Source organism: Pristiophorus japonicus, chromosome 2 (genome assembly GCF_044704955.1).
Source record: "Pristiophorus japonicus isolate sPriJap1 chromosome 2, sPriJap1.hap1, whole genome shotgun sequence".
Classification (NCBI taxonomy): domain Eukaryota; kingdom Metazoa; phylum Chordata; class Chondrichthyes; family Pristiophoridae; genus Pristiophorus; species Pristiophorus japonicus.
In genome coordinates this window covers 292947529-293210100 of record NC_091978.1, presented here as the reverse complement: position 1 = coordinate 293210100, position 262572 = coordinate 292947529, and the positions used below count along the sequence as shown (strand labels likewise).

Genomic DNA, 262572 nt, shown 5'->3' with positions numbered 1-262572 from the left:
ATGAAGAATCCTCTAGCTCCGGTGAAACCAACAACCAAATCATATGAAGAACTGTGTACTCTGGTCCAGGAGCACCTAAATCTGAAGGAAAGCATTCTGATGGCAAGATATCGATTTTACACGTGTCAACGGTCTGAAGGCCAGGAAGTGGCGAACTATGTCGCTGAACTAAGGTGCCTTGCAGGACTTTGCGAATTCAATGGATTCCTTGAACAAATGCTCAGAGACTTTTTTGTGCTTGGCATTGGCCATGAAGTTATCCTTTGCAAACTATTGACTGTTGAAACACCGAACCTGAGCAAAGCCATAACGATAGCCCAGGCATTTATGTCCACCAGCGATAACACCAAACAAATTTCGCAGCATAAAGGGGTTTCGGCAAGTACTGTACACAAAGTAACGGCGTTTTCAGGCAGGAATGCATATGGCAGAACGTACACGCCTTCAGCTGCACGACCTCAGATGATCCAGAGTCAAACGTTAATGCGAGGCAGTTAACACCTTGTTGGCGCTGCGGAGGTGATCATCGAGCCCATCAATGTCGCTTCAAACACTGTGCAAAGGCTGTGGAACAATGGGACACCTCCAGCGAATGTGCAGACGAGCTGCAAACCCTGAAAACCACCACACTGCAGAGGAGGATCGATCCATGGCGGATCAGGCTGATCTAGAGACTCGAACCAAGGAAGCAGAAGTGTACGGGGTACACACCTTCACCACGAAATGTCCACCGATCATGCTAAAAGTCGAACTGGATGGAATTCCAGTATCCATGGAACTGGACACGGGTGCGAGTCAGTCTATCATGAGCAAAAAGGCCTTCAACAGGCTAGTGCAACAAGGCACACAGGCCCAAGCTTAGCCCCATTCATACCAAGCTAAGAACTTACACTAAAGAGCTGATCCCTGTTATCGGCAGTGCAGCAGTAAAAGTCTCCTATGATGGAGCAGTGCATGAACTCCCATTATGGATTGTACCAGGAGATGGCCCCACACTGTTCGGCAGAAGCTAGCTGGGAAAAATCTGCTGGAACTGGGACTACATCCAAGCGCTTTCGTCCATCGACGACGCCTCATGTGCCCAGGTTCTGAGCAAGTTCCCGTCGTTGTTTGAGCCAGGCATTGGAAGTTTCTTGGGGGCGAAGGTGCAGATCCACTTGGTGCCCGGCACACGACCCATCCACCACAAGGCACGGGTGGTGTCATATATGATGCGAGAGAAAGTGGAAATTGAGCTGGACAGGTTGCAGCGAGAAGGCATTATCGCGCCAGTGGGCCAGTCCGATTGTTCCGGTTCTCAAAGGTGATGGCATGGTCAGAATTTGTGGGGACTATAAAGTAACAATTAACCGTTTTTCGCTACAGGACCAGTACCCGCTACCCAAGGCAGACGACCTATTTGCGAAGCTGGCAGGAGGGAAGACATTCACCAAGTTGGACCTGACCTCGGCCTAAATGGCGGAATCTTAAAAAGGCCTCACCTGCATCAACACGCACAAAGGTCTGTTCATTTACAATAGATGCCCGTTTGGGATTCGATTGGCCGCAGCAATTTTTCAAAGGAACATGGAGAGCCTGCTAAAGTCGGTTCCGCGCATCGTGGTTTTCCAGGACGACATATTGATCACAGGTCGGGACACCAACGAACACTTGCAGAACCTGGAAGAGGTTCTAAGTACGCTAGATTGCGTGGGACTCAGGTTGAAATGCTCGAAGTGTGTTTTCCTGGCACCAGAGGTCGAGTTCTTAGGGAGAAGAATCATGGCAGCCGGAATAAGACCCACCAAGGTCAAGACAGAATCCATCAAGAACGCGCCAAGACCACAGAACGTGATGGAACTGCGGTCGTTCCTGGGACTCTTCAATTATTTTGGTAATTTCCTACCCGGGTTAAGCACCTTTCTAGAACCCCTACAAGGACTATTACGCAAGGGATGGGGGAAATCACAAGAGGCTGCTTTTGACAAAGCCAGAAATCTGTTATGTTCCAACAAACTGCTTGTTCTGTATAACCCATGTAAATGTTTAGTGCTAGCTTGCGATGCGTCTTCGTACGGGGTCGGGTGTTACAACAAGCAAACGAATCGGAAACATTGCAACCAGTCGCCTATGCGTCCAGGAGTTTGTCCAAAGCCGAAAAGGCCGACAGCATGATTGAAAAAGAAGCTCTAGCATGCAATTATGGGGTGAAAAAAATGCACCTGTTTTTTTTTTGGTCTCAAGTTTGAGTTAGAAATTGACCATAAGCCGCTCATATCGCTATTTTCAGAGAGCAAAGGGATTAATACCAATGCCTCTGCACGCATCCAAAGATGGGCGCTCATGCTGTCTGCATATAATCCGCCACAGACCAGGCACAGAAAACTACACTGATGCTCACAGTCGACTACCATTGCCCACCACCGGGGTGGAAATGGCACAGCCTGCAGACTTGCTCTTGGTGATGGATGCATTTGAAAACGAAAAGTCACCTGTTGCTACCCGCCAGATCAGGACCTGAACCAGCCAGGATCCTTTACTGCCCCTTGTAAAAAAACTGTGTCCTCCATGGGAGCTGGTCCAGAGTCCCAGCGGAGATGCATGAAGAGATCAAGTCATTCCAGCAGCGCAAAGACGAAATGTCCATACAGGCGGACTGTCTTTTGTGGGGCATTCACGTGGTTTTGCCTAAGAAAGGCAGGGAAACGTTCATACGCGATCTACACAGTACCACTTAGGCATAGTAATGATGAAAGCTATAGCCAGATCCAACGTGTGGTGGCCCAGCATTGACTCAGATTTGGAGTCATGTGTGCGCCAATGCAACACTTGCTCTCAATGCACCCAGAGAGGCACCGCTAAGTTTGTGGTCATGGCCCTCCAAACCGTGGTCTAGGATCCACGTTGACTTTGTGTGCCTGTTTCTAGGCAATATGTTTTTGGTTGTTGTGGATGCTTATTCGAAATGGATTGAGTGTGTAATAATGTCTGTAAGCATGTCCACTGCCACCATCGAAAGCCTACGAGCCATGTTCGCCACGCACGGCCTGCCTGATGTCCTTGTCAGCGACAATGGGCCATGCTTCACCAGTGCTGAATTCAAGGAATTCATGACCCGAAATGAGATCAAGCACGTCACATCTGCCCCGTTCAAGCCTGCATCCAACGGCCAGGCAGAATGGGCAGTCCAAACCATCAAGCAAAGCTTGAAACGTGTGTCGGAAGGCTCCCTGCAGAGCCGCCTGTCCCGAGTCCTGCTCAGCTACTGCACCAGACCCCACTCGCTCACCGGGGTTCCCCCAGCCGAGCTGCTCATGAAAAGGGCCCTCAAAATAAGCCACCCTGATCTCTGCCGAGGGCAGGCGGCATCAACAAAGCATGTACCGTGATCGCGCAAACTTATCACGTGATATTGAAGTCAATGACCCTGTATTTGTACTCAACTATGGACATGGTCCCAAATGGCTTGCTGGCACCGTCATAGCCAAAGAAGGGAGTAGGGTGTTTCAGGTCAAACTTGCTAATGGACTAACTTGCAGAAAGCATTTGGACCAAACCAAACTGCGGTTCACAAACAACCAGGAGCAACCCAAAGAGGACACCACCAACTTCGACCCTCCAACACACACACAAGTGGCAACTGACATCACGGTCGACACGAAGCTGAACTCACCATCCCCAACAGCCCGGCAAGGCCAGCTGCCCAGCAGCCCAGTGAAGAACCAACCAACTCACCCATACCTGCATTTGTACCGAGACGATCGACAAGAGAGCGAAAAGCCCCAGATCATCTCACCTTGTAAATAAGTGTACCATTGTCTTTGGGAGGGAGTGATGTTCTGTATGCAACCTTAGGTACCCTGTATCATACCAGAGGGCATACCTTTTGGAATCCCAAGCGATCCCAGCATCCCTTGGGAGCACTGTATATAAGCAGGTCTCCCATGCTGTACCAACACTCTGGAGTTTGAATAAAGGAGCTAAGGTCACACTTACTCATGTCTACAGTACTCAGTTACATTATTTTATTATAAGCTTAACAATTTATATTTTCATTTTTCTCATTATGCCTCTTAATCTTATGCTAATATCACATTTACCATCTAACTTTACAGTTCATTCTATGTATTTTCTGTTTTTTTCACTTCCCCATTCCCTTTGTTGTTTTCTTAACTGCTGTTCATCTTTCGGTCTGAAGGATCCATACCTAAAATGACAACCTCTCTGTTATCTCCACCAATGCTGCCTGATCTAGTGATTGTTTCAGCATTTTGTTTCTTACCCCCAATATAAATGTTACCAAAATAAAACTTGAAATTTGTTGTTGATTTTTCCTTCAAGTAATAATGAAAACAACTGAAAAGATTATTTTGGTGATTGAGAGAAGCATTTTGACATTTGCCAAGTGTAAATGCTATAGGTACATGCAGGGAAATTTTATATGCTCAGAGTGCAGGAGCTGCAATCAAACTTGCCTGTACTTAACTCAAAAGACTTTGTAACATTTGTATTAAGTTTGGTTGGGGACATGGTTCTGACAAAAGCTGGTTTTAAGACTCCTTCGTGGTGAAATTGGTTTGGCCTAAAACATTTTGCGTGGGCTCTGCACTTCTCAAAGAGGAGGTGCTTTGTTGCTGAAGCATCCTCATTGTCACTGGATGGTTAACAGGGAAGAAAAAGGGCAAGGCGCTTCTCTGATGCAGCACTGAAGACCTTGGTCCTGGGGCTACATAGAAGAAGACAGGTCCTATACCCGCAGGAGATCTTCCAGGCAGAACGCAGTGGGAAGAGGTAGCTCAAGCGGTTAGTGCCATGCGTGTTTCCCCCAGGACCTGGATCCAGTGTCAGAAGAAGTTTAATGACCTCACTAAATTGGTCAAGGTGAGTGAATGCATCTTCAAATGCCATATCCCACCAACTGCACCACTAGCCTCACACACTACACAATGTACCATACTCAACTACCAAAAATCTCCAGCAATCACGACTCATACCTCACAATCATAACTTCACCCTCACACACTTACCATTGCTGCAAGCCTCACATCCACATCTCACATCTTCATACAATGTCAGCTATTCAACCATGACAGGCACATCACCCAAACACATTGCACCATACTCACTGACACAATTTCCTTTCTCTTGCATGCCAATGTCGCTCACTACTTTCAGCAGCACCAGACCAGTGAGGGGATGTATGTCTTCAAAACTTTACTGCGCTGGAAATCATTGGAGGGGCCATCATTGAGGCTGTGGCAATCAGCAAGGTTGAAAGCATTGCTGATGATGGTATGCTCATACCTAATCCTTCTCACATCCCACTTCCCCCTTGTCCCACAATCTCTTCTCACTTACAAACTGCTAATGGTGTTTGCAAGCATATCTTGCTCCACCTCACCAAAACTCGACCCTTGTGACTTTCTCCTTTTAAATAGCCAGAAGTGACACCAGCACAGACTGCCCCTGTCCCAGTAGAGGAGAGTGATGAAGAAAAGACATCATCACTCGATCTGACACTCCCAGGCACCAGCTCAGAAAATGGCACTGCGCAAAATTCAGTGGGTAATACAGAAGCAGGATCTGCACGTGTTGAGTCACTGAGCACGAGTGGACTGCAGCCAGGCCAGGGGGAAAGGATAGCGCAGGTACCAGCTTCCAGGTGGGCGAGTTCACACATGGGTTCTGCTACATGGGACCCAGATGATGATTTCAATGAGACGACCTTCAGAAGTAGGGTGATGGGCATGAACACACAAATGCATGGTGCAATGGCAGGTCTGCCAGAGAACCTCTTGTCAGTGTCAAGAAGCATGGAGGAGTCCGTTTCCAATTGCACGGGACTTTGCGCGGAGCTTGGAGCCCATGGTTTCCAAGATGGAAGTGATGGTCAACTCCATTAGAACACTTGTGGACCCAACCATGATGCTGGGTGTGATGGACAATGTCACAGCTTCCATTGCAACACAAGCGGAAGCGACCCAACATCTGAGTGCTCCAGTGGAAGCTCGGACTTTTGCCATGCAAGCTCAGACTGCTGCCACTGTGGCTAGGTTACGAGTATGGAAAGGGGCTTGCAGGTGCTCACAGCAGTCCCGCAATCTGTCCTCCAAACAGATTGCTAAGAATGATGAGGCGCTGTCCTGGGGAGTGGCAGTAGCTCTGCGGAGCTCAGGATGACCGCATTCATACTCCCACTCCGCCAGTGCCCTTGCTGCTGCTTGTCAGCAAGCCAACCCAGACTGCTGCTGCCCATGCCGAGGTGGTGCAGTCTATAGTCGGGCCTTCCAGGTCCAGAGTTGCTCAAGACCATCCTGCAAGGCCATTGGCCGTCCCCATGAAAAATCAACAGCCTTCCATCAGTCACGGGGGTAGCACTTTGTAGGAGCAATAGAATAGGCAAAGGAATCCGATAGCAGCCAATAAAGGAAAAACACAAGGGTGATTTGACCTTTTTATGTAAAATTGCATTGATTCATTTATAAATTATGTTTGGAATGTTTGTTCTGTGGTGGCTCTCCTTTCAGCTTTGTGCCCAACAAGACACTGATGCTCCATGACAGAGGAATGATAAGTTGGAGAAATGGGGATCTGGGGTTTCATTCCAGGAAACCAGATGAGAGCATGTCTGAAACTGGGATTTGGAGGCTGTTCCCTCTCTTCCTCCACCTCCTCCTGAGGTGGTTACGTAACCTGTGGTGGCAAGAGCTGCACGCTCATAACGGCCAAGTGGTAGGGGATGCAGCAGACCAATTCGAAATGGGACACCTGCTCCTGGGTGTATTGGAGGGCTCCTCCTGAGTGGCCAATGCAGTGAAACAGTTGCTTTAGCATGCCGATGGTCTGCTCAATAAGGTTACTCGTGGCAGCATAGCTCTCATTATATGATTGCTGACCAAGAGTGGTGGGTTTACAGATGGGCGTCATCAGCCAAGTGTAGCGCAAGTAGCAGCCACCCTCGGGTTCGTCATGTTGGCTGGAAGATTGTTGGCGTACCGGACTGACGCAGGATGAAGGCAGCATGACTGCTGCCAGGATACCATCATGATGTGCTGGGCATGGTCACACACCAACTTTGCAGTTGCGGTACATCTCAGGATTGATGTACGGCACCCCAAAGCCATGAGTGTGCATCCCTGCTCCAAGAGGAAGCCTGAAATGCATGCTCCTCCTGCTTCTCTCTATTTGGAGAGAAGACAATGAAATCCCTTCTCCTGGAGTACAGAGCCTCTGTTGCCTCCCGGATTCAGCGATGGCCAGCAAACTGGGAGATGTTTGCTATCTCGCCTGCTCTAGACTGGAAGGATCTGGTGGGAAAAAAATTGCAGGCCACGGTGATCTTGAGGGCCATTGGCAGCATCATCATCACTGTGCTCTGAGGCTGCAGGTCTGGTTCTACTGGTGGCAGAGTTCTGTGACTACGTCCTTGGTGAAATGGAACCTCTGAATACACTGTTCCTGGCCAACATTCGCCTTAAGCAGTGCAGCTGTCTAGAGGTCCTGTGCAGGTCACCGGCTTCTCAATGGGAATAACCACATATACACGATGATTTCATTACGCTACGTAGCCAATTGAAGGGCCTGCCCACAAAGAAAATGAGAGGGAACATTGCTCCTGGCTTAAGTGCAGGTCGAAGTGCTCTTGGAAGAGCCTAGGAGGGTAAGGCCACCTACTTTCACCTCTGTAACATTGCACGTCTCTACTCATGCCTCAGCTCACCCGCTGCTGAAGCCCTCATCTATGCCTTTGTAACCTCTAGACTTGACTATTCCAATGCACTCCTGGCTGGCCTCCCACATTCTATCCTACATAAACTAGAGGTGATCCAAAGCTCATCTGCCCATGTCCTGCCTTGCATGAAGTCCCACTCACACATCACCCATGTGCTCACTGACCTACATTGGCTCCCGGTTAAGCAATGCCTCGATTTCAAAATTCTCATCCTGGTTTTCAAATCCCTCCATGGACTTGCCCCTCCCTTTCTCTAATCTCCACCAACCCCACAATCCCCTCCCCTGAGATGTCTGCGCTCCTCTAATTCTGCCCACTTGAGCATCCCTGATTATAATCGCCTAAGCCTTAAGCTCTGGAATTACCTGCCTAAACCTCTCCAGCTCTCTTTCCTACTTCAAGATGCTCCTTAAAATCTACCTCTTTTACCTACCTCTTGGTCACCTGCCCGAATTTCTCCTTATGTGGCTCGGAATAAATTTGTTAAATCTCGTAATACTCCTGTGAAGCACTTTGGGATGTTTCACTACGTTAAAGGTGCTATATAAATACAAGTTGTTGTTGTTCCAAGAGTCCTCCTGCCCCTCCTCCTCCCTCTGCGAGCAGCTTGTCTTCTTTGGTGCCTCATCTCCATCTCACCTTCATGCTCCAGCGCGAGGGGGACTGCAAGTAGAGTCCCCATGACTGGGAGCAAGTGGTCAGAACAGCACCCTTGATTTCAGAGGCAAGGCCTTCTTCACTTGCGGCACCACTCCCTGTCACCTCACCAACTTTAAGTAACTATAGAAATCAGTTGCACAAACTTACACAGAGCCAGTAGAAATCAAAAAGCAAGTCACCTGCAAGTTGTTGATACCTTTAAATATCGCTGGTGGGGTGGGGTGGCTCTGCTGCACAGGAGAGCAGGAAAAGAATGGGACAGCTATAATGATAGGGGATTTGATTGTAAGGGGAATAGATAGTTTCTGCGGCCACAATCGAGACTCCAGAATGGTATGTTGCCTCCCTGGTGCAAGGGTCAAGGATGTCTCGGAGCGGGTACAGGACATTCTGAAAAGGGAGGGTGAACAGCCAGTTGTCGTGGTGCATATAGGTACCAACGATATCGGTAAAAAACGGGATGAGGTCCTACGAGATGAATTTAGGGAGCTAGGAGCTAAATTAAAAAGTAGGACCTCAAAAGTAGTAATCTCAGGATTGCTACCAGTGCCACGTGCTAGTCAGAGTAGGAATCGCAGGATAGCTCAGATGAATATGTGGCTTGAGGAGTGGTGCAAGAGGGAGGGGTTCAAATACCTGGGACATTGGAACTGGTTCTGGGGGAGGTGGGACCAGTACAAACCGGACGGTCTGCACCTGGGCAGGACCGGAACCAATGTCCTGGGGGGAGTGTTTGCTAGTGCTGTTGGGGAAGAGTTAAACTAATATGGCAGGGGGGGTGGGAACCTATGCAGGGAGACAGAGGGAAATAAAATGGAGGCAGAAGCAAAAGATAGAAAGGAGAATAGTAAAAGTGGAGGGCAGAGAAACCCAAGGCAAAAAACAAAAAGGGCCACATTACAGAAAAATTCTCAAGGGGCAAAGTATGTTAAAAAGACAAGCCTGAAGACTCTGTGCCTCAATGTGAGGAGTATTCGGATTAAGGTGGACTCATTAACTGCGCAGACAGCAGTTAACGGATATGATGTAATTGGCATCACGGAGACATGGCTCCATGGTGACCAAGGCTGGGAACTCAACATCCAGGGGTATTCAACATTTAGGAAGGATAGGCGGAGAGGAAAAGGGGGTGGGGTGGCATTGCTGGTTAAAGAGGAAATTAATGCAATAGTAAGGAGGGACATTAGCCTGGATGATGTGGAATCGGTATGGGTAGAGCTGTGGAATTACAAAGGGCAGAAAACGTTAGTGGGAGTTGTGTACAGACCACCAAACAGTAGTAGTGAGGTTGGGGACAGCATTAAACAAGAAGGGATGTGTGCAATAAAGGTACAGCAGTTATCATGGACGACTTTAATCTACATATTGATTGGGCTAACCAAACTGATAGCAATGCGGTGGAGGAGGATTTCCAGAAGTGTATTAGGGATGGTTTTCTAGACCAATATGTCGAGGAACTAACTTGGGAGCTGGCCATCCTAGACTGGGTGATGTGTAATGAGAAAGGACTAATTAGCAATCTTGTTGTGTGAGGCCCCTTGGGGAAAAGTGACCATAATATAGTAGCATTCTTTATTAAGATGGAGAGTGACACAGTCAATTCGGAAACTAGGGTCCTGAACTTAAGGAAAGGTAACTTCGATGGTATGAGGGGTGAATTGGTTAGAATAGATTGGCAAAGGATACTTAAAGGGTAAGCAATGGCAAACATTTAAAGATCACATGGATGAACTTCAGCAATTGTACATCCCTGTCTGGAGTAAAAATAAACCGGTGAAGGTGGCTCAACCATGGCTAACAAGGGAAATTAAGGATAGTGTTAAAACCAAGGATGAGGCATAGAAATTGGCTAGAAAAAGCAACAAACCTGAGGACTGGGAGAAATTTAGAATTCAACAGAGGAGGACTAAGGGTTTAATTAAGATGGGGAAAATAGAGTACGAGAGGTAGCTTGCAGGGAATATAAAAACTGACTGCAAAAGCTTCTATAAATATATGAAGAGAAAAAGATTAGTGAAGACAAACAGTCGGATTCAGGTGAATTTATAATGGGGAACAAAGAAATGACAGACCAATTGAACAAATACTTCGGTTCTGTCTTCATGAAGGAAGACACAAATAACCTTCCAAATGTACTAGGGGACAGTGGGTCTAGTGAGAAGGAGGAACTGAAGGATATCCTTATTAGGCGGGAAATTGTGTTAGGGAAATTGATGGGATTGAAGACCGATAAATCTCCGGGGCCTGATAGTCTGCATCCCAGAGTACTTAAAGAAGTGGCCCTAGAAATAGTGGATGCATTGGTGATCATTTTCCAACAATCTATCGACGTTGGATCAGTTCCTATGAATTGGAGGGTAGCTAATGTAACACCACTTTTTTAAAAAGGAGGGAGAGAGAAAACGGGTAATTATAGACCGGTTAGCCTGACATCAATAGTGGGGAAAATGCTGGAATCAATCATTGAGGATGAAATAGCAGCGCATTTGGAAAGCAGTGACAGGATTGGACCAAGTCAGCATGGATTTATAAAAGGGAAATCATGCTTGACAAATCTTCTGGAATTTGTTGATGATGTAACTAGCAGAGTGGACAAGGAAGAACCAGTGGATATGGTGTATTTGGACTTTCAAAAGGCTTTTGACAAGGTCCCTCACAAGAGATTAGTGTGCAAAATCAAAGCGCATGATATTGGGGGTAATGTACTGACGTGGATAGAGAACTGGTTGGCAGACAGGAAGCAGAGAGTCGGGATAAACGGGTCCCTTTCAGAATGGCAGGCAGTGACTAGTGGAGTGCCACAGGGCTTAGTGCTGGGATCCCAGCTCTTTACAATATACATTAATGATTTAGATGAAGGAATTGAGTGTAATATCTCCAAGTTTGCAGATGACACTAAACTGGGTGGTGGCGTGAGCTGTGAGGAGGACGCTAAGAGGCTGCAGGGTGACTTGGACAGGTTAGGTGAGTAGGCAAATGCATGGCAGATGCAGTATAATGTGTATAAATGTGAGGTTATCCATTTTGGGGGCAAAAACACAAAGGCAGAATATTATCTGAATGGCAGATTAGGAAAAGGGGAAGAGCGTCGAGACCTGGGTGTCATGGTTCATCAGTCACTGAAAGTGGGCATGCACGTACAGCAGGCGGTGAAGAAGGCTAATTGTATGTTGGCCTTCATAGCTAGGGGATTTGAGTATAGGAGCAAGGAGGTCTTACTGCAGTTATACAGGGCCTTGGTGAGGCCTCACCTGGAATATTGTGTTCAGTTTTGGTCTCCTAATCTGAAGAAGGACGTTCTTGCTATTGAGGGAGTGCAGCGAAGGTTCACCAGACTGATTCCAGGGATGGCTCGACTGTCATATGAGGAGAGACTGGATCAACTGGGCCTGTATTCACTGGAGTTTAGAAGAATGAGAGGGGATCTTATAGAAACGTATAAGATTCTAACGGGACTAGACAAGTTAGATGCGGGAAGAATTTCCCGATGTTGCGGAAGTCCAGAACCAGGGGACATAGTCTTAGGATAAGGGGTAGGTCATTTAGGACTGAGATGAGGAGAAACTTCTTCACTCAGAGAGTTGTTAACCTGTGGAATTCTCTACTGCAGAGAGTTGTTGATGCCAGTTCATTGGATATATTCAAGAGGGAGTTAGATATGGCCCTTACGGCGAAGGGGATCAAGGGGTATGGAGAGAAAGCAGGAAAGGGGTACTGAGAGAATGATCAGCCATGATCTTATTGAACGGTGGTGCAGGCTCGAAGGGCCAAGTGGCCTACTCCTGCACCTATTTTCTATGTTACTTGTGCAGATGAAAGCACGTTCAACTGTACGTGATTTGGAGATAGTATGCAGTCGAGTGACAACATCCAAAAGCAGTGGCAAATTGACGTCACATTTTTCTGGTGAACACGTTTGGATTGTTCTGTGGCAGCTACCACAGGCCTTGCTGGAAGTGGGCAGAAGCGAAGAGGCCGGCTTTTTTTTTTGCCAAAACCGGTCTCAACAGCCAGTGCTAAGGTGCCAAATGTCGCGGATGTTTTTAATATCATTGACAAAGGAACCATCCTTAAGACAGAACTAGACAAAAAGCTCGAGGGCTTGCTTCAAAGAACTGAGTTTTCATCAATCAATGGCACCAACCCTATTGGCTTACAGGAAACCATTCACTTTGAAAGCCTATTATGTGAAGTAACAGCATTTCACTTGCTGGCGTCAAAGCCATGGCAAGTATCCTTTGGCATGTGAGGTACCAGGAATGGTGTTGCATCTGTAAGTGCTGCTAGATCAAGGATACTCAATGCACTCAGCAAATCTCTGTTATTTTCAGGCATTACAATTTAATAGGAACAGCAATCGATGAACACCTTGTATCCTGTCAAGCCCGTGTGGTGCTGGTGTGCAACGGCCACCACACATTAAAAAAATCCACGCACAGGCATCTTCCACCCTTCAGGATGTAGTTTAGGTCCTTCATAGAAACACCTGTGAATTCATCCTTTTTTGGCGTGAAAGCAAGTCATTCCTCGTTTTGAGGGACTTCCTATGAGTGATAAGTATCCTGATTAGTAAGGGGCAGCTTTTCATTCCTCAGGGATATAAATTTGGTTCTGATCAAATTGTCATAATTCTTTCAGCCCTTGGTTTTGTGCAAACTAGTCTTTCACTCAAAACAATTAGTTTGATTTCTACAATTAGCACAAAAAGGCTAATAAACAGCAAGCAGTCAAGTTGGGATTTGGGTCCCATACACCATTTTAATAAATGTATAGAACTTTAACTCTGGAGAATGTAATGTCAAACTTTTCACTATTTCTTCAATTGAAGTTATCACTTAGCTGACATAGGGAGGACAAAACTTTTGTTGAAATCGAGGCTGTTTGTTTAGAACTGGATTTACCCAAAGTATTATTCCTATTGTAAACAAGATTAGCGTAAGATTCAATTTAAAAGGAAAATGGGTACTGTAAAAACAATGGATAGAACCTTTGATCATTTCATTTCCTTCATTATGAATCATTAGACCTGATGTAGCCAAACTTGAGCTCTTTGCTTTTTGAAAATTTATAAATCTCAACTGAGTTATGAAGTGGCAGATCAACAACCCCTGTTGGGGCTACAGAAGGGCTGAATGGTACGGTTAGAGACTGTTTGAGTGGCTGCCAGCACACTTGCATTGGTCTAGCCAGGGTCTGTGAAAGGCTAAATCTCAAATGGCTTGAGTTGGAGTCAAAGGAGTGAATACACCATCAATAACTTTTCTTGTACTTGTCATTGAGATTCATTAATCACAAACAAATATGCTCCAAAATAGGAATTTCTACCTCTCAAATCAGCAATATGATGAGATGTTGAACTGACTACCGTGCTGTAGTCATCAAAATTAGTCTTGGTAGGGTGATTAGCACTTTACTACAGAACTGAGGTTAGTCAATCATACAACTTAAGATGGAAGACAATGTTCCAATTCCAGTGCCACCCACTGCTTTCTAAGTTAACATGCAGTATGGTCTATGCAGTACTATTTCATATGGTACCTTTAAAATCCTGGATTTTCCTCTGGGCATCTACCCATCCTGGAGCTTTGACAGAATAATTAGGAGCAAGCAGCTATCATCCCATCCTCAAAATGAGCCTCATTACATCACCCCCCCCTTCCCCCCCAAAAAAAAAATTGTCAGGCACTCATCCTATCACATGTAATTGACAGCAAGGGGGAAGGGTTTGGGACTTCTACTTCCTTCTAACCTCTGTAGGTAATGGAGAACAAGAAGGAGGTGGTAGAGGGACAGTTGCATCAGGAGGCAAAAAAATCCTTGACAGGAACAGTACTCAATTTAGCCAACCTCATTGATCCCCTCCAACTCTCAGCTTTGTTGTAAAATGGCTCTGAACCCTATACTATGCAGCACATTGAAGGGCCTTTGGCCAACCCTTTAACATTAGGTCTGCATATTGCCAGTGCTTCAGCACATGATTTTACTTAAGGGGTATATATACTGAGAAAGATTGTGACAAAATACAAAATGACATTAATAAACTTGCCGAAAGGCCAAATTAATTTCAATATAGATTAGTGTGAGGTGGTCATTTTGGTAGGGAAAATAAACAGTCCACACACTCCTGGAAAATAAACTTCTAAATGGCATAGAGGCATAAAGGGATCAAGGGTACAGATACACAAATCACAAAATAGCAATAAAAGTTTAATAAGGTCAGGGCTCTTTTCTCTAAAAAAGAGAAACGGAAGGGTGACCTGATAGAGGTTTTTAAGATTATAAAAGAGTTTGATAGGGTTGATGCAGAGAAGATGTTTCCACTTGTGGGGGAGACCAAAACGAGTGGCTATAAATATAACTAATAAATCCAATAGGGAATTCAGGAGAAACTTCTTTATACAGAGAGTGGTTAGAATGTGAAGCTCACTACAAGGTGTAGTTGAGGTGTCTAGCATAGATGCATTTAAGGGAAATGTAGATAAACATATGAGGGAGAAAGGAATAGAAAGTTATGCTAATAGGGTTAAATGAAATGGGGTGGGAGGAGGCTGGTGTGGAGCATAAACACCGCATGGACCAGCTGGGCCAAATGGTCTGTTTCTGTGCTGTACATTCTATGCAAATATAAGCAGTGGTGGTCACCCACTGCAGAGCAAAGTTATCATTGGGAGCCCACCCTGCATATGTAATTGTAATTGACAGCAGCCCAGGGAAATGGACTGGAGTCACCAAAGTGTCCTCTCAACTGGCATAGTCCCACCTCGAGGATTAACTAGTGAGTTAAAGGGCCTACCATTTAACTTTGCACAAACTGTGCAATTCTGTAAATTGTGAATTATTGGTAGACTATAGAAACAGAAGTCATGATGGGATCCACGTAGAGGTGTGCAGACCTTGAAATCAGCATTAAACAAAGCACATGGCGAGTCATCCAAAACCAAGTTCAAATGCAAAATCAAGAAATTGTATTCTAGGATCTTCACCTGCAGAAAGTAGAACACTTACCAAATAAAAACCTAAAATGTGTCTTGTTTGCAAAATTCTATTGAAGATGAATTGTTTCCTTGTGTCCCGGCAATAGTGAGAGTTATAGATGAAGAAACAAAAGATATATTTACAAAATGATACCTATAAACACAGCAGGAACTGGGGAAGTCCCTGTCTGACAATGGTTCCTGACCATTTCAAGTTCTTTTTCTCTCTCCCTTGCCTCAGTTTATCGCCTTATCAAAAATCAACAGATATTGCAATCCAAGGCACCAGTTTTTTTAATATGTAAGGCACCAGTTTTAAAAATTTTGTTCACAAGCACTTCAAGATAAAAATACAAAATAATGAAGCATATTTCCACAACCATGAGAATTGCACATTGAAAAATAGAAGAAAGATACAAAATACAGTTTAGTTAAAGTTTACATTACAACAAAGTAAACCTCAAGGTTCAGTCTAGTTCAGATTATATTGCATCCCTTTATGCATTACACAGTAAAACATGTACTCTACTGGTTTAGGCACAATGCAATTAACACCACATCCTCAAAATAAAATAAAAACTAATGTATCTCAAATAACTTCTCTATTATTACAAAGCATCTGTCAACAATATATTTTCAAGTGTTTTTGTTGATAACCTCTAGCAAAACAGAAATAAATCATGAATATCGACACACACTTCCCACATGAATGTGCTGTTATGTGTGAAATGAGTTAAGATGTCTAATTTGGACACTAATGTTCCGGCAATAAGTTTTATTGCATAATCATAATTAAAACACACCCACAATCTCAAATACCATTACATTGTGAACGTTTTCCTGATCATGTTAACAAATGTCAGTGCAATATATAATCCCTGTAAAGATATGTACAAAGTTACCAAATTAACATCTCATCTTTTGTTTTAGTCACCTTTCAGTAAAAAGGTTAGAACATTCATTGTAAACCAGATACACTGAGACCCACATCTGTAATGATCGTAACAATTTTTTAAAAATTGCTGTACTACACTGAAAAAGAATACCACAAAGGAAACAATTTCTTTCAATTTCAATTCAAAGTATAGAGAATGGGCTAGATCAAGGAATACTGGGGAACTTAACTGGATACAAGCCATTATAGATGCTCCAATTTCTAACAGATGATGATACAGGACTATGTGAAGAACGTGGGGCAGTTGATTAATAATGATTTGCTCTAGCAAAGATACAGATACAATAGTCCGAATAGCCTATTTCTGTGCTGTAAACTTCTTTGGTTATAACTTGGAAATCCATAGTAACCAACAAATGCATGCAGGTTGGGGCAGGAGTCTGAAAGTCAAACAGCTGCAGTCAAAACTGCATATATACACACATCAAAAGAAACCAAATAAGGACCATCTCTGGGGCAAAAAAAGATGTGCAGACAGCTTAGTTCCCCCGAAGCACGGTCTTACAGCCAATACAACAGCAGGTTAGTCATGTATAGAAATAACTAAATAGATGCATAAGACAAATTGATGATAAAATTTAAGATTCTGCTTTTTGTGAAACTGTTCACGAGCAAAAGTTACATTTGCAATCTAGTCTGAATTTTAAAATATCTTGGTTCATTTTCATTATTAATAATGTTGTTTTTGTTGATAAAGCCCAACTATCTCTCTCAGACCTTCACTCTCATGTGGCTATACACCACTTATCCTTCTAAGAGGTTGGACGCAGACCACTCAACATCACAGAAATCCACTGGCCAGAGGCTTAATTGAACCAACTTTAACACTGTGGTGACAAAACTGGGCACTGTGACAAATAGCTCACCTCCTAACCAATGTTCTCTTTAAGATGTGCAACGATCCAGGGGTCCCATGCAGCCGGTGAGTCGGCTTTTAAATTGAAAAAAAACATGCATGTGCAGACTTTTGAATGGGCCACACAGCCTGATAAAGGAGCCGCGCGCCCCCCAAAAAAACCCTCAAAGCCTCTCCACAAGACTTAAGTCAGGACTATGATGAAATATTCAATTTACTAAAAATAAAATGCCACACAAAAATGTTGCAGTTTCTCAAAATCTTAAGTTCCACCAGCGAGTACTTCACAGGAACATATAGTGGGGGCTCAAGGTGTCAGGTATAAAATGATCAAATATTTAAGTGTTCAATTAACTATCATAGATATCGTCTTCCACGTTCAATGCTGCATCTGGCCCTTTTAGTAATTGTACTGCAGCTTTGGTCAGTTGATTTCCACCCACTCTACAGTACACACGACCTGTCCCTTGAGGCGTTGCTTAACCGGGAGCCAATGTAGGTCAATGAGCATCGAGTTGATAGGTGAATGGGACTCGGTAGCCTGTATCCTAACTCACACCAAGTCCCTAACACCCTTAGATTTTTGAGCAGAAGCAGCAGCATCAATATCTTATGTAAAACATTTATTTCCACCTCTGTAACATTGCCCATCTCCACCCCTGCCTCAGCTCATCTGCGGCTAAAACCTTCATCCATGCCTTTGTTACCTCCAGACTTGCCTATTACAACGCATTCATGGCTGGCCTCCCACATTCTACCCTACATAAACTTGAGGCCATCCAAAACTTGGTAGCCTGTGTCCTAACTCACACCAAGTCCCATTCACCTATCAACTCTATGCTCGTTGAACTACATTGGCTCCCGGTTAAGCAACGCCCTAATTTCAAAATTCTCATCCTTGTTTACAAATCCCTCCATGGGCATCCCACTTCCCTATCGCTGTAATCTCCATCAGCCTCACAACTCCCTCCGCGATATTTGCGCTCCTCAAATTCTGCCCTTGAGCATCCCTGATTATAACTGCTCAATCATCGGTGGCCATGCCTTCAGCTGCCTGGGCCCTAAGCTCTGGAACTCCCTCCTTAAACCACTCCATCTCTCTTTCCTCCTTAAAACCTACCTGACCAAGCTTTTGGTCATCTGCCTTAATGTCTTATGTGGCTCGGTGTCAAAATTTTTTTTTTATAATACTCCTGTGAAGCACCTTGGGATGTTTTACGATGTTAAAGGTGCTATATAAATAGAAGTTGTTGTAAAACAATAGCAATGAAAAAACACGCTAAAAAAGTTCCAAGTAATAACACACTAGAAAGAGAATCAAAGACTAAAGAAAAAGACTTGCATTTATATAGCGCCTTTAATGATCACCGGATGTCCCAAAGCACTTTACAGCCAATGAAGTACTTTTTAAAGTGTTGTCACTGTTGCAATGTAGGAAACATAGCAGCCAATTTGCACACAGCAAGCTCCCACAAACAGCAATGTGATAATGATGAGATAAATGTTGATTGAGGGCTAAATATTGGCCAGGACACTTATTAATTAAACCATATCCATAAAAGTTATTCTAATATATTTTCCTCATTAGTTTAAGCTTTACAAGCAGAGGAGTTTACCAAAGTATTTCAGCAACTGCCAGTGAGACACTGGGAGGTACATGTTCAAGTTTGATTGAAGTTCTGCAATTCTGAAGCTCTTAGATCAAGACAGTGATGAAAATATGTAAACTGCTGAAGCTAGCTTCCTTACAGAGCATTAATGGGCATTATTCACTGGGGAAAGATACATAAGTAGTAAACCAGAGAATCAGGGTAAGCTAACCATTACCAAGTTAGCTGAGGTAGGTCATAGCGGCCCAATGCGAAGGCCAAAGTATTACTGAAGAAAAGCAGCATAGGCAACTAAGCAAAAAGTGAAAGGTTTGAAAACTTTTACAGACGTATTCCTGCAACTGCTAAACTAAATGAATTTTTCTGAGGTGTAGAGAAGAATCAAGAGTGTTGCGTTCAACAGGAGAAAGAAAAAAAGATTGTTGTTCAAAATAAGACCGTAGATTCAGAAGAATGGGCAACACAAAGACCACCTGACTGCAAAGTGCAAATCTCTTAAAAGACATATGTCTGTGAGTTTTCTCATCTATCAGATGTTAGCTATTTCTATATTTCTGTGGAGTTTAATCAATGAGAAAGGAGAATTTGGTAGTAATTGTACCGTTACAGTTTGTATTAATCATGTAACTATTTTGCCAGTCAAAAACTCTGGAATGTCAAAAACTTTTAGCAATAATCTTGGGTCCAGATTTTGACAGGTTAATGGTCACATGACTAAACCCTAAATCCCACAATAAATTACTGCCTCGTTATCATTCTTTCCATTAGCAGTTTAATGGAAATCAACTGTCTAAGCTAACAGGTTGTCACATCTATGCCTTGCCCTAGTGAATATGTACACTGCAAATGTGAAAATGAACATACCATGACCAGAATTAATTTTGAAATTGTCTTCTAAAATTATAACTGACCTCAGAATTGATTATAACTGTATATTTATTTTTATAGTTGCTGTATTTTGCATGTTAATTTGAAAATAAGTCTGTTATTCCACTCAGTGTACATTTTCTAAACAATACACCTTATTAAATTGTGCCCTTAAATACTTAATTTTGAACAATAAGTTTGAGAAATATTCTTCTTTGGACTTCCTGCTTAGGTGACTTAAAATTTATTCCTGGCCAAACAGTACTATACTTGAATAAAAACAGAAAATGCTGGAAATCTCAGCTGGTCAAGCAGCATCTGTGGAGAGGAGGCAGAGTTAACGTTTCAGGTCGATGACCCTTCGACAGAACTGCAGAGTGTTCGGAAAGAACAGATTTTTAACAAGCACTGAAAGGGGGAGGGGAAGAAAGCACAAAAGGGAAGGTCTGGGATAGTTTGGAAGACAGGAGAGATTAGAGAGACAAAAGGGATGATGGGCCAAATTCCAATGGTAATGCCAGGAATTAGAACAACATTAGTCAAGATAGGGTATGAATTGCGGGCTAATGACCAATTGCCATTAGAGACAAGGAGAAAAAAGAAAGAAAAAAAGAAAGAAACAGGCTCTGGGAGGGGGGTGGAGGGAGCCAATGATTGGCAGCAGTTATGCTCCGAAATTTTTGAACTCTATGTTGAGTCCAGAAGGCTGTAAAGTGTCCAAACGAAAGATGGGGTGCTGTTCCTCGAGCTTGCGTTGAGCTTCGTTTAAAAATTTCAGAGTGTAGCCGCTGCCAATCTTTGGCTCCCTCCCCGCGGCACCTCCCACCACCACCCCCCCCCCCACCCCCCCGAGGCTGTTTGTGCCGATTTAGGACTAAAAAGGAACTCATCTTATGGAGGCAGAGAGCATGACTAAAGTACTGAACAAGTACTTTGCATATATCTTCACGAAAGAGGATGAAGTTAATGCCACAGTAGAGGGGGGGAGTAAAGATAGTAGATGGGATAAAAATAAATAGAAAGGATAGGTTGGCATCACTCAAAGTTACCAGTCCAGATGGGATGCAACCTAGGTTCCTAAGGGAAGCAAGGGTGTAGATAGCAGAAGCTCTGATTATAATCTTTCAATCTTCCTTGAATATGGGAGTGGTGACAGAGGACTGGAGGATTGCAAATGTTACACGTCTGTTCAAAAAAGAGGGGAGGAATAAACCTAGAAATTACAGGCCAGCCAAAAATCAGTGCGAAAAATTCTAGAAACCATTGTCAAGGACAAAATTAATTCTCACTTGGAGAAGCATAGGTTAATAAGGAACAGCCATCATGGATTTGTTAAAGGCAAATCGTCTGACTTACCTGATGGAGTTCTTTGATAAAGTAACAGAGAGGACTGATGAAGGTGCAGTAGATGTTGAATATATGGACTTTCAAAAGGTACATAACAGATTTATTCAGAAAATAGAAGCACATGGGATTAAAGGGATGGTGATAACTTAGATACGTAATTGCCTCAGGGATAGGAGGCAGAGAGTAGTGGTGAATGGTTGTTTTTTTTGACTGGAAAGAAGTATGCAGTGGGGTCGCCCAGGGATCAGTATTAAGACCACTGCTTTTCTTGTTATATATAAATAACCTGGACTTGGGTATGAAAGTGGGATTAGGCTGGATAGCTCTTTGTCGGTCAGCACGGACACGATGGGCCGAATGGCCCCCTTCTGTGCTGTAAATTTCTAGGATTCTAGTGAGTACAATTTCGCATTTCGCAGATGATACAAAATTTGCCAAAATAGTAAATAGTGAGCAGGATAATAGCAGACTTCAGGACATACACTGATGAAATGGGTAGACACATGGCAGATGCAGTTGAATGCAGATAAGTGTGAAGTGATGCACTTTGGGAGGAACAACATGTAGAGACAGTATAATCTAAACGGTACTATTTTGAGGGGAGGTGCAGAATAGAGGGACCTGGAGTGCATATTCACAAATCTTTGAAGGTGGCAGGGCAAATTGATAAGGTAGTTAAGAAAGCACATAGGATAATTGGGTTTATAAATGGGGGCATTGAATACAGAAACAAGGAAGTCATGCTAAACATTTAAACACCACTGTGTACAATTCGGGGCACCACACTTTAGGAAGGATGTCAGGGCATTGGAGCGGGCACAGAGAAGTTTTACCAGGATGATACCAATGATCAGGGACTTCAGTTATGAGATTGGAGAAGCTGGGATTGTTCTCCTTAAAGCAGAGAAGGTTAAGGAACATAAGAACAGGTGTACGCCACTCAGCCCCTCAAATCTGTTCTGCCATTAAATGAGATTATGTCTGATCTGTTCTTAACTCCATCCACCTGTCTTGGCTCCATATCCTTTTAAGAGTGCAACGCAGATTTCACCAGAACGTTACCAGAACTCCAAGGCTTCGATTACAAGGAGAGATTACAAACACTAAGCGTGTATTCCCTTGAATCTAGAAGGTTAAGGGGTGATTTGATTGAGGTTTAGCATGACTTCCTGGTTACTATATTCAATGCCCCCATTTTTAAGCACAAGTATCCCATATGCTTTCTTGACCATCTTGCCTAGCAAAAATCTATCGATCTCAGTTTTAAAATTTTTGATTAAGCTTTTGTGGGAGAGTTCCACGCTTCTAGCGCCCTTTGCACGAAGAAGTGTTTCCTAACTTCTCTCCTGAATGGACAGGCTCTGATTCTAAGGTTATGTTCCCTTGTCCTAGACTCCCCCATCAGTGTAAAATGTTGTCTCTATCTACGCTATCAATTTCTTTCAAAATCCTAAAAACCTCAATCAAGTCACCCCTTAATCTATATTCTAATTCTTGGAGCCCTGGTAACATTCTGGTGAATCTCCGCTGCACTCCTTCCAAGGTCAATATATATTTTCTAAGGTGTGGTGCTCAGAACTCTACAGAGAACTCCAGATGTGGTCTAACCAAGGCTTTATATAGCTGTAGCAAAACTTCCTCCCCTTTATATTATAGCCCTCTAGCTATAAAGGCTATCATTCTATTAGCCTTTTTGATTATTTTTTTGTACCCGATTCCTACATTTTAGTGATCTCTGTAAATGGACCCCTAGATCTCTTTGGACCTATACTGCTCCTAACTTTTCACCCTTTAAATAATACTCAAATCTATCCTTTGGATGATCTCACACTTACCTGCGTTGAAATCCATCTGCCACATTTCTCTCACTCACTTAATCTATCAACATCTCTTTGTAATGTTATGCCCCCGCTACACTACTTATTATGCCGTCAATCTTTGTGTCATCGGCAAACTTGGATATATGGCTCTCTATTGTGTTATCCAATTCATTAATAAATATAGTGACTAGTTGAGGCTCAAACACAGATCCTTAGTCACTTCCATCCAATAAGTGGAGACCTAATAAAATTATGAGGGGTTTTGATACAGCAAGTAGGGAGAAACTGTTTCTTCTGGCAAGTGGGTCGGTAACCAGAGGTCACAGATTTAAAATCACTGGCAAAACTCGAGAGGAAATTTTTCGCTGAGGGTTGTTATGATCTGAATGCACTACCTGAAAGGGTGGTAGTAGATTCCAGAGGAACTTTTAAAAGGCAATTGGAGAGGACTAATTTGCAGGGTTATGGGAAAAAGGCTGGGGTGTGGGACTAAATTGGACAGCTCTTTCAAAGAGGCACGACGGGCCAGATGGCCTTCTTCTGTGCTGTAAAATTCTATGATTGTTGCACAAAAGAGGACACAAATCTTTAAATCCTCGCAAAAATAGCTGAGATCTGCTTAAATCTATCAGTTCTATGTTTTCCACAATTTGCTCAGTTATCATTTTCTTACAGCGGAATTAGGTTTCACCCCCTCTCTATATCTCTGTTTTTTAAAACTATTGTGTTTCCCTTCACTCAACACTCCACTAGCATTTTCCACAGCTGCCCGATTCTGAAATTCCTTTGCATCATGATCTCTCCTGTTGCCAAGACCAGTTACTTCATCAAGTCTCTTCTTACTCACATAAAGCCTTTTATTTTCTACTGTTTCCTGTACACTTTCATGCCTATCAGCACCAAGACCTATAGGTATTTCAGAACTCTGTACCACTCTGTTTACACCCTCAGCATTGCTGTCTTTAGTCGGTGACTTGCTATCTCCCTTCTTTGTGTCAGCTTCAGAGTCCCTACTGTTAACATGGCTATCATGTAAGCAACTTGTGCTTTTTGATGACCAAGGTTTTCCTTGCCATTTTTTCCTGCCCATCTCCCTTTCTCCCTGCTTACGGACATAAGGAGAACATCGATACGCAGTCCTTTCTGAAGGACCATCTTCTTTTATGTAGTGTCTTTCCTCTCCCAAAGTCTGATTGTAAAAATCCACATGTTTGCTACTGCTTAATATGGCAGGCATTTTGTAATTCTTCTCATTGCTTTGATTCATGAAGGTGCCTTCTACAGCATGTGCTACAGCATCATCTTTTGATTCACCAATGCTCTGTAAAGTTAAATCACTTCTGGATTTTGCCTCAAATGGCTGACTAACAACTTCTGAATGACTTGCATCAGCTCCCGCAAGCTTTTGGGGCTCAATAATCTCTGTAGCCACACCAGAAAGCCCTGTGGCAGGTGCTAGATTTAGCTTTTCTGTCAGTAATGGCTCTTTTTCTCTCCTAACAGCTGAGTGTTGCTTTGCACATCCTTCATGAGGATTCGGAGCTGATCGCTCTTCAACACCCGAGGGACATATGTCTCCAATGTCACCACCAGGTTCTGTCGATAACTGAGAATCTTTGAAAAAAACAGGCTGAGCCTTAGACAGTCTGCCCTTTCCAGCACTGGTGAACACTGTTGGCTGTTTCCCTGTCTCTTCTATTTTATGAATCTGAGTGTTGCCCGACACCTGTTCACACACATCTGGTGCACCAGCCTTCTGGTCACTTTGACATGCAGAGCTCCCACTATTTATCTGCAATGGAAATACATGACTCGGTAGAGCCATATACATGGGATGAAAACTGAAAGCGTGCATGTGTGTATTCTGGCTAAATAATGCCTGTGGTAGAGGTGCTCTCCATCCAGAATGCTGGGTTCCATCTGAAATCAGGGTAGGAAAATACCGCGGAAAAAAGGGATTAAAGTTTTGATGCAGCTGTTCAGGGGGAGGTGAGGCTAGGACAGATTTGTTTTTGTGAGCCAGGAGTGGTGTAGTTGTCTGTGGCAGTAATGAATGGCTGCTATCATCACTGACATCTCTTTGTACCGACTGGCCAGGGTTGTTGGTCTCCGGAGGACTGGATATGTATGGCGGGATCATAACATTCTCATTATGCACATGCCCAGCAGTCGCCTGGAACCAAGGATTCGGGTGAAGCACTGCAGCAGGAACCCTTGGATACATCCCACAACTTTTCAAATAAGCCTCGTTCAGTGGGTACAGATATGAATATGGTGCCCACAATGGCAAACTGTAAGCCTGAAAAGAAAGAGAGAAACTTAAGTTTGATATGAAAGAACACAATCACATGTGATATAATAAATCACTGGCTACAGGTACCAGTGCAGCAGTTCTCAAACTGTAGGTTGTTAAAATAAGCTTCCATTAAGTGAATCATCGGCACTCGCTGTCCATCGCAGGTCACGGCTCCAACTCCTGCCCAATGCTACTGCTTCACTCAAAGATTACACTCCGCCACTTTCAGTGGGCATCAATTCTTAATCCCACAATAGTTTTTGCCAGATTAGGAATTCCTTACCTTACTGAAAAATTCCCTTAAGAGTGAAGCATCAACAGCAGGTTACAGCTGGAGCGGAGAAAAATCAGTGAGTGATACTGCCTCAGTGAAGAGGAAGTAGGGGTGGAGGGGGGGACAGAGAGAAAGGGGAAAGTCACAGGTACATTATGGTTATGGGGAGGTGGGGCATAGATGCAGATTTTTTAAAATTAGCAAAAGGTGCAGAATTGCTTTATTACACTGACCAGGATGCTCCATTAGGTAAATGCAATAAAATATACAATAATACTTGTGATAAATCAAGACAAGTCAAAATTGCTGACCAAAATGTATTTGGAGAAAAAAAAAGCACAAAATCCTGCATGAAGTGTATGGATATGTCCCATCTTATATAACCTATTCAAAACACAATGGGGCCGATTTTCAGCAGCCCACCGCCCGCTGCCACCAACATTCCTCCTGCAGATCCGTCCAGTGCCACTTTGGAGGTGGCCTGGAGCGGGCGGGAGGGGAGAGCCGCCGGAAACCGCCCGCTGACATCAGCGGACGGCCGAGTGGCGCAATTGAGCTCCCGCCCGCCGAGCTCCCAGATTCCTGCGAGCGGGAGTCAGCGGGACTCGGCGGGAGAACGGGGGTGGACCGCTGGCTGCAGGCTGATCTGTCCCCGACGGGGGTGGGGGTAGCTGCTTCTGATCCCTATACAGTTAATTCCTACTGGAAAATGCACGTGTGCAGACATCACGCAATGGCAGGATTGGGGGCATTGACCATGTTCGAAAATCCTGCTGGCACTCGATGTCTAGGCACACACGGGAAAGGCCATTTGCAGCAAAAAAGTGGCAGGCTGCCAGCACCAGCTGAACTGCACCCCAACGACAGTTAGTAGAGGGGTGGAATGGGGTGGGGGGGGGAGAGGTGATTAAGCATTCTCACATTTATATGATTGGACTTAGGTTGATCCCCAAAAAATATTTTAATATTGTATGTAAGTTTTGTGTTATATTATTGGTCTGTAAAAGCAGCAGCAATAGCAATTCAATTCATGCAAAAAGAGGGTAGATTGTATTATGTTACAATAGTCACAAAACTGCCTAAAATGAGAATGTAGCTTTAAGGAAACCAAATATTCAGGAATTAAAGTTGGTCTTGCAGAAACATGTGCAATGTAAGTCAGTAGAGCAGACAAGTTTCCTGATGTTAAGGATTTTTTAATACTCTGTCTGGAACAGCTACTCAAGGTAAACTGCCCTACCTTAACACCAAGGTTGTAGAAAAAGCGCAGGATGCTTTTATCTGTTTGAAGAAAGGACAAGGAAACAACGTTAGAAATCATTATTTTCCCTAAAGTAATCACAAGTGCCGATCAGATTTACTTGATTGTGCATGTTCCATTAAATTTAAAAACAATCATTGAAATCCAAGTACAGTGCACAATGTGTTGTGGTACCCACATGCTATGCAATTGATGTTATGAGACAGTTTTGTACTTACAATTCCCCATACATCAAACTGAAGAAAAAGGAAGTATCAACCTCAGACCACTCCCACATATCTCCTTACAGTTAGCTCAAAACATTTCTGGTGGAGGCCTGGAAGCAAGTTTCTCCAATCTTTTCTTATAACTCAATCTAGTCCCTTTAAGATTGTGAAGTGTGCATAATATAAACAGTGCTCACGGAGTTTGCTCTAATACACTAGACTATCTTTTATACTGGTTCTGTTTTAATTCAGATTCTAGGAGACTAGTTTCCCGTGCTGGTTTTAAGCTGTTGAATCCACTCCCTTACTCTGGCAGTAGACCCATGAGAAATATTTGGTGATAGGAAGGAACAATATGTATGAATATAAAGGGGCTGCAGGAGGGGTCAAAACTAAAAATCATGGTTTAAAAACTAGTATTAAAACACTCTACCTAAACGCGCGCAGCATTCGAAATAAAGTAAATGAGTTGACGGCACAAATCATTACAAATGGGTATGATTTGGTGGCCATTACAGAAACATGGTTGCAGGGTGGCCAAGACTGGGAATTAAACATACAGGGGTATCTGACAATTCAGAAAGATAGACAAGAAGGGAAAGGAGGTGGGGTAGCTCTGTTAATAAAGGATGATATCAGGGCAGTTGTGAGAGACGATATTGGCTCTAATGAACAAAATGTTGAATCATTGTGGGTGGAGATTAGAGATAGTAAGGGGAAAAAGTCACTGGTGGGCGTAGTGTATAGGCCCCCAAATAATAACTTCACGGTGGGGCGGACAATAATCAAGGGAATAATGGAGGCATGTGAAAAAGGAACGGCAGTAATCAGGGGGGATTTTAACCTACATATCGATTGGTCAAATCAAATCGCACGGGGTAGCCTGGAGGAGGAATTCATAGAATGCATACGGGATTGTTTCTTAGAACAGTATGTTACAGAACCTACAAGGGAGCAAGCTATCTTAGATCTGGTCCTGTGTATTGAGACAGGAATAATAAACGATCTCTTAGTAAAAGATCCTCTCGGAATGAGTGATCACAGTATGGTTGCATTTGTAATACAGATTGAGGGTGAGGAAGTAGTGTCTCAAACGAGCGTACTATGCTTAAACAAAGGGGACTACTGTGGGATGAGGCCAGAGTTGGCTAAAGTAGACTGGAAACACAGACTAAACGGTGACACAATTGAGGAACAGTGGAGGACTTTTAAGGAGCTCTTTCATGGTGCTCAACAAAAATATATTCCAGTGAAAAAGAAGGGCGGTAAGAGAAGGGATAACCAAGGAAATAAAGGAGAGTATCAAATTAAAAACCAATGCGTATAAGGTGGCCAAGGTTAGTGGGAAACTAGCAGATTGGGAAAGTTTTAAACGACAGCAAAGAATGACTAAGAAAGCAATAAAGAAAGGAAAGATAGATTATGAAAGTAAACTTGCGCAAAACATAAAAACAGATAGTAAAAGCTTTTACCGATATATAAAACGGAAAAGAGTGACAAAAGTAAATGTTGGTCCCTTAGAAGATGAGAAGGGGGATTTAATAATGGGAAATGTGGAAATGGCTGAGACCTTAAACAATTATTTTGCTTCGGTCTTCACAGTGGAAGACACAAAAACCATGCCAAAAATTGCTGGTCACGGGAATGTGGGAAGGGAGGACCTTGAGATAATCACTATCACTAGGGGGGTAAGTGCTGAACAGGCTAATGGGACTCAAGGTAGACAAGTCCCCATGTCCTGATGAAATGCATCCCAGGGTATTAAAAGAGATGGCGGAAGTTATAGCAGATGCATTCGTTATAATCTACCAAAATTCTCTGGACTCTGGGGAGGTACCAGCGGATTGGAAAGCAGCTAATGTAACGCCTCTGTTTAAAAAAGGGGGCAGACAAAAGGCAGGTAACTATAGGCCGGTTAGTTTAACATCTGTAGTGGGGAAAATGCTTGAAGCTATCATTAAGGAAGAAATAGCGGGACATCCAGATAGGAATAGTGCAATCAAGCAGATGCAACATGGATTCATGAAGGGGAAATCATGTTTAGCTAATTTACTGGAATTCTTTGAGGATATAACGAGTATGGTGGATAGAGGTGTACCGATGGATGTGGTGTATTTAGATTTCCAAAAGGCATTCGATAAAATGCCACACAAAAGGTTACCGCAGAAGATAAAGGTACACGGAGTCAGAGGAAATGTATTAGCATGGATCGAGAATTGGCTGGCTAACAGAAAGCAGAGAGTCTGGATAAATGGGTCCTTTTCGGGTTGGAAATCGGTGGTTAGTGGTGTGCCACAGGGATCGGTGCTGGGACCACAACTGTTTACAATATACATAGATGACCTGGAAGAGGGGACAGAGTGTAGTGTAACAAAATTTGCAGATGACACAAAGATTAGTGGGAAAGCAGGTTGTGCAGAGAACACAGAGGGGCTGCAAAGAGATTTAGATAGGTTAAGCGAATGGGCTAAGGTTTGGCAGATGGAATACAATGTCGGAAAATGTGAGGTCATCCACCTTGGAAAAAAAAAACAGTAAAAGGGAATATTATTTGAACGTGAAGAAATTACAACATGCTGCGCTGCAGAGGGACCTGGGGGTCCTTGTGCATGAATCCCAAAAAGTTAGTTTGCAGGTGCAACAGGTAATCAGGAAGGCAAATGGAATGTTGGCCTTCATTGCGAGAGGGATGGAGTACAAAAGCAGGAGGTCCTGCTGCAACTGTATAGGGTATTGATGAGGCCGCACCTGGAGTACTGCATGCAGTTTTGGTCACCTTACTTAAGGAAGGATATATTAGCCTTGTAGGGGGTACAGAGACGATTCACTAGGCTGATTCCGGAGATTAGGGGGTTACCTTATGATGATAGATTGAGTAGATTGGGTCTTTACTCGTTGAAGTTCAGAAGGATGCGGGGTAATCGTATAGAAACATTTAAAATAATGAAAGGGATAGACAAGATAGAAGAAGAGAGGTTGTTTCCACTGGTTGAGGAGACTAGAACTACTGGGCACAGCCTCAAAATACGGGGGAGCCAATTTAAAACCGAGTTGAGAAGGAATTTCTTCTTCCAGAGGGTTATGAATCTGTGGAATTCTCTGCCCAAGGAAGCAGTTGAGGCTAGTTCATTGAATGTATTCAAATCACAGATAGATAGATTTTTAACCAATGAGGGAATTAAGGGTTGTGGGGAGCGGGCGGGTAAGTGGAGCTGAGTCCACAGCCAGATCAGCCATGATCTTGTTGAATGACGGAGCAGACTCGAGGGGCTAGATGGCCTACTCCTGTTCCTAATTCTTATGTTCTCATGTTCTTATGACTCACAACACCAGTCTCCCAGAATAAAACTAAAACAGCACCAGTATAAAAGCATCTTTTGTTGAATGCTTTAAACCTTAAAGGGAAATTACTGAAAACCAAAAGTACTGGGAACACACGTCTAGCCTGTGCACAACAACAACAACTTGTATTTATATAGCGCTTTTAACATAGTAAAACATCCCAAGGCGCTTCACAGGAGCGTTATCAAACAAAATTTGACACAAAGCCGCATAAAGAGATATTAGGACAGTTGACCAAAAGGTAGGTTTTAAGGTGCATCTTAAGAGGAGGAAAGAGAGGCGGAGAAGATTACAAATGAAATTCCAGAACTTAGGGCCTCGGCAGGTGAAAGCACGGCTGCCAATGGTGGAGCGATTAAAATTGGGGATGTACAAAAAGCCAGAATTGTAAAGCTTTGGGTGTGGATCATTCATCAGGTCAAATTTTGATGCAACTTTCATCCTGATATTTTGGGGATTTTTCCCTGATTTTCATTGTGAAAATGATGGGGAGAAAGGAAAGGTTCAAGCCAAATAAGGTGACCCGGCAATTACTCATTTAATTTGCAATGAAAAATCTTTTCAAGTTTCCTAAGCCAATAATTCAGATCTCTTGAAGAGATGTGTGAATAGTCAATGAGGCATGACCATGATGATGTATAAGGCACTAACTGGTGAACAGGTATGTGGGAAAAGGATCATTAGCATTGTTACATCTGATCTGGTTCATAGCAAGGACTGATCCCATTCAAATAATTTTCAGCAATATTACCAGAAAGTAAAAACAAGAAGGACCAGCGTTTGGGTTGTGCCTTATACAGTACAGGAAGGAAACTACATGATGAAATTAAATGATCACTGCTGCAGGAAAATTCCTTGTGGAAACTACAGATAGGCTTTGCTCATCTGACAACTTTACCCACGTATGGAGAACAAAAGAATGCCACCCTCCCAAAAGTTGGTATTTCGTGTCTAACTCTCATTAATGATGTAATCTTTAATATAAATTTGCAAATCCAGTTACAATTTAGCAAAAGAAAAATACTTTAAATTGAGAGGACTGCAACAGTTAAAACAACAAACTGTCCTCCCCAACCTAGTTTTAATAATTTACAATCGAGTAAAAGTTCCTCTGTAGAAGGAATTTCTGTGTATCGGTGACAGAGTAACATCTGACCCACAAAGTATAAACTTTTGTATCTAAACAGCAGCCAGTTTGAAACATCTCTGGTATGAAAATGCAAGTCAGCTATATTTTTTTAAATTATATTTTTAACAAGTTTTAGAAGGTCTTAATATTTGTAAAATACATTTTCTGTGAAGATAATATATCTTAAACACAAACAGATTTATTTCAACTATCTTTTGAGCCAATCAATTAAGGAAGGTGAAGAAAGAGATCTGGGCGTTCTAGTGCACAGATCTCTAAAGTTACATGAGCGCTAGCTAGAACAAATAGGATGTTGGGGTGCGTTCATAGGACAATTGATTATAAGATGAGGCATACTATTTTGTCCTTGTACAAGACCTTGGTCAGGACTCATTTGGAATACTGTGTCCAGTTTTGATCTCCTCACATGGTGGGTGATATTTAGAAAGGGTGAAGAGCATATCCACTAGATTAATTTCCAGTATAAAGCATCTTAGTTATCAAAATAGGCTGAAAGAGTTGGGACTCTATACTTAGAGAAGCATAGACTTAGAGGTAATCTGATTGAGGTTTACAAGGTGATGAATAGATTGTGTTCCAGCTGACAGTTTGTTTCAATTGAACAGGTTAGGGAAGACCAGTGGCAATATTCCCTAATTTCTTTGGGGGTGCGCGACCCCTTTAAAGGGCTATCCGGCGCATTCAAATTCCCACACATGTGCGGCTTTTCCATTTAAAAGCTGGTGAGCCGGCTGTGTGGGATCTCCAGACTGCTGCATGGCTGAGTGGCGTAACGGGAACATTGGCCAGGGGTCATCATTTTAAGGTTTATTCGGCCAGATCTACGTTTGTTGTCAGGAAGTGGTTCTTTCCCCAGAGAATAGTGGACCTCTGGAACAGGCTGTCGCCCCGTGGGGTGCTCGCTGATTCACTGAATTTCTTCAAGTGAGAACTGGACCTGTTTTCTGGTGGGGCGGATATCACCTATTACAAAAAAAATTGGTACTTCAGGGAATTCAGGGCCAGAGTGCTCTCCTGGACTAGTTTTGATCGCCAAGATGGATCGGAGAGGAATTTCCCAGACTTCCCCCCCCCCCCCCCCAAAATTAGCCTGTGTTTTATCTGTATTTTGTCTCTCTCAGGAGATCACATAGTTTCGAGTGGGGTGGAGTGTGTATATCTTGTGTATCACAATTGTGTTGGACAGGCTGGATCAACCAGAGGGTCTATAATTGTATATAGGATTCCTGAGAGACAAATCAATTATTGATTATGTTTTTTTAAGGTTGTACAATTAACACTTCCTATGTTGCCCCTTTCTTCCCTCCTTAAAAATACCCATACTCTGATAATTAGATCACACTAGCAAAATAATTATGTGAAAGTATGTAAATTGTAAACTCAAGAAAATTAATTGCAGCTTGTATAATGTGCTTTCCAGGTTAGAGGATTCCGTTTTTGTCTAACTGGGTGGTGCAGTAGGTTAGCGCAATACCCTTTCAGCTCTGGCACTTATGGTCAATAAGGCACATGGAAATTTATTGGTTCTAGGTGCCCTACATGAAATTAATTTGGACCGTCTCAATCCAATTCATGGCAAGACTGACAAAACACAACGGCATACAATTTGGCACAAATTACCACTAATAGTAGTAAAAAGAAAGTAGTGAATGCTGCAAATCTAAAATAAAAACAGAAAATGTTGGGAATAATCAAGCAGGAGCTGAAAAGACAGCATACAATTTAATACACTAGCCCATCTTCCTTTCAGACACTGACTGACCTGCTGTGCACTTTACAGCAGTTGCTGCTTTTTTATTTTTATTACAAAGTACCAATGTTTGGAAACTTGCTCAGTGAGACCATAGGATGGCACATGTGGGAAAACAGAAGAATTCACAATAATGTAGAAAGTCAAAAAAATCTAGTACAGTTTGTTTTTAAAGTTCACAGTATTTACCTGTTGGAAGATCGGCTCCACTTTTGTTGTATGAATACACAGGTGCACTGGTAAGGTACTCTCCCTTTTCATTAAGAGCAAACCCAGGGTACAATAAATCATCATAAGAGCTTGGAATCTGAGGTGTAGGCATTGGTGGCAGACTATCTCCACGCAAAGGAGCACTAAGTGGGGTAATCAGGGTTGAAGTCTCTTGAGCCTGTGACATAGCTGGATTGGGCATCACGGAAGATGCTGGAGTTACAGCTGCAATGACCATCTGTGGTGAACTATCTGTCAAACAAACAGAAGAAGCTACCTTCATTATTCTTTCTTTAAAATAAAAGTCACACAACAAAGACGCTGTGAACCACAATTCTGAATTCTCAAACTTTGTAGTTTTAGAAGACAAGTATTTGTTGATAAGCAACTGAGCATTTGGCTTCCAGCTATGTAGTTATGAAAATATAAACATTCTCTGGCTTTATTAACATTACTCGAGTAACACTCGGCTTTAGAAATGTACAGAAAATCACTCATTTTGTTAGAGGAAATACTAGCATTTTGAAAAGATGTTAAAGGATTCAGTACTTAAGAGGGTTAATCCACTGTTATTAAACTCCATTTGATTATTAAATGTGTTCCAGATTTGTACATTACATAGCTCATTAAATTCTTAATACACGGTAAATCAATTCCAATAGGTTTGCAGTAAAAGGAGTATAAAACACTAGTTCGTCCCCAGCTGGAGTATTGTGTCCAATTCTGGGCACTATTAGGAAGGACATGAAGGCTTTGGCGAGGGTATGGAAGAGATTTACTAGAACGGTTCCAGGGATTACAGTTACGTGGATAGACTGGAGAAGCTGGTGTTGTTCTCCTTAGAGCAGAGAAGGCTAAGAGGAGACTTGATAGCAGTATTTAAAATCATGAAGGGTTGAGATAGAGTAAATAAAGAGAAACCCTCTCCAAGGGGTGAAGGGTCGATAACGAGAGGTCACGGGTTTAAGATGATTGGCAAAAGAACCAGAGGCGACATGAGGAAAACATTTTTTTTTTAAACTCAACGTTAGGAGTTGGAATGCACTGCTTGTTAGGGTGATGGATACAGATTCAATAGTAGCCTTCAAAAGGGAATTGGATAAATACTTGAAGGCGAAACAATTGCAGGGATATGCAGAAAGAGCAGGGGAGTGGGACTAACGGGATTGTTCTTCGAAAGAGCAGACTCGCTGGGCCGAATGGTCTCTTTCTGTGCTGTACTATTCTATGATTCTATAACTACAATTCAGTAAGTACTCAGCCTTTAAGATACATCTGAAATACTCCTAAAATAAAACTTAGAACCTTTTCCAAAGAAATAATTTGATACGCAGTATATTATAAATAAAATAACAAATATAGGGGCCAAGTTTCGGCCTGAGTTGCTCCTGCTTTTTTGGAGCAACTGGTTTAGAATGGAGTATCTTAGAAATTTGAATTCTCAGCATTTAGTTTGCTCCAGTTCTAGTCAGTTAGAACAGTTTCACTTTGGAACAGAATTTTTTTTTCAAAAGGGGGCGTGTCCGGCCACTTACGCCTGTTTTCAAAGTTTAGGCAGTGAAAACTTACTTCAAACTAACTTAGAATGGAGTAAGTGAAGATTTTTGTACATTTGAAAAAACCTTGTCTACACTTTAGAAAATCAGGCGTAGGTTACAAATCAGGCGTAGGGAATGGGGGGGGGGGGGGTTTAAAGGGAAGTTTACAAACATTAAACACTTCAGTTTTACAAATAAAGAGCCATCATCAATAAATGATAAATACATCAATAAATCAACCAATAAATCAATCAAAAAAAATTTATAAAAAATAAATTTAAAAAAGAAATCAATAAATAAAACATTTTCTACTTACCGACTGCAGCACCGGGAGTCCTCCAACAGCGTGCTGGGATGCCCCCCCAGTGTGTCTCTGTCAGTGTCTCTATCTCTCTGTCTGTCTGTGTGTGTGTCTCTCACTCTCTGTCTGTCAGTGTCTGTGTTTCTGACAGCGAGGGGAGGGGGAGAAGGGGGGTGGGGGGGAGGGGGAGAAGGAGGGTGGGGGGAGGGGCAGAGAAGGGGGGTGGGGGGGAGGGGGAGAAGGGGGGTGGGGGAGGGGGGAGGGAGGGTAGGGGAAGGGAGGGAGGAGAAGAGGAGGGGCAAGGAGAAGGGGGGAGGAGAAGGGGGGAGAAAGGGGGAGAAGGGAGAGAGGATGGAGGGAGGGAAGGAGAGAGGAGGGAGGGTAGGAGAGAGGAGGGAAGGAGAGAGGAGGGAGGGAGGGAAGGAGAGAGGAGGGAGGGTGGGAAGGAGAGAGGAGGGGGGGAGGAGGGAGGGGGGGGGAAGAGGAAGGAAGGGAGAGAAGGAGGCTGAACGGCCGGGCCCAAGACTTCGGGCTGGATTTACAGGTAGGTGGCGTCGGGTCTCGGGGGGGGGGGGGGGGGGGGAAAAGAGTCGTGGAGTTCTGTGTGGGGTGGGGGGGAAGAGAGAGAGTCGCGGAGGTCCGGGGGGTCGCGGAGGTCGGGTCGCCGGGGGGGATGAGAGCAGGGGTTGGGTCGGGTGGGAGGAGCCTTATCCACGCAGCCCCAGTGAGGACATTCGGCCAGGGCTAGGGGCTGCGTGCTTCGGGCCCCTCCCAGTTTTGGGCGCCTGGAGCTACTGCACATGCGCGCCCACTGTAGTGCGCATGTGCAGAGGTCCCGGCACTGTTTTCAGCGCAGGGACCTGGCTCCGCCCCCACAGTTCATGCTGCACCACGCCCAGCTCCAGAGGGCCTGCAGGGAGCCGGAGAATAGGTAAGTTTTTTTAGGCGCACTTTGTGGCGCGTAAAACGGGCGTCCAGGTCCGGGGCGCGGCCCGAAACTTGGGCCCATTAGGAGGTTGAATTTTATGGTTGGATGACCTTTAACAACTCTAACGTCACTCGCTTTTAAGATGTCATTTGAACTTCTCACCCCAGCCGTGCAACTCACGTTGGCAAAATGTATCATTACTTTGCATTATGTGAAATACTTAACAGAACTATCTTTCCAATTGTAAATCACGATTTAAGATATTACCTGATGATTGGTAAGCGATTAACTGGGGTGGATGTACTGAAAGTACCGGTGGAGTCACTGATGATGTTGAGGATGGTAGATGTGACATTCTCAGATCTGACTGAGGGACAGGATCTGTTCTTTGGGTTGTAGGGTAAGGGGGCATCTCCAGTGGCTTCTTCAAGACAAATGTTTTTTTTTAAAGAAATTAAGTTACTGAAATTTAATACAAAATATGCAATCCCATAACTATTTTTTTTGCACACAAATTACAAGTGATTATGTGCATTAGAAACTGACTGAATGACTGCAACCTTGGTGGGACCTTCTGAACTTTATTAAACTGGATTTCGTTAATAAACTTACAATCACTCCTTTAAGAAAGCTTTGTCAATGGCATTTAGCAAATGCACTGTGAGGTCACTTTATTAACCAAAATGGCATTTGATTACATTTTCACGTTTTTCTATGAAATCAGTTACTTAATACCTAGCACCTAGTTTCTGGCATTCAGCCTGTAAAGACCCACATACAGCAATAAATACATTCAGTATCATCCAAACTCCAGACACGGTTAGATACAGAATAGAAAAAGAACTTGCATTTATGTAGCACCTTTCACATCCATCAAAAGTGCTTCATTAAGTGTAGTCACTATTGTGATGTTGGTAAACATGGCAGCCAATTTGTGCACAGCAAGGTTCCACAAATAACAAGATAATTTACCAGATAATCTGCTTCAGTGGTATGGGTTGAGGGATAGATATTGTTGAGAACATCAGGAGAACTTCCTTGCTCCCCTACATGTTGTGCCATGGGATCTTTTATGTACAGGACAATTGGAGCCTTGGTTTAATGTCTCATCTGAAAGACAGCAGCTCTAACAATACTTAAGTGTAGGTTATGCGCTCAAGTCTTTGGGTGCAGCTTGAAACTAAACAAAAACTGTGCTACAGGTCAGAAACACTATTGCAGCTGTCACTTCAAGCCACGTCAGAAGGTGTGAATCCTCGGCGGTCACTCAACCCCGAGCTCAGCTTCCTTCCCTACATCTGGTTGGTTATAAAGACCACTTTCTTCCACCTATGCAACAATGCCTGCCTTCCTCTCTGACACTGAAACTCCAGTGGAAGTCTTCATAATGTTGAGGCTAGGCTTCTCTAATACTCTCATACCTCGTCTCCCTACCATAACTCTCTACAAGATTCAAATCATTAAATTGATGCAGCCTCCATTCTCATCTGGACCAAGTCCTGCAGTCCCAGCATCCCCTTGATCCATCAGCTCCCTGTAAGTTGGCTTTCAAAATTCTTGTCAATTTCAAACCCCCCCATAGCCTTTGGTGATTTTCCTCTGACTCATGTCCTTGCACGCACAGTTTGCTCCTCTTCTCTTTATCCCTGTTCCTTCTGTTCAATCATTGGTAGCTACTTGTTCAGGCACAACGCTGTTGCCCCATTCATTTAGCCTTGCCACCCTGCTATCTATGCCTTCTCTTCAAACATGTTATAAGTTGCTCCCCCACCCTAACTCTCTCCATTATTCCCTTTCCCCCACCTGCTCAACATGGCTGTTTTTTCCTCAATGAAGAGAGCTTTGAGATGTCTGCGTGAAAACAATTTTAAAATGTATTTCCAATAGAATAAAACATCGGGAGAAATGTAAAACGGGCTGCGAATTCACTATCCCCCGATTTACACTGTCGCAGAAAGATCTACCCCAAGGAGTGCTGTAGGAAAGCTTTGAATGGAGCTAGTGGCAATGCTATATTCAAAGATTCAGTTAAAGGATTCTGAAAAGAATGCCAAGAATTTGGACATTCTATTTATTTTTAAAAGCAGTTTAAAGTATTGTCTAAGTTGAGCATTGTATTGCTATTTGTTTACTGTATTTTTTGGGTATGATCTTATGCGTTGTAAATAAATTCAACTAGTAGTTTTAATCTGAATGTTATGGTCTAGGAATGTTCAATTTTCCACCTTTCTGAGTTGATAAAGAGCATGGGCGGGCAATGTGATCCAATGTTCAACACCACGGAAAAGTAGAATTGGTGATCCTGCAGCATTCTACTCCCATACACAACATGCACAAGGTTTTAAGTTTTGGACTCTAATACAATTCTAGAACATGGATCTCACTGTTAATTAAGAACGGAGCGAAAACAAAAATACAGGGCATAAGGTTTAGGGCCTCTCAGGATACAGAAGGGAGGATCTCCTTCTTAGGCAGTCCCCTGAAGTCGAGGAGGTCTTGCTTCGAGGAGGGAGAGAGAAAGCAGGGAATTATAGACCGGTCAGCCTGACCTCAGTAGTGGGTAAAATGATGGAATCAATTATTAAGGATGTCATAGCAGCGCATTTGGAAAATGGTGACATGATAGGTACAAGTCAGCATGGATTTGTGAAAGGGAAATCATGCTTGACAAATCTTCTGGAATTTTTTGAGGATGTTTCCAGTAAAGTGGACAAAGGAGAACCAATTGATGTGGTATATTTGGACTTTCAGAAGGCTTTCGACAAGTTCCCACACAGGAGATTAATGTGCAAAGTTAGAGCACATGGGATTGGGGGTAGTGTGCTGACATGGATTGAGAAATGGTTGTCAGACAGGAAGCAAAGAGTAGGAGTAAATGGGTACTTTTCAGAATGGCAGGCAGTGACTAGTGGGGTACTGCAAGGTTCTGTGCTGGGGCCCCAGCTGTTTACATTGTACATTAATGATTTAGACGAGGGGATTAAATGTAGTATTTCCAAATTTGCGGATGACATTAAGTTGGGTGGCAGTGTGAGCTGGGAGGAGGATGCTATGAGGTTGCAGAGTGACTTGGATAGGTTAGGTGAGTGGGCAAATGCGTGGCAGATGAAGTATAATGTGGATAAATGTGAGGTTATCCACTTTGGTGGTAAAAACAGAGAGACAGACTATTATCTGAATGGTGACAGATTAGGAAAAGGGGAGGTGCAACGAGACCTGGGTGTCATGGTACATCAGTCACTGAAGGTTGGCATGCAGGTACAGCAGACAGTTAAGAAAGCAAATGGCATGTTGGCCTTCATAGCGAGGGGATTTGAGTACAGGGGCAGGGAGGTGTTGCTACAGTTGTACAAGGCCTTGGTGAGGCCACACCTGGAGTATTGTGTACAGTTTTGGTCTCCTAACTTGAGGAAGGACATTCTTGCTATTGAGGGAGTGCAGTGAAGATTCACCAGACTGATTCCCGGGATGGTGGGACTGACCTATCAAGAAAGACTGGATCAACTGGGCTTGTATTCACTGGAGTTCAGAAGAGTGAGAGGGGACCTCATAGAAACGTTTAAAATTCTGACGGGTTTGAACAGGTTGGATGCAGGAAGAATGTTCCCAATGTTGGGGAAGTCCAGAACCAGGGGTCACAGTCTAAGGATAAGGGGTAAGCCATTTAGGACCGAGATGAGGAGAAACTTCTTCACCCAGAGAGTGGTGAACCTGCGGAATTCTCTACCACAGAAAGTAGTTGAGGCCAATTCACTAAATATATTCAAAAAGGAGTTAGATGAAGTCCTTACTACTCGGGGGATCAAGGGGTATGGCGAGAAAGCAGGAATGGGGTACTGAAGTTTCATGTTCAGCCATGAACTCATTGAATGGCGGTGCAGGCTGGAAGGGCTGAATGGCCTGCTCCTGCACCTATTTTCTATGTTTCTATGTTTCCACACTAATATGAGTTCTAAAGTAACTGGAGTCCAATGCGAGATCGACAGTCTCTGTTACAGGTGGGTTAGGTGGTAGTTGAAGGGATGGGTGGGTGGGGTGTTTGGGTTGTCATATGCTCCTTCTGCTGTTTGTGCTTGGCTTCCGGCGAAGAGACTCAAAGTGCTCGATGCCTTCTCGGATGCTTCTCCTCCACTTTGAGCAGTCTTGGGCCAGGAATTCCCAAATATCAGTGGGGATGTTGCACTTTTTCAAGGAGAATTTGAGGGTGCCCTTGAAGCATTTTCTCTGCCCTCCTGGGACTCGCTTGCCGTGTCGGAGCTCGGAGTAGAGCGCTTGTTTCAGAAGTCTAGTGTCGGGCATGCGGACAGTGTGGCCCGTCCATTGCAACTGGTCGAGCATGGTCAATACTTCGATGCTGGGGATGTTGGCCTGAGCAAGAACGTTGATGCACATATTCTGCCAATGGATTTGCAGGATTTTGCGGAGGCAGCATTGGTGGTACTTCTCCAGTGCTTTGAGGTGTCTACTGTACATAGTCCATATCTCTGAAACATATAGGAGGGCGGGTATCACTAATGCTCTGTAGACCATGAGCTTGGTGCAGGGTTTGAGATCCTGATCTTCAAACATTCTTTTCCTCAGGCGACCAAAGGTTGCACTGGCACACTGAAGGCAGTGTTGGACTTCGTCATCAATGTCGATTCTTGTTGACAGTAGGCTTCCAAGATATGGAAAGATACATAACATGCCGTTACTAATGCTAACATGCAGCTGTAGCAGTTTGTGTGTTGCTGATATAATAAACACTTGTAACCCTGTAGTGCTGGTCGTCATAAGCTTCTGGAAGTCTATCAGCTTTACCAGACCTGTTTTATGGTGGATAGGGTACATTCTTGCATGGAGTAGATTAGCCTCAGATCGGCTAGTGTGGAATGTTTTCGACTGTACTGAGTCCCGATTGGGACTACAATATATGAGGATATTGTCTTTGAAGAACACTGACATTTCCAATGGTAATAAATACATCGCCACTCTTCCAGCAGACTTTCCAGCCGACTTTCCAGCCATGATCACCATTAGTTTATCCCCGTCACCTTAACAGATTAGCAAACCAAGGAGCTGATCATTTGAAGCGTTTCCAATCCATGCAGTCAATATCAGGATAGAAATAGCAACTTATTGCCACCATGATTTTTAAAAAGTATTACATTTATTTAGCACATGGCAAAAGAAGCTACATCCCATATAGATTCTTTGAAAAAAAGATTTGAAGAGCATTTCAGGACAGAAGCAGAACTAGGCTGGTGTTTTTCAATTTTTTTTTTGTTGTTACTAAATTCCCCAAACCTTTCCTGAATGGCAAGACTCTTTCCCAATGCTGCTCTGTAACAGAAACACTTTCCATATTTTCCAGTTATGATACTTTGGGCATGTTGTATTTCTCCTTCAGCTGCTAATCTCATATACCTTTTTTTCTCTCTTTACCCCACTATGCATCACTCTCCACAGAGCTCGAAATAGTTTGTTGAAGCTCTTCCTGTTCTCTATAGTTAAATATTGATTTTACACAATAGTGCTATTTGGTTTATTAATACCAATACAGTGAGAAAAAAAAATACACTTCAATGTTTTGCCAGTACATATTTTGTTTCATACCTTTAAATCATCAGCATAAATAGCTTTCCCCACCAGTGACAGACCTGTAACTACAGTCCTTCACCTGAATGCAGTACAGCTCAAAATGCTCTCTCCAGACACAACCTAAGCTTGAAAGGATAGAATCTGTAATTGTACTACAGATGTAGCGTCGAGAATCCAGAGTTACGGAATCCGGGAAAATCGGTGGTAGGGTCGTCCGGAATCCATAAAATGTTCTGGAATCTGATCCCGACGACCCTGCCAACCTCGGGGCCCCGCCGCTGCCCAACCTCAGACTTTGCCGACACTCGCCACCTCCGCTCGCCTCACTGCTGCTGCCCTTACCTCGCGGCCTCCTCGTTGGCCCATTCAAACACCTCCTTGGCAGGGCCCGCCTAACAACCTCCTCAGCAGGGCCGCCCGAACACCTCCTCAGTGGGGCCGCCCGAACACCTCCTCAGCAGGGCCGCCCGAACACCTCCTCGGCAGGGCCAGCCTAACAACCTCCTCGGCAGGGCCGCCTGAACACCTCCTCGGCAGGGCCGCCTGAACACCTCCTCGGCAGGGCCGCCTGAACACCTACTCGGTGGGGGCTCACCTGACAACTTCCTCAGTGGGGCCGCCTGAACACCTACTCGGCAGGGGCCCACCCGACAACTTCCTCAGTGGGGCCGCCTGAACACCTACTCGGTGGGGGCCCGCCTAACAACCTCCTCGGCAGGGCCGCCCGAACACCTCCTCGGCGGGGGCCCACCCGACAACTTCCTCAATGGGCCCGCCTAACAACCTCCTCGGCAGGGCCGCCTGAACACCTACTCGGTGGGGGCTCACCCGACAACTTCCTCAGTGGGGCCGCCCGAACACCTCCTCGGCGGGGGCCCACCCGACAACAAACTCGGTGGGGGCCCGCTCGACAACCTCCTCGGTGGGGCCGCCCGAACACCTCCTCGGCGGGGGCCCGCCCGACAACAAACTCGGTGGGGGCCCGCCCGACAACCTCCTCGGTGGGGCCGCCCGAACACCTCCTCGGCGGGGGCCCACCCGACAACCTCTTTTGAGAGAGCCCGCTCAAACACTTTATCGTTGGGGCCCGCCCGACAACCTCCTCGGCGGGGGCCCGCCCGACAACAAACTCGGTGGGGGCCCGCCTAACAACCTCCTCAGTGGGGCTGCCCGACAACCTCCTCGGCGGGGGCCCACCCGACAACAAACTCGGCGGGGGCCCGCCCAACGACATCCTCCTTGACGGGGCCCCGCCTGACAACATCCTTGGCGGGGCCGGTCCAATGACATCCTCCTTGGCAGGGACCCGCCTGACGACGACCTCCTCGGCGGGGGCCCGCCCAACGACATCCTCCTTGGCAGGGACCCGCCTGACGACGACCTCGGCGGGTCCCAGACGGCCCAAATTGCTCCTCGGCAGGTACATCCCCTCCCCCTTTTCTGACATTCCGAAATCCAGAAATACCCGAACCTGGGCTCGGGTGTTTCCAGATTCGTGACGTCAGAAAGCAAATCGAAAGTCCGGAAAAGCCCAGAATCCGGAATAGCCTCGGTCCCAGATTTTACGCATTGCACCTGTACTATTTTTTCAGCCTGTAATCCAAGTGTCTATAATACAAAAATTTCCACACATGCTGAAATCCCAGTGATGTAAAATGAAATAAAATCAGCATTCTACTCACATGGAGTGCAGGAAGGGATTGCTCAACTCTCAGATGAATTTTGGTTGGGGCTTGAGCCTCATCAGTCTCTGGTTCAGCCTTCACCGAAGGACCAAAGTGTTTACATTCTATGTTTGTGTCGTCAGGTTTTAAGCTTCTGTCATGTTTTCTACAAATGACAAAGATAAGCAAGTCCTCAAAAACAATCATAATTTAACATAGGTAGATTTGCTTTTTTCAGAACACAGAAACAATGACAGGATTAATAAACAATCTCCTAATAAAGGATCCTCTCGGAATGAGTGACCATAACATGGTTGAATTTCCAATTTGGTTGGAGGATAAGAAAGTTGGATTTCAAACCATTACCCTTAGCTTAAATAAAGGAGACTACAAAGGTATGAAGGCAGAGTTGGCTAAAGTGGACTGGGAAAATAGATTAAAGTGTGGGACGGTTGATGAGCAATGGCAGACATTTAAGGAGATATTTCATAACTCTCAACAAAAATATATCCCAATGAGAAGGAAAGACTGTAAGAGAAGGGATAACCATCCGTGGCTAACTAAGAAAATAAGGGATGGTATCTGTAAAGTCCTGTCCCTGCAGTACAGACTCACACGAGACACATGCTGCAGTCAATGTAACTCAGGACCTGCACCTTTATTACACAGCTCTCGAATGCCACACTTGCCTGAGTCCTGTTCTTATATACCTGTCCGGGACAGGTATCCAGTGTATCCTGCAAGTGCACCCCTGGTGGTAAGGTAAGCTACTGGTTACAGGTCATCTCTAGTTACAGTCATGTATAGCATGGCAAGATACAGTTATGTACAGTTGTGTGAGATACATGACATCACCCTCCCCCAAGGTCTTATTGTCTTTATAGGTTCAGTCTCTCAGGTGGTCTACGCTCTCGCGTGGAGTGTCTTAGTTGTGGTTCAGTTGTTTGACTTGGTGCCTGTTTTTCTTTCGGTGTGATTGCTGGTATCTCGCCTGGGCTGTCTGTTTCGTTCAGTATGATTGTTGGTATCTCGCCTGGGCTGTCTATTGAGACTGCCCTTTCCTCAGGTTGTTCCCTCCGTCTGTCCACCAGTTGTGGTGTGAGTTCCACATTGTAGTCTGCTTCTAGTTCAGCAGTGTTGTTGGTAAATCTACTTTTGACTTGGTCTACATGCCTCCGGTAGGTTTGGTCATTGTCCATTTGTACCACGAGTAGCCTGTTTCCTTCCTTGCCTGTTACTGTCCCTGCAAGCCATTTGGGAACCCTGCCATAGTTTAGCACAAACACTTTGTCCCCTATCTCATTCCACCTCCCCCTCGAATTTCGGTCATGGTACTCAGTTAGCTTACGGCGCTTTGCCTCAACGATTTCATGCATGTCTGGGAGGATTAATGAGAGCCTTGGCTTTAAGGTCCGTTTCATCAATAGTTGCGCGGGGGGAACTCCAGTCAATGAATGCAGACGAGATCTGTAGGCCAGCAGCAGTCGCGACAGGCGGCCCTGCAGCGTGGGACCTTGGATTTTGAACATGCCTAGTTTAATGATCTGCACTGCTCGCTCCGCCTGGCCGTTGGAGGCCGGCTTGAACGGTGCCGTCCTAACATGATTTATGCCGTGGTCACTCATAAAATCTTGGAATTCTGTGCTGGTGAAGCACGGACCATTATCACTGACCAATATGTCAGGAATGTCGTGCGTTGCGAACATGGTTCCAAGGCTCTACACAGTGGTGGAGGTGGTGCTCAAGTTTAAAATGGTGCATTTGATCCACTTGGAAAATGCATCTACAACTACGAGGAACATTTTGCCCATGAATGGGCCCACATAGTCTACGTGCACCCGCGACCAAGGTTTGGTGGGCCAGGGGCTATGGGGGGCCTCCCTGGGGGCATTACTGAGTTGGGCACAAATGGTGCACCATCGGACGCAGAGCTCCAAGTCCACGTCAATGCCAGGCCACCAGACGTGGGATCTGGCTATGGCTGTCATGAGAACGATCCCCGGGTGCTCGCGGTGGAGCTCCCGGACAAATGCCTCTCTGCCTCGCAGAGTCATAAATACTCGGCTGCCCCACATCAGGCAGTCTGCTTGTAGTGACAGCTCATGTATGCGCCTATGGAAAGGTTTGATCTCCTCGGGGCAGGCATCGTGAGCCTCTGCCCAGTCATCAGTTAAGACACATCTTTTTACTAGGGATAACGTGGGGTCGCTGGTCGTCCAGGCTCTGATTTGGCGAGCCGTCATGGGCGAACCTGTGGACTCAAAGGCATTGATTGCCATGACTATCTCACAGTCCTGTTCGTCAGACCCTTCTGTGTTCACCAGGGGTAGCCTGCTAAGTGCGTCGGCACAGTTGTCTGTGCCTGGTCTGTGCCTTATGATGTAATCGTAAGAGGCCAGCATGAGTGCCCACCGTTGAATGTGCACCGAGGCGTTGGCGTTTATTGCCTTGCTCTCGGATAGTAGGGACGTGAGGGGCTTGTGGTCGGTTTCTAACGCGAACTTGGCCCCGAAAAGGTATTGGTGCATCTTTTTGACACCGTACACGCACGTGAGCGCCTCCTTCTCCACCATTCCGTACCCGCGCTCTGCCCGCGAAAGTGACCTGGAGGCATAAGCTATGGGTTGTAATTTACGTCATTTGACATGTTGTAAAACACACCCGACCCCGTACGCTGATGCATCACATGTAAGAACTAACTTTTTACCTGGATCAAAGAAAGCCAAAATACTGTTGGAACACAGAAGGTTGCGTGCCTTATTTAAGGCGCATTACTGGGTGTCCCCCAAAACCAATCGCACCCCTTTCTGAGTAGCACGTGGAGAGGCTCCAGCAGCGTGCTTAAGTTCTGCATAAAGTTCCCAAAGTAATTGAGTAGCCCGAAAAAGGAGCGCAGTTCTGAGACATTTCGGGGCCTGGGTGCCAGGCGAATTGCTTCGGTTTTGGACTCTGTTGGGCGGATTCCATCAGTGGCAATCCTTCTGCCCAAAAATTCAACCTCGGAGGCGAGAAACAGGCACTTGTATTTCTAAACTCTTCGGCCTACCCGATCCAACCACTTTTGTACTTCCTCCAAATTGCGGAGATGGGAGTCGGTGTCCCTGCCCATGATAAGTATGTCGTCTTGAAATACAACCGTCCCCGGGATGGACTTGAGCAGACTCTCCATGTTGCGCTGGAATATAGCAGCTGCAGACCTGATGCCGAATGGGCATCGATTGTACATGAAAAGGCCTCGATGTGTGTTGATGGTGGTGAGTAGCTTAGACCCGTCGGTCAGTTCTTGCGTCATATACGCAGATGTGAGGTCTAATTTTGAGAAAAGTTTTCCTCCAGCCAATGTAGCAAATAAGTCCTCCGCTCTGGGCAGCGGGTATTGATCCTGTAGGGAGACTCTTTTTATGGTAGATTTGTAGTCCCCACAGATTCGTACGGATCCATCAGGCTTCATGACTGGTACGATGGGACTTGCCCAGTCGCTAAATTCCACGGGTGAGATAATGCCTTCCCACAGAAGCCTGTCCAGTTCATGTTCAATCTTTTCCCTCATCACATAGGGCACAGCTCTAGCCTTGTGATGGACCGGTCTAGCATCCTGTGTGATGTAGATTTTGACTTTAGCCCCTTTGAAGGTGCCCACACCTGGCTGAAAGAGATGTTCAAATCGACTTAGAACTGTTGAGCAGGAGGTCCGTTCCTCTGACAACATGGCGCGAACATCATCCCATTTCCAGTTTAGTTTTGCCAGCCAGCTTCTCCCCAGCAGTGCTGGGAGATCTCCGGGGACAATCCACAGGGGAAGTCGGTTCACTGTCCCTTTGTGTGTGACTGAGAGCATGGCGCTGCCAAGGACTGGGACGATTTCTTTCGTATAGGTCCTTAGTTTGGTGTTGACCCTTGTGAGCTTTGGTCTGTCTCTTTTGTGCGGCCACAGCTGTTCAAATTGTTGAGCGCTCATGAGAGATTGACTCGCTCCCGTATCCAGCTCCATGTTGACGGGTATCCCATTGAGTAGGACCCTCATCATTATTGGAGGCGTCTTGTTGTAAAAGCAGTGGCCATTGATCGTGTTGACCCGCTGTACCTCGGTGTCCCGGGTACTGTCCCCACCGTCTTCTGGTCCGCTTTCCAACCCTTCCGATTCGTATACCAGCCGAGCTGCCGTTTTTCTGCACATGCAGGCTAGATGCCCTGTATAGTCGCAGTTTCTGCAAACAGCATGCTGAAATCGACACCCCCTTGATGAGTGCCTTCCCCCACATCTCCAGCACAGACTGCTTCCATTGTTTCCAAAGGATGACCTGCGTCTGGCTGATCTCTCTTGAGCTTCTCTCAGTTTGTAGTTGATTGCTCGCATTGTGGGTTGATGAGGTGTGAATGGCCATTCATGTGGCTCTTGATGGCTTCTGGCGCCACTGCCTTTGTCTGTGTGTGGGGGTAGCGGCTTGTTTCACGCTGTGAACCCCTTGTTCCGATGTTTCGTTAGTTGTCGTACCCGCAGTATAGATCAACCTCGTTTCTTCTTCTCCTGCCAAGAATGTCTGTGCAACCAGTACTGCTGCCTCGAGGGTCAAGTTCTTGGTCTCTTTGAGCTTTCGGAATATGCCTGCGTGGCCTATTCCCTCAATAAAAAAGTCTCTCAGTACTTCTCTCCTCAGTACTTCTCACATAAGCTAGCCAACCTCCGAAGTTCCGCCACGAAGTCGGGTATGCTCTGGCCCACACAGCGTCTGTAGTTGTAGAACTTGTGTCTGGCCATGTGTCGGCTACTCGCTGGCTTCAGGTGGTCTCTTACCAGTATGCTCAACTCTTCAAACGACTTGCTTGTTGGTTTCTCGGGTGCCAGCAGGTCCTTCATTAAGGCATATGTTTTCGAGCCACAGCTGGTCAAGAGATAGGCTTTTCTCTTGTCTGCCTTATCGTCGCCTAACCAGTCTTTGGTTACAAAGCTTTGCTGGAGCCTTTCTATAAAGTCCTTCCAATTATCTTCAGCATTGTATTTTTCATCTGAGCCGTTGGTCACCATTCTGTGGATGCTGTAATCCCGTAACTCGTCGCCACTGTAAAGTCCTGTCCCTGCAGTACAGACTCACACGAGGCACATGCTGCAGTCAAGGTCACTCAGGACCTGCACCTTTATTACACAGCTCTCGAATGCCACACTTGCCTGAGACCTGTCCTTATATACCTGTCCGGGACAGGTATCCATTGTATGCTGCAAGTGCACCCCTGCTGGTAAGGTAAGCTACTGGTTACAGGTCATCTCTAGTTACAGTCATGTATGGCATGGCAAGATACAGTTATGTACAGTTGTGTGAGATACATGACATCACCCTCCCCCAAGGTCTTATTGTCTTTATAGGTTCAGTCTCTCAGGTGGTCTACGCTCTCGCGTGGAGTGTCTTAGTTGTGGTTCACTTGTCTGGGACAGGTATTCAGTGTCTCCTGCAAGTGTACCCCTGGTGGTAAGGTAAGCTAGAGGTTACAGGTCATCTCTAGTTACAGTCATGTATAGCATGGTAAGATACAGTTATGTACAGTCGTGTGAGATACATGACAGTATCAAATTGAAAACAAGGGCATACAATGTGGCCAAGACTAGTGGGAGGCCAGAGGATTGGGAAACTTTTAAAAGCCAGCAAAGAACGCGGATGCATTGGTTGTAAACTACCAAAGTTCCCTAGATTCTGGGGCGGTCCCAGCAGATTGGAAAACTGCAAATATAACACCCCTATTGAAAAAAGGAGGCAGACAGAAAGCAGGAAGCTATAGACCAGTTAGCCTAACATCTGTCGTTCGGAAAATGCTGGAGTCCATTATTAAGGAAGCAGTAGCAGGGCATTTGGAAAATAAAATAAAGAGAGGGATGATAGATTATGAAAGTAAAGTAGCACGAAATATAAAAAGATAGTAAGAGTTTCTACAAGTACGTAAAAAGGAAACGAGTGCCTAAAGTAAATGCTGGTCCCTGAGAGGATGAGACTGGGGAATTAATAATGGGGGAACAGGGAAATGGCAGAGACTTTGAACAAATATTTTGTATCGGTCTTCACGGTAGAAGACACTAAAAACATCCCAATAGTGAATACTCAAGGGCTATAGGGAAGGAGGAACTTAATATAATTACTAAAGAAGTAATACAGGTTGAACCGCCCTTATCCGCAACATCCTTATCCAGAACCACCCCTCGTCCGAAACCAATCCCGACGCATACGCAGAACTCCGACATGAACAAATTGAAGTCCTTTCTCGTTGCCGAGTCCCGCAATCGCTGGCTTGACCTCGCGATCCACAGCACCACACACCCCCCCAAGCCCCCCATGATCTCTCTGCCGCACTCCCAGCCCCTAGCTAGCCAGCGCGGATATACCCTTGCTCAGTATGTGTACCATCCAGTTTAACGTGACCACCCCCTCGTCCGTAAAAATACCTTATCCGGAACAGGCCACGTCTCGAGGGTTCCAGATAAGGGAGGTTCAAACTGTACTCGGTAAAATAATGGGACTAAATCCATTGGACCGGATGGCTTGAATCCTAGGGTCCTAAAAGAAGTGGCTGTAGAGATAGTGGATGCATTGGTTGTAAACTACCAAAATTCCCTCGATTCTGGGGAGGTCCCAGCAGATTGGAAAACCGCAAATATAATGCCCCTATTTAAAAAAGGAGGCAGCCAGAAAGCAGGAAGCCTAACATCTGTCGTTGGGAAAATGCTGGAGTCCATTATTAAGGAAGCAGTAGCAGGACATTTGGAAAAGCAAAGTCAGCATGGCTTTATGAAAGCGAAATAGTGTTTGACAAATTTGCTGGAGTTCTTTGAGGATGTAACGAACAGGGTGGATAAGGGGGAACCAGTGGATGTGGTGTATTTGGATTTCCAGAAGGCATTCGATAAGGTGCCCATAAAAGGTTACTGCACAAGATAAAAGTTCACAGGGTTGAGGGTAATATATTAACATGGATAGAGGATTGGCTAAATAACAGAAAACAGAGAGTCGGGATAAACGGGTCATATTCCGGTTTGAAAACAGTAACTCGTGGAGTGCCGCAAGGATCAATGCTGGGGACTCAACTATTTACAATCTATATTCCAAGACTACCCCAACCTCTGTCGTGGAGCTACAGTACGCGGATGATGCCTGCGTCTGCGCACAGAGGCTGAATGCCAAGTCATAGTTAACATATTTACTGAGACGTATGAAAGCATGGACCTTACGCTAAACATTTCGTAAGACAAAGGTCCTCCACCAACCTGTCCTCGCCGCACAGCACTGCCCCCCAGTCATCAAGATTCACGGAGTAGTCCTGGACAACATGGACCATTTACCATACCTCAGGAGCCTCTTATCAACAAGAGCAGACATTGACGATGAGATTCAACACCGCCTCCAGTGCGCCAGTGCAGCCACCAAACTCATGGTCTACAGGGCTCGATATCAAAGCGTCTTGAGTTCCCAGGCAACTGTGGCGATGCGGCGTTCCGGCCTGTCACTGTTGGTGTTGTCCATGAGGGTCCTAATGTTCCAGGTCCCGAACTTCATGTTGGAGGAGTGGAAGATGCCTGTGCGTGAGTTCTTTTAACGTGGGGTGGCTGAGCATGGTCTTGATCCAGTGGCAAGGGGGTCCAAGATGGCTGGAGACCAGGCACTGCTCTATGGCCTTAATTGTCTACGGCGAGATGTTGGCCGCAGGCTTGGCACTGAGCAGTGCCCTTGATGGTAGATGGTCCAAGGCTTGGTTGGGGGCAGGTATTGGGAGGACCAGTGGCCCATTGGGGTTCAGAGTGGGATGGCAGGGGGGGGTCATAGCCATGATGCTCACCACGTGCTGGAGGAGGAGGAGAGCTCCAGTCGTCGCTGAAGGAGGAGCTCACCTGTGGGGAAGGAGGTCCAGCCGTCATCGAGGAGTGAAGGCCCGTTGCCGCTGGAGGAGTTGAGGGCCCACTGCCGCTGGAGGAGTTGAAGGCCCACTGCCGCTGGAGGAGTTGAGGGCCCATTGCCGCTGGAGGAGTTGAAGGCCGCCTCCGCTGGAGGAGTTGAGGGCCCACTGCCGCTGGAGGAGTTGAAGGCCCACTGCCGCTGGAGGAGTTGAGGGCCCACTGCCGCTGGAGGAGTTGAAGGCCGCCGCCGCTGGAGGAGTTGAGGGCCCACTGCCGCTGGAGGAGTTGAAGGCCCACTGCTGCTGGAGGAGTTGAGGGCCCACTGCCGCTGGAGGAGTTGAAGGCCCACTGCCGCTGGAGGAGTTGAAGGCCCACTGCCGCTGGAGGAGTTGAAGGCCCACTGCCGCTGGAGGAGTTGAAGGCCCACTGCCGCTGGAGGAGTTGAAGGCCCACTGCCGCTGGAGGAGTTGAGGGCCCACTGCCGCTGGAGGAGTTGAGGGCCCACTGCCGCTGGAGGAGTTGAAGGCCGCCGCCGCTGGAGGAGTTGAGGGCCCACTGCCGCTGGAGGAGTTGAAGGCCGCCGCCGCTGGAGGAGTTGAAGGTCCAGATTTCGGCCCCTTTGGGGCACAACGGACATGATTTTTGCAGCGATAGCTGCAGGAAAAATGCAGGGAATAGTACCAGCCCTTATACATGGCCTCCTTCGACCTTACAAAGGCTTTGACATGGTTAACCGCGAGGGTCTATGGAGCGACCTCCTCCGTTTAGGATGCCCTGAAAGTTCGTCACCATCCTCCACCTGCTCCACGATGACGTGCAGGCCGTGATCCTTACCAACGGATCCATTACAGACCCAATCCATATCCGGACCGGGGTCAAACAGGGCTGCGTCATCGCCCCAACCCTCTTCTCAATATTCCTCACTGCCATGCTCCACTTCACAGCTGACAAGCTCCCCGCTGGAATGGAACTAAACTAGAGAACCAGTGGGAACCTGTTCAACCTTCGCCGTCTCCAGGCCAGATCCAAGACCACCCCAACCTCTGTCGTCGAGCTACAGTACGCGGACGACGCCTGCGTCTGCATGGGTAAAGAGGTATAAAGAGATAGTTGACGTATTTATTGAGGCGTATGAAAGCATGGGCCTTATGCTAAACATCAGCAAGACAAAGGTCCTCCACCAGCCTGTCCCCACCGCACAGCCATGTCCCCCAGTCATCAAGATCCACAGCGCAGCCCTGGACAACGTGGACCACTTCCCATATCTCAGGAGCCTCCTATCAGCAAGAGCAGGCAATGAGATGCAACACCGCCTCCAGTGCACCAGTGCAGCCTTCGGCCACCTGAGGAAAAGAGTGTTTGAAGACCAGTCCCTCAAAACTACCACCAAGCTCATGGTCTGCAGGGCTGTAGTAATATCAGCCCTCCTGTATAGCTCAGAAACACGGACCATGTACAGTAGGCACCTCAAGTCGCTGGAGAAATACCAGCAACGATGTCTCCGCAAGATCCTACAATTCCCCTGGGAGGACGGACGCACCAACATTCGCATCCTCGACCAGGCCAACATCCCCAGCATCGAAGCACTTCCACTGGGCAGGCCATATAGTCTGCATGCCAGACACGTGACTCCCAAAGCAAGCGCTCTACTCAGAACTCCCTAACGGCAAACAAGCCAAAGGTGGGCAGCGGAAACGTTACAAGGACATCCTTAAAGCCTCCCTGATAATGTACAACATCCCCACTGACACCTGGGAGTCCCTAGCCAAAGACCACCCTAAGCGGAGGAAGCGCATCCGAGAGAGCGCTGAGCACCTCGAGTCTCGTCGTGGAGAGCGTGCAGGAATCAAGTGCAGGCAACGGAAAGAGTATGTGGCAAACCAGTCACACCCACCCTTTCCCTCAATGACTATCTGCCCCACCTGTGACAGAGACTGTGGTTCTCGTATTGGACTGTACAGCCACGTAAGAACTCATGTTAAGAGTGGAAGCAAGTCTTCCTCGATAGCAAAGGACTGCCTATGATAATGATGATGATGATGGTCTGCAGGGCTGTAGTAATACCGGCTCTCCTGTATGGCTCAGAGACATGGACCATGTACAGTAGACACCTCAAGTCGCCGGGGAAATAGCACCAACGATGTCTCCGCAAGATCCTGCAAATCCCCTGGGAGGACAGACGCACCAAAGTTAGCGTCCTCGACCAGGCCAACATCCCCAGCTTTGAAACACTGACCACACTTGATCAGCTCCGCTGGGCAGGCCACACCGTCCGCATGCCAGACACAAGACTCCCAAAGCAAGCGCTCTACTTGGAACTCCTTCACAGCAAACGAGCCAAAGGTTGGCAGAGGACACCCTCAAAACCTCCCTGATAAAGTGCAACATCCCCACTGACACCTGGGAGTCCCTGGCCAAAGACCGCCCTAAGTGGAGGAAGTGCATCCGGGAGGGCGCTGAGCACCGAGTCTCATCGCCGATAGCATGCAGCAAACAAGCGCAGGCAGCGGAACGAGCGTGTGGCAAACCAGTCCCACCCAACCCTTCCCTCAACTACTATCTGTCCCACCTGTGACAGGGACTATGGTTCTCGTATTGGACTGTTCAGCCACCTAGGGACTCATTTTTAGAGTGGAAGCAAGGCTTCCTCGATTCCGAGGAACTGCCTATGATGATGATTAATGACCTGGATGAAGGGACTGAGTGTAATGTAACCAAGTTTGCTGATGATACAAAAATTGGTGGAAAACAAATTGTGAGGGGGACACAAAAAATCTGCAAAGGGATATAGACAGGCTAAGTGAGTGGGCAAAAATTTGGCAGATGGAGTACAATGTGAGAAAATTTGAGGTTATCCACTTTGGCAGTAAAAATAGAAAAGCAAATTATAATTTAAATGGAGAAAAATTGCAAAGTGCTGAAGTACAGAGGGACCTAGGAGTCCTTGTGCATGAAACACAAAAAGTTATTATGCAGGTACAGCAAGTAATCAGGAAGGCAAATGGAATGTTGGCCTTTATTGTAAGGGGGATAGAGTGTAAAAGCAGAGAAGTCCTGCTGCAACTCTACAGGGTATTGGCGAGGCCACACCTGGAGTACTGCATACAGTTTTGGTCTCCTTCTTTAAGGAAGGATATACTTGCTATTGAGGCTGTTCAGAGGAGGTTCATTGGGTTGATTCCGGAGATGAGGGGATTGACATGAAGATAGGTTGAGCCTATACTCATTGGAGTTCAGAAGAGTGAGAGGTGATTTTATCAAAATTTATAAGATAATGAGTAGCCTTGACAAGATGGATGCAGAGATGCTATTTCCACACATAGGGGAAACTAACACTAGGGGGCATCATCTCAGAATAAGAGGCAGCCCATTTAAAACTGAGATGAGGAGGAATTTCTTCTCTTAGAGGGTTGTAAATCTGTGGAATTCTCTGCCCCAGAGAGCTGTGGAGGCTGGGTCATTGAATAAATTATGGCGGAGATAGACAGATTTTTGAACGATAAGGGAATAAAGGGTTATGGGGAGCGGGCAGGGAAGTGAGCTGAGTCCATGATCAGATCAGCCATGATCTTATTAAATGGCGGAGCAGGCTCGAGGAGTCAAATGACTTACTCCTGCTCCAATTTCTTATGTTCTTATGTACTCCTGTGAAGCATTTTGGGACGTTTCACTACGATAAAGGCTCTATAGAAATGCAAGTTGTTGTTGTAAATGGAATCTGTGCAATAGGAGGTACAGAACACACATCAGGGTAAACTGTATCGAAGCACAAAACAGAGCTTATTCTCAGCAAACACGGCAACAGTTTATCTTCACTGAAATTAGTTATAATTGAACACACATTCCTCCAGGGAAAGTTCAACAATTTAGTCTTAACTGCCCAGTTTACCCTTCGATTTTTCAGAATTGGGAGAAAATTAAAAAGTCAGAATTAAAATATCTGTAACTGGCTTCAACTTTCTACTTATAGCAAGTGATCTTACGACATGTAATTCATATGTATTCAGCAGTGAAAGGGCAAATTGATTTACATTACTACATTAAAAAAAATTAGCAAATTGACAAGAGCTTGCATTTATATAGCATCATTAATGTAGTTAAATTCCTCAGGGCACTTCACAGGAGCGTCATCAAACAAAATCGAGCCACATAAGGAGATCATAGAATCATAGAAATTTACAGCATGGAAAGAAGCCATTTCAGCCCATCGTGTCCGTGCCTGCCGACAAAGAGCTATCCAGTCTAATCTCACTTTCCAGCTCTTGGTCCGTAGCCCTTTAGGTTATGGGTACTTCAAGTGCATATTCAAGCACTTTTTAAAATATGGTGAAGGTTTCTGCCTCTACCACCCTTTCAGGCAGAGAGTTCCAGACCCCCACTACCCTCTGGGTGAAGTAATTTCCCCTTGAATCCCCTTAAACCTCCTAACAATTACTTTAAATCTATGCCCCCTGGTTGTTGACACCTCTGCTAAGGGAAATAGGTCCATCCTATCCACTCTATCCAGGCCCCTCATAATTTTATACACCTCAATAAGGTTTCCCCTCAGCCTCCTCTGTTCCAAAGTAAACAAACGCAGCCTATCCAATCTTTCCTCATAGCTAAAATTCTCCAGTAAAAGCAACATCCTCGTAAAGATATTAGGATAGAGCTTGGTCAGAGGCAGGCTTTACGGAGCATCTTAGGCAGAGGATTAGGGAGGGAATTCCAGAGCTTATGGGCTAGCAGCTGAAGACAAGGATGGAGCAATTAAAATCGTGCCAGAATTAGAGGAATGCAGAGATCTCGGGAGCGGGAGCTGGTTGTAGGGCTGGAGGAGGTTCGAGAGATAGGAAGAGGCGAGCTATGGATAGATTTAAAAACAAGAATGAGAATTTAAAAAAATAGAGGTGTTGCTTAATTGGGGACCAATGTAGGTCATCAAACACAGGGGTGATGCATGAACGGGACTTGATGCGAGTTAGAATATGGCCAGCTGAGTTTTGGATGAGTTCAAGTTTATGGAGGGGGGAAGATTTGAGGCCAGCCAGGAGAGCATTGGAATAGTCAAGTCTAAAGTTAACAAAGGTATGGATGAGGGTTTCAGCTGAGTCAGGGGCCGAGACAGGCGCTCTTATGGAGGTCGAAATAGATAGATGTGGGTTCGGAAGCTCATCACGGGGTCAAATAGGAAGCCAAGGTTGCGAATGGTTTAGTTCAGCGTCAGCCAGTAGCCAGGGCGAGGGATGAAGTCGATAACTAGGGAACGGAGCTTGTGGCGGGGATCGAAGACAATGACTTCCGTGTTCCCAAAATTTAACCGGAGGAAATTGCTGGTCAACCAGAACAGGATTTCGGACAAGCAGCATGACAAATCAGGCAGCGGAGGGATCAAGAGAGGTGGTGATGAGCGTACATGTGGAATCTGACATTATGTTTTCACATGATGTCGCCAAGGGGCAGTATGTTGATGAGAAATAGGAGGGGGCAGGGATAGATCCTTGGAAAACTCCAGAAGTAACGGTGAGGGAGCAGGAAGAGAACCATTTCAGATGATTCTCTGGCTATGACTAGATAGATAAAAATGGAACCAGGCGAGTGCAGTCCCACCCAGCTGGATGATAGAGGAGTGGCAATGGAGGAGGATGCTGTGGTCAACCATGTCAAAGTCTGCAGACAAGTAAAGAAGGATGAGGAGGGATAGTTTACCATGATCAGTCACATAGGATGTCATTTGTGACTTTGATAAGTGCTGTTTTGGTACTGTGGCAGGGACGGAAACCTGATTAGAGGGATTCAAAAATTGAGTTACGGGAAAGTTGACCACAGATTTGGGATGCAACGGCAGGTTGAAAGACGTTGGAGAGGAAAGGGAGGTTGGAGATTGGACGTTAATTTTCAAGGACAGACATCTAAAGAGTGGAGTTTTTTTTGAGGAGGGGCTGATAGCAGATTTGAAGAGGAGGGGGACAGCTCCGGAGGAGGGGGAACTGTTAACAATATCAATTAACATGGGGGCCAGGAAGCGAAGTTGGGTGGTCATCAATTTGGTGGAAATAGGGTTGAGGGAGCTGGAGGTGGATCTCGTGGACAATGAGCTCAGAGGGCATGGGGCAAGATACGAGAGAAATTAGAGAAAGATGCGAGTTATGGGCTAGGGCAGAGGGGATCCTTAGGGAAAGTTTGGCCCAGTGGGCATGGGGAAGGGAGGGATGCAGCAGAGGCAGCTAAACAGATGGTCTCAATCTTAGTGACAAAGAAGTCCACGAGCTCCTCACACTTGTTATTGGAAGTGAGGGGAGGGGCAGAGGAGATTGGTTTAAGACAACGGTTTGTATTGAAAAAGAGACGCTGGAGGTTATCTTTGCATACTAGAATGATCCTGGAATAGTGACATTTTGGCAGAGGAGAGCAGGAACTGATATTGCTTTATGTGGTCCAGCCAGATCTGGCGATAAATGAATACCAATTGTCCACCATAAATGTTTAAGTCTGCATCCTTTGGACTTAAGGGAGCAGAGATGAAGGCAGTACCAGGGCTAATGATCTGGGAGAAAGACAGTAATGGTTTTAATGGGGACAAGGACATCAAAGGTGGCGGTGAGGGTGTGATTATGCAGGTAGCTGCAGAAATATCATGGTGAATGGAATCCTTGTTTTCTTTTCAGTTGAAGCACTACTTGCAGTGAAGAGAATAGAGAAACAATAAAAGTGCTAGTTCCACTCTGATCTGATCTCCAGGGGGCACGCCAAGGTACTGTTCAATATAAAGTTAAATGTAAAGAGATTATTATAGTGAAGAATAATCAGAGACCAATGACCAATGGTTACCACAGAAATGTGTGGTTACCAAGGGCCAATAAATACAGATTACCATAGATCAGGGATGAGAAGTTAATCATATTATGTTGGACCAATCAGCACATTCAGTTAATAGATCAATCGATAGAAGTATTGGGGCTGTTCCACATTTTTCTCACATAAGGAGTTTGTGCCTGACAGATTCTGCTCACTTCTGGTCTCCAATGTCTTCCTCTCTATCGATCCACCCCAACCACCCTCTCCACCACCCCATCCCGGTAAAGAAGGCAAATGGTATGTTGGCCTTAATAGCTAGGGGATTTGAGTATAGGAGCAGGGAGGTCTTACTGCAGTTGTACAGGGCCTTGGTGAGGCCTCACCTGGAATATCGTGTTCAGTTCTGGTCTCCTAATCTGAGGAAGGACGTTCTTGATATTGAGGGAGTGCAGCAAAGGTTCACCAGACTGATTCCGGGGATGGCGGGACTGACATATGAGGAGAGACTGGATCGGCTGGGCCTTTATACATTGGAGTTTGGAAGGATGAGAGGGGATCTCATAGAAATATACAAGATTCTGACGGGACGGGACAGGTTAGATGCGGGTAGATTGTTCCCGATGTTGGGGAAGTCCAGAACCAGGGGGGACACAGTCTTAGGATAAGGGGTAGGCCATTTAGGACTGAGATGAGGAGAAACTTCTTCACTCAGAGAGTTGTTAACCTGTGGAATTCCCTGCCAGAGAGTTGTTGATGCCAGTTCATTGGATATATTCAAGAGGGAGTTAGACATGGCCCTTACGGCTAAAGGGATCAAGGGGTATGGAGAGAAAGCAGGAAAGGAGTACTGAGGGAATGATCAGCCATGATCTTATTGAATGGTGGTGCAGGCTCGAAGGGCCGAATGGCCTACTCCTGCACCTATTTTCTATGTTTCTATCCCCAAATAGTGATCTCTTGGATGTCTATATTTTTGGTATTAGTACAGTTACTGCTTTTTTTCTCTTTTATTCTCCCAAAGTTCCAAATATGTTGTCTAAACCTGCTCAACCTTTCTTCATAAGTCAACCCCTTCATCTCAGGAATCAACCTAGTGAACCTTCTCTGAACTGCCTCCAATGCATGTATATCCCTCCTTAAATAAGGGGACCTAAAATTGTATGCGGTACTCTAGGTGTCGTCTCACCAATACCCAGTAGCAGGTCTTCCCTGCTTTTATATTCCATCACCTTTAAGAAAGGAGGGAAAGAGAAAATGGGGAACGACAGACCAGTGGCCAACTGAGTCAAGCTGAAAAATAAATAAATTCTGTGCTGTAATTGTAAAGTTCTAGATGTTGTAACCTAATAGACTACAATTCTTTTCAACAGATCTGACTCACTTAAAAGAGAGGAATGTTGAGGATCTCTCTGGAGGAGAGCTGCAAAGATTTGCATGTGCGGTAGTGTGCATTCAAAAAGCAGACATGTAAGTTTCCTGAAGGACATATTTCATTTTTAATAGTTTGTGGGAGAGAGAAAACAGGGAACTACAGACCAGTTAGCCTGATATCAGTAGTAGGGAAAATGCTAGAATCTATTATTAAGGATGTAGTAACAGGGCACTTAGAAAATAATAATAGGTTTGAGCAGAGTCAACACAAATTTATGAAAGGCAAATCATGTTTGACAAATTGAGGTTGTAACTAGCAGAATAGATAAGGGGGAACCAGTGGTTGTGGTGTATTTGGATTTTTTAGAAGGCATTCGATAAGGTGCCACAAAAGAGGTTATTGAACAAAATTAGGGCTCATGGGATTGGGGGTAATATACTAGCATGGATTGAGGATTGGTTAATGGACAGAAAACAGAGAGTAGGAATAAACTGATCATTTTCGGGTTGGCAGACTATAACTAGTGGGGTGCCGCAAGGATCAGAGCTTGGGCCTCAGCTATTCACAATCTAGATCAATGATTTGGACCAAATGTAATATATATAAGTTTTTTTGCCGATGATACAAAGCTAGGTGGGAATGTAAGTTGTGAGGAGGACGCAAGGGGATATAGACAGGCTAAGTGAGGGGGCAAGAACATGGCAAATGGAATATAATGTGGAGAAATGTGAAGTTATCCACTTTGGTAGGAAAAATAGAAAAGCAGTGTATTTTTAAATGGTGAGAGATTGGGAAATGTTGGTGTTCAGAAGGACCGGGATGTCCTTGTACACAAATAACTGAAAGTTAACATGCAGGTACAGCAAGCAATTAAGAAAGCAAATGGTATGTTGGCCTTTATTACAAGAGGATTTGAGTGCAAGAGTAAAGACGTCTTACTGAAATCATATAGGGCCCTGGTGAGACCACACCTGGAGTATTGTGCACAGTTTTAGTCTTCTTACCTAAGGAAGGATATACTTGCCATAGAGGGGATGCAAAAGTCATCCTCGTTTCGAGGGACTACCTATGATGATGATGCATCAAAGATTCACGAGACTGATTCCTGGGATTGGGGGAGGGGGGGGATTTTTCTATAAGGAGAGATTGAGTAGACTAGGCCTATATTCTCTCGAGTTTAGAAAAATGAGAGGTGATCTGATTGAAACATACAAAATTCTTACAGGGCTTGACAGGGTAGATGCAAGGAGGATATTTCTCCTGGCTGAGGAGTCTAGAACCAGGGGTCACAGTCTCAGAATAAGGGGTCAGCCATTTAGGACTGAGATGAGGAGACATTTCTTCACTCAGAGAGTGTGAATCTTTGGAATTTTCTACCCCAGAGAGCTGTGGAGGCTCAGTCATTGAATGAGAGATTTTTGAATTTTAAGGGAATCAAGGGATATGGGGATAGTGCAGGAAAGTGGAGTTAAGATAGAAGATCAGCCATGATCTTATTGAATGGCAGAGCACGTTAGAGGGTCTGAATGGCCTACTCCTATTTCTTATGTTCTTACCAAAACCACTATAACTACCATACCTACAGCAATCAAGCCATTAACTCGGTCTCAGCAGCCTTTCAATGCCTTTGGGAAAACACTGTTAAAAATAGATGTAAATGCTACAGAAAGATTCAAAGACAGTGCAGTAGGGTTGCTACAATTGAGTGCTGCACTCTGTACCTGGGCTGGATTGAAAAGATTATATAGGCAAAGCAGCCAAGGTTTCCGCTCCTGATTACTATCCAGTAATGCCGTGTGACAGGATTAGGCGCAGGTGCGATACCCCCACAGTCAAAAATCCTGCAAGCTCTCACTGAATAGGCTCACACATCAAGAAAAGCCACTTGGACAAAGCACTGAAGACCGCATATCCCAGCCCCTTCAAGAGGGAAAACAAATTGGAGAGAAAAATGGATGCAAGAAAATTATCTTCATTAGCACTGATGGAGATAATGTAGAGATAGGAATGTGAAGCCAGCCAGATGATCAGACCAATAAAAAACTAATTTGGCAGGATAGGGACACCAGGATGTAGCATTAGAAAAGAGAAACATGGTGCACAAAAGAGTGGGAGATACAGATAGTATTAGAGTAAGAGATAGTACATTATTAGGTGGGGTCAGACTAAGCAAAAATACAAGGTCTAAGGTAGGTTTACAGTGCAAGTATGTAAACGCACAAAGCGTGGTAAATAAGATCGGTGAGCTGAGGCGCAAATAGCCACGTGGGAATGATATTGTGGCTCAAAAAATGTCAGGATTGGGTACTAAATATTCCTGGATAAAAGGTGTTCAGGAAAGAAAGGAGGTGGGGTGACAGTATTGATTAAGGAGAATATTCCAGTGCTGGAGAGGATCTCATGGAGAGGTGAAGGACAGAATCTATTTGGGTAGAGGAACGAAACAATAGAGATGCCATTACATTACTAGGTGTATTCTCAAGACTTGCGGTGCTCTGTGCCCTCCTGGATGCTCTTCATCCACTTGCAAGGTGACCAGGACTGGTAACTAAATATTCAGGGGTATTTGACAATTCAGAAGGACAGACAGAAAGAAAAAGGAGGTGGGGTAGCACTGTAAATAAAAGATGGGATCAGTGCATTAGTGAGAAACGATCAGAGGATCAAGATGTTGAATCAGTTGAGGTGGAGATAAGGAATAATAAGAGGGAAAAGTCGATAGGGCGTAGTCTATAGGCCCCCTAACAGTAGTTACACTGTTGAACGGAGTATAAATCAAGAAATAATGGAGGCTTGTAATAAAGGAATGGCAATATTCATGGGCGATTTTAACCTTCATATTGATTGGACCAAGCAAATTGGCCAGGGCAGCCTTGAGGAAGAGTTCATAAGAGTGTATCCAGGATAGTATCCTTGCACAGTACGTTGCGGAACCAACCAGGGAGCAGGCTATAGAAACATGGAAAATAGGTGCAGGAGTAGGCCATTCGGCCCTTCGAGCCTGCACCACCATTCAATAAGATCTTGGCTGATCATTCACCTCAGTACCCCTTTCATGCTTTCTCTCCATACCCCCTTGATCCCTTTAGCCGTAAGGGCCATATCTAACTCCCTCTTGAATATATCCAATGAACTGGCATCAACAACTCTCTGCGGTAGGGAATTCCACAGGTTAACAACTCTCTGAGTGAAGAAGTTTTTCCTCATCTCAGTCCTAAATGGCTTACCCCTTATCCTTAGACTATGTCCCCTGGTTCTGGACTTCCCCAACATCGGTAAAATTCTTCCGGCATCTATCTGTCAGAATTTTATATGTTTCTCTGAGATCCCCTCTCATCCTTCTAAACTTCAGTGAATATAGGCCCAGTCAATCCAGTCTCTCCTCATGTGTCAGTCCTGCCATCCCAGGAATCAGTCTGGTGAATCTTCGCTGCACTCCCTCAACAGCAAGAACATCTCTCCTCTGATTAGGAGACCAAAACTGAACACAATATTTCAGGTGAGGCCTCACCAAGGCCCTGTACAACTGCAGTAAGACCTCCCTGCTCCTATACTCAAATCCCCTAGCTATGAAAGCCAACATGCCATTAGCCTTCTTCACCGCCTGCTGTACCTGCATGCCAACTTTCAATGACTGATGTACCATGACACCCAGGTCTCGTTGCACCTCCCCTTTTCCTAATCTGCCGCCATTCAGATAATATTCTGCCTTTGTGTTTTTGCCCCCAAAGTGGATAACCTCACATTTATCCACATTATACTGCATCTGCCACGCGTTTGCCCACTCACCTAACCTGTCCAAGTCCCCCTGCAGCCTTTTAGCATCCTCCTCACAGCTCACACCGCCACCCAGCTTAGTGTCATCTGCAAACTTGGAGATATTACACTCAATTCCCTCACCCAAATCATTAATGTATATTGTAAATAGCTGGGGTCCCAGCACTGAGCCCTGCGGCACCCCACTAGTCACTGGCTGCCATTCTGAAAAAGATGCGTTTATCCCGACTCTCTGCTTCCTGTCTGCCAACCAGTTCTCAATCCATGTCAGTACATTACCCCCAATACCATGGGCTTTAAAAAGCTTTTTGAAAATCCAAATATACCACATCCACTGGTTCTCCCTTGTCCACTTACTAGTTACATCCTCAAAAAATTCTAGAAGATTTGTCAAGCATGATTTCCCCTTCATAAATCCATGCTGACTTGGACCGATCCTGTCACTGCTTTCCAAATGCGCTGCTATTTCATCTTTAATAATTGATTCCAACATTTTCCCCACTACTGATGTCTGGCTAACCGGTCTATAATTTCCCGTTTTCTCTCTCCCTCCTTTTTTAAAAAGTGGTGCTACATTAGCTACCCTCCAGTCCATAGTAACTGATCCAGAGTCGAGCGACTGTTGGAAAATGATCACCAATGCATCCACTATTTCTAGGGCCACTTCTTTAAGTACTCTGGGATGCAGACTATCAGGCCTGGGGATTTATCGGCCTTCAATCCCATCAATTTCCCTAACACAATTTCCTGCCAATAAGGATTTCCTTCAGTTCCTCCTTCTCAATTGACCATTGGTCCCCTAGTATTTCCGGAACATTATTTCTGTCTTTCTTAGTGAAAACAGAACCAAAGGATTTGTTCAATTGGTCTGCCATTTCTTTGTGCCCCATTATAAATTCACCTGATTCTGACTGCAAGGGACCTACATTTGTTTTCACTGATCTTTTCCTCTTTACATATCTATAGAAGCTTTTGCAGTCAGTTTTTATGTTCCCAGCAAGCTTCCTCTCATTCTCTTTAATTCCCCCCCTCCTAATTAAACCCTTTGTCCTTCTCTGCTGAATTCTAAATTTCTCCCAGTCCTCAGGTTTGCTGCTTTTTCTGGCCAATTTATATGCCTCTTCCTTGGATTTAACACTATCCCTAATTTCCCTTGTTAGCCACGGTTGAGCCACCTTCCCTGTTTTATTTTTACTCCAGACAGGGATGTACAATTGTTGAAGTTCATCCATGTGATCTTTAAATGTTTGCCATTGTCTATCCACCGTCAACCCTTTAAGTATCTTTGGCCAGTGTATTCTAGCCAATACACGTCTCATACCATCGAAGTTACCTTTCCTTAAATTCAGGACCCTAGTCTCTGAATTAACTGTGTCACTCTCCATCTTAATAAAGAATTCTACCATATTATGGTCACTTTTCCCCAAGGGGCCTCACACAACAAGATTGCTAATTAGTCCTTTCTCGTTACACATCACCCAGTCTGGGACGACCAGCCCTCTAGTTGGTTCCTCAACATATTGATCTAGAAAACCATCTCTAATACATTCCAGGAAATCCTCCTCCACCACATTACTACCAGTTTGGTTAGCCCAATCTATATGTAGATTAAAGTCGCCCATGATAACTGCTGTACCTTTATTGCACACATCCCTAATTTCTTGTTTGATGCTGTCCCCAACCTCACTATTGCGTTAATTTCTTCTTTAACCAGCAACGTTACCCCACCTCCTTTTCCTTTCTGTCTATCCTTCCTGAATGTTGAATACCCCTGGATGTTGAGTTCCCAGCCTTGGTCACCCTGGAGCCATGTCTCCGTAATCCCAATTATATCATATTCGTTAATTGCTGCCTGCGCAGTTAATTCGTCCAGCTTATTACGAATACGAATATGGGTGCTGATGTGCCAAAAGTCTAATCCATAGTGAAAGAGTAGATAGTTGAGATATTGGATAGGATAAAAATTGATAAAGGAGGTTTTGGAAAGGCTAGCTGTACTTAAAATAGCTAAGTGACCAGGACCGGATGGGATGCATCCTAGGATGCTGAGAGAAGTAAAGGTGGAAACTGCGGAGGTACTGTCCATAATCTTCCAATCCTCTTTAGATACAGGATGGTGCCAGAGGATTGGATAACTGCAAATGTTACACCCTTGTTCAAAAATGGGTGAAAATCATCATCATAGGCAGTCCCTCGAAACGAAGATGATTTGCTTCCGCGCCAAAAAAGGATGAGTTCACAAGTGTTTCAATGAAGGACCTAATATTCCAGGTCCTGAACTACATCCTGAGGAGTGGAAGATGCCTGTGCGTATTTTTTTAATGTATGGTGTTCGTTGCACACCAGCCACCGCATGGGCTTGACAGAACTAGGTCTTGGTCCAGTGGCAACGGTTATCCAAGATGACTGGAGACCTGCTCTGCTGCATGGACCTAGTGCGCACACCTATCGCAGTGTGGGCTGGTCCGTGCTGCCTCTGGGCTCCTGGCCCCGAACTCGCGCCTCTCCTGGGCCCCGATCACATCCCTCCACAGTCTCTCGCCGCTCATGCTGTATCTGCCCACACACCAATCAGTGAACTGGACCTTGATGACATCACTCTTCGCTGCCATCGCCCTCCGGGTGCAAATATAAACCAAGCAACTACAGGCCAATCAACTTAACCTCAGCATGTGATAAAATGCCACGAAATAGGCTTCCCAGTAAAGTTGAAGCCCATGGGATAAAAGGGACAGTGCAGCATGGATACAAAATTGGCTAAGTGACTGGATACAAAGAGTAGTGGTGAATATTTTTTTTTCAAACTGGAGGAAGGTATACAGTGGTGTTCCCCAGGAATCGGTAATAGGGCCATTGCTTTTCTTGATATATATTAATGATTTGAACTTAGGTGTGCAAGGCACTGTTTCAAAATTTTCAAATGACAAACTTGGAAGTATAGTGAACATTGAGGAGGATAGGGATAGATATCAAGAGGACAGAGACAGGACGGTGGAATGGGCAGACACGTGGCAGATGAAGTTTAACGCACAAAAGTGCGAAGTGATACATTTTGGTAGGAAGAACAAGGAGAGACAATATAAACTAAAGGATACAATTCTAAAGCGGGTGTAGGAATGGAGAGACCAGGGGGTATATGTGCACAAATCGTTGAAGGTGGCAGGGCAGGTTGATAAAGCAGTTAAAAAAAAAAAGCATATGGCTTTAGAAATAGAGGCATAGAGTACAAAAGCAAGGAAATTATGATGAAACATAGACATAGATGAACCTTAATAAAACACTGATTCGGCCTCAACTGGAGTAGTGTGTCCAATTCTGGGCACTGCACTTTCGGAAGGATGTGAAGGCTTTAGAGAGGGTGCAGAAAATATTTACAAGAATGGTTCCAGTTACGTGGACAGACTGGAAAAACTGGGGTTGTTCTACTTGGAGCAGAGAAGATTGAGAGGAGACTTGATAGAGGTGTTCAAAATCATGAGGGTTCTAGACCGAGGAGAGAGAGATAAACTGTTCACATTGGAAGAAGGGTCGAGAACCAGAGGACACAGATTTAAGGTGATTGGCAGAAGGTCGAAATGCAACATGAGGAAAAACTATTTTACACAGTGAGTTGTCATGATCTAGAATGCACTGCCTGAAAGGGTGGTGGAGGCAAACTCAATTGTGCCTTCCAAAAGAGAATTAGATAAGTAACTGAAATAAAAGAATTGCAGAGCTACAGAGAAAGGGCGGGGGAGTGGGACTAGCTGAAACACTCTTATAGAGAGCCAGTACAGGCTCGATGGGCCGAATGGCCTCCTACTGTCCTGTAACGATTCTATGATTATTACTCTTGAAAAATGTTTCGCCTCTTGCATCACCTATCCCAATGGATCTAGTGAAACTAAATTTGTTCGGGTGCATGATGCGTGAAAGTTAGGGCTGAGCATCTGACGCCTCCAACAAACAGATCCTTATAAGCCTTTAAAACTGTTAAAATTTCAGCTGGAAGTGATGCACAGCTTTCACTGTGGCAAACAACAAGAGGAGCCCTTCTTCATGATCAGAGCTAATCTGCAACATGCCACATCACTTTCTGATAATCAACTGGAAAGATAGGTGAAAGCTGTTCAAATATTCTGCCACTCAGCTTTCCACATACAGAGCATATTACAACTTCCAGACACAAGTTGGAACATTTCAAAGAAACAAAAGCAGTCTTCAGAAAGTTTAAAAAGCTTCATTCCAGCACTAGTTGGAAAGTAGTGAAGTGTTTTCATGCTGTATGACTTTGTACCTAAATTTTAGCCTGAGGATAATGTTTCTGTGACGTGGGCTCAATTTTCCCCAGTGATTTGCGCCGCTTTTATGGCGCACGCCGCTTTTTTTGGCCTAAATTTAAAAATCCAAGTTTCCCCAAAGATTGTGCGTCAGCGTAACTCATTAGTTATGATTTTTTTAGGTAACTTTTTTCTTGCATCATGGGGGCGTAACCTGATGTCTGCACCAGTTTTTCACAATTATGCAAGTTTAGCCAACTTACATTTCTCCTCGGATGGCGTATGTGACCACTGCCAAAAAACCTTCTGAGCATTTAAAAAAAAAACCAGTGCACATCAAAAAATCAGCGCAGAAAGAAGTCATTGTTTTTAGGGGAAGTTTTGGAGGAAGTCAAGAACACATAAATATGCAACATCAAGCCTAAATTTTTCCAACTGAAAACACAGAAAATGGAAGTTTCATGCGATTTTTTAAGTTTGGATTTTTTTTAATATAAACATGCCACGCCACCACTGAACATCTCCAAACCGGGCTCGAGGGTTGGAGCGTCGGGCGACAGAATCGGTCCCTTGCCCAGAAGGGAGGGGGGGGGGGGGGGTGTGGAAGCTGAACTGAAATGATGACAACCCTTACACTATGCATTAAAAGAAGCCTGGGGGGTTGGGTGGGGGTGGAAGCTGAACTGAAGGCATGAGAAGCCTTATACTATTCAGCAAGCCGCATTAAATGAAGCCAGGAGTGGGGGGGGGGGGGGGGGGGTGGTGTGAAAGCTGAACTGAAGGGATGAGAACTCTTACTCGATGCCACTATGATGCAGCAAGCAGCAACAAAAGAAGCCGGGGGCAGTGGGGGGGGGGGGGGGAGTGGGGCGGGGGGTGTTTTCCGATCTAAGCAAGCCCATTGCGCACTCAGACCTGGGTGTGGTCCATACTAGGGCGTCGACTTTGGGGAGAGAGACACCAAAGAAGCTGGTCCTGCCTTCCATTTTGAGCTTGTTGCAAAGCTACAATTTAATCATGGGGGCAATACTGAAAATGCCATACCCCATGCAAGCCTTCTACATGATGGTGCTGCAGAGGAGACGATTGATTCGATGTCATCGCATGAGGAACCTCAGAGCACACAAGATGATGGGCAGGAGGCCTTACCCATCGGGTATATCGACACCCGAGTGATGCAGACTGTGTCAGAAGGCTGTATTTCCACAAAGAAGTTGTAACTGAGGTCTGTGAGTTAGTAAAAGCATACCTGCAGCCTAGAAGTGTCAGGAGGACTGCTTGTCAGTTGAAGTGAAGGTTACAGCTGCACTTTCATTTTATGCATCTGGATCGTTCCAGGCCACAACTGGGAAATGTGTGTGCCATTTCTCAACATGCAACACATATCTGCATTCGGCAGGTGACTGCTAGACTATATGCCCGGAGGAATCACTACATAAAGTTCGCCATGAACACCCAGGTAATGAAAAGGCTGTGGGCTTCTCCAGGATTGCTGGCTTCCCAAAGGTACAGGGCTGCATTGATTGTTCTCACATCACCTTGCGAGCACCTTTGAAGGATTCCGAGATGTACACGAACAGAAAAGGCTTCCACTCCGTTAATGTGCAACTCGTGTGTGACGACATGCATCGCATCATGTCAATTGATGCAAGATACCCTGGGAGCACCCATGATGCATTCAACCTATGCGAGAGCGCTATATCTGCCGTGTTTCAGCAGCAGCCAAAGGGCAGAGCTGGCTACCTGGGAGACAAAGGGTAAGGCCTCGCCACCTGGTTCATGACGCCCCTATGCGTAACCCAGACGGAAGTGGATTGGGAATAAAACATGTCGCGCATTGTGACGCGCAGTATAATAGAGGACCATTGGCATTTTAAAACAGCTTTTCCAACGCCTGGACCATTCCGGAGGCTACTTGCAATACTCCCCTGAGATTGTCAGTCAGTTCACTTAGCCATTATGAGGCAGTAGCAGCTGGTAGCAAAAGACCCACTTGAGGTGAGAGTGGCTAATGATGAGGAGGAAGTTACAGATGAAGTGGAGGACGAGGAACCCAGAGTGGAGGAGGGTGGGCTGTCATGCCCCTTTAACAATTGCTCGAGCCTTGCGCCAGCAGCTCATTCGTGAATGCTTTGCAGCCTGAAGGCTCAGCGGCAACTATTCCAAATGGACCATGTTTACTGTTTGGACTTGTTCCGTAATGTTGTGTTATGTTAATGGAACAAATAATGGGAATGATTCCGTTATAATTTAAAATATATTTTATTCAAAAGTTTAACAAACATTTGTTTGTTCTTAACTTAAAAGATAAAAATATTCGTGTCAAAGTTTTCAGTTAAGATCACTTACAAACTTTATCACTTACAAACTCTAAAATCACTTACAAACTTTTAAATTTACATAATGTAAGAGGAGGAAAACCGATACCCGAACTGAATTGTAGGGCTTATCAGTAATAGGAGGTTCTGAGGAATCATAAGTAGCCAACAATGCGTTGACCCTTAGCACAGACTGATAGAAGATACACTCAGTACTGAATAACACATCCACCAAGGGCAGTGGAGAGTCAACAGTCTAGAAAGATAGCAAACCCTGGGAAGCAAGGTCAATTCACATGTCATGAGGAACTGAGGCAAAGTTGGCACCACTTAATAACACATTCCAGAAGGGTGACATATGATGGGAGATGGACATGTGGGGGAGAACCACTCAGAGCCAGTCTGAGCAGTAGGCCAATCGGTGGTTTTGTAGGAGGGTCGCACACCTCGAAAAATGTATAACTGTAATTGTAAAACCTCTGATCGGGGAAGTGTTCATCGGAACTTTCCAGAGCATGCTTGAATAAAAATCGATTGAACCAAGGTTTAGTCTGAGTGATTCCATGGTTGCTATACGAGAGAGAGAGCAGGTGTTGATTCCTTATATCAGGGAGTCCACCTTGGAGGAAGAGAAGTCTTCTTTTTACCCCAACACATAACTTACAAAAAACTTTTAATTTGAGAATTGCTACAATAGTAACAACAATAACAACAACAACAGCAGCAAAGAAAGATTGCATCCATCTCTCCTTATTCTAAGACCGCCCGCAGACGGTGGCGCAGCATTTTTCGGGTTGGTACCAAGCTTATTCTTTCGAACATCTCGGGTAATATGCACTTCTTGATGGCCGGGGGGGGGGGGGGGGGGGGAGCGTGGGCAGCCGGTAATGTGGAACGCCCGGCTTAGGCATCTTCAGAGGCTGGTCTGGGGATTGGAGTGGGAGTGGTAGTTGATTCCGTCAATGGGCGCGGAGTCTGGGCGTGTTCCTTTATTGCAGCAGCTAACTCTGACATTGCCTCCCTCATGTGCCTTGTGTGTCAACTACCTGCAGCATTCGCTCCCTCATGTTCTCCGACAGTGTCACAGTTACCTGTCACATGTCCTCCAACATGTTGAGAAACAGTGCGTCAACTACCTGCAACATTCCCTCCCTCATGTGCACCGACATTGTATCCGCTGCCTGAGACATTCCCTCCCTCATATTCCCAGACAATGTTCCCATTTCTCGCGAGCGTGTTGTTACTTCTCCCAACAGTCCAGATACCTCATCATTCACCCCAGTGAGGGTGTCCAGGAGTAATCGCGTAAGGTCAATGCTCTCCACACTCATTGCCATCATCTGAACCACATCTGTTAGATCATGCACCTCAGGAGAGCGCTGTTGAGCTCTCCTTCCCCTCCTCATCCTGGGTGTGGCTCGCTGCATTCCACTGGGACCCGCAGCCTCAGATGGTGGGGCCCTTGGTGTGCCTCGCTGCACCCCACTGGAATCCCCAGCCTCGGACTGTGGGAAACCATGGAATGTCCCAGCAGCACTCGTACCTCTCAGGTAAGGGGCTGGCACCTCAATGGGTGGCATGTGCACCTCCTCCAAAGTGAGTATAACAGTGGGGGCTTCATCAATCACTTCCCCCTCACTCCCATGCTCTTGGTCTGGAAGGTGGGATTGGAAGATGTTCTCCTCTTCAGGCTCATCCGCGCCAGAATCATCTTCTGCATCGTCAGAGTTGGCCTCAAGTTCTGCAAAATATAACAGAACAGACAAATAGTTAGCAGCAGAAGAGGGGGCAGGGTGGGTGGCATGAGTAGGCTCACACAGCGCAGGCAGCAGGCTCATTTGAAGGACCACGATGAATGATAGCATATTGCATCAATCGAAGCGTAGCTGACAGAAACATCCCCATGAACCAAAGCATGGCTAGCCTGCACAGTACTTTACATTTAGCAAAACCAGACTATGGAATTTGCAGGATTTGTCCTCTCCAGAGTGTGGGCCCAGCTTGTGCAGTGGTGGTTGCTTTTCCCCAGTCAGGACACATCAAAGCAGCGACCCTGTTTTCCAAGGGTGTCAGTGCGTATAGATTTGCCGGGCCTCCTCCTGCTCGAGTTCTTTTCCTTTTGTTGTGTGCCACCTTTCTCTGCAAAGATGAAAACATACCTTTTTAGGGAAGGTGTCTTTCTGCTGGGTGGGATATATACAGCCAGTCACATTTACAATTGCAATTCCAGTGAATAAATGAAAACATTACTTACACGAACTACTTGCCCAAGGTCCTGCCACTTCTTTTTCCACAGGCCTCCAGACCTCGTAGTGGTCACCATTGCTCAGTAATCTTCTGCAAGTCGGTTCCAGCGTTTCTTCATTTCTTTTGGTGAAACTTTTGTGACCTCTGCTGGTGTCCAGCTCGTGCCATCTGGCCTCAATTACAGTAACTTGTGCCTCCATTTCATCCTGTAAGAAATTCTTGGTCCTTAAGCCGCGTTGCACCTTGTATTGCAGCTCCGATTTTTCCAATGTGAATTAAAGTCCTCACACACAACTGGCTCTTTAAAAATGGACGAATGCAGACCGGGAGGTGTACTGGGCATGCGCGCCCATAGCAATCACATAAAAAAGGCCTTTGTTTTTTGCGCATGCGCAGAAGGGGAGGGTGGGGGGCATCGTTTTATTGGTGCAGACATTAGGCTCCACCCCTTGAAGGTACAGGACAGGCTGCGTGGCGCCAAATTAAAAAAATAGAATGGGGAAACTTGCTAGATTTTTTTTGGAGTAGTTGGGGCCAAAAAAAACTGCTGTAACTCTGGCAATACGCCAAAAGACGGCATTGGGGAAAATTGAATACAATGATTCTATGATTCTACCGGCTGGAGCAATGCTGGGGAGATTCATAACTGCTCCTCTAGAAAGGAGCAGGGATTAAGACACCAGACGATTTGCAAAACTATCAAACCAAGATTACCTGAAACTGTTCTATCGTATCAGAAGAGAAAAATAAATTCTAAGATCTAGGTGTTCACATCTTCCCACCCCTCCATATTTTCTTCTGAATTATAATTACATTTGTGCAGCCAAGGAAACAAGAGCTCCTCCAATACTCACTTTGAGAGTTGTGGAAAGTCCTCGTCTCGGCTTACATACTCAGTAGATGACTTTTTGGGTTGTTGACCTGGGACCTGCTGTGTGGAGCCCTCTTGCCTGGCTCCCATTGCTTGCTGCAGACGTGGTGGTAGGCTTGGCTGTGATCGGATTGGCTTATTTACAAAACTGCTTGAATTTTTCCCTCGCCTGAAGTCAGCTTCTGGCAACAGAAATGCGTAATTCTTTAAAAACTATTTTGGTTCTGACTGTATGATAGCACAGTGCATTACAATCAACTACCAATAAAATGTTTTCTTGGCACACTTGTTATTAATAGGTGATATCAGAAATTACATCTCATCATCCATTAGCATCTACATTTGAATATCGCAATATAAAACTATCCCCATTGCCTACATATACTTCGCCAGCTAATAAATCTGTTAGTAGAAATGTTTTGTTACTGCCATACATTCTGAATCATACATCTCTTCTAGCATCAAAATCAGAAAATTACTTTTGTTTTTAAAATCCTTACCAGAATTGACGTTCACTGGCTTCTTAGCTCTTTTCCCTTGAACTCTGTTCCAGCTTCCCCCTTGAGAGACCCGAGTAAGTGGCCTAAGGTTCTGAAGAAGGGCACTGTATCTGAAGAGAAATAATATATTTACAAAGGCACACTCAGCTCCTTATGGTATTCCTGGTAAATATTTTTGTTTTACTTCCTCTTGCTGATTGTTGTACCATTTGTATTTTCAATATTATCCCTTTAGTACTTTTTGGCATTTTCAGTCACTTTTTGATGGAGAACCTATGTTTAGGAGGATAGGCTACAAGAGTAAAGAAGTAATGATGAATTTATCCAAAATGTTGATTAAGTCACAGTTAGAGTATTGTGTGGAGCTTTGAACGCCTATTAGAGAAAGGTAATTAAAGCCATATTGTACAATGTAGATATACCAGAATGATGCCAGGGATCAAAAACTATATCATGAAGAACAGAAACAATTTCCACTGCAGCTGAGAAGGCTGAGAGGAGATGCAAGAAGTTTTAAAAATTCTGAGCAGTTTTGATAGAATGAACAGGGAAAGGCTATTCCCTCTGGGTGACGAGGGCTCAACAATGTAAAATTGTCACTAAGAGGTTAGGAGAAAATTCTTTATGCAGAGGATTCTTGGAACAATTCTTGCCACAGAAACCACTACTTTTTCAGGAAAAATTAGATAAATATTTAAAGCAGACGATGACACAGGGCTATGGGGAGAATCTGGGGCATTAGTTTTGAGGTACTCTAATGAAGAGCCACCACATTTATGATGGGTCAAATGTGTTGTAAAGTTTTATGAATTACGCTGAATGTAAAAGATGTGCAGAGCAGTAATCATGTAATGATTTGGACCAACTTTCTCATTACCTGATCTAAAGATACTTAAGCATGGTACCCAAGGCTTACCAGCACTTTCAGGAGAGGATGCAAGAAAACAAAAGAAATTTGAAATTAAAAACACTAGTGTCAAATACGATCGCACTGCTGCAGGTAGAGTTTAGTAATACCACAGGCCAGTTCTGAGCAAAAGCAGCATTTTCTTAATTGCTATGAGCAAGAGCTGCATGTTGCACATTCAACCTCCTCAGGGATATAACAGCTTGACAAACCTTACCAGTCTCACTGGAAACACCACCTGACATTCAAGCTCAGAAAAAATATAGGCAAACGTCTTCCCATATCAGTCTCGGTAAGCTTCAGTACAATTACACTGCTCGGTACATTCTTTGAATGCACTAAAAGCATATTCTCCAAGCGACATATTCTTCGGTCCTACACAAATCAGTTGGCCAGTTAATTTATTCCCTCAAGGGAGAGTTACTTCAAATTGCAATTTGTAGCATGACAACATATTCTGTCATACCGTAGAGAACTACCGCATATGCTGTTAGGAGGTGCTAAATTAACATAATAGTCACTTGAATGATCAATAACCTATTAGAGTGAAATGCAAGAAAAATTTTGCAGTTTCTTGTTCAAAAGCCCCAATATCAGCTCGCTACAGATAGGTTTACTGTTAATAGGACATATGCCTCAAACTACAACCAATGAGCACAAAATATATATTTATATTTTTAAAATGCATAAATGTCCATCTAGCTTTGGATCTGTTGTTTAACAGCACTCAACAAAACAAAGTTAACAGGTCAAAATGCTCCTGCTACAGGTTATTACATGAGTAAACTGTGAAATTGGCTCAGAATTTGCTGAAAAAATAAACTTGTTGGAACAAAGCATGCTATGATTAATGCACAAATCAGCCAGCAAATTGTAACAAGGAAGAGATTCCCAGTGAATTGTGAATCACCATACGCTGAAACTGATTTGCGCCGCACCGCCATTAGCTTCACGAAAACGGCATCTTGTCCTTGACTTCCCCGTGATTTTCATCAAGTTGCTGCATTTGAGCATTAATTGCCCATTAAACTTGCCACAGAAAGTTAAATCCAGTAATTAACAGCACAAGTACCCTTTTAATGTGATAACTGTTAATGACTGCCAATTAACCTCCCTTGCCCAGAAAACAAACAATTAATGATGTGGTGTCTCATTTCTTCACATTGTGAATTTATGTTGAAGATTTTTAAATTGTCAAATTTTTAAAATTTTTTTAAAACTTACTTTTCCTTATTTTTCCTTTCTGCTTCCTTTTTTCCTCACTCTTAATCAACTCTTTCTTTCCCTCATTATTTCACTTTCTGTACCTAATTTAACATTGAATTAACTCATTCTAATACACCCTCCTTCTTAGTTGTTCCTTTATTTATTTCTCAATCATTAAACCTCATTCGTTAAGGATGTTTGTCCCATTGTTCACCAAGGTCCCAGATGCCCTTTTGACCTCACTGCACATTTATCAGCTTGCACTTCCAGCAACTTTGTAGGCAAAGATGTTGAAAACCTAAACCTAAACGTGCATGTACTAACAGGACATGCCACGTAATGTCCCACTCGAGAAAAATGTGCACCAAAACATTTAAGTGAGAACTGCATTCATGGGAGAAGGTTAAGTGGAAAAATATCTTCCTCTCCTACTCTTTTGCAAGCCTTGGGTCATGCTGGAGTATGATTCCATGTGCAGGTCACCCTCCAGTATTTCTCCAGGTGGTCATATTTCATATGTGAGACTAGCCAGTGAGCATCAGAAGACTATTCATTTATAGGGTTTGTTGTGTATCTGCAAAGCATGCACTCCCATGTTCTGCCACCAGGGAGCTCATCCCCTGAAGTCCCAAGAGATCCCAGCATCCCTTGGGAGCACTGTATATAAGCCGGCCCCTAAAGCCTGTTCTTCACTCTGGAGTGTCTTATTAAAGACTGAGGTCACTGTTACTTTAACCTCCCTGTTTGCAGCCTCATCTGTGTTAGGAACACAATAACTGGCGACGAGAATACGAATCCAACGCAAAGATGCAGCAAACCGTGGGCATCCTGGAGAAGTTCTCGGAGGGCGAGGACTGGGAAGCCTATGTCGAACGGCTAGACCAGTACTTGGTAGCCAACGAGCTGGACGGAGAAGGAAGCGCTGCAAAAAGGAGAGCGGTCCTGCTCACAGTCTGCGGGGCACCGACCTACAGCCTCATGAAGAATCTTCTGGCTCCGGTGAAACCCTCAGATAAATCGTATGAGGAGCTGTGTACACTGGTTCGGGAGCATCTTAACCCAAGGGAGAGCGTGCTGATGACAAGGTATCGGTTCTACACGTGCCAGCGATCTGAAGGTCAGGAAGTGGCGAGCTACATCACCGAGCTAAGGCGACTTGCAGGACAATGTGAGTTTGATGGCTACCTGGAGCAAATGCTTAGAGACTTTTTTGTACTGGGCATTGGCGATGAGACCATCCTACGAAAACTTTTGACTGTAGAGACACCGCCCGTCAGTAAGGCCATTGCGATAGCACAGGCGTTTATGTCCACTAGCGATAACACCAAACAAATCTCTCAGTACACAAGTGCTAGCAATGTTCATAAATTAACTGAAACTGTGTTTGCGAGCAGAAATGTACAGGGCAGAACCCACGAGTCTGCAACTGCCAGCAAGGCCTCAGGTGACCCAGATGACTCTGAGTCACCAACAAAGGATGAATGCAAGGCAATTCACACCTTGCTGGCGTTGTGGAGGCTTCCATTCAGTCTATTCATACCGCTTCAAAGGGTATGTTTGCAAGAGCTGTGGAACAATGGGGCACCTCCAATGAGCTTGCAAACGAGCTGCAAGCTCTGCAAAACCTGCTAACCACCACGTGGCAGAGGAAGATCGGTCCACGGTGAATCAAAGCAATTTCGAGCCTGAGAGAGGAGGCAGATGCTGAAGTACACGGGGTGCACACATTTTCGACGGAATGTCCACATATAATGCTAAACGTAAAATTGAATGGCTTACCTGTAGCCATGGAACTGAACACTGGTGCTAGCCAATCCATCATGAGTAAAAAGATGTTTGAGAGACTGTGGTGCAACAAGGCATTCAGACCAGCCCTGAGCCCCATCCACACGAAACTGAGAACGTATACCAAAGAGCTTATCGCTGTCCTGGACAGCGCCATGGTCAAGGTCACCTACAAGGGCACGGTGCATGAACTGCCACTCTGGATTGTCCTGGGCGATGGCCCCACATTGCTTGGAAGGAGCTGGCTGGGCAAAATCCGCTGGAACTGGGATGACATCCGAGCGCAATCACATGTCGATGAGGCCTCATGTACCCAGGTTCTTAACAAATTTCCTTCCCTTTTGAGCCAGGCATTGGAAACATTTCCGAGGTGAAGGTGCGGATCCACTTGGTCCCAGAGGCACGACCCATTCACCACAAGGCGCGAGCGGTACCTCACATGATGAGGGAGAGTGTGGAAATCGAGCTGGACAAGTTGCAACGCGAGGGCATCATCTCCCCAGTGGAATTCAGCAAGTGGGCCAGCCCGATTGTTCCAGTATTCAAAAGTGATGGCACGGTCAGGATTTGCCGCGATTATAATAGTATGATTTAGATTCTTATTGGGAAATGCAGTTACTAACTGAACCATCATGGAAACTAGATAATTCATTTCCACTAAAAGTATTTACTTCTTTACATGGTCCTCACCCTCCTTCCCCCACCCCCTCAATCCCAAGATGATTTTAAGGTGCTTTACATTTTTTATCAAGAGTCTAAATTTAGTTCTCAGGAGAGGGACTTCTGTTCACCATTCTCCAAGTTTCCATAGTGTACTGGTTTAAGCTTCATGCATATCAGTTGGAAACTGGAAATTTACTGTTCCTGCATATGCACTGTTCCATTATGTTGGCACTGTGACATCTGCTGCTCTGCGCTTTGACGACGGTCTATGCACTGATGTCATGAAAGTCATACGCATCGACGTGCTCGCATCAAGATGCAAGAATGCTGATACGCTGAATCGGGATAAAATGTAAAGCAGTCATCTAATCTTCTTTAAAAAACGCTGAAAAAGTAGGCATAATGCAAGTATAGTTAAAATTATATTAGTCAAACTTACTTTTCTCCTAGTTCTTCTACGTAGACAACGACTGGCCCATTGTCAGGACTGACTGCCTGAATGTGTGCATTGTAGCACTTACCATTATCCAGGCATACCTAAGGAAGAGGTTATGAAAGAATTTAAATAAATTTCCTCAGAATGTTCATTATTTATGTTATGCACACATCCACAATAATAAGCAAACCAGAGTGTGTTACAAAGCGATAACTCATCCAGGGACGTCAGTGCTATAAACCATGGGAATGGGATGAGGATACAGGCATGAGAGGATAGACATGGACTGAGATGATGAAGTACTTCATAGGGTATGTTGATCCTCTGCAGCAGGGACCAGAGGGTAATGTTGTCTATAGAGGGCAGCAGGCCCTAGTGAAGAGATGAGTACAGATGAATATTCTGGAGTATAGTTTGATTTTGGGAGCATTTATAGAGCATTTCTTCAGGAGATTAAATGAGTGGGTTAGAGTCCAAAATAGAATAGATCAGTACACATGGCTTGTAGAAGCAATAGGGGTTGATGGCCATTTTTTTATTCTATGCTTTATGTTCTTGAGTCAGGAGAGGAGGGGGTAGAAGGAAGGAAATCGCAGTAGAAGAGAAAATCATATACTATTATTTCTCAGTAATTAACCGATCATCGTTTTCCCAGTAATTAACTGATCATTCTACAAATTTGCAGTGATCTAATGAGAGTCCTTCTCTCCTCTTTAGACTTGAACTTTTCGGTTTCTTTGTTCTTGCCTGCTGCCTTTACACTTTTTAGCCTTGGCAGTGTCCTGACCTAAATGCCTCTCTTGTCTCTCATTATGTGAAAACAACTCGGCTTTCAAGACTACAATTCACCACAATAGTAATTAAGAGCAGTATCTGATAAAATACCCATTCTTGTTGGCCATTCGTATTAGAGATTTTTTAAAATTTTTTAAACTGCACGAAAATTGAACTTTTTTTTTAAAGAAACAAATATGGTTTCCTAGAATGTAAATGACAGATCTCCATCGTGAACAAATCCTCCTCTTATGTTAGCTTCTTTTATGCTGCAATTGTGTACAAATTAAGATATGTAAATCTAAAAAAAATCCACAATATAAATCTGACATGACAGAGATAGGACAAATCAATAAATAATATTAGAACATTTCTGTTTGAAAGCAATTTAAAAAGTTTTATGGAAGAATGGAAGTTACATTTCAATCAATGAAATTTGTCAGCCCAACAAGCAATGCATTCATAGCAAAAGGGGAGGGGGAGAAAAAAAAGAGGGAACATGGCAGAGAAAATACTCTCTTATACATATCGATGTTAATTTGGAGCTAGTCTGCATTGTAATGTTCACCACAAATAGCAACATACAGTTAGATGCCAGACCAATGCAAGACAAATACAAGTGTTCCTGAGTTACATTTTTTTCAGGAACTCTATCTAGGTTCTTTTTAAACAAATCATTCAATATCTTAATTTATAAATGTATACTTCATTAGAATATTCTTTTAAAATATCATAAAACCTGATTAGATTTTCATGTTTTTTTTCCCCAATGTTGATTGTTGTATCTATTATATAAAATATGGTCCGTGGCGTACATTTCATAGAAAAGTCACTACAGGTTGAACCTCCTTTATCCAGAACCCTCGGGACCTGGCCTGTTCTGGATTAGGGATTTTTTCGGACGAGGGGTGAACATAAGAACATAAGAATTAGGAACAGGAGTAGGCCATCTAGCCCCTCGAGCCTGCTCCGCCATTCAACAAGATCATGGCTGGTCTGGCCGTGGACTCAGCTCCATTTACCCACCCCTCCCCATAACCCTTAATTTCCTTATTGGTTAAAAATCTATCTATCTGTGATTTGAATACATTCAATGAGCTAGCCTCAACTGCTTCCTTGGGCAGAGAATTCCACAGATGCACAACCCTCTGGGAGAAGAAATTCCTTCTCAACTCGGTTTTAAATTGGTTCCCCCGTATTTTGAGGCTGTGCCCCCTAGTTCTAGTCTCCCCGACCAGTGGAAACAAGATATCTTGTCTATCCCTTTCATGATTTTAAATGTTTCTATAAGATCACCCCTCATCCTTCTGAACTCCAACGAGTAAAGACCCAGTCTACTCAATCTATCATCATAAGGTAACCACCTCATCTCCGGAATCAGCCTCGTGAATCGTCTCTGTACCCCCTCCAAAGCTAGTATATCTACCCTTAAGTAAGGTGACCAAAACTGCACGCAGTACTCCAGGTGCGGCCTCACCAATACCCTATACAGTTGCAGAAGGACCTCCCTGCTTTTGTACTCCATCCCTCTCGCAATGAAGGCCAACATTCCATTCGCCTTCCTGATTACCTGCTGCACTTGCAAATTAACTTTTTGGGATTCATGCACAAGGACCCCCAGGTCCCTCTGCATCTCAGCATGTTGTAATTTCTCCCCATTCAAATAATATTCCCTTTTACTGTTTTTTTCCCGAAGGTGGATGACCTCACACTTTCCGACATTGTATTCCATCTGCCAAACCTTAGCCCATTCACTTAACCTATCTAAATCTCTTTACAGCCTTTCTGTGTCCTCTACACAACCGCTTTCCCACTAATCTTTGTGTCATCTGCAAATTTTGTTACACTACACTCTGTCCCCTCTTCCTGGTCATCTATGTATATTGTAAACAGTTGTGGTCCCAGCACAGATTCCTGTGGCACACCACTAACCACCGATTTCCAACTCGAAAAGGACCCATTTATCCCGACTCTCTGCTTTCTGTTCGCCAGCCAATTCTCTATCCATGCTAATACATTTCCTCTGACTCCGCGTAAGTAACCTTTTGTGTGGCACCTTATCGAATGCCTTTTGAAAATCTAAATACACCACATCCATCGGTACACCTCTATCCACCATGCTCGTTATATCCTCAAAGAATTCCAGTAAATTAGTTAAACATGATTTCCCCTTCATGAATCCATGCTGCGTCTGCTTGATTGCACTATTCCTATCTAGATGTCCCGCTATTTCTTCCTTAATAATAGTTTCAAGCATTTTCCCCACTACAGATGTTAAACTAACCGGCCTATAGTTACCTGCCTTTTGTCTGCCCCCTTTTTTAAACATTAGCTGTTTTCCAATCCGCTGGTACCTCCCCAGAGTCCAGAGACTTTTGGTAGATTATAACGAATGCATCTGCTATAACTTCCGCCATCTCTTTTAATACCCTGGGATGCATTTCATCAGGACCAGGGGACTTGTCTACCTTGAGTCCCATTAGCCTGTCCAGCACTACCCCACTAGTGATAGTGATTGTCTCAAGGTCCTCCCTTCCCACATTCCTGTGACCAGCAATTTTTGGCATGGTTTTTGTGTCTTCCACTGTGAGGACCGAAGCAAAATAATTGTTTAAGGTCTCAGCCATTTCCATATTTCCCATTATTAAATCTCCCTTCTCATCTTCTAAGGGACCAACATTTACTTTAGTCACTCTTTTCCGTTTTATATATCTGTAAAAGCTTTTACTATCCGTTTTTATGTTTTGCGCAAATTTACCTTCGTAATCTATCTTTCCTTTCTTTATTGCTTTCTTAGTCATTCTTTGCGGTCGTTTAAATTTTCCCAATCTTCTAGTTTCCCACTAACCTTGGCCACCTTATACGCATTGGTTTTTAATTTGATACTCTCCTTTATTTCCTTGGTTATCCACGGCTGGTTATCCCTTCTCTTACCTTCTTTTTCACTGGAATATATTTTTGTTGCTCACTATGAAAGAGATCCTTAAAAGTCCTCCACTGTTCCTCAATTGTGCCACCGTTTAGTCTGTGTTTCCAGTCTACTTTAGCCAACTCTGCCCTCATCCCACTGTAGTCCACTTTGTTTAAGCATAGAACGCTCGTTTGAGACACTACTTCCTCACCCTCAATCTGTATTACAAATTCAACCATACTGTGATCACTCATTCCAAGAGGATCTTTTACTAGGAGATCGTTTATTATTCCTGCATCATTACACAGGACCAGATCTAAGATAGCTTGCTCCCTTGTAGGTTCTGTAACATACTGTTCTAAGAAACAATCCCGTATGCATTCTATGAATTCCTCCTCCATGCTACCCCGTGCGATGTGATTTGACCAATCGATATGTAGGTTAAAATCCCCCCTGATTACTGCCGTTCCTTTTTTACATGCCTCCATTATTCCCTTGATTATTGCCCACCCCACCGTGAAGTTATTATTTGGGGGCCTATAAACTACACCCACCAGTGACTTTTTCCCCTTACTATCTCTAATCTCCACCCACAATGATTCAACATTTTGTTCATTAGAGCCAATATCGTCTCTCACAACTGCCCTGATATCATCCTTTATTAACAGAGCTACCCCACCTCATTTCCCTTCTTGTCTATCTTTCCGAATTGTCAGATACCCCTGTATGTTTAATTCCCAGTCTTGGCCACCCTGCAACCATGTTTCTGTAATGGCCACCAAATCATACCCATTTGCAATGATTTGTGCCATCAACTCATTTACTTTATTTCGAATGCTGCGTGCATTTAGGGAGAGTGTTTTAATACTAGTTTTTAAACCATGATTTTTAGTTTTGACCCCTCCTGCAGCCCCTTTATATTCAGTGGCCCTTTTTGTTTTTTGCCTTGAGTAAAAGTGGAAGGCAGAGAAACCCATCACCTTTCTGTCTTTTGCTTTTGCCTCCTTTTTGTTTCCCTCTGTCTCCCTGCATTGGTTCCCATCCCCCTGCCATATTAGTTTAACTCCTCCCCAACAGCACTAGCAAACACTCCCCCTAGGACATTGGTTCCGGTCCTGCCCAGGTGCAGACCGTCCGGTTTGTACTGGTCCCACCTCCCCCAGAACCGGTTCCAATGCCCCAGAAATTTGAATCCCTCCCTGCTGCACCACTGCTCAAGCCACGTATTCATCTGCGCTATCCTGCGATTCCTACTCTGACTAGCACGTGGCACTGGTAGCAATCCTGAGATTACTACTTTTGAGGTCCTACTCCTTAAATTTGTCTTGTAGGACCTCATGTCTTTTTTTACCTATATCGTTGGTACCAATGTGCACCACGACAACTGGCTGTTCACCCTCCCTTTTCAGAATGTCCTGCACCCGCTCCGAGACATCCTTGACCCTTGCACCAGGGAGGCAACATACCATCCTGGAGTCTTGGTTGCGGCCGCAGAAACGCCTATCTATTCCCCTTACAGTCGAATCCCCTATGACTATCGCTCTCCCACTCTTTTTCCTGCCCTCCTGTGCAGCAGAGCCAGCCACGGTGCCATGAACTTGGCTGCTGCTGCCCTCCCCTGATGAGTCATCCCCCTCAACAGTACTCAAAACGGTGTATCTGTTTCCCTAGCTGGCTGTGGACCCTTCACCTGTGGTAAGACCAGCTCGCTACATGTGCTACTCACGTCATTCTCAGCATTGTGGATGCTCCAGAGTGAATCCACCCTCAGCTCCAATTCCGCAACGCGGACCGTCAGGAGCTGGAGGCGGACACACTTCCCGCACACGTAGTCGTCAGGGACACCGGAAGTATCCCTGAGTTCCCACATGGTACAGGAGGAGCATATCACGTGACCGAGCTCTCCTGCCATGACTTAACCCTTAGATACACTTAAATTGGCAACAATGTTAAAGTTTACTCACTGTGATAGAAGAGAAAAAAAAACTACTCACCAATCCAGCCAATCACTTACCCCCTTGGCTGTGACGTCACCTTTCTGTTTCTTTCTACTTCTTTTTTGCCTTCTCCCTGTAGCTGCACAAGTTCACCTCTCCGACGCACCTCTCGCCAACGCTGGGCCCCGGACTCACTGCTGTGCCTTTTATAGGCCTCTCCAACGAACTCCCGACGCTGCTCCCGACTGCCACCGACGCTGGGCCCCGGACTCCCTGCTGTGCCTTTTATAGGCCTCACCAACGAACTCCCGACTGCCACCGACGCTGGGCCCTGGACTCCCTGCTGTGCCTTTTATAGGCCTCTCCAACGGACTCCCGACGCTGCTCCCGACTGCCGCCGACGCTGGGCCCCGGACTCCCTGCTGTGCCTTTTATAGGCCTCACCAACGAACTCCCGACTGCCACCGACGCTGGGCCCCGGACTCCCTGCTGTGCCTTTTATAGGCCTCACCAACGAACTCCCGACTGCCACCGACGCTGGGCCCCGGACTCCCTGCTGTGCCTTTTATAGGCCTCTCCAACGAACTCCCGACGCTGCTCCCGACTGCCGCCGACGCTGGGCCCCGGACTCCCTGCTGTGCCTTTTATAGGCCTCTCCAACGAACTCCCGACGCTGCTCCCGACTGCCGCCGACGCTCTTGTCACATTAAATTGGATGGTACAGGTACTGAGCAAGAGGATGTCGGGGCTGGCTGGCTTGGGGCTGGAAGTGTGGCAGAGAGATCATGGGGGGTGGCGGTGGTGGATTGAAGGGTCAGGCCAGCGATTGCGGGAGTCCACAGCGAGGAAGGATTTCAATTTGCTCACGTCAGAGTTCTGCACGTATGCCACCGATAGCCGGGAATGGTTCTGGATAAGGGAGTGGGGTACTAAAGTTGCATGATCATATTGAATGGTGATGCAGGCTCGAAGGGCCGAATGGCCTACTTCTACACCTATTTTCTATGTTTCTATGTAAGTGAGGTTGAACCTGTACAAGTATCTACAATGTCTGTACTCCTGTAGATGGCACTGTAAGAGGCCTTTTCAATGTTAAAGGTGTCACTTGTTACACATAATAGCTTCTATTTTTTGTAGTTAGATTATTTCGCTAAGATAAAATAACTCAAAATGCTTTCTGACATTTATTTTTCATGTTATTTTTCATAATGTTCAAAGTGAGGGTTTAAATAAAATGAAAAATTTTAAAATTACATATTTCACAATAATAATTCAATTTATCAAATTGTTTTGTGTCTATAAATGCCTTCATTAAAGCTTTTAGGCCTCAGTCGTTCCCCAAAACTACACTTGAGCTGGTTATTTTTGCATAGACCTGTGATACTGTGAGTTGAATTTAGATTTTGAAGTTTGAGTATTTGCAGTTAACCTAATTTCCAAGGATGCTGTTTACAATTTAATTAACTGTACTGATGGAATGTTTTTCTTTACCTCCTAGTAGTTTCTACCCAGTACATTTTCTTCAAATCATTTGGAAAAACAAGAGACAAATTTCAAAAGCTTTGCTGAGGGTAAGATTCATATGGAGTGTTCTTGGAAAAAAAAGCGGCTGTGTGTGTGTTGTGTTTGAGTGGCCCGATTCCACACCTGTTCTGGTTTCTGTTTTGCATTCTATTTTTTTTAAGTGCATATGCTGAGAGGGAGAGGGGGAGGGAGGGAGAGAGAGAGAGAGAGATTTCTTCATTTAATATAACTTCAATTTTCAAAGAGGAACACAAGTTGAACTTTGAAGCTATTTGGTTATCTCTATCTGCGTTTTGTTGACTCAAAAAAGTCAATGCTGTTGATTTATACCTGGGAGACAGAGGTTTCAATTTCTAACACCTCAGACAGGCAGCTTTTCTTCAATTTAATTTGATTTTTTTTTAAAGAATGTTGAATTTTGAAAGCAAACAAAACCCCTTTTGGGGAAAATGTAGCAAGGTATAGTAGGAGGGAAACTGGTCTAAAGTGAAGTGGCTTCTCAGGACCCACCCTGGGGTGAGTGAGTGTGACTGCGAGAGAGTGAATATGGATGAGATGAGTGACAGTGGAGCAATTGGGAAGCCAGGGCATAAGAGTCCAGAGGATAGTTCTAAAAGGAACAAGGTACAGGTACAACGTCCCGAATCCGGCAACCTCGGGACCGAGGCCCTGTCCGGTTTTCGGACAATAATTCGGATTCCGGACGATTCCATCTGCAATGCGCTTTTTGAAAAAAATGTCCGGTTTACAGACAATTCCAGTTTTCGGAATTCTGGATTTGGGACGTTGTATCTTTAGTAGTAATGATAGGCATAAGAGGTGTTATGAAAGACAATAAGTAACAGGAAAATAAAGGGGTAGGGAATGTGATGGGATTGAGGTGTTAAAGGGGAAGCATGGGTAATTGGGAGAAGAGGACAGAAAGGGAGCCGCAAAGAACTGCATTTTCCCCACATGCTGCCTGCAGCTACTGGTAGCTCCTTTCCCCGTCACACCACACCATGCAAGTTTAACTCAAGAGGAAAGAAAAAAGATGGATAGAAACAAAGAGAGATATGGGGAGAGAACCAGAACAGGAGAAAGAGATAGAAACAGGCAAGAAGAGCGTGAGAAAGTCAGCACTATAAAGGTAGACAGGCAAGCAAATCAATGTATTTTTGACTTACCTTGCACAACGCCACAGGGGATCGAATAGTTTTATCTTAAAAATTAAATATGAATTGCAACATTCCACACAGTACCCGTTACACAGGTGCTGTGTTAGGGCATCTTAACATTGTCAGCTTTTAAACAGAACCAAATGAAGTATCAATTAGAATATCTAATGCACTTCCCTCAGTGCCCATGAGGTTGGATCTGCAGGAATATCAACCAAAGGCCTATCAATCAGACAAGTCAACTGCTGTGTACTTGAAGGAACTATTTTTGTTACAGGCACTCTAATTAACATAATTTCTACTTCAGCCACAACATGCAATTATTCAAACCTACTCTGGGATGCTCCACTGCCCTTCCCATTAAGAGTGTGCTGAGGGCTTTGCATCCATTCCTCGGCTTGGCAATACCCCCACCCCAATCCCCCACAAGTTCCTACCCCTTTCTCCCTATTGAGCAAGTCCCTGGACTGCAGCCTGAACTTTGGCATATTTTTATGTCTGTATCATAACCTTGTCCCCCTCCAAGCATGTTTGAGCCGACAGAATGATCTCCAGGCCTTCTGAGCATGTTTTCAGGCCTGCTGCCCGATCCTCATCCTGCTGCAACCAAGGGCATTTTGGGGTTTTGAGTTTTGGATTTCAGCCTCCTCATTCCTTGTCTCCCACACCTGTCCTCTGCCCCTCCAGTCCTAATCCCCTTCCTTGTCCCTTCTCAAAAGACTGAGACCAAACACCAAGTACTGCACACATTAAAAAATACATCACCAGAATTTCTATTTCAGAATTAAAACAGCAACATCAAAAAGAAAACATTTTTCACCAATGCTTACCTTACATTTATCCCCAACAGTGTACTGCATTCCAACAGCAATAGAATAATCCCTTTTCTGCTGTGCTGCAAAGTACAGTTTAAATATTTAACAGCAGCAATGTGTGAAATAGCCAACTCAGAATCAAAAGGTTGCGAATTACATAAGACACTCACCTTGTTTTGATTTCTGCCAAACTTCATACTCAATATTTCTGTAAACATTGGGGTTGAATGCTCGGAGGACCTTTCTAGGAAAGGAAATGTGGGCAGAGCTTTCACTTTTCACTTGCTGTTTCTGAGAACATAAGGTATAATAAAACACATGTTTGAAATACTTTAAAGGTTTACCTACACATTGAAACATGTAAAATGTTCCTCTATTATTTGGTTAAAAATATGGGTAACAAAACATCCTCTAGTTTTTGCTGATTGACTTTGTTTTACATAGAATGTACAGCACAGAAACAGACTATTCAGCCCAACTGGTCCATGTGGTGTTTATGCTCCACACCAGCCTCCTCCCACCCAACTTCATAAGATAAGCTTACCCTATCAACATATCCTTGTATTCCTTTCTCACTCATGTACTTATCTAGCTTCCCCTTAAATACATCTATGTTATTCGCCTCAACCACTCCATGCGGTAGCAAGTTCCATGGGTTTCTCCTGCCTTGGTTTCCTGATCCAAGAACTTCCATCAATATCGCTCTATAGCCAGCTGCTTTAAAAGTGCAGGCAAATTACACACAGATTTCTGCCACCCCACACTAACAGTGAAATATAGATCGAGGCAAGTTCTGGGTTTGATCAAGTTAGCTGATCTCAGCCAAGTCAATGGTAGAGATGCAGGCAGGACCTGCCCCTTCCCCATAGAGAGAAAAGAATGAGAGATAGTCAGCCTAAGTTAAAAACAATTCTCTGCTAATCGTGATGTAATTATGTCAGAAAAGAATGCAACATCCTTTGATCACTAGGTATCGCACATAGAATGAAAAACTCCCAAGAAATAGCAGGAGCTTTCAAAATACTGTCATGCTATTTTATATTGTCCAACAGGCAGCAAAAGGAGGGTTAGAACGTTCTATCTGGGTTTGGTGAGGTCTGTAGGCCAGTCAAGTGAGCATTCCTCGCAATGTTACAGTTTTGAAAAGCTTTCCTGGGATAAGTTTTCTTATCAATTGTCTGTACAGTGGAACGGCATTATTACAAATTAATGCATAACAAATCTTCTTTCCAGCTTCAGACAGCAATTCCATTACATTAAGGACTTTAAAAATGACAACTTCACTGGTTCCAAGTTGTAATAGTGAGGTTTGACTGTACTTGTGGTGTAGGTAGCACACAAATCACTGACTCCACACAGTCTGATGTAAGTCTAACTGCTGTGACCTTCATCCTTTATTGTTCAGCTCCAGAGTGCCTCCCAGGTGTGGTGGTCAGCCTTATATAGTCCTTGTTACAGGTACTACCAGGGTTTCCCACCGCAGCGCCCTCTGTGGTGTGGCATAGTACTTACAATACATTTAAGGTACTGGGACGATACATACATCATTACATAACATCACCTTCCCCCCCCCACCTGGACGCAGGACAACGATACACACATCATTACATAACATCACACTTGTCCAACGGAAGGCAGGTGGGCATAGACAGTGCGTTAGTATGGTACATTTTATCTGGTTATTGACTGGTAGCGGAACCTTGATTTCCTTGTTAGCCGTTATCATTAATTGTACTTCATCCATTATTTTACACAAATACAGTGGCCATTCAGCATAAAGAAAAAAGTAATTCTTATTATAAATTCACTATCTCACATTAACATAGCTCATTTTAGGCTCGCTTTGCCAAACAGAAGTCCTTTGTGGGGACCACCTCTTTGTAAGGCCCCTTTTAAGGCTCCCGGGTGCATTTCCTCTTTAAGGCGCCATCTTTGATGCAGGATGATTCCACGAGGCTTCTCCTTGGGCGCCGCCATCTTTGATGCTCTGCTGCTCCGACACGATGCCGCCGCCATCTTCTTCTCCGCCGCTCCGAATGCCCTCCGCCGTCGCAGCCTCCGCTCCCACCTGACTTGCCGCCTCTCCTGCGACCGTCGTGGCCTCTCCAGCGGCCGCACTTGCCGCGTCCCCCGTAGCGAACCCCCCTGCGGCTGCCATGGCCGCCGACCGATGTTACCAGCTCCTCTGCGGGGCCCGCCCAATGGCCTCTTCCTCTGCGGGGCCCTTCCGAACCGCCGGCCCCTGGATCCCTCAGCACCCCTCCCGCAGCGCCCCACCGGCTCAACCCCCACTCCACCTTGGGCCCCTCTGTGCAGGGCTGCTTGCCTGTGGGGGCTGGGGCTGCAGGGTCTCTGTGTGAGATCCGGGCCTGGGGCTTGCCTGTGGGGGCTGGGGCTGCAGGGTCTCTGTGTGAGGTCCGGGCCTGGGACTTGCCTGTGGGGGCTGGGGCTGCAGGGTCTCTGTGTGAGGTCCGGGGCTGGGACTTGCCTGTGGGTGGATTGAGGCTGCAGCTCCAGCTCGGTCGGCGCTGCTCTCTGGGGACCTGGGGCATGGCAGCACCCCGGGGAGCAGCAGCCTATGGAGGAATGAAGTCTTCCCAACTCCCACGGACCTTCCCCATCCACCTCCGGCCAAGGAGTGTCGGCCCATCGCCTGCAACGACCCACAAAGGTAAAGCGTGCGTCTCGTCCCGGTGGGATACCTGCACCTCCGCTCTGCCAAGAACAGGTATCAGTTCCCTGGTGTAGGTACAGCTTCGCTGTGACCGGAACCAGCTTGGGTCGTGCAGCTGGGTTAATCCACAGTTTATCAAAAGTTCTCCGACTCATCACCGACGGACCCGAGCCCGTGTCCACTTCCATACTCACTGGGACTCCGTTGATTTTTACATCCCTTATCACTGGGGGCGAATCGTCGGTGCACGTATACAGTCCAAGCACCTCATCTTCTTCTGCCTGCTCCTCGCTGAACAGTGGATCATCCCCCATCTCCTCAGCCACACAGTGAGTCCGATTTCTTTTACACATACGCTGAAGGTGGCCTTTAACGTGGCAGGTATTGCACGTATACTCCGCAAACCTGCACCGGTGAGCCCCATGGCTTCCTCCACAACGCCAGCATGGTGCTGCTTGATTGGCCCCCCTCGGCGGACTCTGAGCTCCAGGATCCCGAGGTCCGTGCTCTCTGCCCCGGGCAGAGCCACGTTCTGCAGTTTTGTCCGTGGTGGGCGCTATCCTGTGGACAGTGCCTGCCGGGTTCGAGACTGTGTGGATCATTTGCTTGGTGCTGCAAGTCGAGGTCATATGTGCCCGGCTGATGGCGATGGCCTTTGTCAGAGTGACTGTGGGTTCCGTGGCCAGCAGCTTGTGAAGGAGGCCCTCGTGGCCAATCCCCATAACGAAAACATCCCGCAAAGCCTCGTCAAGGTGTGCCCCAAAATCACATGGCGCCGCGAGTCTCCTGAGGTCCGCAGCATATTTGGTGATATCCTGGCCCTCAGGTCTGCAGTGATGGTAAAATTTGTATCTGGCCGTGAGGATGCTCTCCTTCGGTTTCAACTGGTCACGAATGAGTTCAGTCAGCTCCTCGTATGACTTTTCCCTGGCGCTTCCGGGTGCCAGCAAATCCCTGACGAGACAGTAAACCTCATCTCCACAACTGGAGAGCAATATCGCCTTTACCCTTCTCTCTCATTGCGTATGTGTTCTCCGTCAAGTCATTTGCTGTGAAGTAGTACTCGAGCCTTTCCGTAAAGGCCTCCCAATCATTGCCCACGGTAAAATCCTTTAGCGAGCCCAGAGTAGCCATGGTTGCGTGGAGTTCGTCCGCTTCCTAGTCGCCAATGTGGTGTATGTAGCACACAAATCACTGACTCCACACGGTCTGGTGTAAGTCTAACTGCTGTGACCTTCGTCCTTTATTGTTCAGCTCCAGAGTGCCTCCCAGGTGTGGTGGTCAGCCTTATATAGTCCTTGTTACAGGTACTACCAGGGTTTCCCACCGCAGCGCCCTCTGTGGTGTGGCATAGTACTTGCATTACATTTAAGGTACTGGGATGATACACACATCATTACATAACAGTACTGATTAAGTGATATCATTTGAATGTGCTTCCCTCAGTAATGAGCAAAAGATTTGTGTTTAAAAAAAAAAAATCTATCTGGTTTCAAAACTATACAAATGTGCATTCAAGTGTCAGCTTGGCTCAGATGGTAGCATTCTCACCTCTGAGTCAGAAGGTTGGCGGATCAGGTATCACTACGGACTTGGGCACATAATTTGTGACAACTCTTCAATGTAATACTGAGGGAATGCTGCATCGATGGAGGTGCTGTCTTTCAGGCAAGACACTGGCATACAAATTGGACAAGGTACAAAAACGGTCGCAGGGATCGCGATCTGTGATTAACCTGCACCCGTTCTTTCCAATGGACGCAGAAAACAAATTTCATGCTGCCTGCTAATTTAAACAACAGTAGCGTGCAGCTCAGCGCTGAACGTGCTGATGAGTGGTTGCACGCCTCAGCAGGGGGCCCAAGTTCGTTTGAGGTTAGCACCAGTTAAAGCCAGCCTGCATCTCTTAAAGGGGAGGTGCCTTCTGGCTGCAGCATGTGCTGGAAATGGCTGGGGAAGAGTGTGTGATGGGGCAACAGAGCAGAGGGCGGGCTTCAAGATTCTCTGACGCAGCACTGGAGGCCTTGGGGCAGTAGGTGGGTGGTGGGGGAGCTGTTGGAGAGGGGTCCTGTATCCAATGGGGCCAGCGGGCCCTCCAGACAAACTTTGAGAAGGCAATGGAAGCAGATAGCCGTTGTGGTCAAACCCAGCAGTGTAGCCCCCAGAACCTGGTTGCAGTGCTGGAAGAAGTTGAATGACATCACACGAGGAGTCAAGTTCAGTGAATTCATCCTCAAATGCCATATCCTTACAACTGAACCACTAGGCTCAGACACTGCTCAATTCACCAAACCTTCTTCACTCACTGACCAACAACCTGGATCAATCATGACTCCTCCCTCACATTCACAGCTTCACCTCACCCTCACACACACAGCACTGCTGCAAGCCTCACTCCCACATCTCTCAGCTTGCACACACTGCCAGCTAGTCAACCATGATAGGCACATCACCCAAACACATCGCACCACACCCACTCTTGCAGGACAAGAGTGGCTTACAACCAGAGGCAGCAGGTCCTACCCACAAGGAGACAGGCGCGCCTGCATGACCTAACCCCCATGGAAGAGACGGCGCTGTAGATTATTAGCGCGGCCATTGCTGTGGGTTCAGCCGGCGGGGCTGAAACAATCCAAGATGATGGTATCCTTATACCTAATCTACTTCTGCCTCATCGCACAAGCTCTTCTAATTTACAAGCTGCAGATAGTGCACCTCTTGCTCTCCACCCCCCACATAACCCTACCCTTGTGCCTTTCTTCTCTGAGACAGCCAAGAACTGCAACCTGGCCAGGCAGTGGTAGAGGAACAGGAACTGCAAGAGGAAGAAGGCAGTGTTGCTGAAGAGATGGCACCATCACTCGATTTCACACTCAGAGCCACCACCTCAGATACTGACATTCCGCGTGCTTTAGAGGATAGTTCAGGCGCGGGATCTAAACGTGGTGAGACATTGGGCACGAGTGGCCTGCAGCCAAGGCAGGGGACGAGGATAGTGTAGATGCCAGCCCCCCCGGAGAGGTCACACATGAGTTCTGCTGCAGAGGACTCAGATGAGGACTTCGATGGAGCGGCCTACAGAAGGCGGCTGATGGGTATGCACAATTAAATGGTGCATTGGTAGGCTGAGAAGTCCGGCACCAACCTTGCACAGAGCTTTGAGCAGAGCTTGGAACCCATGATTTCCAGCATGGAGGTGATCACGGCCGATGTCTCAGCTTCCACTGCAACACCAGCAGAAGCTATCCAACGTCCGAGAGCTGCCGTGGAAGCTCAGACTGCTGTCATGCAAGCTCAGCTTGCTGCTATACAAGCTCAGACTGCTGTCTTCATGGCTGCGGTTATCAGTGTTGAAAGGGAGTTGCAGGGTGTCTTAGCAGTCCAGCAATCTGTCCTCCGGGGAAGTGGCTCCATGGAGCACGAACCTGCTGTCCTCGCTCAGGATGACAGCATTCATGCTCCCATCACTGCCATTCCGCCAGTTCCCTTGCTTTTGTCTTGTTAACCAGCCAACCCAGACTGCTGCTGCCTATGTCAAGATGGTGCAGTCCAAAGCCAGGCTTTCTAAGCCCAGAGGTGTTCTGAGGTCGTCCTGCAAGGCCATCTACAGTCTACCCCACTGTAAGTCAGCAGCCACTGGAGTAGCACTGCATAGGAGCACTAGGACAGGCAAAGGCACATGGAAGACAGGCACTAAGAGAATGCACAAGGGTACGGCTTTGGTATGTAATATTGGATGATTTGATTTAGAAATTTGGGAATGTTTGTTTTGTCGTGGCCTTTATTGTAGCATTGTGGCCAAAATGACACTGTGATGGTCAGTAACAGAGTAAAGGTGGAGTGTAGGACTATTGGTGAATGGGGAATTGGGGTTGTGTTCACTGGTGCCGCAGTCAAAAGAGTTGATCATGGGCAGCCCAGCCAGAAATGGGCTGTCTAGGTTGCCCTCTCCCTCCCTTCTACTCAGCTCTTTGCCATATACCTGCTAGCAAGGGCAGTGCTCTCATATTGGTGAGGTTGTGCAGCAAGCAATGACGAATTTTGAGACGTGCTCTGGCAAGTACTGCAGAGCTGCTCCAGAAACGTACAGGCAGAGAAAGTGTTGTTGAAACACCCCCAATGGTCTGGTTGATTACATTCCGTATGGCAGCATGCCTTTCGTTATATGTATGCTGCCCACATGTGCTTGGGTTGCGCAGTGGAGTCATGGTCAGTGGATTGTTCTTGTTGCCCAGTAGCCTCCTTCTGTTTATCGTGGCTCAAATGCGGATGGTACACTGGACTCTCAGAATGAAGGCATCATGATTGCTGACACAATACCAAGCATTGTCTTGCATGATGCACTGAATATGGTCGCACATCAGCTGGACATTGAGGGAGTGGAATCCTTTCTGGTTGCAGTGCATCTCCAAATTCACATGTGGTGCCTGCAAATTGATGTTTGTGCAGTCAATGGCACCCTGCACCGTGGTGAAGTCTATTGTCCTGGCAAAGCTGAATGCTTGCTCCGTCTATTTCTCTCTAGCAAGTTGAGAATGAAATGTATTCACCTCTCTTTGCCTCAGTGACCTCTCTTACACAACCGTGCACAGCAACTGTGAGATGTTGGAAATATTGCCTGCTCCAGCCTGGAAGGAGCTCGATGCATAAAAATTCATGGCCATGCTCACATTCACAGTCACTGGCAATGCCGTCCCCACCTTGCTCAGAGGTTGCAGTTCTGCCTGCAACAAGTGGCAGATTTGAAAGTGAGTGCCTCTCCTTAGTGAAGCGGAGATGCCACATACACTGTTCCTCGCTGAGGTTGAGGTAGGAGAATTGTTCCCTAAAGACTCTGGGTGGATATGGCCTCCTGCTGAAAGCCCTTCTTCCCCTCCCGCTTCTCCCTCTTCGAGCAGCTTGTCCTCCTCTGCTCATTCTTCCTGTAATGCTACAGGTCAAGGGGGATACAAACTACTGCACTGATATCTGGGAACAACTGTCTAAGCAGAAGCCTTGAAGTAACCACTCCCTGGACACTTCAGTAACTTCAAATAAGCTAACAAACCGCCAAACACTTCTACAAGCTCACTCGGAGCCGGTAGAAATCAATCAGCAACTAGCCTGAAAGCAGTTGATGATCCCTTTAAATAGGGCTGGTGGGGTCCCTTCCAGCTGCTGAACACATGTTCAGCTGTGATGTTTAAGAGAGGGCATTAGCTGGAGCATCAAGGTCGAAAATGGCAGCACTGACATCAAATCAGTGTCACACACTGACTGACGTCACGATCTGCCTATTCTGCACACTTCTGGGATACACTCCTAGCGCCTGCGTTAGCGACCTCACCAAAATGGCATCTGGCACTAGAAGTGTGCATGTGCGGCGATAATCACATTCTGGACTCAAAACAACACTCATAGCACTGAAAAAATGGGCGCTACGAAGCCGAATTTCCTGGCCATTAAACGTTAATACCACACATCAACGTTTTCAATATCATATAATTTAAGGATACCTTTAAGACTTTATTGCATGACTGGGACTTGAATCCATTCATGTCACTCTCATCAGCAGATTTGGCCCTGTTAAAGATTTAAAAAGGACATTAATGTACAGGCACAGAATTTATAACTTTTAAACCAGTGATAAGACAGCAGCAAAATCACAAAGAAAATCCATCAAAATGATCGGAGCAACATTATAATTGAGATTATAAAGGTCAATGTTTAAAAAGAATAAAACTTGTAAGAATATATTTTAGCACAATGCGCAAGTTTTCACTCTTCCACGTGAGGTTACAGTATCCACTTGTGCTGAAAATTAAATCAGAACCCGGACTTCAAGGGTTAAGTTATGAGGAGAGATTACACAAATTAGGTTTGTGTTCCCTAGAATTTCGAAGATTAAGGGGTGATCTGATCGAAGTTTTCAAGATATTACAGGGAACAATATTTCCACTGGTTGGGGAGTCTAGGACTAGGGGGCATAGTCTAAAAATTAGAGCCAGACTCTTCAGAAGTGAAATCAGGAAACACTTCTACGTGATAGAAATTTGGAACTCTTCCGCAAACGGCAGTTGATGCTAGATCAATTGTTAATTTTAAATCTGAGATTGATAGCTTGTTAACCAAAAGGTATTAAGGGATATGGGCGGGTATATGGAGTTAGGTCGCAGATCAGCCGTGATCTCACTGAATGGTGGAACAGGCTTGAGGGGCTGAATGGCCTGTTCCTGTTCCGATTCCGATGTTCCTAAAATCCGGCATCTGTTAAGATCACCCTCCATCAGGACAAATGTCAGATTATCATTCAAATTAACATTAAATTGCAAAAAACAATTAGGTTAAAACTCTCTCAAGTAACCAAGGCAGCTAAAAAAACCATGAGAATCCAATTAACTTCCTAGTTATCACCCATCATGGATCAGGGTGTTCTCACCCATTAACAGAAGCTGTAGGTGATAGTCCCTAACCAGCTGTCATGGATACCAGCCTTTTCTAACTAAAGATCATAGGTTAACAAAGTTGAAATAATGATCACTATGGTAACTGTTCTGTGAGAAATGCGGTCTAGTAATTTTTCCTGTGCAGCAATCCAACAATAAAGGAATGAACATATTTATAGGTTTTATAAATATATTAAGAGTAAGAGGATAACTAAAAAAAAGGGTAGGGCCTATTAGAGATCTTAAGGGTAATCTGTGTTGTGAAGGCGGGAGACGCTGGTAGGATTCTTAAAGAATACTGTACGTCTGTTTTCACAAAGGAGAGGGGCTAAGCAGACACTGTTATCAGGGAGGACAAGTGTGAAACATAGTGAGAGGGGAAGTATTAAGAGGTTTAGCAGCTTTGAAAGTGGATAAATCCCCAGGCCCACATGAAATGTATCCCAGGCTGTTAAGCGAAGCAAAAGAGGAAATAGCAGAGGCCCTGACCATCATTTTCCAAACCTCTCTGGCTTCAGGTGTGGTGCCAGAGGACTGCTAATGTTGTACCTTTGTTTAAAAAGGGAGAAAGGGATAGACCGAGTAATTACAGGCCAGTCAGCCTAACCTCAGTGGTGGGGAAATTATTGGAAAGGATTCTGAGGGACAGGATAAATCTTCATTTAGAAAGTCACGGATTAATTAAAGAGAGTCAGCATGGATTTGTTAAGGGAAGGTCGTGTCGAACAAACTTGATCGTATTTTTTGAGGCGGTAACAAGGAGGGTCGATGAGGGTAGTGCGTTTGATGTGGTGCATATGGATTTTAGCAAGGCTTTTGATAAGGTTCCAAATGGCAGACTGGTCACAAAAGTAAAAGCCAAGTTGGATCCAAAATTGTCTCAGAGGCAGGAAGCAGAGGGTAATGGTTGATGAGTGTTTTAGTGACTGGAAGGCTGTTTCCAGTGGGGTTCCACAGGGCTCAGGACTAAGTCCCTTTGCTTTTTGTGGTATATATCAATGATTTAGACTTGGATGTAGGGAGTATGATTAAGAAGTTTGCAGCGGATACTAAAATCGGCTGCGTGGTTGATAATGAAGAAGAAAGCTGCGGACTGCAGGAAGACATCAATAAACTGGTCAGGTGGGCAGAAAGTGGAAAATGGAGTTCAATCCGGAGAAGTGTGAGACAATGCATTTGGGGAGGGCTAACAACGAAAGGGAATACATGTTAGGACACTGAGAAGTGTAGAGGAACAAAGGGACCTTGGAGTGCAGGTCCACAGATCTCTGAAGGTAGCAGGCCAGGTAGATAAGGTGGTTAAGACGGCATATGGAATACTTGCCTTTATCAGCCGAGGCATAGAATATAAGAGTGGGGTGGGGGGGGTGTTATGCTTGAACTGTATAAAACACTAGTTAGGCCACAGCTAGAATACTGCATGCAGTTCTGGTCACCACATTACAGGCAATATGTGATTGCACTAGAGAGGGTACAGAGGAGATTTAGGAGATGTTGCCGGGAGGTGAGAATCTTAGCTATGAGGAAAGATTGGATAGAACATAAGAATTAGGAACAGGAGTAGGCCATCTAGCCCCTCGAGCCTGCTCCGCCATTCAATAAGATCATGGCTGATCTGGTCGTGGATAGGCTGGGTTTGTTTTCCCTGGAAAAGAGATGGCTGAGGGGAGAACATAAAACATAAGAAATAGGAAACATAGAAACATAGAAAATAGGTGCAGGAGTAGGCCATTCGGCCCTTCGAGCCTGCACCGCCATTCAATGAGTTCATGGCTGAACATGCAACTTCAGTATCCCATTCCTGCTTTCTCGCCATACCCCTTGATCCCCCTAGTAGTAAGGACTACATCTAACTCCTTTTTGAATATATTTAGTGAATTGGCCTCAACAACTTTCTGTGGTAAAGAATTCCACAGGTTCAACACTCTCTGGGTGAAGAAGTTTCTCCTCATCTTGGTCCTAAATGGCTTACCCCTTATCCTTAGACTGTGACCCCTGGTTCTGGACTTCCCCAACATTGGGAACATTCTTCCTGCATCTAATCTGTCTAAACCCGTCAGAATTTTAAATGTTTCTATGAGATCCCCTCTCATTCTTCTGAACTCCAGTGAATACAAGCCCAGTTGATCCAGTCTTTCTTGATATGTCAGTCCTGCCATCCCGGGAATCAGTCTGGTGAACCTTCGCTGCACTCCTTCAATAGCAAGAATGTCCTTCCTCAAGTTAGGAGACCAAAACTGTACACAATACTCCAGGGTGGCCTCACCAAGGCCCTGTACAACTGTAGCAACACCTCCCTGCCCCTGTACTCAAATCCCCTCGCTATGAAGGCCAACATGCCATTTGCTTTCTTAACCGCCTGCTGTACCTGCATTCTAACCTTCAATGACTGATGTACCATGACACCCAGGTCTCGTTGCACCTCCCCTTTTCCTAATCTGTCACCATTCAGATAATAGTCTGTCTCTCTGTTTTTACCACCAAAGTGGATAATCTCACATTTATCCACATTATACTTCATCTGCCATGCATTTGCCCACTCACCTAACCTATCCAAGTCACTCTGCAGCCTCAAAGCATCCTCCTTGCAGCTCACATTGCCACCCAACTTAGTGTCATCCGCAAATATGGAGATACTATATTTAATCACCTCGTCCAAATCATTAATGTACAATGTAAACAGCTGGGGCCCCAGCACAGAACCTTGCGGTACCCCACTAGTCACTGCCTGCCATTCTGAAAAGTACCCATTTACTCCTACTCTTTGCTTCCTGTCTGACAACCAGTTCTCAATCCACGTCAGCACACAACCCCCAATCCCATGTGCTTTAACTTTGCACATTAATTTCTTGTGTGGGACCTTGTCGAAAGCCTTCTGAAAGTCCAAATATACCACATCAACTGGTTCTCCCTTGTCCACTCTACTGGAAAAATCCTCAAAAAATTCCAGAAGATTTGTCAAGCATGATTTCCCTTTCACAAATCCATGCTGACTTGGACCTATCATGTCACCTCTTTCCAAATGCGCTGCTATGACATCCTTAATAATTGATTCCATCATTTTACCCACTACTGATGTCAGGCTGACCGGTCCATAATTCATTGTTTTCTCTCTCCCTCCTTTTTTAAAAAGTGGGGTTACATTGGCTACCCTCCACTCCATAGGAACTGATCCAGAGTCAATGGAATGTTAGAAAATGACTGTCAATGCATCCGCTATTTCCAAGGCCACCTCCTTAAGTACTCTGGGATGCAGTCCATCAGGCCCTGGGGATTTATCGGCCTTCAATCCCATCAATTTCCCCAACACAATTTCCCGACTAATAAGGATTTCCCTCAGTTCCTCCTTCTTACTAGACCCTCTGACCCCTTTTATATCCGGAAGGTTGTTTGTGTCCTCCTTAGTGAATACCGAACCAAAGTACTTGTTCAATTGGTCTGCCATTTCTTTGTTCCCCGTTATAACTTCCCCTGATTCTGACTGCAGGGGACCTATGTTTGTCTTTACTAACCTTTTTCTCTTTACATATCTATAGAAACTTTTGCAGTCCGTTTTAATGTTCCCTGCAAGCTTCCTCTGGTACTCTATTTTCCCTGATCTAATCAAACCCTTTGTCCTCCTCTGCTGAGTTCTAAATTTCTCAGGCCATACGGCTACTTGAGCCCGCTCCGCCATTTAATATGATCATGGCTGATCTGATCATGGACTCAGTGCACTTCCCTGCCTGCTCCCCATAACCCCTTATTCCCTTTTCGGTTAAGAAACTGTCTATTTCTGTCTTAAATTTATTCAATGACTCAGCTTCCACAGCTCTCTGAGGCAGCGAATTCCACAGATTTACAATACTCAGAAGAAATTCCTTCTCGTCTCAGTTTTAAATGGGTGGCCCCTTATTTTAAGATTATGCCCCCTAGTTCTAGTCTCCCCTATCAGTGGAAACATCCTCTCTGCATCCACTTTGTCATTTCGATAAGATCGCCTCTCATTCTTCTGAATTCCAATGAGTAGAGGCCCAACCTACTCAACCTTTCCTCATAAGTCACCCCCTCATCAACCTAGTGAACCTTTTCTGAACTGCCTCCAAAGCAAGTATATCCTTCCTTAAATATGGAAACCAAAACTGTACCCAATATTCAAGGTGTGGCCTCACCAATACCCTGTATAACTGTAGCAAGACTGCCCTGCTTTTATACTCCATCCCCTTTGCAATAAAGGCCAAGATTCCATTGGCCTTCCTGATCACTTGCTGTACCTGCATATTAACCTTTTGTGTTTCATGCACAAGTACCCCCAGGTCCTGCTGTATTGCAGCACTTTGCAATCTTTCTCCATTTAAATAATAACTTGCTCTTCGATTCTTTTCTGCCAAAGTGCATAACCTCACACTTTCCAACATTATACTCCACCTGCCAAATTTTTGCCCACTCACTTAGCCTATGTCCTTTTGCAGTTTTTTGTGTCCTCCTCACATATTGCTTTTCCTCCCATCTTTGTATCATCAGCAAACTTGGCTACGTTACACTCGACCCCTTCATCCAAGTCGTTAATATAGATTGTAAATAGTTGGGGTCCCAGCACTGATCCCTGCGGCACCCCACGAGTTACTGATTGCCAACCCGACCATTTATCCCGACACTCTGTTTTCTGTAAGTTAACCAATCCTCTATCCATGCTAATATATTACCCCCAACCCCGTGAACTTTTATCTTGTGCAGTAACCGTTTATGTGGCACCTTGTCAAATGCCTTCTGGAAGTCAAATACACCACATCCACTGGTTCCCGTTTATCCACCCTGTTCGTTACATCCTCAAATAATTCCAGCAAATTTGTCAAACATGACTTCCCCTTCATAACTCCATGCTGACCCTGCCTGACTGAATTATGCTTTTCCAAATGTCCTGCTACTGCTCCTTTAATAATGGACTTCAACATTTTCCCAACCACAGATGTTAGGCTAACTGATCTATAGTTTCCTGCTTTTTGTCTGCCTATTCTTTTAAAATAGGGATGTTACATTTGCTGTTTTCCAATCTGCTAGGACCTCTCCAGAATCCAGGGAATTTTGGTAAATTACAACCAATGCATCTCTGCTTCTCTTAAGACCCTAGGATGCAAGCCATCAGGTCCAGGGGATTTATCCGCCTTTAGTCCCATTATCTTACTGAGTACCACCTCCTTAGTGATTGTAATTGTGTTAAGTTCCTCCCCCGCTATAGCCCCTTGACTATCCACTGTTGGGACATTTTTAAAAGACTGATACAAAATATTTGTTCAGAGTTTCTGCCATCTCCATGTTCCCATCACTAATTCCCCAGACTCGTCTTCTAAGGGACCAACATTTACTTTAGCCACTCTTTTCCTTTTTATATACCTGTAGAAACTCTTGCTGTCTATTTTTATATTTCGTGCTAGTTTACTTTCATAGTTTATCTTCCCTTTCTTAATCATTTTTTGAGTCATTATTTGCTGGCTTTTAAAAGCTTCCCAATCTTCTGTCCTCCCACTAGTTTTGGCCACTTTGTACACCCTTGTTTTTAATTGGATACCATCCTTTATTTCTTTAGTTAGCCACGGGTGCTATCTTTTCTTTTACACCCTTTCCTCCTTACTGGAATATATTTTTCTTGAAAGTTATGAAATATCTTCTTAAATGTACGCCACTGTTCATCAACCGTCCTACATTTTAATCTATTTTCCAAGTCCACTTTAACAAACTCTGCTCTCATACCTTTGTAGTCTCCTTTATTTAAGCTTAGTACGCTGGTTAGAGATCCAACTTTCTCGCCCTCCATTTGAATTTGAAATTCAACCATGCCATGATCACTCATTCCAAGGGGATCCTTTACTCGGAGATTGTTTATTAATCCTGTCCCATTACACAGGACCAGATCTAAGATTGCCTGCCCCCTTGGTTCCGTTACATACTGCTCAAGGAACCTGTCCCTTATGCACTCCGTGAACTCTTGCTCAAGGCTACCCTGACCAATTTGATTTGTCCAATCAATATGGAGGTTAAAATCACCCATGATTACTGCTGTTCCCTCTTTACAAGCCCCCACTATTTCTTGGTTTATACTCCGAACAACAGAGTTGCTACTGTTAGGGGGCCTATAGCCCACCAGTGACTTTTTCCCCTTATTATTCCTTATCTCCACCCAAACAGTTTCAACATCCTGATCATTTAAGCCAATATCGTTTCTCACTATTGCAGTGATTCCATCATTTATCAACAGAGTTACCCCACCTCCTTTTCCTTTCTGTCTGCCCTTCCGAATTGTCAAGTACCCCTGAATGTTTAGTTCCCAGTCTTGGTCACCTTGCAACCACGTCTCTGTTATGGCTACCAGATCATACCTATTTGTAACTATTTGTGCCGACAGCTCATCTAATTTGTTATGAATGCTGCGTGCATTCAGATAAGGATCTTTTGAATGCTTTTTCTTATTGAGACCTTATTGAGGTGTATAAAGTTATGAGGGGCCTAGATAAAGTGGATAGAAAGGACCCATTTCACTTAGCAGAGGGGGCAAAAACCAAGGGGCATAGATTTAAAGTAATTGGTAGATGGTTTAGAGGGTATTTGAGGGGAAATTCCTTCACCCAGAAGGTGGTGGAGATCTGGAACTCACTGCCTGAAAAAGTGGTAGAGGCAGAAACCCTCAACACATTTAAAAAGTACTTGGATATGCACTTGAAGTGCCGTAACCTACAGGGCTACGGACCATGAGCTGGAAAGTGGGATTAGGCTGCAAAGGTCTTTGTTGACCGGCAAGGACACAATGGGTGGAAATGACCTCCATCCGTGCTGTAACTTTCTATAATTCTATGAACTGTAAATAGTAAGTAAGCATCTGTAGCTCTGTATGAGACATATGTTTTTTGTTTCATTTGTGTGGGGTGCTTTTTTGTAAATCAACTTTGAAAACTCCTCCTTGGAGTCCTATAGTTTTTTTTTTATTTGTTCAGGGATGTGGGCATCACTGACAATGACAGCATTTATTGCCCATCCCTAATTGCCCTCGAGAAGGTGGTGGTGAGCCGCCTTCTTGAACCGCAGCACTCCTTGTGGTGAAGGTACTCCCACAGTGCTTTTCGGGAGGGAGATCCAGGACTGACCCAGCGACGATGAAGGAACGACGATATATTTCCAAGTCAGGATGGTGTGTACTTGGAGGGAACTTGCAGGTGCTCCCATGCACCTGCTGCCCTTGTCGTTCTTGGTGGCAGAAGTCGCAGGTTTAGGAGGTTGTTGCCGAAGAGGCTTTGGCGAGTTGCTGTTGTGCATCTTGTAGATGGTACACACTGCAGCCATGGTGCACCGGTGGTGGATGTTGAAGGTTGTGGAAGGGGTGCCAATCAAGTGGGCTGCTTTGTCCCGAATGGTGTCGAGCTTCTTGAGTGTTGTTGGAGCTGAACTCATCCAGGCAAGTGGAGAGTATTCCATTACTCTCCTGACTGGTGTCTTGTAGATGGTGGAAAGGCTTTGGGGAGTCAGGAGGTGAGACACTCACCGCAGAATAGCCAGCATCTGATCTGCTCTTGTAGTCACAGTATTTTTGTGGCTGGGCCAGTTAAGTTTCTGGTCAATGATAACCCCCAGGATTTTTATGGTGGTGGATTCTGCAATGGTGATGCCATTGACTATCAAGGAGGTGGTTACACTTTCACTTGTTAGAGATGGTCATTGCGTGGCCCTTGTGTGGCACGAATGTTACTTAGCACCTGTCAGCCCAGGCCTGAATGTGGTCCAGGTCTTGCTGCATGCAGGGATGGACTGCTTAATTTTCTGAGGAGTTACAAATGGAACTGAACACTGTGCAATCATCTGCGAACATCCCCACTTCTGACCTTATGATGGAGGGAAGGTCATTGATGAAGCGGCTGAAGATGGTTGGGCCTAAGACACTGCTAGGTCTTGCTGCATGCAGCGATGTCCTGGGGTGAGAATGATTAACCTCCAACCACAACCATCTTCCTTTGTGCTAGGTATGACTCCAGCCAGAGGAGAGTTTTTTTTCCCCAGATTCCCATTGACTTCAATTTTACTACGGCTCCTTGATATCACACTTGATCAAATGCTGCCTTCATGGAATTCAGCTCTTTTGTCCATGTTTGGATCAAGGCTGTTATGAGGTCTGGAGCCGAGTGGTCCTGGCAGAACCCAAAAATGAACATCGGTGAGCAAGTTATTAGTGACTAAGTGCCCCTGGATAGCACTGTCGACAACACCTTCCCTCACTTTGCTGATGGAGAGTAAACTGATGCGGCGGTAATTGGCCAGATTAGATTTGTTCTGCTTTTTGTGGGTAGTTTTCCACATTGTCGGGTAGATGCCAGTGTTGTAGCTGTACTGGAACAGCTTAGCTGGAGGCGCAGATAGTTCTGGAGCACAAATCTTCAGCACGACAGCCGGGATGTTGTCGGGGCCCATGGCCTTTGCTGTATCCAATACGCTCAGTAGAACTAGATCACATGGAGTGAATCGAATTGGCTGAAAAACTGGCTTCTGTGATGGTAGGGACCTCCGGAGGAGGTTAATCCATTCCAATGACCTGAGCTATTCAATACTTTTCCACTTTTACCCATTTGCCTTTTCTTTTTATCCCTCCCTGACCGTTCTCTCCTGTTGTCATTTCATCTCTCCTCTCTCGGATACTCTGCCCTCCCAAATTCCTACCCCAATGTTCCAGGCTTGATTCCTTCCTAGATAAGCCGACAGCTTCCCTCTGTGCTTCTCTTGGCATCCTATGAAGGGCCCATCGAGGCACGCATTACTGTCTCCTTACCAGCAGCAACCCCAACTATCACATCCTACTTTCTCGCTGACGTTAGAAAATGGGCTTGGGAAAAACTGAGCCCTAAGAATGGGAAATGCGAAGGATTAGCACACTCTCCTATCCTTCTAGGGCCAAGTTTTAAATCTAGCCCAGACGAACAGGATTAAGTCTCTTCCTCTCCTCTTTTTAGAAATAACTCAAAATAAGTCCAACTAACATGGGCACATGGGACTCCAGAAGTTTTAAAACCAAACGGTTTATGTTTTTCTGCAGAGGTATGGGAGATTAACTGAACTGTAACCCAGTAAGTATTGTCTACCTGGATTTTCAGAAAGTCTCGATTAGGTACTTCAAGAGGCTTCTCTGCAAGACAGAATGTTGTGGAATTAGTGGTAATCTGCTGTGATGAATTGGGAACTAGCCTAATGTTTGACTATAACTTTCTGCCTACAATGGACTGAAACATAGGAATTGCTAGATGAAAAAAGACAAAGTTCCAAATAGCTTGCTTTCTAACACCCTGATGCATGATACAACAATAACGGAGTTGTTGACCAATCATAGTAATCTCTATCAATTAATCTACAACAGACCCAGACATGAAATAGAGAAAACCCCATTGGGGAGAGCTTTGGGGAACATAGGTCCAAAGTCACCTGTTCCTCCCAAGCATGCTACACTTACCACAAGTATCCGAAAATATTATTTTCTGAAAGAAGTCTCTCTCATTTGCATTTAAATGGATCAATACTAACTGTTTCCACCGTCTCCCTAGGAAACCGGTCCATAGATTGATCACTCGCACACTGAAATATTGGGCTCAAGTTTCCACACAATAAAAAACGGGCTCCCCTCCGAGCTGGACGCCCGTTTTTCGCGCCTAAAACGGCGCCGTAAAAAAAAAAACGCGCAATTCTGGAGCGCCCTGCAGCTCCTTGTCTGTTTGGCGCGCCGCCCAGGGGGGCGGAGCCTACACTCGCGCCGATTTTGTAAGTGGGAGGGGGGGGCGGGTACCATTTAAATTAGTTTTTTTCCTGCCGGCAACGCTGCGCGTGCGCATTGGAGCGTTCGCGCATGCTCAGTGTGAAAAAAACATTGGCACTCGGCCATTTTTGTAGTTCTTTGTAGCTGTTTAATTTTTGAACATTTTTTAATAAAAGCACATTGCCATCAGCACATCAGCACTGAGAAGGCTGCAGGAAGCCTCAGAAAGTTGAGGCAGCCGTTTCCCTCCCCCTCCCCGCCCGCCGTCAGGAACAAACGACTGCCTCCTCCCCCCCCGCGGGAATGAACGGCTTTCTCCTCCTCCCCCCCCCCCGCCGCGGGAACGAATACCTGCAGCATTCTCCCTGGCTGAAGCACTTTCACACAGGTAGGAAGATGGTTTATTTAATCTTTTCTTTGCTTATAAATGTTTATTCAGGTTGGATTTATTTGTATAATATTTGTAGAAGTATAAATAAGGATTTATTATAGAATTTAATGACTTCCCTTCCCCCCACCTCGTTCTGGACGCCTAATTTGTAACCTGCACCTGATTTTTTAATGTGTAGACAAGGTTTTTTCAGTTCTACAAAAATCTTCACTTGCTCCATTCTAAGTTAGTTTGGAGTACGTTTTCACTGTGGAAACTTTCAAATCAGGCGTCAGTGGCTGGACACGCCCCCTTTTGAAGAAAAAATTCTGTTCCAAAGTGGAACTGTTCTACCTGACTAGAACTGCAGAAAAAAAAAAGTGGAGAATTGCGATTTCTAAGATAGTCCGTTCTCCACAGGTTGCTCCTAAAAATCAGGCACAAATCATGTGGAAACTTGGGCCCATTGTCTCCACGTTTTTTTTTAAACTTACCCCCTTCAAGTGCAGACTGCGTCCTCTAGTTCTACTGTACTGGACAAGGTGAAATAGCTTGTCATAGTCTACATCATTTAGATCCTTTAGCATCCTTAAAACATCAATCATATTATCTCTAAACCTTTTCTTTACCAAGTGAAAACATTCCCAATTTACATAATCGCTCATCATAATCCAATCCCTCCATCCCGGCAATCATTTTGGTTGTAATGTGTACTGTGACAACCAGAACTGTACACAGAATGAATTGCTGTATTTCTTCGAGAGAGAGCAGGACCTGTTCCTCGCTGGGACAGAGATAACCTCATGCAAGAGGTAGGTATCCTGTAATATAAATCAGGGTCAATGTGATCACCTGGACTAGTTTTGATCACCCAACGGGGGCAAAAAGATATTTTCCAGATCTTTTCCCCTAATTGGCCTGAGTTGTTGATCTGGTTTTCCATCTCAGACATGGCTCCAGACAGGTGGGAGGTGTCTGCATTTTGATGTATTAGGCATCACAACTACATGGGACAGGCTAGATGGACTAGTGGGTCTTTTCCTGCCAGACATTTCTATATGTTTGTACTGACATACTAGACAAACAAGGTTTCACACATATGTACTTCACTCCAGAAGCACAGGTAGTACCTCAAGGCAAGATGTACATCGACAATGAGAGAGAGATGTCACCTTCAACATTTTCCTACCGTCTGGGTTTAATGCCTTCACTGGAGCCAACCAAGTGCCATAATTAAGGTAAATTAAAAATGGTTTTCATTTAAAAATGTTGTAGATGCAGGCCATTGTATTAATTGTTTCTCCGGTAACAAAGTTTGGTACAATTTTCAGGTATCTGACTGTGTCCCTATTTCTGACTTTCCTCTGAATCTCCTCGTTTAAAATTCCTGGATTTGTCTTATAAAATCTGTTTACAATTTGACTGCTTACCCAAACATTTCTATTTCTGTATCAGAATCGGAATCTTCACTGGCATTGAGGTGATCTTCATTTATTTTGCTGTTTGTATCCAGTATAGGTATTACTGCATTAACATCAACCTTGAGTACATTCTGGTACAGCATTTCATACAGAATGGCTGCAAAATAAAATAAGGTTTAAGCTTACACTTTTATATACACTGGCCCTGAAAATCCACGGGACAAGATCACAGCAGTTATGCTGTGATTGTGCCTACTGGAGTTTGTGGGATTAGTAGGAAGGTACTTAATTTGTACGGGACAGGCTGGCACATCTCCAACACCCACCTGCCCTAAGTAGCTGTAAAATCCAGCACTTGTTCGCTGATGGGGTGAGGGGTGGGGGAGTTGCCCATACCCCATCTCCCTCCAGATATGTCTCCTTTGGTCCCCAGTGTAAGAGGCTGATCAAGGTATTTAAAAAATTCTTTAAAAAATATTCTTCAGAGAGTCTAGGACACTTGTCTGGAAACCTCTCTCTTCGATTGCTTCACAGACCCCACAATAACCCCCCCCCCCCCTCCTTCCGGAGGTAGGATTGGTTGATGTCAATGAAAACACACACACTACCACCGATGTCCAATTGTACAGAAAATGTGACCAAACCCCTGGGAGGTGCATTATCTCTTCTGTGCCCATCCAGTTGTGCTGGCCCATCCCACCTCAGATTGAAATTACAGTAGAGATATGCATAATTAGGCCACCAACATAAATTCCTATAAATGGCATATTGAAAATAAGCTCCAATACTATATCGATAAACAATGTTTGGGTTTTCTGTTACTAAAAATAAGATTTTGAAAATATTAAAATTGAACATTTATTTTACCTGCATCACTTGCCAGTATTCCCCGCTGCAACTATCTGTTTGTAATGTTTAATTTTTTGAAATAAAATATGAGTGTTTATAAAAATGCTACCTAGTATGGAACCATGTCATACAGACTAGGAAAGTCATTAATGCTTGATCCACAATCTGTGCTAAATGAGTTGATTTCAGCTAGGATGGAGTTCTATTGAGTATCTTGAATGTTCCCTCACTGGGCCAGGCAGATAGAAAGAGAAAAAAAAGAGAGAATATGAGAGGAATGAGTTAAGATTCCTGCTCCTGATGGTTATCTGAAGACCACTGCTGGAAAATGCATGTGTTCGAACATCTAGTGAGAATAGGGTCAAACTTGGTTACATTGCCCTTCCTGCTGTCAAGCTCATCGATTAAGAATGATCACTTGGAGGAGGTACCAGAAAGGGTCCGCTGCCCATGAAAACACGACATATCAAGGAACGGTGGGGCAAGAAAAATAACCAAGACATGGATTCCACTCCATCTCCCAGTTTTGTATCAGCAGCAAATGTGAGCAGTTTGCATGGAGTTTCTGAATCCACATTGGACCATAATTTGCAGCCCCTACAGGTGCATACGAGGTTTAGGCATGCTCTTGACAAATCGAACGCATCCCGGGCAAAAGGGCCTCCGTGGGCGGAGAGTTGAGCTATTTGCCCAACTTCTGTCCAGCAAATGCCCTTCAAATTCTTACGCCTGACAAGGCCTGCTTTTACCAGCGTAAGATTTTTAAAAGACAGAAAAATAATTTTTTTTTATTCATTTATACATTTAAAAACCTGTGAAATAAGCTAAGTTTAGTTTTAGACACTTCAAAATATGTAAATTTATTTTTCAAAAAATTACATTTTTGTTTTATAAATTTCATTAGATGTCATTTTGATTAATTTTAAATGTGACTTTTAAAATTTATGTTAAGTGTACGTGTGTTTTTGGAGGTATTCCCATTCATACTTCTGGGAATTCCATACATATGGAATCCTCATCAGTATGAATGGGGATCCTCCTTCTTTCATTGGTTGGGATAGCCCACGTGATCCCAGGGGCACTTACGAACTGCATGCACCCCTGGGATACGTGGGCCTCTACGCAGGCCTACGCGCAGAGACCCAGGACCGCAAGTGTCAGAACCTCTGGGTCCATTTTAAGTGCGTAGATTTTTTGTAGGTCACAGACATCCGCTGGTGGGAAGCCTCCAACTGCAATTTCAGGCAATAACAACAGTGATCCCCACACTGAGCCCTGGAGCACCCAACTCCATGCTTCCTTCCACTCCAACCCAACTCCTATAACGAGTACTTGCTGATTTCTACCTTTGAACCAGTTTCTTATCTATTTCCAGGATTTACCCTGAATCCCCACAACTTTGAGTTTGACCGATTGCCTTTCATATGGGAGCCTCCTCTGTACATCAAATTTACAGCTTTTAAATGTTGATTGAATTAAATCTTAGCAGCTGATGTACATAGTGTAATATAGAGCTCCCCCAGTAACTACTCCTCCACCTAGTGGACTACTGTGGTAATGCAACTGATGTAAATACAATGAAGGGTCATGTGACAGGTCACATGACAAGTTCCTGTAGCTCCATCTTGTGTGTAGTGTGCTTAGTGATGTCGCAAAGAATATATCACATTTGGTGAACGAGGATGGGATCATCGGATTCCCTAGCTGAAATTTTTGTTGATGGATGATTCAGCCAACTGACAGATACTTTGACAGGTTCGTTGTTTTGCAGAACAACAAAACATATCCAAGGTAAATTACAAGCACACTTGGCTGAACTGAAGAGTCCAGATTTCCGCACCTATGGGAATAATAGGGCGCTTGGGTGAGTTCCACCGTGATCGAGAGACTTTCAGAGCATATGTGGAGTGGCTAGAAATGTTATTCACCGTGAATAGTATCGTCCAAGTCCCCGATGACGAAAACGGGCTATTTTCCTCACTGAAGCAGGCCCAAGATGTATGAAATCATGAAAAATGTGCTCTTCAAGCCAAAGGACACGCCACTGAGATACTAACCAAGTTAGAACACTGCAGTCCTGAGCCCCTGAAAATTGCTGAAAGTTATTGTTTTGGAATAAGAAATCAATTACATGACGAGAGTATCAGTGACTATATTGTAGCTTTAAAAAAACTATCCATTCACTGCCATTTTGGAAACTTTCAGGATCAAACATTGCGTTTGTTTGTGGGATGAAAAATGAAGCAATCAGGAGAAAGTTGTTGACAAGCTCTAACTTGACTTTTGACTTAGCTTGTTAGACAGCTATGTCGATAGATATGGCCGACCAATACTCCTGAGAATTTTGCTCCATTTCCAGTCGTCAGACAACCGAGGTGAGTCGCCTGCAGGTTAAAAGTAAAAGGCAGTTGGGCCCCAAAGCCTCAGTAACTGGCCAAGGTAACAGAGTATTGAAGTCGTGCTATTGGTACCTGGAACAACACATTGCTCAAAGCTGTCCATATGTGAAGGCAGAGTGTTTCTTCTGCAAGTAAACTGGGCATCTTGCGAAGGCATGCCAGCTAAAGAGTAAACAAACTTTCAATGCTGTAAGTAGAAATTGCCAGAGACTACATATCATTAAAAAGCAACAGGACGAGGAAGTTCTGGAGAACATGTCATCAGGAACACAAGGGTATCTAACAGCGATTCGCGATGTATCGTCATCCAAATAGATGTTGCAGGAATCAGGATACCCATGGATATCGACACTGCTGCATCCATGAGCGTGGTACCACAATCGCTATATCTCGACAAGTTACATGATTTTCCATTGGAGAAATCGATGATAGAGCTGTGAGGCTACTCAGGAGAGCAAATTCCTGTTGTAGGATGTATCACCATACCGGTGAAATAAAAGATTCAGTTTCAGGGCTTGCCTCTCATAGAAGTGGCAGGAGACAAGCCTGCCTTGTTAGGTAGACATTGGTTGGGATCATTGAAGCTGGATTGGAATTAGATTTTTTGTATTGAAACGAGAGTGCCTTTGAAATATGACATCATCAAACAGTATCCGAAGGTGTTCTGCGAAACAGGCAGTCTAATCCAAGGTTTTAAGGCAAGTGTCAGGGTACAAAAGGACGCTAGACCAGTTTACTGCAAGCCACGTCCTGTACCATATGCACTCAAGGAGAAAGTTGAGCAAGAACGCAAAAGACTAGAAACTGAGAACATTATCTCTAAGGTGGATCTAAGTAATTGGGCTACACCCATTGTTGTTGTATCTAAGTCAGATGTTAAGGTAAGGTTGTGTGATGATTATAAAGTAATCGTAAACCAGGTTCTAGAGGGTAAGCTACCCGATACATTGGCAAATGTAGAAGATTTGTTCACAACGCTGACAGGTGGTCAGATCTTCTCAAAGTTGATCTCACAAATGCCTACTTACAACTTGAACTAGATGATGAGTCCAAGTCATGCTTGACTAAAAATACTCACCCAGGCCTATATCACAGTTTAATAGGCTACCATTTGGAGTGTCTTCCGCCCCCGTCACATTCGAAGGGGTGATAAACCAGATTTTGCAAGGCCTTGAATGGGTAGTACATTAATTAGATGGTATGCGGAGTAGGCGAGGCATGGCTTTTGGGGCTTGGTTTCACCCTCCCCCTCCGGGCCCAGGTGCGCGGGGTTTGAGTGGGCTTGGGTGGTCCCTGATCCCCCGGGCCCGGGGAGGGGAAGGGAGGGTTATTTCTGTGAGGGCCTCCCGCCCATTACTCCAGCCTGGGGGGGGGGGGGGGGGGTGTGGTCGGTGCAGGGAGCCGCTCCTGCACTCGGCAGCGCAGCGGCTGAAAGCGGCACAAAGAGCAGACTCGTCCCGGCAGTGGGGGAGGAGAGAGTGGTGCTGAGTGTTTGCCCGGGTGGCTCAGGCTGCCCTCCTCCTCCTCCTCCTCCTGACCAGGGCTTGCTGCAGGTTGTTGGGGAGCGGAGAGGATGGCATTGCTCTCCCCAGGCCCACAGCCCCCCATCCTGGCTGCTGCCTCACCTGATCCTTCCTTTGCATTCGGGCGGAGAGACTTCTCTCGGATCTTGTCAGATTTGTTCCAACTCTGGTCCGGGTTGTGCTGCTCTTGGGATGAGCACGGAAACCTAACTCGCCGTGTAACCTGATTAAAAAAATACCCAGCAGTGTTAATGTTGGGTATCAACTTGTATTGGTATAAGAGGAATCGACTCGATTGAAATTCGATCGACTCAGTTGAAACTTTCAAGATTGAGATGGCTAGATGTGTGTTGGGTAAGGTTGCCAGGAGATATGGAACAAATGTGGGCACAAGGCGTTGAGGTACAGGATCCAGCAAAATGTTTTTAACCAATTACTGTAATTTGTCTCGCACAGTACATTCCAGATGAAGCCTGACCATCCATCCATATCTGGTAACCTAGGGATCGTGAATCTCTTGTGTAAGGGGATAGTGCAGGAAAGTGGAGTTGAGGTGGATGATCAGCCATGATCTTATTGAATGGTGGTGCAGGCTCGAGGGGCCGAATGGCCTACTTCTGCTCCTATTTCTTATATTCTTATGTACTCATTTCTGCACCAAACAGGCAAATCCATAATAACGTATTGAATGAAGTGCTCAAACGGCTAGAGAAGCACAGAGTACGGGTGACTGCTCACAAGTGAGTTATTCTCAAAACTCAGTTAGTACTTGAGGCACAGAGTAGACAAAGATGGTTTATATCCAACCAAGGGAAAGCTGGATGCAATTAGAAATGCACCCACTCCCAAGAATGTCACTGAACTTCGATTATTTTTGGGTCTTTTAAACTATTATTGGAAGTTCCTACCAAATTTGGCTAGTGTTACATCCACTGAATTAACTGTTGAAAAAACAGGTCCATCAGAAGTAGTCAGAAGAATGCGACACAGCATTCAAAGAGTGTAAAAGCCAGTTGGTGAAGAGTACCATGTTAGTTCACTATGACGTATCTAAGGAAATCAAGCTAGCATGCGACGCCTCTCCGTATGGAGTTGGGGCAGTGATCTCTCATGCACTACATAGTGGGGAGGAGAGACCAATTGCTTTTGCTTCATGCACTCTCAATGCCAGTGAGCATAATTGTGCGCAGATTGAAAGGGAAGCTTTGGTGTTGGGGTCAAGAAGTTCCACAAATACTTCTATGAGCGCAAGTTTACCATTGTTACTGACCGTAAGCAATCCTCCATCCAACGTCCCCAGTTCCAACTTTAGCTGCAGAGATGGACTTTGATTAAGATAGGGTATTGAATACAGACTATCAGCTGATCAAAGTAATGCTGATGTTACGTCCTAGTTGCCATCCCCAGCACAAGTTACACCTAATAGGAAAGAAGTGTTCTATTTTTCATACATTGATGAACTGCCAGGCAAAGCTGAAGAGATTGGTAGAGCAACCAAATGTGACCCAGTTATGTCAAAGGTGTATGTTTACATATCAAATGGCTGGCCAAACAAGTTATCAGAGAAAGATATTCATCCATACTTCATTCGTAGGAATGAATTAACAGTGGATAAAGATTGTATCATGTGGGGTAGTTATTGCAAATAAGTTCAAGTCCAAATTGTCAGATCTTCATGACCAGCATCTGGGAATGTGCTAGACCAAGAGTTTTGCACGCAGTTACTTATGGTGGCCAGGTCTAGATAAAGATTAAGGGCTAGAAATTTCATTTTTGGTCACAGCGGTATTTTTTCGCCAAAAATATCACTTTGACTCCGCTACCGCTATGAAGCCTGACATTTGGGATAAAGTGCAGCCAGCAATAAAAACTGGCTTTATACGAGGATTCGTGACGTTAACCGCAAATTTTCTGCAATTTTTCTCCGAGGCCGATACCGCTGTGAGTTGGACCAAGGGAGTGGTGGAAAACACTAGAAAAAAAATAGCAAAAAGAAAAAATTAAAAATCACAAAACATTCACAAGGCACTTAATTATCGAATTGCTGCAAAAGAATTAAAAAATAAAAACTTTAACAGCTGTTTTGCAGATCTTTGTACCTACCGCTGTTCCAAGGGCTGCAATGCAGGTTTTTCCCGAGTGTTTTTTCCATCCTATCTACGGAGGCACTGCGAGCCAAATTTTTGGCGAAAGCGCTATTTCGAGTCTTGCACGCCGGCGGTCCACTCCCCAGCGGTACTCTCCGAATTTCACAGTTCACTGTTTTCCGCCAAAAACGGCAAAATATCGCCAAAAACCAGGTGCAAGGTTGGGGAATTTCCAGCCCATAGAGTACATCGTTAATCAGTGTACAACATGTCAATCAGTAAGCAAGAAACCACCATTAGTACCACTACAGCCATAGAAATGGCCTCCCAGAGTGTGACAAAGGTTACATATCGATTTTGCTGAGCTAGGAGGACAACAATTGTTCATCGTGATTGATAGCCATGCGAAATGGGTAGAGATGTTTCCGGTGCGGAAAATAACAAGTAAAACACTAGACAATTTGCGAAGATTGTTTTCTTCATATGGCCTCCCAGAAGAAACTGTGTATGATAATGGGTCACAATTTTGTTAAGAAATTGCACAGTTCATGAGCAGAAACGGTGTGAAACATACCAAAGTTCCACCATACCAGCCTTCTTCAAATGGTGCAGCAGAGCGCACAGTACAAATTGTAAAACGTGCTCTCATCAAGCAAATGTTGGATCCAAATCCAAAGAAACGGCAGTTGTTGTTGGATCACAAATTGGCAAATTTTCTAATTACTTATCGTAATACTCCTCATACAACTACTGGTAGAACACCAGCAGAGTTGTTCCTCAAGCAACAGCCACGAACCAGTTTCTCGTTGGTAAAGCCAAACCTGGCACAGTCCAAGAAGAGAAACAATTAAGACAGAAAGAGAATCATGACAGAGGTAGAGTAAGAGAGAGAAGTGTGAAATTCAATCAGAAGGTTAGAGTTACGAACCATAACCATCACCACCATAAATGGCTAACGTGGTTACCAGGAAGAGTAGTGAAGATATGTGGCTCTCGCACATATTTGGTCAAGATGTTTGATCATGGAAAGGTTAGATTTGTTCACATTGATCATATTTTACGTGCAGATGTGGAAGGAGTTGAAAGTTGGAATGATTTGATTATTTCTGATGAGTCAGATTGTCTTGTTACAAGTAGAGTACCAGTAGCAAATCCTACATCAGATGAACGAGAAACATCTAGGGACTTACAGGGGAGGATAAAGAAAAAAAGGGAAGCTTGTCATATACCAATGGCTAATTACTATAGAATCTTTAGAGGAATATAGAAAGTTAAGAGGCAAAATTAAAAAGGATATTAGAAATGCTAAGAGAGCACAAAAAACCCAAAGATGTTCTATAAATATATTAAGAGTAAGAGGGTAATTAAAAAAAGGGTAGGGCCTATTAGAGACCATGAGGTAATCTTTGTGTGAAGGCAGAAGATGTTGGTAAGGTTCTTAATGAACACTTTACATCTGTTTTCACAAAGGAAAGGGACAATGCAGATACTGCTATCGAGGAGGAGTGTGATATTCTGGATGAAATAAATATATAGAGAGAGGAAGTATTAAGGGGTTTAGCAGCTTTAAAAGTAGATAAGTCCCCAAGCCAGATGAAATGCATCCCAGGGTGTTGAGCGAAGTAAAAGAGGAAATAGAAGAGGCCTTGATCATCATTTTCCAGTCCTCTTTGGATTTGGGCATGGTGTCAGAGGATTGGAGGACTGCTAAGGTAGTAACCTTGTTTAAGAAGGGAGAAAGAGATAGGCCGAGTAATTACAGGCCTGTCAGCCTAACCTCAGTGGTGGGAAAATTATTGGAAAAAATCCTGAAAGACACGATAAATCTACATTTGGAAAGGCAAGGATTAATTAGGGACAGTCAGCACGGATTTGTTAAGGGAAAATAGTGTTTGACTAACCTGCTTGAATTTTTTGAGGAGGTAACCAGGAGGGTCGATGAGGGTGGTGCATACGATGTAGTGTATATGGACTTTAGCAAAGCTTTTGATAAGGTCAAGAAGGTTAAAGCCCATGGGATCCAGGGCAAAGTGGCAAGTTGGATCCAAAATTGGCTTAGAGGTAGGAAGCAAAGGGTAACGGTTGATGGATGTTTTTGTGACTGGAAGGATGTTTCCAGTGGGGCTCAATACTGGGTCCCTTGCTTTTTGTAGTATATATTTAGGTTTGAATATAGGGAGTATGATTAAGCAGTTTGCAGACAAAACTAAAATTGTCTGTGTGGTTGATAATGAAGAGGAAAGTCATGGGCTACAGGAGGATATCAATCTATTGGTCAGGTGGGCGGAGCAGTGGCAAATGGAATTTAATTCAGAGAAGTGTGAGGTGATGCACTTTGGGAGGGCTAATAAGGAAAGGGTGTACACATTAAGCGGTAGGCCACTTAATAGTGTAGATGAACAAAGGAACTTTGGAGTGCTTGAGCACAGATCCCTGAAAGTAGCAGACCATGTGGATAGGGTGGTTAAGAAGGCATACGGAATGCTCGCCTTTATTGGCCAAGGTATAGAATAAAAGAGCAGGGAAGTTATGCTTAAATTGTATAATACTTTGGTTAGGCCACAGCTGGAGTACAGCATGCAGTTCTGGTCGCCGTATTATAGGAAGGACATGATTGCACTAGAGAGGGTGCAGAGATTTACTAGGATGCTGCCTGGAATGGAGAATCTTAGTTATGAGGACAGATTGGATAGGCTGGATTGGAACAGAGGAGGTTGAGAGGAGACCTCATTGAGGTGTACAAAATATTGAGGGGTCTGGACACAGTGGATAGTAAGAGGCTTTTTCCATTGGTGGAGGGGTCTATTATGAGGGGGCATAGTTGTAATGTGGTTGGTGGAAGGTTTAGAGGGGATTTGGGGGGGGGGGACTTCATTACGCAGAGGGTTGTGGGGATCTGAAACTCACTGCCTGGAAGAGTGGTGGATGCACTTAAAAGTGCCGCAACCTGCAGGGTTACGGACCTAGAGCTGGTAATTGGGATTAGACTGGATAACCTCTTGTTGGCCGGCGCAGATACGATGGTAGGTACTGCAGGGAATCGAATTCGGCCAGGGTGATCTCCTGGACTAGTTTCAATCGCCTGGATGGGTCGGAGAGGAATTTTCCCAGATTTTTTTTGCTTAAATTGGCCTGGGTTTTTAATCTGGTTTTTGCATCTCCCAGGAGATCAGATGACTCCGGTTGGGGTGGTGTAGAATGTTTCAGTGTAAGGGGTGTCGCAGTTGTTTGGGGCGGACTGGTTGGGCTGGGTGCTCTTTACCTTTCCGCCATTGTTCATTGTTCAAAGGTTTATATGTAATCTTCAGGGCTGCTGACCGAAGGCCGTGCGGCTCTTTGTCGGCTGGTGCGGACATGATGGACCGAAATAGCCTCCTTCTGCGCTGTAAATTTCTACATTTGTAACAAGCCCAAGAGAAAGTCAGAATTTAAGTCCGAGTCCAAGGAAGGCAGATAAACAGACTAAAGTTGTAGAGTCCAAATGTAAATCAAGGGTTGCCCTTGGAAAAAAAACTCTCCTCTGGCTCAGCCTAGAATGAGTCTAAGTTCGACACCAAGTTTGAAAAGTTCCTTTCAAGAGCAAAGGTATCCTCTTTGAAACAGAAAACCAATGATTAAGTTTGATTTGTAAACATGGCAAAATAAGTCCATGGGATAGATTTTACACTTTTGTGCGGATCGACAAAAATGGGCGTTATTTCCGGCATGGGCGGTAAAAATGGGTTTTCAGATTGCTGGCTTGTCACCCATTTTCAAAGCCCCTAGTCTCCATTTTAAAAATTGGGTGTTACCGTGAGCGATCTGAAATGGGTGTTAGTGTTAAATCTCTCTCACCTTCTGCTGTAAAATGTCGCCATCCTTGGCAATGGCATGGCAACGCTCGATTCCCGCGATTCAAGAGGTCAAGGGTTATCATTACATGCGCATAAGAGGAGACAGAGAGAGAGGGAGCCGAGAGGGAGTGAAGGCATGTGTGGATGCGGTGTGGCTGCTTTGGGAGGAAGGAGGATGAGTTTCGAGCTGTATAGCAAATTGTGCCAAAAAAAACTTAGCTGTTACCAGCCAAATATTTTCCCGAATTTGGTGCCTATAATGGAGGGAGTGGAGAAGGCGACACAGCACGCTGTGGAGACTGACGCTGGTGAGAGCAGTGAGCTGAGAGAGGAGCACACTGGAGGACGCAAAAGAGCAATAGGTTCTCGGACGAGACCAATGCCTCCCTCATGCAGGAGGTCGCATCATGCTGGGTGATTTGACACAGGGAGGGCGTGGGAAGCCCACCCCAAAGGTCAGAGGATATGGGCCGAGATAGCAGAGGTGGTCTCGTCGGCGACCATCAACGTGAGGGCAACCAATGCCACAAGCGATGGAACGACCTTGTCGGATCCGCAAGAGTAAGTTTTACATTTATTTACATGTATTTATGTATTTATATAATTTGATTTGTAAGAGTCATGAGTGACTATCATCAGATGTGAGGTCTTTCACTTTTACCAGGAATGTTGTACTCAAAGCCTGTGGTCACGGTGTACGTCTTTAGGTAAAGAATGATAATTCTCATAATAATCATGATTACATCTGTCGGTTATGCATTACATCAGTCTCTGTGACAGTACCTAGCAATGATATCACGCAATTATCTCATGCCATGTCGTCCTGGTACCTTTTACAGAAGAAGCTATCGACGAATAGGTCCGAGCAGAGGCGAACGGGTGGGGGGCCACCAGTCATCAGTGACCTCATTGACATGGAAGAGTGGGTGCTCGCACTAGTGGGAAGCAACCCCCAGATGGCCACGCAGGCAGCTGCAGACCCTGAAGTGATACCACGTGAGTAAAGTATACACTATTGCGTGATGTAAAGGCAATAGATGCCACACCCACTCATATCCGAACAATAATATATGATAGATGATTTCTAAAAGTATCCTATAAATAATGCTGGTCTCATGAGAATCATTGCAATGCAGAATGTGTTGATGGTCATGAAATGTGATGTCTGTGATGATGTTGATAGCGGTAGTGCTTTTGTTGTGCATTTGCTGTATGTAGCGCTGGACTCACCTTGTGAACCTAGCACCCCCTTCTCCTCTAACAACCCCATTTGTGTTTTGCTGCTCAGCCAGCAGCGATTCCCAAGACAAGACCACAGAAGCCAGAAGGTGGGGGCGCAGGGCCGGACTCACTGGATGATCCTACATTTGGTGCTGAGGAGGTCTGATTCTCGCTCGTCAATCAGCTGGGTCTGTTCTCCACAGATGAGCGCGCCAACTTTGAGGAGCCTGCATCGCCAGGCTCCAGAAGGCATTCCACTCCAAGGCCATCTGTGCTCCTCCCGCCATTCCCACCTCCACTCTGGAGGTACCGGGTCCAAGCATCTCGCCACAGGGCACCCCAGGTGTCCCCAGGACGGCACCGACCTTGCGGAGATTTCGTGGACGCAGCAGGTCTGCTCCACGTGCGCCAGATGAGAGCGAAGAGAGTGTACAGTTGTCCCGAGGACTGTAGACATTGGTGACCAGATCCTACATGCATTGGGGGGCATATCCCGACAGCTGACCAGCATCTCCGGCACCATGACGGAGTACGTTCCACGGATGGTGGAGGCCCTGGAGGCGATAGCCAGAAAAACTCGTGGCACAGACCTCCCAATGGTCTCGGAGCGCAGCACTCCACAGTGCCAACGACACATGAGAGGCAGGAGCAAGATCCTGCCCCACAATGAGGGAACTCCTGAGGAACTCCTCGGCCAGGTGGCGTGGGGCGAGAAAGGGAAGGGGTAGAGGTGGGGAGAAGAAAAGTGAGCTGCATGTCCGCAGGTGATGGCTGTGTTATATATCTCCATCTCGGTGTATGCAATTTGTATGGGGCGAGGGGGCCACCCTGTTGGTTTGCATTTGTGTTCTGTGTTGCTGGACATGTTGATCATTTGATTGATGTCAATGATCGAAAAAGTGGGGTGGGGTGTTTTTGCCCGTGATACTTATGATTTCAGACAAATGGTCATATTAAATGTTTTTTATTCAACATAACCTTGTTGTGCATTGCCTCAGATAGCTGGACCGTTACACACTGGTGATTCCTTAATATGAAAGGGTATAATTACATTTAACTTGAATCAACTCAAACTTTAACTGGCACCAAGGTGGCACCATTGAAGCCTGAGCTGCACACATAGCAACGTTCTTTCAGACAAATCGCTCATTTATGAGCTGCTGACGTAAGAGTCTTGCAGCTATGTAGCCCTTTCCTGCGGTCTGGAGGGGGCGTGGGCATGGTTGCATAGTCAGCCTGATTGTCTGGCCCAAGGTCAGCATCCAGCCCCTTGTCGTCCTCTTCCTCTTTCTCCTGAGGTGGACCATCAGTCCCTTCTGGTAATTCTTGTCCCCTCCTGATAGCCAGGTTGTGCAGCATGGAGCACATGACGATGAATTGAGCTACTTGATCAGGGTTGTATTGTAGCTCCCCTCCAGAGTGCTCCAGGCATCTAAAGTGCTGCGTAAGCACACTAATTGTTTTCTGGACCACATTGCGTGTGGTCCTGTGGCTCTCGTATCGCTTCTCGGCCTCGGTGTGGGTGTCAAGCAGGGGGGTCATCAGCCAGGTGGCTAGGCCATATCGTTTGTCACCAAGCATCCAGCATTGACCTTGTGGCTGACTGGTAAACTTGTCAGAGACAGTGCTCTCACACAGGATGTGAGCCTCATCGATGCTGCCCAGATATTTGGCATTCACTACCATAATTATCTGGTTGTGGTCGACAACTAGTTGGACCTTCAGGGAGTGAAATTCTTTTCTGTTGCGAAAAACCTGTGACCTGAGAAGGTGCCCACATGCGTACACTGTATTGCTCCCTGCACCTTGGAGAACTTAACAATGCGGTAGAATGCTCCAGCCCTGTCAGTCTGAGCCTCCGTGGTCATAGGGAAGCTGATAAAGTCCATCCTCTCCGTACAGGACCTCCATGACCTGTCTAATGCAGCAATATGTGGCATGCTGAGATATAGGGGAAATGTTGACCGCGGAGGCCTGAAAGGAACCGGACGCATAGAACAACAGTGCTACGGTGACCTTGACCTCGACGGACAGTGATGTGCTGAAGGTGCTGGCAGGCTGCAGATCTGCCCTGATGAGCTGGCATATTTCATAGAAACATAGAAAATAGGTGCAGGAGTAGGCCATTCAGCCCTTCGAGCCTGCACCGCCATTCAATAAGACCATGGCTGATCATGCAACCTCTGTACCCCACCCCTGCCTTCTCTCCATACTCCCTGATCCCTTTAGCCGTAAGGGCCATATCTAACTCCCTTTTGAATATGTCCAACGAACTGGACTCAACAAGTTTCTGTGGCAGAGAATTCCACAGGTTCACAACTCTCTGGGTGAAAAAGTTTCTCCTCATCTCGGTCCTATATGGCTTACCCCTTAAGTTTCTATGAGATCCCCTTTCATTCTTCTAAATTCCATTGAGTATAAGCCTAGCCGATCCAGTCTTTCCTCATATATCAGTCCTGCCATCCCGGGAATCAGTCTGGTGAACCTTCGCTGCACTCCCTCAATAGCAAGCACGTCCTTCCTCAGATTAGGAGACCAAAACTGTACACAATATTCACCAAGTCTCACCAAGGCCCTGTACAACTGCAGTAAGACCTCCCTGCTCCTATACTCAAATCACCTCGCTATGAAGGTCAGCATGCCATTTGCTTTCTTTACTGCCTGCTGTACCTGCATGCCTACCTTCAAATGACTGATGTACTATGACACCCAGGTCTCGTTGCACCTCCCCTTTTCCTAATCTGTCACCATTCAGATAATAATCTGCTTTCCTGTTTTTACCATCAAAGTGGATAAGCTCACATTTATCCACATTATACTGCATCTGCCATGCATTTGCCCATTCACCTAACCTGCCCAAGCCCCCCTGCAGCCTCTTAGCATCCTCCTCGCAGCTCGCACTGCCACCCAGCTTAGTGTCATCTGCAAACTTGGAGATGTTTCAGTGATAACCACTTTGTGGAAGTGCAGTCTCCGAAGGCAGCTGTTCACGCTTCTCCCTGTAAGTGCGGGGTGTGTATGGTCTGGACCTTCTTTTCAGTCTGGCACGTCTTAGATTGGGCACATAATGCTGTGAATTAGACATTGTGCCATTTTCACTCTGCAGCATCTGCATTGTAATCGAAGCAGGCTGAGAAATGGCTGGCCCCATTCCAATAAAAGTATAATGCCGATTGTTCACAAGCAATAGATTTCCACAATAAGACACCTACTGTAAAACCCAATAGTCCACAGTATGAAAAGATTTCTGTTCAGATGGTCACATCACCCGAGAAGAACTCCAGAGTAAATCCAAACTCCCCCGAAGTTGAAGCAGCCTTTTCAATGATGCGACCTGCGATTTACAAAATGGCGTCCACACCGCTGTGATTAGTTCAGACCAGTTCAACTTTTTCAGAGCGGTGGTTCTGGCGAGCGATATTGTGGGTGAGATGTCTGTGAGGTGCTGAAAGTGATGCTGGGCGATATACTGGGCACTAGTTTCGGCAAATGTGATCTTTACGACAAAAAAAGTGGGCGGTCGGTATTATTGAATCTCCGCATTAATTACGTGCCCAAAGTAACGCTGGGCGATATTATGGGTGTTGGGTTTGCCCATTCTGATGATTCTGCCCAAAAAAAGTGGGCGGGCGGTATTATTTTTTCCCGGCGTTACGTACATAGCGAAAGTAACGCTCGGCAATAAGTGTCCGAAAAATGGGCCACAGTTTCCATTTTGTGGCTAAATGGGTGATATCTGGGCGTTACACCTCATTTCAGCATTAAAATGGACGTTATGCATGCAAAAATGGAAAATCTAGCCCCATATCCTTTGTTGTGTATAACCATGCAAGTTATATATGATGATTATTTTATTATGATTACTTCTTCATTAAGGAGGGGAAGTGTAATATAGAGCTCCACCTAGTGGACTACTGCCCCATCTAATGGACTACTGTGGTAATACAACTGATGTAAATAAAAAAAGGGTCATCGGACAGGTCACACGACATGTTCCCGTACAGCCATTTTGTGTGTAGTGGTGCTTAGTGATGTTGTAAAGAATAGATCACACATAGTATAGCCTGACTCTGATTAAAATCAGGGCTACGTTGAATCCGTGCAGATTCAACGTCTGATCATTTCTTGTGCAAATAGTGCCGACAATTTGAATTCAAATTTTTTCCCAAATTCACGCAGCACAAGGTAGGTGGCATTTGAAGCAAAGATTATGATTTTAAAATGTCTGCCACGGCTGGAATCCAAACTCAGAACATTTTTCCCTACCTCCACATATAGTCCAAATACTCTGCCACTAGTTTAAAAAAAAAAAATTAATTCCTGGGATGTGGGTAATGCTGGCAAGGCCAGCTTTTATTGCCCATCCCTAATTGCCCCTGAGAAGATAGTGGTGAGCCTCCTTCTTGAACCACTGCAGTCCACGTGGTGAAGGTACTTCCACAGTGCTGTTAGGGAGGGAGTTCCAGGATTTTGACCCAACAACGATGAAGGAACGGCAATATATTTCCAAGTCAGGATGGTGTGTAACTTGGAGGAGCTCAGCTGAAGTAGAGGAGAAATTGCCGTAAGGACTGTACAGCAATAGTAGGATGTTTTTTTTAAATTACAGAATAAGCAAATTCCATTTAAAAAAAAAAAGGATTCTACTGGTAGTTTCTGGATGCAAGATAAACAATAAGGTTAAGAAACCAGTTAAAATTAAAGTTGGCCTAATAACGAAAGAATCTAAAGGAGAATATGAGAAAATGAGAGCAGGATAAGGAAAGCTTTAGAATTTCTTTCAAGAAATAAAAAGGAAAATTAAATAGATCAGTAAAAAAGAGAATTGTTAAAAGCAAGGAGACACCCACGAAAGGAGAGGATTGTCAATTTGAGCATGATCATCAAAAAATGATGGAGGTATTTAATAACTTGTTTATATCAGTCTTCACTAAAGAGAAGGATATCGGAGAGGAGGTGAATCCTGAAGTGGTTGAGAACGAGATGAGCGACCTTATGATGAATAAAAGGAACATTTTAGAAAGGTTAGGTAGACGAAAAGGACAAAATGCCAGGGCCTGATGGGATGCATCCTAGGATTTAAGGGGATAAAGGAGGAAACTGCTGAGACCGTAGCAATTAATGTTAAGACTCTATCGAGTGTGGATGTGTGCTGGAAGAATGGAGAGTGAATGGAGAATGAAGACAGGGCAGTTAGCTTAACATCTGTGGTAGGGACAATTTTGTAGGAAAAAATGGGTGATTGGGGCGGGGGGGGGGGGTGGTGAAAGTTGCCAAATTCAGAAACCCGATCCCATCCTGCCCACTTTCACTTTTTACTCAGGCAAGACAGGGGGGGCAGAGGCGGGTAGCCAACCCATTGCCAGGAGGCAGCTTGGCATTTTAAATATTATGAGGCCTGAATTTTAACCTAGTTTGCAGGTTTTACTGCAGGCGGTGAGGGATCCCGGGATCGGGATTCCCAGTAGCTGCAACAGGGCGACCACAGCTTTTGGGAACAATCCTTGTGGGCCGGGAGGAGCACGATTGCTTCGTCTCGGTCCTCCAAGCAACTCCACCAACAGCCTGCATTGCCCCTGGGGTCACGGTTCGGACCCATAGGGGTCGGAGCCCCCCCCTCCTCCCTGGGCTTAAAAACCCCAATCATCCTGGGCCCAGCATCTACCTGGTCCTGCGTTCCTCACCCAACTGGAAGCCAGCTTGTCAATTAAAACTCCAGTGTGCTGAGAAACCTAAATTCCAGGCTTCCTGCCTGCCGTTTCCCGGGTCCCCCCGCAACGTGTGGATAGGAAACGAGAGAATCCGGCCATTGTATTTAATTAAGGATGACATTGCCATGTATTTGGATAATGAGAAAAAAGCTAGAAGTAGTCTATGTGGATTTGAAAAGAAATGATTGTGCATGACAAACCTCAGAATTCTTTGAGGAGGTAACAGACATGGTAGATAGGAGGAAATGCAATGCATGTAATGTACATGGACTTTAGGAAAGCCTTTGACAAGGTACCATATATGGGAGATTTCTGGAGAAGATTAGGAGAAGGATATCAATCTGGATTACAAAATTAGTTAAAAGGGAGAAAACAGAGCAGGAGTTAAGGCCAATTTTTACAGAGCAATTGGAAGAGTGTGTTGGTGTACCAAAGGGTTCAATTCTGGAGCCACTACTGTTCACTGTTTATATCAATGATTTGGATAGACAGAGAGTGAGTGATATCAAAATTTGTTGACGATACCAAATCAGGAGGTGTAGTTAATGCTTTAGAAAACCAAAGGAAGCTACAAAAGGACATTGATAAGATGGGGAAAGGTGGCAAGTGGAATTCAATGTTAGCATTGGGTGATACACTTTGCTTAAAAAAACAGAAGTAATTATACTCTGAATGGAAGAAGGTTTGCAGGATATTAAAGCACCTCTGGTTGGTAACACCAAATAAAACCTAATTAAATTCTAGATTTTATTTCAAGAGACATAGAATATAAAAGCCAAGAGTTAACAGCGAGCCTATTTAAAACCTTACTAAGACCTCAGTTACAGTACTCTGCAGTATTGGGCACCACACTATAGGAAGAATATTAAGGCTTTAGAGAGGGTATTAGGAAGCTGTCTGGTATGAGGAAATGCAAATATGAAGAATTGGGGATTTTTCATTGGAACAATGCAAATTATGGGGCAATATGACAAATGTGTTTAAAATTATGAAAAGATTGAACAGGGTAGATAGAAACTTATTTACACAGAGTGTGAGATTTTGAAATTCACTGCCAGGATAGTCGTTGAGGCAGAAACTATGTCAACATTCAAGATTATATTGGATAGGTGAATGAAGGAAAAAAGGTTGCAAAGGTTAATGGAAGCAAAGCAGGTAAACCCGATTAGAACTATTTTCTTGCTCTGACGTGGTACTGACATGGATTAGTTGGCCTGAATGTCCTGTTTGTGTTGTAACTTCTAAATATTGCTATGTATATGCATGGAGTTCTTGAAGTAGATTTATCAGAATTTATTTATTCCCTACAACTGTGTTTAGATGCCAGCTACTGCTTGCATTTTTTTTTTTTGCATACCTATAGAAGTACTGAATTATTTTCCTTAGCCTCCACATTGACATCTAGTGCTCACTCGAAAATGTGACCAGTTCTCAGAGAATGAGATAAAAATTACAGAACTTAATTCTAAAGCATGCCTTCCGGCACTCAATAGTGGCAAAGTAGAAGTTTTGTATCCAGACCCTCCAACCATTAGACTGGGGGAGGGGGCGGTGGAGATTCATGTGTGTGAAATAAAACCTAATTTAAAACACTTTTTAAAAATGGCCAGGATTCTTTTCTTTAAAGGAATGAATGATTGGCAGCTTTGAATGATCAGTTCTGAATTACAGACAACAAAAAAACTTTCAAATTAAAATCAGAATACTCACATTGGCAAAGGGCTGCGGCATCTACAAATGTCCTAGGATAGACGCTGTCGTAATGATTTCCATTTGAAAAGCATAACAAGATCTAATTGGAAGTCAAGAAAAGAAATTGTTCAGGTAGCCTTACTGTTTTCATCTTTGGACATCGGTTGGTTGCTAATATATATCCAAAAATGGGCTACATTTGTTAAAATTGTAACAGCTCAAATTCTTGCATATAAAGCAAGCTCTAAAATGTAACCATTTCAAACTCAGCATTTTTGTTTAAATCCCACATGAAAACTAATTTCAATACGCAATGTATAACAAACTGAATCCATGCCCTGCCACAAATGATTTTCATAATGGGACCCCGTTTTCCAATTTATAAATAGAGTGACAATATTTTCTCATCATGGACCTCGGATAAATTGGTTTCTTCAAGTACCTTCAACCCGGTTGTTATCTCTTGGGTGATTAGTGCTGCAATGCTGCAAATAGTACGTTTTTATCCCCTTTCAAAACATTACTTTTAATCAAATGTACAGGAAGAAATGCCTGATTTTGGTCAAACCCAATGATCTGATGTTCATTTTCCAGATGCAAAGAATTCCTCAGGTGGAATTTATTCCATCAGTTAAGCCATTCAAACCTGGAATTTGGAAGTTTGAAGTCTGCGTCTAATTAGCTGATCTTAGTTGTGGCCCCAGGTTAATGAAGCTAAACATCGACAGATACAAGCTTCTGATTGCCATACACTGGCCCCTGCTGCAAGGCCACCTGATAGAATAGCCTGCCAAACCTCATCACCTAGGCTCACATGTAAAGAACAACCACTTGAATAAGGTACAAAAGGATATCTGCCACTTATAAAACTATCCCAGAAAGGAGCCACAATATTCAGTGCAGCTAAAGAACTGAAAACTGTTGAGGGGAAAAATATAAAAACTTCTAAAAGTAAGATTTCCTCAGCCAATTTCATTCCAGGTTCAAATTTAATCCTTCTTCAGATATTTCCCTTGATAACTTATTCCTCCTCTATTCATAACTGAAGCTTTGAAACATTAATTTTGACATTTTAAACTGCAAGGCTAAATGCTGAAACATAATTAGGTTACAAAATATAAAATATGTGAATATTGCATTTGGAGCACTTAAAGGGAAAAGACAAGTCTAAAGGCTGTTCTTATAGTTCAGAAGACAACCCCAAAATCTATGTTGGTAAGGCTCTTCACGAATACTTTGGATCACAAAGAAAAGGGGCAATGCAGATACTGCTATCGAGGGGAGCGTGATATTCTGGATGAAATAAATATGGTGATAGAGGAAGTATTAAGGGGTTTAGCAGCTTTGAAAGTAGTTAAGTCCCCTGACCCGGATGAAATGCATCCCAGGCTGTTGAGCGAAGTAAAAGAGGAAATAGCAGAGGCCTTGGCCATCATTTTCCAGTCCTCTTTGGATTTGGGCATGGTGTCGGAGGATTGGAGGACTGCTAATGTAGTACACTTGTTTAAGAAGGGAGAAAGGGATAAGCCAAGTAATTAGGCCTGTTATCCTAACCTCAGTGGTGGAAAAATTATTGGAAAAAATCCTGAAAGACACGATAAATCTACATTTGGAAAGGCAAGGATTAATTAGGGATAGACAGCACGGATTTATTAAGGGAAGATAGTATTTGACTAACCTGATTGAATGTTTTGAGGAGGTAACCAAGAGGTTGATGAGGGTAGTGCGTACGATGTAGTATATATGGACTTTAGCAAAGCTTTTGATAAGGTCCCACAGGGTAGACTGGTCAAGAAGGTTAAAGCCCATGGGATCCAGGGTAAAGTGACTGGGAGAAATTTAGAATTCAGCAGAGGAGGCCTAAGGGTTTAATTAGGAGAGGGAAAATAGAGTATGAGAGGAAGCTTGCAGGGAATGTAAAAACTGACTGCAGAAGCTTCTATAGATATGTGAAGAGAAAAAGATTAGTGAAGACCAACGTAGGTCCTTTGCAGTCAGAATCAGGTGAATTTATAATGGGGAACAAAGAAATGGCAGACCAATTGAAGAAATACTTTGGATCTCTCTTCACTAAGGAAGACACAAATAACCTTCAGGAAATACTAGGGGTTCGAGGGTCTAGCGAAAAGGAGGAACTGAGGGAAATCCTTATTAGTCAGGAAATTGTGTTAGAGAAATTGATGGGATTGAAGGTCGATAAATCCCTAGGGCCTGACAGGCTGCATCCCAGTGTACTTAAGGAAGTGGCCCTAGAAATACTGGATGTATTGGTGATCATTTTCCAACATTCTATTGACTCTGGATGAGTTCCTATGGACTAGAGGGTAGCTATTGTAACACCACTTTTTAAAAAAAGGAGGGAGAGAAAACAGGAATTACAGACCGGTTAAGCCTGACATCGGTGGTGGGGAAAACGTTGGAATCAATTATTAAAGATGAAATAGCAGCGCATTTGTAAAGCAGTGACAGGATCGGTCCTAGTCAGCATGGATTTATGAAAGGGAAATCATGCTTGACAAATCTTCTTGAATTTTTTGAGGATGTAACTAGTAGAGTGGACAAGGGAGAACCAGTGGATATGGTGTATTTGGACTTTCAAAAGGCTTTTGACAAGGTCCCACACAAGAGATTAGTGTGCAAAATTAAAGCACTTGGTATTGGGGGTAATGTACTGATGCGGATAGAGAACTGGTTGGCAGATAGGAAGCAGAGAGTCGGAATTAACGGGTCCTTTTCAGAATGGCAGGCAAATACCAGTGAGGTGCCACTGGGTTCAGTGTTGGAATCCCAGCTATTTACAATATACATCAATGATTTAGATGAAGGACTTGAATGTAATATCTCCAAGTTTGCAGATGACACTAAGCTGGGTGGCGGTGTGAGCTGTGAGGAGGATGCTAAAAGGCTGCAGGGTGACTTGGACAGGTTAGGTGAGTAGGCAAATGCATGGCAGATGCAGTATAATGTGGATAAATGTGAGGTTATCCACTTTGGTGGCAAAAACAGGAAGATAGAATACAGCTAAGGGGATCAAGGGGTATGGAGAGAAAGCAGGAAAGGGGTACTGAGGGAATGATCAGCCATGACCTTATTGAATGGCGGTGCAGGCTCGAAGGGCTGAATGGCCGACTCCTGCACCTATTTTCTATGTTTCTATGTTTCTAGTTGAATGGTGACAGATTAGGAAAAGGGGAGGTGCAACGAGACTGGGTGTCATTTGAAGTTTGGCATGCAGATACAGCAGGCGGTGAAGGCGGCAAATGACATGTTGGCCTTCATAGCTAGAGGATTTGAGAATAGGAGCAGGGAGGTCTTACTGCAGTTATACAGGGCCTTGGCGAGGCCTCACCTGGAATATTGTGTTCAGTTTTGGTCTCCTAATCTGAGGAAGGACGTTCTTGCTATTGAGGGAATACAGCGAAGGTTCACCAGATTGATTCCCGGGATGGCAGGGCTGACATATGAGGAGAGACTGGATCAACTGGGCTTGTATCCACTGGAGTTTAGAAGCATGAGAGGGGATCTCATAGAAACATATAAAATTCTGATGGGATTGGACAGATTAGATGCAGGAAGAATGTTCCCATTGCTGGGGAGTTCCAGAACCAGGGATCACAGTCTAAGAATAAGAGGTAAGCCATTTAGGACTGAGATGAGAGTGGTTAACCTGTGGAATTCTCTACCGCAGAAAGTTGTTGAGGCCAGTTCCTTAGATATATTCAAAAGGGAGTTAGATATGGTCCTTACTGCCAAAAGGATCAAGGGGTATGGAGAGAAAGCAGGAAAGGGGTACTGAGGTTGATTGATCAGCCATGATCTTATTGAATGGCGGTGCAGGCTCGAAGGACCGAATGGCCTACTCCTGCACCTAATTTCTATGTTGGATCCAAAATTGGCTTTGAAATAGGAAGCAAAGGGTAACAGTCGATGGATGTTTTTGTGATTGGAAGGATGTTCCAAATGGGGTTCCACAGGGCTCAGTATTGGGTCCCTTGCTTTTTGTAGTATATTTCAACGATTTAGATTTGAATATAGGGAATATGATTAAGAAGATTTCAGACAAAGCTAAAATTGGCTGTGTGGTTGATAATGAAGAGGAAAGTCATGGACTGCAGGAGGATATCAATCTACTGGTCAGGTAGGCTGCAGTGGCAAATGGAATTTAATTCAGAGAAATGAGAGGTAATGCACTTTGGGAGGGCTAATAAGGAAAGGGTATACGCATTAAGTGGTCGGCCACTTAGTAGTGTAGATGAACAAAGGGACCTTGGAGTGCTTGTCCACAGATCCCTGAAAGTAGGCTATGTCCTGGAGATCAGCCTCTGTATGTGCGCAGATGCAGGCGTCGTCCGTATACTGTAGCTCGATGACAGAGGTTGGGGTGGTCTTGGACCTGGCCTGGAGGCAGCGTAGGTTGAACAGCTTCCCACTGGTTCTGTAGTTTAGTTCCACTCCAGCAGGGAGCTTGTCGACTGTGAAGTGGAGTATGGCAGCGAGGAAGATTGAGAAGAGGATTGGGGCAATGATGCAGGCCTGTTTGACCCCGGTCCGGATGTGGATTGGGTCTGTAATAGATCCGTTGGCAAGGATCATGATCTGCATGTCGTCGTGGAGTAGGCGGAGGATGGTGATGAACTTTTGGGGGCATCCGATCCGGAGGAGGACACTCCATAGACCCTTCCGGAAAAGCCTTTGCAAGGTAGCATATAACGTTAACGATGAATAGCATGTGTGGTGACTAATTGTGGATTACAATATCTGTTGTGTTTCCGTAATAGTACCTAGTCAATTAGCTTATGCTATGCTCTTGTCACGTTTACAGAGAAGATATCTAAGAATCATGTCGAGCAGAGGCGGACCAGAGGAGGGCCTGCTGAGCTGCACCCTCTCACCGATCTGGAGGAGCGTGCCGCAGCATCAGTAGGCACCCATAATCGTTCTGCCACACGTGGTGGTGCAGATCCCGTTGTTGCGCCACGTGAGTAATGTGTAAAGCACTGGTAATTTAAAGTAATTTAATGGTATTTGATTATAATCCATGAATGATGTAATGTTATGCATGCAGTTTCTGTACTCTTCTGTACTCTCATGTTAATCATATGTAGCGTCTCTCATTGACATTTATTGCAGTAATGTTGCTCCTCGTACATATGCCTGCACAGCGCAAGCACTCTCATGTTTCCCCATCTCTTCTAATAACCTCAATTGTGTTTTCCAGCTCCCCAGATTCCCCAGGAGCAAAGGGAGGCCCCCGCAGCAACACCTGTACAGGTCATGAGCACCACAGGTGACGAACAGCAAAGTGAGGAACAGGAGGACGAATCCGAGCCTGATGTCTCATCTGTGGTACCTACGGCCATGCCATCCTCAACGGATGAAGTAGCAGGGCTAAGCGGCTTGCAGCAGGCCACTCCAAGTCATCCAGTGCCCACGCCGACCCCGCGGAGGTCGAGTCGGCGAGGTAGGCACGCGCTGCGATGGACAGATCCAAACGAAGACATGGTCTCACTGTCAAAGGCGAACGTCGACATAGGTCAAGAGCTCCTGCAGGCGCTTGGTGGGTTGGCCAGCAACATTGCCACACTGTCCACACGAATAACGGAGGGCATGGAGCGGATAGTTGCGACAATGGGGCGAACGACCGACTCTGTCGTGCCTTGCGGCTTGCGATAGTTTCGGGAGATGGCACTGAACCCCAAGGTGCTGTACCACCAAGCACCACGACAGATGCGAGACAGGAGGAAGAACTTCCTTCTGATTCAGAAGACGTTTCTTTGGAAACGTTTTCTCCTCCAGCCACTGAGGTAATTCTGCTGACGTCACCCCCTCCCCCCCTCCCCACAGCAGCAAGCCTTGAGGTGAATAGACAGGCGTTTCTGCGGTATGTTGCCTCCCTGGTGCAAGGGTCAAGGATGTCTCGGAGCGGGTGCAGTACATTCTAAAAAGGGAGGGAGAACAGCCAGTTGTCATGGTGTACATTGGTACCAATGACATAGATAAAAAAAAAAGGGATGAGGTCCTACGAAATGAATTTAAGGAGCTAGGAGCTAAATTAAAAAGTAGGACCTCAAAAGTAGTAATCTCGGGATTGCTACCAGTGCCACGTGCTAGTCAGAGTAGGAATCGCAGGATAGCGCAGATGAATATGTGGCTTGAGCAGTGGTGCAGCAGGGAGGGATTCAAATTCCTGGGGCATTGGAACCGGTTCTGGGGGAGGTGGGACCAGTACAAACTGGACGGTCTGCACCTGGGCAGGACCGGAACCAATGTCCTAGGGGGAGTGTTTGCTAGTGCTGTTGTGGAGGAGTTAAACAAATATGGCAGGGGGATGGGAACCAATGCAGGGAGACAGAGGGAAACAAAAAGGAGACAAAAGCAAAAGACAGAAAGGAGATGAGGAAAAGTGGAGGGCAGAGAAACCCAAGGCAAAGAACAAAAAGGGCCACTGTACAGCAAAATTCTAAAAGGACAAAGGGTGTTAAAAAAACAAGCCTGAAGGCTTTGTGTCTTAATGCAAGGAGTATCCGTAATAAGGGGGATGAATTAACTGTGCAAATAGATGTTAACAAATATGATGTGATTGGGATTACAGAGACGTGGCTCCAGGATGATCAGGGCTGGGAACTCAACATCCAGGGGTATTCAACATTCAGGAAGGATAGAATAAAAGGAAAAGGAGGTGGGGTAGCATTGCTGGTTAAAGAGGAGATTAATGCAATAGTTAGGAAAGACATTAGCTTGGATGATGTGGAATCTATATGGGTAGAGCTGCAGAACACCAAAGGGCAAAAAACATTAGTGGGAGTTGTGTACAGACCTCCAAACAGTAGTAGTGATGTTGGGGAGGGCATCAAACAGGAAATTAGGGGTGCATGCAATAAGGGTGCAGCAGTTATAATGGGTGACTTTAATATGCACATAGATTGGGCTAACCAAACTGGAAGCAATACGGTGGAGGAGGATTTCCTGGAGTGCATAAGGGATGGTTTTCTAGACCAATATGTCGAGGAACCAACTAGAGGGGAGGCCATCTTAGGCTGGGTGTTGTGTAATGAGAGAGGATTAATTAGCAATCTCGTTGTGCGAGGCCCCTTGGGGAAGAGTGATCATAATATGGTGGAATTCTGCATTAGGATGGAGAATGAAACAGTTAATTCAGAGACCATGGTCCAGAACTTAAAGAAGGGTAACTTTGAAGGTATGAGGCATGAATTGGCTAGGATAGATTGGCGAATGAGACTTCAGGGGTTGACTGTGGATGGGCAATGACAAACATTTAGAGACCGCATGGATGAACTACAACAATTGTACATTCCTGTCTGGCGTAAAAATAAAAAAGGGAAGGTGGCTCAACCGTGGCTATCAAGGGAAATCAGGGATAGTATTAAAGCCAAGGAAGTGGCATACAAATTGGCCAGAAATAGCAGCGAACCCGGGGACTGGGAGAAATTTAGAACTCAGCAGAGGAGGACAAAGGGTTTGATTAGGGCAGGGAAAATGGAGTACGAGAAGAAGCTTGCAGGGAACATTAAGACGGATTGCAAAAGTTTCCATAGATATGTAAAGAGAAAAAGGTTAGTAAAGACAAACGTAGGTCCCCTGCAGTCAGAATCAGGGGAAGTCATAACGGGGAACAAAGAAATGGCGGACCAATTGAACAAGTACTTTGGTTCGGTATTCACTGAGGAGGACATAAACAACCTTCCGGATATAAAAGGGGTCAGAGGGTCTAGTAAGGAGGAGGAACTGAGGGAAATCCTTATTAGTCGGGAAATTGTGTTGGGGAAATTGATGGGATTGAAGGCCGATAAATCCCCAGGGCCTGATGTACTGCATCCCAGAGTACTTAAGGAGATGGCCTTGGAAATAGCGGATGTATTGACATTCATTTTCCAACATTCCATTGACTCTGGATCAGTTTCTATCGAGTGGAGGGTAGCTAATGTAACCCCACTTTTTAAAAAAGGAGGGAGAGAGAAAACAGGGAATTATAGACCGGTCAGCCTGACATCGGCAGTGGGTAAAATGATGGAATCAATTATTTAGGATGTCATAGCAGCGCATTTGGAAAGAGGTGACATGATAGGTCCAAATCAGCATGGATTTGTGAAAGGGAAATCATGCTTGACAAATCTTCTGGAATTTTTTGAGGATGTTTCCAGTAGAGTGGACATGGGAGAACCAGTCGATGTGGTATATTTGGACTTTCAGAAGGCTTTCGACAAGGTCCTACACAAGAGATTAATGTGCAAAGATAAAGCATATGGTATTGGGGGTAGTGTGCTGACATGGATTGGGAACTGGTTGTCAGACAGGAAGCAAAGAGTAGGAGTAAATGGGTACTTTTCAGAATGGCAGGCAGTGACTAGTGGGGTACCGCAAGGTTCTGTGCTGTGGTCCCAGCTGTTTACACTGTATATTAATGATTTAGACGAGGGGATTAAATGTAGTATCTCCAAATTTGCGGATGACACTAAGTTGGGTGGCAGTGTGAGCTGCGAGGAGGATGCTATGAGGCTGCAGAGCGACTTGGATAGGTTAGGTGAGTGGGCAGATGAAGTATAATGTGGATAAATGTGAGGTTATCCACTTTGGTGGTAAAAAGAGAGACAGACTATTATCTGAATGGTGACAGATTAGGAAAAGGGGAGGTGCAACGAGACCTGGGTGTCATGGTACATCAGTCATTGAAGGTTGGCATGCAGGTACAGCAGGCGGTTAAGAAAGCAAATGGCATGTTGGCCTTCATAGCGAGGGGATTTGAGTACAGGGGCAGGGAGGTGTTACTACAGTTGTACAGGTCCTTGGTGAGGCCACACCTAGAGTATTGTGTACAGTTTTGGTCTCCTAACCTGAGGAAGGACATTCTTGCTATTGAGGGAGTGCAGCGAAGATTCACCAGACTGATTCCCGGGATGGTGGGACTGACCTATCAAGAAAGACTGGATCAACTGGGCTTGTATTCACTGGAGTTCTGAAGAATGAGAGGGGACCTCACAGAAACGTTTAAAATTCTGATGGGTTTAGATGCAGGAAGAATGTTCCCAATGTTGGGGAAGTCCAGAACCAGGGGTCACAGTCTAAGGATAAGGGGTAAGCCATTTAGGACCGAGATGAGGAGAAACCTCTTCACCCAGAGAGTGGTGAACCTGTGGAATTCTCTCCCACAGAAAGTTGTTGAGGCCAATTCACTAAATATATTCAAAAAGGAGTTAGATGAAGTCCTTACTACTTGGGGGATCAAGGTGTATGGCGAGAAAGCAGGAATGGGGTACTGAAGTTGCATGTTCAGCCATGAACTCATTGAATGGCGGTGCAGGCTAGAAGGGCCGAATGGCCTACTCCTGCACCTATTTTCTATGTTTCTGTGCTCTGCTGCAAGACGTCTTGGTCCCATTACTCGGGGAGTTAGTGGGAAACGGGGGGTTACTACAGGGGTGTGTCGAGGTTCAGGAGATAAGCTGTATATTGTTGTTAAAAAAAGTTTTGTTGAATGTTCACTGTTGGGGATGATGGGAGGGTGTTATTATATTGTTGTGTTTCAAATGTTGTTGATTGTTGGCGGGGGGAGGGGGGGGGGGGGAGGTGTGTTATATATGTTTGTTAAAAATGTTTTTAATTACTAAAATTTTTATTTAACTTTACAATTATTGTGAATAAATAAAACGTCAATACAATGGTTGGAAACAATGGCCATGGCCATGGCCAGGCAAGGATGAAATGTAACGCAACTGTAATGGTCACCACTGTAAATTAACGCAAAGTGTTCATTTATGAGCTGCTGACGCAAGAGTTTTGTAGCTGCGTAACTACCACAGGCTTTCCAGTGTTGCGGAAGGGCGTGGGGGCATGGGCCAGGCTGATTGTCCTCCCTGAGGTTCTCGTCCTCCTCTTCCACTCCTGAGCTGAATCGGTGGTCCAATCTGGCAAATGTTGTCCTCTCCTGATAGCTAGATTATGCAACATGCAGCACACCACAATGAACTCAGCGACCTGCTCAGGGTGGTATTGTAGGTTGCCTCCTGAGCGGACCAGGCATCTGAAGCACTGCTTAAGCACTCCAATTGTCTTTTCAACGATATTGCGTGTAGCTATATGGCTTTCATTGTAGCGCTTCTCAGCTTCTGTCTGGAGCTTATGCAGGGAGGTCATGAGCCAGCATCCAACCTTGAACTTGTGGCTGACTCTTAAACAGGTCAGAGACAGTGCTCTCACGCAAGATGTGTGCATCATGGATGCTCCCTGGAAAATTTGCATTTATTCTCATGATTATTTGCTTGTGGTCGATAACGAGCTGCATATTAAGGGAGAGGAATCCCTTTCGGTTCCGAAACACCTCTGCATCCTGTAAAGGTGCTCACAGGACGATGTGCGTACAGTCTATTGCTCCCTGCACCTTGGGGAAGTTTGTTATTCTCGAGAAACCCACAGCCCTCTCAGTCTGTGCCTCCCTGGTCATAGGAAAGTTTATAAATTCCATTCTGCGTGCGTAAAGGGCTTCAGTCACATGTCAAATGCAGCAATGTGTTGCACGTTGAGAGATACTGCAAATGTCGCCAGCTGAGGCCTGAAAAGAGTTCGATGCATAGAAGGAAAGTGCCGCAGTAATCTTAACCTCAATGGGCAGTGCAGTCCTGATGGTGCTGGCAGGCTGATGTCCGCTAACACGTGCGTTAGAAGGCTGCGATTCCGAAAGGAGGTCAAGTCCAGGTATGATTGCTTATCCCTGTACATGGGTTCGGTGTAACGTCTCCTCCTCGTGAGCAGTTTGCCACCTTTTTGATTGGGTACATATGCTCTTCAATAAACTTTCTCCCATCTCTATTCTGCAGCATGTGATTAGTCATCAATACTGGTTGAGAAATTACAGGCCATATCACTATAAATGTCCTTAATCTCTCTTCTTAATCTGTCCTCAACAAATACAAATGTGATTAGATTATTGGCAAGAGTCAAAAACGCCCTTAAAATCACTCACAAATTGCTTCTCCTGACAAGCACTTCAAGCAGGCTTTTATTAAAGATCCTCCAAGTTACAAAATGGCATCCGTAGTGACGAGTTAAGGTCAGGTGATTGCAGTTTTTCTTCAGCGTCTTTTTGGGCCAGCGATCATTTGGGTGAATTATGGCCGAAATGCCCAAAGTAACGCTCGCCGATAATCCATTTAGTTTCCATTATAGCCAGTATTCTCCGCCTTGCATGAGGATGACGTCATTTTTAAAAAAAATAGACCGGGCAATGCTGCTCATTCCTGTGTGCCAAAAGTTGTGCTGGTGATAAATGGGCTAGTTTCTATTTTTCATCAAAAATGGGCGATAGCCTGAATCTCAGCGCTTATATGGGTGCTAAATGGGCGATGTGCCGAAAGTCTAGCAATATGTCTCTGTAAATCTGTAACTCATTATCTTACCTGTTGTAATTAAGTAGAGTCCATAGGATACTAGTCAACTGCTGTTTGGCCGAGAGGCTACGTGCATGTGTGTGTGTTTAATAAACTTACTGCAAATTGTTTTAAAAGAATTAGTCTTACTGTCAATTTAATGCCAAAGGGCTAGAATTTCCTAACAACCCGCCAGCGCCCGATTGCTGTCCAAAAGACCGCCAAGATTATCACCAGCGAAAACTTCCCCCAAAAAAAGAAAAAAATCCGCCCAGTGAAAAAAATGGGCGTTGCACCCAGATTCTCCCCGAAAAATTGGAATTTAGGGTCGATTTGGCGGTTCTTAAAGAATGGGCGATAATTTAAAAATTAACTAAAAATTTACCCCGAGGCTGCGGGTTGGGCCTAGGAGAAGTAAAACTCAAAATATTTTTTCAAAAAAAAACATTTAAAAAAAAAAATCATAAAAACATTCTCAGGACCCTTTTAACTTAAATCATTACAACAGAATTTTAAAATAATGAAAAACCAAATACTTACCTTTTTCTTGCAGGGCTACTTACCTACCACACAGCTCTGCTGATTTTTGTGGGCGTTTTTTTTTATACTTACCTATGGGTCACCAGAGCCAAATATCACGCCATGGCAATCTGTGGATGGTGCCCGCCGGCAGTCTGCTCCCCAGCAGTACCTCGAAACCGCCGGCGTAACTCAGCTGAGCAATTTCTCACCGACACGGTTATTTCCCAAAACGGCTAATACTGCCCAGAAACCAGGCAGTGAATCACTGCAATTTCTAGCCCAGAGAGATTTAGAAATCTTAGCGGGTAGACAGGGCCTTAGTTTTAAAGTCTCATCCGAAGAACGCCAACTATATGCTCAAGTCTATGGCATTGATTTAAGTAGTGGCTTTGTTGTTTCTTCACTTACGGCACTGTAAATAATCAGTCCTTGTCTTCTGTTAACTTACCGTGTCAGGAAATCCATTTTCAGTAACACGGGCAGGAGGTCTATTTGGTTCCTGGTAAATTATAAAATCTCGCCTGTGAAATTTAAAATAACACAAATCAAAAAATATCTTGAAGCATCCATGATAAACTTAAATCATATTATGTCTTACTGCACAGACCAAAAGACAACTGCTACCATTGTTCCCTCCAAGATACGTGGCTACACATTAGTCCCTGGGCTCCCGCGCACTTGGACAATATACAATGGCCCAGATTTAAGTCGATAAAGTCAACTTTGGACTGTTGTGTTTATATTCCTGTTGGCTATGCACCCTGAAAAGGACTTTTGAAATACTGTGACACAAGATGGCTGGTCTGGATTAGGAAGAAACCTGTTGCTGGGAGAAACACCGTGGGGGCAGATCTCTCCCACAGAAACTGGTGAGAGAAGCTAGGTTTGTTCAAATGTTAATTTGAACATTGGCCTGCCAGCAGCCAGTGACATCAGAGCTGGTGCTCCTAGGAAGGACAAGGGACTCTTTTATATGTGGAGCCAGGCTGTCTTGGGAAGAGAGCAAGGTGCTAGAACAAGATCGAACCTGCATTGTTTCCACAACGGTCCAGCAACTGATGGGCCATTTAACACTCACTCGGGAAGCCTTCGGACATCGATCGGCTGGTTTTGTTCAGACCCCAGCCCATCTCAGATAGTGCAAAATAAGACCTGAAGAAGCCAGAAAGGTTTCCCCAGAGGCAACAGAACCATCCAAACCCAGCCAGAATTGTGGATTAACAGGAGTATAACTGTCGAGCTTTTTGGAAGCTCAATCTTTGTTCTATCGCATCCTATGTGAAGGCACGTTTGCCCACCCGTCGAGGATAAGGACCGAGAGCGAAGCCTCGCTTCTCCAACCCGACAGACTTCAACTTTAACCTGGATCTCGCAGGCTTCAGTCAAGCATGTGACCGTGGAGTTGAACCGCTGAGGAAGGACCAGCGAGCAAGGAAGGGTGGATTGGGTGAGAACTCAATAGTTGCACGCTCACCAACCGATCCACGAAAGTGTGTGAGGGGGTGTCAGTGTGCCCTAACTAAACCAGAGGGAGGGGGGGGGGGGGGGGAGGGGTTTAGAGTTAGGTGGGTCCTGGGAAGGTTTAGCTCACAGGAAGGGTTGATCTGTTGAAGGGAAGAGCACTGTCTTACTGGACTGTGTGGTTCTACTTCACAAGCATCTGGTGAGTGGACTGGAGGTGTTGATCTGTTGTAATAAACCTTGTGATTTTGAAATTGAAACGTTGGTCCGTATCTCATTATAAGACAATCTGTTGTAACTCTTTGTCCGAACATAAGGACAGGGTTAGTGTGCTTGCTATAAGCGGGTGTTAAATCGTAAGCAGCAGATTGGATTACTGCGAGGGACCTATTGGCACCGGTTACTGCGGAAAACCAACCTGTAGCACAGCAAGCAAGGCAGGGCCGATTTGGCACCGGTCACTGCCAAGTAAAAACCCTTACATATTTGGACCCTACGGCAAGGCCTCGAAAACCTCGGGAAATAACCTTAGACTGACCACTTACACAGAATCCAGACAAAGAGTTGTTTGCGAGTCCTGCGACCTCAGAGCCGAACCAAATTAGAAATTAACAAGAGTGGGGCAGTGGCCATATGTTAAGGGAGAGGATAATGTGTCAGTTGTGACACCCTCTGAGAAAAACCACGGGCTGCATGTAGAGAAGCCGCACTCAGTCAGTTCCCATGGTGATGAGGGCAGTGTGTCCCTCTTTCTCCTTTGGCATATGATTCCGGGGGCCAGTATTACAAAATCTCTGTGGTCCTCTTGGGGCAACTCAGTGCAGCCCAGTGGGACCGGACAAAGCTTTAAAAATTGGTGGGAGAGATCGGTAAATAAACTACGTGTACTTCATCTTACTAAATCTATATAGATCACTGAGTTGCTGAGTTTTACCTGCAACAGATGAGTAAAAAAGTACTTTGTTGCTGTCAGATGGCAATGACATGTTTCAGGAGAGGAGTTTGTACGAATTTTGAGTTGTACATGAATCGGCTTTTTAAAAATAAAATGATCCTACTGCAGATGGGGTTATAAGATCAGGCCTTCAATCATTAGGTGAAGCAAGGATGAGGGAAGAGGGATGAAGAATTAGCAAAAGCTTAACTTACTTTTATTAGCTACTTTTTAATAAATCCAATATTGCACCACGGGGGAATTTATGCTTTTAATCTTGTTGCTGATGAATGTTTTATTTTATTTTTTTAAATGTTATTATGGTTAAAGTTAATAACACAAAAAAGTGGGGGAAATTGGAGCTTTATTGTTGTTGTTGTAACTTTTGAAAATCAGAATTCTGGCGTTAGGTTTATATTTTTAGAAATGTTGAGGCACCTCACTTTCTACAGGCCAACCCAATTAGCACATCTGGGAGCTGAAGAATGCAAACCGCCTGGGGGTAACATAGGCTGTCTCTTGTATTGGATGGAAGAGCAAGTGTGGCTAACTGAAGGCACGGCCTTCAATGCTGGAGCAATTAAAGTCGGGAATATGCAAGAAGCCAAAATTGGAGGAGCGCAGAAATCTCGAAAGGTTGTAGGCACTGTTCCTTGTAAGGTGAGAGGCAGCACAGCGGTCTGCAAGGTCTGCATACTTAAATTCAAAGGCCACGCAGTTAGTTAGAAAGCTGGAACGGGAAAGGGGCCCAATACACTATGGCCCTGAACTTGGTGTCTGTGACTTTCAGAGTACGCCGTGGTAATCCCTTTGACATGCCGTGCAGGTTACAGATTTCCACAGCGAAACTCGGAACTTGCGGCCGGTCAACATACACATTGACAGGCTATCTGCCAGGGCTCCGAAAAAACAATCGCTGGCACAGAATTGGCTATTTGCCCAGCGACGGGCCACAATTGCTCACGTAAGTCTTATGGTTGATGCAAGCAGGCCTAGGGCAATTTCTAGGCCCGGCCTGGGAATCCTTGTGGAGAGTAGTTTGTTATAGATCTGAATTGGAACAGCATTTGCTAAGATACTGAGCCCTGGAACCCGGCGAGCGTGGTCTCGGAATTCAGTCAGTAATTTTTTTCTGTGGTAATCCATTCCCGGGAGCTGAGCGGTGGCCGCACTTTGGAACAACACAGGTGGACACGCAGCATATGTACAGTCGCAGCATATGCACAATTGCCATGGAAGGAGGCTAAAGCAAACAATTTTTAGGCCCCGGTGAAACAGAAATGAGGAAAAAAAAATTTTTAAATTCGGAAAATTGTTTAAAGCTGGGAAAAAAAATACGGGAAAGTAACGTTGAATATCCCGCAGTAAATTCCAGTTAAATTTTGCAAGGTGTTGTCCCCTTTTGGAAAGAGTTTATCAGGGTTATTTAAATCATGTTGTGAGAGAGTGGAAAAGTTTGCGCCCACGTTTGTACCTCAGAGTCTGTGAGAGACGGAGGGAATGGCAGCAGAGAGAGAGCAACCAACTTCTCCAAAACTGATCCAACTCATCGCCAAGGCTGGGGATAGATAACCTCACTGTCTTCTTAGGAAGTTTATTCACTTTCTTATTTGAGCTCCGTTTGGAATTTGAGTTTATTTGGGGAGTTTTTATTGTATGAGGAGGAAAACTTGGAGTAACTTCTTCTGTCAAAGCTGCAATGAGACTTAAAAGAATTTAAAGATTTTTAATGAACTTTTCACAAAAAATGAGTGTTAAAACACTTTTCTCCCCCCAAGTTTCAAATATGATTTTCAACCAGGTCTTGAAGTCCAAACACTTTTAAAGAGGCTCTAAAATGCTTCAAACGTTTTAAAATTGAAATTTCTCAATATTTGATTTAGAACGATCGAAGTGAGTAGCTTTACACAAACGTGCAACCATGCTGTTGAGGAGAGGAAGGGTGGGGAGGATTTGTAGGAGTTACATAGCACTTTTAAAAAATTTAAGACATTTTGGAAGAGAATCAAAAAATGAGAAAACACAACCATTTTATTTTTGTCTGTTGTTCTATAGTCCAAACAAGTCCCAGAATAATATAAGTATAGATTTCCTCTTAAACGTTTAGTGGAGTGTTAATAGAAACAAGAGTTATGTAATGATGTATAAAAATTTGCAGGAAACTACTAAAGAAGAAACCACTATTTGTTTATTGAGAAAGACACAGAAAATACTTTGATTAAACTGATAACGTACAATTTCGATTTGGTATAAATGTTTGAAATAGGAGATTAAAAAAATTGAGAGTACAATGAAGTTTATTTCCCGCTATTTAATTGCGAAGTACCTAAAATAATTCGACACTTTTCATGATAAGAGCAGGGACTAATATTGTGGATAATGTTTGAGAGAAAAACAATAGAAGCAAAATTTGTAAATTAACACCTTTATGTCACCATATTAGTAAACATTTCCAAGTCAGTCTCATTGGTTCTCCAGCCCAGGAAGAAAAATGAATATTTATTTCTGTTAAATTATAGCTTTTCGTGCTTTTTGTTTTTAATTCAGTGATGCAAATTGTGTATGTGTTTTTCTGCACTTGTGAATAAGTGCTGTATTTCAGACATGTTATATGGAGGTTGTGCCGGTTCAAAAAGACGTTTATTAATGGAAGTGATTGAAATTGAAAATACGGATATCTGTTTTTGTTAAATTACTTTTAATATTACGAACTAAAGAACTACAGCACTTTATATTTTTTGGTTGCCTGGTTGCATTGTGATTAATATTCTAATTACTCTGTGGGCGTACAGGACGTCAGCGCCATAGGAAAGCCACTGCTCCTGCTGCTTGTGCAGCTATTGGTAAAGTGACATGGGGGAATGGGCTAATACGTTGAAAACTTTAAAATTAATATACTTGCACGAATAGATATGCCTCTTTCAGCTCACCTTGGCTTTTTGGATTGTTTGTCGATGTATAACCGTGTAACTGAGTGATGTTTCTGAAGTGTTAACGCATTATTAGGCAGTTCTTTTAGATCCCAGTCAGTTTTGGCAAGAAATTATATATTTTAAAATATAGAGTTTGTAGACGACGAACTAAAAGCTTTTAATTAATTCTACCGAAAACAAATTTGCAGAATGGGCATGTAAATGACAAATAAGTTTCAATATAGGTAAGTGTGAGGTTGTGCATTTTCGTAGGAGGAATAAGGAGGCCACCGACTCTTTGGAAAATAAGAATCTAAATGGAGTAGAAGTGCAAAGGGGTCATTAAAAGTAGTAACGCAGGTTAAAAAAGCCATAAAAGTACAAATAAAGCACTGCGGTCCATTTCTAAAGAAATAGAATTCAAAAAGAGAGGAGTTATGTTAAGCTTGTATAGAACCTTGTCTGATTGTCTCGTGATTTGAGACGCTGGGGTGGCAATATGGCATTATTGTATATATGCTTTTTTTTTTGGGTCATTGTTGTTGTTGTTGTAAATTTTGCCCATGGACGAAAAGGTCAAAGAAGTTTGTAGCCCATTCAGCAATAAAAAAAACTAGAGGTGAGTCTTCTAAAATAAAACAACAATTTTTCTCTGACCCTCAAAAGTAACCAACAACAACCTGCATTTATAAAGCGTCTTTAATGCAGTAAACCGTCCTAACGCATATCCTAGCTAATCAGACAAAAATTGACAGAGCCAAAGAAGGAGACATTAGGTTAGGTGGAGGAAGGTTTTGAGGAGCTTCTTAAAAGGAGAGAAGTAAAGGGGCGGAAAGATTTAGGAAAGGAATTCCAGAGCTGACGTCCGAGACGGCGGAAGGCATGGTGCCAATGGTGGAGAAAAAGGAAGTGTAGGATTCCATCTGTACAATGGAATCTCGATTACCCATCATCTGTTATGGACTTCCTGCCATTACAGCAGATAATCGAGGTTTCACTCGAGGACACAAAAAGTTCTCACAATTTCCTAAATCATCTTTATTATGCAAGAACTCTTATTGACCTGTAAATTGCAGTCAGAGGCCGGACGCCTGCGTACTTACCAAGTTCGGAACCTCGGACTCTTGAGGTCTTGGGCTGGCAGGCTTATGCCTGTGTAAAGGCCTACGGATCCCAGGGGTGCATGTGGTTCGCAAGTGTCCCTGGGATCACGTGGGCCAGCCCAACCAATGTCAAAGAGGGATTCCTATTATGCTATGGCGATTCCATTTACAACAACAACTTGCATTTCTATAGCGACTTAATCGTAGTGAAACGTCCCAAAGCGCTTCACAGGAGTACATAAGAACAAAAGAAATAGAAGCAGGAGTATGCCCTTTGGCCCCTCGAGCCTGCTCCGCCATTTAATAAGATCATGGCTGATTTGATCATGGACTCAGCTCCGCTTCGCCACCCACTCCCCATAACTCTTTATTCCCTTATCGTTCAAAAATCTGTCTATCTCCACCTTAAATATATTCAATGACCCAGCCTCCACAGCTCTCTGGAGCAGAGAATTCCACAGATTTACAACCCTCAGAGAAGAAATTCCTCCTCATCTAAGTTTTAAATGGGCGACCTCTTATTCCAAGACCAAGCCCCCTAGTTTTAGTTTCTCCTACGAGTGGAAATATCCTCTCTGCATCCACCTTGTCGAGCCCCCTCATTATCTTATAAGTTTCGATACGATCATCTCTCATTCTTCTGAACTCCAATGAGTATAGGCCCAACCTGTTGGAGTTGGAGCAGCGCGAGTCCGGGGTTGGTGAGGCCTATAAAAGGCCCAGCGGGAGAGTGAGGCGGCGGCAGTTGGAGCAGCGCGAGTCCATGGTTGGTGAGGCCTATAAAAGGCCCAGCGGGAGAGTGAGGCGACGGCAGTTGGAGCAGCGCGAGTCTGGGGTTGGTGAGGCCTATAAAAGGCCCAGCGGGAGAGTGAGGCGGCAGCAGTTGGAGCAGCGCGAGTCCGGGGTTGGTGAGGCCTATAAAAGGCCCAGCGGGAAAGTGAGGCGGCGGCAGTTGGAGCAGCGCGAGTCCGGGGTTGGTGAGGCCTATAAAAGGCCCAGCAAGAGAGTGAGGCAGCGGCAGTTGGAGCAGCGCGAGTCCGGGGTTGGTGAGGCCTATAAAAGGCGTGGCTTGTGCAGCTACAGGGAGAAGGCAAAAAAGAAGTAGAAAGAAACAGAAAGGTGACGTCACAGCCAAGGGGGTGGTTATTGGCGAGTAGTTTATCTTTTTTCTCTTGTATAACAGTGAGTAAACTTTAGCATTGTTGTTGCCTATCTAAGGGTTAAGTCATGACAGGACAGCTCGGTCGCGTGTGGGAACTCAGGGACGACTCCAGTGTCCCTGACGACTACGTGTGCGGGAAGTGTGTCTGCTTCCAGCTCCTGATGGACCGCGTTGCGGAGTTGGAGATGAGGGTGGATTCACTCTGGAGCATCCACGATGCTGAGAATGACGTGAGTAGCACGTGTAGTGAGTTGGTCTTACCGCAGGTGAAGGGTCCACAGCCAGATAGGGAATGGAAGACCAGCAGGAAGAGCGGTGCAAGGAAGGTAGTGCAGGGGTCCCCAGTGGTCATTCCCCTACAAAACAGATACACTGCTTTGAGTACTGTTGAGGGGGATGACTCATCAGGAGAGGGCAGCAGCAGCCAAGTTCATGGCACCGTGGCTGGCTCTGTTGCACAGGAGGGCAGGAAAAAGAGTAGGAGAGCGATAGTGATAGGGGATTCAATTGTAAGGGGAATAGATAGGCGTTTCTGCGGCCGCAACCGAGACTCCAGGATGGTATGTTGCCTCCCTGGTGCAAGGGTCAAGGATATCTCGGAGCGGGTGCAGGACATTCTAAAAAGGGAAGTAGAACAGCCAGTTGTCATGGTGCACATTGGTACCAGCGACATAGGTAAAAAAAGGGATGAGGTCCTACGAAACGAATTTAAGGAGCTAGGAGCTAAATTAAAAAGTAGGACCTCAAAAGTAGTAATCTTGGGATTGCTACCAGTGCCACATGCTAGTCAGAGTAGGAATCGCAGGATAGTGCAGATGAATACGTGGCTTGAGCAGTGGTGCAGCAGGGAGGGATTCAAATTCCTGGGGCATTGGAACTGGTTCTGGGGGAGGTGGGACCAGTACAAACCGGACGGTCTGCACCTGGGCAGGACCGGAACCAATGTCCTAGGGGGAGTGTTTGCTAGTGCTGTTGTGGAGGAGTTAAACTAATATGGCAGGGGGATGGGAACCAATGCAGGGAGACAGAGGGAAACAAAAAGGAGACAAAAACAAAAGACAGAAAGGAGATGAGGAAAAGTGGAGGGCAGAGAAACCCAAGACAAAAAACAAAAAGGGCCACTGTACAGCAAAATTCTAAAAGGACAAAGGGTGTTAAAAAAATAAGCCTGAAGGCTTTGTGTCTTAATGCAAGGAGTATCCATAATAAGGGGATGAATTAACTGTGCAAATAGATGTTAACAAATATGATGTGATTGGGATTACGGAGACGTGGCTCCAGGATGATCAGGGCTGAGAACTCAACATCCAAGGGTATTCAACATTCAGGAAGGATAGAATAAAAGGAAAAGGAGGTGGGGTAGCATTGCTGGTTAAAGAGGAGATTAATGCAATAGTTAGAATGGACATTAGCTTGGATGATGTGGACTCTATATGGGTAGAGCTGTAGAACACCAAAGGGCAAAAAACATTATTGGGAGTTGTGTACAGACCTCCAAACAATAGTAGTGATGTTGGGGAGGGCATCAAACAGGAAATTAAGGGTGCATGCAATAAGGGTGCAGCAGTTATAATGGATGACTTTAATATGCACATAGATTGGGCTAACCAAACTGGAAGCAATACGGTGGAGGAGGATTTCCTGGAGTGCATAAGGGATGGTTTTCTAGACCAATATGTCGAGGAACCAACTAGGGGGGAGGCCATCTTAGACTGGGTGTTGTGTAATGAGAGAGGATTAATTAGCAATCCCGTTGTGCAAGGCCCGATTGGGGAAGAGTGACCATAATATGGTGGAATTCTGCATTAGAATGGAGAATGAAACAGTTAATTCAGAGACCAAAGTCCAGAACTTAAAGAAGGGTAACTTTGAAGGTATGAGGCGTGAATTGGCTAGGATTGATTGGCGAATGATACTTAAGGGGTTGACTGTGGATGGGCAATGGCAGACATTTAGAGACCGCATGGATGAACTACAACAATTGCACATTCCTGTCTGGCGTAAAAATAAAAAAGGGAAGGTGGCTCAACCGTGGCTATCAAGGGAAATCAGGGATAATATTAAAGCCAAGGAAATGGCATACAAATTGGCCAGAAATAGCAGTGTACCCAGAGACTGGGAGAAATTTAGAACTCAGCAGAGGAGGACAAAGGGTTTGATTAGGGCAGGGAAAATGGAGTACGAGAAGAAGCTTGCAGGGAACATTAAGACGGATTGCAAAAGTTTCCATAGATATATAAAGAGAAAAAGGTTAGTAAAAACAAATGTAAGTCCCCTGCAGTCAGAATCAGGGGAAGTCATAACGGGAAACAAAGAAATGGCGGACCAATTAAACAATACTTTGGTTCGGTATTCACTAAGGAGGACATTAACAAACTTCCGGAAAAAAGAGGGGTCAGAGGGTCTAGTAAGGAGGAGGAACTGAAGGAAATCTTTATTAGTCGGGAAATTGTGTTGGGAAATTCATGGGATTGAAGGCCGATAAATCCCCAGGGCCTGATGGACTGCATCCCAGAGTACTTAAGGAGGTGGCCTTGGAAATAGCGGATGCATTGACAGTCATTTTCCAACATTCCATTGACTCTGGATCAGTTCCTATCGAGTGGAGGGTAGCCACTCCAAAAAAGGAGGGAGAGAGAAAACACGGGATTATAGACCGGTCAGCCTGACATCGGTCGTGGGTAAGATGATGGAATCAATTATTAAGGATGTTATAGCAGCACATTTGGAAAGAGGTGACATGATAGGTCCAAGTCAGCATGGATTTGTGAAAAGGAAATCATGCTTGACAAATCTTCTAGAATTTTTTGAGGATGTTTCCAGTAGAGTGGACATGGGAGAACCAGTTGATGTGGTATATTTGGACTTTCAGAAGGCTTTCGACAAGGTCCCACACAAGAGATTAATGTGCAAAGTTAAAGCACATGGGATTGGGGGTAGTGTGCTGACATGGATTGAGAACTGGTTGGCAGACAGGAAGCAAAGAATAGGAGTAAATGGGTACTTTTCAGAATGGCAGGCGGTGGCAAGTGGGGTACTGCAAGGTTCTGTGCTGGGGCCCCAGCTGTTTACACTGTACATTAATGATTTAGACGAGGGGATTAAATGTAGTATCTCCAAATTTGCGGATGACACTAAGTTAGGTGGCAGTGTGAGCTGCGAGGAGGATGCTATGAGGCTGCAGAGCGACTTGGATAGATTAGGTGAGTGGGCAAATGCATGGCAGATGAAGTATAATGTGGATAAATGTGAGGTTATCCACTTTGGTGGTAAAAATAGAGAGACAGACTATTATCTGAATGGTGACAGATTAGGAAAAGGGGAGGTGCAACGAGACCTGGGTGTCACGGTACATCAGTCATTGAAGGTTGGCATGCAGGTACAGCAGGCGGTTAAGAAAGCAAATGGCATGTTGGCCTTCATAGCGAGGGGATTTGAGTACAGGGGCAGGGAGGTGTTGCTACAGTTGTACAGTGCCTTGGTGAGGCCACACCTGGACTATTGTGTGCAGTTGTGGTCTCCTAACCTGAGGAAGGACATTCTTGCTATTGAGGGAGTGCAGCGAAGGTTCACCAGACTGATTCCCGGGATGGCGGGACTGACCTATCAAGAAAGACTGGATCAACTGGGCTTGTATTCACTGGAGTTCAGAAGAATGAGAGGGGACCTCATAGAAACGTTTAAAATTCTGATGGGTTTAGACAGGTTAGATGCAGGAAGAATGTTCCCAATGTTGGGGAAGTCCAGAACCAGGGGTCACAGTCTAAGGATAAGGGGTAAGCCATTTAGGACCGAGATGAAGAGGAACTTCTTCACCCAGAGAGTGGTGAACCTGTGGAATTCTCTACCACAGAAAGTTGTTGAGGCCAATTCACTAAATATATTCAAAAAGGAGTTAGATGCAGTCCTTACTACTAGGGGGATCAAGGGGTATGGCAAGAATGCAGGAATGGGGTACTGAAGTTGCATGTTCAGCCATGAACTCATTGAATGGCGGTGCAGGCTAGAAGGGCCGAATGGCCTGCTCCTGCACGTATTTTCTATGTTTCTATGTTTCTAACCTACCTTCATAAGTCCACCTCCTCATCTCCTGAATGAATCTAGTGAACCTTCTCTGAACAGCCTCCAATGCAAGTATATCCTTCATAAATACAGAGACCAAAACTGTATGCAGTACTCTCGCAGTGGCCTCACCACTACCCTGTACAGTTGTAGCAGGACCCCTCTGCTTTTGTACTCCATCCCCCTTGCAATAAAGGCCAACATTCCATTTGCTTTCCTGATTACTTGCTGTACCTGCATACTAACTTTTTGTGTTTCATGCACAAGGACCCCCAGGTCCCTCTGTACTGCAGCACTTTGCAATTTTTCTCCATTTAAATTATAACTTGCTTTTCTATTTTTTCTGCCAAAATGGATAACCTCACATTTTCCTACATAATACTCCATCAGCCAAATTTTTGCCCACTCACTTAGCCTGTCTATATCCCTTTGCAGATTTTGTGTGTTCTCCTCACAATTTGCCTTTCCACCCACCTTTGTATAATCAGCAAACTTGGCTACATTACACTCCGTCCCTCCATCCAAGTCATTAAGTATAGATTGTAAATAGTTGAGGCCCCAGCACCGATCCCTGCGGCACCCCACTAGTTACTGTTTGCCAACCAGAAAATGACCTATTTATCTCGACTCTCTGTTTTCCGTTAGTTAGTCAATCCTCTATCCATGCTAAAATATTACCCTCAACCCTGTGAACTTCTATGTGGCACCTTATTGAATGCCTTCTGGAAATCCAAATACACCACATCCACTGGTTTCCCCTTATCCATCCTGCTCGTTACATCCTCAAAGAACTCCAGCACATTTGACAAACATGATTTCCCTTTCATATAACCATGCTGACTCTGCTTGATTGAATTATGCTTTTCCAAATGTCCCCCTACTGCTTCCTTAATAATGGACTCCAGCATTTTCCCAACGATAGATCTTAGGCTAACTGGTCTACAGTTTCCTGCTTTCTGGCTGCCTCTTTTTTAAAATAGGGGCGTTACATTTGCGGTTTTCCAATCGCTGGGACCGCCCCAGAATTTTGATAGATTACAACCAATGCATCCACTATCTCTGCAGCCACTTCTTTTAAGTCCCTAGGATGCAAGCCATCAGGTCCAGGGGATTTGTCCGCCTTTAGTTCTATTATTGTGCCGAGTACAGGTGCAGCGTCTAAAATCCAGAACCCTCGGGACCGAGGCTGTTCCAGATTCCAGGCTTTTGATTTGCTTTCTGACATCACAAATCCAGAAACACCCGGGCTCAGGTTCGGTTATTTCCGGATTTTGGAATGTCAGAAAGGGGGTGGGGGTGAGGAGGATTCCTGCCAAGGAGCTGTTCAGGCCATCCGGACCCGCCGAGGATGACATCGGGTGGGCCCTGCCAGGGAAGTTGCCGTTGGGCGAGCCCCTCCGAGGAGGTTAACATCTGGCGGGTCACGCCGAGGAGGTCGTCGGGCAGGCCCCGCTGAGGAAATTGCCACCGGGCGGACCGGCCCCGCCTAGGTGGTGTTCGGGCAAATGCAGTATAATGTGGATAAATATGAGGTTATCCACTTTGGTGGCAAAAACATGAAGACAGAATATTATCTGAATGGGGGCAGATTAGGAAAAGGGGAGCTGCAACGAGACCTGGGTTTCTTGGTACATCAGTCATTGAAGGTTGGCATGCAGGTACAGCAGGTGGTGAAGAAGGCAAATGGCATGTTGGCCTTCATAGCTAGGGGATTTGAGTATAGGAGCAGGGAGGTCTTACTGCAGTTGTACAGGGCCTTGGTGAGGCCTCACCTGGAATATTGTGTTCAGTTTTGGTCTCCTAATCTGAGGAGGGATGTTCTTGCTATTGAGGGAGTGTAGCGAAGGTTCACCAGACTGATTCCCGGGATGGCAGGACTGATATACGAGGAGAGACTGGATCGACTGGGCCTGTATTCACTGAAGTTTAGAAGGATGAGAGAGGATCTCATAGAAACATATAAAATTCTGACAGATAGATGCCGGAAGGATTTTCCCGATGTTGGGGAAGTCCAGAACCAGGGGACATAGTCTAAGGATAAGGGGTAAGCCATTTAGGACCGAGATGAGGAGAAACTTCTTCACTCAGAGAGTTGTTAACCTGTGGGATTCCCTACCGCAGAGAGATGTTGATGCCAGTTCATTGGATATATTCAAGAGGGAGTTAGATATGGTCCTTACGGCTAAAGGGATCAAGGGGGTATAGAAAGAAAGCAGGAAAGGGGTATTGAGGTGAATGATCAGCCATGATCTTATTGAATGGCGGTACAGGTGCGAAGGGTTGAATGGCCTGCTCCTGCACCTATTTTCTATGTTTCTATGGAATCTGCTGGAATCATGTGGGCCTGAACCACCAATCATTAACTAGTATTTTCATTGATAAAAATGGGAGCTCTGTTTCTACGGTTTCCATTACTATCAATGAGAATAACCCCCTAAAACACCGAAACACAGCACAGAATCAAAAAAAAAACACCTCACATGTTTAAAATTAATTGAAATGTAATTAAATGTTTTAGACAATAAATTTTGGGGGAAATGTGTTTTAATAGGGCTAAAAGTAAACTTGCATTAATGGACACGGTTTTTAATATAAAAATGAATGATTACATTTAATTTTTCTATGTTTTAAAAGTGTTACGCTGGTAAAAGTTTGAAGGACATTCACTGGGCATGAGTTAGGCAAATAGCCCAATTTCTGCTGTGCGGATGTCCTTTTCCTGGGGATGTGCAGAATCTCTCTAAAGAAATTTTGACAAATAGGAAAAGCCGGTTCTTGGCTCATGCGAATTGCACCCCAAGAACCGGCTTTTGCAAGGCCTCGCCGGGTGCATGCGCAATTTTCGGCCCATCATAAGAACATAAGAAACAGGAGTCGGAGTCGGCCATTTGGCCCCTCGAGCAAGGCTTTTGGTAAGTTCCTACATGGCAGATGGTCACGAAAGTAATAGCCCATGGGATCCAGGGAAAAATGGCAAGTTGGATCCAAAATTGGCTTGGAGGCAGGAAGCAAAGGGTAATGGTTGTGTGTTTTTGTGACTGGAGGGCTGTATCCAGTGGGGCTTCGCAGGACTCAGTGCTGGGTCCCTTGATTGTTGTGGTATATATCAATGACTTGGACTTAAATGTTGGGGCATGATTAGGAAGTTTGCAGAAGACAATAAAATAGGCTGTGTGTTTCATAATAAAGAAGAAAGCTGCGGACTGCAGGAAGATATCAATGTACTGGTCAGGTGGGCAGAACAGTGGCAAATGGAATTCAATCCTGCTAAGTGTGAGGTAATGCATTTGGGGAGGTCTAACAAGGCAAGGGAATACCCATTAAATGGTACCACACTGAAAAGTGTAGAAGAAAAAAGGGACCTTGGAGTGTAGGTCCATAGAACCCTGAAAGTAGCAGGCCAGGTAGATGAGGTGGTTAAAAAGGCATATAGAATATTTGCCTTTATTACTCAAGGCATGGAATACAGGAGCAAGGAGGTTATGCTTGAACTGTATAAAACATTGGTTAGGCCACAGCTGGAGTACTGTGTGCAGTTCTGGTCACCACATTACAGGAAAGATGTGATTGCACTGGAAAGGGTGCAGAGGAGATTTACAAGAATGTTGCCTGGACTGGAGAATTTTGGCTATGCTGAAAGATTGGAAATGCTGGGTCTGTTTTCTTTGGAACACAGGAGGCTAAGGGGAAACCTGATTGAGGGGTATAACATTATGAGGGGCCTGAATACAGTAGAGAGGAAGGACCTGTTTCCCTTGGCAGAGGGGTCAACAACCAGGGGGCATAGATTTAAAGTAATTGGGGGGAGCTTTAGAGGAGATACGAGGGGAAATTTCTTTACCCAGAGGGTGGTGGGAGTCTGGAACTCATTGCCTGAAAGGGTGGTAGAGGCAGGAACCCTCACCACATTTAAAAGATACTTGGATGTGCATATAAAGTGCCGTAACCTATCGGGCTATGGGCCAAGGGCTGGAAAGTAGAATCAGGCTGGATAGCTCGGTCGGTCAGCACAGAAACGATGGGCCAAAATGGCCTCCTTCCATGCCGTAAATTTCTATGATTCTATGGGCTGGACTTTCCACTTAGATCGCTAAGGCCCAAAAGATGGGCAGTGTTCCAGCCTTAGCGGTGTTTCAGCTGTCAGGATTTACAATCTATAATAACGACTTGGAAGAAGGGACTGAGTGTAACGCAGCAAAGTTTGCTGACGATACAAAGATGGGAGGAAAAGCAATGTGTAAGGAGGACACAAAAAATCTGCAAAAGGAAATAGACAGGCTAAGTGAGTGGGCAAAAATTTGGCAGATGGAGTATAATGTTGAACAGGGTGAGGTCATGCACTTTGGCAGAAAAAAAATCAAAGAGCAAGTTATTATTTAAATGGAGAAAGATTGCAAAGTGCTGCAGTACAGCGGGACCTTCGGTACATGTACATGAAACATAAAAGATAGTATGCAGGCACAGCAAGTGATCAGGCAGGCCAATGGAACCTTGGCCTTTATTGCAAAGGGGATGGAGTATAAAAGCAGGGAAGTCTTGCTACAGCTATACAGGTTATTGGTGAGGCCACACCTGGAATACAGCGTACAGTTTTGGTTTCCATATTTACGAAAGGATATACTTGCTTTGGAGGCAGTTCAGAGAAGGTTCACTAGGTTGATTCCGGAGGTGAAGGGGTTGACTTATGAGGAAAGGTTGAGTAGGTTGGGCCTCTACTCATTGGAATTCAGAAGAATGAGAGGTGATCTTATCGAAACGTATAAGATTATGAGGGGGCTTGACAAGGTAGATGCAGAGAGGATGTTTCCACTGATAGGGCAGACTAGAACTAGAGGGCATGATCTTAGAATAAGGGGCTGCCCATTTAAAACAGAGATGAGGAGAAATTTCTTCTCTGAGGATTGTAAATCTGTGGAATTCGCTGCCTCAGAGAGCTGTGGAAGCTGGGACATTGAATAAATTTAAGACAGAAATAGACAGTTTCTTCAACGATAAGGGGATAAGGGGTTATAGAGAGCGGGCAGGTAAGTGGAGCTTAGTCCATGATCAGATCAGCCATGATCTTATTGAATGGCGGAGCAGGCTCGAGGGGCCGTATGGCCTACTCCTGCTCCTATTTCTTATGTAGGATCGCTGGAAGATCGCCCATTTTTCGGATTGCTACTTTTGGCTTTTTATGGGGGGGTGGGGGGAGAAGAGATAGCTCAGCGATGTGATATGGGCCTCAGCGACATGGAAAGAAAGGTGTCCCTCGCAACAGCCTTTCTGCGCATTTGTTTTTTTTTGCTAAGAAGTTTTCCCGCGATTCGGGAGGTCAGGGGTCATCCAGGCACGCGCAGAAGGTAAGGGGGGAGAAGAGAGAATTAAAAATGATTAATTTGTTATTAATATTAATATGTCAGAGCACGAGTCTGACAGTGGGCAGGAGGTGGAGGGGAGGAGGAGGGCGAGGGGAGGAGGAGGGCAAAGCCTTTCTCTGATGAGGCCAATGAGGTACATAGCCGGCGGGGCCAACTAAGCCGGGGTGGGCGTGGGATACCTCCACTCCGGGCCTACTGCAAACTGTGGAGCGAGATCGCCAACGTGGTCTCAGCAGCGTCCAATGAGGCGAGGGGTTCGGACCAGTGCCGCAAGCGCTGGAACAGCCTGGTTGCTTCGGCAAGAGTAAGTATTAAATAGTTTGTATATTTTAATGATCCACATAATATGTAAATCTCCCGGATTGAAATTAAGCTGGTTATTCTTGCATATAATCCCTGCTAAGATCTGGGCAGGGCTCGGAACCTGAGCCCTCAAGTCTTTTTAAGTCTAATTTTGGCACCGTCTCCTTTTGGGTTACTTTGGTCGATGGGGCACAACTGAGCACTGAGGTGTCTGGTGACCTTTACCCAGACTCGGTCAGTCTCTCCAGCTGCTGTCACTTACACAGTGAGTCAGCCTGGACTGGGGGAGAGCTGCCCTGGCTCACTGTCTGCCCTGGGACACTTTCGGACATTAGCTCCTGTCATTCCCCAGCGGTCCTGATTACCTCCCTACCAAAGCTGGGGGCCTTCATGGAGATTGTAGTCGAGATGTTTTGTGTCAATTAGATCCTAAGCACGATCTTATGAAATATTTTACCCGAACGTAGATGTTATAACCATGCATCAATTGTGGATACAAACCATATGAGCATATAACGTTGGAACCTGTTGTCTTTCCATGATAGTACCTTAGCTCATGCCATGAACGTCACGTTTGCAGAGGAAGATATCTAACAACCGAACAGAGCAGAGGCGCACCGGAGGAGACCCTGCTCAGTTGCAACTGCTGACGGACCTCAAGGAGCGTGTGGCGGCACTTGTGGGGAGCCACAGTCGCTTGGCCACCACCCGTGGTGTCGCAGAACCCTCCCTTGAGTCATGTGAGTAATGTGTAAAGCAGTGTTAATTCAAAGTTAATGTAACGTCATTTCAGTTTAATATACGAATTATGTCATGTTATGCATGCAGTTTCTGTGCTACTCTCAGGTTAACAACATAAGAACATAAGAAATAGGAGCAGGAGCAGGCCATCTGGCCCTTCGAGCCAGATCATTGCTGATCTGATATAGGGCTCAGCTCCACTAACCTGTCCGCTCTCCAGGATCTGGAGGGAAGCGTGGCCGCAGGTAGGGAGGAGAGTATTTTATTGTTGTTATTGTTGTATGTTCTTATTATTATTGTTGTTTTTTTAAATTTATTGTTGGGTGACTGTTGGGGGTGTGTGGGGGGGCGTTTGCAGTTAAAGAGAGAGTTAAATTATTAAAAAATGTATTGAATTTTACAATTGTTGTGCAGTGTCTTATAATAACGTAAGGTAAGGTAAAACATGAATACAATTGTTGGAAAACAATGGCCAGGCCAGGCAAGGATGTAACGTAACGCAACTGCAACTGTTGTCTTACTGTAACTGTAACTGTCACCAATGTAAGTTCATGCAAAGCATTCATTTATGAGCTGCTGATGCAAGAGTTGCAGCTGAGTAACTCCCACGGGGCTTTTCCAGTCTTGCGGGGGGCATGGATTCATCGCCAGGTTGATTGTCTTCCCGAGGTCCTCATCATCCGCCTCTTACGCCTCCACTTTCTCCTGAGGTGGACCGGCAGCCCCATCTGGCAATTGTTGTCCTCTCCTTATAGCTAGGTTATGCAACATGCAGCACAGCACAATAAACTCAGCGACCTGATCAGGGTGGTATTGCAGGCTGCCTCCAGAGTGGTCCAGGCATCTGAAGCGCTGCTCCAGCACACCAAGTGTCTTTTCGACAATATTGCGTGTAGGTATATGGCTTTCGTTGTAGTGTTTCTTGGCTTCCATCTGGGAACTACGCAGGGCAGGGGGGGGGGGTGGTCATGAGCCAGCTGGAAAGGCCATATCCTTTATCCCCCAGCATCCAACCGTGACCTCGTGGCTGACTGTTAAACAGGTCAGAGACAGTGCTCTCACGCAAGATGTGTGCATCATGGTTGCTGCCTGGAAAATGATCATTTACTGCCATGATTATTTGGTTGTGGTCGACAACGAGCTGCACATTCAGGGAGAGGAATCCCTTTCGGTTACGAAACACCTACCTGCATCCTGTAAAGGTGCCCTCAGGGCGAGGTACGTACAGTCTATTGTTCCCTGCACCTTGGGGAAGTTTGTTATTCTCGAGAAACCCAAAGCCCTCCCGGTCTGTGCCTCCCTGGTCATAGGGAAGCTTATAAAGTCCATCCTGCGTGCGCAAAGTCACCTGGCAAATGCAGCAATGTATGGCGTGTTAAGAGATACCACAAATGTCGCTAGCTGAGGCCTGAAAGGAGCCTGATGCATAGAAGAAAGTGCCGCAATAACCTTTACCTCAACGGGCAGTGCGATCCTGATGGTGCTGGTAGGCTGCAGATCTCCCTTAATTAGCTGGCATATCTCAGCGATGACCTCTTTTCGGAAGCGCAGTCTCCTAAGGCACATGTTATTGGACAAGTTCAGGTATGATTGCTTTTCCCTGTAAGTTCATCGGATGTAAGGTCTCAAGGTCTCCTCCTCCGCATCAGACTGCCATCTCTTTGATTGGGCACATAATGCTCTTCAATCAACCCACCTTCAGTCCCCAGCATGTGATTATTCACCAATAGGGAAGTTACAGACCCCATCACTATTGCTATAAATGCCCTAAATTTTGTCCTCAATAAATAGAAATGTGAGCAGATGATTGCCAAAGAGTCAGTAAGGCCCATAAAATAAGTCATAAATTATTTCTCCTGATAAGCCCCATCTTCAAGCAGCCTCTCACTTTCTCCGACGTTCAAGATGGCATCCATAGTGCCGAGTCCTGCTGAACAGTGCCAGTCAGGAGCAGCTTTCCTCCAGCGATCTTCTCGGCGAGCAATCAGCCCGGCGATGTGTGGGTGATGTGGTGAAAGTTGCGGTGGGCGATCAGCTCGGCGATATGAAATTCTTGTGTGCCGAAAGTTGGGCCGGCGATCTTTGGGTGATGTTCCGGCCCAACTTTCCACTTTTTAGGTAAAATGGGCAATAGCCTGCCTATTTGGGCGATCATCAGGGGAAAGTTCAGCCATATGATTCTATGGAGATAAGAAATATGGCGGTTTGACTGGGCAAGCGATAGGAGACGAAAGGTCACGTGATGAAACCTCCAGGAATACATCCAACTACAGTTGGCAATCCTAGTTCTGACTAGTGCATTATAAAGCCCCACCATAACCTTATGTCTGCAGTGTGCTGCAGATGGTAGGGCCAGAATGCTTATACCTGATCCCAACTAAATTCAGGATGGATTATGGTGGAAAATGCAGGTTGTGAGGCTTACCGCCACTTGACTGGGCCAACTGGGATTTCCAATCCCCAACCTTCCTTCACAAAAGTCATGCAGTCTCTTCCTTCCCCACCCACAAACAGTGGTGGGGCCTGGATTCCAGAAGGATTTCCCTCTCATCCGGCCCCTTTATCACCACTTCCTAGGACTGCCATGTCCAATGTGGCAGTAAGCTCTGGGAAGCGGCGGTAATGCTCCTGAGTTTCCCAATGAATGGCCAAGTCCTGCAAGGATTCAGCTGCCTCATCTTCAGGGTGTTTCTGCTCAAGGTGTGATAAGCGCTTGGAATAATCTAATATGAAAGATAATAGAGACAAAACTTTTGAGGTCATTTCAAAACAATTAGATGAAATAATGGAAGAGTTAGGGTAGCAGAGGGATGAATTCTGATTGACTAAATGGTCTGATCGCATCTTTGACAGATTTAGAACATGTAAAAATTGGGAGTTAATTTTTCAGTTTTTACTTTCACAATAATTCCTCCAGCCAAGCGTACAGCAGGCAAATTGTGTTTGCAGGAACATGCCTGCTATAAACGATGGGGACTGTATATGAAAAATCAGGGATTCAAAGCAACCATGTTTCAAGGGTCTTCAGGTGTTCAGCACTCGGAAAGTACCAGATTAACTCAGTGGCAGCACTCTCACTCAAATCAGAAGCTGTGGGTTCAAGCTCCGCTGCAAGACTCAAGTATATAATCTCGGCTCACACAATAGCAGAGTGCTGAGGGAGCACTGCATTGTTGGAGATGCTGTTTTTTGAATGAGAAATTAAACAAAGGCAGTGTTCACCTGTTCAGTCATTAATTGGTTGCAAAGTACTTTGAGATGTCCTAAGGCATGAAAGGCACTATATTAATGCAAGTTATTTCTTTTAGCATGTTTCCAAGTCACAATGAACCAAAATAGAATGCATTAGAATGAGATCATCAATACAGCAAAGATGCCCAACTCTACAAGGCATGCAAGATACAAAATACCTCTAGTAAAATAAATATCCACGGTGGTCTTACTTGTACATGAGTGAAAGAGCACTGATTTCCACTTGTCCAACCCATTCCTGCATTAAAGAAAAATAGCAATTTAGAATCTGGTTATCAAAAATTAATAAAGCTTAAATATTTTTAAATACTATTAGAAATATAGTTGTCTCAGTCAAGGAGTGCAGTACTGCACCACAAAGTGGAAGCATGCCATTTTTCTGATCACTATCTGGCCCATCAAACATGAATGCTGAACAGCAAAAATTCCCATGAGGAGGTGTTTACACAGGGAAAGCGATAAAGTACACTTATGCAGCTCTTGTAGACCCAATAGTTCGAAGCCCAACAGGTTGCTTGTCTATCCTCAGAGAACAATGTGACGCACTAGTAAACTAGAGTTAAATAATTCTGCTTAGAAAAGCTTCAATTATCTGGAATAATAACGCTAAGAAATTTTGCAGCAGTTCAAAGTGTGAAATTGTCTTTTCCCTTCAGTTTTATACAATAAAGGGTAGAATTTCTGATCAGTTATTTTAGCATCTGTATTACACAGTTTAAAATAAATGGGCTAACGCCAGTGTTAAATTAATATCGAATTGGAAAATTTGGGTTTAAGTCTTTAAGAAAAGACATTTATATAAATCTCAAACTGTAGAAATTCATTAAAAAAATGTTTAAGTTAAAAATCATTCCCAAGACACTTTTAAAGCTAATTGCCATTTTACAATTAAAAATAAATAAAGAACCTTTAACTTACCTTTCTTTGCAGAGTACTCACCTACCACCCTGTTTAAGCTGCTTTCACAGGGCGGTTCCCTTGGGCTTCTGTTGAGGCCAAACTTACGCCCTGCCGATTTTCTCGGTGGCGCACATCGGCGATTTGGTCCCGGCGGGCGTTTTGAGATTTGGGCGGTACCATTAAAAAGCTACGGGGGATTTCTCTCGCAAAAACAGCTGTACCGCCGAGAAAGTCACCGAAAATGAAGGTGCAAGTTTAGCCCTCAGTTGGACCAATGGCAATAATTATTCAGAAATTAAACAATACTAATATTGAGGAGTACCAGAGACAATGTACCAGGCGCCAAGAGAAAGAAACCAGTCTCTCGGAGAAAACCAAAGTTAATCATTTGTGGTACAAAGGACACACAAAGGAATATGATTTAGCCTTCGGCAGAGAGTAATATAAACACCAATACAAAAGGGAATAAGGCCTAGGTGAATGAGGTGTATTAATGTAAATAATAGAGCAACAAACTGAAGCTAAAGTAATTTATATATCAGATATAGTATAGGTTACATACAGGATATATAACCCTTCTGCATCAGTGATGTTTCCATTTCCTACAATTGGTCACATTCATGGTCTCCGAGTGAGACTCCCAAGTTGGAGGCACTTGGCACTTATATCTATATATAAATATCTATCTACACTGAATATATATATATATCTTACATTTGCATGCGCTACCTGCCAACTTTTTCCATCATAAATTCCTATGTCCTCTATTATAATGGAAAATGCTTACATAAACAAATCACCCTATAGTTACATTCTCCGACCAGTGAGAGGTGTAATTACAGCATGACATCTTTACATACAGTTTCTATTATAAATGTGGACATGGAAATTCATAATGGAAATATAAAATAAAGACAGAATGTACAACTTGAAAATGGGACTTAATTGTGCTTTGGCCCAATTATTCTCTCCCAACTAACTCTGCTTGACTTGAAGACTATACTTGGTTTTGATTCGTGTGCAATGCCACAGCAGATGGACTCATCAAACAATCTCCCATGGCACTCCATACAGTAACTTGGAGAATACGTTACTCTCTCACCTGTCTTCTAATATCTTTGTGCTGCCGTTTCTCTGTATCTTCTATTCTGCTTCCCTCTGTTTTACTCCTGTTTGTACTTCTGTATCCGCTTTGATTTTTATTATCCTCCCAATTAACTTCCATATCATTTATGCTCTCCCACTCCTCGCTCCCATCACATCCATTATACTTTCACCTTCCCACTGTCCTTTTCCCTTCCTATTACAAAGGTAAGCGATGCTCTCGCCCTCAACAGATTTCTCTTTGCCATTCCCCCCCAGCTTTCGCTTTCTATCTTGACACGGTTGACCACTCCATCCTCCTCCAATGCCTCTCACCATCGTCTAGCTAGGTGGGACTGCACTCGCCTGGTTCCATTCTTATCTATCTAATCGTAGCCAGAAAATCACCTGCAATGGCTTCCCTTCCCATTCCTGCATCGTTACCTCTGGTGTCCCCAAGGATCTATCCTTGGCCCCCTCCTATTTCTCATCTATATGTTGCCCCTTGGCAACATCATCTAAAAACATGGCATCAGTTTCCACATGTACGCTGATGACACCCAGCTCGACCTCACCACCACTTCTCTCGACCCCTCCACGGTCTCTAATTTGTCAGACTGCTTATCCGGCATCCAGTACAGGATGATCAGAAATGGTCTCCAATGAAATATTGGGAAGAGCGAAGTCATTGGGCTCGAACCTCCATTTTTTTGCCTGCTTAACGCCCACTTAACCGCTGAAATGACGTATAACGCCCAGATATCGCCCATTTTGGCACAAAATGGAAACTGACGGGCGTTTTTAGGAGACTTATCACCGAGCGTTGCCTTCCCCAGGTGTTTAACGCTGAGAGAAAATATTCCCGCACGCCCACTTTTTGGGGGAGGAATCAGCAGAATGGGCGATTTCAATGCCCATATTATCGCCCAGGGTTACTTTCCTCACGGACTTAACGCCGAGATTCAATAATAACGCCCGGCGAGTGTTTTTTGTCGTAAAGAGTATTATTTACTCAAACTAGCGGCCATGGAGATCGCCCACAGTCAATTTCATCACCTCGCACACATATCGTCCAGAATATCACCCACTCAAAAAACTGCCCACAAAAAGTGGAACTAACCGGGACGGACACCAGCGGTGTGGCTGGCATTTGTTAAATCCCACTCTTACTTGAGGAGCTGATATTGGAAAGATTTGGCTGAAAGAGCGCTGATGTGAGTGACAACGCTGACACACTGCTGTGTGTGTGCAGCTCAGGCATCAATGGTACCATCAACTTGGTACCAGTTAAAGTTTACGTTGATTGATGTTAAGTTGTATGTAACCCTTTCATGGTAAGGAATCACCAGTGTGTAACGGTCCAGCTCTCTGAGACAATGAGCAACAAGGTTATGTTCAATAACAAAAGTTTAATACTAATATTGGTCTGAAATCATAAGTAACACAGCCAATAACACCCAACCCCCACCCATATCCCACTTTTTCCACTAGTGACATAAATTACATGGTCAACATGTCCAGCAACACAGAATACAAAGGCAAAGCAGGAGTGTAGTCCCCAGCCCCATATATTGCAACAAATTGCATACACCCAGATGGAGATATAACACAGCCATCACATGCACACATGCACCTCACTTTCCTTCCCCCCTCTCTTTCTTCTCCCCACCTCTATCCCTTCCCCTCCGCGCTCTATTGCGCCTGGCCGAGGAGCTCTTCAGGCGGTGCCTCATTGGGGGAGGGGGGGGGGGGGAATGAAGGCAGATGCGTTGGTTGAATGGGTACAGGAGCAGGGGGTGCCGAGGGGGCAACATTCTCTGATGCAGAAGCAGGATCTCGATCCTTGCTCACATCTGTCATTCGCAGTGGTGGTGCGGAACCTAGGGGTGGAGTGCCGCGCTCTGGGACCACTGGGAGGCCTGTGCTAGCAATGTTCCTGGCCATCGCATCCAGGGACTCCGCCATGTGTGGAATGTACTCGGACATGGTGGCCAGGTGTCGGGATATGCCCCCCAAAGCTTCGATGAGCTGGTCACCAATGTCTACAGTCCTCCTGGACAACTGAACCTTCTCTCCGCTGTCATGTCACGCACGTGTCCACGAGGCCGCCGCTGGGTCGACGCCATCCTGGGGACAAATTGGGTGCCCTGTGGAGAGGTGCCTGGGGCTGGTACCTCCAGAATGGAGGCGGGAATGACCGAAGCACCACTAGATGGCCTTGGGGTGGAATGGCTTCTGGAACGTGGCGATGCAGGTTCTTCGAAGTCCGCGCTCTCATCGGTCGAGAACAGACCCAGTGGATTGAAGGGCAACAATCGGAGCTCCTCAGCACCAGATGTAGTAGGATCGTCCGCCGACTCCTGCCCCGCGCCCCCACCTTCTGGCCTCTGTGGCCTTGCCACAGGCCACGCTGCTGGCTGAGCTGCAAGACACAAATGAGGTTGTTAGAGGAGAAGGGGGTGCTAGGGTGACAAGGTGAGTTCAGCGCTACACACAGCATATTGCACGATAAAAGCATCACCACTTTCAAAATCATCGTACACATCATATTTCATGACCTTCAACACATTGTGGATTGCAATGATTTTCATTCAGCCAGCATTATTTCTATGACACTTTTAGAAATCATCCATCATAGATGATTGGTCAGATATGAGTGGGTGTGGCATCTATTGACTTTACATCATACAAAGGTGTAAAGCTTTACTCACATGGCATCACTTCAGGGTCTGCAGATGCGTCCGGGGGTGCTTCCCTACGAGTGCTAGCACTCGCTCCTCCATGTCAGCGATGTCGCTGGGAACTGGTGGCCCCCCACCCGTTCGCCTCTGCATGGACCTCATCGTCGATAGCTTCTGTAAAAGGTGACAGGACGACCTGTCTTGAGAGCATTGCGTGATATCATTGCTAGGTACTGTCACAGAGACTGATACAACACATAACCGACAGATGTAATATGATTATTATGATTATTATCATGCTTTACCTAAAGACGTAAACCGTGATCGCAGGCTTTTGAGTAAAACATTCCCGGTAAAAGTGCAAGACCTCACATCTGTTGATAGTCACTCATAACTGTTACAAATCAAATTATATAATTACATAAGTACATGTAAATCAATGTAATACTTACTCTTGCGGATCCCACAAGGTCGTTCCATCGTTTGCGGCATTGGTTGCCCTCACCCACCTCGTTGGTCGCCGACGAGATCAACTCTGCTATCTCGGTCCATATCCTCTGGTAGGCCTTTGGGGTGGGCTTTCCATGCCCTCCCTGTGTCAAATCACCCCAGCGTGACTCAACCTCCTACAGGAGGGAGACATTTGTCTCGTCTGAGAACCTCCTGGCTCTTTTGCGGCCTCCAATGTGCTCCTCTCCCACCTCACTGCTTTCTCCCGCGTCAGTCTCCACAATGTGCTGTGATGCCTCCTCCTCTCCCTCCATTAAAGGGCAAATTCGGTCAAATATGTGGCTGTTAACAGCTACTTTATGTTTGCCTACTTGCTGTGTAGCTCTAAACTCTCTCTCCTTCCTCCCAAAGCAGCCACACCCAGCCACGCCTTCAGTCCCTCTGAGCTCCCCGTGTCTCCTCTTCTGCGTGTCATGGTGACCCTTGACCTCCTGAATCACGGGAATTGAGCGTTGCCATGCCGTTGTTAAGGACGGCCACACATTACGGCAGAAGGTCAGAAAAATTTAACGTCACCGCCCATTTGATATCGCTCACGGTAACACCCATTTTCAAAAATGTAAACTAGGCGTTTTGAGAATGGGCGACAAGCCAGCAATCTGAAAACTTTTTTTTACCGCCCACGCTGGAAATAACACCCATTTTGGGCAATAAGCTCAAAAGTGGAGGTTCTAGCCCATTGTCTTTAGTTCCTGCCACAAACTCCATTCCCAAGCTATCCCTCTCCCTAGCATCTGTCTGAGGCTGAACCAGACTGTTTGCAACCTTGATGTCATAAATGACCCTGAGAATTGAGCTTCCAACCACATATCTGTGGCATAACTAAAACCACCATTTTCCACCTCCATAACAAAGCCTGTCTCCGCCCTTGCCTCAGTTCATCGGCTGCTGAAATCCTCATAAATGTCTTTGGTTACCTCTAGACTTGACTACTCCAACACACTCCTAGCTGGCCTCCCACATTCTACCCTACGTAAACTTGGTCATCCAAAACTCAGCTGCTCGTGTCCTAACTTGCCCAAGTCCCATTCATCCATCACCCTTCTGCACGTTGACCTACATTGGCTCCCGGTTAAGCAACACCTCTTTGACCAAGCTTTTGGTCATCGGTCGTAATTTCTTCTTGGTGTAAAATTTTTGTCTTATAACACTCCTGTGAAGCACCTTGGGGTGTTTTACTACATTAAAGGCGCTATGTAAATACAAGTTGTTGTTGTTATCCATTTCCTTCAAAGAGGTTTTGTTTGCTTTCAACATCCAATTAAAAAAAAAATCAAATAAAAATGAAAAAATAAATTGACTGGCTGTCTTTCTGTGTGTGTGTCTCTCTCTCTCAACCCTCCTCCATCTCTCAAATTACCCATCCATTTCGTATTCAATTAATTTTCAAAAATTAATTAATATAAAGTGTTACTTTTGGGGTTTTATGTTAGATAGTCTGCTTGGGATCAGCATAAACAATCACTTCCATTAATTGGATCTCACATCTTGCATGATCCAGAATGTGTTTTTATAAGATTATGAGGGGGCTTGACAAGGTGAATGCAGAGAGGATGTTTCCACTGATAGGGAAGACTAGAACTAGTGGGCATAATCTTTGAATAAGGGGCCGCCCATTTAAAACTGAGATGAGGAGGAATTTCTTCTCTCAAAGGGTTGCAAATCTGTGGAATTCGCTGCCTCAGAGAACTATGGAAGCTGGGTCATTGAATAAATTTAAGAAAGGAATAGACAGTTTCTTAACCGATAAGGGAATAAGGTATTATGGGAAGCGGGCAGGGAAGTGGACACGAGTCCATGATCGGATCAGCCATTATCGTATTAAATGGCGGAGCAGGCTCAAGGGGCTGTATGGCCTACTCCTGCTCCTATTTCTTATGTTCTTATGTTTACCTGCCGATGGTTGAGACGCCAGCACTGATCCCTGTGGCACCTCACTAGTTACAGTTTGCCGACCTGAGAATTGCCCAATTGTTCCGACGTTCTGTTAGCTAATCCTCTATCCATGCTAATGTATTATGACCAACTCCATGAACTCTTATCTTGTGCAGTAACCTTTTATGTGTTAACAATCTACATTAATGACTTGGATGAAGGGACCGAGTGTAATGTAGCCAAATTTGCTGATGATACAAAGATAGGTGGGAAAGCAAGTTGTGAGGACACAACGAATCTGCAAAGGGCTATAGATGGGCTAAGTGAATGGACAAAGAGTTGGCAGATGGAGTACAATGTGGGAAAATGTGAGGGAGCAAAAATAAAAAAGCTAATTATTATTTAAATGGGGAGAGATTACAGAATGCTGAAGTACAGAGGGATCTGGGGGTCCTTGTACATGAAACACCAAAAAGTTAGCATGCAGGTACTGCAAGTAATTAGGAAGGCAACTGGAATGTTGGCTTTTATTGCAAGGGGGATGGAGTATAAAAGTAGGGAAGTCCTGGTACAACTGTACAGGGCATTGGTGAGACCACACCTGGAGCACTGCGTAAAGTTTTGGTCCCCTTATTTAAGGAGGGATATACTTGCATTGGAGAAGATTCAGAGAAGGTTCACGAGGTTGATTCCGGAGATGAAGGGGTTGTCTTGTGACGAAAGGTTGAGCAGGTTGGACCTATACTCATTGGAGTTTCGAAGAATGAGAGATGGTCTTATTGAAACGTATAAGATTCTGAGGGGGCTTGACAGGGTAGATGCAGAGAGGATGTTTCCCTTCATGGAGGAATCTAGAACTGGGGGGCATAGTTTCAGAATAAGGGGTCGCCCATTTAATAAAGAGAAATTTTTTTTCTCAGTGGGTCGTGAATCTTTGGAATTCTCTGCCCCAGAGAGCTGTGGAGGCTGGGTCATTGAATATATTTAAGATGGAGAGACAGAGAGATTTTTGAATGATAAGGGAGTCAAGGGTTATGGGGAAGCAGGCAGGGAAGTGGAGTTGAGGCCAAGATCAGATCAGCCATGATCTTATTGAATGGTGGAGCAGGCTTGAGGGGCCAAATGGCCTACTTCTGCTCCTATTTCTTATGTTCTTATGTACATAAACTATAAGATCCAAGGATCGCCGAAGAACCCATGGCACTTTATTCCAGCTTACGTGATTTTCCTTCTCTTTGAATATTCACGATCAAACTGGGACTCAAGCTAAAAACAAACAAAGTGGCTGGATATGTGCGTAACCTGGGCGGAGACAGCGCTAAAGATCGTGGAATTATAAACGTAAATGAGTTTCACCTGTAACTACTTTACGCTCGAGTATCTGCGAACTTTAACGCTGGTTCAAAAGTCCATTTGCCCAAAGCAGTCCCGCCCACAAAACTGGCCACACCCCCAGGTTGGGAATGTGAGTTTGTGCCAACTGCGCCCATTTGGGGAGGTCGATCACATTGGTCTCATGAATCCAGCATTAAATCACCTCACCTGTAGTGACCGGCAGTCAATTGAAGCCGGACCCTGTTGTGCTTCCCCTGCTGCTAAATTAGCCGAAATTCAGTCAATTACAGCAGAGCAGGACACACCTGTGTGGCTTCAACCGACTGCTGGTCACAGGTCTTGTGTACCAAGGGCAGATCAAAACAGTCAATTGAAGCCAATTAAAAAGTAAGGCCGACAGCATTAAATGGCTCTTTTCCGTGGCGAGCCCCTCTTGTTTGTGATGCGGAATGATTCCCTTTTCCAATCGTGAATTGCTTCCGATCGACTAGAGCTGCTTGACTGCACTGATTCACGGGAGATTTTACGTTTGGGTTTATGCTGAGTTTGTGCAGAAATTTGAGCGTAACTTCATCTCAGCAAAAGTGGTGCAGTATTGGGCGCATTCCACCAATTGCACCCAGAGCAGAAACTCCATGTCATTGTGGATCATATAAAACAGATAAATGAACAGAATACACTGCAAAACTGCCACATTTGCAATACTTTACAAACTTTGCTGTTTTTCATAATACATTTCAAAACAATGATGGCACTTTTTCCTGAAATATTCCCTACACACACAATGATCCTTGAAAATGGATAATCACATTTTACGTGGTGAAATATTATCAGGGAATAAATCTAGCATAGAACCTTTAATAGATATAGAATGACTTCTGAATTAAATCATCCACAAAGTATCATTCTAAATTATTTGTGAATGGGCTTCGTTTCAGTACACCTTCAATTAATTGCATTTCCTTAACTACAATAGGCATTCTTAATTGTTTAATACAGGAGATTTTCCCTCCAGTTTGAATGATTTACGACAATTGGAACTTATTACTTTGTTCATTAAATGAAAGTTACTGTACCACTCAATGGGCCCAAGTTTCCACAGGATAAAAAACGGGCGCCCCTCCGAGCTGGACGCCCGTTTTTCACGCCTAAAATTGCGCCAGAAAAAAACGCGCTATTCTCCAGCGCTTTGCAGCTCCTTGTCTGCTTGGCGCGGCGCCCAGGGGGGCGGAGCCTACACTCGCGCCGATTTTGTAAGTGGGAGGGGGCGGGTACTATTTTAATTAGTTTTTTTCCTGCCGGCAACGCTGCGCATGCGTGTTGGAGCGTTCGCGCATGCTCAGTGTGAAAAAAAACATTGGCACTCGGCCATTTTTGTAGTTCTTTGTAGCTGTTTAATTTTTGAACATTTTTTAATAAAAGCACATTGCCATCAGCACTGAGGCTTCCCTTCTCACTGTCTCCTTCCCCTCCCTCCCCTCCGCGGCAACAAGCCGCTGTCTCATTCCCCTCCCTCCCCTGCGCGGCAACAAGCCGCTGTCTCCTTCCCCTCCCTCCCCTGCGTGGCAACAAGCCGCTGTCTCCTTCCCCTCCCTCCCCTGCGCGGCAACAAGCCGCTGTCTCCTTCCCCTCCCTCCCCTGCGCGGCAACAAGCCGCTGTCTCCTTCCCCTCCCTCCCCTGCGCGGCAACAGTTCTACAAAAATCTTCACTTGCTCCATTCTACTTTAGTTTGGAGTACGTTTTCACTGTGGAAACTTTGAAATCAGGCGTCAGTGGCCGGACACGCCCCCTTTTGAAGAAAAAATTCTGTTCTAAAGTAGAACTGTTCTACCTCACTAGAACTGCAGAAAAAAAAATGTGGAGAATTGCGATTTCTAAGATAGTTCGTTCTCCACCAGTTGCTCCAAAAAATCAGGCGCAAATCATGTGGAAACTTGGGCCCAATGCTTCTGCATTCAATCTACATGAGTATATTAATACCACTTTTTGTGTCAGTGGGAACCAATCACAGACTTAATGAAACATAAATATTTCCCTGCCGATATCTGCATGGGCTCTCATCCACATATAATGGCAACAATCAGAACATGCACACCAAAGATTTCCACAACTATAAACACCTCTGACTTTACAGACTGTAAATTAAGTTCCCTCCAGCTTGCAGAAAATAGCAAGCAATATCCGATCTTAACCCTGTGTACACAATTACAGTAAACTCTCGTTTACCCGGATACGAATGTAACGGAAAACCAGCCATAACGGAATTTAAAATAGAGAGATTTTGCACCTAAACAAAAATGAGAGGATCATTGGCTACATAACAAATACAAGCAGCAGTGAACATTATTACTTGATTTAAGCTGTGCAAACTATACATTATACTTACCTTCTTACTGAATCATGATTAGCCACCCAGCACTCCATGGGACGGATCTTCCGGTCTTTCACGTTCCATTTTCTGTCTCAGAGGGGTGGCAATGAGGTCTCCTGGGTGGGCGGTCAACCTCCAGCGCCCCGCGGGGGTCTCCGAGGGCCGGTTTTGCGGTGGCGCTGAGCAGTACCACCCGTAACAGCTGCGCTGGTGTGCAATGCCCCTGGTTGCCACACCGGCCCGCTTTTTGAGTCCCGCCCGACCCGTACGCCCCGCAGTGACCGCCTGTAAATATGGGCGGTCCAACCTGTACCGATTGCAGAGAGGTAAGTAATGCCATTCGAACGTGATTGTTTTTTCTTTTAATTTTTTTTTGCGATTTATGTAAACTCGCCCTATCGGAAAATTCGTTTACCCGGAGTTGCCGAATCCCCAAACAATCCGGATAAACAACTGTACTAATATTAAGGAATTTAAAATCAATAATTGAACAAACAAAATGCATTTTTGTCAGATACAATTTGACTTTTCCAGAGAAAATAAATAGAATGTCTATATATGATAGCATGGTGGTTATGCAACTGGACTAGTAATCCAGAGGTCTAGAATAATGATCCAGAGACGTGAATTCAAATCCCACCACGGCAGTTGAGGAATTTAAATTCAGTTAATTAAATTAATCTGGAATAAAAAGCTAGTATCAGTAATGCTAACCATGAAACTATCTGATTGCCGTAAAAATCCATCTGGTTCACTAATGTCCTTTCACAAAGGAAATCTACCGTCCTTACCTGATCTGGACTATATATGACTCCAGACTAACAGCAGTGTTGTTGACTCTTAATTGCCCTCTGAAATGGCCTAGCAAGCCACTCAGTTGTACCAAACCGCTACGAAAAACAATAAGAATAAAACCCGACGAATCACCCGGCATCGATCTCAGCACCAGATTTGGACACGACAACGGCACACCCAGTCTGTGCAGCCCTGCAAAGTCCCCCTCACTAACGTCTGGGGACTTGTGCCAAATTTGTGAGAGCTGTCCCAGACTGGTCTTGCTTGCAACAGCCTGACAGTCATAATCACAGAATCATACCTTTCAGCCAATGTCCCATACTCCTCCATCACCATTTCTGGGTGTGTCCTGTCCCACTGGCAGGACAGACCCACCAGAGGTGGCGGCACAGTGGTGTACAGTCAGGAGAGAGTGGCCCTGAGAGTACTCAACATTGACATCGGACCCCATGAAGTCTCATGGCTTCAGGTCAAGCATGGGCAAGGAAACCTCCTGCTGATTACCACCTATTGCCCTCCCTCAGCTGATGAATCAGTAATCCTCTATGTTGCACACCACTTGGAAGAAGCATTGAGGGTAGCAAGGGCACAGAATGTACTGAGTGGGGGACTTCAATGTCCATTACCAAGAGTGGCTTGGTAGCACCACTACTGACCAGGCTGGCCGAGTCTTGAAGGACATGGCTGCCAGACTGGGCTTGCAGCAGGTGATGAACCAATGACGGAAAAACCTACTTGACCTCGTCCTCATCAATCTACCGGTCACAGATGCATCTCTCCATGTCAGTATCGGTAGCAGTGACCACTGTACAGTCCTTGTGGAGACAAAATTAAGTCTTCACACTGAGGACACCCTCCATCGTGTTGTGTGACACTATCACCGTGCTAAATGGGATAGATTCAGAACAGATCTAGCAGCTCAAAACTAGGCATCCATCAGTGCTCTGGGCCATCAGCAGCAGCAGAATTGTATTCCACCACAATCTGTAACCTCATGGCCCCTCATTCTATCATTACCATCAAGCTAGGGGACCAACCCTGGTTCAATGAGTGCAGAAGAGCATCCCAGAAGCAGCACCAGGCATACCTAAAAATGAGGTGCCAACCTGGGGAAGCTGCAGCACAGGACTACATGCATGCTAAACAGTGGAAGCAGCATGTTATAGACAGAGCTAAGCAATTCCACATCCAACAGATCAGATCAAAGCTCTGCAGTCCTGCCACATCCAGTCGTGAAAGGTGGTGGACAATTAAACAACTAAGGGGAGGAGGCTCCATGAATATCCCCATCCTCAATGTTGGCGGAGCCCAGCACGCGAGTGCAAAAGACAAGGCTGAAGCGTTTGCAACCACCTTCAGCCAGAAGTGTTGAGTGGATGATCCATCTCGGCCTCCTCCTGAGGTACCTACCAGCACAGTCTTCAGTCAATTCAATTCACTCCACGTGATATCAATAAACACCTGAGTGCACTGGATAAAGCAAAGGCTATGGCCTCCGACGGCATCCCAGCTGTCGACTTGTGCTCCAGACCTAGCCACACCTCTAGCCAAGCTATTCCAGTACAGCTACAACATTGGCATCTACCAGACAATGTGGAAAACTGCCCAAGTATGTCCTGTCCACAAAAAGGAGGACAAATTCAATCCAGCCAATTACTAATTACTACCCCAATAGTCTACTCTCAATCATCAGCAAAGTGATGGAAGATGTTGTCGACAGTGTTATCAAGCAGCACTTACTCACCAATGACCTGCTCACTGATGCTCAGTTTTGGTTCCCAGAACCACTCAGCTCCAAACCTCATTACAGCCTTGGTCCAAACATGGACAAAAGAGCTGAGTTCCAAAGGTGAGGTGAGAGCTGAATTCCAACAGTGAGGTGAGAGTGGCTGCTCTTGACATCAAGGCAGCATTTGACCAAGTGTGGAATCAACAAGCCCAAGTAAAATTTAAGTCAATGGGAACATGGGGAAAACTCTCCACTGGCTGGAAGCATACTAAGCACAAAGGAGGATGGTTGTGGTGGTTGAAGACCAATAATCTCATCCCAGGACATCACTGCAGGAGTTCCTCAGGGCAGTGTCCTAGGCCCAATCATCTTCAGCTGCTTCATCAATGAACTTATCTCCACCATAAGGTCAGAAATGGGGATTTTCACTGATGATTCCAGTGTTCAGTTCCATTCGAAAGCTCCTCAGATAATGAAATAATCCATACCCGCATGTAACAAGACCTGGGCGACATTCAGGCTTGGGCTGATAAGTGGCAAGTAACATTCACACCACACAAATGCCAGGCAATGACTATCTCCAGCGCGAGTCTAATCACTGCCCCTGACATTCAACAGGATTACCATCGCCGAATCCCCCACCATCAACATCCTGGGGGTCAGCATTGACCAGAAACTTAACTGGAGCAGCCACATAAATACTGTGGCTACAAGAGCAGGTCAGAGGCTGGGTATTCTGCGGCGACTGTCTGACCTCCTGGAGTGCGATGGAATACTCCGCTTGCTTGGATGAGTCCAACAACACCCAAGAAGCTCGATACGCTCCAGGACAAAGCAGCCCGCTTGCTTTGTAAGGGAAGTTATATGTAAGTGATGAACTTTTGAGCATGTTACAAAGTTGTTTTTAGTTTATGGAAATTTATTATTGAAGATTATAACTTGGCAAACTGAATAACAGTGCTCCAAGTCAGGAGCACAGAGACTGGCTGATGATGTGAAGGGTGCAAGAAAGGCTGTGGACAGGTTGAGAAGGAGGCTGACAATTGGGTATGAAGTAGAAAAGTAAAATTATCTCCCAATCCTTAAAACTTTGTATATTTCTGAAAAGGAATTGAATAGACTAGCTAACAAATTTGAGTAGGTTTTCAAATTAAAAAAAATAAAATTAATTTTTTCTATTATTTCAGAAACAGAGAGATGCAAAGAGAGACAAAATTTGAATTTAATATTTGCATAGATGTCTTCCCCCAATTCAGCCAAACCTCTGTTTTGCCATCCACAGTGATGCTACAATCCAACACCCCCACCCTTGTTCTAACAGACCCAGATTATGACCAAAGGCCCGGGAACCACCCTACAGTGTTGCTTAATGCCAGGCATCCATCTCCAACTGCTCCATCATGCAAAAATCACCTTTATTTATATGCTCAGCTTCAAAAGGAAGGTCGGGCCACTAAGGGAAGGACAGGATAATACCAATAGAGATATGGCAGAAATATTAAATATTAATTTGCTTCAGTATTTACAGTGTCAGCTGGAGCTCAGTGGGTAGCACACTCTCCTCAGAGTCAGAAGGTCGTGAGTTCAAGTCCCACTCCAGGAACTTGAGCACATAAATCTAGGCTGACACTCCAGTGCAGTGCTGAGGGAGTGCTGCACTGTCAGAGGTGCTGTCTTTCGGATGAAACTTTAAACCGAGGCTCCGTCTTCCCTCGAAAAAGGACATAAAAGATCCCATGGCACTATTTCGAAGAATAGAAGGGGAGTGATCCCCAGTGTCCTGGTCAATATTTAGCCCTCAATCAACATAACAAAGCAAGTTGTCTGGTCATTGTCACATTGCTGTTTGTGGGAGTTGCTTGTGCACAGATTGGCTGCTGCATTTCTCACATTACAACAGTGCCGAATGTAAAGCGCTTTGAGATGTCAGGTGGTCGTGAAAAGTGCCATATAAAAGGCAAGTATTTCTTATATAGATAAACACAAACTTTTTTTTTTAAATATACACACATATACATATACACAAACACACATACATATGTGATCTCAATGAACGACGGAACAGGCTCGAGGGGCTGAATGGCCTCCTGTTGATGTGTTCCTATGACAGGGAGGGGAACCAGTAAATGGGGAATAGGGAGAGGCACCAGTAAATGGGGGATAGAAACATAGAAACAGAAAATAGGTGCAGGAGTAGGCTATTCGGCCCTTCGAGCCTGTACCGCCATTCAATGAGTTCATGGCTGAACATGTAACTTCAGTACCCCATTCCTGCTTTCTCGCCATACCCTTTGATCCCCCTAGTAGTAAGCACTACATCTAACTCCTTTTTGAATATATTTAGTGAATTGGCCTCAACAACTTTCTGTGGGTGAAGAAGTTTCTCCTCATCTCGGTCCTAAATGGCTTACCCCTTATCCTTAGACAGTGACCCCTGGTTCTGGACTTCCCCAACATTGGGAACATTCTTCCTGCATCCAACCTGTCTAAACCCATCAGAATTTTAAACGTTTCTATGAGATCCCCTCTCATTCTTCTGAACTCCAGTGAATACAAGCCCAGTTGATTCAGTCTTTCTTGATATATCAGTCCCGCCTACCGGGAATCAGTCTGGTGAACCTTTGCTGCACTCCCTCAATAGCAAGAATGTCCTTCCTCAAGTTAGGAGACCAAAACTGTACACAATACTCCAGGTGTGGCCTCACCAAGGCCCTGTACAACTGTAGTAACACCTCCCTGTCCCTGTACTCAAATCCCCTCGCTATGAAGGCTAACATGCCATTTGCTTTCTTAACCGCCTGCTGTACCTGCATGCCAACCTTCAATGACTGATGTACCATGACACCCAGGTCTCGTTGCATCTCCCCTTTTCCTAATCTGTCACCATTCAGACAATAGTCTGTCTCTCTGTTTTTACCACCAAAGTGGATAACCTCACATTTATCCACATTATACTTCATCTGCCATGCATTTGCCCACTCATCTAACCTATCCAAGTCACTCTGCAGCCTCATAGCATCCTCCTTGCAGCTCACACTGCCACCCAACTTAGTGTCATCCGCAAATTTGGAGATACTACATTTAATCCCCTCGTCTAAATCATTAATGTACAATGTAAACTGCTGGGGCCCCAGCACAGAACCTTGAGGTACCCCACTAGTCACTGCCTGCCATTCTGAAAAGTACCCATTTACTCCTACTCTTTGCTTCCTGTCTGCCAACTAGATTGGGGAGGGGCACCAGTAAATGGGGGATAGGGGAACGCACTATGTGTGCGCACTAGGTCCGTACAACAGAGCAGGTCTCCAGTCGTCTTGGTTAACCCTTGCCACTAGATAAAGGCCTAGCTCTGTCAAGCCCGTGTGGTGGCTGGTGTGCAACGGTCACCACACGTTAAAAAAAATCCATGCACAGGCATCTTCCACCCCCTCAATTGGAGTTCAGGACTGGAACATCGGGTCCTTCAATGAAACATCTGTGAACTCTCGTGGAAGCAAGTCATCCTCATTCGATGGACCGCCTATGATGATGATATAAATGCAAGTCTTTCTTTCTTTTATTTACCATGAAGAACAGGTGGACATGATGTTGGATGATGAGATTAGTAATGACATCATTGCATTTAAAATAAAAAGGAGATATATTAAATAAACTAATCAAACTCAAAGAGGATAAAAACCATGGTCCAGACGGATTACATCTGTGCATTTTAAAAAAATCCGAGGAAGAAATAGCAGAAGCATTATTACACATATTTAATAATTCATTAGAAAATGGTGCAATACCAGAAGACTGACAGATAACTAATGTAATACCTATATTTAAAAAGGGAGTTAGAATGTGTCCAGGGATCTCTACAAACCAGTCAGCTTAACATCGGTGTAGGAAAAATAATGGAATCTCTACTAAAAGGAGAAAATAGAACATCTAGAAACCAAAAAAAATTATAATGAATAGTCAGCATGGATTTCTAAAGGGAAAGTCTTGCTTGATCAACCTCATTGAATCTTCTGAAGAGATAACAGAGAGAATAGACAAGGGTAATGCAGTAAATGTAATTTATCTAGATTTTCAAATGGCCTTTGATAAGGTACCACATAATAGAATAATGAATAAGATCAGAGAATGCGGAGTCAGGGGACAAGTAGCAGAATGGATAACTAGCTGGCTCAAGACAGAAAGCATAGAGTATTAGTAAAGGGTAGCTATTCAGAGTGGCAGAATGTGGGAAGTGGTGTTCCACAAGGATCAGTGCTGGGACCACTGTTGTTCACAATTTATATTAACGATTTAAACTTTGGAATCAAAAACACAATTTCTAAATTTGCAGAGGACACTAAATTTGGGGGCGGGGTTAGTCAATACTGAAGACTTCAACAAATTACAGGAGGACATTAATACACTTGCAGAATGGGCATATAATTGGCAAATGAATTTCAACACAGATTTAGGTCAGAAGAATAGGGAGGTCACTTATTATTTGGAGGGTGCGAGTCTGGGTGGGGTAGAGGAGCAAAGGAATCTCAGAGTATAAATACACAAATCACTAAAAGTAGCAACACAGGCGAATAAGGCCATTAAAAAAGCAAACCAAGCACTAGGGTTTATTGCTAGAGGGATAGAATTGAAAAGTAGTGAAGTTATGCTAAACTTGTATCGAACCTTGGTTAAACCACACTTGGAGTACTGAGTACAATTCTGATCGCCATATTATATAAAAGGATATAGAGGCACTGGAGAGGGTGCAAAGAAAACTTACAAGGATGATACCAGAAATACAAGGGTATATCTATCAAGAAAGGATGAACAGGCTGGGTCTCCTGTCGCTTGAAAAACGAAGGCTGAGGGGTGACCTAATAGCAGTCTTTAAAATTATGAAAGATTTTGATAGAGTAGATACAGAGATAGTTGCCACTTGTGGGGAAGAGCATAACTAGAGGCCATCAATACAAGATAGTCACCAAAAAATAAAATAGGGAATTCGGAAGAAACTTCTTTACCCAGAGAGTGGTGAGAATGTGGAACTCGCTACCATAAGGATTGATTGAAGTGAATAGTATAGATGCATTTAAGGGGAGGCTAGACAAGCATATGAGGGATAAGGGAATAGAGGGTTGTGCTGATAAAGTTAGATGCGGAAAGATGGGATGAGTCTCGAGTGGAGCATAAACACCGGCATGGACTGGTTGGGCCAAATGGCCTGTTTCTGTGCAATATATCCTGTTATGCTAAAAATGGTATGTGTTAAAGATAAGCTATTAAAGTAAAGTAAGGAAATATATATAAAAAAATCAATTTATTTACAGCTTTCACAGTTGTGAAATGAGATCCCCAAATCACTAGTAAAAATCCCAATATATTGCATGTTACATGCCATAATACTCCTATTGTTATACTGTTTAAGATGAGCAATGCCACGGGAGATCATTTAAATAATGTATTAGAAAATCTTGCATATCCACTCACTTCCTGTAAGTGCCACAGTTAATTTTTTAAATATTTTCTATCATAGCTATTTCAGTCACACTACTTAAAGTCACATCTAAACTATATGCATCATACTTCCCATAGATGGAGTCCTCTCAGCTCCCATATCCAAGGTAGATATGTCTTCTTGCTAGGCATCCCGACTCCCTCCGCTCATGGAAAATGTTGGTCTGCTTATGGAAACTGCCGTTTTTACACAAACCCAATTTTAACGTGCTGGGTGGCAGCCGAATTGCAACACACATGATTGGAGAGTTCATGAACACAGGGGTTGAGTTTTAGTGGGCTGAATCTCATTCTTTCCTTGTGTTCTTATTGTGTCAAGTTTGTGGCATTGAAATTTGGACAAGGAAGATACATTATTTTGAACTTGTTAAAGCTACTTTCTGAATCTTCATTGTACAGGTACCAGCAATACAGCCTTCTAGCAACAGAAACAATACGGGGATCATTTTAACCTAACTCGGCAGGCAGGAAACCGATAGGATCCAGTGGAATGCTGGTTTTACACCCCGCCCTATGTAAGGTCAATGGATAGTAAAATCAGGCAGGCTCCAAACCCACCATTGCACCGGCTCCAGTCAGTTTCTCGACAGGCAAATTAGGTTAAAATTACCCCAACTATTTCTAATATTTGTTTTAGAACTACAGCCTACTCCTGATAATCAAAGTAATTATCTGCACTAAAAAACAAATCAAATTATCCAGCAATTTTAATGAAACAACAAATAATACAGCAAAGTGAGAATTTAGTGCTTAAAAATATTTAATTATCAGATAATTTGACTTGAGCAACTTTGAATTAAAAGTAGGCTGTAATGCAACAGTTAATAAGTTTTCCTTTGAATATCATTTAGATTCTGAAAATACAGATACCCTTTCCCCACACCGCCCCTCAGAATTTCCAGGAATCAATTCAGATACTGGTCAGTGGTGGTTCAGATAATACTTGGTTTATATAAAAATATACAACAGCATTTCTAAAATATCAATGCCCTACCTGTGGCTTTTCAAGTTGCTTTAAATATTCGTCAAATGATCCTTCGATGAACTGCAATAACGACAGAAAAAGAAAATCTTACAAATCATGCAATACATGGGTACATAGGAACAGGAGTAGGCCATTCAATTCCTCGAGTCTGTTCCGCCATTCAATGAGATCATGGTTGATCTGTATCTTAATTCCATCAACCCGCTTTAGTTCTGTTACCCTTAATAACCTTGGGCTAGACTTTCCACTAGGTGGCTAAGGCCCAAAAAAATGGGCCTCATTCCAGCGATGTGTGATGTATCGCCCATGCTGATCGCCGGCATAAGGCCCATTTTTTTTTGCGATTTTCCACTCAGCCTTACCCCAGCGATGTCAAATGGGCGATCTGATTTCTCAGCGATCTCACAATCACCCAAAAAAAGAGGAAGTGAAACGAAAGTCCAAAAAAAAAGCTTCCCTAGCAAAGACATTGTGCGCATGTATGGGATGTGTTTTTTTGGGGTCGATTTTTTGTTTGCCGCATTTGGAGAGTTCATGGGTCACCGCACATGCTCAGAAGGACAGGGAGGGTCAGAGAGCGCAGGAGAGAGAGAAGATGGAGAGAAGGAGAGAGTCATCGAGGAAGAAGTTTGTAGTTTGTTAATTTGATTTAAAATTCAAGAATGGAAACACCAAATAGAAGGGAGATGGAGAGGCAAAGGGCAAAAGCCTTTAGTGAGGAGGCGAACGAAGCCCTTGTAAATGTTGTTTCCACAAGTTGGGAGGACTTGACATGGGGTGGCCTTGGGAAACCTCCACTCCGGGACTATCGAAGGATCTGACTAGAGATTACCGATGTGATCACATCGGCATCCAATGAGGTGCGGACGGGTGACCAGTGCAGCAAGAGATTGAACAGCCTGCTGGCAGCTGCCAGAGTAAGTTGGATTTTGGAAATGTCTTTAAATCATATTTAAGAGTCATATTTAAAAGCACACATATGTATTATTTACTTCATGTTTATAAATTATGTATTATTTACTTGAAGTTTATAAATTGCAAACAAAATCCTCAATGTTATTTATTTATGTGAAGTAATATCATTAATTTAAAAGCGACATTAAATTAAAAAAGAATTACATAACCAATTACATTTATTCACCCTAATACTAAGTTGCATGTTATAGTATTTAAAATTATTCATATGCAGCTACCAGAGTAAGTTGCATTTTAATATTTAAAAGATATTTAACAGTCATATTTAAAATCATACATATGTATTATTTACTATGTTAGTAATTAGAATATTAAAAATTATTCATATACATTACATTTAAATCAATCTTCAATGTTTATTGTCAAGTACAGTAGCTTATGCCGTGCAATGTTAAATTATCATTTACAGAAAAAGATCAGTAGCAATCGCGCAGAGCAAAGGAGGACAGGTGGCGGCTCCGCGACGGTGCACACATTGAATGCGTACGAGGAGTTTGCGGTGGCCTTGATGGGGCCTGAAAGCCGTTCGGTCACAACTCGTGGCGTGGCCGAGCCCACCCTTGGGTCTGGTGAGTAATGGGAAATGTGCAACATGTCAAACATTACTAAATACATACGGGAAATATCGTAGTTACGCATTTGTTATGCAATTATAATTCATTAATTTAGATGTAGTCTGATCTACGAATGAGGCCATGTTAATTCTGATGAACCCTTGTGCATATGCGGTTTTGCAAGGTATTGCAATGTTTTGGGTTATATTGAAATATTGAAATATATTGATATGTATTGTTAAGAGTTGTTTAGAAATTTCATTCATCTTTCTAAGGTCAAGTGTCCAGTGAGCAGTGCTCAGTAGCAAAGAATGTGATAGACCCCTCAAGCAGCTCGTAGGAGGCTGAGATGGCGGAGTTCGAGGAGGAGGAAGAGATTTTTTTTGGGGGGGGGGGGGGGGGGAACAACCGGCAGCCATCTCAATTGAGATGGAAGAAGCACCGGGATCAAGTGGTGTGCAGGTGTTGACGCCAAGGCGTGTCATTTTGCAAACACTGACCCCACGGAGGTCCGGTCAGCATGGCGAGCAATCGCCTACATGGAGGGCCAGAGAGCTTGATTTCCCTGTGCAGGGAGACTGTCGCGATTGGCCGTGACCTTACCAAGGATTTGCGGGATTCTCTGCGAACTGGAGCCAGTTTCCAGCATCCTGGAGTGAGTTCTGCATGAACTTCTCCAATTGGTCTTCTGAGCAGGCACAGACTGCAAGGGAGACCTTGGAGGCTATTCGGCAGCAGACAACTGCAACCAATGCCCTATGGCATGCGTTGCTGGCTGGACACGGCGCTGCACCCAAAGGTGTCGTGTCTGCTCGCAGTGAGACCCCGAGCACGCAAGCAAGTACGGAGGACACAGTCCCTCCTGACTCAGAAGTAGAGCCTCAGGCTTCCGCTTCCGCTCCTTCACCTCCACCACGGCAGGAAGTCTTGCCGTCACACTCTGCACGAGGTCTTGGTGTCAGTCTGCATAGACCAAAACGGGCGGGTGGGGTTTGAACACGGTGTGGGACAGGACCTGGAGGGAAACGTGGCCGCAGGTAGTGAGGGGGGCGTTTTTTCACAAAGTTTGTTCACTTGTTCAATTGTTCTTGCTCCTGTTTTGTTAGTTGTTATTGGTTAATTATTAAGATTTTGTATTTGAGGGAAGGGTGGATTGGTGTAGGGGAGTGGGGGGGCGGTGTAGGGGAGTGGGGGGGCGGGGGGGTTGGAGGGATAGTTTTTCCATTTTTATTTGCGTTTTTGTTAATAAAAAAACATTTCTTTAATTCAATAAATTGTGTGTTTTCTCTCTTAGTTAGTTATCAACTATACTGATGTTATTCCATATTTGAGCATTGTATTAATATGCGAGTACTTTAGTAACACCTTCTAATAAATTCTATTATATAAAACTTATTCACTAAAACAAGGTAATAATATCTATATGAAAAATTACAGCTCTCATCCTTATTAAATTCTATTATATAAAACATAATTATATAAAACCAAACATAATGATAACTATATGAAAACTTACAGCTCAGTAAATACTATATAAAATCTATTTAATAAAAATAACATAATACCTATTTATATTCCCTGTCTCAATATTCTGAGTCCAACTAGCTCTCTAACTAAATCACAACTAATCCTCTACCCTTCCATTGAAGTCAAAATGGCGTCCGTAGTGCCCATTTTCCTTCTCTTAGGCCCAGAAAAAGCAACTATTTCTCAGCACTGTTTTGGGCCTTACATTGGCCCAGCGAAGTGCATACTAGGTGCTGAAACTTGGGATGGGCCTTGTGTGGGCTATAATTTCGGTGATCTTCTCGGCGATCAAAGTGGAAACTTAGGCACCTGTTTTTCGGGCGATATTTTGGGCCTAGATTCCACTTTTGTTCAAAATAGGCGATAGAGGTCTGTTTTGTGCCATATATGGGCCATAAATGGGCGATGTGAAGTGGAAAATCTAGCCCCTTGTGTAACAAAAATCTATCAATCTCAGTTTTGAAATTTTCAATTGACCCCCTAGCATCAACAGCATTTTAGGGGAGAGTTCCAGATTTCCACTACACTTTGTATAAAGAAGCACTTCCTGACTAAGCATTAATTTCATTATATAAGCTGTGGTGTTGCAAAATTAATGTTAATAAAGAACAATACACTGTGTAAAAGGACAGGAGCTTCCTCAACAACTGGGAAGGGAAAGTAAATCTAACTAGCTGTTGTGTACCCAGCAGCCAGCTTAAGAGTGTTTACTGATGGAAATGTCAAAGCAAGTCACCCGCTCACTTTCTCAGCCAGAGGATGATATGTATCTAAACAGAAAATGAGGAAAATAAATGGAATGTTTTTTTAAACTACAAAGAAAGCATACCGCTTCAAACTTTTCTTGGTTCCTCCTCAGGTAAGAAACACAAGCTCTTCTCACTTCAAGGTGTTTAGATTGTGTGTGGAAAACCTGAAAAAAAGAATTCCTGTTATATTGTTCAATAAATTGTTTACAATCCGATCATCTCCTGTGACATTGTACACATAAGGGGGCCAAGTTTCGGCCTGAGTTGCTCCTGTTTTTTTTGGAGCAACTGGTTTAGAAATTGCAATTCTCGGCATTTAGTTTGCTCCAGTTCTAGTCAGTTAGAACAGTTTCAGTTTGGAACAGAATTTTTTTTTCAAAAGGGGGCGTGTCCTACGCCCGTTTTGAAAGTTTAGGCAGTGAAAACTTACTCCAAACTAACTTAGAATGGAGTAAGTGTAGATTTTTGTACGCTCAGAAAAACCTTGTCTACACTTAGAAAATGGAGGGGGGGTAAGAGAAGGGAGGGGGGGTAAGAGAAGGGAGGGGGGGTAAGAGAAGGGAGGGGGGGTAAGAGAAGGGAGGGGGGGTAAGAGAAGGGAGGGGGGGTAAGAGAAGGGAGGGGGGGTAAGAGAAGGGAGGGGGGGTAAGAGAAGGGAGGGGGGGTAAGAGAAGGGAGGGGGGGTAAGAGAAGGGAGGGGGGGTAAGAGAAGGGAGGGGGGGTAAGAGAAGGGAGGGGGGGTAAGAGAAGGGAGGGGGGGTAAGAGAAGGGAGGGGGGGTAAGAGAAGGGAGGGGGGGTAAGAGAAGGGAGGGGGGGTAAGAGAAGGGAGGGGGGGTAAGAGAAGGGAGGGGGGGTAAGAGAAGGGAGGGGGGGTAAGAGAAGGGAGGGGGGGTAAGAGAAGGGAGGGGGGGTAAGAGAAGGGAGGGGGGGTAAGAGAAGGGAGGGGGGGTAAGAGAAGGGAGGGGGGGTAAGAGAAGGGAGGGGGGGTAAGAGAAGGGAGGGGGGGTAAGAGAAGGGAGGGGGGGTAAGAGAAGGGAGGGGGGGTAAGAGAAGGGAGGGGGGGTAAGAGAAGGGAGGGGGGTAAGAGAAGGGAGGGGGGGTAAGAGAAGGGAGGGGGGGTAAGAGAAGGAGGGGGGTAAGAGAAGGGAGGGGGGGTAAGAGAAGGGAGGGGGGGTAAGAGAAGGGAGGGGGGGTAAGAGAAGGGAGGGGGGGTAAGAGAAGGGAGGGGGGGTAAGAGAAGGGAGGGGGGGTAAGAGAAGGGAGGGGGGGTAAGAGAAGGGAGGGGGGGTAAGAGAAGGGAGGGGGGGTAAGAGAAGGGAGGGGGGTAAGAGAAGGGAGGGGGGGTAAGAGAAGGGAGGGGGGGTAAGAGAAGGGAGGGGGGTAAGAGAAGGGAGGGGGGGTAAGAGAAGGGAGGGGGGTAAGAGAAGGGAGGGGGGGGTAAGAGAAGGGAGGGGGGGTAAGAGAAGGGAGGGGGGGTAAGAGAAGGGAGGGGGGGTAAGAGAAGGGAGGGGGGTAAGAGAAGGGAGGGGGGTAAGAGAAGGGAGGGGGGGTAAGAGAAGGGAGGGGGGGTAAGAGAAGGGAGGGGGGTAAGAGAAGGGAGGGGGGGTAAGAGAAGGGAGGGGGGGTAAGAGAAGGGAGGGGGGTAAGAGAAGGGAGGGGGGGTAAGAGAAGGGAGGGGGGGTAAGAGAAGGGAGGGGGGTAAGAGAAGGGAGGGGGGGTAAGAGAAGGGAGGGGGGTAAGAGAAGGGAGGGGGGGTAAGAGAAGGGAGGGGGGAAAGAGAAGGGAGGGGGGGAAAGAGAAGGGAGGGGGGAAAGAGAAGGGAGGGGGGGAAAGAGAAGGGAGGGGGGGGAAAGAGAAGGGAGGGGGGAAAGAGAAGGGAGGGGGGGAAAGAGAAGGGAGGGGGGAAAGAGAAGGGAGGGGGGGAAAGAGAAGGGAGGGGGGGAAAGAGAGGGAGGGGGGGAAAGAGAAGGGAGGGGGGGGAAAGAGAAGGGAGGGGGGGAAAGAGAAGGGAGGGGGGGAAAGAGAAGGGAGGGGGGGAAAGAGAAGGGAGGGGGGGAAAGAGAAGGGAGGGGGGAAAGAGAAGGGAGGGGGGGGAAAGAGAAGGGGGGGGGAAGAGAAGGGCGGGGGGGGAAAGAGAAGGGGGCAGGCCGGAGGGGGGGAAAGAGAAGGGAGGGGGGAAAGAGAAGGGAGGGGGGCCGAGCAGGGAGGGGAGAAGGGAGGGGGGAAGAGGGGGGAGGAAGGAAGGGAGGGGGAAGAGAAGGGAGGGGGGGAAGAGAAGGGAGGGGAAGAGGAAGGAGGGGGGGAAGAGAAGGGAGGGGGGAGAGAAAGGGAGGGGGGGAGGGGAGGGAGGAGAAGGGAGAGGGGAGGGGAGGGGGGGGGAAGAGAAGGGAGGGAGGGAGGGGAGGGGGGGATGAGAAGGAAGGGAGGGGTGGGGGGGAAAGAGAAGGGAGGGAGGGGAGGGGGGAAAGAGAAGGGAGGGAGGGGAGGGGGAGAGAAGGGGGGAAGAGAGAGAGAAAGAGAGAGTGAGAGAGAGAGAAGGGAGAGAGAGAGAGACAGAGAGAGAGAGAGAAGGGAGAGAGAGAGAGAGAAAGAAAGGAGAGTGAGGCTGAACGGGCCGGGCCCAAGACTTCGAGCTTAGACTTACCAGATTGACAGGTATGTAGCGTCGGGTCCGGGGTGCGGCGGGGTCGGGAGCGTGGGTCGGGGGGAGCGCGGGGCAGGGCGGAGGGGAGGGGGGTCGGTCGGTCGGAGATTGGTTGGGGGGGGGGGGGGGGGCGGAGTTCGGTTGGGGAGGGGGGTGGGCGGTCAGGAACGGAGGTCGGTCGGGGGGAAGATTGGGTCGGGGGTGGGGGGGGGCGGTCCGGTGGGGGTGGGAGCGGGAGTCACGTCGAGTCCGGTCCGGAGGAAGCAGGAGCTGGGCGTGGGAGGCAGCCATATCGACGCAGCCCCAAGTGAGGCCACTCGGCCAGGGCTAGTGGCTGAGTGCTTCGGGCCCCTCCCACACAGTTTTGGGCGCCTGGAACAACTGCACATGCGCGCCCACTGTAGCGCGCCTGTGCAGAGGTCCCGGCACTGTTTTCAGCGCAGGGACCTGGCTCCGCCCCCCACAGCTTGTGCCGCGCTGCGCCCAGCTCCAGAGGACCTGCAGGGAGCCGGAGAATAGGTACTTTTTTTTAGGCGCACTTTGTGGCGTGAAAAACGGGCGTCCAGGTCGGGGCTGCACCATTCTAGGCGCGGCCCGAAATTTGGGTCCAATGTCTGGGCAGTTGTGAATGTTTAGCTGCTAACACTGAGTAGTATTTAACCTACCCTGCTCCATTAAAGACAATGTTCAAGTAAAGAAATAACTTGGATTTATTGAAGTGTAGTCACTGTTGTAATGTAGGAAACACTGAAGCCTATTTCTGCACAGCAAGGTCCCACAAACAGCAATATGATAATGACCAGATAATCTGTTTTAGTGATGTTGGTTGAGGGATAACTATTGGACAGGACACCGGGTTGAACTCCCGTGCTCTTCTTCAAAATAATGGTATGGGAACTTTTATGTCCACCTAAGAGGGCTGATGGGGCATCAGTTTAACGTCTCATTTGAAAGATTGGAGTGCCAGTCTAGATTTTGAGGGAGGAGGGGAAAAGAGGGGAAAGAAACGGTGTAAATACACAAATTCAAGTAATTGTTGATGCTTCTAAATACCAGAGGTGAATTAAACGGCCACTGCAGTGCCTTATAAACTCTAAATGCCACGTGAGAAAAGCACTGCACGACTGCAGCAGACATAAAGCAAAGTGTCAAGAAGACATTCTCTTAAAACAGATCATAGAATAGAATCATAAAAAAATTATGACACTGAAGGAGGGCATTCAGCTCATCATGTCTGTGCCGATCTAAAAAGAGCTAACCAGCCTAATCCCACCTTCCAGCACTAGGGCCGTAGCCCTGGAGGTTACGACTCTTTATGGCCAGGTAGATAAGGTGGTTAAGAAGGCATACAGAATACTTGCCTTTATTAGCTGAGGCATAGAATACAAAAGCAGGGACGTTATGCTTGAATTATATAAAGCACTAATTAGGCCACAGCTAGAGTACTGCATGCAATTCTGGTCACATTACATGAAAGATGTGATTGCACTTGAGAGGGTACAGAGTAGATTTAAGAGGATGTTGCCTGGACTGGAGAATTTTAGCTATGAGCACAGATTGGATAGGCTGTGTTTGTTTTCTTTGGAATAGAGGAGACTGAGGGGGACTTTATTGAGGTGTATAAAATTATGAGGGGCCTAGATAGAGTGGATAGGATGGACCTATTTCCCTTAGCAGAGGGGTCAACAATTCCTGATTCCTCAGAACCTCCTAAAACTGATAAGCCCTCTTAATCTGGATCTCCATTCATGACCCTCGGTCTGTCTTCACTCTAGTGACCGTTTTTTTATCCCCTTACAACAAATGAGAGGGGTGAATACCATGTACATTTAATTTTTCCCTGTGAATAAGCCTGAGGGCCAAACCGTGCCTTATTAACGGTGTACTAGGGACACAATTATAGGGAGCATTGTTTGAATTTAATTCATTGGGAAAGATTAGACAATCTCTCTAGCTACCTTTCAATGGTTCAAATCTTTGCCATATTTCATGCCTCCAATTCCTCCTTCACTAACACTCCTCTTGCATCAGTTAAGCAATAAGTGTTATGATTTAGGCTTTCTCTCATAGCTCATAGCAAAAAAAAGTTTTTATAAATCAACTGAATTTCCTGTGAACTGAAACCTGCTTCATGTGTGCCAAGGGTGGGATAGAGGGTCATGCCGTTAACAATTTCCACCCCCATCCACCCCAACTGTGCTGTTGACCACTGAAGATCATGTGGCAAGTCTCTCAGGCAGTTTACTTGCCCACCAAAAGAAAAGAAAATACTGATGGAGAAATTCAGTCAGCAAGGAAGAATGCTAGGAGACAAAATATATTCAAGAAATCAAGTGAGAGAAGAACTGATTGATCACAATGTTACAGTGTAGAAGAACTTTACACACAATTTTGACTTTGGTGAACTGGAGGAATGAACTTACATGTTTGCCACCAAATCCGCTGTGTGAGTATTATATATGAGAAATATATATATAACATAAGAACATAAGAAATAGGAGCAGGAGTAGGCCATTTGATCCCTTGAGCCTGCTCCGCCATTTAATAAGATCATGGATGATCTGATCATGGACTCAGCTCCACTTCCCTGCCCACTCCCCATAACCCTTTATTCCCTAATCGCTCAAAAATCTGTCCATCTCTGCCTTAAATATATTCAATGGCCCAGCCTCCACAGCTCTGTGGAACAAAGAATTCCAGATTTACAACCCTCAGAAAAGAAATTCCTCCTCATCTCAGTTTTAAATGGGCGGCCCCTTATTCTAAGATCTATGTCCTCTAGTTTTAGTTTCCCCTATGAGTGGAAATATCCTCTCTGCATCCAACTTGTCGAGACACTTCATTATCTTATATGTTTCGATAAGATCACTTCTCATTTTTCTAAAATCTAATGTGTATAGTCCCAACCTACTCAACCTACCTTCATAAGTCAAACCCCTCATCTCTGGAATCAACCTAGTGAACCTTCTCTGAACAGCCCCCAATGCAAGTACAGTATATCCTTCCTTAAATCGGAGACCAAAACTGCACGCAGTACTCCAGGTGTACCGTGTACAGTTGTAGGAGGACTTCTCTGCTTTTATATTCTTATGTTCTTATGAAACAAACCCCAGCAAGTTCTCGAGCTTAAGCTTATTAGAACTGAATTAATTGACAGCTTACAATAAAGGTGCACTCCCCTGTGAGTCAACCCACAGACATCATAACATAGTGGTCAATCAGTTCCTTGGTCTCAATTTCATAAATGCATTTCCCTCACAGTATTCTTCCTTATTGGCAAAATTTCTCAATAATGTTCCGTATTTCTTTTCACCCTGGCTGTGTTCCAAGTAAATGTGTAAGGTGAATCAACAGCTTCATCACCAATCATGTATGGCAACAGTGTGAAGCCAAACAAGCTGAGAATCTGCAATGATTCAACAAATTTAAAGTGAATACAATTAAAAGAAATCTGACTACTAACTACCAACACTTGGAGATTTCTAAAAAAACTCAGCAAAGCCAAGATTTTTTCTGTAACAATTGACCTCAGTTCTCAGTGTGGAATTTCAAGAAATTTGCAATAGATTGTGACTTTGAGCACATTACATGATCCCCAAATTATGGCCAGTAGGTACAAAATAGAGTTACGGTAACAAAAGAACAGCTGGAACAAGCCAAGATTGTTACTATGCTCTGCTAAAAAGAAGAAACATCCCAATAGCAGATTTAGCTCTTCACCAATGCAGAGATTGACAGAAGAAAGATTTCCCAATGCTCCAAAAATTCAAATTGTGGAAGGTGTTGCCTGAAAGCTAGAAGAAGAATAAGAGGAAACAAACAATCTATTACAAGTTAGGGGTGTGACAATTACCAGAAGTAAAGAACAACATTGTAAGAGTAGAGTAGGGGACCGAGGGTCTAGTGAGAAGGAGGAACTGAAGGAAATCGTTATTAAGGAAATTGTGTTAAGGAAATTGATGGGATTGAAGGCTGATAAATCCCCAGGGTCTGATAGTCTGCATCCCAGAGTACTTAAGGAAGTAGCCCTAGAAATAGTGGATGCATTGGTGATCATTTTCCAACACTCTATCGACTATGGATCGGTTCCTATGGACTGGAGGGTAGCTAATGTAACACCACTTTTTAAGAAAGGAGGGAGAGAGAAAACGGGTAATTATAGACCGGTTAGCCTGACATCAGTAGTGAGGAAAATGTTGGAATCAATTATTAAAGATGAGATAGCAGCACATTTGGAAAGCAGTGATGGGATCGGTCCAAGTCAGCATGGATTTATGAAAGGGAAATCATGCTTGACAAATCTAGAATTTTTTGAGGATGTAACTGGTAGAGTGGTCAAGGGAGAACCAGTGGATGTGGTGTATTTGGACTTTCAAAAGGCTTTTGACAAGGTCCCACACAAGAGATTGATGTGCAAAATTAAAGCACATGGTATTGGGGGTAATGTACTGACGTGGATAGAGAACTGGTTGGCAGACAGGAAGCAGAGAGTCGGGTTAAACGGGTCATAGAAACATAGAAAATAGGTGCAGGAGAAGGCCATTCGGCCCTTCTAGCCTGCACCGCCATTCAATGAGTTCATGGCTGAACATGCAACTTCAGTACCCCATTCCTGCTTTCTCACCATACCCCTTGATCCCCTTAGTAGTAAGGACTACATCTAACTCTTTTTTGAATATATTTAGTGAATTGGCCTCAACAACTTTCTGTGGTAGAGAATTCCACAGGTTCACCACTCTCTGGGTGAAGAAGTTCCTTCTCATCTCGGTCCTAAATGGCTTATCCCTTATCCTTAGACTGTGACCCCTGGTTCTGGACTTCCCCAGCATTGGGAACATTCTTCCTGCATCTAACCTGTCTAAACCCATCAGAATTTTAAACGTTTCTATGAGGTCCCCTCTCATTCTTCTGAACTCCAGTGAATACAAGCCCAGTTTATCCAGTCTTTCTTGATAGGTCAGTCCCGCCATCCCGGGAATCAGTCTGGTGAACCTTCGCTGCACTCCCTCAATAGCAAGAATGTCCTTCCTCAGGTTAGAAGACCAAAACTGTACACAATACTCCAGGTGTGGCCTCACCAATGCCCTGTACAACTGTAGCAACACCTCCCTGCCCCTGTACTCAAATCCCCTCGCTATGAAGGCCAACATACCATTTGCTTTCTTAACCGCCTGCTGTACCTGCATGCCAACCTTCAATGACTGATGTACCATGACACCCAGGTCTCGTTGCACCTCTTCTTTTCCTAATCTGTCACCATTCAGATAATAGTCTGTCTCTCTGTTTTTAACCACCAAACCTCACATTTATCCACATTATACTTCATCTGCCATGCATTTGCCCACTCACTTAACCTATCCAAGTCGCTCTGCAGCCTCATAGCATCCTCCTCGCAGCTCACACTGCCACCTAACTTAGTGTCATCCGCAAATTTGGAGATACTACATTTAATCCCCTCGTCTAAATCATTAATGTACAGTGTAAACAGCTGGGGCCCCAGCACAGAACCTTGCGGTACCCCACTAGTCACCGCCTGCCATTCTGAAAAGTACCCATTTCCTCCTACTCTTTGCTTCCTGTCTGACAACCAGTTCTCAATCCATGTCAGCACACTACCCCCAATCCCATGTGCTTTAACTTTGCACATTAATCTCTTGTGTGGGACCTTGTCGAAAGCCTTCTGAAAGTCCAAATATACCACATCAACTGGTTCTCCCTTGTCCACTCTACTGGAAACATCCTCAAAAAATTCTAGAAGATTTGTCAAGCATGATTTCCTTTTCACAAATCCATGCTGACTTGGACCTATCATGTCACCTCTTTCCAAATGCGCTGCTATGACATCCTTAATAATTGATTCCATCATCTTACCCACGACCGATGTCAGGCTGACCGGTCTATAATCCCGTGTTTTCTCTCTCCCTCCTTTTTTGGAGTGGCTACCCTCCACTCGATAGGAACTGACCTAGAGTCAATGGAATGTTGGAAAATGACTGTCAATGCATCCGCTATTTCCAAGGCCACCTTCTTAAGTACTCTGGGATGCAGTCCATCAGGCCCTGGGGATTTATCGGCCTTCAATCCCATTAATTTCCCCAACACAATTTCCCGACTAATAAGGATTTCCCTCAGTTCCTCCTCTTTACTAGACCCTCTGACCCCTCTTATATCCGGAAGGTTGTTTGTGTCTTCCTTAGTGAATACCGAACCAAAGTACTTGTTCAATTGGTCCGCCATTTCTTTGTTCCCCGTTATGACTTCCCCCGATTCTGACTGCAGGGGACCTACGTTTGTCTTTACTAACCTTTTTCTCTTTACATACCTATAGAAACTTTTGCAATCCGTCATAATGTTCCCTGCAAGCTTCTTCTCGTACTCCATTTTCCCTGCCCTAATCAAACCCTTTCTCCTCCTCTGTTGAGTTCTAAATTTCTCCCAGTCTCCGGGTTCACTGCTATTTCTGGCCAATTTGTATGCCACTTCCTTGGCTTTAATACTATCCCTGATTTCCCTTGATAGCCACGGTTGAGCCACCTTCCCTTTTTTATTTTTATGACAGTCAGGAATGTACAATTGTTGTAGTTCATCCATGCGGTCTCTAAATGTCTGCCATTGTCCATCCACAGTCAACCCCTTAACTATCATTCGCCAATCAATCCTAGCTAATTCACGCCTCATACCTTCAAAGTTACCCTTCTTTAAGTTCTGGACCATGGTCTCTGAATTAACTGTTTCATTCTCCATCCTAATGCAGAATTCCACCATATTATGGTCACTCTTCCCCAAGAGGCCTCGCACAACGGTATTGCTAATTAATCCTCTCTCATTGCACAACACCCAGTCTAAGATGGCCTCCCCCCTAGTTGGTTCCTCGACATATTGGTCTAGAAAACCATCCCTTCTGCACTCCAGGAAACCCTCCTCCACTGTATTGCTTCCAGTTTGGTTAGCCCAATCTATGTGCATATTAAAGTCACCCATTATAACTGCTGCACCCTTATTGCATGCACCCCTAATTTCCTGTTTGATGCCCTCCCCAACTTTACTACTACTGTTTGGAGGTCTGTACACAACTCCCACTAACGTTTTTTGCCCTTTGGTGTTCTGCAGTTCAACCCATATAGGGCTCAAGTTTCCACACGATAAAAAACGGGCGCCCCTCCGAGCTGGGAGCCCGTTTTTCGCGCCTAAAACGGCGCCTAAAAAAAACCTCGCAATTCTGGAGCGTTCTGCAGCTCCTTGTCTGCCTGGCGCGGCGCCCAGGGGGCGGAGCCTACACTCGCGCTGATTTTGTAAGTGGGAGGGGGTCGGGTACTATTTAAATTAGTTTTTTTTCCTGCCGGCAACGCTGCGCGTGCGCGTTGGAGCATTCGCGCATGCTCAGTGTGAAAAAATCATTGGCACTCGGCCATTTTTGTAGTTCTTTGTAGCTGTTTAATTTTTGAACATTTTTTTAATAAAAGTACATTAGCACTTGCAGCCTTCTCACTGTCTCCTTCCCCCTTCCCCTCCACGGGAACGAAGCGGCTGTTTAATTCCCCCCCCTCCCCTCCACGGGAACGAAACGGCTGTTCCCTTCTCTTCCCCCTCCCCTCCGCGGGAACGAACGCCTGCAGAATTCTCCGTGCCTGAAGCACTTTCACACAGGTCGGAAGATGGTTTATTTAATCTTTTCTTTGCTTATAAATGTTTATTCAGGTTGGATTTAGTTGTATAATATTTGTAGAAGTATGAATAAGGATTTATTGTAGAATTTAATGAGTTCCGCTCCCCCCCCCGCCCCCCCTCGTTCTGGACACCTAATTTGTAACCTGCGCCTGATTTTTTAATGTGTAGAACAGGTTTTTTCAGTTCTACAAAAATCTTCACTTGCTCCATTCTACTTTAGTTTGGAGTACGTTTTCACTGTGGAAACTTTCAAATCAGGTGTCAGTTGCCGGAGACGCCCCCTTTTGAAGAAAAAATTCTGTTCCAAAGTAGAACTGTTCTACCTGACTAGAACTGCAGAAAATAAAATGTGGAGAATTGCGATTTCTAAGATAGTCCGTTCTCCACCAGTTGCTCCTAAAAATCAGGCGCAAATCATGTGGAAACTTGGGCCCATAGATTCCACATCATCCAAGCTAATGTCCATTCTAACTATTGCATTAATCTCTTCTTTAACCAGCAATGCTAACCCACCTCCTTTTCCTTTTATTCTATCCTTTCTGAATGTTGAATACCCATGGATGTTGAGTTCCCAGCCCTGATCATCCTGGAGCCACATCTCCGTAATCCCAATCACATCATATTTGTTAACATCTATTTGCACAGTTAATTCATCCACCTTATTACGGATACTCCTTGCATTAAGACACAAAGCCTTCAGGCTTGTTTCTTTAAAAACCTTTTTCCTTTTAGAATTTTGCTGTACAGTGGCCCTTTTTGTTTTTTGTCTTGGGTTTCTCTGCCCTCCACTTATCCTCATCTCCTTTCTGTCTTTTGCTTTTGTCTCCTTTTTGTTTCCCTCTGTCTCCCTGCATTGATTCCCATCCCCCTGCCATATTTGTTTAACTCCTCCCCAACAGCACTAGCAAACACTCCCCCCAGGAAATTGGTTCCGGTCCTGCCCACGTGCAGACCGTCCGCTTTGTACTGGTCCCACCTCCCCCAGAACCGGTTCCAATGCCCCAGGAATTTGAATCCCTCCCTGCTGCACCACTGCTCAAGCCATGTATTCATCTGCGCTATCCTGCGATTCCTACTCTGACTAGCACGTGGCACTGGTAGCAATCCCGAGATTACTACTTTTGAGGTCCTACTTTTTAAATTTAGCTCCTAGCTCCTTAAATTCGTTTCATAGGACCTCATCCCTTTTTTTTACCTATGTCGTTGGTACCAATGTGCACCACGACAACTGGCTGTTCTCCCTCCTTTTTTTAGAATGTCCTGCACCCGCTCAGAGACATCCTTGACCCTTGCACCAGGGAGGCAACATACCATCCTGGAGTCTCGGTTGCGGCCGCAGAAACGCCTATCTATTCCCCTTACAATTGAATCCCCTATCACAATTGCTCTCCCACTCTTTTTCCTCCCCTCCTGTTCAACAGAGCCAGCCACGGTGCCATGAACTTGGCTGCTGCTGCCCTCCCCTGATTAGTCATCCCTTTTCAGAATGGCAGGCAGTGACTAGTGGCGTGCCGCAGGGCTTAGTGCTGGGACCTCAGCTATTTACAATATACATTAATGATTTGGATGAGGGAATTGAATGTAATATCTCCAAGTTTGCAGATGACACTAAGCTGGGTGGCGGTGTGAGCTGTGAGGAGGACGCCAAAAGGCTGCAGGGTGACTTGGACAGGTTAGGTGAGTGGACAAACGCATGGCGGATGCAGTATAATGTGGATAAATGTGAGGTTATCCACTTTGGTGGAAAAAACTTGAAGGCAGAATATTATCTGAATGGCGGCAGATTAGGAAAAGGGGAGGTGCAACGAGACCTGGGTGTCATGGTACATCAGTCATTGAAAGTTGGCATACAGGTACAGCAGGCGGTGAAGAAGGCAAATGGTATGTTGGCCTTCATAGTTAGGGGATTGGAGTACAGGAGCAGGGAGGTCTTAATGCAGTTATACAGGGCCTTAGTGAGGCCTCACCTGGAATATTGTGTTCAGTTTTGGTCTCCTAATCTGAGGAAGGACATTCTTGCTATTGAGGGAGTGCAGCGAAAGTTCACCAGGCTGATTCCCGGGATGGCTGGACTGACATATGAGGAGAGACTGGATCGACTGGGCCTGTATTCACTGGAGTTTAGAAGGATGAGAGGGAATCTCATAGAAACATATAAAATTCTGACAGGACTGGACAGGTTAGATACAGGAAGAATGTTCCCGATGTTGGGGAAGTCCAGAACCAGGGGACATAGTCTAAGGATAAGAGGTAAGCCATTTAGGACCGAGATGAGGAGAAACTTCTTCACTCAGAGAGTTGTTAACCTGTGGAATTCCCTACCGCAGAGAGTTGTTGATGCCAGTTCATTGGATATATTCAAGAGGGAGTTAGATATGGCCCTTACGGCTAAAGGGATCAAGGGGTATGAAGAGAAAGCAGGAAAGGGGTACTGAGGTGAATGATAAGCCAAGATCTTATTGAATGGTGGTGCAGGCTCAAAGGGCCGAATGGCCGACTCCTGCACCTATTTTCTATGTTTCTATGTTTCTATAATCATGACCAGAAATTAGCAACTTGCAGTTGAGAAAAGCAACGGATCAAGAAGGGTTCTCTTAAATCTTATGAGGTGGAATATAATATAGAAGAATACAGATGGAATCACAAACAATTTTTGATACAAAGTAATTTCCGAATTGATCTACAAGATGAAAGATAATTCTAAATTCATACAGAAGTACAAATTCTATGTTACCTCAGAAAGTCCTGTGTTGAGTTCTGTACTTGAAGAAGAAAAGGAACGAGAAGAGAACAGCAAATCACAAATCCTGCAGTCAAGAAAGTTAGGAAGTCCCATCTCAAATAAAAAGGTTGCCAAAGGGCAAATTAATCAAACTTCAACTGAAGTCAAAGAACTATTATTCAGATACGAACATTCCACTTTACATCCTTGGCTCAGTGGTAGCACTCTCACCTCAAGACAGAACAACATGGGTTGAAGCCTCACTCCAAAGTCTTGAGCCCATAATCTAGGCTGACACTTCAGTGCAGTACTGAGGGAGTGCTGCATTGTTGATGTCTCATCTTTCGGTTGGGACGGTAAATTGAGACCCCAACTGCCATCTCTCAGGTGGATGAAAAAGATCCCATGGCATTATTCAAAGAAGAGCAGGAGAGTAATAAAGCAAGGTTAGGGATGGCAGGGCAGGTGGTGTGTCGTAACTATAGCATGAGGGAGTTGGCGGAGAGCACCGCGATCCCGAGCAACCACATCTACAGTAAGTGTCTGCAACTTGAGGAACTTCGGTTCAGCGTTGTTGAGCTGGAGTACGAACTGCAGACATTGCGATGCATTAGGGAGGGGGAGAGTTACATGGACACATTGATCCAGGAGGCAGATTCATCCCTTAGGTTAGGTAGTGGTACAGGTCTGGTTAGTGATCAGGCAGCCATGACCGGGAGTTTCGAAGGTTATATTGCCTGCCCGGTGCCAAGGTTAAAAACATCTCCTCTCGGCTGGAGAAGAACGGAGTGGGAAGGGGAGGATCCAGTTGTCATAGTCTACGTAGGAACCAACGACATAGGTAGAACTGAAAATGAGGTTCTCCTTAAAGAGTTTGAGGAATTGGAGTCCAAATTAAAAAGCAGAACCTCAAAGGTTATAATCTCTGTATTGTTACCGGAGCCACGTGCCAATTGATATGGGATAAGCAGATTAGAAAGTTAAATGCGTGGCTCAAAGAGTGGTCTGGGAGACAGGGGTTTTGTTTTTTTGCTTCTTGGGGCACTGGCATCAGTACTGGGGAAAGAGGGAGCTGTTCCGTTGGGACGGGTTCCACTTGAACTGGGCTGGAACCAGTGACCTGGTGAATCAAATAACGAGGGAAGTAGACAGGGCTTTAAACTAACGAAGGGGGGGTGAGAGGATTCAGGAAAGAGTAAATTTAAAAGCAAGAGAAATGTCAAGGCTCTGGAGCAGAGCAGAGTTTTGGGTAAAAATAAGCAGAGTGGGTCAGGAAGGGACAGAGAGAGTAACAAAGGTAATAGGACATCAGTGACTAAGGTGACATCAGGGAAAAACAGAAAAAAGTCAAAGCTAAAGGCACTATGTCTGAATGCATGAAGCATTCGCAACAAAACTGATGAATTAACAGCGCAGATAGAAATTAATAGGTTTGATCGAATAGCCATTACGGAGACGTGGTTGCAAGGTCCATGATTGGGACTAAATATTCCAGGATAGTTAACTTTTCGAAGAGATGGCCAAAATGGAAAAGGAGGAGGAATAGCCCTGGGATAAAGACCGTAGAGAGAAAGGATCTTAGCACGGTAAATCAAGATGTAGAATCAGTTTGGGTGGAGCTAAGAAACAGCAATGGGCAGAAAACGTTGGTGGGAGTTGTTTATAGGCCCCCAAACAGTAGTGGGAATGTAGGGCACAGTATAAATCAGGAAATTAGAGGTGCATGTAACAAGGGTAATACAGTAATCATGGGGGACTTTAATCTACATACAGACTGGGCAAACCAAATCTGCAGTAATAGTGTGGAGGACAAATTCATGGAATGTATACAAGATGGTTTTCTAGATCAGTATGTTGAGGAACCAACTAGGGAACGGGCTGTTTTAGATCTAGTATTGTGCAATGAGAAAGGGTTAATTAATACCCTTATAGTAAAGGGGCCTTTAGGGAAGAGTGACCATAATATGATAGAATTTTATATTGAGTTTGAAAGTGATTTAGTTAAATCCGAAACTAGGGTCTTAAATCTAAACAAAGCAAACTACGTAGGTATGAGGGGAGAGTTGGCTATGGTAGATTGGGAAACTACATTAAAAGGTATGATGGTAGACAAGCAATGGCTAGCATTTAAATAATACATAATTTACAACAAACATACATTCCTTTAAGGCACAAAAACCGCACAGGAAAAGTGGTCCAACCGTGGCTAACAAAAGAAGTTAAAGATAGTATTACATCAAAGAGTGGTCTGGGAGACTTATAATGTTGCCAAAAAGAGCAGTAAGCCTGAGGATTGGGAGGATTTTAAAATTCAGCAAAGGAGGACCAAGAAATTGATGAAGAAAGGGAAAATAGAACGAGAGTAAACTAGCGAGAGACATAAAAACAGACGGTAAAAGCTTCTATAGGAATGTAAAAAGGAAAAGATTGGCAAAAGTAAATGTGGCTGAGACAGGAGAAATTATAATTGGGAATAAGGAAATGGCAGAGAAATTAAACAAATATTTTGTGTCTGTCTTCATGGAAGACACATAAAACCTCCCGGAAATAGTAGAGAACCAAGGGTCTAGCAGGAAAGAGGAACTGAAAGAAACTGGTATTAGTAAAAAAAAATAGTACTGGAGAAATTAATGGGACTGAAAGCCGATAAATCCCCTGGACCTGATGGCCTACATCCTAGGGTTTTCAAAGAGGTAGCTTTAGAGATAGTGGATGCATTTGTTGCCATCTTCCAAAATTCCATAGATTCTAGAACGGTTCCCGCTGATTGGCAGGTAGCTAATGTAACCGCACTGTTTAAGTAAAAGAGGGAGAGAGAAAATGGGGAACTACAGACCAGTTAGCCTGATATCAGTAGTAAGGAAAATGCTAGAAGCTATTATTAAGACTGTGGCAACAGGGTACTTAGAAAAAAATAATAATAGGATTGGGCAGAGTCAACAGGGATTTATGATTTATGAAAGGGAAATCACGTTTGACAAATCTGTTACTGAGTTTTTTGAGGTTGTAACTAGTAGAATAGATAAGGGGGAACCAGTGGATGTGGTGTATTTAGATTTTCAGAAGGCATTCGGTAAGGTGCCACACAAGAGGTTATTTAACAAAATTAGGGCTCATGGGATTGGAGGCAATATACTAGCATGGATTGAGGATTCATTAACAGACAGAAAACAAAGAGTAGGATTAAATGGGTCATTTTCGGGTTGGCAGGCTGTAACTAGTGGGGTGCCGCAAGGATCAGCGCTTGGGCCCCAGCTAGTCACAATATACCAATTATTTGGATGAGCTTACCAAATGTAATATATCCAAGTTTGCTCCTGATACAAAGCTAGGTGGGAATGTACATAAGAAAAAGGAGCAGGAGGCCACCTGGCCCCTCGAGCCTGCTCCACCATTTAATAAGATCATGGCTGATCTGATCATGGCTGATCTGATCATGGACTCAGCTCCACTTCCCTGCCTGCTCCCCATAACCCTTTATTCTCTTATCGCTCAAAATTCTGTCTATCTCCACCTTAAATATATTCAATGACCCAGCCTCCACAGCTCTCTGGGTCAGAGAATTCCATAGATTTACAAACCTCAGAGAAGAAATTCCTCCTTATCTCAGTTTTAAATGGGCAGCCCCTTATTCTGAGACTATGTCCCCTAGTTTTAGTTTCCCGATGAGTGGAAATATCCTCTCTGCATCCACCTTGTCGAGCCCCTCATTATCCTATATGTTTCAATAAGATCACCTTTCATTGTTCTGAAATCCAATCTATCTTCTTAAGTCAACCTCCTCCTCTCCAGAATCAACATAGTGAACCTTCTCTGAACAGCCTCCAATACAAGTATATCCTTCCTTAAATATGGAGACCAAAGCTGTAAGCTCCCACAAACAGCACTGAGATAAATGACCAGATCATCTGTTTTAGTTATGTTGGTTGAGGGATCTGTATGGCGAGGATACTGGGAGAACATAAGAGCTAGGAGCAGGAGCAGGCCATTCGGCCCCTCAAGCCTGCTCTGCCATTCACTGAGATCATGGTAGATCTTCTACCTCAACTCCACTTTCCTGCACTGTCCGCATATCCCTTGATTCCCTTAATATCTGAAAATCTATCGATTTCTGTCTTGAATCTACTCAAAAGACTGAGCCTCCACAGCCCTATGGTGTAAAGAATTCCAAAGATTCACCACCTTCTGAGTGAAGAATTTTCTCCTCAGCTCAGTCCTAAAAGGGCGACCCCTCATTCTGAGACTGTGACCCTGGATCTCGACTGCCCAGTCAGAGGAAACATCCTCCCTGCATCGACCCTGTCAAGCCCGTGGTTATCCATTTTGGGGGCAAAAACACGAAGGCAGAATATTATCTGAATGGCGGAAGATTAGGAAAAGGGGAGGTGCAACGAGACCTGGGTGTCATGGTTCATCAGTCACTGAAAGTGGGCATGCAGGTACAGCAGGCGGTGAAGAAGGCAAATGGTATGTTGGCCTTCATAGCTAGGGGATTTGAGTATAGGAGCAGGGAGGTCTTACTGTAGTTGTACAGGGCCTTAGTGAGGCCTCACCTGGAATATTGTGTTCGGTTTTGGTCTCCTAATCTGAGGAAGGACGTTCTTGCTATTGAAGGAGTGCAGTGAAGGTTCACCAAACTGATTCCAGGGATGGCTGGACTGTCATATATGAGGAGAGACTGGATCAACTGGTCCTTTATTCACTGGAGTTTAGAAGGATGAGAGGGGATCTCATAGAAACGTATAAGATTCTGACGGGACTGGGCAGGTTAGATGTGGGAAGAATGTTCCCGATGTTGGGGAAATCCAGAACCAGAGGACATAGGCTTAGGATAAGGGGTAGGCCATTTAGGACTGAGATGAGGAGAAACTTCTTCATTCAGAGAGTTGTTAACCTGTGGAATTCCCTGCCGCAGAGATTTGTTGATGCCAGTTCATTGGATATATTCAAGAGGCAGTTAGATATGGCCCTTACGGCTAAGGGGATCAAGGGGTATGGAGAGAAAGCAGGAAAGGGATACTGAGGGAATGATCAGCCATGATCTTATTGAATGGCGTTGCAGGCTCGAAGGGCCGAATGACCTACTCCTGCACCTATTTTCTATGTTTCTATGTTTTGTTGTGAATAGGAGACATAAAATCATAAATACTTGGTAGATTTGTCAGTAAAGCTGTCAGCTCAGTGTTCCCAGGCAGTGAAGAAAGGTAATAAAATGTTTGAATGTATAGCTAGGGAAGTGACTTACAAATCAAAGGAGGTGATATTGAAGTTGTGTCTGACCTTTGTTAGACCACAGCTTGAATACTGTGTTCAGTTTTGATCTTCATATTAAAAAAAGGCTGTAGAAAATTACTGGTGGGAATCCAAAGGAGAATAGGAGGCTTATTACTGAACTTAGAAAGCTAAGTTATGAAGATAGTTAATTTTGTGTAAGGAGATGATAAGTAAGTTTTTGTTCGAAGGCTGGAAATGTCAGTTTCAGTTTCCAGTGAAATGAAAAGCAAAGGGCAGCAGAGACCACAAACTATTTGCTCACTCAGCCTTGAGAGCTACCAGTGATCTCTCAGCAGTGAGATGTCTATGGACATGTTTTGACCATCCAGCCGAGAAGCTATGGCTTTAAATAGAAACTCCTCCAAGAGCATTGTTGAGGAATTTGGTCAAGATAAAGCCTTGATAAGCTTTGTTAAAACTGAAATCCATTAATTGCATAACGGGATGAGGTAGTCCTTTGATAACACATGATTCTGCGCTAAAGAAAAAATATATAAAATCTCTAAAGAGGGGTGTTAGAATAGATACTTCAGAATTCAAAAAGGCTTGTCCAGCCGATCCCCTCAAGCTCGAGAACTGTAAGGTGTGAATCCTCCAGCACACTGTATCCTAAGTGTTACCCTGAGTATGTGAGTAATTGTATTTAGTTATGGTTATCATTGTATATGTGTAATTGTTGATAATAATTAACATTGAAACATAGAAATTTACAGTGCAGAAGGAGGCCATTCCGGCCTATCGTGTCCGCGCGGCTGACAAAGAGCCGCACGGCCCTCGGTCAGCAGCAGTAAAGTTTACATATAAACAATGGCGGAAAAGTAAAGAGCACCTAGCCCAACCAGTCCGCCCCACACAACTGTGACAGCCCTTAAACTAAAACATTCTACATTCCACCCCAACCGGAGCCATGTGATCTCCTGGGAGTGGCAAAAATCAAATAAAAACCCAGGCCAATTGGGGGAAAAAAATCTGAGAAAATTCCTCACTGACCCATCCAGGCGATCAAAACGAGTCCAGGCGATCACCCTGGCCGCATTCGATTTCCTGCAGTACTTACCATCGTATCTGCGCCAGCCAACAAGAGGTTATCCAGTCTAATCCCAATTACCTGCTCTAGGTTCATAACCCTGCAGGTTACGGCACTTCAAGTGCCCATCCAAGCACCTTTTAAAATGTGGCGAGGATTTCTGCATCCACCACCCTTCCAGGCAGAGTTCCAGATCCCCACAACCACCTGCGTGAAGAAGCCCCCACTCAAATCCCCTCTGAACCTTCCACCAACCACCTTAAAACTATGCCCCCTCATAATTGACCCGTCCACCAATGAAAATAAGCCCTTGCTATCCACTATATCCAGGCACCTCAAAATTTTGTACACCTCAATGAGGTCTCCTCTCAACCTCCTCTGTTCCGATGAGAATAAACCCAGCCGACCCAATCTGTCATCATAGCTAAGCTTCTCCATTCCAGGCAGCATCCTAGTAAATCTCCTCTGCACTCGCTCTAGTGCAATCACGTCCTTCCTATAATATGGCGACCACAACTGTATGCGGGCCAGAGTATTATACAATTTAAGCATAACCTCCCTGCTCTTGTATTCTATTCCTCGGCCAATAAAGGCAAGCATTCCGTATGCCTTCTTAACCACCTTATCCACCTGGCCTGCTACTTTCAGGGATCTGTGGACAAGGGTGGAGCTGTTGGAGGCGTGGCCTGATCATTTGGAGCCTGGAGCAGTGAGGGAAGGAGCTCCCTGCTGTTGCTCCTGCCTGAAGGCCTGGAGAGAACCCCGAGACCAGCCCAGGAAGAGGAGGAAGGGGCTTACTTCATTACAATCCATCCAGAGGGAGAGGAGGAGAGCAGAAAATTCAACAACTTTATTACTTCTACAGAGAGTTGGAGAGAGGGGGAAAGAACAACAACCTGTGTGGAAGGAGGGAGACTCTACAACATTCTACAGGTGGGTGTACTGGTGCATTCCCCTAAAGACATTGTTTTATTGGTGGGGGGAGAAAAGAAGATTTCTTCGAGGCCCGGAACATCGCGGGGGGTGTGTGTGTGTGGAAGTGTGTGTGGGGGTCTTGTTTACAGCTAGGCCCCACACACCACTGAAGCACCCCTCCCCCATTGCCTAGCCTGGGATAGCTGGAGCTACCTGGCTGAAGACTTGGTAATCACCCTATTTAACATCGTTGGGAGTGTGTGCCTGGGTGGCTCCAGCTGCCCCAGGTGAAGACATCTTCTCCCCCCACCGAAGACCATCCTATAAGACTGTGTCTTGTTTTTTTTCATCATCTGGGGAGTGCACACCAGAAAGCACCCACCCATCGCTGTGAGGGGAGACCTGCCCTCACAGCTTCCCTCTTTCCCACCCCCCGCTCTCTCTCTCTGTCACTCTCTCTGTCTCTCCCCTCTCTCTCTCTGAGAGCCCCTTTCTTCCTTAATTAAAATTAAATTAAGACAACTGAGCAGAGGGAGCAAGACCCCTCCCCAATCGTTAACTAGGGGAGAGGTGTGCCCCACTAAGAGCTCCCTCTGCTCAAACACCAACGAGGCCAATTTAAGACCATTAAGGCCTGTGACTTTGAGGTGGGTGTGGCCCTTAAAAGGGACCCCCGTCATGGCGACCCCATCCACGCCGGTGGCAGGGCCAGCTAAGACATACGCACAGGCGGCGTCCACATCCACGGCACCTCCTGCTGCCCTGCCACCATTTAAACTAATTACAAAAAAACACGAGGTCAAGAGCTACACTCACCCCACAATGAGCATCGAGGAGTGCGTGCGGGCGATGGCTGGGGTAGTCGGCCCCTCGGCCATTGTCGCAGCCTCCAAAATGTCTGGGAAGGCGATGTTCTTCCTGGGGTCGGAGCGAGCGGTGTCCCTGGCCCTTGAAAAGGGGCTCACGGTGGGCGGGACGTTCCTGCCGGTGGACCCTCTCGAGGCCACCGCGCAGAGTGTCATCGTTTCAAACGTCCCACCCTTTGTTCCCGCTGAGCTCCTCCTCCCTCACCTACACCAACTTGGGGAGGTAAGATCAGGGATTAACCCCATACCGCTCGGCCTCAGGGAGAACAGCCTGCGCCACGTGTTCTCCTTCCGCCGCCAGCTCTTTGTCCGGCTGGCGCGGGAGGAGACGACAGAGGGCAATTTTAATGTGGTGCACGAGGGGACTGCCTACCGCGTCTTCTGGACGTCGGACGGCGTGCGGTGCCATGCCTGTAGGGAGGTGGGGCACGTTCGCAAGAACTGCCCCACCTCCAAGGCCGCCAAACCACCGAAGGCGGCCAAGGCTGGCGCCGCCACCACCCCTCCCCCGAGCTGCGTCCGCGTACCGGGAGCCGTAGGTGCGCGGGCATCGTCGGAGGCCTTTGTTTTCACGGCCTCCAGCAGGGGGGAGGGAGAGCGTCCGGTCGGAAAGAAGGCGCGGAGGAAGATGAAGCACCTCGAGGCGGGTCCCCTCAGTGCGCCAGACAATTTGATCACGGCGCTCAGCCCAACCCTGTCACCGGCGAGCGCAGGGTGCCCTGAGCCCGTGCCCAAGCCCTTGACCAATACCTCAGAGGGGCTCGGGCGCGGGCAAGAAAAGAAAAAGGGGGGAGTGGAGCGGGAAGCCTCGGCAGACATGGAGGTCTCCCTGCCTCCGCGCCCCCCCCAGGAACAAAAGGAGGCGCCACTCCAATGAGGCGGAGGGGGAACAACATCCCTCCGCGGAGGAGTCGGTGCCCGCCGCGTGTCCCGCGTCCCCCACCAGCGCCCCCAAACTGTGCCGTAGGCGAGAGGAGTCTGTCCCCGGGGAGGGTGAGACAGTCGAGGCTACCCAGCCTCTGCCTCCTGGGGATGGCGTGGAAGATCTGCCTGTCGTGGGGGGCGTGGGGCCAGCGGAGGAATGCGTAGCCGCCGGGTTGAGCGTCCCGGGGACTGAGGCGGGCGGGGCCGAAAAGGCCGAACCTGAGCCCGCCCAGCTATTAACCAACTTCCCCCGGGAGTTGCTCGACCCGGAAGAAATACAAAGTGTTAACAATTTTAATGATTCTGTACACGCTGGGCCGGGGGGTGGTGGCGGGGAGGGGGAAGAACACCAACCCTCGCCCCCTACTTTGGAGCGGAGGTACTTGGAGGACCTGGAGAATTTCTTAAACCAGGTAGAGGAGGAACCCCTTCCGCTGTCGCTTCCTGACCCAGCACCGCTTTTAAAAGAGCCCAGTGGGGACTCCTCTGCCGACGATCCTGGGGGTGGGATCGGGGCAGAGCCAGGGTCGGATGGAGCGGCCGGGCCGTTTGCCGTACCTCGTGAACGAGGGAGAAGATCTAGAGTCCATCGCCAGTGAGGCGGTGGATCTCCTCGTGCCCGCCGCCGAGTCCCCCCTCATTCCTGTAAAGGAACTCCGGGACTTTTTGGTCCAGAACCAGGGTCGCCGCAACCGAGCCCATCTGGCCCTGGAAAAATGGTCCGAGCCAGGATTGCTCATCGCGTCCGTCCGCGCCGCCGCTAAAACCATGGCCGCGGGCGGGCCCTTATCAAAGGCGCAAGGCCTTGAGCTGCGCCGGCTCAAAAGATTCCTCGCTCGTCTGCTGAGGGAGTGGAGGTCAACAAACGACTCCACTCCACCCACCACAATAGGTTAGGTAGAGGTTGCACTATGCTTTTGTCATGAAGATAACCATAGCCAGCCTCAACATCAACGGCGGCAGAGAGGCACGCCGTAGATTTAACAATTTTTTGCTCCTGTGGGAGGGAAAATATGCGGTGTGCTTCCTGCAAGAAACCCACACCGTTTCTGGAGACGAAGCCACGTGGCTCCTGGAATGGCAAGGAGAGGTCCGCATGAGCCACCTCACCGCCACTTCTAGTGGGGTGGCGATCTTGCTGGCCCCGCATTTTCAGCCGGAGATCTTGGGGGTCGAGGAGCCCGTGCCAGGCCGCTTGCTGCACGGCACGGTTCGCCTGGGGGACGTGCCGCTCCATCTCGTGAACGTGTACGCCCCTCAGCCCGGCCCGCAGCAAACGTGCTTCTTTGAAGAGGTGTCCGCTCTTCTTGGCTCCGTCGACGTCGGCGACTGCATTGTCCTCGGGGGGGATTTTAACTGCACCCTCGAGGCGAGGGACCGCTCCGGTGCCCCGCAGAGCATGACGGCGATGGAGAAGTTGAGGGACCTGGTCGGGTCCTTCGACTTGGTGGACGTCTGGCGAAATCTCCATCCCGACTCCAGCGCCTTTACTTGGGTGAGGCCTGGAGTAGGATGATCCAGAATCGACCGCCTTTACGTGTCTCGGGCGTATGTTTCCTGCGTCCCGGCGGCCTCCATGCGGCCGGTGCCGTGTTCGGACCACCACCTGGTGTGGGCGGAGGTCGCTTCGCTCCGCGCAGGGACGGGGTCCGCGTACTGGCATTTTAACAACCAGCTGCTGGAGGACGTGCGGTTCCAGGACTCGTTCCGTCATTTCTGGGCCGACTGGAGAAGGAAGCAGGGGGGCTTCCCCTCCTTGAGGCTATAGTGGGACATGGGCAAGGCTCACGTCCGCGTCTTCTGTCAAGAGTACACGAGGGGGTCGACCAAGAGGTGAGCGGCCAGGGTCGGGCGCCTAGAAAAAGAGGTGCTCGACCTGGAGTCCCGTCTCGGTCAAGTCGTCGAGGACCCGGCCCTGCGGACGGTGTACGAAGCGAAGAAGGCCGCGCTGAAGGACCTGCAGTTCGTCGGGTCCCGAGGCGCATTCGTGAGGTCGCGGATCCGGTTCCTGCGGGATCTGGACCGCGGCTCCCCCTTCTTCTACTCGCTGGAAAAAAGACAGAGTGTCCGTAAGCAGCTCTTGACGCTGCTGGCCGACGACGGCTCTCTCGTCTCGGATCCGGAGGGCGTCAACAACAGGGCCCGTGAATATTATGGGGCTCTGTTCTCTCCGGAGCCGTCCAGCGAGGAAGCACGTCGAGTTTTGTGGGAGGACCTGCCGAAGGTCAGCCCGAAGGGCGCCGAAAATCTGGAAGCTCCGCTAAGCCTGGCGGAGCTGACCGGCGCCCTCAACCGGCTCTCGAGGGGAAAAGCCCCAGGGCTGGACGGGCTGACCATGAAGTTCCACAGGGCGTTCTGGGATGTCCTGGGGGGCGACTACACGCGGGTCCTGTGGGAAAGTCTGGCGAACGGGGAGATGCCCCTCTCTTGGCGCAGGGCAGTCATCGTCCTGCTGCCTAAAAAGGGCGATCTCCGCCTCCTTAAGAACTGGCGCCCGGTCTCCCTCCTCAGCACGGACTACAAAATCTTCGCCAGGGCGATGTCTGCTCGCCTTGGCGCCGTGCTGGACCACATGATCCACCCCGACTAGTCCTACACGGTCCCGGGCCGGACAATCCACGATAACATCCATCTGGTCCGGGACCTCATCCATTGTTCCCAGGAGGCTGGTCTGTCGGTCGCCTTCCTATCCCTCGACCAAGAGAAGGCGTTCGACAGATTGGATCACGACTATCTGTTCGGAAATCTGCGCGCTTTCGGGTTCGGGACGCATTTCGTCGCCCGGATCCGACTTTTGTACGCCGCCGCAGAGTGTCTGATTAAGGTTAACGGGTCCTTGACGGCGCCCCTTCGCTTTAGGAGAGAGGTGCGCCAGGGATGCCACATGTCCGGCCAGTTATATGCCATCTGCGTGGAGCCTTTCCTGCGCCTCCTGCGGACGAGGTTGACGGGACTGGCTCTGCAAGGGCCGGGCGTGGAGGTCGTCCTCTTGGCTTACGCAGATGACGTGCTCCTCGCGGTAGAGGATCCCGCTGACCTGCGGAGGATGCGTGAGTGCCAGGAGATTTACTCGGCCGCATCCTCCGCCAGGATCACCTGGGAGAAATGTTCCGGACTCCTGGTGGGTCAGTGGCGGGTGGACTCCCTGCCGGAGGAGCTCAGGCCTTTTGCCTGGAGCACGACCCATCTCCTCTATCTGGGAGTCTACCTTAGCCCCGACGAGGAAGCCTGGCCGGCGAACTGGCAAGAGCTGGAGGCCAAGGTCGCCGCTCGCCTAGGGCGCTGGACAGGACTGCTCCGAGTGCTGTCCTACAGCAGTCGAGCGCTAGTCATAAACCAGCTGGTGGCCGCCATGCTGTGGTACCGGCTGGTCACTTTGACCCCTCCCCCTGCGTTTGTCGCCAAGATACAGAAGAAGCTGGTGGACTTCTTCTGGAACAACAGGAAGCACTGGGTCTCTGCCGCGGTCTTGAGTCTCCCGCTTGGGGAGGGCGGTCAGTCGTTGGTGTGCGTCAGCGCCCAGCTCGCGACTTTCCGTCTTCAGACCCTGCAGAGATACCTTTACGTCGAGCCCCCTCCTAGGTGGCGTGCTCTGGCGACGTATTTCTTCCGCCAGCAGCACGGCCTCAACTACGACACACAGCTCCTGTTTGTGAGCATGGGGGGCATCAGGACCGCCGTCCAGGAGCTGCCTGTCTTTTACAAGAAACTCACCAGGGTCTGGAACAAAGTCTCCACCAAGCGCAGCTCTCCACCGGCTGGAGTGGCGGCTGTCCTGCAGGAAACGCTGCTCGGGAATCCGTACCTCCACAACCGAGGTTTTAGGTGGCAGGCGGACGAGAGGGCTGTGGCTGGTGAGGTGACCAGGGCCAGGGACCTGCTCGATGGCGGAGGAGCGGGCTGGATGGTGCCAGACACGCTGGCGCGGCGCCTGAATTCGGTCGACGTCCGCCGCGCGGCCGATGCCATCGAGTCGCTAAAAACAGCTCTGGGCCCTGACTCCGTTAGGTGCATCGAGGAGGCTCAAGCACATGGGGAGATCCCGTCCGAACTGACCCTCGTCCGGACGGAATTCCTCATCGGCGCCAAACCCCGGAACCTCCCTCGGGAGCCGGCGCATCACAACTTGAGCCGCCTCGGGGAAATCCCCTCCGTGCTTTTCAGTTCCGCGTGGAGAGGTTTCCTGTACGGGCTGCTCCTGCACACTCTCAACTTTGCCATCCTCGCCTGCCGTCCGGACACGCCATGGCGTACCATCTTGCCGACCGGAGGAGGCGGGGGTCCCCGATGGAGGGCACTCTACTCGGGAGTCCTCCCACTATTTATCGGGGACTTGGCCTGGAGGGTGGTGCACGGAGCAGTGCCGTGCAATAAATTTTTTAAGCCGGTTCACGGGTTCCCAGGCCGCCTGCAATTTCTGAGGTCTGGAAGAGTCCATGTTCCATGTTTTTATCGAATGCACGAGGTTGCAGCCCGTTTTATTATTTAAAGGGGCTACTCCTGAAATTCTGGCTGCACTTCAGTCCCACACTCCTGATCTTTGGGCACCCTGTGCGGAGGGGAGCGGGTAGGTCCGAGGGCCTCCTCGTAGGACTGCTCCTGGGCACGGCCAAGGGTGCCATCAGCCAGTCCAGACAGCGGGCGGTCGAGGGGGTCGTTCAGCCTGACTGCCTGCCTCTCTTCTGCGCCAGGGTGTCCTTGGAGATGGAGCACGCGGTGTCCATCGGTACGCTCGCGGCCTTCCGCGAGAGGTGGGCACCGGAGGGACTGGAGTGCATCGTTACCCCCGGCAACCAAATTTTAATTTGATTTTATTTATTTTACAGTTTAATTTGTTTTAATTGCCGGTTTTAGTGTCCCCCTTCCCTTTTATAGGGGACACTTGTAGAATTAATGATTTTATGGCCCAAAATTTTTTTTTTTTTAAAAGCCAAAAAAGTCAAAAAAAAAGGGCAGTTTGAGAAATGTTTGGAGTGTCCCCCAGATTGGGGGGCATTTGATTTAATGTTTATTTCGTTATCCAACCAAAAAGAGTTCTGTGGACAAACACTCCAAGGTCCTTTTGTTCATCTACACTATTAAGTGGCCTACCGCTTAATGTGTATACCCTTTCCTTATTCCCTCACAATTCTCCGAATTAAATTCCATTTGCCACTGCTCTGCCCACCTGACCAGTAGATTGATATCCTCCTGAAGTCCATGACTTTCCTCTTCATTATCAACCACACAGCCAATTTTAGTGTCATCTGCAAACTTCTTAATCATACTCCCTATATTCAAATCTAGATCATTGATATATACCACAAAAAACAAGGGTCCCAGTATCGAGCCCTGGGGAACCCCACTGGAAACATCCTTCCAGTCACAAAAACATCCATCAACCACTATCCTTTGCTTCTTACCTCTAAGCCAATTTTGGATCAACTAGCCACTTTGCCTTGGATCCCCTGGGCTTTAACCTTCGTGACCAGTCTACCACGTGGGACCTTATCAAAAGTTTTGCTAAAGTCCATATACATTACATTGTACGCACTACCCTCATCAACCCTCTTAGTTACCTCCTCAAAAAATTCAATCAGGTTAGTCAAACACAATCTTCCCTTAACAAATCCGTGCTGACTGCCCCTAATTAATCCTTGCCTTTCCAAATGTAGATGTATCCTGCCTTTCAGGATTTTTTTTCCAATAATTTTCCCACCACTGAGGTTAGGCTGTTAGTCCTGTAATTACTCGGCCGATCCCTTTCTCCCTTCTTAAACAAGAGTACCACATTAGCAGTCCTCCAGTACCATTATGTAATAAATGTATGGTTAATGCCAACAAAAGCCTTTGAACCCTATTATCTTGTGGAATAACTTATAAGTTGATCCATTCCCCAACAGTTGGGACTGCACTCTCTAGATAAATGAGGAGAAATTTGATAAACTAGCTAAATCTTTCTTTCAAACCCATAATTCTTGGGGACATTTTGAGTTAAGGGAGCCAAAGGAAACATTTTTTAATACAAGAGAAGGATAGAATTGTGCAACAGATTACTATTGAGAATAGTGAAACAGAAAACCATGGTAGTTTTTTTTTAAAAAGGGGGCTGGATGAATTCTTCTTTGGATACAAGGCTAGTAGTTCCAGTAATGTACCCTGATGGACAATTTGGAAGGGTAGGCTGCATGAACCAATGGTCTTCCACTCAAAACTTTACTATGCAGGTTACTTTAGTGCCTTTGTTCAGGTGTTAAATGAAGACCCTGTCTGTACTCTCTGGTGGACATAAAAGATTGGTTAAGCTGTGCAACCAACACCTTTTACGTCCTCGGGAAATCACAAAACACTTCACACTGTAGTCACATTTTTTGTAGGCAAAAGTGGCAGCCAATCGCGCAATGCAAATCAGAGACATAACATGATAACGTGTTTTTGGAGGTTTGATTGTATGTAATTAATAGTCCAATTAAATTTTTATCCGGTAAAATGGTGACAAGAATTTTTTGTTAACTAAGCGTGTTGCATACCTGTTCAGCAACAGCTCTGAAGAGACAAGACCCATCCTTAGCGATTCTCTTTCGATATAGACCCTGGTTCCTGAAGAATGCGTCCAGCAGAACTTCGCCGGGATTATCGTTGTTACAGCGCTCCGGGGCCTCGGAGCGTGAGCCTTTATCCGCAACGCCGCCCCTCTCCATTTCAAGTCGCGGCCTGATGTCTTGAATAGGAAATCATGGTTGCATTCGGTGGGCGCCGCTATCCGAGCCAGCAGCCTCCGCCGCGCGCTCTGGGACAAGCTTCCAGAGTTCGAGCTCCGATTGTTTGGGACAGAGGCTCGCACTCAGCCCGGCCATCTATTTTGACAGGATGGATTCTGGGGGATGTAGTCCGCCCTTCGCCGCGCTCTCACCCTCCCGCGCAGCCGCAGGCCCACCAAAGGACTACAGGACCCGGACTACATCGCAAAGGCGCTCCGCGGAAGACATTGAAAGGAAAAGCGAAAGTTATCCCCTCGCCAGCACCGCTTAATAAACAGAAAGAGGAAGCATTGGAGTAGGGCAGTGTTTAATGTGAGTCGCTAATGTCGGGAATCCCCAAAACTCAGTCCCAACGTATTACGTTTTTAAAGGCGCTTCACAGGAGAGTTATCAGACATAATTTGACACCAAGCCACATTCGGACAGGTGAGCAAAAGATTAGTCATAGAGATAGGTTTTCAGCAGCGGCTTAAAGGAGGAGAGCCAGATTTAGGGAGGGAATTTCAGAGCAAGTGTCAGTGGGTAGCATTCTCGCCTCAGACCTGAGAACAAAAAGCCGTTTTTCGGATGAGACGTTAAACCGAGGCGCGTCTGCTCCCTCAGGTCGATGTTAAAGATCTCACAGAACTACTTGGAAGAAGAGCAGGTGAGTTTTCCCCTGTGTCCTGGCCATTATTTATCCCTCAATCAACACAACAAAAACAGATTATCCGTCATTATCACATTGCTGTTTGTGGGAGCTTGCTGTGCGCAAATTGGCTGCCGCGTTTCCTACATTTAATTATAGCCAATTAAAGTACTTAATTGGCTATAAAGCACGTTGGGATGTCTGGTGGCCGTGAAAGGCGCTGTGGAAATGCACATCTCTTTCTAGCTTAGGGTTCAGACAGTTAACAACATGGTTGCTAATAGTGGGACGATGGAAATTGGGGCTGCACAAGAGGCAAAAATTGGAGCAACACTAAGTTCTCGGAGGGTTGTAGGACTGGAGGAGGTTACAAAGATAGGGAGGGATGAGACCATGGAGGGGTTTGAACACAAGGATGAGAATTTTAAAATTGAGACGTTTTCAATTGAGGGAGCCGATGTAGGTCTGCGAGCATAGCGGTAATGTGTAACGAGAGAGCATGAAAACATTTTGGCAAGTAAAATCAAGGAAAACCCAAAGATGCTTTATAAATACATTAAGAGCAAGAGGATAACTACTGAAAGAGTAGGGCCTATTAGAGACCATAAAGGTAATCTGTGTGTTACGGCGCGGCCCTGAACAACGTGGACCATTTCCCATACCTCGGGAGCCTCTTATCAACAAGAGCAGACATCGACGACGAGATTCAACACCGTTTCCAGTGCGCCAGTGCAGTCTTCGGCCACCTGAGCAAAAGAGTGTTTGAAGACCAGGCCCTCAAAACTGCCACCAAGCTCATGGTCTACAGGGCTGTAGTAATACCAGCCCTCCTGTATGGCTCAGAGACATGGACCGCCCTAAGTGGAGGAAGTGCATCCGGGAGGGCGCTGAGCAGCTTGGGTCTCATCGCCAAGAGCATGCAGAAATCAAGCGCAGGCAGCGGAAAGAGCATGGAGCAATCCTATCCCACCCATCCTTTCCCTCAACGACTATCTGTCCTACCTGTGACAGGGACTGTGGTTATCATATTGGTCTGTTCAGCCACCTAAGGACTCATTTTAAGAGTGGAAGCAAGTCTTCCTCGATTCCGAGGGACAGCCTATGATGATGAATCTGTGTGTGGAGGCGGAAGACGTGAGTTATGGTTCTTAATGAATACTTTGCGTCTGTTTTCACAAAGGAGAGGGGCAATGCAGACATTGCAATCAGGAAGGTGGAATGTGAAATATTAGATGAAATAAACATAGTGAGAGAGGAAGTATTAAAGGGCTTAGCAGCTTTTAATGTGGATAATTTCCCAAGCCTGGGATGAAATGTATCCCAGGGTGTGAAGAGAAGCAAAAGAGGAAATTGCAGAGGCTCCGATCATTATTTTCCAATCCTCTCTGGTTACAGGTGTGGTGCCGGAGGACTGCTAACGTTGTAGCTTTATTTAAAAAGGGAGAAATCGATAGACCGAATATTTACAGGCCTGTCAGCCTAAGCTCGGTGGTGGAAAAATTATTGGAAAAATTCTGAGGGACAGGTTAAATCTTCATTTAGAAAGGCATGGATTAATCCAGGAGAGTCAACATGGATTTGTTAAGGGAAGGTCGTGTCTGACTAACTTGATTGAATGTTTTGGGGAGTTAACGAGGAGGGTCGATGAGGGTAGTGCATTTGTAGTAGTGTATATGGATTTTAGCAAGGCTTTTGATAAGGTCCCACGTGGCAGACTGGTCACGAAAGTAAAAGCCCATGGAATCTAGGGCGAAGTGGCAAGTTGGGCACAAAATTGGCTCAGAGGCAGGAAGCAAAAGGTAAATGGTTGATGGGTTTTTTAGTGACTGGAAGGCTGTTTCCAGTGGTGTTCCGCAGGGCTCAGTACTAGGTTGCTTGTGGTATATATCAATGATTTAGACTTGAATGTCGGAGGTATGATTAAGAAGTTTGCAGATGATACTAAAATCGGCTGCGTGGTCGATAATGAAGAAGAAAGCTGTAGGCTGCAGGAAGATATCAATAAACTGGTCAGGTGGGCAGAACAGTGGAAAATGGAATTCAATCCGGAGAAGTGTGAGAGAATGCATTTCAGGAGGGCTAAAGGGACCTTGGAGTGCATGTCCACAGATCCCTGAAGATAGCAGGCCAGGTAGCAAAGGTGGTTAAGAAGGCATGTGGAATACTTGCCTTTATTCATCATAGGCAGTCCCTCGGAATCGAGGAAGACTTGCTTCCACTCTTAACATGAGTTCTTAGGTGGCTGTACAGTCTAATACGAGAACCACAGTCTCTGTCACAGGTGGGACAAATAGCCATTGAGCGAAGGGGTGGGTGGGACAGGTTTGCCGCAGGCTCTTTCCACTGCCTGCACTTGATTTCTGCATGCTCTCAGCGACGAGACTCGAGAAGCTTAGCGCCCTCCCGGATGCACTTCCTCCACTTGGGGCGGTGTTTCACCAGGGACTCTCGGGCGTCAGTGTGGATGTTGCACTTTATCAGGGAGACTTTGAGGATGTCCTTGTAACGTTTCCGCTGCCCACCTTTGGCTCGCTTGCCGAGAAGGAGTTCCGAGTAGAGCGCTTTCTTTGGGAGTCTCGTGTCTGGCATGCGAACTATGTGGCCTGCTCAGCGAAGCTGGTCGAGTGTGGTCAGTGCTTCAATGCTGGGTATGTTAGCCTGGTCGAGGACGCTAACATTGGTGCGTCTGTCCTCCCAGGGGATTTATAGGATCTTGCTGAGACATCGTTGGTGGTATTTCTCCAGCGACTTGAGGTGTCTACTGTACATGGTCCATGTTTCTGAGCCATACAGGAGGGTGGGTATTACTAGAGCCCTATAGACCATGAGCTTGGTGACAGTTTTGAGGGCCTGGTTTTCAAACACTCTTTTCCTCAGGTGGCCGAAGGCTGCACTGTCGCACTGATCTCGTCGTCAATGCCTGCTTTTGTTGATAGGAGGCTCCCGAGAAAAGGATGTTGAAACAGTTTGGGTGGAGATAAGGAGCAATAAAGGGAAAAAGTCACTGGTGGGTGTAGTCTATAGGCCCCCTAACAGTAGCAACTCTGTTGGTCGGAGCATAAACTAGGAAATAATGGGGGCTTGTAAAAAGGGAACAGCAATAATCAAGGGTGATTTTAACCTCCATATTGATTGGACAAATCAAATTGGTCAGGATAGCCTTGAGGAGGAGTTAATAGAGTGCGTAAGGGACGGGTTCCTTGAGCAATATGTAACGGAACCAACCAGGGGCAGGCTATCTTAGATCTGGTCCTGTGTAATGAGACAAGATTAATAAACAATCTCCTAATAAAGGATTTTCTTGGAATGAGTGATCATAGCATGATTGAATTTCAAATTCAGATGGAGGGTGAGAAAGTTGGATCTCTAACCAGCGTACTAAGCTTAAATAAAGGAGACTGTGAAGATATGAGGGCAGAGTTGGGTAAAGTGGACTGGGAAAATAGATTAAAGGGTAGGATGGTTGATGAACAGTGGTGTACATTTAAAGAGATATTTCACAACTCTCAGGAAAAATATATTCCAGTGAGGAGGAAAGGCTGTAAGAGAAAAGATAGCCATCCGTGGCTAACTAAAGAAATAAAGGACGGTAACCAATTAAAAACAAGGGCATACAAAATGGCCAAAACTAGTGGAAGGACAGAAGACTGGGAAGCTTTTAAAAGCCAGCAAAGAACAACTAAAAAAATTGATTAAGAAAGGGAAGATAGACTATAAAAGTAAACTAGTGCAAAATATAAAAACAGATAGCAAGAGTTTCTATCAGTATATAAAAAGGAAAAGGGTGGCTTAAGTAAATGTTGGTCCCTTAGAGGACGAGACCGCGGAATTAATAATGGGGAACATGGAGATGGCAGAAACTCTGAACAAATATTTTTTATCAGTCTTTATGGTAGAGGACACTAACAATATTCCGACAGTGAATAGTCTAAGGGCTATAGGGGGGGAGGAACTTAACACAGTCACACTCACAAAGGAGGTGGTACTCAGTAAGATAATGGGACTAAAGGCAGATAAATCCCCTGGACCTGATGGTTTGCATCCTAGGGTCTTAAAAGAAGTAGCGGCAGGGATTGTGGATGCATTGGTTGTAATTTACCAAAATTCCCTGGATTCTGGGGAGGTCCCAGCAGATTGGAAAACTGGAAATATAATGCCCCTATTTAAAAAAGGAGGAAGACAAAAAGCAGGAGACTATAGACCAGTTAGCCTAACACCTGTGGTTGGGAAAATATTGGAGTCCATTATTAAAGAAGCAGTATCAGGACATTTGGAAAAGCAAAATTCGGTCAGGCAGAGTCAGCATGGATTTATGAAGGGGAAGTCATGTTTGACAAATTTGCTGGAGTTCTTTGAGGATGTAACGAACAGGGTGGATAAAGGGGAACCAGTGAATGTGGTGTATTTGGACTTGCAGAAGGCATTTGACAAGGTGCCACATAAAAGGTTACTGCACAAGATAAAAGTTCTCGGGGTTGGGGGTAATATATTAGCATTGAGACTGGATTGGCTAACTAAGAGAGAACAGAGAGTGGGATCAATGGTTCATTCTCTGGTTGGCAACTAGTAACCAGTGGGGTGCAGCAGGGATCAGTGCTGGGACTCCAACTATCTACAATCTATATTAACGACTTGGAAGAAGGGACTGAGTGTAACGTAGCCAAATTGGCTGATGATACAAAGATGGCAGGAAAAGCAATGAGTGAGGAGGACACAAAAAATCTGCAAAAGGATATTGAAAGGCTAAGTGAGTGGGCAAAAATTTGGCAGATGGAGTATAATGTTGGAAAATGTAAGGTCATGCACTTTGGCAGAAAAAAATCAATGAGCAAGTTATTATTTAAATGGAGAAAGATTGCCAAGTGCCACAGTACAGCAGGACCTGGGGGTACTTGTACATGAAACAGAAAAAGGATAGTATGCAGTTAGCGCAGGTGATCAGGCATGCCAATGGTATCTTGGCCTATATTGCAAAGGGGATGGAGTATAAAAGCATGGAAGTCTTAGTACAGCTATATAAGGTATTGGTGAGGCCACACCTGGAATACTGCGTGCAGTTTTGGTTTCCATATTTACGAAAGGATATACTGGTTTGGAGGCCGTTCAGAGAAGGTTCACAAGGTTGATTCCAGGGATGAGGGGATTGACTTACGAGGAAAGGTTGAGTAGGTTGGGCCTCTATTCATTGGAATTCAGAAGAAAATGAGAGATGATCTTATCGAGACGTATAAGATTATGAGGGGGCTTGACAGGGTGGATGCAGAGAGGATGTTTCCACTGATGGGGGAGACTTGAACTAGAGGGCACGATCTTAGAATAAGGGGCTGCCCATTTAAAACAGAGATGAGGAGAAATTTCTTCTCTCAGAGGGTTGTGAATCTGTGGAATTCGCTGCCTCAGAGAGCTGTGGAAGCTGGGACATTGAATAAATTGAAGACAGAAATAGACGGTTTCTTAATCGATAAGGGGTTATGAGGAACGGGCAAGGAAGTGAAGCTGAGTCCATGATCAGATCAGCCATAATCTTATCAAATGGCGGAGCAGGCTCGAGGAGCCGTATGGTCTACTCCTGTTCCTATTTCTTTTGTTCTTATATAAGGGAAGTGGTCCACGTTGTCCATGGCTACGCCGTGGATCTTGATGACTGGGGGACAGTGCTGTGCGGCGAGGATAGGCTGGTGGAGGACCTTTGTCTTACTGATGTTTAGCGTTAGGGCCATGCTTTCGTACGCCTCAGTAAATACGTCGACTATGCCCTGGAGTTCAGGCTCTGTGTGCGCAGACGCAGGCGTCGTCTGCTTACTGTAGATCGACGTCAGAGGTTGGGGTGGTCTTGGATCTGGCCTGGAGACAGCGAAGGTTGAACAGATTCCCACTGGTTCTGTACTTTAGTTCTACTCCAGCGGGGAGCTTGTCGACTGAGGTGGAGCATGGCAGCGAGGAAGATTGAGAAGAGGGTTGGGGCGATGCCGTCTTTATTAGCTGAGGCATAGAATACAAGAGCAGGGAGGTTATGCTTGAACTGTATAAAACACTAGTTAGGCCACAGCTAGAGTACTGTATGCAGTTCTGGTCACCACATTACAGGAAATATGTGATTGCACGCGAGAGGGTACAAAGGAGATTTACGAGTATGTTGCCTGGACTGGTGAATTTAGTTATGAGGAAAGATTGGATAGGCTGGAGTTGTTTTCTTAAGAACAGAGGAGGCTGAGGGGGACTTTATTGAGGTGTATAAAATTATGAGGGGCCTAGATAGAGTGGATAGGACGGACCTATTTCCCTTAGCAGAGGGGTCAACAACCAAGGGGCATAGATTTCAAGTAATTGGTAGAAGGTTTAGAGGGGAGTTGAGGGGAAATTCCTTCACCCAGAAGGTGGTGGGGGTCTGGAACTCACTGCCTGAAAGATCGGTAGGGACAGAAACCCTCACCACATTTAAAAAGTATTTGGATGTGCACTTGAAGTGCCGTAACCTACAGGGCTACAGACCAATAGCTGGAAAGTGGGATTAGGCTGGATAGTGTGGGATCACAAGCCTGCATTTCTGAATGCTTTGCTTCAGCCACGCGGTCTGGAGATCGAAAGGGTTAAAAGTTGGAAGATTCAAGATTGGATTAAAAACAGGATGTTTGGATCGAAAGAGGCTGCTGGACGATTGGAGCCACTGAGCCATTCAAATGTGATATTCTGATCACCTATGTGTTTACAGTACTCCATGATGGGAACAATTTATGGCAGTGAGACTTGACCAGGAGAAGCAGTGGGAGAAGCTTGCTCAGAAGCATTTAAAGTTTCTGCAGGAATGTCTCAGAACTGATGAGATGTTCAGTGAAAAGCTCAAATGTGGGAATTACAAACATGATCTTAAAGGCTGCGAAATAGAAGTTGGAGCGTTGCAAATGTCGAGAGAGGGAATGACAGCAGTTCCGAAGGGTGAACTGAGAGAAAGACTGCGACTCTCGACTGACTATTCAGCATTTCCGTCATCCTTTACTCTATGTTGTTACAATTTTCCTATAAAGCAGGGAAAATTGTTAAAACCTGTGCAGAGGGCAACAGACTTGTTTGAAGACACCAATTGCGAGTTTACATTTCTGAATGTAAACAGCATGGAATTCAGTCGGAAACATCAAAAATTGAAAGTTGACTTTTAAGTGAAAATGGATATGGTGATCACAGACCAATGGATTTTAAAATGGCATCCTGAGAATCTGAGTCTACAGCAACCCTACTTTGCCCCTAATCGTGCTATTCGGAAGAAGGAAATGCAGAAATGGAGTACAAAATTTCAACAGCTACAGAGTTTGAATAAGACCTGCAGAGAGGCAAAGAGAAGAAGTGGGGGAATGTGGCAGCACAAGCCTGCATTTCTGAATGCTTTTCTTCGGCCGCGCGATCTGGAGATCGAAAGGGTTAAAGGTTGGAAGATTCAAGATTGGATTAAAACAGGGATGTTTGGATTGAAAGAGGTTGCTAGACGATCGAAGCCACTTGGCCATTCAAACGTGACATATTTTGATCACCTGCGTGTTTACAGTACTCCATGATGGGAATGATTTATGGCAGTGAGACTTGACTTCAAGATAATAAGTGGCTGGTTATTGTCTGTATTTGAGTGTACCTTGTCACTATGCGAATAATAATAGTAATTCATGATATTGTCTGTATTTCAGTGTACCTTGTTACTATTTGATGACATTGTCTGTATTTGAGTGTACCTTGTTACTATTTGATGACATCGTCTGTATGTTAAACGATCTGGTTTGTGTATAGTAATTCAGAATGCAGTTAGCCGTGATTTCAGGACAATTCTACATCGTCTACATCGTCTGCATGTTAATTGTCTAAATGTACTATGAGTTCAAAGGCTTTTTTGGTATGAAGATGAGAATTTAGACACTGGACACTACACACTGGAATCTCAGAAGGTGTGTCACAAGCCGCCACGGAAATCAGAGAGCTGCCTTTGCAAGCAGAGAGTTGGCTTGTAAAGTTTTGTGGCTCATTAACTTTCATACTTGGTTTGTATAATATGAATGTCTGAATTGAAAGAGCTGCCTTTGTGACGTGCCTCAGTAACTTTCATACTTGGTTTGTATAGTATGAATGTCTGAATAAGAGACCCGATCCTGCCTTTACTACAACTGAGTGTGTGTGTAATTCAACATTTAAAGCAACGAAGCGAAACGAGCAAGCCAGCCTTACAACATATAGCTCTTTGTTGGCCGGCGAGGACACGATGGGCCGAAATGGCCTCCTTCCGTGCTGTAAATTTCTATGATTCTATGATTAGGTTGTCTGTAGAGCAAATGCCTCCATTTGAAGCAGAAGAGCTGTGAAGCTTAAAGGTGTCCACAACTGAGCTCAATACTCAAAATGAGGTCTGACCAATCTCTCTAAAACAACAGTCTAACTGACTTGCTTTTCTATGCATTACCTTAAGGAAGAGTGAACATAAGAACATAAGAATTAGGAACAGGAGTAGGCCATCTAGCCCCTCGAGCCTGCTCCGCCATTCAAAAAGATCATGGCTGATCTAGCCGTGGACTCAGCTCCACTTACCTGCCCGCTCCCCATAACCCTTAATTCCCTTATTGGTTAAAAAAATATCTATCTGCGATTTGAATACATTCAATGAGCTAGCCTCAACTGCTTCCTTGGGCAGAGAATTCCACAGATTCACAACCCTCTGGGAGAAGAAATTCCTTCTCAACTTGGTTTTAAATTGGCTCCCCCGTATTTTGAGGCTGTGCCCCGTAGTTCTTGTCTCCCCGACCAGTGGAAACAATCTCTCTGCCTCTATCTTGTCTATTCCTTTCATTATTTTAAATGTTTCTATAAGATCACCCCTTATCCTTCTGAACTCCAACGAGTAAAGACCCAGTCTACTCAATCTGTCATCATAAGGTAACCCCCTCATCTCTGGAATCAGCCTAGTGAATCGTCTCTGTACCCCCTCCAAGGCTAGTATATCCTTCCTTAAGTAAGGTGACCAAAACTGCACGCAGTACTCCAGGTGCGGCCTCACCAATACCCTGTACAGTTGCAGCAGGACCTCCCTGCTTTTGTACTCCATCCCTCTCGCAATGAAGGCCAACATTCCATTTGCCTTCCTGATTACCTGCTGTACCTGCAAACTAACTTTTTGGGATTCATGCACAAGGAAATGTCTGGTGTGTCATCCAGGGCGGGTGGCACGCTTAATGTTTTTTGTTTTGCAGATAAACTCCAAAAATGTTTCATGCACAAGGAGACCTGCTCGATGGCGGAGGAGCGGGCTGGATGGCGCCAGGCATGCTGGCGCGGCGCCTAAATTCAGCCGACGTCCGCCGCGCGGCCGAAGCCATCGAGTCGCTAAAAACAGCTTTGGGCCCTGACTCTGTTAGGTGCATCGAGGAGGCTCAAGCACGTGGGGAGATCGCGTCCGAACTGACCCCCGTCCGGACGGAATTCCTCACTGGCGCCAAATCCCGGAACCTCCCTCGGGGGCCGGCGCCTCACAACTTGAGCCGCCTCGGGGAAATCCCCTCCGTGCCTTTCAGTTCCGCGCGGAGGGGTTTCCTGTACGGGCTGCTCCTGCACACTCTCAATTTTGCCATCATTGCCGGCCGTCCGGACACGCCATGGCGTACCATCTTGCCGTCCGGAGGAGGCGGGGGTCCCCGATGGAGGGCACTCTATGCGGGAGTCCTCCCACTATTCATTGGGGACTTGGCCTGGAGGGTGGTGCACGGAGCAGTGCCGTGCAACAAATTTTTAAGCCGGTTCACGGACTCCCAGGCCACCTGCAATTTCTGCGGTCTGGAGGAGTCCATGTTCCATGTTTTTACTGAGTGCATGAGGTTGCAGCCCCTGTTTCATTATCTAAAGGGGCTGCTCCTGAAATTCTGGCTGCACTTCAGTCCCACTCTCCTGATCTTTGGGCACCCTGTGCGGAGGGGAGCGGGTAGGTCCGAGGGCCTCCTCGTAGGACTGCTCCTGGGCACGGCCAAGGGTGCCATCAGCCGGTCTAGGCAGCAGGCGGTCGAGGTGGTCGTTCAACCTGACTGCCTGCCTCTCTTCCGCTCTTACATCCGGTCCAGGGTGTCCTTGGAGATGGAGCACGCGGTGTCCACCGGTACGCTCGCGGCCTTCTGCAAGAGGTGGGCACCGGAGGGACTGGAGTGCATCATCACGCCCGGCAACCAAATTTTAATTTGATTTTACGTTTTAAAGTTTAATTTGTTTTAATTGCCGGTGCTTTTAGTGTCCCCCTCCTCTTTTATAGGGGGCACTGGAAAAAATTTGATTTTAGCGCCCAAAAAAAAAACCAAAAAAAAGAAAAACACAAAAAAAAAACACAAAAAAAGAAAAAAAGGGCCTTGTAAATGTCTGCTGTGTCATCCAGGGCGGGTGGCACGGTTTAATGTTTTATGTTTTACAGGTAGACTCTAAAAGAGTTTCATGCACAAGGACCCCCAGGTCCCTCTGCACCGCAGCATGTTGTAATTTCTCCCCATTCAAATAAGTGGACTGGTAAATGTTGCTTGATGTTGCTAAGTCAATCACATTGAGAAAGTTGTATGGATAGCACTTTATATGTGCTGTGATAAAGCCGTGCACCTCATTAATAAGAAAGAATTTGCATTTACATAGTGCCTTTCACATCTTCAGGATGTCTCAAAGCACTTCATACCCAATGAATTGCTTTTGAAATGTAGTCACAAGATAGTGCAGGATCACTTTTTCAGGGTGGCTGGTTTCCCAAGACTGCAGGTCTTCATCGCTGTAACTCACGACCATACAAGCTACTTACACCAATGCTATAATTTTTATAAATAGTAAGGAATGCCACCATTACTTAAAACAATAGCTGGACTAGATGGATGGACCCAGGGCAACCAGCCATACTCTCTTGAGCTATGGCTCATGATGCCAGCCCAAAAGCTACAAACTACAACTGTAACAAAAAATTAATTGAGGCATAAGGTTACAAATATAGCACATCCCATATACATTCTGAAACAAAGATTTTACTCTTGGGCTGTTCTGCAGCCTACAAATGTAGCCCAAAGGATAATGATGACGCTGCACAATTTTGCTCTCCGAGGGAGAGGGTCAGGCAGGTCCTCAAAAGAACAATAAGGTCGGGCTCAATTTTCCCCAAAGCATTTTTTGGCGTACTTGAAGAGTTATGGTCGATTTTGGGGGGCCTAAGTACACCAAAAAAAAAGATTGTAAGTTTCCCTGTTGGATTTCTTCATTTTGCCGTGGCCTAACCCAACCTTTGGTTTTGTGGGTGGAGCCTTGATCTGCGCCAAAAAGATTGGGCTGCCATGGTAACCAGGGACACAATGCGAGCTGAGGCATAGATTCTCTCGCGCTCGCTCTCGCTCTCTCTCTCAACCAGGGACCGAGAATGGAACCGGACAGCCTTCGGGCGGGGTTGGAGGTAAGTTGTAGTGTGTCCGAGCAGCTGCTGCCCCAATTTCCTTACCTGCGCCGATTTCCTTAATTCTAGGGAAGATTTTTCAGCAGAGGCCACATACGCTGGCCTAAGCAGAACTGGAGTAACTCTCAGCTGGCCAAACTTCCCTAATTGGCATAGGTGGCTGCTTACGCCCCCTTTGGCTGAAAAAAAAACTGACCTAAAAATATCATAACTAACTGACTTACACTGGTGCAAATTGATTGGGGAAACTTGGGGGTTTTTCAATTTAGGCCAAAAAGAGCAGCCTGCTCAAAAAAAATGGTGCAAATCAAAGGGAAAATTGAGCCCAAAGTGTTGCTGTGTGCACCAGGGCTGCAGCTAAGAAGGCAGATCTGGCAACCTCCAATAAACAAAAATTTCAATTAAATTTCAAAGTTTTCCCCAAACAAGAAGTCCCAAAAACATATTCCCAATGCCGACTCATCAGACATCGTACCATCAATATCCTTTACCTGGCCTTGTCTTGCGTGGATGCCCATCCATTCATCTGCTGCAGAAATTTTCCCTATTACAAATTACCATTACCACAGAGCAATTTGAATGCGAGGAAAAGGATCCTGAAAACAATTTGATGCAGTACAGGGAACCATTAGAACTTGGCAAAGCCAGGGGTGATGGGAATGTGATTCTTTGTGCAATTCATGGCATGGGCTGTGGCATGCTAAATGAGTTACAGTTGTGGAAGCAGGGATGTAGAGGATGAAATGTTCAAATGTGGAACAGAAACCGGGGGATGGGCCAAGGTGGAATCAGGCAATGAATGTCATGGAAATTAGGGCTGGAGATTTGATGGAATGTGACACCAGTGGACATGGTCTCCATGAGAGGGAAAGTTGGTGACTCAGGTTTCAGTCAGGCCTAGGATATCAAAGTACTCCGTCAGGACGAGGTTTGGATGGGGGAGAACCATGTTCTGAAGATCATTCATCCTTTAGTTACTTTTTGCATTGTCTTTGATGCCATTTCAAAAAAAGCTTCTTTTAATCATGACATTTTATCTGACTGTAAACAGCATCTTGTAGGCAAATCATTTAGTTTCATAGTGCCATTTGATGTTCCCACTTTTCACAATTACAAATTAAAGTGCTGTCTGTAATATATATAGCTCCACCCAGTGGACTACTGTGGCACTGCAGCTATTGCTGTTTACAACAATAAAGAGGGAACAATTCAGGTGACAGTTCCTGAAGTTATCAGCCATTTTAAAGCTGTGTGTGTTTGTAATGTCATACTGAAAACATAACATTTGGCGATGAGAATGGGATAATCGTAAAGCAAAGCTGACATTTTTGTTGGTGGATGATTCAGTCAACTGACAGAGAGAATTTGAGAGCTTCTCTGTTTTGATTAACAGCTACAAATCCAAGGTAAATTACAAGCACACTTGGCTGAACTGCCAGAGTCCAGATGGCCACGCCTATGGGAATAATAGGGTGCTTGGAGGAGTTTCAACGTAACCGTGAAAGTTTCGGAGCATAGGTAGAGCGGCTAGAAATGTTTTTCACCGCAAATAATATCATCGAAGTCCCCGATGATGAAAACCGTAACTGGGTGGTGTTAGAAAGACAACGGGATATTTTCTTAACTGAAGCAGGGCCCAAGGTATATGAAACCCTGAAAAATTTACATGTGCCTGTCAAGCCAAAGGACACATCACTTAAGCAGATTCTCAGCACGACAGTCCTGAGCCCCTGGAAATTGCTGAAAGTTATCATTTCGGAACACGAGATCAGTTAACCGACGAGAATATCAGTGAGTACATTGTAGCATTAAAAAAGCTATCTATTTACTGTAATTTCAAAAGCTTTTAGGACCGAGCATTGCGGATCCGCTTTGTTTGTGGGATGAAAAATGATGCGATAAGAAGAAAGTTATTGATAACTCCTAACTTAACTTTTGATTTAGCTTGTCAGACAGCTATGTCAATGGACATGGCCATCCAATATTCCCGAGAATTTCGTACCATTTCCAGTCGTCAGATAACCGTGGTGAATCGCCTTCAGGTTAAAAGTAAAAGGCAGTTGGGCCTCAGCAACTAGCAATGGCAACAGAGCATTGAAGTCATGCCTGGGACAACACATTGCTCAAAGTTGTCCATATGTGAAGGCAGAGTGTTTCTTCTGCAGGAAAACTGGGCATCTTGCAAAGGCATGCCGACTGAAGAATAAACCAACTTTCAAAGCTATACGTAGAAATCCCCAGAGACTACATAGCATGGAAGAAAAACAACAGGACGAGGAGGTTTTAGAGCTACACATCATCAGGAGCACGAGGGTAACTAACAGCGATTCGAAAAGTATCATCATCCATGGAGATGTTGCAGGAACAAGACATCCATGGAAATCGATACTGGTGCATCGGTGAGTGTAGTACCAGAATCGCTATACCTCGACAAATTGTGTGATTTCCCGTTGGAGCTGCGAGGCTACTCGGGAGAGAACATTCCTGGTAGGTCGTATCATTCAAGGATCAATTTCAGAGCTTGCCTCTCTTAGTAGTGGCATGAGACAAGTCTGCCTTACTAGGAAGAAATTGGTTGGGATCACTGAAGCTGGATTGGAGTGAAATTTTTCGTGTGGAAATGAGATTTGCATCAAAGAATGATGTCATCAAGAAGTATCCAAGGTGTTCTGCAAATCAGGCAATCCGATCCAATGCTTCAAGGCAAGTGTCAGGGTACAGAAGGACGCTAGACCAGTTTACTGCAAGCCACGTCCTGTACCATATACAGTCGAGGAGAAAGTTGAGCAAGAACTCAAAAGACTAGCGACTGAGAACATTATCTCTAAGATAGATCTATGTAATTGGACTACACCCATTGTTGTTGTACCTAAGTCCGATGGTAAGGTAAGGTTGTGTGGTGATTATAAAGTAACCGTAAACCAGGTTCTACAGGGTGATCTCCCCAATACATTGCCAAATGTAGAAGATTTGTTCACAACACTGACAGGTGGTCAGATCTTCTCAAAGTTGGATCTTACGAATGCCTACTTACAACTTGAATTAGATGAGGAGTCCAAGTTATGCTTGACTATAAATATTTATCTAGGCCTATATCAATTTAATAGACTACCATTTGGAATGTCTTCCGCTCCTGCCATATTCCACGGGGTGATGAACCAGATTTTGCAAGGTATTAAAGGGGTAGTATGTTGTTTAGATGACATACTAATTTCAGCAGCAAACAGGCAAATTCATAATAACATCTTGAATTAAGTCCTCAAACGTATTCAAAGAGTACGAGTGACTGCTCACAAGTGTGAGTTATTTCAAAACTCAGTGGAGTACTTAGGGTATAGAGTAGACAAAGATAGTTTACATCCAACCAAGGGAAAGCTGGATGCAATCAGAAATGCACCCACTCCCCAGAATGTCACCGAACTTCAATAATTTTTGGGTCTTTTGAACTGTTATGGGAAGTTCCTACCAAATTTGGCTACAGTGTTACATCCACTGAATGAACTATTGAAAAACAGATCCATTGGAAGTGGTCAGAAGAATGCAACACAGCATTCAGGAGTGTAAAAGCCAATTGGTGGAGAGCACCATGTTAGTTCACTATGACGTATCTAAGGAGATCAAGCTAGCATGTGACGCCTCTCCATATAGAGTTGGGGCAGTGATCGCTCATGTACTACATAGTGGGGAGAAGAGACCAATTGCTTTTGCTTCACGCACTATCAGTGCCAGTGATTAATTATGCTCAAATCGAAAGGAAAGCTTTGGCATTAATTTTGGGGGTCAAGAATTTCCACAATACTTGTGTGGTCGTAAGTACACCTTGACCTACTTTGAATGGCTATCAATCATAATGAACAATTGTTGTCCTTCTAGCTCAGCAAAATCGATATGTAACCTTTGCCACACCCATTGTTATGGACCATAAGCCCTTGACAACAATCCTCCATCCAAAGTCCCCAGTTCCAACATTAGCTGCAGCCCGAATGCAGAGATGGGCTTTGATTTTGTCAGCATATACATACGATATTGAATACAGACGATCAGCTGATCACAGTAATGTTGATGCTATGTCTAGATTGCCTTCCTCACCACAAGTTACACCCAATAGAGAAGAAATGTTCTATTTTTCATATGTTGATGAAATGCTAGTCACAGCTGAAGAGATTGGTAGAGCAAGCAAACGTGACCCAGTGATGTCAAAGGTGTATGATTACATCGCAAATGGCTGGCTAAACCAGATAACAGATAAAGGTATTCATCCATTCTTCATTCGTAGGAATTAATTATCACTCGATAAAGATTGTATCATGTGGGGTGCAAGAGTGGTTATACCAAATAAATTCAGGTCCAAATTATTAGGAGATTTTCATGACCAGCACCTGGGAATGTGCTTGATCAAGAGTTTTTCAGGTCTAGATAAAGATATAGAGTACATCGTCAGTCAGTGCACGACATGTCAATCATTAAGCAAGAAACCATCATCAGTACCATTACAGCTGTGGAAATGGCCTCCCAGCGTGTGGCAAAGGTTACATATCGATTTTGCTGAGCTAGAAGGACAACAATTGATCATTGTGATTAATAGCCATTCGAAGTGGGTCAAGGTGTTTCCAATGCGGAAAATAAGAAATAAAACATTAGACATTTTGCGAAGATTATTTTCTTCATTTGGCCTCCCAGAAGAAATTGTTTCTGATAATAGAAACATAGAAAATAGGAGCAGTAGTAGGCCCTTTAGCCCTTCGAGTCTGCACCACCATTTAATATGATCATGGCTGATCCTCTACCTTAACACCATATTCCCGCTTTTTCCCCATATCCCTTGATGTCTTTTGTTTCTAGAAATCTATCTATCTCCCTCTTAAATATATTCAGTGACTTGGCCTCCACAGCCTTCTGTGGTAGAGAATTCCACAGGTTCACCACCCTCCGAGTGAAAAAATTTCTCCTCATCTCGGTCCTAAATTTCCTACCCCATATCCTGAGACTGTGACCCCTTGTTCTAGACCTCCCAGCCAGGGGAAACATCCTCCCTGCATCCAATCTATCCAACCCAGTCAGAATTTTATACGTTTCAATGAGATCCCCTCTCATTCTTCTAAACTCGAGTGAATACAGGCCTAGTTGATCCAATCTCTCCTCATACGATAGTCCTGACATCCCAGGAATCAGTCTGGTGAACCTTCGCTGCACTCCCTCAATGGCAAGTGTATCCTTTCTTAGGTAAGGAGACCAAAACTGCACACAATACTCCAGGTGCAGTCTCACCAAGACCCTGTATAACTGTAGTAAGACATCCTTGCTCCTGTACTCAATTCCTCTTGCAATGAAGGCCAACATACCATTTGCCTTCCTAACTGCTTGCTGCACCTGCATGTTTGCTTTCAATGACTGTTGTACAAGGACACCCAGGTCCCTCTGTACATCGACACTTCCCAAGCCATCACCATTTAAATAAAACTTTGTCCTTATGTTTTTCCTACCAAAGTGGATAACTTCATATTTATCCACGTTATACTGCATCTACCATGTGTTTGCCCACTCACTCAACCTGTCTAAATCGCCTTGCAGCATCTTTGCATCCTCCTCACAACTCACAATTCCACCTAGGTTTGTGTCGTCAGCAAACTTGGAAATATTACATTTGGTTCCCTCATCCAAATCATTTATATATATTGTGAATAGCTGGGGCCCAAACACTGATCCTTGTGGTACCCTGCAAAAGACCCGTTTATTCCTACTCTCTGTTTCCTGTCAGTTAACCAATTTTCAATCCATGCCAGTACATTAGCCCTAATCCTATGTGCTTTAATTTTGCACAGTAACCTCTTATGTGGGACTTTATCAAAGACCTTCTGAAAATCCAAATACACTACATCCACTGGTTCTCCCTTATTTATTCTATCAGTTTCATCCTCAAAAAACTCCAATATGTTTGTCAAACATGATTTTCCTTTCAGCCATGAACTCATTGAATGGCGGTGCAGGCTAGAAGGGCCGAATGGCCTACTCCTGCACTTATTTTCTATGTTTCTATAAATCCATGTTGATTTTGTCTAATCCCGTTGTCATTATCTAAGTGTGCCGTTATCACAAATTTTAGAATAGACTCCAGCATTTTCCCCACTACTGATGTTAGGCTAACCGGTCTGCAGTTCCCTTTTTTCCCTTTTTTTTTAAATAGTGGGGTTACATTTGCCATGCTCCAATCTGCAGGAACTGTTCCATAATCTATAGAATTTTGGAAGATGACTACCAATGCATCTACTATTTCCATGGCTACCTCTTTTAGTACTCTGGGATGCGGATCATCAGGCCCTGGGGATTTATCGGCCTTCAGTCCCATTAGTTTCTCCAGCACTATTTTCTTACTAATAATCATTTCCTTTAATTCCTCTTGCTCACTGGTTCCCTAGCATTTCTGGGACGTTATTTGTGTCCTCTTCTGTGACGACAGAACCAAAGTATTTATTTAATTGTTCTGCCATTTCCTTGTTCCCCGTTATAAATTCTCCCGTTTCTGACTGTAAAGGACCTACATTTCTCTTCACTAATCTTTTTCTTTTTACCTACTTGTAGAAACTTTTGTAGTCAGTTTTTATATTCCTTGCAAGTTTACTCTCATGCTCTATTCTTCCCCTATTAATCAATCTCTTGGTCCATTTTTGCTGAATTCTAAGCTGCTCCCAATCCTCAGACTTGCTACTTTTTCTGGCAACTTTGTATAACTCCTCTTTGAATCTAATACTATCCTTAATTTCTTTTGTTAGCCATGGTTGGGCCACTATTCCTTTTTACGCCAGAAAGGAATGTATAACTGTTGCAATTCATGCATTCGTTCCTTAAATGTTAGCCTTTTAATGAATCTTCCCAATCTATCATAGCCAATTCATTCCTTATACCTTTGTAGTTTCCTTTGTTTAGATTTAGGACCCTGGTTTCGGATTGGACTACTTCACTTTCCATCTTAATAAAGAATTCAATTATGTTATGGTCACTCTTCCCTAAAGGACCCCGCACAACAAGACTGTTAATTACCCCCTTCTCATTACACAATACCCAATCTAGGATAGCCTGTTCCCTAGTAAGCTCCTGAACATACTAGTCTACAAAGCCATCTCATACACACTCCAGGAATTCATCTGCCACAGTGAAGTAGGATATTGGCCTACTTTGTAATTGGCAACCTGCATTAGTGATTTAGAAAGTTGGCCATAGCATCACACGTCATCAATTCTACGTTAAAACTCATGTGGTTAAGACGAGTGTTGAATAACAGGAAGTTTAGCTCACCGCTTCTTAGAATTGAGGATGTAAGCCGCATGCTGAAGACGTAAAGTCCCCAAAAGGTCCAAACTGTATGATTTGACCAAAATAGGTCATGTAAATGGACAATGAATGTAATGTACAGTACATGCCTACTTGTTGAAATGTATAACTGTCGCAGACCGAGGACAATCGGGGAGATCGGGTACAGAGAGCTAAGTGAGGGGCTGACTAGAGATGACCTGATTCTCCCTTGCAAGTGAATAAACTTTTCTTTTCATTTCTACAGACTCCCCAGACTCAGTGAGAGTGTTTTCTTTAAATATTCCACAACAAATGGTGTAGTCGGCAGGATCTCTCGGAAGGTGGACAGATGGCCATCTACAGACCATCACAGAGTAGTTTTTAGTACCACTCTAAAATCCGATGTGATCTATGATGGGACGTGTCGATCAACTGGAGAATCTGCGGAGTCTGTAAAAGTGTAAAGACTTGTTATACAGTGACATTTAATTAAAGCAATTGATAGGAAACTGTCATTGCGATATTGTCAGCAAATTGGAAGATAGATAAGAATATATATATTTGGTAGAGTATATATGTGACCGAGATGCTGCCAAAGCCTAACAGAGCAGGCGTTTGAGGGTTGGTCTATTCAGGGCGCCTGAGACAGGACGAAAGAACGCTGTGAGAGGCTGAGGATACAGGCATTGATTCGACATCGGAATAGTCATTAAGCAAAATGACTAGTGGTGAAGATTTTAATTGGTTACCCAAAGGGTCTCTGACCAAATTCTACGCCGGTGACCGCCAGGAACATAGACAAAATAATAAAGGATGGATGGGATCTGCCACAAGCGCCCCCTATCCAAAGGATATGGTGGGATAAGGAAAACCGTAAAAGTGCAACTAAAGCTGGCATAATCATAACAAGACAGTTACTGAAATACGCTGAATTTTATAGAGGAACTAAAAGAACTGAGGGACGAAAATAAGAAATTGAGAGAAACTGTTAAGAGATTGAGAGAAGTACAGGAGAACCGTTGCGTGGGAGGGATGTTTGGAGGAAGACCCCTGGTGGAGACTACAGACATTCCTCTGCCGTACCAAGAAACTGGAGCCATGGCTCCAAAGTGTCCGTCAGCGATGATGAGGGACCAGCGCCAATGGCGCCAGTAACCACCAAAGTGAAACATAACATGTTATATATGTAAACCTGTAAATACCTTGTGTAACCACCAGAGGGCTCATCCCCTGGAGGCCCAAGGGAACCCACAATCCCTTGGGAGCACCTGTACTTAAGGAGGCCTCACAGGCTGGAGAGGCACTCTGGAGACCTGTAATAAAAGACTAAGGTCACACTTTACTTTGAGCTCACAGTATCTGGTCAGACTCTTTATTCATACATAACATAACGGAAACATAGATGCAACATACAAACCATTTACCCCACAGAAAAACACGGAATCCTGAAAGATTTGCCGCCTCTCAAAGTCCGCCAAGCAAATACAGACTTTTGGAGGCAGTTAAGAGAGATTGGAGAGATACACAGTATGCATGAGAAAGACATGTTCCAAATTATAAGGGCCAAATGCCCCCGCGATAAATGGGATGGTATGATACTGGTGCAAAGGACCGGGACATGACTCCCGTCCTATAAAACCACCTTTGATGCTAGGCGAACCGCCTTGGACGCATTTATTATGGCAGTTCAGATTCCCTGCCAAATTGGGGACTCATAATGCTCGTCAAAGAAAAGAAAAATGAAAATAGTAATAATTACGGGGACCGACTATGGATCGTGTATCAGGAATATTCTGGAAATGCTCACCAGGATAAGAATGACCCAATCTTCCTTAAAATATTTAAGGACGGGTTGTCGGCTGAACACCAGAAAATTCTCAAAATGGGAGTGATAGCGGTAGACACATATGACGGGCTAGTCGCCTGGTCGTGCCAAGTAGACGTAAACACTGATCAGAAACAAATAAGGACCGAGGTAGCGGCTACAAACGTCCGGGAGGTGAAGGAACACCTGACGTGTTTTAGATGCGGCAAACCAGGACACATGGCCAAAACCTGGAGAACTCTGGCAAAGTGCGCCAACTGCCAGCGCACAGGACACACTTAACAACAGTGTTGGGCCAAGGGAGGGGGATCACAGGGACAGCGAACTTCCAGTAAGGGAACTCCAGGGAAAGCCCATGGTACAACCAAAGATGAACGGCCCCAGGCCCTGAAGGACCTGGCGCATGATTGAAGGTCTGTAGCCTCCGTGTGGACCAGAGACGACCCTCGTATTCATATAACGGCAATGTTAGGGGGCCGGCAATGCGATATGTTAGTGGACACGGGCGCTTCAGTCTCAATTACAGACATTCCCTTACCTGCCACCTGAAAAACGTTATCAATAACGGGAGTAGGGGGATCATCCACCCAGGCCAAATTAAGCAAAGTCACTCTGTTGGAGGTAGCAGACATTTTGCTCCCAGCCCAATTCTAGGTGTGCCCTAATAATGAGGGCATGATACTGGGAATAGACCTGCTCGACCAACTAGGGGGACGAGTGGATCCACGAGGAAAGAAAATTGTCTGGATGAAGGCAAATAGATAAAAGACCACTGCCTTCGGGGAACAAAGCAGCTTCGACAAACACGCCAGGGTGGGGAGCGTCCAAACCCTGGCATGGGATTGGGCCACTTTGGATAAGTGGGGACCTGTGTGCCAACACCTCAGTAAGGTTCGGGCAACATCCAAACAGGACTGTGGGTTGGTTAAAACGGACCCTGTTGTCGTTCCGGGCCCGAACACACCCCACGCAAACAGTAGACCCATTAAGCCCGAAGCTATGAAAGCCGTAAAACAAATTGTGCAGGATCTACTAGGAAGTGGTATACTCTGAGAAACTGAGAGTACCACCAACTCACCAGTATGACCAGTAAACAAACCAGATGGGTCATACCGGCTAACAATCGATTTTACAGCTCTGAATAAAGTTACCCCCAGAAAACACCCCATCGTGGCTAGTCCAGCCACCATTTTTAATGGACTAAAACCAGAACACAAAATGTTGACAGTTCTGGATATAGCTAACGGATTTTGGTCCATACCCCTGCCGATAGAATCCCAGGATAAATTCACGGTGAGCGACCACCAATATACCTGGACCCGGATCTCACATGGGTTCCAAAATAGCCCGGCAATATTTCACCGGACCACGAGTCAAGCCATAGAGAAAGTGGACCTGACACCGTACAGAAGCACAATACTGCAGTATGTAGACCACCTGCTGATAGCCTCAGAAGATGATAGGGAGCACACAGGCGCACTTATAGAAATCCTGGAAGCCTTACAAGAAGCGGGGTTTAAGGTGAACCCCAGATTGGACAAGCTACAGTGCAGTACCTGGGACACGAGATATCCCAAGGAACTCGGACTGTTATGTATGGAGAAAGAGTCAGACTGAACACTGTGAGCTCAAAGTGAAGTGTGACCTTAGTTTTTTATTGCAGGTCTCCAGGGTGCCTCTCCAACCTGTGAGCCCTCTTCAAATACCTGTGCTTCCAAGGGATTATGGGACCCCTTGGGACTCCAGGGGATGAGCCCTCTGGTGGCTGTACAGAGTAAATACAAGTTTACATATACAACACCACTCCACCCCGCCACCCCCCCCCCCCCCCCGCCCCAGCCAAAATCAATAGTGTAACTATTTACAATGTGAGTCGATCTGGGGTCCTTCTTGCCCTGGTTGATCATCTCAGTATGAAAGCTGGTGTTGTTCAATCATTTGTTGGGACCTCGCTGGGCTGCTGTGGATAATGGGTTCTGCTTCGTGGTCAACTGTGGTGCCGGTTGCCACTGGTGTGTACGTTGGGGGATCAAAAATGGTAGAGTCCAAGGTGGGTTGCTCAGGATAGTCCATGAATCTGAGTTTGATTTGGTCCAAGTGTTTCCAGTGAATGAGTCCATTTGAAAGATTGACCCGAAACACCCTGCTCCGCTCTCTGGCCACGACAGTGCCGGGAAGCCACTTGGGACCTTGTCCATAATTCAATACCAATACAGGATCATTGATTTCAATCTCGCATGACACATTTGTGCTATCATGGTATGCACTTTGTTGAAGCAGCCTGCTCTCTACCTGTTCATGTAGGTCAGGGTGAACTAACGAGAGCCTTGTCTTAAGCGCTCTTTTCATGAGCAGTTCAGCAGGTGGGATCCCAGTGAGTGAGTGGGGTCTCGTGTGGTAGCTAAGCAGGACTCGGAATAGGCGAGTCTGCAGTGAGCCTTCAGTTACCCTCTTCAAGCCTTGCTTGATGGTTTGCACTGCTCTCTCTGCCTGACCATTGGATGCTGGTTTAAATGGGGTAGATCCCGTTACGGGTCATGAATTCTTTGAACTCAGCACTGGTAAAACATGGCCCGTTGTCGCTCACCAGGACATCGGGTAAGTCGTGAGTGGCAAACATGGCCTGCAAGCTTTCAGTAGTGGCAGCAGACGTGCAAGCCGACAATATCTCACATTCAATCCACTTGGAGTATGCGTCTACAACCACAAGGAACATTTTACCCAAGAACGGGCCTGCATCGTCGACATGTACCCTAGACCACGATTTGGAAGGCCAAGACCATAAACTCAGCAGTGCCTTCCTGGGTACATTGCTTAACTCCGAGCATGTATTACATCTGTGAACGCAGGACTCTAAGTCCACATCAATACCGGGCCACCACACATGGGATCTGGCTTATCGCTTTCATCATTACGATGCCTGGGTGGGTACTGTGGAGATCATTGATGAAGGTGTCTCTGCCCTTCTTGGGGACCACTACTCGATTACCCCACAGAAGGCAGTCTGCTTGTATAGACATTTCATCTTTGCGCCGCTGGAATGGCTTTATCTCTTCCTGCATTTCCACTGGGACACTGGACCACACAGCTTTTGACTAGAGATAATAAGGGGTCCTGGCTTGTCCAGGTTTTGATCTGCCGGGCAGTGACGGGTGATTGCTCACTCTCGAATGCTTCCATAACCATGGCTAGATCTGCGGGCTGCGCCATTTCCACCCCCGTGATAGGCAGTGGCAGCCTACTGAGAGCATCGGCGCAGTTTTCTGTGCCTGGCCTGTGGTGGATGACATAGTTGTATGCGGACAACGTGAGTGCCCATCTCTGGATGCGGGCCGATGCGTTGGTATTTATCCCTTTACTCTCGGAAAACAGGAATATGAGTGGCTTATGGTCAGTTTTCAATTTGAATTTTAGCCCAAACAGGTATTGATGCATTTTCTTTACCCCATAGACACACGCTCGCGCTTCTTTTTCAATCATGGCCCTCTCAGCCTTAGACAGACTCCTGGATGCATAAGCAACCATTGCAGTTTCCCGAAATCATTAGCTTGTTACAATACACACCCGATGCCATATGATGACACATCACATGCTAGTACCAAACGCTTACATGGATCATACAACACAAGCAATTTGTTTGAGCATAACAATTTTCTCGCTTTTACAAAGGCATTTTCTTGGCTTTTGCCCCAAACCCATTCATCCCCTTTTCGTAGTAAGACATGCAGTGGTTCTAACAGTGTGCTAAGACCCGGTAAGAAGTTACCAAGTAGTTCAGGAGTCCCAGAAACGGCCGCAGCTCCGTCACGTTCTGTGGCCTCGGTACATTATCGATTGCCTCCATCTTCATGTTGGTGGGCCTGATGCCGTCCGCCACAATCCTCCTTCCCAAGAACTCCAATTCAGGCACCAGGTATACGCACTTAGAGCGTTTTAACCTGAGCCCCATGCGGGTGAGTCGACTAAGAACCTCCTCCAGGTGCTGCAAATGCTCGACTGTATTCCGACCTGTGACGAAGATGTCATCCTGGAAGACCACGGTGTGTGGGACCAACTTCAGTAAGCTTTCCATGTTTCTATGGAATATCGCCGCTGCTGATCGGATTCCAAACGGGCGTCTGTTATAAACAAAAACACCTTTGTGCGTGTTGATGCAGGTGAGGGCCTTCGATGATTCCTCCAGTTCCTGCTTCATGTAGGTTGAAGTCAGATCCAGCTCCGTGAACGTCTTTCCTCGTACCAGCGTTGCAAAGAGGTCATCGGCCTTTGGTAGTGGGTATTGGTCATGCAGGGAGAAACGATTGATAGTTACTTTGTAATCGCCACAGATTCTGACGGTGCCATCTCCCTTGAGGACTGGGACGATAGGACTGGCCCACTCGTTGAACTCGATCGTTGAGATGATGCCCTCTCTTTGCAGCCGGTGTAGCTCGATCTCTATCTTTTCTCTCATCATGTACGGTAGTGCTCTCGCCTTTTGAGGGATGGGTCGTGCCCCCGGAATTAGGTGGATCTGCACTTTTGCTCCTTGGAATTTCCCGATGCCTGGTTCAAACAGTGAAGGAAATTTGTTTAAGACCTGGGCACACGAAGTGTCGTCAGCGGGCGATAGCGCTCAGACGTCGTCCCAGTTCCAGCGTATCTTTCCCAGCCAGCTCCTGCCGAGCAGCGAGGGACCATCGCCGAGTACCACCCAGAGTGGTAGCTTGTGCACCGCTCCATCGTAGGAGACTTTACGGTAACTCTGCCGATTACAGGAATCAGTTTTTTCGTGTAAGTTCTTAGTTTCGTGTGAACTGGAGTTAAGACTGGCCTTGAGGCCTTGTTGCACCACAACTTTTCGAAAGTCTTTTATGCCCATGATGGACCGGCTCGCGCCCGTGTTCAACTCCATTGACACCGGGAGTACATTTAGTTCAACATTCAGCATTATCGGAGGACAATTTATGGTGAATGTGTGCACCCCATGTACCTCTGCCTCCTAGGTCTGAGGCTCTGGTTCATCGTGATCCTCTGTGGATCTGTCCTCCTCTGCAACATGGTGGTTTGCAGGTGTAACAGGTTTTGCAGCTCACCTGCATACTCATTGGAGGTGTCTCATTGTTCCACAGCCTTTGCAAATGTACTCTTTGAATCGGCATGAATGGAAACGATGATCACCCTGCAGCGCCAACAAGGTGTTAATGGCCTTGCATTCATCACCCTTGATGGTGGACTCTGAGACATCTGCGGACGTGTAGCTGCAGGTATGTGTGACCTGCCCTGTCCATTCCGATTCAAAAACAACATCACTTTGTTCACAGTACTTGTAGCAGCACTTTTGTGCTGTGAGATTTGCTTCGTATTGTCACTGGTGGCAATGAACACCTGGGCTATCGCTATGGCCTTACTCAAGGTTGGGGTCCCTACAGTCAAAAGTTTGCGAAGTATGGTTCCGTGGCCAATGCCAAGTGCGAAAAAGTCTCTGAGCACATGCTCCAAATGTCCTTCAAATTTGCAATGTCCTGCAAGGCGTCTTAGCTCGGCGACATAACTCACCACTTCCTGGCCTTTGGGTTCAAATGCTCTCGGACCAGTGTGCACAAATCGTCGTACGATTTCTCCGTGGGTTTCGCTGGAGTGAGCAGTTTCTTCATGAGGCCATACGTTGGTGCCCCACAGATGGTGAGGAGGATCGCCCTTCGTTTGGCAGTGTTCTCTTCCCCATCTAGCTCGTTGGCCACGAGGTATTGGTCGAGTCATTCCACAAAAGTTTCCCAATCATCTCTCTCCGAGAATTTCTCCAGGATACCCACTGTTCTCTGCATCTTTGGGTTCACTATCTGTATCTCGTTGCCAGTTGTTATGTATGGAGAACGAGTCAGACTGAACACTGTGAGCTCAAAGTAAAGTGTGACCGTAGTCTTTTATTGCAGGTCTCCAGAGTGCCTCTCCAACCTGTGAGGCCTCCTTAAATACCTGTGCTCCCAAGGGATTATGGGACTCCAGGGGATGAGCCCTCTGGTGGCTGTACAGAATAAATACAAGTTTACATATATAACATGGCAATGTCCAATAACAGGAAAGAAGCCGTTAGAATTATGTCCCGACCAAAGACAGTCCAGGGAGTACAAAGTACTGGGACTCTTTAATTACTGCAGGAACTTTATACCTAACTTCGCGGGACCTATGCAGAGGCTGGTAACAGAGGAAAACCGTCCCTAGAGACCATAGAATGGGGACTGCATACAGAAATCTAAAGGAAGCCTTCATGTCCATCCCAGGATTCGGACTCCCGAATATGGACCTCCCTTTTCATATATACTGTGAGAACCAAGAAGGCTTTTATGGAGCTGTGGTAACTCAAATGCATGGGAACAGAATGAGACCCGTAGCTTACTATTCAACACAACACTCACCAGTAGCCGCGGGTTTGTCTAGATGCGTGGCTGCACTAGATTGTGCCACATGGGCAGTCAAGGTCAGTGAACCTGTCATCATGACAGTGAGATTGTCCTACACACAAAACACACTCTGGTGGAAATGTTGAATACCGGAAAGCTCCGGGCCGTCTCCAATGTCCTCCGAGCAAAGTGGGAAGCAGTCTTATTACCACACGATGAATCAGTAAAGATAGTCAGAGACACCGGGGAGAACCCGGCGGAATGGAATCCTGTCCAGAGGAGAACCCCACGAGTGCAGTGCACTAGAATGGGGGGATTCCCCGGGAAACTTGAGCGAGGTAGCCCTCGAGAATCCAGACCTCACGTTATATGTAGACGGATCTCGACGGTACGTAGATGGCCACCCCCGTACGGGATGGGCAGTAGTAGACCAACATCTACAGGTAGTGATACAAGGAGTGCTGGACGGAGGCTTCTCGGTTCAGGTGGCAGAATTGACTGCACTGACCAAGGCCCTGTTGTTAGCAGAAGGGAAAGCAGTAAACATATATACAGATAGTAGATATGCCTTTGGGGTGGTACACGACTATATGGTTGCCTGGGGGAGACGAGGATTCAACACCTCAGGCGGTGAGACTATCAAACATGATGGCCGAATAAAATGGCTGTTAGATGCTGCTAATAAACCCGCCAAAGCGGCGGTGATTAAGGTGAAAACCCACCAACGAATGGTGGACGAGATTCAGCGAGGAAATCAAGCTGCGGATAACGCCGCCCACAAGGCGGTCCATCTGCAGAAGTAGGAATAGAACCAATCTGCAGTATTACCACAGAGGAAGACATAAACAGAGTAAAATTACACACAGACATAAATAATAGGGAAAAGGCAGAATGGAAAAGGAAGGGAGGAGTCCCTGGCCCGGACTCCGTATGGAGAAAGGACGGAAAGGTGTTAGCCCCCTCCTGCATAAAGAAGGTGCTCATGGAATTACACCATGGCATTAATCACGCCGGGTGTGACGCTATGATAACAAATACCTCCCGAGATTGGTGCTGGCCAGGAATAGGACGCAACATTGCTAACTATTGCCAGAAATGTATTATGTACGCCCAACATAATCTGGGAAAGGCCACAAAAATAAAAATGGCCCATCAGCCACGCCCACAGGGTCTGTGGGAGAACATACAAATTGATTTTACAGGGCCACTGCCAAACTCTCGAGGAAGAAAATACTGTTTAGTTCACACGTTGGGTGGAAGCATTTGCTAACTGAAACTACACAATGACAACAGTAGCAAGAATACTTGCAGAAGAGGTAATTCCCCGCTGGGGAATACCCACTCAAATTGACTCTGATCAAGGAACCCACTTCACAGGGTAGGTAGTAAAGTTATTGTGCACCACATTAGGTATCAAACTGAAATTTCACATCCCTTACCACCCCCAGAGTTCGGGGATGGTGGAACGGATGGACCGCACTATAAAGACAGCCCTGGCCAAGGCCATCCAAGAGACTGGCCAGGCCTGGCCTTGACTGTTACCTGCCATATTAATGAGGCTAAGAGCAACTCAGAACCGTACAACGGGTCTAACCCCATACGAACTCATGACAGATAAGGCCATGAGACTACCTGAGGGAGTAATTACAGGGGGAGTAGACTTGGGTCCATTAAGGGACCGCATTCGAAGATATGTAATGGAACTGAGCAAACAGTTAAAAGGCACGAGGCAGGAAGTCAGGGAACAGCAAGCAGGTCAAGACCAGGATGGGGATTTAGAATCCCCAACCAAGGTGCCACAAGTAGGAGAAAAGGTAATGGTGAAAGGTTTACCGGGCCAAACGGGATTTGCCCTGCGATGGTCCGGCCCATATGAGGTAGTAATAAGTGGTAACACATGCGCGTGCATAAAGGGCATTAGTCGCTGGAAACATTGGTCCCAGCCGAAAAGTTACACTGACATGTAGTGGATAGCCCAAGGGCGTCCACCCTGTTTTTACAGGATGGCCTGGCGGATGATGATTCTGATACTGCTATGGATGATCCAAACAGCGGATCAAAGCCACGAGGAAGACCCAAGGGATCCCGAATTCAGACGAATAATTGTGGGGGATGGAATCCACATATCACGGATCTTTCGGTCAGAAGGAAGTCTGGTGGGCTTTGGTCTGCCACGGGGTGGCACCACTCAAGGGTGCAAGGGGGTCCAACCGGAGATGTTAGGAATCTCCGTGATATCCCACCGAACGGCATGTATATCCTGTAATCTTGCTAGTGTCTCTATATGAACACCGCTTCGCGATCGTAACTATTATCGCAACCATTACCGTGACTATGAGGACTTTGAGGAGCCTTATATGAAGACACTGGAAGCATACTATGACATAGATTCACGTTAGAGATCATGGGCTAGATTTTCCATTATTTTTGCATGCATACCGTCCACTTAACATCCATTTTAACACTGAAATGAGATATAGCGCCCATTTAGCCACAAAATGGAAACTAACGAACATTTCTCGGTCACTTATTGCCAAGTGTTACTTTCGGCATCTACGTAACGCCGATAAAAAATAATACCGCCTGCCTACTTTTTTTGGGCGGAAAGATCAGAATGGGTGAAACCAACGCCCATAATATCGCCTAGTGCTACTTTCGGCACATAATTAATGCCGAGATTTACTAATACCGCCCGGCCACTGTTTTTTGTCGTAAAGATCACATTTGCCAAAACTAACGGCCAGAAAATTGCCCAACGTTACTTTCGGCACCTTGCACACATCTCACCGACACTATCGCTCGCCGAAAATACCGCTGTGAACAAGTGGCTCTCACCTGAACTAATCACAGCGGTATGGACACCATTTTCTAAATCGCAACTCGCTTAATTTAAAAGGCTGCTCTGCTTCAACTTCGGGGGAGTTTGGATGTACTCTGCAGGTCTGTTAAGGTGATGTGAACATCTGAACAAACATCTTACCATACTGTGGACGATTGGAATTTACTTTAGGTGTCTTAGTGGGGATATTTATTGTTTGTTAACAATCGGTGTAATACTGATAGTTATTGGAATGGGGCCTGTCATTTCGCAGCCTGTCTTGATGACTATGCACATGCTGCAGACTAAAGATGGCAGAAAATATATTCAACAGCATTATGTGCCCAATCTAAGATGTGCCAGATTGATGAGGCGCACCAGACCTTACACCCACCGCACTTAGAAGCGGTCTTAACTCAACTTGTCCGATAACACCTGCCTTAGGAGACTGCATTTCCACATGAAGGTTATCAGTGAGATATGCCAGCTCATCAGGGCAGATCTGCAGCCTATCAGCAGCATCAGGACTGCACTGTCCATCGAGGCCAAGGTCACCGCTGCACTTTCGTTCGATGCGTTGGGTTCCTTTCAGGCCTCAGCTGGCGACATTTGCATTATATCTCAGCATGACACACATTGTTGCATTAGACAGGTGACTGAAGCCCTTTATGCATGCAGGATGGACTTTATCAGCTTCCCCATGACCAGGGAGGCTCAGACTGAGAGGGACCGCAAGGGATTCCACTCCCTGAATGTGCAACTCGTCGACCACCAGCAAATAATTATGACAGTGAATGCCAAATTTCCGGGCAGCATCCGTGATGCTCACATCCTGCGTCAGAGCACTGTATCTGACACAAGGTCAATGCTGGATGACAAAGGATATGGCCCCGCCACCTGGCTGATGACCTCCCTGCGTGACAACCACACTGAAGCCGAGAGAGCCACAGAGCCACTCACAATATTGTTGAGAAAACCATTGGAGTGCTTAAGCAGCACTTTAGATGCCTGGACCACTCAGAAGAAGAGCTCAAATACCACTCTGAGCAGGTAGCTCAATTTGTGGTGGTGTGCTCCATGCTGCACAACTTGGCTATCAGGAGGGGACAAGAATTGCCCGAAGGGACTGATGGGCCACCTCAGGAGAGAGAGGAAGAGAAGGACGAGGATGCTGACCTCAGGCCAGACAATCAGGCTGACGCTGAAACCATGCCCCCGCCCCCCTCTAGACCACAGGAAAGGGCCCATGGTGACTACATAGCTGCAAGACTCTTACGTCAACAACGCATAAATGAGCGCTTTGCTTGAAAGAACATCGTTGTTATTTACAAAGCTGCAACACTGCTAGGTGTGCAGGTCATACAACAATGGTGTGCATCACCTTGGTGACGGTTAAAGTTTAAGTTGATTCAAGTTAAGTGTAATTATACCCTTTCATGTTAAGGAATCACCAGTGTGTAACGGTGCAGCTATCTGAGACAATGCGCAACAAGATTATGTTTAATAAAAAATATTTAATCCGACCATTTGTATGAAATCATAATTATAACTGTAATAAACAACCCGCCCCACCCCACAACAAATTTATCACATTTACATCGATTGGTCACCATTTCCAGCAACACATAACACAAATACAAACCAGCAAGGTAGCCCCCTCGCCCCTTTCCCCGGCGCTCCCACCAAAATAGTACCAAAAACACAAAAATATGCCCAAGACACGTGTGACCATGCACCTCACTTTCCTTTCCCCTCGCTTCTCCTCCCTACCTCTGCCCCTTTCCCTCCTGACTCCAAGCCGCCTGGCCGAGGAGCTCCTCAGGCCATGCTTCATTGTGGGGGGATGAAGGCAGAACTGCTTGGACGGATATGGGAGAGGACGGCCACAAGGTGGGAACGTCCTCCGGGCCAGAAGCAAGATCTTCCTCCTGGCTCTGATGTGTCATTGGCAATGGGGATGCGGCACCTTGGGTTGCAGTGCCGCACTTCGGGACCACTGTTGGCCTCTGCCACCTGTGTTCCTGGCTATCAGCTCCAGGGCCTCCGCCATCCATGGCACGTACTCGATCATGGTGGCAGACATGCTGGCCAGCTGGAGGTATATGCCCCCCATTGTCTGTTGGATCTGCTGACCTATGTCAACACTCCTCCTGGACAAGTGTACCATGTCCCCGCTCAGATCTGCCGCTCGTGGAGCAGACCTGCTGCGTCGAACCAACCTGTGCTTGGTCGGCGCCATCCTGGAGACACCTCGGGTGCCCTGTGGCGGTGCTTGGGCTCAGTACCTCCACGGTGGATGTGGGAATGGCTGCAGGAGCACTAGATGTCATCGGTGTCGAATGGATTATGGAAGTTGGGGATGCAGGCTCTTTGAAGTCGGCACGGTCATCCGTTGAGAAGGGACCCAGCAGATGCACGGGTGAGAATCGGTGCTCCTCAGCATCAGATGGAGGAGAGTCCGGTGAGTCCGGCCCCGCGCCCCCATCTTCTGGGCTCGTGGTCTTGCACGGAGCCGTGCTGCTGGCTGAGCTGCAAAACATAAATGAGGTTATTAGAGGAGAAGGGGGTGCTAGGGTCACAAGGTGAGTCCAGCACTACATACAGCATATGCACGACAAAAGCAACACCGCTATCAAGATCACCACGTTTCATGACCATCACCAAATTCTGCATTGCAATGATTCTTATAAGAACATCATTATTTAGAGAAGAATTTTATGATTCATCTATCATATAATATTGGTCAGATATGAGTGGGTGTGGCATCTATTAACTTTACATCACGCAGTGGTATATACTTTACTAACGTGGCATCACATCAGGCTCTGCTGCTGCTTGTGTGGCCAACCAGGGGTGGGTCCCCATTTGTGGCAGCACCCGCTCCTCGATGTCAGTGGGGTCAATGATGACTGGTGGCCCCCCACCCGTTCACCTCTGCTCGGCCCTATTCCTCAAAAGCTTCTTCTGTAAAAGGTAACAACAGCACATCATGGCATGAGATCATTGCGTGATATCATTGCTAGGTACTGTCACAGAGACTGATACAACTCATAACCGATAGATGTAATCATGATTATAATAAAAATGATAATTCTTTACCTAAAGACATACACCGTCAAAGCAGGCTTTGAATACAACCTTCCCGGTATAAGTGCAAGACATCACATCTGATTTTAATCACTCATTACACTTACAATTCCAATTATATAAATATATAAGTACATGTAAATAAATGTAATACTTACTCTGGCGAATCCGACAAAGTCATTCCATCGCTTGCGGCATAGTTGCCCTCACGAACCTCGTTGGTCGCCGATGAGACCACCTCGGCTATCTCAGCCCATATCTTCTGGTAGGTCTTTGGGGTGGGCTTCCCATTCCCTCCCTGGGTCAATTGATCCCAGCGTGACTCGACCTCCTGCATGAGGGAGGCATTTGCCTCGTCCGAGAACCTCCTTGCTCTTTTGCGTCCTCCCAATTGTTCCTCTCCCAGCTCACTGCTTTCGCCAGCCTCCTCAGTCTCCACAGCATGCTGGGTCACCTCCTCCATCCCTTCCATGTTAAATATTATTTTTTCCACAAAATCTCGGTGCCAACTACCTTCTTTGTGCCTAGTAGGCTTTTTGCTGCTGGCGAATCTCCCTCGTGCCTCCCACAACAGCCAAAGAAGCACACACCACACCCACACACACATTCAGTCCCTCTCTGCTCCCTCTTTCTCTGTCTCCTCTTATGCGCATGTAATGATGACCCCTGACCTCCTGAAACACGGGAAATGAGCGTTGCCTTGCCATTGCTATGGTCGGCGACACTTTACGCAGAAGGTCAAAAACACTTAACGCTAACGCCCATTTCAGATCGCTTGCGGTAACGGCCATTTTCAAAAATGGAAAGTTAGGGTTTTGAAAATGGGCGATAATCCGGCAATCTCAAAACCCATTTTTACCGCCCACATTGGAAATAATGCCCATTTTTGGCCGATCGGTTGCCCTCATGAACCTCGTTGGTCGCCGATGAGACAGAACGAGCATTCAGGGCAGAACGAGCATTCCGATCCATGTATTACAATTGCGTTTATAAAGATGAGTCATGTCCCTCAGCAATAATACGGGTGAGATGGGCAGGCAAGAGGCCACTAACAATGGCGCTGCTCACCTCGCCTATCCCATCGAAACCGTTGAAATGCCCGATCCTTACAACAGGACCCCCTAGTGGGATAGTCCTGCAAACAGAGGGAGTCCAACTGTATGACAATATAAACCATGAGGTACTCCCTGTGATTGGACGATAGGACAGATCTTCCATAACCTGGAACAAATCCAGAAAGGAAGAGTCCCAGACTGGATCAACAGTACCCTCCTCTTCCACTTAGCATAACATCCGGGCATCCTGGATGCATGCACCTTGAAGGGAATGACCTGGGGTACCCAGTCACGAGTGGGTGTGTGGACTCACACTCATCTCTGGGGGGGATGGTTCTCATGATTCCCATCCAGGCAGGAAAGACTGGGCCGTACCCACAGTACAAGGTGGAGAATATAGGGCTAATCAGGGGAAAGAATTACCTACAGTATTACGCAATAGATCAATATGCAATCAAAAGAAACAGAACTATGAGATGGGTCTCATTGACGGGTTGCCTTGGGGTAGGTAGCCTGACTATTTGCCCACATCCAGTAGGACAAGGTAGTAGAGATGGGTACAGGTTCAACCAGACGGTTGGAAGTGTACTGGAACTAAATCCAGCGGAGCCCGAACCCACACACTCTGCCTACCGTGGTAGGGGTGAATACTGTGGTCACAAACCAGCGGACCTACGATTATGGCGGGTTAGAATGTGACATTACGAACCCCAACTTCTGCATCACCCCCCAGCTTTTAACCATAGGACGTGCACGAATGACCTACATTCATGCACGGAGAACTATCACTCTGAATCTAATGGACAAATTAAGGGCAGATCTGTGGCTGTATAAGGAACACCTCGCAGCACACATACCCCATCTCCCAGAGGACCTGAAGGAGATAAAGGATCCCCTGAAGGAGAACATAAAATGATACCACGTTCTAAAGCAGGAATTACGGGAATTAGGGAAGGAGATCAAGCACGACCTTCATAAGACCCCATGGTACGAACAAGCCTCGAATTGGGGCTTAAATATCAACATCCACCCTTGGATTCGCATCATGTCTCATGTACTGGTAGCGCTACAATTGGTATTGGCATTAACCTGGCTTGTAATGACATGTGTGGCTTGTTTTAAACGTAGGAATAAAAGCAAGGCTAAAGCTATAGTAAAGGAGCAGAGTAAGCTACTGAGACAGAGTTTAGATGAGGGAGCCATATAGCTCCATGTGCACTAGGCTTCCGAAACCTAGAGGCTGATCACTGCAACCGGGGCGAGGGCCCTAAGGCAGTGTAGAATTTAGAAGAGTTGGTTACTTTGAGCTCGGTAGTCAAGGATCAAAAGGGGGAATTGAAGTAGGATATTGGCCTACTTTGTATCTGGCAGCCTGCATTCATAGATTTAGAAAGTTGGCCATAGCAACACGCGTCATCAATTCTATGTTAAGACTCATGTGGTTAAGACGAGTGTTGAATAACAGGAAGCCTAGCTCACCACTTCTTAGAATTAGGGATGTAAGCCGCATGCTGAAGACGTAAAGTCCCCAAAAGGTCCAAACTGTATGATTTGACCAAAATGATCAAGTAAATGAACAATGAATTTAATGTATAGTACATGCCTACTTGCTGAAATGTATAACTGACGCGGACCGAGGATAATCGGGGAGATCGGGTGCGAAGAGCTTAGTGAGGGGCTGACTAGAGGCGACCCGATTCTCCCTTGCAAGTGAATACATTTTTCTTTTCACTTCTACAGACTGAGAGTGTTTTCTTTAAATATTCCACAACACACAGTATTATTACTAATTTGGTTTGGCCAGCCTATATGTAGATTAAAGTCACCTACGATTACTTTAGTACCCTTGTTACATGCATCTATAATTTCCTGTTTGATGCCATCCCCTACACTACCATTACTGTTTGTAGGCCTATAGACAACTCCCACCAATGTTTTCTGCCCCTTGGTGCTCCTTAGCTCCACCCAGACTGATTCTACATCTTGATTTTCTGAGCCAATATCCTTTCTCACTATTGCTTTGATTTCATCCTTTATTAAAAACGCCATACCACCCTCTCTTCCTTTTTTCCTGTCCTTCCTAAATATTGAATATCCTTGAATATTCAGTTCCCAACTCTGGTCACCCTGCAACCATGTCGCTGTAATTGCAACTATATCGTATCCGTTTACATCTATTTGCACTCTTAATTCGTCTACCTTATTACAGATGCTTCGTGCATTCAGATACAATGCTTTTAGATTTGTCTTTTTAACATTATTAGCCATTTTAACATTATTTTGTACTATAGCCCTATTTGTCTTATCGCTATTTTTTCTTACTTGGACCCTATTTGTTAGTGCGCTCTTTTGTTTGTATGCCATTGGGCCACAATTTTGTTCAGAAGAATTTGCACAGTTCACGAGCAAAAATGGTGTGAAACATACCAAGGTTCCACCATACCACCCTGCTTCAAATGGTGCAGCAGAGCGCATTCTACAAATTGTAAAACATGTTCTCATCAAACAGATATTGGGTCCCAATCCAAAGAAACGACAATGGTCATTGGACCCCAAATTGGCTAATTTTCTAATTACGTATCGTACTACTCCTCATACAACTACTGGTAGAACACCAGCAGAGTTGTTTCTCAAACGACAGCCACGAACCAGATTCTCGTTGTTAAAACCAAACTTGGCACAGTCTGTAGAAAATAAACAATTAAGACAAAGAGAGAATCATGATAGAGGTAGAGTAAAAGAGAGAAGTGTGAAATTAAATCAGAAGGTGAGAGCGAAGAACCATCACCATAAATGGTTAAAGTGGTTACCAGGAAGAGTGGTGAAGATATGTGGTCATCGCATATATTTGGTCAAGATGTTTGATTATGGACAGGTTAGGTTTGTTCACATTGATCATATTTTACCTACAGATGTGGAAGGAGTTGAAGGTTGGAATGATTCCATTATAATACTTTGGTTAGGCCACAGCTGGAGTACTGGTCGCCGTATTATAAGAAGGACGTGATTGCACTAGAGAGGGTGCAGAGGAGATTTACTAAGCTGCTGCCTGGAATGGAGAATCTTAGTTACGAGGACTGATTGGATAGGCTGGGTTTGTTCTCATTGGAACAGAGGAGGTTGAGAGGAGACCTCATTGAGGTGTACAAAATTTGAGGGGCCTGGATATAGTGGATAACAAGGGCCTATTTCCATTGGTGGAGAGGTCTATTACGAGGCGGTATAGTTTTAAAGTGGTTGGTGGAAGGTTTAGAGGGGATTTTGGGGAGGGGGGGAACGGGGATTCTTTACGCAGAGGGTTGTGGGGATCTGGAACTCACTGCCTGGAAGAGTGGTGGTTGCAGAAGCCCTCACCACATTTTGGTTGGATGGGCACTTAAACTGGCATAATCTGCAGGGTTACGGACCTAGAGCTGGTAATTGGGATTAGACTGGATAACCTCTTGTTGGCCGGCGCAGATCTGATTTTAAGTACTGCAGGGAATCGAATACGGCCAGGGTGATCTCCTGGACCAGTTTTGATCGCCTGGATAGGTCGGAGAGGAATTTTCCCAGATTTTTTCCTCCCAAATTGGCCTGGGTTTTTATCTGGTTTTTGCCTCTCCCAGGAGATCAAATGGCTGCGGTTGGGGTAGAGTGTAATATGTTTCAATGTAAGGGGTGTCGCAGTTGTGTGGGGCAGACTGGTTGGGCTGGGTGCTCTTTACCTTTCCGCCATTGTTCATTGTTCATAGGTTTATATGTAACCTTCAGGGCTGCTGACCGAGGGCCGTGCAGCTCTTTGTCGGCCGGCGCAGACACGATGGGCCAAAATGGCCTCCTTCCGCACTGCAAATTGCTGTTTCTATGTTTCTATATTTCTGACTTATCAGATAGTTTTGATACAAGTCAAGTACCAGTAGCATATCCTACATCAAATGTATTCGAAACAAGTGCAAGAGAAAGTCAGAATTTAAGTCTGAGTCTGAGTCAGGCAGACAAACAGTCTGAGGTTATAGAGAGTTCAAACTTAATTCAAGGGCATCCCTTGGAGGGAAACTTTCCTCAGGATCAGCCTCGAGTCTAAATTTGACACCATGTTTGGAAGATTCTGTTTAAGAGCGAAGGTACCCTCTTCGAAACAGAAAAAAAGTGGTTAAGCTTGATTTGTAAATATGGCAAAATAAGTCCATATCTTTTGTTATGTATAACCATGCAGGTGATGTATGATGATTCTTTGTTATAATTACTTCTTCATTAAGGAGGGAGAAGTGTAATATATATAGCTCCACCCAGTGGACTACTGTATCACTGCAGCCATTGCTGTCTACAACAATAAAGAGGGAACAAGTCAGGTGACAGTTCCTGAAGTTATCAGCCATCTTAAAGCTGTGTGTGTTTGTGATGTCGTACTGAAAACATAACACTGTCCATACATCTTTCTCAATGTGATTGACTTAGCAACATAAAGCAACATTTATCAGTCCACTCTTCCTTAAGGTAATGTATTTTTGCTATCAACATTCCTCCCTGTGGAAGATTTTATTATTTGATTTCAAGCTGTGTTGATCTCTCAGAGACACTATTACCTTAAAGTAGTGCTGTTGAACAGGTTTCCGAAATATAAATGGCGCCATCTCCAGAGTTCTGACAGCATCGTAGATTAAACGTCTCTTGTTCTCGCCCACTAAATGCATAGAGCCAGTTATATGCCTCTGTTTCCTTGCATGCACATGATGCAAGCATCCAGGTGCCCAGAATCTGCTCCACATTAGTTCCCAGGCCTAGTTTCAAGGGAAATCAGATTAGTGAACTCCTTGACCCCTACACTGCCCTATTATTTTATAGGTCTGTTGGAGGCCTATTTTTGAAACAAAAAAACAAATAGCTAATTGTCATCATGATGATAGAATGTCCTGAAAGACATATACTCACAAGTTTCTGTTTTATGAATTGGCCTCCATCAGACCTACAGGAAGAGCAGTGTTGGATTGCAATATGAATCAGAGAGAATTGGATAGTAGGATATTTAAGGTTCGAGATCCTGCTATAAAGAGAAAATGCCTTCAGACTTAGCAGTAATGAATTTTCACAACTAGCCAGAGCAGTTTTATGGTCATGCTCAGTTCATTGAACTTTGATGCTTGCTATGTAGATCATTCATATATAGTTGAGCACCTCTAACCCACTCTGGCTTCTTTGAAGAAAAAACTATCACACATCTCAGTGCTGGTGATGAGATATTTTACCAAAGTACTTAAGATGTGTTTTGAGGACCTAATGTGTCAGGATTTAACACATCCTCCTATTAGAAAATGCTAACCTCTGCATCCTATACAAACCCAAGCTGAGCTTTCAACCTCATATTGTCTCCATTACAAAGACTGCCTATTTCCATCTCAAAATGGGACTTAGTGTGGGAGAGGACTTGACCAGCACAGTTTTGGATGAGCTGAAGTTTACAGAATGTGGAGAATGGGATACTGGGTAGGTAAGCATTGGAATAGCCATGTCCAGCAATTATAAAGGCATGGATGAGAGTTTCACCAGCAGATGAGCTGTGGCAGGGGTGGAGGAGGGTGATGTTATGAAGTTGGAAGTAGGCGGTCTTTGTGATGGATTTAATAATAAAGGCTAATTTTGCTTCAGTAAGTTGTTGCTGTAGCCTTCTACAAATATTAGCAAATGAATGCTTAATGCATTCATCTGGGATTCTTTGTCTACTACTTTAGTGGAAGCCAATGAAAATAAATAGATGAATGCCTGTGTTAAAATAGTGACAGAGGAAAGTAATACTAAGAACAACAACTTGCATTCATATAACACTTTAATGCAGAAAAAAATTACCCAAAGCTCAGCACAGAAGCATAAAGAAAAAATGGTCAAATAAGGAGATATTTAGAGTAGTAAATAATAGCTTGATGAAAGACAGTTTAAGAAGGATCAAAAAGAATACGAATTAGGACTTGATACATAATGGGATATGAACAAGACAGTTTTGGATGAGCTGAAACTTACGGATGGTGAAGGATGAGAACCCGGTCAGTAGAGCACTGGAATAGCAGAGTGTGGAGGTGACAAAGGCATGGATGAGGATTTCAGCAGGAGATGGGCTGAGATAAGGGTGGAGGGCATGAGGAAGCTCAGCTCGAGGTCGAATAGAACGCGGAGGTTGCAACCAATCTGATTCAACCTGAGACAGTGACCAGGGAGGCAGTTAGAATTGGTGTTGAGGGTACGGAGTATGTGATGGAACTCGAATATGATAACTTTAGTTTTCCCAATGTTTAACTGGAGGAAAGCACAGAAGCAATGGTGGGGTCGAAGAGAGGTAGTGGAATGGTGGAGTTGGAGGTTGTCAGTTTCCTTGCGAAAACTGATTCCACGTATTATTATCAGTGTTAACACCATGTTCTTCTGTTTTCTACATCCACCAAACCTTTGAGTATAGAAGATTTCATGAGGTGATTAAAATGATAAATGGATTCGATAAGGTAGATAAGGAGAAACCATTTCCTCTGGTGGGGGATTCCAGAACAAGAGTGCATAATCTTAAAATTAGAGACAGGCCATCCAGGAGTGAAGTGAAGAAGCACTTTTTCACACAAAGAGTAGTAAAAATCTGGAACTCTCTCCCCCAAAGAGCTGTGGATGTTGGGTCAAATGAAACTTTCAAGAATGAGCAATAGATTTTTGTTGGGTAAGGATATCAAGTGATGGGATTGAAATACAGATCATTTTGATCTCATTGAATGGGGAACAGGCTTGACGGGCTGAATGGCGTAGTCCTGTTTCTATGTTCCATTCATGCAGTAATTATGTTAATTTATGAAAAATATCTGTTCTCATCCCTTGCTACATAATTTACCATTTCCACTTCACTCAGTTAAAGCACTTTTGATGAACTATTGCATTTGCTTCATCAGAGGTAATTAAATATCGAACTTAATTATTACAAACATACCATTTACCAAAAATTCAATTGCTACTTTAATGTATTGAATCCTCATCACAGCTGAAAATTGACCTGAACATATAAAATGCATGAGTAATTCTGATATAGCATAGCACAACAATCATGGCTGTAATTCTCATAACTCGCTCCTGTAAGTTATATAAATGCTTAGTTTTGAATGTATCGTACTCTCAGGAATTGTGTATATTATATTTTCAGTGAATGATTTCAATAATAAGATCAAAGTCGTTGAGTTTTGATTCTTATTTATCCTATTACCCATAATTATCAAAATCACAGAGACTCTTAGAATCTTATTCCTTTAATAGAAGATGTTCCTTTTTAATAATTTATGTTAAACCAGAGGCTAATGAAAAGGTTAATAATTTTTAAAAGACTTCAAGGATTTTGTTAAGTTTTAAAATAGGATTCGATTTATGAAAATTAACAAGAGACACCATAAAGGAAGCTTGTGGAAGATGCACAAATGAGGTCATTCATTTTGCTGAAACTTCGCTATTTAATCTCATAAGATTCACCAATTGGTAATGACCTGTACTAGAATAGGTGATTTTAGTCAAACTTCGAATGAAGTGCATGCTCTCATGTCTTATGTCTAAAGTTGGAAAAGATTTGTTTCATTTATTAACCAAAGTTGTAATACCGTTACTGCGATTATAGTACCACAGATTTTAATTTCTTGCGATTTATTGTCACTGCAGGAAGTTGTGCTGACAAAAACAGACCCCTGTTTGTAATATATGCCTTTGTTAATGGCAAATCAGTTTCAGGTAGGGCTGATTTGTAAATTAATTAAAAAAATAAACAGCTTCAGCAGATTTAGTAAAAGAAAAGGGCTTTGTTTAATAGATTTACAAAATCTGAAATCTGTTTAAAAAAAATATGCAAGTAAACAAGAATAAAATTATTTTCAATTTTGCATGACTCGTATTGAAAACTAATGTTATCTTCTAACAATAGAATAGAAATTACCATCGGTAGTTATCATATGAATACTTAATGTGTTTATATCAAACTGTTCTCTCTGCTATGGGGGCGATTTTAACCCTACTCACTCAGCAGAAACCTGGCGAGTAGGCAGTTAAAATCACCCTGGCTCTTACCTGTCCAAAAGCTGCCATGATCGCAACACCTGCAATTTTCCCCTGCTCTGCTGAGCAGACAGCAAGGACACGTACCTGGAGCCAACAGGATACTTTCTTACATATACATGTTGCAGCCCAATGACATAATTGAGACCCGACTTGATTTTAACTCGAGCCTGAGCGGGGAATCTACGTGGAGTTAAAATCAGGACCAAAAAGCAGCGAGAGGCATTTGATGCAATTTCCAAGCTAATATCTTTCTGTTTCATGAAAATCAGGTTGTATACCATTTATTTAAAAAAATTCAGATTATGTTGCACTCACTGTTTTCTCCCTTTTTTCCCATTTTTCCTTGCTGGGTGTTTGATTCCGTTGGTGATTGTGGCTCACTGGTACATCGCCCAAGTGACTATTCTTTATGAGTGTTTAGAGGTAATTTGACTGTAGTGAGCATTACACCCAAGCCTAATCCTGTCCTCACCCAATGAGTATGCTTTTCAGCTAGAGTCACTGCCTAGCAATTAAAATCCCTGACTTATTTCCTTAAGCACAGGGGTGAGGCACAAGTTATAGAACCTCAATTCCTGCCCTAGACTGAGATCAACTAACAGACCAGGGATCGAACCTGGAACCTCCTGGATCATATGTTTCTCACTGCGAACTCAAGGTAAAACACATAGAATGCTGTCATAAAATGTTGTTTTTTATGGCCTTGCCCCTCTCTGTATTCTCCTCCAGCCGTGCAGTCCCACCTAAACTCTCTGTTCCTCTAGCCTATTGTGCACTCCAACCAAGGTGGTGAAATGACTTCAAGAAAGATTAACAGGGTGCTTTCAAAATGGGAGCCTTCATATTTATGGAGGTGTGTTATTGTATTGATGTTTCAACCAAAAGAAACCATGATGGCAGGACTGATTGTGAAGTGGGCAAGGAGCTTTCCTTGGTGAAACTGTTTCCTAATAGCTGCCTGCATAGATTTCTGGCAGTGGGCTGATTGTTCGCCTAGCGGACCCCCTTCCTGCAGAAGGGCCCGGGCTGCCTCATGCCCTTCTTCATATCCTCGTCTACTGCTTCAATGTGACGTCCTTTGTGAAGTGAAGTATGAAATTGTGCAGCAAATGGTGATTATGTATAAGAACCTGACTATACGATTTTGCATTGCTCCCATGATCCATCAAGGCGCCTGGAGTAAGACGTCAAAAATGTAATTTGTCTATTCAATCACAATGCAGTTGCCACCATGAGGCTCGTTGTATCAGTATCAAGGTTATTATGAAAGTAAACAAGGGTCATGAACCAATGCTGCATAAGTCAACCTGGATATACTTTCAGTCATCCAAAGACTTGACTCTCATCAGTAATCATAGAATAATACAGCACAGAAGGAGGCCATTCAGCCGATTATGCCTGTACCAGCTCTTTTCACATAGCTCTGTAATTTTCTGCACTTGAAGTATTTATCTAATTCCCTTTAGAAAGTTACTATTGAACCTGCTTCCTCCACCCTTTCAGGCAGTGCATTCCAGATTATAACAGCTTGCTGCGTAAAAAGAATTCTCCTCGTCTCACCTGGCTCTTTTGAAAATTACCTTAAATCTGTGTCCTCTGGTTACCGACCCTTCTGACACTAGAAACAGTTTTTCCTTATTTACTCTATCAAACCTCTTTATGATTGTGAATACCTCTATTAAATCTCCTGTTAACCTTCTCTGTTCAGAAGAACAATCCCAACTTCTCCAGTCTCTTCACGTAACTGATGCCTTCCAGTAAATCTCCTCTGCAGCCTCTCCAAGGCCTTGACATCCTTCCGAAACAGAATTAGACACAATACTCCATCTGAGGCCTCACCAGTGATTTATAAAGATTTAGCTTAACTTCCTTGCTTTTGTACACTAATACCATGATTTTCGGCTCCCTTGCGCCTCTGATAGCGCCCTGGAGGCATAATGGCGGGCAGCCAGCTTTTATCGCCCAATCGGCAAATTCGGCTCAGGGTTTGCGGCAGTGCAAAAACTTACCGCCCTGCCTCTAGTTTCAAAGCGATCATGACGTCAATCATCGTGCAACGTGCGCTAGTGCCCTAGCTGCAAAATTGGGCCCTAATGCCACATTATACGCCCATCCCAAAAGACGCCTGAAAAGCAAAGCATTCCCACGGTCCAGTTGGCGGTATTTGCTGCGTATTTAAATTAAGGGAGGAGGATCCTACATCGCAGGTCACATTAATTGCAACATTTGCGCACAGCATGCTGCGTGAAGCTCTGACTTGAAAGTGGCAGTTTTATCTGCCATTACAACTTCAGTGAGATAATTTAATGGGGGCATTACTAGTTCTCCAGTGTATCATGCTCCATGCTATTGCTAGATGGTGTCAAGATAGAAGAAGGGCTATGTCGGCCCACAGATGAGGAGAGACCAAAGACATCTGGGGAAGAGGGCTTACCCGCCTCCCCCCCACCCCCCACCATGGGTTTACAGGCACCAACGCTCATACCTCCAGCTCTCTGAGGGGTCGTGTGTGAGAAGGCTGTGCTTCCGAAAGGAAGTGTTGACAGACATATGCCATTTCCTACAGAGAGACCTTACAGCTCCAGCAGGACTGCGCTGCCTGTCGCAGTGAAGGTGACTGTGGCACTGCCGTTCTCTGCCTCCGGCTCCTTCCAGGCAGCAGCAGCGGACATATTCAGCAGCTCTCAATACGCTGTACGCCACGTCACAAAGGCTCTACGCCCGCATAAAGTTCCCAATGAGCAGGGACAGCCAGAATGATCAGACATGTGGGTTTGGCAGAATTGCGGGCTTCCCGAGGGTTCAAGGATCCATTAACTGCACACACATGGCCTTGCGAGCACCATTCCACAATGCAGAGGTATTCAGAAACTGAAAGAGATACCACTCCCTAAATGTGCAGCTGGTGTGCGATCATACGCAGCGCATCCTTGCAGTGAATGCCCGCTATCCAGAGAGCGCACATGATGCTTTCATCTTGCATGAGAGCACTGTCTCACGATTGTTTCAGCGACCAAGGGAACAGTGCAACTGGCTGCTCGGGGACAAAGGATACGGCCTAGCCACCTTGTTCATGACACCCCTCCGCAACCCCATCACAGAAGCGGAGCAGCGCTACAATGAGAGCCATGCAGCCACCCGCAACATCATCGAATAGACAATTGGGGTGCTCAAGCAGCGATTCCGCTCTGGAGGCAGCCTTCAATACTCCCCTCAACAGATCTCCGAATTCATTGTGGTGTGCTGCATGCTGCATAACTTAGCCATCTTGAGGGGCCAGGCATTGCCAGTGGGGATTGCAGGTCCACCTCGGGAGGAGGACAATAACGAAGAAGAGCCTGGCAGGGGGCCTGATTGCACAGCCACACCATCCATGGGGGAGGCTGCCGGACCAAGAGCCGCATCTCACCAGTTCATAATGGTGTGGTTCTCTTGAATGGAGGAAGCTGAGAATGCAGCTAATACTGGCCATGCTTTGTACCACCATAAAGGCACATCTCCAGTGAACTTTGGAATGATATACACGACACCAATGGCAAACAGTCAAAGTGACATTTTACTGTAAAAATGTAACAAAAAGTTCCCCCCCCCCCCGCCACCAAACGAAAACCATACAATAAACAACGTTCTGCTGCAAGGCACTCAAGAACAATGAAGTGCATTAATTTAACTTAATTATTTACATGCATCATAACAAAAGATCAGGGTATCTCAACAATGTTGTCCCGCATCTTAATGGGACTTGCCTTGAGCTTTGACTCCCCTTTCCCTTCATCCCCCTCCCACGTTTGCTGCTCCTCCTCAATGAGGCCTCAGTGCCTACAGCAAGGCTGCTTGAGGGCTGCTGTGTTAGTGGGCCAGACAGTGCAGACAGCCTAGGACGATGCCCCGGACCAGCTCTGGGCCTGGAAGGCTTGGCTACAGCTTACTGTGCCTCAGCATTGGTGGCAGCAGTCTCTGATGGATCGGGAGTGGACTGTATTAGGAGCAAGGTAGGAGAGTCAGTGGTGGAAGCCGGAATGCTGTCATCTTGAGGAAGGACAGCATCTTCCATTTCCTGGGGACTAATGACATGCACACGGGGCTGGGCCTCAGCATCCAGAGCACGATGTGACCATAAATTGCTGGCCTGCTTCAGCATTGTCACTTCCCCATTGGACAGTGGAGAACACAGAGAGGATGGCAGCAGTCAATGATCGCATGAGATCACCAAGCTGGAGCGTAGCTTGTGCCTGCGATGTGATCGCTGTTGCAGGATTACTGTGCCAACTCATCCTCCGGGGAGCTGGCCTCTGAACTTCCCCTCCCGCTGGGCATTGCTGTAGGCCACTGGGGCCAGGAGCCTCAGAGTCTTCAAACCCCTCGAAATCACCGTCCTCTCCCGATGATGTGTCCCCACACGGTGGGACTGATGGGGTGTCATGCTCATGGAGCACACTGTCCTCACCTCCCACATCATCTCCCCTATGGCGAGATGTGGATGCCTCACGGAAAGGTTGCTGCACTTATGGCTGGTCTACTGTAAGCACAAAACAACAAACGTGTGGTTAACAACAGGGGAGGGGGCAGGCAGATAAGAGGAAGGTGACATTGGACATCTATATGTAATGGGGCTACGCCACTTGATATTAGGGCTCAAGCAATTCACATTAATCGCAAATGCCATTTGTAATAGAGCTCCCCCTAGTGGACTGCTCCTCCACCTAGCGGACTAATAGGTAATGCAACTACTGATGTAAATAATAAAGGATCATGTGGCAAAGTCACATGATGAGAGATTCTGTTGTGTAGTTGTCATGTATGTACATTCTGTTTGTAGCCACCAGATGGCGTCATTGTTAGAGGCCACTGAACAGTACACACATGATGCTGCTCAGGTATAAAAGGCCAGCCATTTTGAGAGTCAGGCACTTTGGGCCTAAAAAAAGCAGAGCCAAGGTCGTACCTTAGTTAAACAGTACTCAGTTTGAACCTTTATTGCATACATAACATTTGACGATGAGAATACAAGAACCTTTGTTTGCAAAATGAGCACGATTGGAATTTTAGAGCGATTCGTGGAGGGAGAAGATTGGGCACACTTTGTGAGCCATTTGAATCAGTACTTCGTGGCCAACAAAATGAAGGGGGTCAAGCCAGACAAAGGCATCATCATCTCGAGATACAGGTTTTATACATACGTTCGATTGGACAGGCAGAGCGCGGCGGAATTCATTGCCGACTTGAGACGTCAAGCAGGACCATGCAAGATCGGGACGGTGTTGGCAGACATGCTGCGGGACTTCTTTGTTATCGGTATCAACCACAAGGTGATCCTGTGCAAACTTCTGGTGGTGGAGGAGTTGGATTTAAAAAGGGCCATCCAGATCGCTCAATCATGTATGACGACGGACAGGAGTCTAAAGCAAATATCGGCGAAGAACCGAACCTCGGCAAGTACTGTAAATGCGATTGATTTGCCGTTTGGCAGAGCAGCACATGGCAGGGCCTATCCGGCTGCGTTCGCAAAACCTGTGGCTGCCCAAAGTCTGCCAGTGGGAATGTATCCGACTTCTCCGTGTTGGCGTTGTGGGGGAAATCATAGGCACCAGCAGTGCCGATTTAAGCAATATAGTTGCAAAGGCTGTCTGAGAGTGGGGCATCTCCAGCTCAAGTGTCCACAGATGAGCAAGCGAGCTGCGACACACCATGTGAAGGATGAGAGTCAGACTAGCGTGGATCCGGATGCGCAATCCGAGATGCCAGAGGAGGAAGTGTATGGACTGTACTCCTTCATAACCAAGAGTAAACCAATTTTGATTAATGTGACGTTTAACGGGATACCGGTATCGATGAAACTGGACATGGGGGCGAGTCAATCGATCATGAACGAGAGGGCATTTAATAAGCTGTGGGATATTAAGACTGTGAGGCCCAGGCTGAGCCCTGTTAACACCAAGCTGCGCACGTACACCAAAAAAACTGATAAAGGTGATTGGCAGTGCACAAATTAACGTGTCTTATAACCGTGCGGTTCACGAGTTACCGCTGTGGAATGTTCCAGGCAATGGCCCAAAGCTGCTCAGCAGGAGCTGGTTGGAGAAAATCAGATGCGACTGGAATGACATAAAGTCGTTGTCATTGGAGGAAGATACATGTGCCCAAGTATTGAGCAAGTTCCCCTTGCTGTTCGAACCGGGTATCGGCAACTTCACGGGAGCCAAGGTGCAGATCCACTTGGACTCAGATGCAAGACCCGTCCATCATAAAGCTCGGACAGTGCCGTATATGATGAGGGAGAAGGTCAAAATTGAACTGGACAGACTCCAGCGTGAAGGGATCATATCACCGGTCGAATTTAATGAATCAGCCAGCCCCATTGTTCCTGTGCTGAAAAGTGATGGTACAGTCAGAATCTGTGGAGACTACAAGGTTACGATCAACAGGGTTTTGAAACAAGATCAGTACCCGTTACCGAAGGCTGATGACTTGTTTGCGACGCTAGCCGGAGGGAAGTCGTTCACAAAACTGGACTTGACATCGGTCTATATGAAGCAGGAGTTGGTCGAGACATTGAAGAGACTTACGTGCATTAACACGCACAAAGGACTGTTTATTTACCACAGGTGCCCTTTCGGAATTCACTCAGCTGCAGCAATATTCCAGAGGTATATGGAAAGTCTACTGAAGTCCATTCCCAGAACCATCGTGTTCCAAGATGACATCCTGATCACCTGTCTTGATTCCAAGGAACATCTGAATAATCTGGAAGAGGTTCTACTGCATTTGGATAGAGTCAGACTGAAACGCCTTCATGGCACCGGAGGTCGAATTCCTTGGGAGGAAAATAGCCGCTGATGGCATCAGACCTATTGACGTGAAAACCAAGGCCATCAAGAATGCACCTAAGCTGCAGAATGTGACGGAGCTGCATTCGTTCCTGGGTGTACTCAAACTACTTTGGTAACTTCCTACCTAAATTAAGCACCTTACTAGAACCACTGCGCATGCTATTAAGAAAAGGCAACAACTGGGTGTGGGGCACATCGCAAGGCAGAGCTTTCGAGAAAGCCACCAATCTGCTTTGCTTGAACAAGCTGCTGGTAC

The 262572-nt window shown here is 45.4% G+C and overlaps 1 protein-coding gene and 1 long non-coding RNA gene across 4 annotated transcripts; both read right to left on the bottom strand.

Annotated features, from left to right (window-relative positions):
* Nucleotides 1-20486: 20486 nt before the first annotated feature.
* otud4 (OTU deubiquitinase 4) lies at nucleotides 20487-213018 on the bottom strand. 3 transcript variants are annotated; one of them, XM_070871597.1, is made up of 19 exons: nucleotides 212687-212810; nucleotides 197184-197211; nucleotides 184217-184300; nucleotides 180341-180391; nucleotides 160765-160811; nucleotides 139732-139804; nucleotides 127399-127480; nucleotides 108075-108222; nucleotides 95582-95648; nucleotides 87583-87703; nucleotides 87428-87492; nucleotides 78298-78395; nucleotides 73298-73407; nucleotides 72781-72979; nucleotides 43319-43466; nucleotides 36324-36480; nucleotides 33269-33541; nucleotides 26611-26651; nucleotides 20487-25099 (listed from the first exon to the last, which is right to left on the bottom strand). In XM_070871597.1, the coding sequence occupies exons 1-19, from the start codon at nucleotides 212719-212721 to the stop codon at nucleotides 23462-23464; spliced, it is 3465 nt and encodes a 1154-aa protein (XP_070727698.1). In that variant the 5' UTR covers nucleotides 212722-212810; the 3' UTR covers nucleotides 20487-23461. The 3 variants fall into 3 exon arrangements, with proteins under 3 accessions (XP_070727698.1, XP_070727694.1, XP_070727697.1); XM_070871593.1 differs by lacking the exon at nucleotides 197184-197211 and having other exon boundaries at nucleotides 212687-213018; XM_070871596.1 differs by lacking the exon at nucleotides 197184-197211 and having other exon boundaries at nucleotides 36324-36477; nucleotides 212687-213018.
* On the bottom strand, nucleotides 164831-165893 carry LOC139234091 (uncharacterized). The gene is made up of 3 exons (XR_011588269.1): nucleotides 165690-165893; nucleotides 165268-165437; nucleotides 164831-164978 (listed from the first exon to the last, which is right to left on the bottom strand). It is a non-coding gene; the product is annotated as an uncharacterized lncRNA (long non-coding RNA).
* Nucleotides 213019-262572: the final 49554 nt, after the last annotated feature.

Excerpts from the sequence above, each read along its gene's own strand:
- otud4 (XM_070871593.1), bottom strand. The coding sequence starts at position 212,857 with ATGGAGAGGGGCGGCGTTGCGGATAAAGGCTCACGCTCCGAGGCCCCG. Across the intron at positions 87,704-95,581 it reads CATGCAATAAAGTCTTAAAG|AAACAGCAAGTGAAAAGTGA; the intron begins GTATCCTTAAAT and ends TTATGTTCTCAG. Across the intron at positions 26,652-33,268 it reads TGGAGCCGATCTTCCAACAG|ATAAAAGCATCCTGCGCTTT; the intron begins GTAAATACTGTG and ends TTCTTCAAACAG.